Source organism: Toxotes jaculatrix, chromosome 22 (assembly GCF_017976425.1).
Source record: "Toxotes jaculatrix isolate fToxJac2 chromosome 22, fToxJac2.pri, whole genome shotgun sequence".
NCBI classification, from domain to species: domain Eukaryota; kingdom Metazoa; phylum Chordata; class Actinopteri; family Toxotidae; genus Toxotes; species Toxotes jaculatrix.
Window position 1 is genome coordinate 3146942 of NC_054415.1, and position 288358 is coordinate 3435299.

At 42.5% G+C, this 288358-nt stretch overlaps 12 protein-coding genes across 21 annotated transcripts; 5 read left to right on the top strand and 7 right to left on the bottom strand.

The window, feature by feature from the left end:
- Positions 1 to 39625: 39625 nt before the first annotated feature.
- Positions 39626 to 49988, top strand: pah (phenylalanine hydroxylase). The gene is made up of 13 exons (XM_041029800.1): positions 39626 to 39780; positions 40706 to 40825; positions 44298 to 44481; positions 45658 to 45746; positions 46221 to 46288; positions 46741 to 46937; positions 47285 to 47420; positions 47522 to 47591; positions 47908 to 47964; positions 48353 to 48448; positions 48883 to 49016; positions 49112 to 49227; positions 49405 to 49988. The coding sequence occupies exons 1-13, from the start codon at positions 39709 to 39711 to the stop codon at positions 49446 to 49448; spliced, it is 1383 nt and encodes a 460-aa protein (XP_040885734.1). The 5' UTR covers positions 39626 to 39708; the 3' UTR covers positions 49449 to 49988.
- Positions 49989 to 50690: 702 nt separating this feature from the next.
- On the top strand, positions 50691 to 54332 carry th2 (tyrosine hydroxylase 2). Its single transcript, XM_041029801.1, has 12 exons — positions 50691 to 50921; positions 51571 to 51745; positions 51906 to 51994; positions 52128 to 52195; positions 52279 to 52329; positions 52418 to 52563; positions 52742 to 52877; positions 52974 to 53043; positions 53132 to 53188; positions 53640 to 53735; positions 53834 to 53967; positions 54159 to 54332. Exons 1-12 carry the CDS (start codon positions 50691 to 50693, stop codon positions 54322 to 54324), a joined length of 1419 nt encoding a protein of 472 aa, XP_040885735.1. The 3' UTR covers positions 54325 to 54332.
- nup37 (nucleoporin 37) lies at positions 50802 to 69328 on the bottom strand. Of its 6 annotated transcripts, XR_005892829.1 has the most exons (14): positions 68954 to 69182; positions 68302 to 68508; positions 68097 to 68218; positions 65286 to 65358; positions 64957 to 65051; positions 60061 to 60151; positions 59522 to 59703; positions 59393 to 59443; positions 59076 to 59169; positions 58818 to 58984; positions 54213 to 58704; positions 52452 to 52573; positions 51640 to 51725; positions 50802 to 50934 (listed from the first exon to the last, which is right to left on the bottom strand). XR_005892829.1 is itself a non-coding variant. In XM_041029802.1 (11 exons), exons 2-10 carry the CDS (start codon positions 68455 to 68457, stop codon positions 58871 to 58873), a joined length of 978 nt encoding a protein of 325 aa, XP_040885736.1. In that variant the 5' UTR covers positions 68458 to 68508; positions 68954 to 69183; the 3' UTR covers positions 54305 to 58704; positions 58848 to 58870. The 6 variants fall into 6 exon arrangements, 2 of the variants coding, with proteins under 2 accessions (XP_040885736.1, XP_040885737.1); XR_005892828.1 differs by lacking the exons at positions 50802 to 50934; positions 51640 to 51725; positions 52452 to 52573 and having other exon boundaries at positions 54239 to 54341; positions 58523 to 58704; XR_005892827.1 differs by lacking the exons at positions 50802 to 50934; positions 51640 to 51725; positions 52452 to 52573; positions 68954 to 69182 and adding an exon at positions 69231 to 69328 and having other exon boundaries at positions 54305 to 58704; positions 68302 to 68504.
- Positions 69329 to 69568: 240 nt separating this feature from the next.
- LOC121176235 (PARP1 binding protein) lies at positions 69569 to 80681 on the top strand. Its single transcript, XM_041030259.1, has 11 exons — positions 69569 to 69608; positions 69917 to 70072; positions 70641 to 70877; positions 71002 to 71103; positions 71800 to 71970; positions 72118 to 72272; positions 75125 to 75308; positions 75446 to 75627; positions 76242 to 76323; positions 79301 to 79484; positions 80009 to 80681. The coding sequence occupies exons 2-11, from the start codon at positions 69923 to 69925 to the stop codon at positions 80332 to 80334; spliced, it is 1773 nt and encodes a 590-aa protein (XP_040886193.1). The 5' UTR covers positions 69569 to 69608; positions 69917 to 69922; the 3' UTR covers positions 80335 to 80681.
- Positions 80682 to 80966: 285 nt separating this feature from the next.
- pmch (pro-melanin-concentrating hormone) lies at positions 80967 to 83111 on the bottom strand. The gene is made up of 3 exons (XM_041030399.1): positions 82863 to 83111; positions 81191 to 81332; positions 80967 to 81061 (listed from the first exon to the last, which is right to left on the bottom strand). The coding sequence occupies exons 1-3, from the start codon at positions 83109 to 83111 to the stop codon at positions 81000 to 81002; spliced, it is 453 nt and encodes a 150-aa protein (XP_040886333.1). The 3' UTR covers positions 80967 to 80999.
- A 4976-nt stretch (positions 83112 to 88087) lies between these two features.
- Positions 88088 to 103231, bottom strand: igf1 (insulin-like growth factor 1). The gene is made up of 5 exons (XM_041029934.1): positions 102966 to 103231; positions 101437 to 101596; positions 92687 to 92943; positions 92020 to 92055; positions 88088 to 91394 (listed from the first exon to the last, which is right to left on the bottom strand). The coding sequence occupies exons 1-5, from the start codon at positions 103011 to 103013 to the stop codon at positions 91335 to 91337; spliced, it is 561 nt and encodes a 186-aa protein (XP_040885868.1). The 5' UTR covers positions 103014 to 103231; the 3' UTR covers positions 88088 to 91334.
- A 6178-nt stretch (positions 103232 to 109409) lies between these two features.
- LOC121176014 (zinc finger protein 14-like) lies at positions 109410 to 115482 on the bottom strand. Its single transcript, XM_041029932.1, has 7 exons — positions 115174 to 115482; positions 114041 to 114243; positions 113511 to 113612; positions 113307 to 113402; positions 113049 to 113159; positions 112649 to 112772; positions 109410 to 112250 (listed from the first exon to the last, which is right to left on the bottom strand). The coding sequence occupies exons 1-7, from the start codon at positions 115199 to 115201 to the stop codon at positions 109639 to 109641; spliced, it is 3276 nt and encodes a 1091-aa protein (XP_040885866.1). The 5' UTR covers positions 115202 to 115482; the 3' UTR covers positions 109410 to 109638.
- Positions 115483 to 118896: 3414 nt separating this feature from the next.
- Positions 118897 to 243155, bottom strand: LOC121176015 (ankyrin repeat and BTB/POZ domain-containing protein BTBD11-A). The gene is made up of 17 exons (XM_041029933.1): positions 242076 to 243155; positions 157432 to 157581; positions 140238 to 140445; positions 135936 to 136088; positions 134571 to 134736; positions 131450 to 131539; positions 129450 to 129551; positions 128491 to 128584; positions 127195 to 127330; positions 125421 to 125653; positions 123796 to 123974; positions 123414 to 123519; positions 122119 to 122221; positions 121904 to 121985; positions 121491 to 121559; positions 121273 to 121386; positions 118897 to 120695 (listed from the first exon to the last, which is right to left on the bottom strand). The coding sequence occupies exons 1-17, from the start codon at positions 242938 to 242940 to the stop codon at positions 120465 to 120467; spliced, it is 3081 nt and encodes a 1026-aa protein (XP_040885867.1). The 5' UTR covers positions 242941 to 243155; the 3' UTR covers positions 118897 to 120464.
- A 3507-nt stretch (positions 243156 to 246662) lies between these two features.
- Positions 246663 to 259801, top strand: LOC121176432 (cryptochrome-1-like). 2 transcript variants are annotated; one of them, XM_041030495.1, is made up of 14 exons: positions 246663 to 247631; positions 253599 to 253707; positions 253814 to 253956; positions 254050 to 254234; positions 254407 to 254495; positions 254786 to 254926; positions 255426 to 255737; positions 255986 to 256137; positions 256733 to 256935; positions 257430 to 257546; positions 257673 to 257771; positions 257914 to 257997; positions 258104 to 258208; positions 258953 to 259801. In XM_041030495.1, exons 1-13 carry the CDS (start codon positions 247474 to 247476, stop codon positions 258202 to 258204), a joined length of 1893 nt encoding a protein of 630 aa, XP_040886429.1. In that variant the 5' UTR covers positions 246663 to 247473; the 3' UTR covers positions 258205 to 258208; positions 258953 to 259801. The 2 variants fall into 2 exon arrangements, with proteins under 2 accessions (XP_040886429.1, XP_040886430.1); XM_041030496.1 differs by having other exon boundaries at positions 257920 to 257997.
- Positions 259802 to 259979: 178 nt separating this feature from the next.
- Positions 259980 to 262123, bottom strand: LOC121176435 (transcription termination factor 2, mitochondrial-like). 2 transcript variants are annotated; one of them, XM_041030501.1, is made up of 3 exons: positions 262021 to 262084; positions 261594 to 261661; positions 259980 to 261393 (listed from the first exon to the last, which is right to left on the bottom strand). In XM_041030501.1, exon 3 carries the CDS (start codon positions 261377 to 261379, stop codon positions 260240 to 260242), a length of 1140 nt encoding a protein of 379 aa, XP_040886435.1. In that variant the 5' UTR covers positions 261380 to 261393; positions 261594 to 261661; positions 262021 to 262084; the 3' UTR covers positions 259980 to 260239. The 2 variants fall into 2 exon arrangements, with proteins under 2 accessions (XP_040886435.1, XP_040886434.1); XM_041030500.1 differs by lacking the exon at positions 261594 to 261661 and having other exon boundaries at positions 262021 to 262123.
- Positions 262124 to 264854: 2731 nt separating this feature from the next.
- On the top strand, positions 264855 to 266210 carry tnnt2c (troponin T2c, cardiac). Its single transcript, XM_041030502.1, has one exon. It carries the CDS (start codon positions 264909 to 264911, stop codon positions 265749 to 265751), a length of 843 nt encoding a protein of 280 aa, XP_040886436.1. The 5' UTR covers positions 264855 to 264908; the 3' UTR covers positions 265752 to 266210.
- Positions 266211 to 276328: 10118 nt separating this feature from the next.
- syt10 (synaptotagmin X) lies at positions 276329 to 285939 on the bottom strand. 3 transcript variants are annotated; one of them, XM_041030498.1, is made up of 7 exons: positions 285666 to 285939; positions 284518 to 284905; positions 281662 to 282223; positions 279871 to 279991; positions 279371 to 279542; positions 279109 to 279238; positions 276329 to 277401 (listed from the first exon to the last, which is right to left on the bottom strand). In XM_041030498.1, exons 1-7 carry the CDS (start codon positions 285865 to 285867, stop codon positions 277330 to 277332), a joined length of 1647 nt encoding a protein of 548 aa, XP_040886432.1. In that variant the 5' UTR covers positions 285868 to 285939; the 3' UTR covers positions 276329 to 277329. The 3 variants fall into 3 exon arrangements, with proteins under 3 accessions (XP_040886432.1, XP_040886433.1, XP_040886431.1); XM_041030499.1 differs by having other exon boundaries at positions 285681 to 285914; XM_041030497.1 differs by having other exon boundaries at positions 276329 to 277408; positions 279086 to 279238; positions 285666 to 285914.
- Positions 285940 to 288358: the final 2419 nt, after the last annotated feature.

Here is a 288358-nt window from a genome sequence, read left to right on the forward strand (position 1 = left end):
TTGTGGAGCTGCGTGTCAAACCTCAGTGCTGTTGACCGAAACGTGTCTGTAGCACAGAGCATTGAAAACTTTCAGGTACTGAAAGCTGACATCAAACATGTGGTCAGATTTCCCCTTCCCATTGGACAACAATTAACATTTGAGAAGATGGATTCTTTTGTACAAAAAAAAGTTATATTTCTCAAAACAAGGTGTCAAATAAAGTTTTGTTTTAGTAAAGAAAGCCAAGTATCATACCCTAACAATACCCACTGCTTGTGTACAGTATAAAATACAAAAAGAGTTATGCTCATATTCCTCAAGCTAATAACAAAATACTGTTTTATCTGTAGTGAAGCTCAGTGACTGGACTGCCTTAACTTATAATAAACTCACTAATGTGCAGTTACACAAAAAGCACCTCTATAACTTCCTGAACAGTGTGAGACACACACACACACACACACACACACACACAAGGGCCTATTGTGTTTTTAACTTGTTTGCTGCTCTCTTTCCCGCTTAATCCCAGACTTTTGTTTCTGCTCATCATCAGCACTGTATAAAGTGTCCTATAATTCCTTTAACAAAGGTCACATTCAGCAGTGGAGAGTAGGTGACCCCCTTTTTAGTAGCAGGAGAATGTCAGAGTGCAACATGCCCCACATATACAGCCCTAAAATATGTGATTAAGAGCATGAATTTAGAGCAAATAGCTTTCACACACACCGGCAGATAAACAGAGTCTAAACCGATTTCTAACTGTAACTGGAGTCTATGAGAAATAGGTTTATGGGATGTTTTGGGTTTAAGCTCTTAAATATGTGACGATCCTGTAAATCTACTGCCTCAACGCGACGAGACAAAGCCATAAAATATGAAGTGTGGTGCGGCAAGATAAGGAGGTGAGAGGCCTGAGCGCCAACGCAGAGCTGCAAACCAGGCCAAGCGAATCATTTCACAATAGTATAGAATGAGGTATTGTTGATCGCTTTGTAAAGGCTCCATATCAAAGGTAAAGATGGAAATCTTATCTGATAAAAGTGCAACAGGAAAAACACTGGACTGTAGTAGACCTGCAGGAGGTGTGCAGGGACTGTGCAGGTTTTCAGACTGATAAAACAGCCACGTGTGCACATGAATGGCAGACTACATGTGGTTTGAGCTATTGTAGCTTTTACAATCGTGTCCTTACTTCTGCTTGGATGGAAAAAGTGTGGAAAGCAAAAGGCAGCTGTGTAGTGGTAATAAACTCTAGCCCTGTTAACATCAATCATTAAAGTAAATTATGTATTTTTAATTCAATTTCTCATCAGTTCGATGCTGTGATGCTCCAGAAATGTGTTTCATACAGATTTACAGGGGCCTGCTAAGCTTAAGGGATTAAGATTTAAGGATGAGTAAACCAAATCCCTTGTTAACAGTAACTCTCATTCTCACCTCACATTCATACATTTATATATACAGTAATTTCACACTACATTTTTTATATGACTATTAAACTACCGAGGAAATAATAAGAATGTTTTCTGCCCAGTCAAGTGTTTCTCAAAACCGACAAAAAGTCTCATCCAACGTCACCTTTAACTTCTTACACTCCACCTCGATGGCTTTGGTTGAGATGGGTGTGATGTGTTTTGTGACGAGGAACAACAACTTGCTTCCATCTTTCAAGACCAAGATGCCGCTTGTAAACACAGATTTAGGTTTAAAGTGATTGAGCAAATGATTGAAGAATTTTTTTCTCAGTAAAGAGTTTTGAACCAGTGTGGTTTAAAAAAAAAAAAAAAAAAAAAAAGAAACAGTCTTTCCGGGTACGCTTTGGCACCCAAGTGGGTCCTACAATGTAAAAGGGGGTGACAGTATTTGGCAACATTCTCCTGCAGGCTCTGTTGGTGCTCAACGAAAACACGACTCCTACCCCTCACTTTGTCCAAAAAGACTGAGGAGTGTGTGTATTTGTGTGTGTGTATGTGTGTGTTGAGGGGGGGGGGTTAAAGCTTTGGAAGGAAAACAAACAAAGACACACGTAGTGGCCACACTCCTGTCTCTGGCTGCACGCCATTGGCCTCCCCACAAACCACAACTTACGCTTTCCGCACACAAACACACACGCACACACACACACACACACACACACACACACACAGAGCGTGTCACACACACGCATACGCCCAATCAGCTCCTGCCACAGATCCACACTGATATGCCCCCAGAGTACAAATCATCTGCTGTATTGCAATACCAGATCTCTGGAGATAACCTCACAAAGCAAAATCATCTGCTATTATTGCCCTGCCGCTCCTTGACATTGTGCCATTAATAAGGCCATTGTGGAGGGCGCTCTCTGTTTGGACACCGTATAATAGACTCTTTGACTGATTTACTTTGCTCTCTCTCCCTCTACCCCTTCCTTTTTTCTCTCTCATGAATACAGCGGGCATATTCCACGCTGCCGCTCATCAATAGGCGAGCTGTTTGTTCGCCCAGTCATTCTGGACTGACGGTAAATACATAGAGGTATTCCAGACCAAAGGCTGAGCAAACAGGGGTTACATAAAGGCACTGTACCCGAACGCACACGACGGACATCCTCCTACACAAAGACACACAAATTTGCAAACACCTCACACTCGTGCTTTAACCTCCCTCCGTCTCTCTTTGAAACAACTGGTCTTTCTTGTTTATTTGGGAGGCTCTATTTTTCTTTCATTGCTCAGTCACTGAGTTTGAAAACAGCCAGGCTTGATCTCCACCCACAGGTAGAAGACAGTAATATGGTGCTGGTGCTGGTGGGTGGGGTCGAACAGAGGCTGGCTTCAAGGCCGGCAGGTGTTCCACATCAACACTGACATTCGTCAGAGACCTCGGCCCACAGAGTCCCCGACACCACGCTCAGCGGCTGGTTAACAGGCGCTAAGCTGCTGCTCTATGGCAACACAAAGGAAACCACAGCTACTTGACATCGGTGTCACCCTGCTCTCCATGCACTTACAGTCTGTTCAGGATGAATTGTCCATCACAGGCAGAAATTAATGGGGCTGAGGGACAAAACTGCTCTTAGAAGTCCAGAGAGGCGGACGAGGCCAAATTACTCGAAGTTATTACAGCGTTATCAGTTTGTTAATTATATTTTCTATAGTTTTTCAAACAAATGCATGTTATTCTGTATTTCAGGCTCAAGATTTTGGCAGATTTTTGTAAAATTGAACTTGATAACAAATCATGAATCATATCTCAATTAGAGATGAAAACAAGAAGGGAAATGAGAGGAAAATTAGAGGGAACGAAACAAACAAAGGTTGGATGTGATCGAGGGGGTTGTGGTAATGTGTTATGTGGCTTAGTCCATCATGACTCCGCAAACTGAACAATTTTTCAGTCTTATCTTTTGTCTTTATTTTCTGATACAGCTCATCTCTGCACCGAGAACGCTGTTCTTTGTGCTTATGTACATGTTGTACCGCTGACTGATGACAGCCTGATGGGTCATGGAGTTGAATGGACGATGGGCGGCAGAGTACAGGAAGTTTTATAGGTGGATGTGTGTGCAGGGAGAGGGAGAGGGAGGGGTGGGGTGGGGTGGGGTGGGAGGGTGTCTCTCTATTTTGGGAATCCTTTGGCAAGTGGTCAGTGTTGGACCGAAGAGAGACAATTATGAGCAGTTAGTCCTTTTCAAAGCCTAATGAGGAGCCGGAGTTACAAGTGTCTGGACGAGAGGTGGCCAGCACGCACGCACACACACAGATACAAACATTTGTGTGTGTGTGCAACAACTCACACACGACTAAACAAAAGGACCCTGGCGAACAGTCAGGAGCAAAAAATGACAGACTGTACCAGCACACACTCTGTAAACACACCACACCCATAAACACAAGCGCTGTCAGTGTGTCTCTGAAGAACACCCCAGACCCCCGACACATTATTTTACCTCCAGTGTAATAAATAACTTATTTAACCAAAGATTTAATCCTAAAAAAAAAGCACAAATCCAAAGTTTTTCATTTGACCTCAGTAAATGGAAACTGATTACAGAAGAGAAAATGCAGAAAATGGGATAATATATCAATACAATAAACATAAATACTGGTGAAAATAAGTTATCAATTATTCATTAGCACTAATTGTTTAATTTAGTTAAATTAGACGGATTCTGGCACAGAAGCAGCAGCTCATTTTCTCACATAGTAGTGACAGTGTTTTCTGATCTGTCCTCACCACAAGAGGACCTTGTTTACTGTAAACTCCAGCATTCAGTGTTTGTTTGGTTGCAGCATAAAAACTCAACTACAAATGATGAATCTGATCCTTATCTTAAACCTTATACTTATTCTAACCTTAATCATGAGCGTGAATAATGTTTGCTGAACAACTGTGCACACAAGTAGCAAGCAGCAGTGGTTCAACAGTAGAACAAGTGGAAGAGAGTCATAAACTTAGCAAACTGACACAGTGCTATTGGTTATGCAGCAATGCATACAGTGCATATATTTTCCAAACATTAGCCACAAATTCAACTTTACAATTTTGTGTTATTTGTGTGTGTTATTTCTCCTTTCACAAGTTTCATGTTCTCATTTTTAATCTTAACCAAAATCTGGCCTTAAACGAGCCTTTTAAATCTCCAGTAGCTTTGACAGCTACACAATAAAATATCAATTATGACGTCATACAGAAACAAAGACCAGCCAACATCAGGTCAGTCTGCAAAACTGCCACACACACTGTCCATTTAAAACTCCCACCGATTTTCACAAGAATAAAAAGACAAGGACACACATGTACACACACCTCAGCCCGTGCTCCTGTAACAACACAAAAGCCTAACACATTTCCATCAGCAATAACCTTGCTGCAGAATTGTGAGGCCAGCTGCAGGGTTCTTCATCCTGCTTGATTACCGTTTGAACAAACCTGTCCAATCAGTCCCATTCATGGGTGCCAGCACTCACAGGAGAACTCTGACCTGACTGACCTCTGCAGAGGGCCGGCCCCTCAGCCTTGACCTTAGGTGTGGATGCTTATTGTGGGACGCGCCGGCCCCCATTGCTCTCACAAAGGCTTGGAAGCCAGAAATTAGGCACTTGAGGGAAACTGGAGAACTCCTGGCTAAACTCCTGTTTGCAAAAAAGGCAATTCTAAAAAATCAAGTGCTCTAATTGAGGGGAAATTTTTAGAGTCGAGAGCAGTGTTTGGTAAATGTGTTAGGGTGTTTTTTGTTTTTTTATTATTGTGTGAATAGGATGCGAAGAAGAGAGTTGGCAGGCAGGGACAGATTTAGCCTTCAAACACTGGTGAGTAGGAGAACCCTTGATTGTAAACAGGTAGGTATAATGTTTACCATTTTCAACCAGGGTCAATCTACATAAAGGCAAATAAGAGGAAGAACCTGGATTTAAAATGGCCTCAAGGATTTAAGTGTGCTTCAAATTATAGAATAATTCCACTTTTGTTTCATAATAAACTCACAGTCCTCGAAATTGGAGCAACCTCTGCTGCTTTTGTTCTGGAGAGGGGTGTCGTCCTGCAGTTTGGAAAGCATGTGCAGCGCTTTAGTCTTCCTCTCCTCCATCCGTCTTTCCTTGTCTTCGGTTCTGTGTTCGAGACTCTCTGGGCTCCTCCCTCCAGCTGAGGACCCAACTTGGCCCCTCCATCCTGGATAATTGGAATCCTCCTCAGTGGGGCCCCCTTCATCTGTGGTGGAACCTGGAGCAGAGAAGATAACAAAATAAAATACATAAACAATCTAATGAAGTCCTGCACATGGTAGTGTTTTACTCTGTCTGAAATGTATTTATCACTTAAAATAGGGACCAACTTTTTCAATCTAAACACTAATCAACACAGTCCTGAACAAGAAAAACCACATCTGTATTCATGGTCGTCTGGGTGGAAGTAGCCACTTAGTAAAAAGCTCTAAAACCTATTTCTGGTCCTTTAATAAACACCAATTCTCATCACATTGTTCTGCTAAATGCCACAGTCACATCTCCCCTCAGCCCTTTCAGAGTCTCACTAAGGAACGAACGCTCTCCCTGAAACTTAAACAGCCATCCATTCTGTCACTGACCAGCCAATTAAGAGTCCCATTATCTCCGAACACAAAGTCCACAGAATACACTTCTTGGTGTAGTGGCACTGAGACAAAGAGCGCCATCAATGCAGACTTGAGCTTAAGGAAGGCTCGGATTGTCTTTTGCAACAGTTTCCACTGGAGCTTCAGACTCTTTTCTTCACCCTACTTTTGCAAACATGAGTGCTAGTTGTGTTAGCACATGAGCGATAATTCAAACGTGTTACATTTGGAGATGGTTCTATTCATTAAGAGGAGAAAGCTTGACCGGTCGAGGAGCCGAGAGGCAGCGGATTCGTCAGACCTTCCAAACTTGGTGGCGTGCATTCATTTATCCTGTTGGTGAGAGCGCAGGGGTCAGCAGCTCAGATTGATGGAGCCATGTCTCATTTGACAGGCCGTCTTCCACCACACTGCACACAATCACACGCTGCCATCAGCCTCCGTGTCCTGCTCAAGTCTCAATGTCACCAGAACGGACGTCAGGATGAGAAATGTATTCATCTTTAGAGAACAGAATTCATCTTTTTTTTCTACAAATGCAACGCAAACCTAACATCTGGGATATAAACAGTGACATTGTGATAAATGAAAATATAAATAAAATACCAGAAACAGTGAAAAATGATTGCAGACAAATCATATACACCTGTTTATCAGGTATATATCATGATGAACGTTGGTATATGATGCACCTGATGACGGTCAAACACATTAAAACGTATGTATGTATGCTAAGCGTAATTAACAACCATGACAACTTTTTTGTTGTGCACTTAGTAAAGATGTTTTCTTCATTTGCATGTGTTTTCTTTGGCTGCAGTGTGCTGAGCCCTCAGGGCCACCGTACCAACACGATGTCTTCAAATTGCTTGTTTTATCAGAACCAACCATCTGAAAACCAAAGATAATTAGTTTACAATCATAAAAAAGGGAAAAACAGTAAAATCCTCACATTTGAGCAGCTACTTTAATGATTAATCAAGTATCAAATAAAATGCTGATAATAAAATTTTCTGTTGACTGACTAATCAGTTAATCGACTAATTATTTGAGCACTGGTTAAAATCTATGAGCCCAGGCTGTTTATATAATGTACAATCCTTAAATCTGGGTTAACCTCCAACTAAAATTATGCAGGATTTGGTTTCTTCCTTTTGAAGCCCTCCTATCCTAAACTCCAACACGGCCTAATCCATGAATGCACCGTGATTACTGGTCAGTTCAAGCTGGAAACCAGAGCCCATCTAAAACACACAGAGCAGGTTACCATACCAACTGCAGCATCTGAACACAGCAGATAGCTGGATTTGGCTGCGAGCGGCCAAGTCAAATCCCCTCGCTGATCTCGAAAAGGCCATCGAAGACAATAAACACACACACACGCACGCACCACCCACAACTCACACTGCCTGGCCTTTATACTCCCCCTGCAGCACAGTCCAACATCCAGTGCACCAGGCAGAGGCAAGAAGGTTGGACTTGTATCTCTTTCTTTGCATGTTTGAGAAAGGGATGAGCATCAGCGAGACAATTAGGGTGCAGAGGCTATTCACTGATGCCACCCAGAGCCTTCCCTCCTCTATCTCCTGAAAGAATGGCAGAATAGGAGCGGGGTGGAGTGAAAAAGGAAAATCCTCGCCAAATTATTATTCATGGGGAGGGGATTTTCCTTTCAGGGCTCCTTTATCGAAGCCTTTCCCAACACGTCATCCTCTCTATCAGCTCTGACAAGTGCCAATCAAAGGGCTTGAGTCCAGGTTTTTGGGGAAATGCTGGAGGATTTCAGAGACAATAGCCAATGAGTCCACAGTGGCGGCGGCTTAGAGACAATGGTGACATGGCTACACTGTCAGTGTGTGGTCCTCTGGGGGGAAACGATCCTTGCTTAGTACACGACTAATCTCTGCTTGCACCATCTCTGTCTTTCTGGAGCCTAATCTGTCCCGTAGTTTCCTCAGCTTTCCGGAACAATCCACCAGGGTCAGTTCAGATTAGTGCTCTTTGTGGCCCCAACTCATCGCAACATTCATTTGGACACTAACATCTTCAGTAGCAGCTGAATGCTAAACACTGGGGTGAGCGCTGAGTGACCGGGGCAGCGGGGAAACAGTCATGAAACAATTATGAGGGGAGGGATTTCTCCATCTATGAATTCCTGATGAGCACAGACGGACAAAGGTCTTATCATGAGCCTCACTGGGGAGCAGCAGCGTCTTTATCAGAGGTTATTTATGGCTTCAGTTTAATCTCAGAATCACTAAATCGTTTACAATTGATCCAAAAAGGTGGACGAGTCCCTGATGTGGGACACGCATCAGAAAAAAGGTTCATCACTGCATAAAAAATGTATATTCATCAGATGAACTGAGGGGCAGTTTGCTGACTTTAAAAATGAAGATCAGTACGACTCGGTGAGAACAGCTGTATAATGTCCTCTGCTTCTGTTTGACTTCCTTCCTGTGACTTCCACACATTTATGGATGCACATAAGGAGAAGTTTAGACACAAACTGCAGGTTAAACTACAATAAATAACTTTACTTTGTTTGTAGAACACCGGCATGCACCTGTCCCATTAACCTCAAGCACATTTCAACACAACTATAGTTTCAACCTGTCTTTGCCAACTCAGCTCATTCCCGACCAACTATGCCTCATGCAAATGGCGTCACAAGCTCATTTTCTCAACTGTCTCATATACATTGAGTCAAAATGGGGTCACTCCCTTCATTACTTAGGACGCCCATTGAAAGGTTGAACTTCTTCCACCTCCAGGGTAACCAAATCTCACCTATCCACACAAAGACATGCCACACACTGGGCATCTTTTAGAGATTGTGTGACCTCAGGCGTGACCTCTCCACGCCCTGCTGATGACCTCCTCCCCTCCTCCTCCCCCAGAGGGTGACCATGCCTTTGGCCTCTAAAAGGTCAAAGCACATAAGCCATCACCCAAATCCTCTCAGTGACATCTTTTTCGTGTTTGTCTAATTCTTATAGGGCAGTTAAACAGGGAAAGCCTTGTTTTAAAAATGTGTCAGGAGCTCAAAAAGCTGCATTTTAAAGCTGAAGGGAATTTCACTCATTATATTCTATGACAATGGATGTACATTGTATACATTTAACAAGCTAATAAATCAATCATTCTCTACATAAAAAAAGGGTCCTTGAATCATATAAAACTCTCTGCTGTTTGCGCAGATGATGGAGGTGTGGTCTTTCTTCCCAGTCGGAAACACACAGACAATCATACAGTAACAGCAGAGTTAAAACATTCTGTGAAAACTGCAGTGGAAATGTTTCAGTGACAGACCGTCACAGCGCAGCCTGATTTATAGTCCCACCCTCCTCCACTCCTGGATGCATTTCATCACAAACACCACAAACACTAAGTGAATAATTAAGCTCAGCAGCCTGACATCAAACGCAGAGGATTACAAAGATGATTTCACTGATCCTCTGGCTGAAATGGTTAGCAGCAGCTTGGCCTTCACATCAATCTCTGATATGATGGATGCATTCGTAACCTCCGGTAGGAATACAACATGACACGGACCATTAGTGATATAGCACGATGACTGATACTGGACAAGTGAGCCACCAGAAAGAAACTGAACTTGATCACAGCCTGACAGACGTGGTCAGATGAAGGTGGAAGGGAAAAAAAGAGCCATCTATAAGCTCAAGGGGGGCTCACCATTTCCACGTGGTGACAGTGCTCCTGACCTTTTTCCTGTCTCGCGCTGCCAGCTTTTCCAGTGTTTGTGGTCTGTACAGTAAGCGCAGCATCTGAACCCATCACTCATGAATGTACACAAGCCAGCCACACAGGTGAAGGTGATACTGCGAGCCAGCTGGCCCTAGCAAGGATTAGCAGGCTTAAGTGTACCGGAGACGAGGGAACGCCAAACACAGCGCTGACAGTGAGGAGACAATGGCTCCTAATAAAACCAGAGCTGACAGGGACTGAATGGGCTTTTACCGGATCAGACGCTAACGGTGAAGACAGGCTCTTGTATTGATTAAGTATTGTTGTTATAGGCTCTTAAGAGTGAGCGCCAGCTTTCAACAGGTCTACAACAGAGTGGTACGTCATAGCAGCACACACACATCACGAAAAAAATAATTATCTTCTGGGTAGATGTAAGGGATGCAGTACTGTGAGTGGACAGGCGGGGAGAATATGAAGGTCTGAACATGTTGTATGATGGACTCGGGTCTATGATCCATGAAGATGGTGACCCAGAGCCTCCTTCAGACTGATCCTGCAAGGAAAAGGAAGACAGAAAAACCTTTAGAAACAGTTCAACCACTATGAGACAAGTCAGTCTGAGTTAAGAAAAATTCTGTGATTTCGGACACAGAAAAGTATAATTCCTGCTCGAAAGTTGAATGATTAGAAAATCCAAGAATGTCCAAGGCCTGGATGGACATTAAAAGTCTCCTGATTTAATTCTGAGCAGCTACGTTAAAAAGTAAATTTCCATCATGTTTGAGTAACTTCAGGAGCCGTGATCATGAGTCTGATCACGGTGCTGCTTCCAGTTTAAAGTCCAAACTGACAAGACCCAAACTGGCCTGATGACAAAACTGCTCCCAAAAACATCTCCAGATATAGATGTGGATCAGATTTTTAGTGAATGGGGAGTTAGCAGTTGGCCACTCCCTGCAGCAAAATAAAAGCCTTCCAGTGTTTTGCTGGTAGAAAGCTTTGAATATGAAGCAGAGCAGAAAGTGTTCAGTTTGCCTTAAATCAGATAACAGTGAAGCTGCTTTGATGAAAGTAACAGAAAGTTCAGCGAAACTAAATTTAGAATCACACAGACTCCACGTCTACTGAAACACTAAGAACCAGCAGCTCCTCCCACGTCACAACTCAAAACATACCACTGGTTCATCAGTTTCTCTTCATTATAAATAATCCAGTGTGTGAATACTTGCTGCTCTGAGGTGTATTATGCAAATGGTTGTATGAATCCTGCTCTGAGCTCTCCAGCTCCTCATTGTGGTCAGGCATAATTGTGGGGGGCTTATGAGTCTCATTCATGCTTTTCAGGGGCTCTCTCTCATCCGTCATAAAGGGGAGATTAATCGCAGATCACGTGGAGCACCTGCGTCCATTCCACTGCAGCCCAGCATGCACAAGCCCTGTTTACCCCCCTGACCCCTCACCCTTCAACCCCTGTCTGATCCTGGCGCTGGTGCATCCTCCAAAAGAATCCCACCGTGTCGGGCGTTTAGCCGAGTGTACCCCCCTGCGACAGAGCAATGAGCTGGTGTAAAAGGCTGCCTGTTCCGTACAGTCGCCCCCCCCCCCCCCCCAACCCCACCTCCTGCAGCCCGTGACTGATTAACCACACACCTGCTGCACGCCGCGTGCCCTCTGTTATATTGTGTCTCAATTATCAACAACAATTTAGCTCGTCTTACTGGAATGACAGTTATAAATGCATGCCGGTTCAAGTTTGTGAAAGGGGGCCTTTGTGTGGGAGGGAGACTGTGTGTACCAGGTTTGGGGTTATTGTCTGATAGGAGTTGATTCTCCAAGATTTAGTGTTTGCTCACGACAAGCCACAGTCCTGCTTTTGGAGGAAATCTGATAGATGAACGGAGGAGGGGGGTAGAGAGTGAAAGGCAGTTTCACAAGGGGCAGCGGTACTCACCGATTTGTTTTCCCGGACTTTCCCTGCAGAGTCACATCTTTCAGAGATGCTGCCAGTCGTGAGGGGTCTCAGAACATCTGACAAAACCACACAGGACACAGCGTCAAGCTAAAGGGAAAGGAAGCATTTGCGTGTTTGCAGTTGTGGTGCAAGCAGTCAGGCAGGCGTGTGCGTTCGTGCACGGGTGTAGATAAATGTTGGCCTCCGACACACACACTTACATGCACACTTGTCTTTTGTACTTGAGTGTGTGTGCACAGATATGAGTAATGTAGTGTATTAGTTCCAATTATGGCTCTTAATCTCTGAGCAAATAATGGCAAAAAATGGAGCAACAAAACCCCAGAGGAGCACCTGTCTACAGAAGCGTGCCAGGTGCAAACTTTGTTCTGGAGACACAGAGAGAGGAAAGACAAGCTTCCAGCTAACTCACACAGATTTTCTCTTGTTGCAAACATTGGTGGCACAGATGCATGAATACAAAAACACCACCACCGTGGTTACCAGATTCTCTTTCGCTGGGTCAGTTCATCCGAGACGCACAAACACAAAAAATTATTCTCTCACTTTCTCCTGGGGACATGCACATAGTTTTGGTTTTATTTTTCCAGGTTTGTTGGAATCCGCCTTTGGGATAGATCGGGGGTGATTGTTGATGTGACCGCACGTTAGTGCCTTCTGGAAAAAGGTGTCGCTGTCACTTTTCTAGTGTGTGAGCACCAAAAATGAAATTTCACAGGGACAATGTCTCAAAACCTGTAGAAATACACGTAAAACTATCGGCACGGGAACATACCAGTAAAGTGTTTCTTTGTAATTTGGCTGAACTGAACCTTTAAACCCCTGCTGTGTTATCTCCCTCTCCGCAGGGTTATCAGACTATAAACAACGGCGCTAGACTACATGAGTTTTCTGCACACACTCCTCAGCTCCTTATCCATTGTTATGTATGTAGCACTTGGTTCTAAGTGTCTCCAGCTATCTTAGTTGGACTTTCCCAGTTAATAATCCACTCCAGCGGTTTGATCTTTATTAATATGGCACAGCCTGATATCCCTATAAACCTCACCTCTCCATTGCCACACATTTGGGGAAAAGCAGTTAAGAGCTCACAGCGGCATGCCATGCAGCAGATGAGAGGCGGTATCACAGCTCGTTAAAAAGAAAAGCTGCTCGACGCCATAAAGGCATCGCTTACGCTCAAGGCCGGCCACGGGCAGAGAAAACACACCTACAGTGTCATGTTTTCCCTCCTGTCTGGTCGTGTGTTTTCATGACACACACACACGAACACACGTGAACACACCTGTCTGACTGCGCCCTGTTATTAAAGTGACCGTTTTTGCTTATCAAACGATCTCAGGCAAACTGTCAAGGATTTGTCAGAGCAGGATGTTTACATGTAAGTAAACTGAGATTGCTCCTTATTGGACTTTTAAAAACATACTCACAAACAATCAGAAGCAATGACTGTTTGACATGTTTGCACCACAAATAAATCACAGACACTGGTCAACTGAATAAACAAGTGTCAATAGTTATTGAGGAAACTTGGTGCTGGCTCAAAGTTTGTCTTTTGTGTTTGAACTTCCTCTTTTGGCTCCTTTATCTTCCGCTTCTTTTTGCTGGATTATGTTTAATCCTGACATTAGACTGAGTTGATATTGCTTCCCCACAAATTCCCATGGACATTACACCTTAATATTTAAATTTGCCAGTAAACATTTTACTTGAGAGTTGGATATTGGTTCTACGTGGAGAAGTTTATTACATGGGGGGGGGGTTATTCATATATATTCCTCTAAATGTGTTTAGGCATCTCTCTTATTAAGAGCTATACCTTCAGAAGTCAATTCTGGATCGTACTGCATCCTCAGACTGGACCAATCCTGCACTGGCGAGAAGTCCTCGGGACTCGGCAGGATCTCAGGCTCTGGCCGGTCCAGGAGGAGTAGCTGGACACGGGACAGGGAACCCAGGTTCCCTGAGTCACAGCCCACCGTGAGTGCTGCCAGGCCAGGAGACAGCTCTGCAGGAGGAGACGATAAAATTGGAAAAAGGCAAACCACTGTCGGGTCTGCAATGCAGCTGCAAATTAAGAGCAGACAGACAACCAAGTTATTTCATCACTGGTTTTCAGAAATAATTGTTGACACCAGTTAAAACCAGAATAATTATTATAATCCTGTCACCATTTTTTAAAAAGATGTGATAAACGACTGCTTAAATGAGTTGCAAAATTTTACAACTTACAAAAATAATAACTCAAGATCAGAATGATGACTTGTTGAACTGGATTATGAAATCATTGCAAATTTCCCTGCCTTCTATCCACACTAGCTCAAGAACCCCCCACCCCACCCCACCCCACCCCACTCCACCCCACCCCACTCCAGTCACAGCGACTCACTCCCCCACACACACACCTACTCTTCCCCTCAGGCTCCAAAGTTCTCATCGTCACACCCAATTAAAAGCGGATCAGTGACAGTGTGGCTCAGTGCCCATGCAAATCCCCGGCCCACGCTGGCTGGGTGCGGAGCTGCCATTCCGCTCCGAGGGGATTTCACACAACACGCTCCGCTGCAGGTACCCCCACTACACACACACACACACACACACACACACACACACACACACACACACACACACACACACACACACACACACACACACACACACACACACACACACTTTCCCAGTAACATCTCAAAAAGCTGCCGAAAAGCCTCCATATCCCTTTTTACATTAGAAAAGCTTTCACAGACAGAAAGTTTTCAGTTTGACTTCACTGCGTTATGCAACGTGTCCAGTCTGCTCCCACACAGACACACACACATTCCTCTGTAAAGGTTTTTCAGTTAGGAAGTCAAGCTCGTGCGGGTGTCTGTAGGTGTGCTGATGTTGGGTAAAGTAATCCCTCAGGTGAGAAAAAGGAACTGTTGCCTCGGCTGATAAATTAAAGAGTCGTTGAGAGGAAATCCCTGGGATAACTGTAGGTGTAACATAATGTGACGGGACACACTTTCAGTTAGGCCAGGTATTAGTCCATCATTAGCCAAAAGTAGCCACAAGATTGAGAAGCACTTAGCAAACACAGTGGCAGATAACAAATGACTAATCTTGTGATTAAGGTGTTGGACACAGTGGTTGCCACCCACAGGGTCAGAAAGACAGAAGAGAACATGCTTCTAATTCTAATGCTGAATAGTTTGATATGATGAAGTTGGAGAGAAAGGTGATTAAAAGCATCTGAGTTCAAAACCCAGAATTTGTGAAGTGTGACATTACGACTTACGGAGAACTTTCAAATCTCTGGTGATCATTATCCTGCCTGCGTTTGTCTTCTTTGTTTGGGTCAAACATATTTCGATCAGGCCTAATTACTCTCTGGTCCCTGTCCCTGGGTTCCTTTCCGTCACTTGGGTCTGACGTTTTTGGAAAATGGAGAGACAATCGGAAGCTTCTTACATGCAAATGTTTTTCTGTGTGTGCACACGAGCAGCTTTGATAAATAATTTCACTTTTTGCAAGCAGATAGCAGACCTGTTTGGAAGTCCTGTTTTCTCCTGCTGTATCAGACAATGAAATATTCCTCTCAGCTCCTGTGACTTTCTGATTTAGCCTACGATGTCTGTGTTGTTCAGTAACAGTCCTGCTCATTGTGGCTTTAAATCAGCCACATTCTATACAGATGTAAATTGTGCTTCATCAGTCTGATAAAAATCAGTCTGGAGCATTAGCTCACATTTGGTTTGAGCCCCGGGCTGATGTTATCACGCTGTGGTTGCTGTGGCAGCGGCTGCCCTGATCCTTCCACGTCCTCGGGGCAAAGGTCACCAGGTTCAGACGGAGGTTCGGGTCAAGCAAACAGGTTAAACACCTTGTCAGGGATTAGCAGGCGGTGAGGGAGGTGGAGGAAGTCTTCACTGGCTAACGTCTCTCTCCACAGCTCACCTCCAAGACACACACACATTTCCACATGCTATCTATCTCAGGCACGCACACACACACAACACATTTACTCTGCCTATGTTGGCCAACATGAGCTGATACAAAGACCTGACACAGTGAGTGCTCAGATAAGCTCATCACTGTCTGTAACACAGTGGAAGGATGGCATGTCTAATTGAGACATGGGAGGTGGGAGCCACACACAGAGATGGAAACAAACAATGTTTGTGTGTTGGGCTGTTGATTGGATGAATCATACCATTTAGGACGTCACTGCAGGCTCTAGGAAATTGTGATGGGCATTTTTTCATGTTTTATAGAAAATTTAAAAATTATGAAATAATTGAGTCTCAGTTTCAGGCTTTTTGGGCTGATGTATGTGTGTCTTTGTGTGTGTTTGTACCTGTATCAGGTGAAGGGCAGGCTGAAGAGTCTGACGCCTGGTCCAGAGATGGACAGGAAGTAGAGCGAGGGGCGATGGCCTCCAGTTCATCAAACGCATGAGACTGACTGCAGCTGAGCTCTGAGTAGCGGGATGCTGCTGTGCCACAGCGTCCTGCAACAGCACAGAGTGGGCGCGTTGTGTTATGATGGTAATCTTGATGATGATGAGGATTAGATGTAACTTTAATGATCCACATGGGCACAGTGGGCTGCTGCTTTAGGAAATAATTGGATACAACAATGAGGTGAATGAATAATAATAAAACAACTGGGAGAACTAAGTAAGCACACTGCAGTTCAGGAAAACTGTATCATCTTAATTTGAAATGATTAAATTTTATATTTTCTCACCCAAGATAAACAGATTAACTTGTTTTAAGGTAAATGATCCACAGAAAAGTGGATTTTAGAAATATTCCAAACACCTACTAAAAGAATATTTGGAAAACCATAAAATCTTTAAAATTATGTACAGATAAAACTTTTAATTCTTTGAGCAATATGAGCAGATTTCTCTCAATTACACAAAATTATTTTTGTGTGGAAAGAATTTTTTTGCAGTGCACTTGAGACAAAAAATCTGAAAACAAGATGAACATGAACTATAAATTAAAGATTTATCAGATTTTTGTTGCTGTAGATTTTTGAAAAAATATGCATCAAATTGCAGTTTATCCACGTTGGTAACTAATGAGATGTAAATAAACAGAGAACACCACAGAGGAAGTTTACTGACGATGTGATATCATACTATAAATCACAGCTGGATGTTGTTGTGGGCTTAGTTAAAGCCTGTCCCTTCCAGGTTTTACACTTTGACAAGTGGAAAACCCCGAAAACAACCCCAGGACCTGCAGGAGTGAAGCCACTCAGGTGAGATATAAAAGTCTGAGGACAGAGTTAGAATCAGACCTCAGGGCAAAAGTAGTCTCATGTCACCACAGAGCAAGAAACTCTGCCCTTAAGCCATAATTACCACAGACCTCACACAAAGAAATGGTAAAAACTGTCAGGCTAATCACTAATTGCTTATCTCCTCTCAAGCCATCAAAACAAAACGATTTCACTCTGCCTGGTTTAGAAATCAGAGGATTAGCGGGTGAAACAGTTTCACCGGGTGGTGTGTTTTGTCATCGTCCTGAAAGAGGCTTGTCGAGGCTTTTCTCACATTAGAAATGCAGAACAGCTTGGCCTGGACAAAAGGATAATATATACAGAGGCTCCAAAAGGAAAAGGCAAACTCAGCTCCTTCACGTCTGCCCACATGGGCGAGTATAAATGTACACATGAAGCCACCCTCACGCAGTCAAGTATGTGCGCAGCGACACGCACACACCACCGCACCATTGTGCACTTGAGCGGCTCGGCGCTCTACTCAGGGAGACAATGGAAGGACTTGACTTGACACTTCAAAGCATATTGCTGCTGTCAACTCAGCTGTCATTCTCAGCCGACGAGGGCTCTACTGAGTCAGGGCGAGTTTTTTCGGGGAGGTTAAGGGTGGTGGTGGGGGGTCACCGAGTATGATATGACAGAGTTGGAGACAGACAAGGCCTTCTGTGTGTGCCTGTGGCACTCTTTTCCTGGTCACGGTGCCGGGCTGAAAGACCCAGAGTGGAGGGGCCAGGCCAGGCCAGACCAGTGCCCCGCTCCATTGTCAGGGACAGTTACACTCTGGAGATGTTGCTCAAAACAGGTCAGCTCAGTGTCACTCTGGGGATCGTAGGGGATCTGAGAAAACCATGCAGGGGGTCACAAAGGGCTGAGTGGGACAAGGAGACTCCCATCAGCCTCTGAAAGCATATTCAGTATGTATACCACACAGGGCTGGAGCTGTACCTGATTTGCTGTGGAATATATGGTAAAAAACCACCTCAGCTGCTACGTCTATTTTCAAAGGTACATGAACCTGCCTTTATAAAACTTCTTGTCTGTGGCTGTGCACACACTCCTGTGCAGTATGGGGTTATAACCAACATTTTGGGTACAATCATTTTCATATTTACCTTCTAATAAAGTGATTTATATAATCTGGCTAAATTGGTGGCTTGTTTACAACCTGTCCGGTGGATGTTGTGTGTCCTGCCTCATCAAATTTGGCTGTAGCAATGTCTCCGTGTCAGCATTTACTTTGGTGAGAACATTTACTTTTGGTGTTATCAAAGCTAATGGAAGTGATGGCCAGAACTACAAAAATAGTACTAAAGTTGTAATAAATCAGATTTATCCTTTAAGCTTTACACGCTGCCACATTGAGCTTGAATTGCCTCCATCTGCGGTGAAATAAATGAACCAGTGACACTCGCTCTGTGTCTGCCATGAAGAGAACAGCGTGCTCCGATACAGCATGGGCCCCCCTGCAGTACAGCACCACACAGAGAACAGTAGATGTCTCTGATAGAAAAGAGAAAATCCCTACACAATTTCCACATTGTTTGCTTTCTTTCATAAAGTTCCTGGAGGAGTCAGATGTCAGTGGCCCCGTCCTTTATCCCCATTGGGAACGGTAAATTAGTGGCCGCAGGAAAGCCGCGGAGGTATTCTATTGTGGCGGTCCTCTGCCGTCAGCGAGCGGTGGTCAGTGTGGATTTATGACCATCGGCTACACGTCTCCCTCTTGGAGTCCAGAGAATAGCGAAGGCATGGGGGAGTCAAGGCTGAGAGGCACGGCACACGAGGTAGGGACCCCGACTTCTATTGTTGGGGCCTCATGCCTTTGAACAAGGAATCAAACGGTACCAGCTTTTCATCAAAAGCCTCCTTTCTATTGCTGCTTTAGAGGAAAAAGAAAAGCTTTCTGCGTTATTTATTACGTGGTGGGAGGAGGTGGGAAAAACAGGGTGACAGCAAAGCTTTCACAATGTGTTGATGGGGGTAGGAGTATCTGAACGCCTCACTATGGAGGCAGGCTTTGATTTCCCTGTGTCTGGTCCTGTCTCTTTGTTTCTGGGTGGATGTCCAACCATGTTCAGGACAATCAGGCTGTAAGAATGTGGGCAGGAGCCTAGCACCAGGCAGGGAGGAGGCTGCGAACGGTCCATATGTGGCCGGCAGAACTCATTTCTCACCTCTGACAGGGGAGATGGGAGGCAGGACAGGCCAGCGATGAGACTCCAGCCGACTCACAGGAGGAGAAGGGGTCAGCTTTGCTCCTGACCCAGAGTGGGGAGTGGTCCTCTGTGGACTTGGGCAGGAAGACCAAGTCGCGGATGGGAAAGCCAGTGTAACAAGGCCACGATCGGAGTCCAAGGATGGGTTGAGACCAGGATCTATGAACACATCTTGGTGGAGATTTTCTGTTGATTTTGTGCTTTTGCTGCTCCTCAGAGGTTTATCTGAATCATGACGGAGCCCTGAAGTTGGGCGAGATGAGACAGGTTTGGTTTGGCCGAAGAGCGGCTCGTAGAGTGGAGGGTTGGTGGTGGTGTTCATGGAGGATTGGTGAGGGCTGGATCCTGTGGGAGGGTAAGAAGCCAGAGGCAAGGAGAAATCGCTGCCATCTGCGTCTGAGTCCCTGATATCTGCTGCAAAAAGACAGAAGAAGAACAATGGGTGATTTTATTTAACACGTCATTCGCTACCCGAGTTTAATACTAAACTGTAAAACCCACAGTTCAGATAATCAGTCCTGGGGTAAAATTCACAAAACAAAGTTCTGTTTTTGTGTTTCTTCTGCGCCAGAATCAGAATCTGATGACTATTGGGTGGTTGTTTTCTTTTGTTGCCCGGGAGATGCCACTGTCAATCAAATCTGATCAAACCACACCCACCTGCTAAAGGAGGTTAGCTAAGCTGTCGACTGTTCAGTAAATAAACTCAGTAAATAAAGACAAAGAATGTTTTTTTTGTCCCAACTCAAACTTGCATTGATTTGCCTTTTTCATGTAATCTGTGTCACTGTAAATTAAATATCTTTAGGTTTTGAAAAAAAAAATAGTTTCAGGAAGTATTACCAGAGGTTTTACCAGACTGGACACTGCTCATGCCACTGGTGAGGTCAGTGCTCCGGCTGAATAAACTGGAAGGAGGACGACTTAAATCTGAGAGAGATCCCTGTGAAAGGGAGGTTGGTGACGCTGAGCGCTCTGACGCAGGAGGCCTGAGGTGCAGCTCCCAGTCCGGCTCTTCGATAGACACCTCAGCAGCTTGTGGTGCTTCCTCTGTCTCCTGAGATTCATCTTTCTCCTCTGAAGGTGGATGAGAGCAGGTGGGAGATGCTGGAACAGTGTTCGGTTTGTTTTCTTTTCTTCCAGAGTCGAGGTGAAGGGTGTTTTGGTGGGGAGGTGTTGGGTTAATGGTGGATGGCGGTGGGGTGGCAGGAAGTGAAAGACAGGGAACAACAACAGCAGAACGCCTTCCCGCGATCGAGCCCTCATTCTGCTCACCGATTCTTCTTCTGTCAGGTTTGGGATGACAGTATCCTTCAAAGAAGACAAAAACAAAACATTTCTGTGTAGACATTCAGTGTTGAACTCAAAGTGCTTTTCTAAGACTGACTTTAAATACAGGTTTGGCTAAACTGGTACAAGAACTAATTTGGGTTTTAGACTCAGAGCACAATAAAAGGCAGTTTTCTGCTTCTGAATGGTCACCACAGTGCAGGTCATCTTTAAAAACTACCAAAGCCTGCTTGTGACATTTTCGTTCCCACTTCCCTCAGTCCCCGAGCAAACACTTGTTTCCCTGCTGGGTGGGTCGGCACGCTAACAAAGGCAGCGAGGAATCACCCCACTGGAGCAGCTGCCTGTTTCCCAACTCAATATTCACAATAGTAATCAGAGCTGAGGGCAGGGGAGCATGTATTCACACAACGTTTACTACAAGATGGAGATGTATGAAAATGATGTCAGTTACAGGTGTCCTAAAAACACATCCAACATCCAGAGGCTTGTCGTATATATATTCTGGATGTCTGATGGATGTAAAACCTCCCAGTTAATGATGGAAAACGGTGGAAAAATAACTATCACACATTCATCTTGAAAAATGACTTGAATTACTATGTTTCAGTATATTAATAACCAGAAAATGTATGAAAATTATGCAGTGCAAGCTGAAACCCATTTCTAAACCACCTGTAGCAGTTTTATCCATCTTTCTTTCCTCCTGCCACTCATTATCTCCCCTGCCTCAACTCCTCTTTCTAACTATGAACATTTCCTTTCATCCCTCTGAGATTCTCTTCCACAAACATCAGCTCCATCCAGCGCCGCCCATTTCCCTTTCGCCTTCTCCATTCTTTCCCCTTTGCCTTAGCACACCCCTTCCATTCTCTCTCCTCCTATTTTTTTTGTTGACCACTGTGAGGGTGTGTGTGTGTGTGTGAGGGAGGGGTGAGGAGGGGTGGAGGGTGTCAGACAATCTGCTCTTGTTTCCTGGGGGTCTGCCGCCGAGCGGAGTCAGCACAGGGGGATAAAGAGAGCGCATTGGAGAGCACATTTCTGCACTGCCTCCTTTTACAATGCCCTGCCATTCCCATCTGTTACACGCACACACACACACACACACACAAGTGTACATGAACTGGTTCATGTGTGTATTAGTGTGTGCGCTGATGTGCATATGAATTACATGTGTCAGAGCGCAAAGCCACGGTGTTGGGCGCAGCACGTTTCTTCAGGGAGCAGGGTTAAGGATGATTGTGAGGGAGCCGGCCACCATATGGTAGAATAATTAGTATTGGACCCCGGTGCTGAGAAATACCCCCCTCCCCTGCTGTACACACGCACTCAGACACACACATACACACAACCCAGCACGCTGAAAGCAGTGCCCTGCTGTGGAGCTGAGGTGTGTGCTGGGGAAAATGCCTTCACATCAGAGGCCGGGCTCTGAAAGGAGCGGCAGGTCGCCCGGCCCCGGGCCTTTCACTCCCACCAGAGGACCACCAGGAGGGCGGCGCTGTGGGCACTTCCTTGCCAGAGAGGACGGCCGAGATTTGCACTTAACTAAACACAGCCACAGAGAGAGATTAAGAGCTAACGACGAGCTTGGTGGCCTGCACCTCCACTGCTCCGGGGGAGGAAGAAAAGGAGAGAAAAATTGTTAATGAGCAGAGCTGTGGAGTCAAAGGAGTCAGTGCCTCCTCCCGTTGGTGTGAAAGCACCAGGTGTTTTGTTGATAAGCCTCACCCACAAGCGCTGGGGTCTTTGGGGCAGCTAGGATGTGTGTATTTAGCATCCTCCCCTGAGACGGAGGCTGTGTTCTGAACTTGGTGCTCAGGAAACAAGGAGGTCTGAGATCCTCAGGACGAGCTTTCATATGAGACAAGAAGCGTGGACACACTAAGGGACGATGCACCGGACGAGCATGGGCCTGAAAGAGAAGAAAAAAAACTCAGTGTGGTTCAAAATAAAATGTTCACTTTTCCAAATGGTCGTGTTAATAAAATAAAAACGGATCCAGTGAAAGAACAAATCAAGTAAAACTTAAGAAGTAAGAACACAGTAAATAAATGATTAAGAAAATAAACATTAAAACAAATAAAATAAAAAATAAAAGTAATACAATCATTAAGTAAGTAAAAAAATAATTCTAAATAAAAAGGAAAAAATACAACGAAGAAATAAAATAAATAAAAAGTAATTGTACAACTGTACAAAATTTTTGTACAGTACACGTTTACATAGATACTCACTAAATAAAAGTCACACTGGAAAAGCACTGTTCCTTGCCACTACAAAATAAAAACCTGAATGGGAGACCCTGTACTGTTGAGGGAAATTCAAATGATGCATGGTACCACCACTGCCCCCTTGTGTTGACAAAACAGATCACACCTCTTCTCTTTGGAGCACAAAGTGACTGCCGCCTGCTGCTCTTACAGCCACAGCCTGCCTCCGCCTTAAAAGCAAGGAGGCAGAAAATGATCTGAGGGGTGATAAAACTCTTTAAAGAACACTGGCAGCACATGGCAGGTAGAAGCAGGCAGGACAGTCAACAGTGAGAGTGTGGCGGGACGGACGACTCTGCCTGCAGAAGGCCAACCAGTGAAAAGCGGTGACTCATTCAGTCCCTCTCTGGCCTTTAGAGAGCAAACACTTGTAATAAATGGCCCGCAGACGCAGGGCTTTTATTTGACTTGGATTTAAGCAGCATCTGAAGTTCAGCTCCTCACCCTTTTAACACACAATAAAAACAAACAGAAAATGCACAAATACAACATCTGTCTGAGCACAATGATGAACCAAGAGACCTTCAGACAGAGAGTAAAGGGGAGGTGGGGGGGTAGTGGGGAGGAAGGTGGGGTCACTGTCTGTGACTCACACAGGGAGGATCAGCTTTTAAATCCCTGCACCATCTCCACTGATTCCTTCTTCTCAGATCTGGAGGCTTTAAAGATTTGCATTCTTGTGATGTAAAGAGGGAGAAGTGAGGTAGAAACAGCAGAACAAGAGCCGGTGATGGGGGCCTTTCTCCTCCACACTCCTCTTCCTCCCCTACAGCCTCCCCATTACCTGTCACTCAGGCCCGTCAAAAGGCTGAGGAGGGCTTTGTGAGGCTACACTCAGCTGGTGTCATCAAACTCGTGACCTTCTGTAGAACGGGTCTGGGCACGAATGTTTGACGTAGGTCGCTGCCATGAAAAACCGACGCAAAAGCTCCTTTAATGCATCCATACACGCAAACGCAATCATACGCACAGTACAGGGCAAAGCTGCGTGTCCTTGAAACGCACGCACGGATGTTTCTCATCATACATGAGCAAGATGGAGCCCTAAGGAGCTGCTTACACCGACTGCATCTTTTTGTTTTCAAAAAAACACTTTCCACCTCTGACAGTAGGTAATACTGTATTTTCTGTAGACACCCATGACACTCGTGTGGGCTCCGTCGGGCCCCTGCAGGCCCCCAGGAAACAGGCTGACCTCCTGGCGTCAGGCAACCCACACGCTGTCCTCACACAGCCAGAACTGGCTAATGTCATTATGGGCCTGTTTGTGGTCAACAGCTCCCTGATTGAGATGTACAAGTAGCACTGCTCAATGAATGTAGGAAGTCTATTAGTTAGTCAGAGTCCCAGATGGCCTGCAGAGGACAGGCTTGCGTGTGCTCCTTCACCCCCCTCCCCTCACCTCTAAAGACACACACACGCATATGCACACAAGCATACATGGGCAATGATACAGACCCACATGCGCACACACTCACACTTAATTGCGCTGCCTTCGAGTGAACCCTCTGACAGGCGGACGACTACGAGCAAAGACAGAAGTGTGTCTATGTCCCAGTGTCTGCAGGAACAGAGAATTCTTCACAGAGCTGATACACAAGAAAGCCAGGCTTAGGCCCTAACAAGGTTAAACCCATGAAAAAAAAGTGACTTTTTAAATCATGGAGATTTGTGTTTCTGCGGGGTGTAATTAGCTTTGCTGTGGGGGTGGAGGGAGGGTGGATGAAGGGTCGGGATACTGGCGAGGGGGCCGGCGAGAGGCAAAGCAGGGGGACGACGACAGTGGGGCGCATTGTGGAGTCCGGCGGATTCAGGGGAGTAAATCTGATTATCAGCTCGTGTCAGAAGCCAGGCTCAGATGCAGCTTAGCATTCAGAGAAACTTTCTACTTTCGATGGTTAGACAATGACCCCGCTTTACAGGCCCACGCAGCCCCAGAGGGCCCGTCAACTCCTCCCCTGAAGCCCCCGCATGCTGAAACAACACAACACAACACAGCAAAGTACAGGATGACAGCACTCCAGTGCTACATCAGCCTGCATACAGTGGTGGAGGAAGAACTCAGACTTTGCTTAAGTCGCAACAACATAGTGTAGAAATAAAAAAAATATTTTACTGTTTACTAACTACTAAATAATAACTTATCGTAAAGGTGGTTAGGGTTAGATGTTTTTCACAACCTGGCAACCCAAAAGTTATTCTTATCAATGGCTTATAACTGATTTATTACTGATGCATTAATTCATGAACAGCATTTTACCTTTGCTTCATTTACTGAGGTTTTAAACTATTTTAAACTATATATTTTAAACTACATAGTATTTTATAAACTGCTCATACACTTGTATCTTGTAAGCAAAAAAAACCAAAACCTAATAACAAAATAACCACTGAAGCTAAAGTGAACTTTATGTAAGTCTGATCAGAGCTGTGTCCGTTTTTCCATGTCTAAATATCCACTATGAGTCAAACACTGACACCATAAAACCAGGGTTGAACTCCTACTCTGCAGTGCTGCTGTCTTGTTTGGGCACCTGTGCATTCTGTCCTGCACTGTCCCACAGCACTTTGTGTCCCAGGTGACAGTACAGGAGCTTTGACGCCTATATAAAGCAGACTGCTGGGTCAACAGCCTCTTGTCGGCTGCCTGTGTGTTTAGTCAGGGACTCCTGTGTTGTAAAAGTTGTGTCACTGTATGACGGGAGCAGTTTTACCATCACAATGCCCCTGTGATTTATTAGATATAGCAGGAGCGGAGCAGAGATGGAGGGCGGCAGAGGCTGATGCCAGGCCTGATGAACTTGCTGAATGCAGGAGCGCTGAAGGCAGATGAGGATGTAAATGAGGCTGTAAGGACCAGCGAGCGTCTTTGTCTGCCGACTTTACTTGTTTGTTTAACCAGAGGCCAAGACAGGAAGCCAGCCCACACAACTCTGCTGTCCCCATGGCAACCCCACTGTTAATTGCGGCACATCCACTCCCAGACTCTTTTGAGCAAAGGGGAGAGGTGGAGACTTGTGAGTGTTGGAGGAGAGAAAGGAGGAGTGTGTGTGTTTGTGTGTGTGTCTCTTTTTGCTTGTTAGAGGCGAATTAGGATTTTTGTTTAATTTTTTTTAAAGGTTTTACCGATTTTGAACTTTTAAAAATGTCAGTAAATAAAAGTTTTGTGTCAGTTATCAAGACAAACATCTGCTGCTTTCAGCTCCTTAAATCTGATTTTCTCTGATTATTATCATTATAAACTGAATATCTTTGGGCTTCCAAAGTGCTGACACTTTACTTGATCTCATTATTAAATATAATATTAAGTACAGCAGTTGGGTACTCACAGTGTAGGTGCAGAGTCCTCTGTCCCACAAAATGGCCTTGCTGACAAAAGACACATAAATTGGTCTCTGCAAGAAACAGAAAAGAAGCCAAATAAGTATAAAAAGAACATTATTGATTTCAGAAACAGTGTTGTTCAAATTTAAAAACAGATCTATAAGAGACAGATTGAGATTGTTCAGTCAAAAGACTTCACTGATGAACTGCTCTCAGCAGTTTCCCGGCTGAGAACAATGACTGAGGCCTGGCAAAGCAAACATAAAGCCACACAGTGAGAGGGCTCTCCAGAGACATTTAAACCCCCACCAGTGCATTAATAACCCCTCTGTCTTGATTACTGAGCTGCTGTGAAACACCTCCAGTGGTTCGAGCTGCAGAAGCATCAGAAGCTGAGGACTCACTGATGGAGTCTGCTCTCCCACGCAGCCACTTTCCAACATCTGCTCAGATCCCACAACGTCTGTCCCTTATTTCTTCCCCTTTTCTTTTAACCTGTTGCTTCCTCGGGACAGTATGGTGGTCTTATGGCCAGGGTGCCTCAGTTTGACCCGCGGAGCAGGGGGCGCTGTGTTAACTCATCAATCACTGGAGACACATCACTAGCTGGTACCCAGCAGTCAGCACAGCAGCTCATCCATCTCTCTTTGCTCTCCTGGCAGCTCCCAGAAGCACTGAGTCAGCTCGAGAGCCGGTCCACTCCGGGAGGCAAGAGAGCAGATCCTCCCAGGACTCACCTTTCATTCATGGGCTGTAACCCCAGACCAGAGTGGGTGACAGGGGGCAAAATGGGCTCAAAGGGTGGGAGGACAATGGAGCTTGATATGTGTATACACATGTGTTTCCCTTTCCTTTGGAGTGCACTGGTGTGGAGCTTTCTGCCAACTTGTGCCAGACTCTCAATCCCATTCAGTGCCACTGTGAGAGGATGGAGGGCAGCGTCAGGTCTGGCCATCTCATCGCCTTTGTCTGCTGGGCTTCATTTAGGCCGTACCTGTTGTACTTAACAAAGCACATCACGTATGATTATGCACATTATCCCAGAAATACCTCGCAAGCTCTCCATCCTTAATAGAAGATTTAATTGCAGCTGAATAATGAACCGACAGGGAACAACAACCAATTTCCCTGCGAATCATGGGTGCTTGTGGCCCAATGACCTTGTTGTTACTAATTATATGCTGAATGTGAAATCAAGTACATTTGCAGACAGTAGAGGATGAAGTGGCTGGGGGTTGGGTTGGCCTGCGACAACAATGTAGAGAAATTATGTGAAGTGAAATAGAAAATAAGGCTAAAGAAAAAGAGGAAAAATTCAAATGAATGAGAAAAACACTGTGCACACCCTTTTTTTTTTTTTTTTTTTTTTTTAAAGACGTGACCATTTATAAAAACTGGTTGTGCAGAGATGAGGCTGGCAGCATAGTCTGTGGGTCATGAGAAAGAGTTTCAATTTTTTTTTTAAATTTTCAGTCTCATAGGTGAGAAGTGCCCATAAAAATCTGCTGACAAAGACTGATGTTAATTTGATGACAAAGGAAAATTAAAAGCATCGAACTGATACTTTATTTGTAAGATCTGGCCAAAAACAAAGCTAGTGCTCTATTAGCTCAAACAAAATTGCCTCAGTCAACGGCTTCACTCTGCCTTTGATGCCATGGTTTGACCCATCATCACAAATACAACACATAATCCCATAGAGGGTTTGTCTAAAGTGATTGCTGCTCCTCTTTTCCTTGTTCAATTCAGATGATGAGATTAGGGAGATTCCTGGCAGATGGGCTTTCCACTGTACATGTGTCGACAGCGTGTATCCCCCCTTTTCCACGCAAACTCCACCTCAAGGTACTTCCTGTTAGATCCATTGAGCGCAGAGCGGCGTGGGTTGGCGGGATCCGAGAGGACAGGAAGCACTGTGCTGCCAGTCTGAGCCAGCAGGGGGAAATATGGTCAAATATGGTCTTTCTTATCAATAATGAGTAGGTGGAAAGAGCTAGATCAAATTACCAATTTCGAGCTAATCACCAAAGTGGTGGCTGGTCTTTGCTTTATCCCCTCTCCCACTCTGCTTTCTCCTCTCTCTCTGGTGATTCCTGCCGCCATCTGGCTGTCTTTCTCAGGGGAGCCCTTCCTTCTCTCCTGAGTACCACACTGGATGCTTTATTAATTCTGTTTCACCTGATTACACCCTGTCTGTGAGTCAGGGCACATTAAAAGGCATTTAATCAACGTTTAATTAAGGGAGCAGGCATCGAGCAGGGAGCCGGAGATCAGAGCTTCATCCTGGTGAGGTCAGCACCAAGGACACACTAACACACATTATACAGACAAACTGTTTGAAAAAAAAGTTGCATGCAGGAGTGAATATGCTGCCATAACTGCAGAGGCACCTCACCTGTAAATTCCTCGTATAACGCTCTGATGTATGTGAAGGATTTCACTTTTAAATGTGGAAATATAGTCGTCCAGTGCCATTAAAATAGGTACAAACTACAACTCACAACTATTTTTAGACTAGTGTTTAGAGAATTAAACATCAAACATCTCTGCTTTCACTGAGTGTAAATGTAAACGTGTTCAGTTCAACTCTGTGAGCACAGTAATGACAGAGATCATGAAACACAAATCAGCCACCGCATTTGTCTGTAAACTGACGAACACTGAGACAAAAGACAAAAGTTTCTAAAGAGGAGACAAAACTTTTAAAGCGCACCGCAGGAACTCGACTATGCAGCGCAACACAACAGATGAGGAGATCCAGTTCAGAAAACAATCAGGCAAACGGCCGAGCTATCAATGGCAAACAAAAGGCGAGGATGACCACCTCAGCATGTCTTTGGCCAGGTTAGAGCCAGAGACGGAATAGGAGAGCACCCAAATTGAGAAAGAAAGAAAGCCTGGGGTCAGCTATAATGAGCCATGAATGTGAGCATCCAACCAATCCTGTTTAATGGTGTTCATCTCTGGAAAGGTTGCTGTCCTGCCTTGCACCGGTGTTTGTGTCTGTTCATATTGAGGTCCGGGTCAGGGGGCTGCAAGGACTCTGTGACCCTGAAATGAGCTCTGGGAGTCAGTGGGGATCCCCGCTGATAGGACAGAGCTCCTTTTATGCTTTAATCTGCAAGCAAGAAGGATCAATATAGCAACTATTGGTGCTGGGATTGTGTGCAGGAGTAAGCGGCCCAGCCATTTTAGACGTCTCACAGGGGGCTGGCGCACCCTGACAAAAGCACAGCCCCACTGCCACCACCAGCCACAATGACCTGTGGGACAGTGGCACACCAGCAGCTAACCTACTTAACATTCATTAGTGTCAGAGAGGTGGACAGATGCTCCGGGTCTTGCGGATCTTCTCTCTCATGTTCTCTACATGGGGCTCATTCAGCAGCGTTTGACGTGTCTTTCATTTGGGATATTGGAGTTGTGGGTGGTGGCGGCAGTAGGCCGCTCAGCTGTGGATTTAGGAAGAGCTGGGTGGGCATGGATGGACTCACCCTGTGTGCGCGCTGTGCAGAGCGGGAGCTGTCAGGCAGCCAGCTGCTCGTGGTGACGGGATGCCTGGGGCGAGCCAGAGGTCTCAAAGGACGCTTGAAATCCTGATTTCTGGAAGGTCTGTTTTCCCAGTCGGGCTCTGGAGCTCCTGTTCTGTTGACAGCAGACATGTTCAGCGAGCTCTAGTCTTTCAGTTTACGCATTTATGCTATGAACATTTCACCACTGAAGTCCTGATGCAGCAAAGAGTAATTTCTCCAGGTTTTCTGTAGTATAACTTCAGTCTTTGTGGCAAATACTAGAGCAATGTCTCTCAGTGGGAGGCTAAAAACATGCAGTCTCTTTTAATAGCTTATGGCTGTTAATAATTACCATCCTGCTAAACTGGCGCAAGTCCCTCATGCACATCCCTTCCTTGGCAAACACAAAAGCACAGCATGAGATTCCCTTCTGTGTTTGAAACTAATTTTCAGGCAAATAATAAACATCAACCTCGTATTCCCTCCAGATGCAACACAAAAACAAGGGCTACAAGAAACCAAAGCTTTCAATTAAGAAGTGAACTGCACAGCAGCCCGACACAGTGACAGAGGCCAGAGCAGAAATCAGCACCAGCTGGACAGAGAGAAGGCTTTTCAGCCCGACTCCAGACACAACATGGATCAGGTTCTGGGCTGCTATACAGCAGCATAAATCTCCTGGCCTTAATTACATTACAGGGCATATAGTGGCAAGCGCTGTGGAAACAATGGCCTCTATCAATTCCACAAATCAGAGCTCAGTAGTGTGTGTGTGTGTGTGCTTCTGTGTGTTCTGAACAGCCCTCTATCTGTATCTGCAATCAAAGCTTATTATCTAGAGTGCGTCTTGGTTTTGAGGTTCTCTGTCTTCAGATTTGTAGTGCAGGAAAATCCTAGCAAATATGCTCTTGGTGTAATATTAACAAGGCCTGTGAACAAGTGAAGAGCAGTCAGTGTTTTCCATGGTGACCAGACCAAACACTTACAGTGGTGACACAAGCAGCCACCCCCACACAACCCATGTCCCACTTCTGCTAAAAACAACAAAAAAAGAAAAAGAAAAAGAAAAAAAGTAAACTTCTTAGGATCGTCTGAGATCAAGAACTCTCCTTTACATCTCCCTTCCTAAAGCACACTCTGCCTGACATCTCCCTCTGTCCGACCCTATGGGGGCTCTGCAGTGCACTTTGGGTAATCCAGATGCCACAATAACAGTTGCTAAGACACTGCCTGACAATGCATCGTGTGAGCGGAAATATACTGTTGGAAATCGCAGTACTTTGTGAATGCTTTTATTTTGTTGTGGGGGAAACTTTTAGAGCGGAAACAAAGGTTATATAGGATGGTTTAAAAAAAAATTATATTTTCTTTCCTTTATATTAAAACATAGTCAAAAAAGTTTTACTTGGATGGTACACATTTGCAAATGCAAATGCAAATGCAAATGCATGCACACACACACACACAAATAAACACATACATCAGCACACAAAAGCTGACAAAGCCTCTCACAAAACACATAAAAATACCATTACAAGGGCTTTCATGCTGTTCTAAGGAAAGCAGCCCTGCCCACAGCGTGCTGCCCTTTGTCGGCAGCGGGACCCAGAATCAAAGAGCGTTGACCTGCGCCGGCTCTGCCCGGTAGGCCTGCAGACAGTCCTGCTCTGACTCCAAATCCTGGTTGCCATGCCATGCTGGGATCCCCCTCTCCACTCCCCTCTCGCCTCCCACCCCCTGGTTAGCTCCGTTATTTCCTCATCTCATCAATCTGTCAGCTAAGCCCTTTGACACGCAGCACAATATGGTCCCAGTATTTCTCAGTTCATGCCCTCTCTTTCAATATGGTTCCAGCATTTCAAGATTAGTCAGCTCATCCACAAGGTCTGCTCCCCTGGTGCCTCCGGACCAAGGGGGGGATCAGCAGCAAATATAGTTGCTACTGGCGATGGCAGCACTAAGGCCTGAACATCAGAGATGCATTTGAAATATCTGCACATTAATATAAATATAGTTTGACAAATGCTGACCAGATCTACATGGAAACTGGTCTGTAAGTTTGCAACTTACTGCAACAGGTGTAACACACTACATGAAGCTTTCAGTACAAATAAGGTGTTTTCAGGTGTTTATTCATGTAGATGTTAACACATCTAAAAATGTTAGAACAATTTATTGTCCAGGCAACTGATTCTCACAACTTTTCAAAAATTGTAGCATCCTAATATGATCGTAGTTTCCTCTGTTATATTTCATGCACAGAGCACACATGATGCAGACTCTTCTTTAAAAAAATGTCTTAAATGTTGTGTGTTGGTCAAACGTAACACAGAGCCCATCTATATCTATACATCTAAATATATCTCTCTATCATCTACGCATATAAGTAAAATTAAAAACTAGTGTCACTTCCTCATCAGTGTGATATTTTTCATACCTTCCAGGAAACTCTGGCCAACATTTCCCCATATCTGCTCTCTACACTCGTCAGTATCTAAATATAAACTATGAATACTGGGAGAGATACAGAGAGAAGGCCCAACCACCAGTACATACAGTATTTTGCAAATGTGCAAGAGAATACTAATGAAATCCCCAAAAAATCCATCTGAAATGATATTGTATTTGAGAGCTGGTCACCTGTGCAGGAGAGAGGGAGGTGAGAAAGAAAGCGAGAGAGTGTGTGTTCCTGTTTTGAAATCTCTGCCGCTGGACTGGACTCACTCGAGAACACACCATTCAATTTATTTTCAAGTAAGGATGAAAGGAAGACTCCAAACTATGCATGTAGTCTATTCACTGGTGACGCTCTTTAGAGAAAGAAAAAAAGACAGCAAAAAGAGTTGGAAAAGGGTGGAGGGGTAGAGCGCTGCATAAATTTTACATACACAAGGCAGCAGACAAAGTGATTGTTGCTTCCCCCAAACTTTTTTTTTCTCGTCCAGAAAACACTTTCCTTGCTGAATAGGCACCTATTAGTGACTCCATTATGGGCACAGGGCTCTTGAATGGCTCCTCACTGTGCGTCTTTATCATAGTCAGGCTGTGAATACAGGCAGCCCCCTCCTCCTGAAGCCCCACCAAGCTCCTTACAGCCTGTATTGATAGGTGCTGTGGTGCTGGTGATGATGGGTGAGGCAGAGGAGGTGGGGGGAGGTGGGCTGCCACTCTCACCCCCTGTTGTGTGCTCCAGGTGTGGTGGGTTAAGCGTAGCGCTCCACAGCCTCTATTGTGCCGCACACTTTTTCTTTACCACTTGTTCCAATAAAAAAAAAAAATGGATGCAGTGTTTTACATGCATTAGCTGATCTCCATAATGCCATTCCCCCGCCCCTGCTGCACCCCAAAACAAGTCAGGCCTGCGGCGAATCGCTGCACACCGCCTCAGAGCCCTGTATTGTTGCTGGATTATTCAGGAGTTAGCTGAAAGAAAGACAGGCAGAGTGGGGTGTCTGTACTTTATCTCCAGGGGAGACAGGGGCTAAAGAAGGAGCTTCTTTAGAGGAGTGAGTTACTGCGGCGAAAAGTCCAAAAACACCTGCAGAAGACAAGTGCAGCAAGGCCGAGGCAAGGAACCCCTATTGTTTGTCTTTAGTTTCCTTGTCGCTCATTCGAGGTACTGTAAACCAGCTTCTTCTGAATGGAGGAGCTTCTATCTATCACAAGTTCTGTGTAATAACCTGTCAAAACATTATCACCTCTCTCGGTGTGCACAAACCCCGCTGCACTGACAGACCCGTCAGATTGTCAGCTGCTTCAATCAGCAATGCAGAAAAGAGCAGAGTGAACAAATATCTGTGTGCATGTGTCGGTGAAAGGATGATTCATTCAACTTTGAAGTTATGTGTGTACTCGCAGTTGAAGGAGGGAGACACAGAGAGTTAGCGAGACTTTATGATGAATATGGAAGCATTGTTCAGCCATGCTTACCTCCACAGGGAACCATCTGCTCCCTGTCAATGCATCACCTGCTCGTCTGAGCCGTCTCCAGGGCAACAAGGGGTGGGGGGATTAGGAGAGGTTATGGCTTTGATGGGAGGGGCCGTCGCTGGGGACAGAGAGGAGGTTGACTGGAGAAGGGGCGGGGGGGCAGCTGGGAGAGAGGCAAATGTCGCCCTCTGCTGGTGGAGAGAGTTACAATAGGGGTTTCCCTATTAATATACATCTACTGTATATGTACATCAGCAAAAACAACAACATTCAGAACCGTTTTAAATATTTTAAATATTTATATACTTAAAGGTTTTTCATGGTAAATAACTGATGTTTATCGTGTGATTTCTGTGAAATAATGAAGTGGCCTAATGTCACAGATCCGTTTTCTGGATTCAGTCCTTCTGATGCTGGATACCAAAGTGTCTGCTCCTAATTTTTATGATGTAAAGAGGAATTTATTACTTCTCCATCTCTGTTAAATTCATATCATACATCATAAACAACATGAATCTACAGTGAGGAAGTGACTCATCAGACTCAAGCCTGATTAGCAGCTGCAGAGTGACAGTCCCTCCGTGTGTGTTTGGTGTTGGCTGTCACACACGCCATCGGGCATTGTGTGACAAGCAGCGTGAATGTCGGTCAGTCACAGAGTTCTCATTAAGTCTCCTCCACCTACAGTACACTGTGCGTTCTGCTGGTGACGGCTGGGTAAACACAGCCCTGAGGACAGCGTAAGAGACAAACACACAGGAGCTGAAATTCACCTGATGAATGCATCAGAGAGCAGCGTTTGGGAAGCTTTGGGACATCACTGAATGACAACATTCATCCATAGGTAACATAGTTTAGTAAGCTGGTGAGGTAAAATGTTAAACTCTTAGGTTTGGTTTTGCAGCCCCAAATAGTGTCTGCAGATGTTACTCTCAGGTTGTATAAGGCCACAATAACCTCCACGTCAGATGGTTAGGGCAACCTATGCGTGTCCTTACCCCTGTGTCTGACCGTCCCAGGTGACATGAGGACAGAATGCCCCTCACGACTGCTGAGGAGATGTTAGTCACACTTAAATGCTCACCTGCAGCCGCCCTCCACAGACCCTCGGTCGCAGAGAGAAAGTCTGAGTGACAGGTGAAAGTGACCACGGCCGCAGGCAGGAAACACCTTTTGTGTTTGGTCATAGAACCGGGGAGGGCGGTGACCCAGGTCCCCCTGCAGACGAGATCATCAGCCTGAGGGTGAGAAGCCACTGGCAGGGAGAGGGGGAGAGAGGGAGGGTCTGAGTCACTGTCTCTTTACATCATCAATACCCCCCCCCACCACAACATTAACATGTAATCCCCAGCAGTTAGAGACCTCAGCTCTCCCCCCTTAAAACAAACTCTTGAAAACAACTCACCAATCTAATCTTCATCTTCAGGAAAACTAATAAGAGGACCCCAGCAGAGCATTCACCTGCAAGTAACACTACACCTCCTTGTTATCTGTTGCATCTTCTGCAAAGGTGATGAAACAGCTGTCAAGCCCTATAAGAGCATTTATGGCACAGATGATGTTTATAGGATGCACCCATAAGAACCATTTAAGTTGGTGATAATTCAACCAGTAGCTCTCCCTCTGATCATCACAGATATCTGAACCAAATGTTGTACCAATCTATACAATAATATTTGAGATGTTCCATGACTCTGTGGATGGTGAAGTGTCTCTTTCACATTATTTGACTCTTAATATTTTCCTTTTTCACACTGACACTGAGCCCAGTTCGGACTCTTTCCCTGGATGAGCTGTTGATCCTGGGAGAGTTCCTGTCAGGGCCACGTGTAGCGGGGGACCCGGCCAGGGAAGGAGGTGACTTTCCTGGGTGTAAAATTCAATTATCCAGCGGGTGAGCGTGTCTGAGCGTGTCTGTTGTCAGCAATGGGCGGACGGCTGCCCGTTCCCAGCGTGCGACAAGGGGGTTAAGAGCCACAGAAAGGCCTCCATTATCCCGAGTGAGAACGGCCCATGTGGCTGGCTGCACGGCCCCCGCACTCATTCACTCCCCTTTACAACAGCACTGCTGAAAGCCTCAAAGTTTCATTCTCTTTTCTCTGCTCCCACTCCTCCACCCCCCCTTCCCCTTGCTCTCCTCTCTCAGAAAAGAGTCTCCACAATGCTGCTGGAAGGCTGGAGTGGATTCTTCAGCACCCCTGTGGACAGTGCACATGTGGACAACATTCACAAGATGTCTGTCAACTAGTCCATTAATCAACGAAGTCTCATGAAAGCACAATTAGGAACCTCACAACTCTATAAGCGATTATCATCTCTAAGCACCCCTGCTACTCCTCCTCACAGCTCTGCTCTGTGCTGCACTCGCTTTCCTTGTCCAACTGCACTTTTTCACAATAATTATGAAAAAAGCTGGAGTTGCATAATCATGACAAAAGCAAAAATGTTTTTTTTTTTTTAAATCAGAACAGCTGCAGCATGTAAAAGAACTCATTCCTTACAGTCTGAACCCATCAGACAGTAAAAGTGACTCGCATCTGGCTGATCATTAGTGTGAGAATGGACCTTCAGTGTGTGAATAAGACTGAGGCCCTATGGAGAAAGGCATTGTGGGCGCACACTGCACCACTTCTTGTGATAAATGAGCAATTGTCTCCATCACCATTAATGACAGTAAATGACGCAGTGGGGAGGGCTCTCCACGCACTGTACGATGTGAGGAGGACACTGAGGAACCCTGGGAGTTTTATGTGACATCACACCCCAGATGGGTTCATCTGAAAAATACTGACCGCTGGAGACAAGCAGACGACTCATACAGAGGCCCACTATGACAGGGAGAAGAAAAAAATGGCTATTACAGTATGTTTATGTGCATTTCAAGCAGGCTAACAGGCAATGCAAAATTTATGATCATCTTAAAACAGAATTAATTAATTTGGTGACTGGGAACAAGCTGTAAACACAACATGGACAGATTATTACCTTATAAAGTTTACCCATAATTACCTGTGTACACATCCAGAAGACAAGGAGCAACATTCACCTGGAGTCATGCCTGTGTCCACAGAACGAGTCGCTAACTATGTGTGTCTGTTGTTTGGTGCTGGGCAGACAGCAGCACTGGGTTTATCAGAGCTTGCTGCAGAGCTGGAGCCATAAAAACAAAACAATTAGCTGAAAGATGCTAAAATATTTTGTAGAGAGGAAGAAGAACTGCAGAGTTGGTGATAATTCTCTGTGGGTTTATCACTACAAGCAATTGCTTTTACTTGACCCAGTGTTAATGGAAAAATGGGGATTAGCGCAGCCTTAATTATCCATTCACGTAAGAATGGAACACTGCATTTTCCTCGACACAGATTTAACAGATAATAATTAAATTATACCCCAGCATAACAGAAGTACACACACACACATATATGTATATGTGTGTATATATACATATATATATATACACACAGAAGTAGAAAACAAAACCGCTGCTTGAAAAAATGTCTCAGTCCAGCTGGCAAACAGCTGGACTGGTGTTGTTCTCTCAATATTATCAAACCTACACTGCCCTCATGTGGCACCTGTGGATCCTCTCAGTTTCAGGTGTGATGATGGGAGCAGTGTGTAACAGTTACACTCTCAGTTATGCTATTTTGGAAATAGTATTTATAATATATCATATAAATCCTCATCCTTCATCTCTGTCCTTGAAACCAGCTGAATTAGTGTCATTGCCTGTGAAACAGAGATTTTGCAGGGGCAGGGTTGCATGCAGGAACCTTTTTGTTGTACTTCATGAGAGCACAGACAGGTGGTGTTGTTCTTCAAGCCACTCAGAGCTTCCCATGGGCCACGTTTACCCTCTCCCTCCTAAACCGTCCAGGCTTTTCCTGAGGAAGGAAATAAAAAAGATCCTCAGCCTTCACTTTAAAAATAAAAATGGAAACACCTAACCTCTGCCAGCCTTTGACTGGTTGACTTTGAATGCCCCAGCTGAACGCTAAAGCAACATACAAATAATGATTTTGATCTCACTGTGCCAAAAAAAAAAAAACCTGTTAAAAAGAGAAAGGATTCAGAACTTGCATCTGAGACACACTGCAGGCTGTAAACAGTGGAAACTGCTGAAACCACCTCGATCATAGAGGTTTTTGGCCACACCTTGTGGTACAAACAGGTAAATTCACAACCTGAAGGGCTGAAGTGCTTCTCTGTAGTTTCCAGGAACCATAACAGAAAGTGGCAGTGGTCTCTGAAGCAGCTGCCCCTTTGTCCTTTTTTAGCTGAGCTGCTTCTCTTCACTATTTAATTAAACATTTTAAACATATTTAATGTTTTTTGAATAATTTTGAGAAAAACTTGTTCATCCCATGATTCTATGGAGAGACGTCATTGTGTCTTTACACCTTCTTACTGTGTGAATGAATGAACAGGATATGAGCTGTTAAATGTATGTGACTTGCTAACAGTTACTGCCTGTTTGCTTGAAACTGAGGCAAAATGACCATTTAATTCTTCATTGGTTCTTATTAACAGTTAATTAACAGCATATGTTTGTCACCTTGTTTGGTCATGCGGTCAGTGTGTTGCAGGTTCCCTTCAGGGCACATCAACAGGAACTTCAGGATTTGAATGACCCGAGGTGACAAACTGAGGTGACCCGAAAGTTTTGCAACTACACATAAAATATACACAGTAAATTAAAATGAGGCAAAGGGATTTAGTATTCCTCCAGCAGAATTATATTCTTGGCACAGAAGAGAAGGTTGAAACTGCATTAAGATCATTGTGTAGGTTTGAAAATGAACAGAAAATATAATTTTAACACATTTATAAAATGTGAAGAATATAATAAGCTAACTATGATAAACTAATCAGGTTGTCAAGTATAGGTCTGTCAGGTCTGTCAAGTATAACAAAATGAAAAATGACATGTTGGTTATGTCAGTAAGTTTCACTCCTGTGATGAAACTTTAATGGGCCAAAGATTTTGCAATTGCAAGTTATAAACTGCAATTCTGGTGTGCTAAATCCCTTTATCTTATTATTTTGTCCTAATAACAGCCATTTAACAAAAGTAATAAATCTGTGCCATGAAGAACTGAGGCTGTTTTCAGAGCAAAAGGAAGAACTACCCAGTATTAGTGTAGTGTTCCTAATAAAATGCTCAGTAAGCACACTCTACGTTACAGGACACTTATCCTGTGTGCTGTGTGTGCAGTGCAGTAGTATTTACTAATCTGAGGTATTTGTACTTTATTTGAGTATTTTATTTTCCTCAGAGGGAACTACTGTATTTTTCACTTAAACAATACGGGCGCGCTTTTCTTTAATTAAACCATCAAACAGTCTGTATGCATGCAGAGTGGAAACAGTTGATTTATCAACTAGTCGATTAACAAACAATTAATTGGCAACTATTTTGACGATAATGTGAGGATTTTCAATAATTTAAATTTAATGGAGTAATGACATACGAGTGTGTAATGGATTATTTTTACAGTGTGGTATTTGGGCCCATTCTTAAATCACAGAATTTAGTGTTGATTAATGCATTAATCCAAACTGTCAACTTTTAAGATGATAACAAATTACATCTCTTCTATAAAAATCTTTTTTAAGAACATAGAATGATCCTAAAGTTCAATTACAGTGCACTGGCCTCTTGACTTTTATAATTCAGTCTTAATTTGTGTTGAAATACATCTTATTTGCACTGTAAATGTGATTGGATCTGAAGACTACTGGAGTTTAGGATTCTGAAAATACCTTCAGAGTAATGGTAGGTGTTTTTAAATGAGGGTCTGGGTTTTTCAAATATGGAGAAACCGTTGATTAATCGAATAAAAGGGCGTGTTTCGACTGTTTCGGAATTTCGGAAAAAAAAAAAAAAAAAAAAGTTCCATCAGAAAGTCCGCATAACTTACCCGGGGGGCAACCTCAACCCAGCGGTGGACAACAAGAACCAGATGCGCCATTGTGATTCTGTTTCACAACATCCACCCCGTGACAGACCGATGCTGTGGGGGTGTGGTGTCACGTGGACCTGCGTTAAACCGGAGAGGTTTTATAGACAGGAGCAGCTCCCAGAAACTTCACCAAAGCTCACTCAGTCCAGCATCAGCGCACACAGACTGTCTACCTGAAGAGGAAGAGGATGGACGCTGCGTACAAGAGAGTCAACGGAAACCACGGCCCTGAGACAGAGGCAGACAACCAAGGCACAGGGGTAAATCTGATTCATGACACTGCACATGTTATATCTTCTCTATTCATTCAAAAGCCATTTGCAATTGTTATTTTTTTCCAGCACGTTATTTTTTAATTTTCAGGAACAAACTCATCAACTTATTTCATTTTTTTTTTGTCATGATATGGCCACTGTAAGCAGAAAAAAAAGAAAGTAACTGTTTAATCTTCCACCTACTAATACAAATCAATCTGTTGTGAGTGCAGCTGCAGTAATGGAGCTGGTCACTGCTGGAATGTTCCAGGTACAACAGCAGACAAAGCAAAGGAATTGCAAAGTGCCCCAGTGAACAGACAGAATGACAAAATGAACAATACGTGCAGTCATAATACACCCGGACAATATGAGTAGAAAAATTACAAACACGTCCAGGGTATACAGGTATTTGGACAGGATTTCTTTCTTCCTCTGTTTGTCTAATTTATCTAATTTCTAATTTAAGTCAATGGATCCATGGTCCATGTAATGTCCTTGAATTTCTTCATCTGTGAGATATTCTGCTCCTCTGTGACAAACTTGTGTAAAATTAGGATGTTTATGTCCTCTCTCTTATTTGTTAAAAAGCCTTTGGTGTGTGGAGCATGTGGTCATGCAAGAACTTCAACCGCAGGGGTCAGCGTCCAAAGGTTAAAGGTCTGAAGGCCTCGGGTTTTATGACGCCTAAGATGCAGAATGTCATGGTTTTCAACTAGATTGCATGAACTTCCTCTTATGTAAAGCTGTTCTTAAACACAGACACAAAAAACAAGATCCAAACTCAAATCAAACTGCAATATAATGATTAGAAATGGTGATCCTACAGGATGCTGCTTGTGTAAATGGACACATGAAAATCTGCACAACTTCAGCACAGCTCCACGTCAAAGCCTCATGTCTTTGGCTTTAAATGTGTCTTTCTCAACAGAAGAGAAGGGGCTCCATGTACCTGGAGGAGGAGACCAACAAGAAGTCAGAGGTGATCTCCTGCATCTTCTCCCTGAAAGAGGAGGTCGGAGCTTTAGCCAGGGCCCTGCGGCTCTTTGAGGTAAACCTAATTCCTCCAGTGACTTCACACAAAAATGCAGTCCCACCCTCACTCTGCACCAGGAGCCCTAATGCTTCTCCTGACCTTCAAGTGATCAGAGGCACATTTCCACGGTCTGTGCTCGTGACTATCATGAGCAGTGATAACTATCTGTCACTGGTCATCCCCTGCGCATGCACATGCACGTGTATAGTAAACTGACTCCTGAACGCCTTCACCCATCATTAGAAGATCTATTCTTCATCTCTGTGAAATAAGTTGCATGATATCACATCTGAATTGGAAGTGATACAGTGTAAACCATGTTCCCTCAGGATGTTGAGAGCAAATTTACAAGCAGTTCCTCCGGCAGTTAACAACAAACCCAGAGAATGAAGGAATGCGTATTTAGTGCTCGGCTGGTTTAGACGACATGGGGTAAAGCTAACTATTCTAGGCTGTGGTAAAGAACACATGTTTTTGGTGTTTTCTTCCAGTGGCAAGAGAACAAATGGGCTGAATGTTCAAAGGAATAGTTCAACATTTTGGGAAATACACTTATTCACTTTCTTGCAGTGAGTTAGGTGATAACATTGATACGACTCTAACTTCTGAGTGGATCAAGCTTCCTCAGGTCTTTCATGTTCCCAAAGTTACTGATTAACATTAAACTAAACAAGCTACAGAAACAGGAAATATATTTGAAATCCTTCAGAAATGAATATATTACAGCATCACAAGGTCTGCTGGATAATTTTTATAGTTATAACATTTAGTTCTAACTGTGTCTGGGTGGAGAAAAGTAGGTGATGAATCTGATTATCTGTGGTTGTTACGGTTGTTGTGGTTGTTATGGTCTATTTTGACAGTATAAAGAAGGAAACTAAACAAACCGAGCTTATCTCAGATGTTTGTGTATCAGTCGTGTGTAAACATGTCAGGTGGCTCTTTGCTCCACAAACACACCTCCTCCAGGCTTCCTACAATAATGAAACGGTCACTGGCAGTGAGCTGAACACTCAGGGGTATTTTGCAGAGACGGACAGTAACTGAGTGTAGAGCTGCAATGATTAGTCAATTAATTAATTAGTCAACGGACAGAAAATGAATCAAAGAAGGTCAACACATCAGTGTGCGTCATGTTTTTTTCATTCTCTTTTATCGATCTGCACCACCTGTGTGTACGTGACTGTACAAAGTAAACACTGATTGGCAGCACCTCCATCGTTTAATCTTCAACATCACTGTCCTATGAAGATTTGAGTTTGCTCTTCTTGCAGTCAAAACACAAAGTATGTCTCCGGAAGATTTTGCAGGGAGACAGTCCGAAAACACGTAAAACATCCCAAGACACAAAATGTTTTTGGTTAAAGAGAAACGTTTTCTGCGGAGAAATTCTTTTCCTGAGCCATGTGAGTTTCTGGGGGTGGAGATGTGGGTGGGTAGACCATGATCAATACAAAGTATGTGCCAAATGCTGTGCTCCAAATGCACCAGTAAACATCAGGATCCTCTTTGAACCTATGAGATCCCACTTTCCCAATCCTCCCCCAACTCCACCCCCTCCTCCCCCTCCTCTGTTCGCCTCTCATTTCCAGATTTTCTAACAGGCCAAATGAACCCCAGACCATCAGTACACCCCCTCTTAAGGCAGTGTAACATATGCTGAATCCCCTAAAAATGCAGCTTTGAAGAGAACATTCTACACCTTCTTCCTCGTTCTTCCTGTGTTCTCTGACAAATTGAATCTGACTGCTCAGGCGAACCATGTGCTAACATTTAGCCGAGCAGCCGCGGCGTCTATCATGTGTTGATTATCAGCTTGTGAATGTGTAATCTCCATATTTCATTCAGAAAGTCGCACACTAAAACAGCCACACTGTTTATCCGCCTGAGACTCAAGCACACATGTGACATGGCAGCGTGCTTTTCATGTGACGAGTCAGAGCCACGGGCCGACCTTGACTTCGCATCTCAGCCCGGGCGCCAGAACGGTTAATGTCACCTGCATTACAGTGGAGGGACGGCTCAGAGGGGTACAGAAGTCTGACAATATGGCCCCTATATCCCACTGGGTTTAGGATTTAGGGTTGACTATGTTAAGCTGGAACAGGCCACTAAAAGCACACATGCTGAAATATTTCTCTTTATGCACAGAAAAAGCAGAGTCAGTGAAATTTTTGAGCGTTTCTCTGACAACAGGGACAAATTATGTTTCCAAAACTGATAAAATCACCTATTATTAAAGATACTTGACTGCAGAAACTTTAAATGTTGTAATGCCAACGCTTTACCCTTCTGTTCACTGTTGCTAAATTCAATGAATGCACAAAATATTAGAGGCCACCTTCCACATATTCAGATGCAGCCCCTTGCATCATCCATTTCTTATTGTTTCTTGTCTAATTATTTGTATCTAGACTAGATCTCCTCCTTTGAAACCGTCAAAGGTTTAAAAGGGAAAATCATTAATGAATAATGTTTTTTACTTGAACTCACCTCATCAGTTTTTAAGATCTGTATGCAGAATATATTCAGTGCTGGTAATAAAATGGTTTCAATTTCTTGAATTTTTATGGAACAACTACAGACATTAAAATTAAGAGCAAAAGTAAACCTGCTGACAATGAACAGGTAACACTACATCAGGAAAACGTGAGTCATCTTTTCTTTCAAATGCCAACCTGGACTCTGTCTTTGGTCATGTCTGTATCTTTCCAGGGGGGATGCAGGACCACGTGGACCTTAAAAAAGCTGTTATATGTTGAATGGGATCCAGATGGGAGAAAACAGGAGGGCCTGCTGCTCACGCCCTCCTCTTTACTTAGCCTATAGTAGACAGAGAACAACATACTCCCTCTCCCTCCCCAAAAGTTACAAAAACACGTTTTTGATGGTAATTACCACTCAAAGATCACACTTTCCAACACGAGTTAGAGCCTCTTTGCCTTTTGAACATTAAAAAGTTGTGAATCATGTCCAAAAAAAAAAAGCCTGGAATCTTCCCAAGGGTGTTGTGTTCATGCTGCTGAATGGGAAAAGCCCAAATGCCAACAGGGCAGCGTGATTTATTTGACAATTTTGCACTAAAGCTTTAAAATTTGTCCTGAATGCCTTTACTATGCAAGTCCTGTCTATCTGGCTCAGTGTCAGTTTGCAGAGCAAGAGTTCAAGGCAGTTCTTACCCAAGGTCAGAGTGGACTCTGCAAAGTCGGATAAATAATAGCCATCAATTTAGTAGCCTCACACCACCCTCTAGTGGTGGAATAGAGATAGTGCTGCAGCCTGTCACAGCAAAAATATTTGCAGGATAACTACATGCAGTAGATGTTTACATGTTTACTTTGTTTTTTTAATAATGAACATTCTGCCTTCAACAAAGGGGAAAATTACCTGACAGAGATGAGCAACTAAACAGCACAAGTTCTAACAAACACGAACAAACATCAGCTCAGGTCTCACCAAAGTCTCCTGTGTTCTTTTGTCTCTGCAGGAGAAGGGCATCAACCTGATGCACATCGAGTCCCGTCCGTCACGGATGAACAAAGACCAGTACGAGTTCTTCATCAGTGTGGACTCCACCTGCTCCCAGGCCTTGGATGATGTCATCGACGGCCTGCGTACACAAATCAGCGGCCACGTGCATGAGCTGTCACGCAACAAACAGAAGGATACAGGTCAGACAGAGTGTGTGGAACCGCAGTAAGAGGACATGCACTGAACAAGATAAGCATGAATCCTCAAAATAATATAAACACTAAATGTGTTTAAAGCTCCACGTGTTGAGAAGAGAGTTCACAAATGGATGCCAGTGATCATCTGTGGTTTCATACACAGGAGGATCATGTTGTTCATTGTTTCTCTCTGTGTGATAATGCTTAGAACAAACTAATGCTAAAGGAGAGTTTAGGTACGGTTGTTAAGCCATTTCAGTCTGGGCCAAAGCGGTGGACCCACATTGCCATCCGCCCCACACAGCTGAAATACGTGATTTATCATCTGATCACAGTGACGGCTGCTGACCCCCCCCCCCCCCCCCCCCCCCTCCACCCCATCAGCCAGACTTAGTAATGGACATCCACTGTCGCCGTTGAGACTGATGGCCCATCGCCCACATCTAGATCCCTTTATTAGTTGTTTCCAGAATGACATTAGTTTAGCTACTGAGGACCAACAGGCCCGGCGTGAACAGAGGAGCTCTGTGTCTCTGCCCCTCAGACTAACACAGGGGAGGAGAACATGCCAAGGTTATGGCAGACTGAGACAGACAGGGCCACCATGGATCATCCTTTGACCCCACATAGACACAGAGGTCCACTGGTCAGGGTCAAGTGGACGAGGGGATATTTATGGCCTGTTTTGGAGACAGCCTGTTTGTAGACGAGCCTGGCAGGGGCCTATTGTCTTCCTGGGGCCTGAGGGTGGACCACACTGCACAAATGTAGATTAATGATGGGGCCCCAGTGTTTTTTTTGAGGGTCATAAATCCATATGAACCAGCAGATGCCCCTCATGTACTGTTCTGTTGAGTGTCAAAATGCCATGACACTGAAAAGAAAAATCCTACAGGCAAAACATTATCTACATCACCAACATCAGTTTCAATTTGTACTGTACTCATTTAACTCAGTCAAGAATCACAATATTCAGACTTTTCTGTTGATTATTCAACTAGTCTAATTTAAAAAGGGCTCAGAGATAAAACAACAAGAGAACAAACTTATGCCTATAAATAAAAAAATGTCCAGGATTTTCTTCCCTCAGTTTGTGGAATGAATTGATTTGACCTGAATAAACACATGTTGAATAAAAACATAAATTATCAGTGTTTAATAACTGTTATTATCCTCCAGTGCCATGGTTCCCTAATGACATCCAGGACTTGGACCGCTTTGCCAACCAGATCCTTAGTTATGGCTCTGAGCTGGATGCAGATCACCCGGTAAGGACTGACTCATCCATCGCTGTCTGTGTGCCACATCCTGCCTCTGCGTGTGTGTGCGTGTGTGTGTGAATTAGTGTGAATACATGTCCACTCACGCCCACATGTCTTATGAAAGACGGGACTGCGGAGATGACAGGCCACACTCTGCTGTCTATTCTAATGGAAACTATCTAGACACACAAATTGATGTCATTGCTTTAATTGAGCCCCTATAATTATAGATAATTGCTCCCTTTTGCCACCGCCATTAAAGCAAAATGTATTCATCATAAGCTGAAAAACACTCTACAAAGGCTTCATTTGAATATGTATTTGTGTGCTCTTATTAGAGACGGAGTGCATAATGCTGTCAAAGGCCACAGGGTTTAGTCTTAGCAGAGGATTTCCACTCTTTGATTTAGCTAAGAGTGGCCAGGCTGCGATCATGAGATCTAACATGGCTTTTCTTTGTGTGCGCGTGTGTGTGTTCAGGGCTTCACAGATCCAGTGTACAGAGCCCGCAGGAAGGAGTTTGCTGACATCGCCTACAACTACAGACAGTAACTACTCTTAAAATCTTCATTCATAATCTCTGTCTCTTTTTAGAGAGAAAAAGTTACAGAGGAATTTTTTTTCTGGCTGATTTCTTTCCCTCCCTTGCCTTGAAAAATTATCATAAACAAATAGGGACAAATTACAGGGAGCCAGTGGTGGATTTAAAGGACCTTGGTCTTTGTGTTTGTAATTGAAAAGTATTATTCACAGGCACTACAAAGAGCACCGGGCCCAGTGAAATGCCCACTGAAGAGGTGCACATTTACATAGCTGTGTAATACTGACAAATCATGAAGGGATTCGGTGCTTGTGCAGTCCATCGTCATGGGGAAATTTGGGGAAAACATAAACATCCTTTATAACTAACACACAAAGTTCAACAAGAAAATCCATGCGAAACAGCACAACACAACAGTGATACAAACAGTGATGCAATAACCTCATATCTTTGTCCCAGTGGCCAAACCATTCCTAGAGTGGAGTACACGGAGGAGGAGAGGGCCACATGGGGAACAGTGTTCAGGGAGCTGAAGACTTTGTACCCGACTCACGCTTGCCGCGAGCACAACCGGGTCTTCCCCCTGCTGGAGAAATACTGCGGCTACAGGCCGGACAACATCCCACAGTTGGAGGATGTCTCCCGCTTCCTGCAGTGTAAGTCCTGTCTTGTCATTAGCATGTTGGAGCACCGCAAACGACATCTTCATCTGTTGGGTCACAGATTTTTTCTCTTTTTTAGCTGTTACACCGGCCTTACGTAATTCAATATTACTATGTGTATTGATTTTATATGGTCGTCCAGTTCTAGCATCACACAGTGTATGAAACCTTTCCTTATTAATTTCATTTTGGAAACCGCTCAGTGTGAATGTGGAACCTATTTAAATGCCGTACTTCCTCTTTCTCCTTCCCTCCATCCCTCCCCTCTCTAAACACTGTTATTCAACACAGCCAAACACTCACCCTCTCCTCTCTTTCATCTGTCCGTCCCTCTCCTGCAGCGTGCACAGGTTTCCGGCTTCGCCCGGTGGCCGGCCTGCTCTCGTCCCGGGACTTCCTGGCTGGACTCGCCTTCCGTGTCTTCCATTCCACTCAGTACATCCGCCACAGCTCCAAGCCCACATACACACCTGAGCCGTGAGTGTCTCGTTTCTAAACTCAATCCATGAAAGAAGGAAAAGTACAATAATTAAAATAACTTGTATAATGTCTCAGAGTAATGTTTATCTCTGACACAGGGATATCTGCCATGAGCTCCTGGGACACGTTCCTCTGTTTGCTGACCCGAGTTTTGCCCAGTTCTCTCAGGTAATAAAGTTTTCTGTCAGACCAGAATTATTTAATACTTGCTTTATTCAGATTATAGCCTTTCTTAAGCACTGCAGCTCAGTTATTCCTTTCATATTGTTTGCATTGTCACATTCTAAACTGTATTCATCATGCTCTAATAAAATCACATTACTGGTTTTGCACATATATTAAAATAACACATACTGGTCTAGTGTATAATACTGCATTTATCTCTCAAACTTTGATTTGTTTTTTGAATATACTTTCTGATTACCTGTGACATTCTGTGACTTCTCACTTTCTGATGTCTTTGCTTTGATTCTGCTCTGTGTAGGAAATTGGACTTGCTTCCCTTGGTGCTCCTGATGAGTTCATTGAGAAACTTGCCACTGTGAGTACTGTGCACATGGAAATAATAATATTAAATGAACAGGTTCTAATTTTGGTAGATTACATTCTCCTCAGCCACATTAATTTGCAGTTTCTTCTCAGTGGACGTGTTTTAAGTGAATGAGACGAGAACAGGTGATTTTTCAGTCCCTGTGAAACAGACCTTATGAAAACTGTAGACAGGATGTTTTGTGGATTATCCAGAGTAACAGGCGTTTTTTTGTTTTTTTGAGTGGACTGACCCTTTAAATCAACTCAAAGATCTCTGGGGTTTGGGATTCTAGAAGAGTCTGTTGACCAACCCCAGATCAGTCTTCCTTGTCTATGTGAATTCTTGCCTGGGTTTGGTGAATAAATCATACTTTTCTGAATCTTGTTCGTGTCCTCAGGTGTACTGGTTCACTGTGGAGTTTGGCCTGTGTAAGCAGGGCTCAGAGATCAAAGCCTACGGAGCTGGCTTGCTTTCATCGTTTGGAGAGCTGCAGGTAAGAGGAGGAGGCTGCCTCCTGCTGCCCCCCCACCCCCCACAACCGTGGTTATAACACATTCACCTTGTTGCACAACCGCAGCAGCAGTGCAGGCAGTGGGTTAGTGGTCCACTCAGATTCAGGTTTAATGTGTCACTGGGGGAGTCGGCCTGCCGGGCCAGCGGGGTGCGGGTAAAGTGGTTCACTGGGTAAGTGGGGGCAGAGAGAAGATGAACAGATCGCTATCGAGGTCACAAGTTACATCAGCCACTGTGAGCAGAGGATGTGCACTCTGCCGAGTCACATCAACAGAAAAGCCGAGCCCTGAATCATGCTGCACTTCCTGTGCACAGACGGCTGTGACGGGAATAGACACACTCATTGAGAAACTGAAATCTGTACGGTAAAAAAGTAAAAGTAAATACATTCTTTTTCACTCTGTCGTCTTTCAGTACTGCTTGACAGATAAGCCCAAACTCCTGCCCTTTGACCCCGACAAGACCAGCCTCCAGAAATACCCGATCACAGAGTATCAGCCTGTTTACTTTATTGCTGAGAGCTTTGAAGATGGCAAAGAGAAAGTGAGGTAAGAATTTTTTTTTTTAATTCATTTTTTTAAGTGTATAGACCTCATAATTTTAGGTTGCATACTAAACTTGTTTAATGTCTTTATGGCTACAGGAAATTTGCAGCCACCATCCCCAGGCCTTTCACGGTGCGCTACAACCCCTACACCCAGAGCATTGAAGTGCTGGACAACACCCAGCAGCTCAAGAACCTGGCTGACAGCATCGGGAGTATGTATCACACTTATATCAGCTATTTTTGTGCACAGAGTGGACAATGCAGTCTCCTTTTCTTTACTTAAATTGTGTAGGCCCTCATTTTGAATAGAAGTGAAGCAAAGAAACATGAAAAACTTGAAGTTAAAGCTGAATTTCTGGTTTTGATTTTGTTTTTTTCTTCTATTTTAGGTGAAATGGGGAAACTGTGTGAAGCCCTGCGGAAACTGGCGTAACTGCACATGTAATCTGAGCTGAAGCATCCTGACAATCATTTCTCTTTCTCATTGAAACAGTTGTTCATTTATTAGACTGCTGGCTTCGTACGGTTATGCTTAGCATGTTTGCAAATTAGCTTTCTTTGTATTAAAACAAATATGCAAATCACATAGTCATAATTTTACTGTTATCCAATTAGAAACGTTCTCTGTGTATTTTAGTTAAGTGAATGAAGTGTAGCCTGTTACTTATGGAGAATATAAGGAATGTGTCTGTAACAGCTAAAATGTTGCTGTCAACATTATTGCAGTATAAATGTATACATTTTTCAAAATAAGAGTGTTTTCAATCAACATTTCCTCAGTAATTTTAATGAATTTAAAACCATATATGTAAAAACATATAATTTTGCTTATAATACAAAAGATTTGCAATAATCTGATTTCTTCAATGCATTACAGACCTAAAGGCAAAGCTTTCACTTTGCTTGGCTAAATTAAATGTTTTGTATACGCATGAAATGTTTTAATGAAATAAATAAATGTTTCTCCTCTTGGGCCTTGTCCTCTGGTTGTCTTCTTTTGCAATTCTGAGGTACTTTATTGAGTATTTCTAATTGATGCTACTTTATACTTCTACTCCACCAGGTAGTGCTATGTGCTTTGTTGCTAATATTTATGTACTTTCACTGAAGTAAATGATGAATGTCTGCTTAATATGTTTTTGTTCTCTGCCTTTTATTTTAATTCCTGCTAAATGAAAATAAATATAATCAAATTCAGAAATGCGCGACCTTTACTAAATGATCTGAACACTTCTTCCACCACTGCACAATTCTAATTATGGTTTTATATATAACAGATGAAGAGTATCTGATTAGAATTTAAAAACCAACAAAATACAAACAAATATTTTTTCCTTTTATAAATTATGTAACATTTATGTAAGCCATGATGACCTGTTTTAGTTGAATGCCTCTGTGATTCACAAAATTTCGATCCCTGATGTATTTTTTGTGCAATCACTGTTAAAGTGGGCTGTTTTCTCCTCCTAATAGCACTATATTTGTCCCATAAATGGATGTAATATCATGACGTAAAAGAGACCCAAAAAAGCCTAACGCACGTGTTGTACTTGCGCAACTCATCTCCATAAATCCCTCAGATGACAGAGTATTTAAACCTGTCCACTGCACTGATGATGGCACATAGACGGTTCGCCCTGGTAACTGTGTGAAGCCTCCAGCAGAGACCATATAGATGAAGACGGAGAGTGTGGTGCAGGCGGCACCTTTCAGCGGGAGGAAGCAGAGTCTGATCGAAGATGCTCGCAGGGAGCGCAGCAGCGGCTCCGGTGGCTCCCCGGGGCCCTCCAGGTACGGAGACAGCTTTGTGTTTGAAGAGAAGGACGGCAGGGTCACGCTGAACGTCCTGTTCACTCTCAGCAATGAGAAAAACGCAGGATTCTTCAAAACTGGGAAAGTATTCGAGGTGAGCCCCAAATCTGCAGAGGTGGAAGAGAAGTATTCAGATCATTAGATCATTATTCAGATCAGTGTAGTAACTGTACTTTACTGTAAGATACTCTGATAAACTGATTACTGGTAACATTTATAATTATATTATTAAGTAAAAGTCCATATGCATTAGTTGAAAAATGAATTTAATGCATCAAAAGTAAAATTACTGATTGTGGATTAACATGTGAGCTGTACTTTAACTGTTGTATTTAGTTGAGTTTAAGCCAATTTTAACTACATTATATACTGTTGGTAATTAAATCTGTATAATGCATAATATTTTATAAATTAATTTCCTGTGGAGTGGAGTAGAAGTAAAAAGTAAGAATAAATGGGAATACTCAAGTAAAATACCTCAAATTTTGTACTTATGTTGCTCAATTCATCGCTCTAGCTTTGTTTTATGGATGTAGGTTAAGGATTTAGTTTTTAAAAACAGGCAAAAAAAGTCCATAATGTGCATCATCTTAGGCTTTAACTTCCAATAAATTTAGTCAAGATGATGAAAAGCAAATCATTGATTAGAAAGATTAAAAGAACAAAAAGAGAGATTTGTTTTTGTCTTGCTCTCTGTATTTTTGTTTTTTGACATCTGTTGCTCTCTTTACTTTTACTCTCAGACGTTTGAAGCTAAACTTCTCCACATTGAAAGTCGACCAGGGAGGAAGTCAAAAAACAGCACGACAGACCTGGAGTTTTTCATGAAATGTGAAGTTCACAGCTCTGACCTGGACGTTTTCATCAACTCCCTGAAGAGAGTGGCTGATGATGTTCGCTCGATACCAGAGGAAAAAGGCAAGTACATGATTTTATTATTACACCCACTGCTGTATCATTACAACCCCATTTATTCTGTGAAGACTCCCTTTGAATGTTTCCATGTGATAATAACATGCAACCAGGCCAATTACAAAACCACTAATTAATTTTTTTTTTCCTCCCATCAACATCACAGTTCCCTGGTTTCCTCGACAGATAAAAGACCTGGACAGATGCAACATGTTAATAACCAAATTTGATCCAGACATGGATCAGGACCATCCAGTGAGTGTTTACAAATCTACCGCAGAACATCACCATTTTCTTCTTATTTATCAGAGAAAATACAGCCTATTTATTATTTCATAATATTATTTTATGGTAATTTTAAATCTTTTTTTTTTTTTTTTTTTTGCAGGGATTCAACGATCCAGAATACAGAAAAAGACGGGCTTTCATCGCTGAGCTTGCCTTCAGATACAAACAGTGAGTCAGATCACAAAAGAAGTCCATCTGTTTTCTGATAATCGTTTAAATATCCTGTCATAAATGAGTTTTCTTTGTTGCAGGGGGGATGCACTGCCCATTGTGGAATATACAGCAGAAGAAGTATCCACATGGTGAGAATGAACTGCACAGTTACAGATACAGATGTGGGAATGATTCAAAGTACAGTGATGTGCTTATAAGGTGTGATTGTGTTTAAAGGAGGGAGGTTTACCAGCAGCTGCGGAGTATTTACCCGAGTCTGGCCTGTCGTCAGTTCCTGGACGGTCTGCAGCAGCTGGAGAAAGAGTGTGGCTATGGAGAGGACTGCATCCCCCAGCTCAGAGAGGTTTCCGCCTTCCTGAAAGGTGACAAGGGCTGAAAAATTAGAATTAAAAGAGATTTTGGTCTTCAAAGGATAACACAGATTGGAAAAGCAGAATAAATGATGTTCTTCTGTAAGTTCTACAAGAGACAGAGAAAGAAGATTTATTTTATGGCATTTTATGCCTGTGACAGAGTTCCTCTCCTCTTTGGTCGTTTCAGAGAAAACAGGTTTCCAGCTGCGTCCCGTGGCCGGCCTCCTCTCAGCCAGAGATTTCCTTGCCAGTCTGGCCTTCAGGGTGTTTCAGTGCACACAGTACATCCGACACTCCTCTGCACCCATGCACTCCCCTGAGCCGTAAGTCGCTGTTTATTTTGGACATGACTTATTTATTTATGTGCATATTCAGCTGTTTTTTCTTTTTTTTTGACTCTGTTCATTCTGCTCTGACAGAGACTGCTGTCATGAACTACTTGGCCACATTCCCATGTTGTCAGATAAAGAATTCGCCCAGTTTTCACAGGTAAGCGGACCATGTTACACTGCAAGTTCTTTGATAGTAAAATTTTTGTTGTATTAACTTTAATACTAAGTCATTTGAACACCAACAGGAGATTGGACTTGCTTCGCTTGGAGCTTCAGATGAGGACATTGAGAAACTGTCAACGGTAGGTCTTATTTATCTTTTTAAAAGAAAAGAGATTTACAGCTGTAAATAAATGAATTTAAAAGTAAATTAAGTGGAATTTAAAAATATGCCTAAAGCTTGATATTTGTATAACTAGTCCTTTGGCATAAAAATGAAAAAGGAGGAGGAAAATTATTTAAGATCAGATGGTCGGAGCAAAGCATTTTAATTTCTAATGGCAAATACTCACTTTGTGCATTTAATGGATATTCAGTGCCATCTAGTGGCTAAAGTCAATGACTGCACATTGTGTTTAACCCCTTTGGAGTTCAGGTTCCTTTTTGCCAACTTTAAAACTGCCCTTCTTCTCAGCTTGTCTCTACATCATATATAAATAATGTCACTATAAATAGCTGATCAATAGTTTCCTCTTCCAGACAGACTTGAAATGATTTTCATCATCTGCTGTTTTCTGTTGTGTTCTCCCATAGTTATACTGGTTTACTGTGGAGTTTGGCCTCTGTAAACAGAATGGAGCGGTGAAAGCTTACGGCGCTGGACTCCTGTCGTCCTATGGAGAGCTCGTTGTAAGCACAATCTCTCTGTTCACATGTAAATTTTGTTCTGCAGTGTGTTCTTATTTTATTTGCTTGGAGTACCAACAGTCTTTGATCTGTTCCTCCAGTACGCTCTGTCTAATGAGCCAGAGTACAAGCCGTTCAACCCAGAGGAGACAGCAGTGCAGCCGTACCAGGACCAAACCTACCAGCCTGTTTACTTTGTGTCTGAGAGCTTTGAGGATGCAAAGACTAAGCTGAGGTATTTACTCAGTGCTTTATGTTAAATACTGTTGGGAAACCCTTGTAACGAACATAAGATCCGTGTTCATTCAGCTGAGTTATGATAGAGTTGGTGGCAGAATTAAAAAAAGAAAAAAACCCAACATATATTACATTAAAAAGGTTCCTTAAATTACTTTCTAATCCATATGCATTCGTTCACTTCCACAGGAAGTACTCTACAACCATCAAGCGTCCCTTTGCAGTTCGCTATGACCCCTTTACCTGCAGCATGGAGGTTCTGGATCAACCCAGCAAGATCCAAAACGCTCTGAGCCAGATGAGAGAAGACCTGAAGACCCTGCACAGTGCCTTGGAGAAGCTCAGCTCATCTTAAGGCCAGGAACAGACTTTCTGTAGAGATAAGACAGAAACTTGCAAGAAAAAGATTGGACGTTTGTATATCAGAGCAACTATTATGAACAACAAATAAATGAACATCACAGTGTAGTCAGCTTGGTGAGGTTCCAGAGCGCCATTTATTTGTGTGTATAATGTATGATGTAATGTGAAGATTATGTAAAAACAAATAAATGTTTATTTTCAGGAATAAGTCTCTTCAAAACTTAAGCATTAGACATTTCAGAGAAACATGCCAAAGTCAGGAGTGTTGCCCTGTGTTTGCCTGCAGGAGGAACAGGAGAGTGAGAGTGAACCACTACAATACAAGGCTTGTAGGCCATTTTCTAGCTTTTAATTCCAAACCAACTATTTCCATTTGGAAAATTCTTGGAACCCATTTATCTTCATGTGTTATTAAGCAAAGGGAAGGAGCTAATTATGAATGATTTAAGTATTATGTTCCCTCTGCTGGTCAAGGCCAGAGCCAGCACTGAGGCCCAGCACATCAGTAAGGCCAGGTCACCAGGACCTCACAGTCGACCGCAGTATGGTCCGCAGGGCTGCACTGCTGACAGATGCTCTTCTCTCTTTATTTCTCTTCCTCCATGCAACTGGAGAATTTGGCCTTCAGGGTTTTTGATGGACGTCCAGCTTATTGATCTCCACACAGGCGACAATGCATATCAGAGCCACACACGTCAAAGCTTTCCCTTGAAAAGACAAATCATCTCCATCTGCAGGACTCATAAAGCATCAACACCATCAGCACGGTGGCTGGCAAACCCTCCCGTCGTCCACCTTGTGTTGGGAAGCTTTCCCTTCCCATAATTCCACTGTACAGTAAATCAAGCCCTGCTCTGGCCTCCCTGGGAAAGCCTGTGTTTGTGGAGTAGAAAAAATTGTGTGTGGAGAGAGAGAGAGAGAGAGAGAGAGAGAGAGAGAGAGAGAGAGAGAGAGAGAGAGAGAGAGAGAGAGAGAGAGAGAGGGATAAAGCAACCGGAGGGAAAGAGTGATCTACTGCTTGACAAGTGTGTAGGGACACACATACATACACACTCTCTCCAACCAAAAGTCAAACACTTTATAATTCCTTGTATCTCGTTGTACATCCAGTGCTCTCAAATCCACAAATCCCCATGAAACCACCGCCAGGATCCAAATCTGCTGAGCGCTAAACAAAAGCGGGTTGCCACGGCAACAGGACGACCAGAGAGGGATCCAGCTAGCTTCTTGTGCCTCGCGTACTCGCCACAAATCCCAAACGCTGTATCATCCTGACTCCAACCATAAGTGTTTCCTTTATTGATGTCAGGGCCATCCCATCCCTACGCTGGCTTGGTTGCCTCCTCAGGGCTGGAAACAGGGTCATGAGGTTCACTTTACCCTCAGGCCCAAGAACTCAGAAAGATACTGTGTGAGGTGTGATTTGTTTGTGTTCATGTTAAACAACTACAGAGGAAGAATATGCATCAAGGCAAGACTGGAGAAAGGCCAGGATGTGTTTTACCAGCTCTGCAACATCAGGAAGTCCAAGTTATACAACCTAAACCAAAAGCCCATCTATGTAAGAATAACATCAAGTCCATCCTGTTTGGTTCTGAATACTGGCAGGAGACCACAGCGATATGAAAAGGACTGTCTGAGAAAGCTATGCAGCATCTTCTGGCCTAACAAGATCACGACCCTGGAATTACACAGAGAAACCAAGAGCAAGAATATCATCAGTGAAGTAAGGCAGAGTCGACTGATGGCTGGGCAATGCACGTCAACTGGACGCGGTTCTCATCCCAGAAGTTGTGCTGAGATGGACTCCTCCAGGCAAAATAAAACTTGGAAGACCAAAATGACCTGGCGCAGAGCTGGTACTGACGAGGTAGCCAAGATGAACTTAACTGGGGGTGAGGATCAACATTTTGCCAAGGATAGGGAATGATGGAGGAAGCTTATTGCAGCTTTATCTCCCACTGGGGACAAAGGAGTAAGCAAGTAAGAGGTGTTGGTATGTGAGTTTTTCAACTTAGCACAAAGCCAGGCTCACTGTTTTCCCCTTGCTTCCACTTTTTATGGTAAGCTAAGCTAAACACATCTTGACTCCAGCTCTGCTAATAAGAACACCCTTCAGCTTGCCAGGGCATGAAAAACCCCTTTGCATGGTGGATCCTCCACCAGAAAGACACTGTGTGCCTGGTCCTTGCTGCTAAGCTGGGCTTAAAATGCTCTGACTGTCCATTCCTATTCTTAACACACAGTCATGAGAAATAGACCAAATCTCTCATCTCAGTATTAGAAAGAAAGCAATGAAGGCTATTTCCTGAAATGAACTATTCCTTTAAAAAGAGCTTATGGGTTGTAAAAAGTCGAACAGGTGTCCCACTCACCCACTGTGGGAGGATAAACACCTGGCAACCCAAAAGTTCTTTATTAATAGTTTACAATTGATTTATAACACTTCAATAAATAATTTACCTTTTAATAAACAACTGCCACAAAGTGTTTGACGGCATGGATCTACTGTTCAAATGATCAACAAACTCCACCCAAAAGTAGTGATGGAGCACTTTTCAGCGGACTCTCTTCCACTCATCAAGATCGACATAATCGCTTCATTCTGGGAAATCATCGCAAACAAACCAGCCGTGAGATTAAATCAAACACCAGCCTCAAAGAGCTCTAATCTCTTTCTTTGTTTCCCCTCATATCATGCTCCTCATTATTTTTATTTGCTCTCTTTTTGTTGAGCCTGGGCTTAAAGTTGGCAGGGCCGCAGAAGAATTATCTGAGGGGGAGATTAGGAGAAAGTTGGTGAGGATTTTAAGGCGGTCTGATCTCTCTTTCATCCATTTCACAGTTTGTTATTAGTCCACACACACTGCCACAAGAGATCAAACTGTTTGTGAAGCACAATAGCTTCATTCAGATTACATCAAAGGTACACGGAGGCCCAGGGCAGTGACATCTGAGGACGTGCTTCCAGGAAAGAGGTGAGTTTGTAAGATGTCCAAGATGGATCATATGTTGTAGAAATCAGCATGCAGACAAAATGGATTTAAATCTCAGTGCAATTCCACTCCCTGCCCATCAGATGGTGTCCTTGAGTCACTGGGATTTGAGAAGCCACTGAGATTCATGACGCATGTTTCAGAGGAAACTGGCTCAGTTACTGATTCCAGCTCCCTCTATGGCTGCTTTTATACTCTTTGGAGAACATTCAGAGTGTGCACAGATGAAAATGGCAGCCTCTTGCTCTGACATTGACATCTCCCGTGTTATACGCAGCTGCTCAAGCACCACTTGCACCTAAAGCACAGCAAACGCAGAGAGCAGAGACCACATTGGACTTGTTCAAACAAAAGAGTGGACCAGGAGAGCAGTAGCATGTTATGCTTTGCGGATGGCGGTTAACACGTCCTGTCCAAGAAATATACAAGGTTGACGAACTGGTTTGAAAGAGTGGAGGTCTCCACGGCCTGTGCTCGCTCCATTCTGTCGCGCAGAGACATCGTTGCACAATACAACCTAGTGTTTCAGCTGACATATATGTTAATAAAGTACAATAAACGGCTCTGTTAGACGCTCAGGTGTGACTGCACATTCATCCAACGCTACACCCTTCAAGATTAAGTACATCTGTGGAAACAGGTGATCAGCTGTCACCTTGAATGATTCATGATCAAGTTAATTAAATGAGTGCCCTCTGCAGCTTAGCCGGCGTATGACTGAAAATGGAGATGGTGGTTTCTCACAAATGGCTTTCCTGTGACAGCACAATGCATCGTTGTTTTACCAGAGGGCATTACAAGTTTCTGCCAAATGACCCCTTGTCTTCCATGTTCGGTCCATGGAGCATCGCTAATTATTCACCAAGGTAAGGTGATGCGCATCTCTTCCTCTCCCAGCATCCTCACTAACCACTCAGTTCACATGCCATGGAGCTGTAGATGACCTGAAATGGCCTCAGACTCCCATGCTTCCCAAAGCTTCTCCTATGACCACACAACCCAGCACCTCCTGCAGGGTTTGCCCAACAGCTGGACCACAGCCAGACCGCCTGGATTTTCCTCATCCTAATCCAACCTTTCTGTGAATTATAAACTGTCAACAGCAGGTGGAACAGCCCATACAGAGATATGTTCTTGATATGATTCAGAGACAGTCATGGATAGTGAGAAAAAGGAGAAACAGATAAAGAACACCTGTAGCATGATGATCATGTTGACTGGTGAAGTGGAGATTTGGCACCGAGGCCTCGACGCATTCCTTTGAACTACAGCTCCCTTGGCAGGACATAACAGACAACTGATGTAACTCACTCTTCAGAGAAAAGAAAAATGAGCTCTTCGCAGAGACCAGACCAGCCCGTTTATCTGTAGCTGACCTGAAGGGGTAGTCAAAAATAAAAAACAACAGAGCTCAAACATGCAGCCAATTTCCATCAAATTCCATACCAACTCAGCAGATACTCAGAAAAATATTTTATTGAACATTTACTTGAATAGAAACAGAAGACCTATTATCCACCGTGGAAAGTGCTGCACAGATGTCTACATCTCAGTCATCCAAAAGCAAAGTTTCCTGTCGCCACCAATCACACAAAGAGGAAGTGTCCGGTGCCAGCTGAGGCCTGATCCTACCGGTGCTGATCCGATCATCACTGGCTGTAATGACATTGGTATGTGACATAAGAAGGGACCTGTTAAAGAACATTAAAAAGATAATGATCCGGATGATGAAAAGTATCTCACTGACCTGCGGGTGGCCAAGATGGTGGATGAGTAACTGACTGCTGATCTTCCCTGGACATCCAGTGGTGGCAAAGAGGTTTTCATTGGCCCGAGACCACCTGAGGAGGAGAATAACATCCGTTTGAATGTCATGACATGTTCTATAATTGCTTGAATATAGAATATCAACAGTTAAGGCAAATTATTGTCAGACTGTTTTCAGTGCTTACACACACTCAACATCACCTACTGAATAAAACATGGTTATTTTCTGAGGAAATTGGTAAAAACCAAGAACAACGACAACTTAAAGCATTTAAAAAGATGAATCAGCTTCCTTACTTGAATAACCGAGCTTTGTCAATGTGGGCTGGTCTTTTTTCTTGTGGATAACTGCAAACAATGAACACAGGGTTTAGACATATCCCATATCAGCACCTCAAGCAGCATCAGTCCCATACGTTCCCTCACCTGGAACGAGTTATGTCCCAGATGAGCCAGTCGTTGCCTGCCACAGCGCCAACTTTGATGGTGTTGGTGAGGCACCAGTCAGCCGACATCAGTGGCGACTGGCCACAGTCCAGCGACAGAATGGCCTGCTGGGTGACCAGGTCATAGAAGCGAATTGTCCCCTTCTTCTCTGCCACCATTAACTGGAGAGGACAGACAGGTCACAGAAATCAGCATCCATCTATTTTCAGTATGCACTTATTCTCTTTCCCAGCATTTAACAATCTGGACATCTGAGATGAGCAAGGAGCACGGGAGGACGATTAAATGAAGACCTGTCCCAATTCTGAAAAAAAAAAAAATCATCTGCAAAAGCCATATCAGCTATTCTGTCATCTAGTGTTTTTTTTGGCTTGAGACAAAACACATGGAGACGCCCCGTGACAAAGTTAGATTTTACAGTTCACCTAACCTCACACCTGGCTATGTTAATGTCATACATGACAGACGACGCTTGACCTCATAATATGAGCACGTATCTAACAACAAACCGCTCCTACCTTACAGACTTCCTCTGGGTGCCAGCACACACTGATGCCAGGAGAGCGAAGTCTGAAAGTGGTGCTTTCATTTCCATCCAGGTCCCACACCCTGTACAGATAAATTAAAATGAGAGTTAAAATGAACACCAATAAAATACAGCACAGCTGATGAGACGGAGCAGTACCTTGTATGACCTGCTTTGCTTTCAGTGCTTTATTGGAACTAACATTAAATTTGCAAAATCTCCAGCTTTGTAAGTAACTGTTTTATTAGAAACTTAAAAGTGCTGTGAGAATTCTCTGCAAAAACCTGTATGGTTGTCTCATTACTGTGAAGGGGTAGCAAACACAGGGCTTTTAATCAGGTCTAATTAGTAATGTTATGGACTGATTCTACTTGATATGTGAACTGCTCTTGGCCAAAAACCCAAAACAAAATCCACTACCTCTTAATTAACAACAAAGATAGGGTTTTAGAGCACAGTTCTAAAAATAGCATCGGATTTTGAGCCACCCTTAGATGCTTACATAAGAGCTGAAAAAAAAAAAAACACCTTCCCAAGGTTTCTTTCAATCTAAAATGCGATGACATAGTTCATGGTCCAGAAAGCCAAAGTCTCTCACATACACAGTCTTGATCATGATAAATATAAAGTGACTCCATTACTGTGTGCCAATGTATTCTTAAAAACGGCATTTAATTGTTCCTTCTTCTGATCTGTTTTCTACACAATTCATGCTAAATTTTCCCCTAAACTTGTAGCTCAGTACAAGACACACAACTAACAGGCTTTTATGGCACGCACGTGGGCAATGATAGACGGCATGTTTTCATCCAAGTTCATGTTTGCTCCTAATCTATCTAAATCCTGCTAGTTGTACACAAGTGATGTACAGGGTCTTCATGCTTTTCCAGGGAAAACGGGCTCTTTTCGCGGATCTGGGCCCTGAGCTGTGAAGACAGACAGACTTATGCTGGACTCCTCTTTCAGGGAAAACGCCAGCCTCACATTACATTGAGCTATGATAGCAAGGGCGGGTGGGGGGGGCATCACCCTCGCCTGAGTCGGCGTTACGCTCCACTCACATTACAGCAAATGTTTCGCTGTGGGCGGCCCGCTGCCATTCATTTTCTGTGGAGTACAGAGAGGGTAGCAGAACGCACGTCAGTTGAGGAAGAGCAGAGGACAGAAGTTGAACAGCATCCTACTTTATGCAAGTGAAACAGAGAGGTCTTGCAAGCAGACGTCAACCAAGAATCAAAGGTTGTGTGAGGATTATGACCAATCTTCATTAAAATAATACCCAATTCTACAGCTAAATACGAGCTATGATAGCAAAAGCAGCTGAGAAACACCACGGATGTAATGAATCACTTGGATGAGGGGAGCTGCGGTTCCTGAGACCTGGATCTATGGTTAACCACATCTGAACAATCCCTGAACTAGAAGAAAAGGTGGGGATGGGGGAGTAAGGGTTGGGGGGGTGGAGTAGGAGGCTACAAGTGTTTCTGGGAATATAAAACAAACGCTTGTGAAGCATGGGAAGGCGCTGACTGATGAGGTCATGCAGAAGACATCATCTAATAAAGCCCAAAAAGTACCTCCAAAGACCATCTAAATGTCAAGTGTGTTGTTGGAGAGATTGATGTCCTCAGTGGTGCGGTGTAGGGGAGGATATGCCCCGTCTCAGATGAAGACCTCAGTAAACACTCAACTTTTCCTGCCTCGTCTCCCCTGCAGCAGGATAGAGCCCTGTCGAAACTCTGGGCTTCTTTTCTTTGCCCATGTGCAGACGCAGCCAGAGCCTCCACCATGGAGCATGAGTGAAGCTGGGGGGGGGGGAGAAAAAACCCCCAGACCACACCAGAAAAACAACCACTAAACCCTATTCTTTCAGACCACTAGCCAAGCAGAGCTCAATTGCACGCTACACCACCAACGGCCAAACTGTGGTCAACCACTCTGCCCTTCAAATGGAGAGCACCGGCTCCCCAAAAAAACATAAACTTTGCCGAACGAGGTGAAAGACATGAGACACGAAAACACGCGTGACCGCCTCTGATAAAACATTGTATAATTGCATAACACTACATCAAGAAATAACACTCCGCGTCCATGTACAACAGAGTTGAAAAGGACATCTCAAGTCCTGTATTGTGTTATCTAAGTGAGAAAACATCGAGGCCAGAGCATTACCGTTCGTCAGTGTTTCCCATATGTGGAGGAAACGGGAAATGCTGTTAGTGCTGTGTGATCTGATTTACTGTAGAGAGCAGAGTAAATAATCAAAGGTGACTCTCTGGAGGGAGAGAACAAGGAGAGTCAAACAATATAATCCCATCCCAGTGCCTGGCAGGGTCGCCCCAGTCGTGGTGCACAATGTCCGCATCAGCATGTATTCTAACACGACCTGCTCAAGATTTAATTTAGATTTGGAACACTAACATTATCTTTTGCACTTTAGCTGTTGAAAGAGTTATTGAAACCATTTGATATGTTTTTTGGATGAGCTCGTTTCTCCCCATAAACTTGGTGAGTTCAGGGATCCCCTTAAAATGCCTAGCAAGAGATATAGGATATGCATATAAAATGAAAAGTTAACTCCCACCCAGGGGTACTTGTACCCCAAGGTGTGGAGAGACTGTGGAGTAGCTCAGCTAATTTCAAACAGAAATAATGATTTCATATTAAAAAGTGACCCACGCTAACACCTAAAAGCAATGGATCTATGCTTGAAATAGCTAAATGTTATGGATAAATGTTTAAATTGATAGATAAACAGAGTGGTGGAGTTAAAAGTAATTTAAAAAAAAAAAATGGCTGAAAAATCCCGCTTCTGCACACAAATGCTTGCAGTATAAATGTAATTTTAATATCGTAATTGCCACCTTTTTATACCTAATCGTGTTGAATAACATACAGTTTTTAATCCATTGATGATGATGGGTGGTGCTGATGAAGTTACTTGAGGTTATCTAATAGCGCTGTGGTGATATGTCAGTCTAAAAAAAGGTTAGGATAGAAGACGGGATGGAAGCATGGACGACATATCAAGCTGTTGTTATTTGTTTCACTTACACAACATTAAAGATCAAGAAAAACGGATTATCACTGAGAACAACAAAAAAAAAGCTGCAGCAGGTGTGCGTTATCCTGAGTTCATCGGTGAACTCGGTCAACCCCAAATCCCATCAAGATCCTGCAGTGTGCTCTTAAGATCTCTAGGTGGCACATTTCCCCTCAGACTCTGACTCCATCTATACTGATACCACGAGCTGTTTAGACTACATGAGCCAAATGTAAACTCCCCTGAGGAAGTGGAGTCTGGCTCCCCACCTAGATGCTGCAGCGTCAGGTTGCACGTTGGCAACAGCAGAGTTCCCACAACTGCAGGGGACAGTGATGACAAAGCTAAGCAAACTTATAGTAGAGGCACGGCTGCCAAACCTAACAGAGTGATGGAGAGGTCATGAGCCTATGCATGCAGGCGTACACTTCACTCCCTCCCTTTCTGCAGGACCAGTTTCTTCCTCTCATATTGAGCCTCAGTTTGTGTGGGCTGACTGGAAGGTCCTCTCCTGTTAACTTGATCTATCCCTTGTTCCGCCTCTGTCTTCCTCCCGCGTCCCATATTTTCTCAACATGACAGAATTTAAATCTTTCAGCAGATGGAGCGCACTCCTGTTTTCTCTGGCTGGTCAGCGGAGGGAGGGGAAGAGGAGAGTGGATGGGAGTGGAGGAGACTCACTCTCTCTGTGTGATCTCAGACGGCCTGATGTGGCAGGACGACGGCACTGAGAGGGATCGGACGATCAATAGGCCTGTGATTGCCCAAGTGTTTAATACTGACAAATTAACCAGTTGTCAGGTATATATATTATGTATGCTAGGGCTGGAAAATAAACCCAGCTTTCACATTTTAGACACTATAAATTCCTTACAAGTGCCTTACGTAAATGTTAGCTCGTCACTCCAGCAAGGCAGTGGACCCTGCTGTCTGTGGCTGTGGATGATACAGTCATTTATGAAGAGGCTACATGGGCTGCGTTCAAATGATTTTGAATGAAAAACAGATTAAACAAACAAACGAGCCCAAAGTCCATGAACTTTAACTGGTCGAACTTTAAAGAAAGCCAGTAACAACACAGGAATCATCTCTGAACATCTGTAAATTAATTTATAATCGTAGAGATAAGAGTCAAGATTATAATGTGAGTTGTTCCTCCCATCTGTATAAATCAACATGAAAAAGGAAATGTCATTTTCTGATAGATAAAAAAAAAATCGGACCTAACACAGACTCCCAGTGGTTCCAAACTGATCTACTGATCGTTACTAATCACCCAGATTTTCCAAACAGCCTTAATGGGTAAAAACAGTGGCACTTAAACTAAACCAGCTTTCGGCTTGAATCATAAAGTATAAAAATTCAAAGAAAAAAACATGTACTGTACATTAACAACATTACAGCAGGGCCCAGTCCTGCAACACTGGTTTGCATGTTGCAAGAGAACCAGCCTCCTGATGTAGAGGGGGTTGTCCCTGTAGTGACCCTGGCTACTGACACACTTTTTCCCTCCTCTAGCATTAATTGAAAAGGAAAATTTGGGGGGCCTTATTATAGGTCCCCCTTAGAAAGGAAAATCTTTCTGCAGCTAATTGGATTTCCATATTTAACCAATTAGCTAGAAAAGCTACAAAGCAGCTCTGTGCTTACGCACAGTCACACCGGAGCATGTTGTGCTTAGCATCAAGTTTCACTGTGGAAACACAGTCAGGACTTTCTGCACCATTAACAGAGAACAGAACTGAAAATCAGAAGCTAAGCGCACACACATAAACGCACACGCATGCACACACACACAGGCAACCACATGCACGCACACACACATGGAAACAAAACGGTTTGGACCTGCAAGTGTGGTCATCACTGACGGAAGCAATTTGTTTCCCCTCTGTGGGCTCGAACACCAAATGGTTAATGTAGCTGGTGTGGCCCTCCATCACCTAGGCAACAGTACAGAAAAACAATATGTAAGTGAAAACGGCAAACACATGATCAATAAATACGATCCACAAAAGAACAAATTTGAGTTTTCTACACAGGCTGCAGCTCTGCTGCCTGTGTGTACAGCTACATTTCCTGTATCACTAAGTACCAAATGTCAGTGCTAAGTAGAGAAAGTTTGATGCCAACTGACAAGCGCAATTCTGGCCAATGTGCTCCAGATGTTGCACTACCTTGACTTCATGCCTATCCTGAAGATCAGAAGTCAGCAGGCGTAACTTTCTGTCAGCTGCAGCAGTGCAAAATCTGCAAAGAAGGGGGAAGAGGAAAAGAAAGATATAAAAATAAACAAAGAAAGAACATCAAAACAGAGTCAGATGGTACAGACCCAATGACAGACAACATCTTGTTCTACATACATGCCTGCAACCGCCTAGACTGACACCTCTGGCTGAGAGCGTCAGTGTGTGTGGTAGAAACTTGGACAGTGATCAGTGGAAACGCTGCCAGGGAGATTCTAATTGCAAGCTAAGATAAACACGGAGAAAAACAAGATTCCTCACGCCATTTACGCATGTCTCTGTTCAAAAACCTGTGCAGAGCCAGGCAGAGGACTTTCCCTCTAATCAGTCCTCGTATACACCAGTGCCTGCAATTATTCACACAATTACACTAACTCACTTATGACAAGAAAAACACACACATATCACCAGAATAAACAGACAGCGGTTCACACATTTTCAGTCGCAGGCACAGATGGATTTGGCATGATGTCACTACAAACACCCTTAACGTGCTTCGGGGTATTACTGCTACAGTAGATTAGATTCTATTAGGGCAGGCCTTCTAACCCTACAAATTAGTGCTGTACTTTGGAGTAAAACATGGAACACATTCTGGATCTTTTTGCTTTTTTTTTTTTTTGTTAAATGCCATTTTCTTGACTTGATCTTCAATAATCCTGTATAATACAATAAAAGTCACCATAAAAAGGTAAACTACTGGATTTCTCCAGTGAACTTCAGGTTTGTTATTTTAAATCACAGTGATTATTGTTTTTGTAACAGACAGAAAAGAGAGACAAAAATGTATCCCTTCCCATGTGAAAAAAAACCCCCCTTCAAATACAGCTCAACCGAGACCTGAAAACACAATCTTCATTCAAATTTTGTGTGAAACATGAGAACTTTTTAGGAAGAGGGAACGAACATCTGCAACATCAAGAGCAGAACTTTCTCAACTGCTTTGACGTTTGAATTTTGAAGCCTGGCAGTTTGTTTTTTCTCCCAATATTCTTACACTGAAAGTTCCATTAGCTCTGAGCTTAATGATTTTCACAATATTTTAGTTTTTGCTACACACGAAGAGATCAGATTAAGATCAGTTGCTTTTTTTCTGAAAGTTAGATGAGAACGTTACTGGCGTACTCATGTCTGAAGCTACAGGCAGCAGTCAGTTAGTTTAGCTTAGCATAGAGACTGGAAACAGGGCTAAACAGTGAGCCACTGTCTCTGTCCAAAGTTCATAAATATGAGAAGGATTTGCAATTTGACTGGTGATGCAACCTCACCAGGTAGACAATCACAGTCTACCTTGGGGCGCCCTAGGGAATGATGCCTCAACCACTAACGGCAGCGTCCCTGGTTTGAGTCCGACTGGGGGCATTTTCGCATGTCGTTGCCATTTCTCTCCCCCAGTTTCCTGTCATTAACTGTCCTCTCTCTATTATCAACTGTCTTATAAAGGAACATAATGGCGCCCAAGACTCTAGCCTGCCTGTTATTCAGTGTATTTGTCTGTGTATTTGGTGGAAGTCAGTTGTTATGTGTAGTCTTTGTAGGTTTCAATAGTCCTCAGATTTGTTCCCATTACAAGCTGCTGTGGTGGTTGGTGGCAGCGCTTCAGCTTCAGCTCCAGCCCCCTTTCCTTCCCTCATCTCTCTCGCTCTTTCTGGGCCCCTGCTTGAGGCAGGCCTGTGAGAACGTTGTACTTTTCCTGGAAGGCACGGCTACGTGCAGATCGAAGGGAGGGATGGAACCTGAGTGGGTAGTCATCAGCGCAATAACATGTGCGCACGTCACAGGGCTGGCTCAAGGGCCCTGTGGAGTAAACCACAGAAGGCCGGGAATTATCACTGCCTTTCCTTTTCAATTACAGAAAGCCTAAACACCTCCGGAGGGACCGCGGAACCTTCCCATCCACTGCTCCAATTAGGAGGAAACTCTTGCTTTCTAACAATCTACAGTTAGGCTACTTCCCTCCTGTCCAAGGCCACCTGAAACAACTTGGCTCACATCCTGGCAGCCGCAGTGTGACAGTGATGACTACTTTCACACAGTGTGGCTGCTGCTACAACTGCCTCTCGTTCTGGTCACAAGAAGAATGCTTGCGAATAATTATCCTGTTGTGTTAAAGATATGAAGGTCAGGTTTCTGATGTGGAAGTAAAGTATGGCTTTAGATTTTCTAATCCTTTTACAATGCTGTGATGACCTCTTGCATAAGAGGCACTAGAGCTGCAGGTGTTCCACCATGTCCACCATCTTGTGTTAAAAATAGCCAGTTATGCTAATAAGGTCATTAATTAAACTGAATTATGACTTAGCAAGAACACTTCACATAATATAGGGATAGCTTAACTAGTAGGGGACCATAGGGTTCCAATTCTGTCCGATTCTGCTGCCTCCAGTTGAATTAGTTGAAATGATTACAGCATGGAGTCGTTTGAAAAGTCTACTAGGTTTCAGTATTAGTGAGAAGCAGATGATCTGTCAGGTGAAAAGCATGGTATTCAGGGGCTAAGTTGTAAGATACTCAAATCCAGAAGACAATCATCAGAAAAGATAATCTTGATTCACACCTGCAGTTTAGCTACCAAATCTCAAGTGACTTTGTTTTGAAACTTTTTTCAACTTGAATCTGACACTTCCAGGCCTAATTTTGACACAAAGAGCCCCTCTGCACCACTCTGGTGTGATGTTTGAGCCAAAATTAAGCTCTACCCTGAATACAGCTGTCCTAGTGCTAGAAACAAAGCAGCAGTACCTGATAGTGGGTATTCTGTCCAGCCGGGACTCTGGGCTCCAGGCAAGAGCATCGACGCGTAATTCATGATGGAAGGCTCGAAGGACGTTGAATTCAACTCCCTCAACCTCCATATCCTCCTCCTGTGGGAACAAGTGTGTCTTCATAAAGGAAGGAATACACTGTGCAACAGGTTAACCAGGTTGTCTGAAGCTGCATCTCTAACCTGGAAGAGGCAGGTGCCCACTACAACATACTGGTTTCCACCATAGGCAAGGAGAGAGGCAGGAGTTCCAGAGCTGAAAGGACTGAACTCCACCACATGAACGTAGTCCTCACATGCTACTGTGTAGCTGGGGCTGCGGCTGGAGTCTTCCTGCATGCTGTGTGTCCTGGTATAAGTGGTTCCAGATCAGAGCTTCAACTGTACTACCTCACAATAAAAGAGAACAGAGAACAACTATTCAGTTTTAAGCAGATTACAAACACATATTAGCTTGAGGTAGATTTGGGTGAAAAACTGATCTCAAATTACTTCAATAAGAGCACAGTTAAATCAGACACCCTCGCAAGGTAGGCACCAGACTATTGTCAGAGAACGCCAAACCAAGCTTCGTTCAAACCGTTACATATTTTACATATCCTTGCACGCACAGAGTTATACAAAGATAGTAGGACAATATTTGGGTATTTTTCCTAAACTATACTGACCACCCTTCAATTCGGCAAACATCAAATCCACATAAGCATAGTTTATTTGACATATATTTAACACTAATTGAGACAAAGTCCCATTTTAGCAACAGATGGCAGACCAATATCCCAACAATGACATTAATTAAATAGCCCCGTGAAATAGTTACGCATAGCAAATTTACCATGAGACAAACGAATCGTCTGTATCACGAACAAGTAAGTAACAGTTAATGCAATGCTCAACTGACACAGAACGGTAGTGTCACCTGGCAAAGCGCTACAACGTGACTACTACCTGGCAGTAATCTCTGAGTGCAAAGCAAGCTAACAGTTAGCCAAACAAAAGTATATCTTGCTTCTTTTTTACAATTTAACGCTCTGACTGACAACTTAATAACTATGCCTTTGTTTTTAGGGTATATTCATTCTCAGAATACTGTACTTAATGTTAAACTTTACCACGTTAAAGGGAGCGCGCCTTTCGGGTGTTTTCAACCTTCTTCCGCCTACGACATGGAACGTACCATGGGCTAGAAAAGACAGGGTGAGATTTCGACCTACGCAAGTGATAGAAATCTAAATCTCGTCGCGAAATACCCTGCCATACCATTAAGCCTCGAAGTATAATTTGTAAAAAATCAACACGTTCTATTATTTTACCCCGAATTTCAAACATAAAGTAAAAGGGATTTCTTTTTTTAAATCGAACAGCCCCCATTGTTATATACTGCAAGCTGATTGGCCATAAGACAGCAGACGTCACCAGCGATTTAAAATTTCAAAACAGCTGCATTTTGTCGAGGACGTGTGTTGTTGGAGGCTCCTACAGTAGAAGAGGTTTGCTCGATTACATTAAAATTGTTTGTGACTTACTGTATCCAAATAATGAGCAAATTCTTAGTTGTGTGTATGCACGAATAAAATATACAGAGTGGTAATTTTTAAATAAACTGATTGTAAGTTAACTCAGAGGCATTTCCTTTCGAGGAAAATGGAAATAACATATTTACAACTAGGCTATAGAGTTCTTTGAAATTGACTTGGAAGTCGGCCTTCAAAGTAACCTTTCTATCATTGTGTCATTGTTCTATCAACCCATATTTTCACAAATTTTCAAAAATAATTTTCCTTTTGTGCTGTTTTAGGGAACAATGGAGGCTTTCGGAGACCGTCTGAAGCTGATGGTGAAAACCTTCAGGAGAGAGTCCCACAGGGTTTTACACTCTGAGAGGACAACCATCCATGGAGCTGATGGCATGCTTACAGTGCTTCAGCTGGCCATGGCAGAAGTGAATAAACAGGTAACGGTTAATTCCTTTAATTCAAACCACCTTCTATTCAGTTAAATTCAAAATACTTTATTTGCCTCTCAAGGAGCAATTATAGGCAAAAAGCTTGCACACGCAAATGCGCACAAACAGTTAATTCACACATTAAAAACTACACACATTTATAAATGCAATTATAATTTTAGAGCTCGTTAACATGTGATTGGCTCTAATCCTTCTGACAAAAGGATGTAAACCAGCAAATTAATATCAAAATATTAAAGTCAAAATATTTTTAATTAAAAGGAATAAAGCGCTGAAAACATTAGCAGCAGTGTTCCTGCTGTAAGTCATGTGGTCGCCCAAATGCAGGGGAATACGAGTCCAATTCACATCATCATCGTGGCATAGTTCAATTGAACCATCAGACTGACTGTCATCACGTCTATAACTGATGACATTACCTCGGGTTTCCGACTGAGACCGCTCATGGCCCATTTTTGGACTGTTGGAGAAGGTCTTTCTGCTTTTGAACTGATTGGTTCCAGGCTGTCAGTAATTATGGCTGCTGCCTTAACTGTTTTCTCTCTTCCTGTGACAGCATGGTGGAGAGTTCAAAGTGGCTCTGAGTGATGTCCTGATGGCCTGGAAACACTTACTGTTAGGCAAACTTCACCTGCCACCCCCAAACTTTGCACGCTTGGAGAACTATGATCTCATCCTGGAGACATATGAATCCTTCCTGAAACGCTCCAACACCGTGGACCTGGTTGATATCCTCTCCATGTACAAACAGCTGAGACTGGTGGACTCCGGTCCAGAGGAGCCTGTGAGCCCGGTGAGCAGGACCTGGTTGAAATCAGACTGATGATGCTGATTGCGGATGGTCAGATTGGCTACTGAGTTAGAGATAAGACCAATTAATTTATCTCTCTGATATTTTTTTTTATTCTTTTGCCAAGATCGAGTTGTTTGAGTTCCTGTCAGGCAACATGGACTCAGAGTTGCCAGAGCCCTCAGTCCCGTCAACACCCTCTAGTACAGACAGGCCCTGCAGCTCACAGGTAGGCCCCGTCCTGCTTTCGTGCATGAATAAAAGGTGAAACTTATTTCATAAACTCCCAAAAGAAATCCCCTATTTCCACTTTACCTTCTACCCTGATATAAAGTGTTTTTAGTAATATGAAATGCTTTTTTCTCCTGCTGGCAATAATCCATGCATTTACTTTTCCAGTCTTCGGCTTAATTTCTGTCTGGAATCCATCCTGTTCTTATTGACAGGAACTCTATATCATATCACTCAGATTTAAGAGTGCAATGTGAATTCTATTACCAAGCAGATGTTTAAAACACAACACAATGTGGGGCTGGACAAGTGCTTCTGTAACACAGTCTCTCTCCTCCACTCTTCTGTCACTTGCAAATTTATGAGTTTTTAGTGGAGGCTTGCTGCTGCACTACCAGTTAGGGTGATGTAATTTTTGGAGTTTAATACAGGCTGTCAGTTGCTGTTTTTAGCGGTTTTACTAAGGGCAATAAAGCTACTGTCCCTTTTGGTAGTTGATAAACACAACCTGGACTGGCCAGAAGTTTTAGCGTAGGAATACTCTGACACTTTGGGAAATGTATTTTTTTCGCTTTCTGGTGAAGAGATGCACGAGAGAAGCCTTATATTAAAGTGACAGATAAAACAGTGGCATTAATTTTTCCATCAAGTCTCTGGATTGTGACTTGATGTGTATTCTCTGTATTATTAACAGGTGAAAACGGCAGTGAGAAGGGTTTTCTTCTCCTATCTGAACTTGCTCGTGAACACCAAGAACGACATGGCCTTGGCACTAACCCTCGACGTCCCCAGTCGCACACTTGGACGACAGGCATTTACCGACATCAAGCATGCTGCACACAACAGCAACACGTCTCTCTTCTTGGTGAGAAACATCCACACTCAGCATGTTCTCTGGCTTTAGCAATGATGTATTCGTACATTACATAACAAGTAAACCAAAACTATGACTTTATAAATTGGACTCATCCTCTCTGGTGCAACATTTAGGTCTTTTTCATGCTTTTTGTAGGCTGTGACATCTTTTGTGAGGGCCATCCAGCTCGGAGGAAAGGGCTACGCTCCAGCTGAGTCTGACCCACTGAGGAAACATGTCAAAGGCCTGTCTGACTTTGTCCAGTTTCTAGACAACCTGGAAGAAATACTGGGGGAGATTCCTGACCCAAGGTACACAATACAGCTTAATCCAGACTTCCACTTGCTCCCTGTCTTACTGTTGCTTTTGAGGTAATGCCTCTGCACTTGTGAAAGAATCAGCTGTAATTGTTGGGAGGCCTGTGATGTGCTCCATTCAGGACTGAACTGTGAATTCTTGACAGATTCCAGTTCAGTTTTTTACTTTGTAAAAGTGACATTGAGTTGCAATTCACTTTTTTCACAACAGGAGTCGAACTGAGCTATTTAAAACTGAGGGGATTATAAATGCATATTAAACTTTAAATACATTACAGGAGAAGTGGCCATTTAGCTTAGCTTAGCATAAAGACTGGAAACAGGGTGAAACAACACAAACAAAACTGACATTTTACTGACAGTCAACTGCATTAATGACTGTAACTGATACTAAGGACTTTACAATGCACCACATCTGATAGACAGAACTGCTGAAGTTCCAGTAAAAAAAAAAAAAAATGTTATGAGAGAGTCTGTAGTTGTAGAGATTTTGGATGGTCTCTACAGCTACAGTATTTGTTTGTGGCCCGGTTCCTATAGTATTTTGGAAGCTGTACATCAGTTTGTGTTTGAATCCAGACCAGATTAGAGAGCAACTTTGGAACGCCATGGAGCATGGAGGTTTCTAAGAACTCATCAAGACTGGTTAATCTGGTGAACCGAATGCTCGTACTAAAGCAGGAGACCATCAAGCCACTTAAAGCTGCTGCATTCTTCCTGTCTGTGCCATAGCCACACAAAATTTGTAAGCAAACCAAATTACAAAGGAATTTGGATTTTAAAGCTTCGGAAACTAACCCCAGTAAGCTTCCATATTTATGGCTGAATTTCAGATCAGGCTTTGGATACACAAGCAAAAATCAACTGTTTGTAGGATCAATTAATTCTTGGTTTTGTCCATTTTATATGATGGTTTAGAAAAAAAAAAACACAGACTTATCCTTTAAGTTTAGAACAATTGTTCCCTTTAGGCTTTTTAAATTGACAAATTGATACTGAAATAAAATCATCTTCATGGTTACAGCACTTTTTCCTTTAGCAGCCACATTGCATGATTAGGTATAAATCACTAATTTGTAGTAGATGACCCTGAACATGCCGGTATAAACAGTCTGCTGTCATTTTCCATTCCAGGTAATGCATACTTCTTACATGCTTTATGTAATTTATTGTGGCCTTATAGTACATTTCCAAAGAAATCACTCTGAACTGATGAGGGGAACACAGGGATTCCGAGAAAAGTCAAGTATGCGTCTGTATCTGGCAACGACTGAAGTCAAATGCAGTGAAACTCATGATTTATGATTGACTGGAATTTTCTTTGAATTGCTTTACTTCTTCCTGCAATTCAGGTTCAGGTTAAATTCCGCCTCTTCTCTGGTATGGCAGATTCAGTGGTCATTAATTGAATTAAGTTTCAGAATGTTGAACTGAGCTCAGCAGCTCTGAGTGGGGGCCCTGCTGCTGTTGTCTGTAGACATATTTACAGCTGGTGTATCGGCCTGGCAGGCACCTGTGCATTGAAACAACACCTGCGATCATGAAATCCACCTGTCCCACTGCAGCTTGTTATAATTTCCTTGAAATCCCTGTAATGACTCCCATCTAAGCTTCTCATGATAACACTTGGATTGCTAAAGCATGGTCATCTTGGCTACATCAAAGCCTGTCTTTGTTAAATAACTTGTTCCCTGTTTGGTTCGCTCACTTTGATGAATTATCATCAAACCTTGAGCTCCACAGATCATTCTCCATACCATTACAGATTATTTTGGATGTCGAGGCATTTGGCACCACAACAAAAGTGGTTATCAGAAATGATTTAGCCGTTCAATCATGTGAGGGCAGAGCTTTGAGGTGAAGCTGTTGAAGGCACCCTTTGTAGCAGTCCCAGTAGCGACGTTCGCTTCACTCGACCGAGCCATAACAACACATTGTGATGTTTGTGTAGTAGTGGATTCGACTCTCGCTGCTCTTCTGAGGGTTCTCAGTTCATGCAGGCTGATGAGAGCCCTCCACGTCTGATGAGACACTGATGAACTGGGCCAACATGTGTCTTTCAACAGGCAGTGCCTTTACGCTCTCAGTGGAGTACTGTATTTCCTCATACAAACACCTTCTATGGAGAGTTCAGGGCCCCTTGTTCAGTGAACATCTGTTTTCCCAAATGATTCTGTTACTGAGCCCGGCTCACTCACATCAGAGCTGGGTCAGGGTTGGACCACCGCCTCTCCACCTTACTGCGATCTTTTCTAACATGTTTTAGTGCACTTGACGGTTAGAAACCAGCAGAAGTGATATGTTGCTATGATTTTTGGACATGCAGCGCAGTCAGTGTGCGAGCACGGACAAAAATCCCACGAAACTTTAAGGAGGAAAATCCTTGAGTTTCTCTGCTGACAGTCCATCGGTGAGCACAGTGACAGTGTCCAGGGTGACTTTAACGGGAGATTTGAAGCATATTTTCTGCTTCATAACTGTTAACATTGGCAAAGCTGCACCGTAGTGAAATAAAGCTCCACTGGATGTTAACACCGAAACAATTACTCTGAGCCCTTAAAGTCAGTGTCCAATTAATTGAAAGTGAAGCCGCAGTATATCTTTTGAAGACATTCAGACTAAGGCCCTGGCTTTTCTGGGTTTTCAGTTTTAGGAGAGAGTTATTCATGTTGGCAAATATTGGCTGAACTTTTGAACACTATTAATTCCATCCAGATGAAAACCTGTGTGTGTGTTGCAGAAGAAGCATCTACTCCTTTCCAAAACAAATGCAGTTTTTTTTTCCTGCGGCACAATACAGCTCTCCCAGCAAATGCCAGTGTGAGTGTCACTGTGTTTAATTTCAGTGTATGTGGAGCCAGGCTGGTGACCGCCATCAGGGCCGCGCTGGTGAAGGGACGCAGCAGTGGAGACGCCTTGTATGCTGCAGCTGAAGAGACAACAGAGGAGCTGAAGGAGAGGATCTGTCAGATCCACCAGATCCAGAAACAGACTGCTAATGAAAGCGGGACAGGGATAAGCCCTGCAAGGGTAATTTATAACCTCTCCTCTTCACAGTCTTTCAGTAAAGTCCATACATCCATACAGAAGCCACTTCATCTTCTTTCACAGTCCACCATGTGAGCTGACAGTGCACTGATTGTAGCTGTTTTGCTCTTCCTCTCCAGCCGAAAGCTTACGCAGTGAATCACGCCACTGCGTACGGAGGTCGGGACACTGTGAAGGTGCTGATGGCACTGCTGGACGAAGAAGCCCTGGCTCCTCCGTGTCAGAACAAGGCAGACCTGCTGTCTGAGGAGCAGCCCGTCCTCAGTGGAGCTGAGGGAACATGTGTCCTCACGTTGTTCAGGTTGGTTACAGCATGCAGTAGAAACTGGGGTTTGACTGAAGTTACGTCCATTCTTTGCTTCCTGATGATGAATCCTGCTGACTTTGGTGATCCCCTGATGGTTATATTGATGATATAACACTAGTAAAAATATATATATATAAAGTTAGTATTTCACTATGAAAAAGTTATCAGATGGAGCTCTGAATTAGATTTGACCATTTTCACTACTACAATGATTCAGTCAGAGTCAGGGAAAGCCCCTGAAACAGCAATTAGACCAACATGAGACTCTACAACTCTCCACTGAAACCATATGGAGGAAAATCCTCCCACACCACACTGGAACAATTTCTCTGGTCAAACGTCTGAAATTAAAATAATAATATAAAAAATAGCCACTGGCTGTGGTTTCGGGGGGGGGGGGGGGGGGGGGGTGTGTGACATTGAATGGCTGATATCCAATTTGTTGTAAAAGCCAAGCATCAGCTCAGTTAGTGAAAACACTAACATGTTGCTTCGTTAAAGAGAGAGCAGTGTTTTTAGGCTTCTTGGTCAGTGTGACCATGTAACCTTCTAGCTCTTCTAATTTATAAACCTCTTGTCTTTGCTTTTCGTTGTGGCTCGCTCCTCAGATCCCCTGAAGTGTCTACTGGATGTTCTCCAGAACCCCTAAGGAACCGAGTCCAGAGCCGGCTAGACCTGCTCAAACCCAAGGTAACGTGGGCCCCTCCATCCAAGAGCCCCATATCCAAACCATCAGTTACTTCAAATTGAATCAGATGTACAAACATTGAAAATAATGTCTTTATATCCTGTAATTTCTCCCTGGTATTATATTATTTATTTGCTTAGCTGAAGCTCACATCTTAACTGACTTCCACCGTTCCCGTTTGCACAGCTGTGTTTTAGCTCTTAGTGCTGGTTTGAGGGTGCTGTTTAAATCCATGGCATAAAATGACTTATTCGTGGGGGATTCAAACCATTAACCAATCCTGATGTTTTCCTATTGTTAGGACAGAACCATTTGCTTACAGTGCACAATGTAACATACTGTATATCTGATATGACTGTCTCATCTTTCCTTCCTGGCTGTGAGCTCAGCTGTTATGGGACATTTTGGCAGATGCCCGTTAATTTAAAGACTTTACTGTTTGTGGGATCATGCAAATATTATTTTTATTTATTTACTTTTTTTTTTTTTTTTACAGTTTATGTTGCAGCCTTGTGCTTTTTCCAAATCAATTTGCATGTAAAACGCTACAATGAAAGAGCAAAAACAGAATTTTATAAAGTTTTGCTAAGTTATTGAAAAGGAGTCCAACAAAGTCACAGGAGTGAAATGCTAAATATCTTCTATACTGTTTTTATATATATAAAAAAGAAAAATACTGGCTGATATCAGAGTTTTAAAACTCCCCAATATCAGCATTGGCCTGGAAAGCAGGACTTTTGTGACAGAGTATTTTTACAGAGTGGTATTGTAACATTTACTTTAGTAAAGTATCTGAGTACTTTTTCCATCACTGCGTATACTTTACTGCTGCTGAGTCACCCCCAAAAATACAGACAAGACCAGCTTTAGGCTTTAAGGCAGGACTGATCTTTTAACATGAAGTAGCTCCACTGTGTGAACTCCTTTTGAACATGTATGCTAAACACATTTTGTGAAATGGCTCCTTTATTTGATTGCGCTAGCAGATGTCATTTTAGCTCCCCACAATCTGGCTGCCTTCCTGTTTGAGTGCGCTGTAATGGTCCCTGGGCAGCTCACCGCTTCCTGAACTCGGTGAGCGGAAGCTTTCTGCATCAATTTCACTTTGAAGATGCCATATCAGTCGCGTAACTCGACTAGCAAGGGAAACTTGAAAGGTTATTGTTTCCTGTTGTCTGCTGAATGACTTTATCCCAGACTTCTCCAGCAGTTTCATCATGCACTGACGTCAACTGGCACACACAGATATGGACAGATTTAGTTTCTGCTTTTGGGACGTTTCCAAATCTTTTCCTCAGTGCCACAGATGATCCAAACACAGAAAAAACTTTGAGTAAAGCTCTTAATGCCAATTCAGTGCTGCTCTTCTGCTATGTCAGAAATGATGTTTGTGAAAAAACACATTTGATTACATGAAAATACTGCGGAGTATACATTTACTTCCTGAGTGATTGTACTACGCTCTGGTGATAATCGTAATGGTGCACCTGTTACTCGTTCTCACTTCTTTCACCTGTGTGCGGGAACATATGTGAACAGTAACACAAAAGCAGCAGAAATTGCTCGCACCTGGTTTTGGAAGTGCTGTCAGGAATGCCTCGGTCAGGTGTCTCCAGCGTCGGTTCAGGCGGTACGCGGGGGTTATTTCAGGACAGCCGTCTTCTGAGGAATGAGGGCCGTCTGACCACACGGTGCCACGTTGGGCTCCCACCTGTTGTAATTGGATTAGATGTTCTCCGTCAGTCATGGTTTGGCTGTGTTCACTCTTCCATCCCCTCCCATTGTTTCTGGGGTGTTTCAGATATGTTTTATTAGCATGCAACAAGGACAGCATACATTTTTAGCTCCATTATTGAAGTGTGCCTCAGTCTTAGGGTTACTGTTGTTTTAGGTGCTCTTTTAAGAAGTTCTTTTGAAAAGCACAAAGGCTTTGATCCCTTTGTGCTTTACAGGCCCACCCAGCTTTGCTCGCTGTATTTTTTCCCTCAGATTTCTCCTCCCTACTGTGGCCCACTGGCCTGAAGGGTGAAATCCTTGGATTGTGATAATCCCAAGCAGGCGTAGATCAAACAGTGGATGAAAAGCTGTGGATCTGTGTGCCCCAGGGCCGAGATTGTAGTCTTCAGTATCACTCACTTTGTTATAACTAACTAGGTTGTCCAAAAAGGCTTTTTAATGAGGCACTGCACTACTGTCTTAGACATATGATTGTGATAAGACTGAAGACAACTGTTCCTACTGTTTACAGCGGTGTAAATTTGGGCTGATGCACGATTTGTAAGCCTTTGTCAATGACTAAGGCACTCACCAAATGTCTTGTGACATTTGGTGCTTCCTCCTCTCTTCTTGAAAGCCCCTGTTCTTCAAATTACAAACAGTGAGAGGAGTGTTTTGCTTCAAAATACCAACATAAAGACCACAGAGGCCAGAGGCAATGAGTCATTCCTACAGATCAACAACAGTGTCACCACTGATATTTTCGATTTTTAGTGAAATGTCTAGACCACTATAGGATGGATTATCTTGGACTTTGGTAGAGACATTCATGGTCCCTTGATGATGAATCTTAATGACCCGGGTAATCCCCTGAGTTTGAGATTTCTGGTTTTGAATGAAATGTCCTCACTGCAGACAAATCAAAATTTCAGTTTGTCTAATATGTTGGCTTATGACCAAACACTTGAAAGACTCATGACATTCCCACCAGCCTCAGCTGTACTTGTGTTTAGCGCTAATTAGCAAGTACAGTCTCACAGAGCAGCTCGCATGGCCATAAACATTTGGTGCTTCACTCTCTCTTGTTCAACAGTTGAAAATGTGCAGGAGTGGGAAAGCACTTACTGAAATTGTGGTGAGCAAAGGGGTTTTTGTTTCAAAACACCAAAGTAAAAGCCAGATTTTTTTTTTCAGCCATGTCACCATATCATATCAGCTAGATCAAAGTTGGGTTTTTTTTTTTTTTTCCCCTGTTTATTCCAGGCCACAGACAGAGTCATCCGATCCCAGTTTGCCTGCACATACAAAGATGATGATGAGCTGCCACTCAACCGTGTGCTGGAGTTCCCCAGCACCAGCCAGGTCCCGACCTGTGTGCACCCAGCACCTAAACTCAAAACCACCCCTGCAGTGGATGAGGAGAGCAGCTCTAGTGTGGAGGCCACAGGTACAGACTCAACCTTAATTTCTGGAAAGGCTACAGGTACTTTTTGTACTCTGCTCCATGCAGAGAAAATCTCAAAATGTCAACACAAGCCATGCAACGTTCTCTTTCTGCTGGGATATATTTCTGTTTCCTCTGACGCCACACAGCTGGACTGAGGCCCAGGCACACCTTCTCAGCTCCAGCCTTGAACCCTTCCCGGTCCCAGCCCTGGGACTGGTACTTACCATTAGCCATTAAACGAATCCCCATTCTATAAAACCTGCAAACCCCCACATCTGTAGTAAAAACCAAAAAACACACACACACACTCACACAGACCTTTTGCCCATTTCCCCTTCTGTCTTTTGTTCCGTGGGAATTCGGGTTTGGCTCCAACAGGTTACATGACAAATGTTAAATTTCAGCTTCATAGAATAAACACACAGCCTGCTTCGACTAGCAGCGAACGTCAGCAATTTCGTAACAACGTTTTCCTTTTTTTTTTCCCTACCAGGTTTTTCACACTTGCTTTTGTTTTGTTTCAGTCTTTCCAGCCAAGGTTACCTCTGAATGTCCAAATAAGGAGCAGAGTGGCACACAGCAGGGGACTGCTCTCGAGCCAAGAAGTGGAAATACCCAAATCAAGGGTGCAGGCCCTGGCAACAGAAAGAAAACTGGCATTCAGGTGCAGAGCAAGGGCAACAAAAGGAAGCAGGTGGATTCTGACCAACATGGAGGACCAGAGAATCAGCCTCCAGAGAAGAAACGGCCCACAAGCATCAAAGTACCTGGTAAGACTGTCAACAAGGCCACGAGTAAGAAGAAGCTGATAGCTGGACAAGGAAAGCTAACCAGCTTCTTCAGAGTTTAATCATCATTTGCACTAATGTCATGACAGTATATGGACTTTCTGTCAAATGGGGATCATCCAAAGTGAATGAGTGTTTTTCAGTTGTTTTCTCCGACTGATAATAATCGTTAATGCTGCTAATTATTGTTTTTGGTCTTATTTAATCTGTAGATTTTTTTTTTTTAATTAATCAACTAAAGGAAATGTTTGACATTTTGGGAAATATGATTATTTTCCTCATCTAACTGTTCCTTTATTCTTTAAGTCTATATAACGCTCCATTAATCTTTAAATCAAATGTTTGGAAAATTACTTAAATGATTCACCGACTATGAAACTTTTTTATTTTTCATTTTGACTAAACATTTCTGTACCTGATTAAGTGGAGCTGTTTTTATCTGTTAGGCTGTGTGGAAATTTGATTGGCTACAACATGAAAAGATCAATTTGGTCTGTAAATGTTGTTTCATCAAGACTTGTGGCTCGTAAATCATCCTGAAATGAGTTTCATCACCAGTTGTTTAATCTACCTGTAAAACTCCACAATGAAATCAACACTGTAAATATGGTGCAGACTTTTAATTTTTAATAAACTTTTATTTTGTTTTACATATTTGTGCGCTCTTATTTTCTACATGGAAATGAATTTCAGTGTAACACAAGAGGAAGAAATATTTACAGCACACTCAGGGGAGATTGCCAGCTTCCCAGCAGGGTCGGTACACTCTTCCTATCATACACCGCAGTACTAGAAGAAGGAAAGAAAGAAGAATCCAGCGCATTAGTCAAAATAAACGTCAAGGAATTTGAAATGGTTTAGTCTGATATACTAGGGAAATTCAACTTGCATAGAAACAGGTGTTTTCTAGATACTTACTGTCGAGATCAGTGTTTCTGCGTTCTATTTTCAAACTGTACTCGGCGGGAGTGTGGCTCAAGCTTCGGTCTGTGAGCAGAGGCAGGCGCCAGGTAAAGGCCGGGTTCAGCCCGCGAGTACTGTGTCCTTTCTGCCTCATGTCCTGAAACATAGTACGGATCAGTGATTACATGTGACACCATAAGATCACACACTTTCCCATACGCAAATTTGCAACAGCTTTCACAGATTATCCTTTCACGTGCAGCACAGGTGTTGGATCTGTCTTTTCCCAGCTGATCCAAGCCACAGGAACCCCAAACGGAAGAAATGTGGTTCCCCGTTTTTACTATATCACAGTGGCCCGTTTTCTTCCACAGCCCTGGTTCACCCTGATGGCTTTGTTCTCGCCATCACTGCTGCCTGTTCCCCATTACCACAGTGATAACCACCATGTTCATGACACACAGGAAACACAGCCGCCAGATAAACTCTTTACAAATAGCAGCCAAACGTTTGAGGAAGCACAGATACATCATCATTCTTCCCACTGTGATTCCAATAAATCTTTATAGGCTTGTGATCATTTGACCTTTTCAGCTAATAGTATTTCCCGGTTTTCCAACGCTGCAGTAAAAGATTTTCATAGATGTGTATGAAATATAGACTTAACAGTAGACACGAGGACGATGGCCAATTGAAGGGGGTCAAATGTTCAGGCACAGGATGGAGATAATGTGCTCTTTGTTGTTGTTGAACAATGGTTAGCTGAGGTTGTTTGTAGAAAGAAATCTCATACAGTGAATAGTTATGATGCATGACTGTCACTGGCAGGATAATACTAGCTGAACGACTGTAACTGGAGAAAAGCCAGACAGTTTACTTTGGATAAATGAACTGAGAATAATCCAAATAGCTGGTAAAACTGAATTAAATTAATTTTTTATGATCTAACAATGTAATGGCAAACACACATTTCTTACTTACCTCTTGTGGCATTAAGCCATAAAGTTTTGTTTTTTGAGATCTAGTGCTAGTTTGCAAAATAAGAATGGGGATCTACATGCAAAAGTCCTTGCATGAATAAAAAATGTAATTAAAGTGCTGTCCTGCTCATGTTTTTTTTTTCAACACTCTTCTACACAACTAACTAAGCATAGGCGGCATGTCTTTCCAGAATCACTGCCGTATCCACTGTAGTTTTCTTTAACAGTTCTCAAATGAACTGTTCTGTACCAAAGAAATACTGTAGTTTCTATGAAAGCTGCTCACATCATCTTCTGTGTATTATAACTGTTCCAAGGACACTATTTCTGGACAAAGCCGCAGTTGAATTTTTTTTAAAGGTCATTTTCCAAAGCTGCAACCACCGCCAATGAAATTCTAGTTACTTCCATTGTATTGGAATAGAGGCTGAAATCTAAGACACAAAAAAGCCTGGAAAAACAAACTAAAAGTATAAACTAGAGATTTGTAAGAAAATATGTTTTTTTGCCACTGGGTGAACAATTCCCACTTTCTAATAACTTGCCATTTATAAACTGTAAACTAAAGGAGTTTGAGAACAATAAAGAATCTATTCCTAATTCAAAAATCAATTTTAGGCCATTAATAAGAAGAAGGCAGTATTGGATCCCAATCATTTCAACCTCAAACTTCAAAAAGTCTTGAATAATTGTGATGTGTCACTTACCGAGACCATGATGATTTTAGGATTTCCATCCTCTTCCCTGAAGTTGTTGTCCAGCACAAGGCTTTGTTTGTACACGGGCGGCACCATGGCATGCTCAGCCATGGGTTCATCACCCAGTAATGAACCAAGGCCATCTTGTTCAGTTAGACCAGCTTCTACTTTAGTTGCAGGTATGGCTACAGTTACCGAGTGGCTGCTCAGCTCAGAGAACAGCACTAGGGTAAAGAGGACAGAGTAGACAGAGATCATTGTATCTACAGTATTTGATAAGACTGTGACCGATGTTGCCTCACCTAACGACTGTTGTGACAGGGCTCTCAGCTGCTTTATATACTGAGGGAGTGATTTCGCTTACAACTTATAATTATTGAGCATAAAAACATCACGTCTCCAGCAGGGGTGCATCCGTCTTAGGGGCCAAAGGTCACAACATGTTTAAAGGTCAGAGCACATGTGCTGTGATTCCATTAATGGGTGTTCTTTTTTAAAGAAAAAGGTAAATAGCTTTATTTTGTCTGTTTATAGATGTGATGAATTCAAATGGCCAAAAGGGGGGAATATAGTGGGCTGTAATTCCCTCTACATCACAGAGTGTGGTCAAGAAGATTCACAGGAGGTGAAAGGGCAGGAATTAATTGTGAATCTCTTCTCTCAAAATCCTCATGCTGAAATTAGCCCAGCAGGTGATAGGACAGAGACCCAATGAGTGGTCACAGTGAGTCCTTTTCTCTGAATGGCATCAGTGGCTGAGCTAAATCCCATGATGGGACACTGACAAAGGTCAGTAACACGTATGAAAACCTCCAAACTAAGACTAATACTGACAGGCTACAGAAGAGAATGATGAGTCATTTTAAAGGAATGGTTCAACATTTTGGGAAATATATCACAAAGCCTGGAGACAGATGGAAACAGCCAGCTCTGGTTTTATCCAAAGGTGATCAAATCAACCAAAATGCACCTCCAAATATCATTAATTAACATATCTTGTTAGTAGCCTCCTAGAGTCTTAAAGTCCCTGTACCAAACCAAGAAACAGCCTGGCACATAATCCTTTGTATAACCACCACCAACATGCAGTTTTTATTAGCCATGATAGCCTCATGGTTCTAGGGATGAAAATATCGATCTGTTGGCTGGCCCACCACTTTGGTCGACACTGAAATATCTCAACAACTACTGAAAGTCTTTTCCGGTCTAAAAATCAGTTCACAGCATAGACCATTACATAAATGCCACCATCTTGACTTTTGACAAGCAAATAGCGTAGGTTGTGGGATCCACTGTGGGATAGTTTGGGAACACTGCAGCAGCAGTTAGCCATTTCCCTTCACTGTCGTCTACATTTGGAGCAAATTAGCACCAAATGTAGACGGAGCGGTTACTTTGTTGGTTTGCAATTGTATTATCTTCCCAGCAAACTTATATAAAAGGGCTTTAAAATGTTACTTACAGTTCCGGTTTGGTCCTGGAGGAACACTCGGTGGCCTGAGAGAGTAAAAGCACGCGGTAGAGAAAGGCTTTGCTTGTTTCCAATGGCGCTCGCTACCCTTTAACACCTGAACAGTCCAACACGTGACTTCCTGTTTTACAAGCGGCGTAGCGGCTAACAGCTACACACCAAACTTCGGCTTTGCGCTGACACACACGCGCAAACATTCACCTGATCTGGTGAGATTAGATAAAGAAATGTTTGCTAAAGTCTTTACCTACAGATTCAGTTTTTTTTCTCTGCCTACACGAGCTCTCGATCCTTCCCGTGTCTGTCGCGAGCGGTTCTCTCCGAGTCGGCCCGCCCCCTGCTGCTAATTACAACAGGTGACCAATAAAACGAAAAGAGCTGAAACTAAAGGCGTATTACGTGTTTTTATTTTGGTGAAAGTCAACCTAAATTATTTATGATTAATCATCTTAATCACTCAGTGATCTTTTTTATTTTAAACCTAAATTGCTTTAGCGACCAGGAGAATTTCACTCTCATTTGCATAAAGTTTAAAGTTGCTCTGTTATTATTAAACAAAGTTTCACCTGTATTTCCAATCTTTCTGCTAAGCTAAGCTAACCACCTACTGGCTGTAGCTTTATATTTACCACACATATATGAGAGTTCTGTTGATCTTCTCACCTAACTCTCAACAAGATGCAAATAAGCAAAAATATTATATATATATTATAAATATAATTTATTTATTTACAGGAGAATTTGATACCCCACAGCTCTGCAATCAAGCCTTGGCAGCATTCGATTGACACGTACCCACACCAAGGTGGTGATCATCAGCTGATGATAAAAGGTGGAGGCAAGCAAAAACCAAAGGGCCGTCATGTTGACATAGCTCCTCACAGGCTTCTTCTCAGCTCAAAAGGCTTACCTTATTAACATCACAGGAGCCGTAGCGCATGGGATGGAGAACTGGGACATGAATAATAGCTATTGAACTCAGCTGAAGTGATTTTACTTGGAGCGGTCAGCCTTTATTTTGTAAGTATTATTGTTGGAGGGCAAGTACTTCTACTGAAGGACTGAACTTGTCCTCAGGGGCACGGCCGTTCCAGCAGAAGCACAACTGAACTTGTGAGCTTCATGCTCTGTTGTTGTAACCTTTCTCGCTCTTTCTCTCTCACTGATAATGTCTCCCTCCCCTTTCCCACATTTCGTCTGATATAGGCTGTATTGATGAACTGATGTGGACAGTAGATGCACTGAAAAATCATGGCAAGTCCACCTGATCCAAAGCTTCTGGGCTCTATCAGCCTCCTTGGCAGTTACTCTGAAGATTCAATGAACTCTGAGCTGTGGTGAAGGTCTTTATCTGGTAACTGTGATTTTTCCCTGGTCTGGATTTCTAAGAAATCATTACCATAATTCTCTAACAAAGAACATTAGCAAAAAAGCCAAGAGTCAAATAATCTTATGAGGACCAGATGTGATTCGGTGGGTATCCATGAACGTTATTTACTAAATCTTCATGTTTCCAAAACACAGCTCGTCAAACCTTCAACCGATGCCAGTAAATTTTATTCAACTACTGTGCCGTCGCTGATTTACAGTTGGTCTTGTTTGTAAGCAGTCGTAATTGCGTCCAGGTTCAATTCGGTGCCGTGCATGGTTTAAATTTTGAACTTGAAGAAGCTGCAGAATAATTTTTTCATCAGCTCTGTCGGCTGCTGACTACACTGGTCACTCACCGGTGCTGTATTTCAATCACGCCGCCTGCAGCTTTGTACATGAAGAGACCTCAGAAATCTGGGGCCTATGGCATCAGTAGCAGCATTGTTTTACAATCCTCCAGGGGCCAGCACATTATTTCCCTGTCCTGTATTAACATGCTGCCTTTCATCACAGACATCTTCTAATAGAAAATAAAAAGAAAGAAAAGACAAACACTAGTGCAGCACAGAGGTAGCTTCGGTTCCAAGGACATTTGTTGCACTGCTTCTCCATGCATGATGCTTCATGTCTATGTGTTTGTCTTGAGTTGTGCCAGAGGCTGGTGTGCTGCATTCAGCAGAGATGCGGGTGTAAAAAGGGGAGGGGGGAGTGCATTTTGGGCAGGATTTTTTTGTTGCCCAGAGAACAGACCATGGTTTCCTGGAACAATGCAGCTGATGAGAGTCTCTCCAAGGAAAATAAGGCTCTGACATCATGGGTTCTTAAAGCACACAGCTGAGCCAACACTCTCTCCTGCTATAATCAAGCCTCAGTGAATTTCCACTGTCGACTGAAATTGAGAAAGAGGGAGAATCTCCTCCAATGGTTTCAACACTTTTTTTTTTACACACGCTTTAATCTAACTGCTAATTTTCCCGTTGTAGCACAAGGCTCACACTGCACTTGCTAGACTCTTGCGCCTCTATCTCCTTTTACATCTTGCCTTGGCTCACAGTAACAATAAAATGCGACACAAGGCTACTTGTAAATTTGTCATGATCAACTCATCACAAGCCAAGCCTGGATCTTAGCCCCAGGAGCTGAGAATATTAGGGATTAGAGACAACAAATGCTGAACTGACAACAGCAAGGAGCAAAAGTTAAAACCCAACAAAGTGAAATCCTGTGTGTCCTATTGAAAAAACAAAAAACAAAAACGAATGGCTGAAGACTGATGAAGCCTTGCAACCACTTTTCCTGTAAAACAACCAGTAGAATAAGTAGTAAAATTGGTGAGTGTAGTAAAACAGACCACAAGGTCATTCAAAAGACAATTGTGTGCTTAAGATGAGGAGTTGAAGAGTGTGGAGAGATTGTGTTTCAGGGCCCAGTCCAAAATCTGTGTCCTTAGATGCACTGGATCCTGAGTGCATGCAGATCAATGGGAAAGGATTGTGTTCTTTCCAGAACCATCCTGGTTCTTGAGGTTATTCAAACAGCTTTGTGTTGCACTTCTTGAGTCACCATGTAATCCAAAATTAGAACATATAAGAGGATAAACAGAGCATTTTTAAGACTTTCTGACGTTTGTATTTTATAATAATTACAACTGGATGATAGTGTACATCCGTATTCACTTTGATAATTGGCTTATTTGTTATGGCTTGGTTACCCGCCACTGCCCAGGCCTCTCTGCACACAATTTCTCTCTGATTTATTTGAACTCTAAATCTTGCAAGCTTGCAGCCTGCAATTGAACCATTAGGGTGAGATAATTGATTCTGTATTAGTCATCAAGAAGGATGAAATAACATCCAGGATGGCCAGGATGACCGGGACTTCGCCAACCTCCCTGCTGCTCCACATTTTGATCTCTGCTGACTGCTGAGCGTCAGCCAGAGAGCCAATTTGTCAAGGTTTGATTGTTGTCCCATATACATCCGTTTAAAAAGTGCTGACAGTGGGCGAGTGAGAGCTCAGCACTGTCACTGCGAGCATCTTCCAAAGAGCTGAACATGCAGCCCTGGCCTCAGGGAGCACCACGCCCCGCTCTGTTTGCTTTGGCAGACCTCGCCACCTCTTAGGAAGTATCACTTTGTCATTCAGCACACCCAGCACGCTCAGTTTCATCCTGCACGGTGCACCAAGCCTCAGCTTGAGTTACGGCTTCATCTATAGCCGAAATGCCTTGAAAGATTTGTACATGCTTAAAAGAGAGAAACCTTTGCTTTGTAATTATCTGCTGTTTATGTGTTAGATTATGTGTAAGATACTCCGTAATAGGATGATGTTTCCCCAGAGGTTTTATGAGTGTATGTGCATGCTGTATGAAACAACTCTCCAGCCATTTCTGTGATGTTGACAAGTGGTTTATTCAGCAGGAATGGTGAACAATTTGTCAGTATTTTTTTTCTACAGAAGGCAATCGAGCACCATAAATAACAGCGCTGTAATCAAACAGTTTCTTGGACAGTGAGCTTCAGGAAATTACATTTTCTTATTTAACACCCCACAGAGTCGTGAATGTCTCACACACTCCCACTTTTTAAGCTTAATCATTTCACACAAGTGGCAAACAGAAATATTTGAATGATTTATAGTCAGATTGTTTGAAGTTGGTTACTGTAGCTTTTTTTGCATTGCTGCTCCAAAAATTCCAGATACACGGAGGGACTTTCGCCTGGCTCACTTTTACTATCTATTACACAAGCTGTATTTCAGGTACCAGAGACAGTGTGTGAAGGGTGTATTGTAGCTGCAGTGCAGTTCAGACAGGGATGGCATCAATTACTATTTAATGGTCTGGTAGTAGGTTTAATTTGTGACTTAATAATGCTGAGTGAGGGTTTTTTCTCATCAAAAAGTCTTTGGTTTGTACTGTATATCTGGAGATCTGGGCGGACCAGTGATGTCTTCCAACCAGCTTCTTTTTCATTTCAGTCGCCAGGTTGACTGATGAGAGACTTTGTAAGGAATGATGGACATATGAGAGGGGTATCAATCTTCTCATCTAACTTTCCTCAAGAAAACAAGCCAGCTAATGTTAAATTTCAAACTACTCTTTTAAGTTAGACAACACTGAGTACATTTGCTGACTTTACAGCTCTTTGCTACTTGTGTGCCTGCTACTTTTAATTTTAGCATGTTTCAGATAATTATGATGATATTTTAAAACACCATGTTCTTAAAGGCAAAACCAATGTTGAACGATTGTCCTATAGTTATCACTTGTGGCTGCTGTTTAGCAAAAGTTATGTAGTCTCGCTTTAAGTGATTTTGATAGTCAATATCATGGTTTCCAGTGAGGTGCATGTACACACACATCTCAGGACAGACAAAAGCACACCATGACTTTTAACAATCTCAATACAATTGGAAGAATCACAGTTCACAGTACTTTTGTCAAGTTATTTGGCATAAGGGATCTATGTTGAGAAAATAATTTAAAAACAGTAGAAAAAATATCATTTTGCCTTCTTGGGACCACAACATGGTATTTTCTTATTTTTTATTCTCCATGCATTCACAGATTTCACACAGATACATTTACTCGCTTACACTACTACCTTATTGAAACAGCTTACAAATAAAAACACTATTAAAATGGTGGCCACAAGGCTGTGCAAAAGGGAAGACCTCCAATGTAAGCCCTGCCATCTGTCTGTCTTAGCCATCTCTTGCAAGTAACAAACTACAAAATAGCACCATTATACAGTGGATAGGATTCTTAATACAGTTTTGTTATATGAAACCATCATGTACAATGAATGATAGCAATGCATAGGTTAACATAAATGGGAGTACTGTTTGATTATACACAGGCAGAGGAGGCAGAGCCAGAGATGAGATGTCTTGGGCGATTTGTGCAATAGAATGGCTGTAAATCTGCACGGAGGCTAGAACAAATATTCATGACGGTCAGTCCTCATGCAAGGACTTCTCAGAACTGGCTTTTCATTTGTGTATGTATGTGTCTGTGTGTGCTTGACCCTTGCTCACAGTTACACAACTTTCATTTACACTGGGTGCTTTGTAGGTGTGTTTGCGTACTGTTATATGTGTGCCGTATTTCACATCTCTAGGAGGCCATGTTGTTTTGGTTTACAATATTTACCAAATCGTTTTATCTGCTTATTTCTCTGGTGGACTTTGCAATGGATACTGTTGTACTCTCGCCATCACGGCAGATAATGTAGTCAAAGCGACAACTGAAGTAGCAAAGTTCTCGGCCTCCCTAAACTAACAAAGATTGATCAATCATTAAACTTCTCCATTTAAATGACTGTTGTTACAACCGCTTCATCTTTTGCTTTAAACATTGGTATTGACAGATTTGGGAACATTTAGTCAGTACGAGAACAAGAAAAGATTTAACTCTAGCTGATCGTGGTGGGTTTTTTAGAGCGCTTGTTGACTTGCAGTGACTAAACTTTGATGACTTGCGCTTAACCTTGAATTCAGGCTTCTACTCAGACTCAAATGTTGATCACCAAGTGACTGGATTGTTGACAAAAGTCAGATTTGGCCAGGGTGATGACGTGAAAAATGCAGACGACAAACATTTTGCTTGTCGCTATTTGACTTTTTCCACTCACTTACGCCAAATGCACTTTGAATCCACCAAATGACCCATTTCTGACAACCGAACAAACACCATGTACTGACTGACCAAAAAACGTTAATTCAGTTTGGTTCTGGTTTATTTGTTTCTTTATCTTGTACAATCTAATATTTGTAGTACCTGCTGTACTTTCTGCCTTCCTCAAAATCACCCTCTAATAGTGCTTTTGTTATAATAGAAGTGTTTGGATTGTAGACTGAGTCCTCAGGTTTTCAGCACTTCCTGAGGCTTAGAAAGGATTTGGATCGGACTCAAACCTTCTAGTGACTCTGTTTAAATACAGAAAAGTAGGGGTTTTACTTGGGCTCGAGGTTAAATAATTATAACAATGTTTAATAGTCTGATAATGAGCCACCTGGTCTTTGTCCTTTAAAGCAAACCTTGTTTTACCCTTTTAAAAATATCCTCGGTAATGCATGGTGTATGAAAACAAGCTCTGAAAGTAAGATAATCAGATTTTAACTTGGGTAGTTACTGTTAAATGTGACTGGTGATAAAATATCCTATCTTACCAGAGGAGTGAACGAATCCACTCTCTGAGAGTAAAAGGATTTACCTCCGCAAAGTTCAGGGGACAGGATGGATCACTCTTTCTCAAACACAGCCTGCCGCTCTCTGATTGGCCGAAGCCCAGATCTGTTCCCACCTTTCCTGGAGCCAGGGGATGCTGCAGCTCACACATGGAGGTATAATAAGCTCTTGTTCGTGTCTCAGCAGCTAAACTAGTCTGTTACATTGCATTAACAAAGAATTCCTCCCGATATGGAATGGTGCAGTGTATAAAATAATCACAAGATACCTCATCAAACTCTTAAACACCACTTAGCTCTCAGGTTTCTATCATTTTGAAGAGCTTTTTGGACCACTGTTAGCATCCTCTTTGTTTTGTTTTACAGTGAACCATTCCACAGGGGTACCAGGTAAGGCCACTCCCTTCTCTCTTCCCAGGTTGCTGGGCATTTGTCCATTCGCTCCTTCCCTACATTCTGTAATTTCTGCCCCCTGTGTTGCCTCGACTTGAGTTTTTCTGATGCACTTCCTGCAATGAAAAAGAAACACATACTTAGAAACAAAGCAGAAGTTGATCCTGACATACAAAGACTCACAAAGGTGAGAATTAACATTTTAGCTTGATTTAACAGATGAGTGATGTGGAAAGCACTGCACACGCTCATACACCAAACATCACATGCATGCTTCATCTACAGGCCTTGCATGCATCAGTCTGTTATGGTGAGACACCAGAATTTCAGCACATAATGTACAGTAGCAGAGTGGAGATTCTGCCTGGGGAGCAGGAGTGCCACTGGGTCTACCACAAAAACCACTTAGTTCCTTCTCTTGCTAATGGTTTTCTTTTTTGAGAAAAGGGTAAAAAGGCACACACTTGAATCTTAAAAGGATCACACTCGCAGGTTGTCAACTAGGGGATGAAACAGAGTCTGCATTTAGACCTCACAGTTTCTTTATTTGGACAAGAGATTAAGATTTCAGAGCTAAGATTGTTTAAACGAATTTCTCCCATTTCAAAATAAAGTTTGTTCTGCTTTTGAAGCTCTTAAGAATGTCAAAGTGGAGATTGTGTGGTTGATAAAGGTTGAAATGATATAATAACAATATAAGAACTATACAATGAGATGAAAAGTGTCCATTTACAAGCATACCTTAAAGGACGAGTGACTATGTCCAGGTAAAGGTCTCTGTGGGAGGAAAATGAAGCCTCTTCAGTTGGATGGATTCATTTCATTCTTGCTATACATCAAACTGCTCATAAACTGGAACATCCTGACCCCTTAAAGTCGCAATTTGACAACTTGATGAGATGAGAAGTTTGATACCACTCTTATGTCTACATTCAGCTTGTTAGCTTAGCTTAGCTTAGCATAAACTTAGACTGGAAGCAGGTGGAAACAGCTAGGCTTGCTCTGTCAGAAAGTGCCCAGCCAAGAAACAGTCTTACACATAACACCCGTAAAGCCACAAATTTATGTTTTTACATTTCAACATTTTTATGGATTTAAGATTAAGGTATAATGTGTCAGTTACTGAGCTTTAGCTATCTTGGCTGCCCCCCTGTCCAATCACTATGCAGTCAGTTTGCTAAGCTAACCTAAATACATGCTGGCTTTTATTTCATACTGAATTAATGCAAGTGGTATCAATCTTCCAGTTTAACTCTCAGCAAGAAACCAAATAAGCATGTTTCCCAAAGTGTAAAACTATTTCTGACAGAAGCTATGAAAACAGTCCTATTCTCTTTGCTTTTTCCACATTTCCTGAGGAGTAAACCTTTTTTTTTTAAAGAGTGTATCTGTTCGGTGCTGTGCTCACCTTCTTGTTTTTTGTCTTGTCTGGCTGCTGTGCTGTCCTACGCTCTGTGCCCTTGTCCACTTTGTGCCCTGCGGTACTAACCTTAGGTGCTCTTGGCATGTCTGTGTGGCGCTGTGAACGCACAGAGCGAGCTGCCTTGCTAGTCTTGGCAGGTGCACAGTACATCTCCAGGCGCCGCAGCTCACAGCTTTGGAAGCAGCACTCATCCACAATGCCACGTGACCGCCGTGCGTTGGGGCCGTAGCCTGTTGGTTTACCTGTTTGAAAAGAACAGCAAGAGGCGTTAGATAAATGAGGTGTTGGGAAAGGATCAACGGTGTGTTTATCTACTCTAGTGCATTTTAGCTATTTGGCATGTTAGCATGCCCTGTTTATTACTAGCACATTTCTACACTGTGTGGAAGTCAGTCTCAGACGCTACTAGATCAGAGTAGGCTAGCGTTAGCCGCTCTGTCCCGCTATACTGGATTTGGGAAGGTTTAGGCTCCAGCAATCCCAGATGCCATTACATTCACCAAAAACATAGAGAAAACAGACTTAAAAGTGAAACTTGTTGTTAGTTAGTTCTTTCCAAACTCAAAAACAACATTGTTTTGAAGTTTTTCAGGTGGCAAATTGGCCCACAACACTGCAAACTGCATATGAACTGTGCGAAAACAGAAAGCTTGAACACAGAGAGGTGTAACAACTAAGGGCTGAGGGCTTTAGCGAACAGTCTATTTGGTTTCTGTAAATCAGATTTTTTCCCTTCACCAATGCCTCATATCTGCTAGCAGAATTAATCAAACAAACTGTGGCTTGTGGCCAGACACTATTCTTGCAATAAAGCCGTGATAATGGCCAGGTCATGGGTCTCATTCCTCTGATATATGAACAGCCTTAATGACATGGATTTCGTACGTGTAAAATTTACAGTGTATCACGTTGCACACTATAGACCTTTTCTGGCAGCTGCTTCCTTGTAAAAAAGGTGGTCACAGTCACCCAAACGCTGAGAATATGACGCTCAGCCATTTTGGCCCAGGTATCTTTTACACACAGGCTCATCCAGCGAGGCTAAACCACAAACCCTCTGGGCCCGATCAACCTGCAGAAACAGCCAGGCAGGCTTTGAGGCCGCACCCCCATTGGCTATGCCCCACTGTTCATTCACATTTTCATTTGGCAGAAGCTTGAGCACCCTGAAGGCTCACTCAGAGAACATGGATGTTGAGGATGGAGGTATGATGCACCTTTTATGCCAAGGAATGACTGCAAGGTAACGAGAGGAAGACAAGGCAAGCTGGAGGTGGAAATTTTGTTGTTGTAGTCTAATTTAAATAGGTAAAAAACTATTGAAAGGTGTGACACTGAGCTTTTTGACTCAGTGACCACATAAAGTTACCATGACGCCAGTATTCACTTCCTTTTTCGACTTCCTTACCCCCAAAACCAACCCTCTTTTGGTGGCCTTTAGAAAAACTCACCTTGAGCAATATAGCCCTGATGGGCTTTTCCCTGTTACCAAATGAAATAATAATAATTTAATATGGCATTTACAAGGAGGAAATGCCTTTCCCTCTCAGAGTTAATAGCTCTTGGCTCAGAAGCCTGCCAGTGCTGACAAAGTGCATTAACTTCTGTTCTCTGTCTGCCTTGTCCTGACAATGTTGTTTTGGACAGAGAGCAGCTTTCATTCAGAAACAGAAGCATCTTTCTCCCCGGACCCCCTGACACAAAGCAGAGGTGAAGCTAATGGAGGTGTGAATGAGAGGGAAGGAAGGGAGGGAAGGAAGGGAGGGAGGGAGGGAAGGAAGGGAGGGAGGGAAGGAAGGGAGGGAGGGAGGGAGGGGGAGTGGAGTGGAGGGGGGACAATAGAGAGGCTTTCATGTTGCACATCAGGTAGAATGATGCTAAAAATACACTGTGAACCTGCATTATTTAGGGAACAGAGGAACTGGATTTACCCAGATCTCAGACTCCCAAAATAGATGTGTTAAATGAAATATCTAGATGACTAAAACAATCTTAATTTAGCTTATGACATCTGTATTTTTATTAAATTCAAAGTAAGTGACAGGTACATATTTTATAGTCAGGTATTCCACTGTGTTTTTCATGGTAAGTCTTTTCAGTCCTTTCAGTCATCTGAACAAACAAAATCTGCTATTTCTCCCCTGTGGTGTGTATCAGTCGTACGAGCCTTGACAGTTATATTAACACCTGATGTGAAGAAATTTAGAGAAATATGACATTGAGCCCTGGCTGGCGATTATATAACAGCTGCTGAAAGCCAAAAGAGGGGCCGTGCCTTGTTGCCTGGCCTGTTTTCCAATCCCTCCCAATAAAGCCTTACAAATTAACGTCCGCTATTATTCTGAAAATAGCTTGCAACCCTGCTGCACAAACAGCTGGAAGGAAGAGAAAAATCAGCTGGCACCGGTTGTAACATGTAGGATAATCAGCTCGGGCAGGTTAGGGAAAAACACGCATATAATAATCAGGTCTAAAAGCTTTGGAAGGTTTTAAGTGCTTCAATTCCATGGATAAGTGCTGTAATCCCTCATAAACAAAGAGCTGTTTTCTCTGACTGTTGTTAAACAAATAAGGGTAAACAACCTTTTCTGCCAGTGCTTCCTGCCGCAGTGGCCTTCTGCGGTTTGAATTGAATGCTGGGAAGAGGATGCAGGGGATCACACTGGATGATGAAGGACGGCTTTCAGGTTAGATTAGAAAGCATGTGTCAGCATATATAACAAAGCAGAGCAACAAATCTTCACGTTTGAGAAACGTGTAATATGAGAACCAGTGAATGTTTAGGATTTTTTCCGGAAAAATGACTAAAATGATGAATCAATTGCCAGAATAACTGCTGATTCATTAATGGTGTTGCTTGTGAAAGCTTAGTTGTGGAATGGGCTCATTGAATCCAGTACAACTGCTGTTCTCACCAATCATCATGTCTTCAGGATTCCATCCACAGTCTAATGGCCAAACTGAACCAAAGAACTAGGAGATGGAAACAGGCCTAGGGTGCGTCACCTCTCATGCTCCTTCCTCCTGAGCCAAGTGGCTGTTGTGGGTCAAGTACATTTATCAGACACTGCTGTTGCGAGAATCTGACTCTCCACTGAGGACCTACCTTTATGGTTAGAGTCCCAAAAAATGGTTCCCAGATTTATTGGCCCATTCCCCATCTCCAAAGTCGTTAGCCCTGCAGTGGTGCACCTGCACCTTCCACATCCCTTAAGGATCCACTCCACCTTAATTCTGCTGCGTTTTCTGACCCTGCTACTCCCACCTGCCTTTCTGTCTCGCCACTAAAATGACTTGATCTGCTCCTCATCCTCACTCACCTGTTCACCTGTTCCCCATTCCCTCATTAGCTCCCCACTATGTATCCTGGTCTGTTTCCACTTGCTCTCTGCCAGATTGTCTGTGTGCCATGTGCCTTAGCTTTCCAGTTCTCTGTACTTTGCCTGCCTGTTTTGATCCTGGTCATATTTTGGACTTTGCCTATGATTTTTTTTGGTTTGGGGGGGGGGCACTTTGTACTTTATTTGCTGCTTGGATTTTTGTATACAAGTAACGACTATTTACTTTTATATCTGCCTCCTGAGTCGTGCTCTTGGGTCCCTTTTCTGAGAACCGTGACACCTCTAAGGAACGGCACTGGAGAGAGATGGCTGGATTCCCCCATTCCAGAGTGGTACAGAAAGCATCTGAGTTTTACAGCTTGGTCATGGTCAATAAAAACCAGTGGATTCTTGGATCCGGTGCACTACTCTTCCTGCAAAGTGTCAGGCAGTTTACAGCTGGACAGGGACTATAAGAGCTGCTAAAGTACTGGAAACTACCTCTTTATCACTGGTACCACAAAGAGTTTATGGCATGAGTGAAGTGTTCCTCACATTACTGTGCTGTGACACTAAAAACGTATCCAAATGTACTCCAACTAGAATTAAAAATGTTGTTCACAACAATATCAATGGAAATTGCTGAATTATATTAAAAAGACAAGACCCTGCACTCTGCTGATCACTTTGTGTGACAGTACTCATCAATAGTGTGCAGGATTCCTTGGTGGCCAACTGGTATCTATCACCGTAATCCATATTATCGGGCAGTTGTCCATTGTCACCATATGTATTTTTGTTGGTTGGTTTGTTTTGCTAGTTAGTAATGAAAACTGGAGACAGTAAGAATTTAAATAGAGCTCAATATATTTTATGGGGGGCTTAGAGAGGGTTATTCCTGGTCACTGTATCTATTTTTGTGGAAACGTTGGCAATGAAGTGAGAAGAGTGCGAACGATTTTTTGGTTCCTTTACAACTGGAATGAAAAAGGCAAGACAATTTAAGAGACAACCTAAGGTGAAGAAGAAATAATGCCAGAAAGGTTCAGGATATCAACTATAAATCCTGGTGATCTCTGCACTAATGCAACTAGATATGGCCTCATTTTTCTTTGTAGAGGTCTGACATTATGTAATTGGATTAAAGTGATGAAGTGTTTCAAAGGTAAAGTAGTGTTTAGTCCCTGAGTGTCCTCAAATCCCTCGAGTCTCAACTTCACCTAATGTACAGATCTAAATCTGGAGGATGCGTGTCTGTCCTTTTCATGAGATGCCTCTTTGTTCCACTGAGAAGTAATTCACAGCAGGGTCAGAGATTTTTAGTCCGGGTCTTAATGGGAAAACGACACCTTTTTGCAGTGATGGAGAGGACACAGGAGGTCTTTCTTCACATCTCAGTGCCTTCCACTGTGTGTTCAGGTCCAGTGTAAAACAAGGGAGGAAGGGGAGGTGGGGGGGTGTCCTGATCATCCTGTAATCCACATAATCCCCTGCTGCTGAGGGACAAGGCCCAGCTATGTGCGTGTTTGAGTGCGTGCATGTGTGCGTGCATGCATGTGACGTGCTGTTTACACATTCTACCTCTCCCTCCAGCTCTAGTAGCTTTGAATAAAATTGACAGGGACAAACATTGAAGAGGAAGTCTCATCAATGGCTGCTAAAAGCAATTTTCCTCCCCTCTACTTTCCACCTTCAATTCACATGCCACAAGTACAAGCCAAAACACCTAAAAAAACAATTACCGTGTTTCATATTTGGCTGCTCTTTTTTTTTTTTTTTTTTTTTTTATAAGAACTTCATGTACCAGCAGTCAGGTCTTGGCCAAAACTGATGGATTATTCCATCTTGTTGTAATTCACGAGAGTTTGGGAATCATTCATTTTGCAGAAATCAACAGTAAGATTATATATTTCATGCTCACTCTAGAATAAGTGAGAATATTTCAGCATGAACTAAAAGTGACTTAGGACATGGAGCTACTTAGCACTTACACTTGAGCCAAAAAAACTCCCATAACAGATCTGATTCATGGAATGAACATCCCAGTGAAATCACCCTACGGTCCTGCCTGCTAAAGCATTACAAAGACAACTGAGGATTTCTAGGTCAGGCTAATAATTGGAAAAACTGACTGCAGTTGTGGATTTTTTTTTTTTTCTGTTTCTGAGGCTGCAGTTTGTTTCATTACCTTGAAAAAAGAATTTCCACCAACTAGTATTTAGCATTTCTGTCAGGGAAGGAAATCTGCAGTTTTTAAGTGCAAGTGTGCTACTTTACTGGTGACATGCGTAAGGTGGATTGGCAAAAGCACTCTCTGCACAGAAAGCCCACTGTCGTTGCAACACTGTCTCTGGACACATTATCAATCAGAGGGTTGCCAAGTTCAACATGGCCAGACTGGAGGGGAAGAGTTCAGGGAAAGGAGCACGCCTCCTTTGGCCAAGCTGTTACACTGCTGTGTCCTATAGACGACAGAACCCAAATGGATTCTCCAGATATTTTATGCAAACAGCCACTGGTACATGTGGCGACCGGCGGAGAGAAGAAGAAAAAGGAATGACAGCGAGAATATGAGAGAGCAAGAGAAACCGAGGAAGACAGGGAACAGCATATTTTCCGAGGCACAGCACCCTGCTGCTCAAACCTCATCGTCTTTTCAGAAAAAGGATGGAGTGTTCGTGAAATACACCTCTTTTTCAACACAGGAAAATGTGGCATTGATAGATGGACGCTGTGCAGTTCAGTGACTGTTCAGTGTAAGGCAATGCGGGAAAGACAAATACATTCCCTCTACCACAGAAGGGTCTGTTCCTGTTTAAGAAGTGTATCCTGCATCAGGATTCATGAGTTACATTGGCTCATATTCAACACTTTCTCTCAAGACGAATATAGACAGTAGTGCTATACTTCTGTAGCCTGAGAGAAACATTTATAAAAACCGCTGTAAAACTCTGCTATCAGTAGCCAACACTTCGTCACATTCTCACATCATCCAATCTCTGGACACCCTCATACCTTGTCAAAATCTTAAACATTTCATCAACTTTTCGCCACAGCTGCAGACACTTCTTGGGACCAATTCACAAACTTTCAAACTGAGATATAAAACATAACCCATAAGGATCTACTGGTGATTTTGAAGAAATCACCGTCTTTAAATTCCAACTCCACTAAGTCTTGAAGATTTGATTCTTTTATTGTATAGACACTTTAACTGCACCGTGAAGCTGCCCAGAACCAAAATAATGGTTGATGACCATGGAGGAATTGAGTTTACAAGAAAAATCCAAAGCCTGCATTTACTAAAATGTAATATTTGATCATGCAGCCCATAATCTTCCACTGTCTGTCAGCCAAAATGAAGAGAACATGGACATTTGTACAAGAGAAATGGTGCAGCAGAGGGAATCCAAAGACCAAAAAGTCTTAACTGGCAGAAAACTGGCAATCGAGCGGGCTGTCATGACCACTTCACAGCATGTGGGTGTTGCCAGCAGCATCTGGATGAACAAGCCTCGCAGCTTTGCAGCAGCTTGGTGACTCTCCAACAGCTCTCTGGCAAATACGGCACAAAGGGCCCAATGCAGAGAATGATGTTGACTGGTCCTGGAAAAGCTGCATGCAGGGGTGGAGGAATTTGGCAGAGGGATTGTGGGGAGCAGCAGCAAGGTGCATGGTACATGGTACTGCCAGACAGGCCGCTGTTATTGGATGATTCTGCAAAAAATCTTATTATGTTCAAAGACAGTTTTCGGGCCATTCAGTGCAAATGATTTAAGATTATTTATTTGTACAATCCATTACCTTAACCAGCAATAGTACCGGTTAATGTTATGCAACTGAAACACCTAGTTAAGGTTAAGAGAAGGTGTAAAATGGTGTGTGACTGGTCACAACCTTCTAGCATCACACCAGTTCACAGCCCCAGTGGGGCTTTCTTCTGGGAAAGCAGAGGTCTGGGATGCTAGAGAACGCTTCCCTCCCCATAGAACCTCCACCAAGGTAAAATACAGCCATCATCATGTCTCACTTGCTTTGAGAGCCCGATGTTAGAGCACATCTTCAGCTCTTTTGTAAAAGGATGCCACTGATGTTACCATTACCATCTGCTAAAGCTCAAGATAATGAAGCCACGGGTGTCGTCAACAGCAAAAATTTATCACAGCAGGGCAGGTCATTGAATTGTATGAAGTGTCACAGTGCTGGTAGCATGGCTGTAGACAAATTTTATTTAATTTAAATTAATTTAATCAATACTTATCCATTTGGGCTTTTATATGGCTTTAGATTTGCATGACTAAACGCCACTTCTGCATTATTCCCATTGCTGTATTGAGACGTGGATTCCAAGACTGGGTCCCTCCTGGCCCCTAATCTTCCATCAGTCACCAAGCTCTTGAGAAGGTGTATCTACAAACCATTCCAGGTTCAGCTTAAGGTGAAAGCAATCAATTACTGGAAAAGAGCAACTGCAAATGCACTATAGATGCTGCTGATTTCCCACAGAAATCTTATATCTTCTTCTTCTTTTTGAAATTGGCAGCTGACAAAGTCTACCACATGTGGAAAATCTTTCATAACTTTGGGACTGAACCAAACCATAAATAATGGATTGTTATATCAAAACTTAACCGGAGTCAGAAGGATGATCAGTTATTAGAGAAGTGAAAAAAAAGACTTTTGGTGGAGATACAATGCTCCTTGAGGACATTTGGTGCAAATTGGCTTAATTGATGGATGTTGGCCAAAAAATATGAATAATGAGGTTATACACTTCAGCTCTGTAGCTTTTCAGCTGCTAATGTACAGTCGCACGGCTCGTCTCTGACGGAAAGATCGGGATACATGTCCTGAGAAACACTGGCTGCCGGTGGAACATTGCACCTAACCTCGGTAGCTCCATATATCCTGTGCTGTTCTGGGCTGGGTTGTACCCTTAATGGAAAAATTTGAGATTTAAATCCTGGATTCTTGGTGGAGGGTTTTCTTTGGGTAGCTTTCCCTTCTCTGGTGGAAAAAAGAAAAAACTTCACAGCAACATTTAGTTTCTACCCCTCCTTTTTCGTGGAGATAGTCAGCCAAATTCCACTTAAAGCCCTTTGCCCGTGGGCAAAACTGTGATTTGCCACCAATAATACAGTTACTTATCATTATTCCGTGTCTCATTTTTGGTTTCTTGTTCAAAATCTGGGCTTCAGTGGAGCTGTGCATTTAAACAAAGGCATGAATGTGAACTTTAAGAGAAGATGTAACAGTGGAAGAGGAATGAATGAAGGAAGAAAGGGAACATTGATGCAGGGAAAGTCAAGACAAGATGTCAAACTGGCTGCTTTTTTATTTATGAGCTTGCTGGAGGTGGAGAGCTCTGGGACAGATACAGCCAACCTTTATGAATAAATAAAAAGGTGCACTTACTGAAATAAAAGCCTCTCTCTCCACACACAAACTGCAGCGTGTCGACCAGCTCCGCCCCGCACAGGGTCTCTGGGCCCGCCCCTGTTGCCGTCGGAGTCAGGGTGAGGACGCACAGCAGTAGTGAGAGGGTGTGGCTACAGGAGATACAGCACATCGCACTCTGTGCACAGGGAGAGAGGGAGAGCGTTAACATTTTCACTGCTGTTGAAGGCAGAGCATCATCACAGAGAGATTTTCATGTCATCATAGATTTAAGCGTAGAAAAACACTTTCAAACTCTGTTTTCTGACTGCACTGCACTGCATTGAGCAATTCTGCTGTGACAGTTGGTGACTCAGCTCCTTGCTCAAGGGCACATCAGTAGTGGCAATATTACACATTTTCCCACATAAGCTCGAAACCAGAGAGTTTAAGGCATTTTCTGTAACATCCAGACTATTCCCTCTGAAAAAAAGAAAAAGGGAAAAGAAAAAAGAAATAAAAGTGGCAGCTGCCACAGATGGTAACTTTACAGGGTTTTAGAGGAAAATGTATTAAATCCAAACTTCCACTTGATGCCAGCGTCAAACAGTCAAACAGGAGTCAGACCAGCTCTGATGCTCCGGAGCGCCTGTGCGCAACCGAGCAGAGCGCGTCCAAATCGGAAACACACTCTTCTCCTTATCAACTGGCTACTCAGCCCCTGTATATGACCTAATAGGTTTACAACAATCCACATTAATCAGTGAAATTAAAGATCTAGCATTAAGGAGAAGTGAGGTTTCAGCATTTCCCCGGTGCAGCAGTCAGCGCATGATTACGCACAAAACAAAATTAAAAGTGATTCAAAATTCAAAAAGCAGAATAAAAGATGCAAAAAGCACCAGGGATCTTTCCGATCCAAGATGTGAGATGGAAAACTGCTCTCCCGCCAAACCCAGCGGAGGAAGCAGAGCGGGCCAGATATACATAATAAAGAGAATAAACACAGGACATTATCCATCTGCATCACAAGCCCAACCGCACGGTCCCGATGCCCATAAGTATTTCATCCCCTCTCTCTTAACCCCGCAGCATCAGGTTAGATATTTAGCACTTAATAGGCTAATGCAGAGTCAGCAGTAATTACTCTGAAAGTTGCAGAGCTGCATTAGGGTTTTCTGGTGACAAAGAGCGCAGAGCGCACAGAGACACTGAGAATGAAAAAGCCAATTCATCCCGAGCAGTGAAACTCATGCACAATGCACGTCAAGATTTCCAATAGAAAAAGTCAATTAAAGCAAAAAAAATGGGGACAGTATCTTATTATCTGTTGAAAATAAAACCACCAAAACATGCGGCACAGTTGCTCAGTAACTGAATAAAAAGGATGACAATCTGAATAAATTCACATTAATCGTGCATTTAAAAGCTGTAAAATCTGAATAAGCGAATAAAAATTCCCCTTTATTGTTCCAGTTTAAACGAGGTAAGGATGCTCTGTGCAAATAGTGAGCAAGTGAAGAACCAAGGTGATAATCTATAGTGTCAAAGGAAATCAGGTAAGTTACCTTGAAGACATCACATAAATGCCACTGAAAGGAAAGAGCGCTAGACATCCCCACGGGTCTCCGCAAGTCAAAGCCCGGCGAAAATGAACTCGTTTGAAGTCATTAAAAAACGGGGAGAAAGAGGATGAGATGCGGGCAATGTCACATCTCAATATTCCGACTTTGTTCCATTGCGCAGGCTCGTTTTGGAGAAGTGAGATTTAGCGAACAGGAGACGGATTTAGAGAGAAAATCCCTCACATTTATCTACATTACACAGACATTTTCAACAGGAAACAGCTGGGGCAGCATTTGCCTCCTACTCGTCCTAAGTTATTCATTAAGGATTTTGGGCACATATTCAAATAACGTCATTTCTCTCTTTTTTTTTTCTCAGAACGGGATTGAATTTTGATCTCTCTAAGACTTGGTTAGTAGTTCAGATCAAGATAGAAAAAGCGCTGCTGTCCCACCAGCAGCAGCCCACACTCATATAACACTGTTTTATGCGCTGAACGCTCACGATGGAGAAGTTAAAGACAAGCTGGAGGTTATGATATGACTGCTGCTTGTTGTGCGTAATTTGGCACCGCGTAATTCAGCAGCCAGTCTATCCAAAGTCTGATCTGATCAAGGGTAAAATAAATCATTAAAAACACTTTTCCACTTAGTCAACACTGTGCTATTAACATGAATACCTAATAAAAACTATAATAAAACTCTGAATACATGTGCACTGGAGTGAATATGGAAAAAACTGGTACTTTTTCTTTTGTAAAACAGAGCCAGAGATAACCAGAAAGCCACATTTGAAGTCCTGCTCCCTCTAAACTCTTTGACTTTGTGCAGGATTTGCTGCTTTTCTGCACATTGTCACTGTAATTTCTCGTAATAAATCAGTGACTGCTCTGGTCTTGTCTGCTGATTTTCAGTCAATACAAGCAGGTTTGTCTGCAAATGACATCTGATGCTGCTGTGAACTGAGTGACTGATGTGAAAAAAGAGTGGAAAAACAAAAACACATGGGGATTTATGCTGAAGAAGACATTACTTCATATTTTTCATATTTCATTTTTCAGCCACCACTTTCAGCCATCACTGTGGAGCTGGTTCCTCTTCGATGCACTGACAAACATTAGATGGCACACACTCTGCCCCCCCCCCCCCCCCAACACCCAAAATAACATTAAAGGAAGGGCCCCAGTGTTCCCACTGTGACACAGAGGGAAAAAAAAGCAGCAGTGACAGAGCGAAGCTTCACTCGAGGCGAGGGCTTAAAGAGAGTTTTCAGCCGGGACGGGATATCAACACTGATCCAATCACTAAACATGAGATCAGTGCTGTGACCCAATCATAAAACGGGACACCAGCGCGTAACCCAGCATGCTCGGCCAGCGTGTGTAAGTGCATCACAAGGTTGGATCCAAAGGGGACCAAGGCTAAAGACACGCAACAGTTAGGGTTGTTGGGGTAAAGTGGGTCAAAACACAAGCACGATCAAATGTCCCCATATGACATGAACGGCACTGAATCTCACTCATGGTACACATGCAACTCGTAGCTCAACTTAACTGAAATTTGTGGTTCCCAACATGAGCATTGGGGCCCATTAAGGGGTCACAAGATAAATCTGAAAGGTCACAAGCTAATTAACAAGACAGAAGCCTCAGAGAATTAAATAGATTTTTTCAAATGTGATTTGGCGATGCCTCTGTTTGCCACGGTAACGCTACAGCAAAGACTTGTTGAGCAGCTGCTTTGTCAAAAATATGACAGAAAAGCAGCCGGTGTGTCTGTTTGCAGCGCAGCCAAACAAACGTAAAAAGCTCAGTTAATAATGCTGCACATGGAGCGAGCGTGGTTTCACACTGCGACACAATCAAGATGGTTACTTTGCCGAGGAGCTGGAGGTGTGCATCATAATCATACTTGCAGCCATTCTTTACACCTATGCATTAAATAACATATCTGAATTCAAAGCCTCAGCTCTTGCCAAACTGTGGTTTGATGAAGGGTTTTTCGTGGCTCTCTGGCGACTGCTAACCTCGGGTCTACTGCCACACATGCAGGTCCATGACCTCAATCTGTGACCTGACTTATCTTCTCCTCAGGACTGCTGCTGGGGGACGAGACGTGCACCGCACAGCGTCTCTGTTTGCCTCCCCCTGGTGGATTGCGTCACTGTCAGGAGCTGCTGATACAACGTGGAATATGATGATGATGCTCCTCTGATTAGAGGGACAAAGCTGCTTTCAGACCGGAGGATGACCTTGTTAGCATCAGATCAGGGACGTGGCTGGTCACTGATGCCCGTAAGCCTCTCTGTCAGTAGACGTGAAATTATCTCATCTTTCACTGACTCTTGACATAAAAGACCCCACAATCTAGAAAGCAAATGCTTCATCACAGATTTTCCTGTTATCACTGTAGCTGTGGTCTGGCAGTACTGATATTGATGGTGGGCTTGTGCAGTACATCTGCTGATGCAGTAGTAGGAAGGAGGGGGGTGGGGGTGGGCTGACCTTCCCTTGTTCGCCGTCTCTAATGCCCAGTGCTCTGAACTGTCTTGGTGCCAGGTTTCCCTCTCTCCCTCCCTCACTCTGACTCTTTTCTCTTTGGTTTTCTCTTCTTTTGAGCCCCCTACCACCATCACCATCTCCCCTCCCCCCAATCCCACCCCCCCCCCTCAGCCTTGTCTAAGGAGACGTCCGTCCCAGTGAACTCATTGACCAGGGAAAGGCTTGTTTTCACTCCCTTCTGGTGTAGGAAGAAGAAAGTGTTTGCTGCAAAAAATGTCCATCTTTGCAAGTCATTTTGATCAGGAGAGAATCTCAAAGTCACACTTATTCTTTCGAGGAAGTGTTAAAAATACATGCCATATGGACAGTGTCACATTAGCAATGCATGCCCACTTTTTACAGGATTTTTTTCCTGAGTTTGGTGTTGTTTAATTGACAGTGGATTAAAGAGAGTTATCCTTAAAAAAAGAAAATTCTTGCAACAAATTTGGCAGCAAACAGACTTATATCACCCCATTTGGAACAATTTTCATATGTTAACAAAAAGCAATACAAAAGACTTGCAAAGATGGACATTTTTTGCAGCGTCAACAGCATCCCGTCTGGTCTCTCCTGCCAAACAAATGTCCAAGTCAGACGGATACACAGATACAGACAGCCGTGTAGAATGCAAATGAATGCAAGTGGACGAAAGCGAGAGGACGGAGGAAGAATCAGGGTGGATGAAAAACGAGGTAAAGCTTTTGGTTTTGCAAAAACCTGCGTGAACACCACAGCAGCGAGGGAGAGGATGGAGGGCTGCGTGTGGGGATTGCAGGGCTGGTACCCAAGATGGGAGGGAATGTGTGAGGCTGTGGATATGTCTGGGCACACACACAGGTTCACTTGAGGAAACACACACATGCAAGCGCACACACGTACACACACTTGATTAGGAGAGCAATCCTTCTCTATTCTCTTGATTAGTCTGAGGGTTTTTCCAGCTCAGTGGGTTCTCTGTGTTATATTTCCTCCTTTATCCATTGACTAGAACAAAAAAGCTTTGCAAAAACAATGAAAGTAGGGTATCTATTGCAAGTGATTGTAGGGGTAATTTGTGATTTTTTTAAAAAATGTGTGTATTACTTTCCCCGGCTTGGTGGTTATACGGGGTAATGTGCTGGTGCATATGAGTTTGTGTGTGGCAATGTTGTCCATGCATTCAGAGCAGATATTGTTATCGAGGCCCTGTGCTGTGCCATACGCTGTTCATATGGAAGAAATAAAGGTGCGTCATGGAGCAAATGCAAGAAATGGGGCGCTTGTTTTGATACGCTATGTTTCCGTAGTAACACGCAGGGGTCACAGTATTTTGGCAAAAAGGTCAGGAAATTCCGTGGTGCCTGTTGATGATCAAAACCTCCTTTTTTTTTTTTTTTTTTTTCTGAAATTTCTCCGGGACAGATTAACTGTTTGTGATCGCTGAACATGTTGGACGTGGCAGGATTTTCAACAAACTGTTATCACATCAGTTTCTTAGGAAACTAAACCTGGAGGCTGGACAACAGAGAAATGAAAAACAATAGAGCCACATTCTTCAGAGGCACTGGTTGTTATTTGCTGTATGTTTTATTGTTGCCATTGAATCCAGCTAATTTCATGGTGAAGTTGACAAAACAAGAGATTTAATCTACAGTAACTGATTGATTTAATTCTGAACAATGCTGGTTCTAACTGTCAGCGCTTAAGAGCTGAAGTTGCACTAATTAATAATTTCATATTGACAAAGTATCAAGCGATAAGCTATCACCTGTCAGACAGCTGCTTTTAGCAAAAAGCTAAAAAGCCAGATATTTCCCTCAGGTGCTCGTTGTGTTGACCAAAACGAAGCTAAAAGGAAAGTGAAAAATGGACTTAAACGTGGCTCGTGAAACCAAAACAATGAGCTACAAGGGGCTAAAAAGCTACATAAAGCTGCAGTTGTTTTTGTTTTTTTTTTCATCTCAGATTGTTGAAGGATTTTAATTAAAGGCCTAAAGAGGAGAAATTATCCAGTTTTTCAAAAGAAAGTTTTCTATCATATTGTTAATCGTCTTGTGATCCAGAGCTCCAAAGAGGCCACATCAACCGCAGGTGCATTGGTCATACAAATCCTAGAAAATCAGGGCAATGCACTGCGCTAACTATAAGACAAATGTCCCAGTGTCGACCTGGGTCCATTTTCATGGAGTGTTTCCATTATTTTGTCTGCTCCCCCCGTACTTGTGACACTGTGATAATCTCAAGACTTGTTAAAGCGTGCAAGCATTCCATCTGTTACAAAATCCAGGAATGTTCCACTGAGTCAGGAACAAAAACACAAAACAAATTCTTGAACAATAGCATGTACAGTAATTGCAGCCTTAATATGAGGTTCAGTAAACACAACTAATCCTGGGGAGGCAAACGACAGACAGGAACCAAATATCCAAAAAGATGCACAGATTCAGAACTTTTAAGTGACACTGGTACTGTAGTGAGCCGTCCATCCCGTCCTGCTTTGCTCATAATGTGCTGCCTCATTCTGCAGTTAGAGCTGGGCAAGGGTCTGTACGAGATACCTCAAAGCATGCAGGGAAGTGTGCTGTTTGTGCTGTTTACTTACCCCACGACAATGAGGAGCGGTTTCAGGGGGTAAAGGCCACTGCGCCCCGGCTCTCTCTGGCTGGGGAGTGGGTGCGGTGCTGCTCCCTGCCAGCCACCTGGCACCGTGGAGGCTATGTCTAGGAAAGAGACCTCTGCCAGGCCTCAATTACGGGGGGAATAATCCAGGACACACTGAAGCAATTACAGCCCCATATAAATCAATATGCTTTGGGTTAAAAAGTGATCTGCTCCCAACACTCTGGAGAGGCTCTGACTCAGCCGGCCTTTGATTTTTCTGAGAGATGGGAGCAGTTTCTCTGGAAATGGGCAGGGATGCTGCTCTAGCTGCTGCTGCTGTGGTTTCAACTGTCACTCAGGCTGAGTAAACAGTCAGGTGACACGGACTGTGAGGAAGAGCAGAGGATAAATATTGATTTGCAGCCACTGAGCCTGTATAAACAGTTGTTGGGAAATTTATGTTGCATAAAGTAAAAAGCTGCATAAACAAACGAGTTTCCCCACAAATTACAATGTAAACACGTCTTTCTGCATCTTACTTTCAATATTTACTCAGAATTGACATATGGATAATAAGGAAGGATAAACACAGTATTATTTATGCATTAGGAAGCTTGCAGGGTCAAAATCCTCCAACACAAGCTGCGGCAGCAGGGGGCAACACTGACAGCTTTTACCCTCCCCTGTGAGGTGCAGCTGCTGAGCCCCCTGATCATCATTAATACTACCACACTGCCATCTTCTGGTTAAACCGCACCACTGACTAAACACTGGACAACACAGGTAGTGTGTTCTCCAATTCAAAATCTCAGCAGGTTTTCAATGTGTTGTGCGTTCACCTTGGAAAAGTTACAAAATGGAGACTTCTCCAAAAAAAAAAGTCAGTTTGCATTATAAGAAAAAAAGAGGCTTGATTTGTGAGTGTGCAGGGGGACACTCACAGCTGCAAGAAATTTAGGCAAATTGTGGATGGTGATGAAACTGCAGCTTTGTCACGCTGCCTTTCGACTGACATGTTTCGTGGTGTGCACCGAATCTCACTGGTGTAAAAAGGTTTGTGTATTTTTTTCATTCTAAGTGCAAAAACAGTTCACCAAGACAATTTGTATATGGTACACACTGTGTAGTTATAGCATCACATAGGGTTATGGCTGAAACACATTGGTTCTGTTGCTACGCTTTTGTTTGCTCAAATGATTTTAGTCTTTACTGATGTTTTGAATTATTTTTAAGCCAAGTTATTTTCACTACTGATTAATTGTTTGAGTTGTACTTTTGTCAATCATTACAGCACTTTTTACTTAAAAATGAAGCGAGGAAGAAAGTCACTCAATGTTGATTTATTTCAAAAAGAACTGTAAGCAGAAATTATATACATGCCTTATCAATCAACATGTGGATCAACACAGAGAAGGAACAAGGGGGAACGAAAGCTTACAAATTGGTCAAAATCAAATAACAAAGGGCGAGATTGATTGTGTTTTTTTTTTTGGTGACACAATGGAAACCTCATTGTGTAAAAGAAAATCACCTGCGTGAAAATAGAAGGATTTCTATTGAAATTCTATCCTCACTTCATTAGTGAATGACGGTTCGATTTTCACGTTGTGAGTGAGCGAGTGTTCCCAAAGCGCTTTTTTCTGGAGGAATGCTAACCCACACTCCTCACATATGTAGCTCTTTGGCTTCCCGGCGTGAGTCCGCCTGTGTTTCTTCATGTGATACGACAGCCTGAAGCCTTTATCACATATGTCACATTTAAACGGCTTCTCTCCTGTGTGGATGCGCATGTGCGACTTCAAATATCCCGACTGGATGAAGGCTTTGCCGCACACTTCGCACTTGTACGGGCGCTCCCCCGTGTGATACCTGTTGTGCAGTCGGAGCTCGTTGGCGGTCAGGAAGGTCTTGCCGCAGACTGTGCACTGGTGAGGCCTCTCGCCTGTGTGGATCAGCTCGTGCCTCTTCAGGGACGTCTCTTTCATGAACTGCTTCCCGCAGCTGTTGCAGGGATACCGGACGCCCATGTGGATTTGTTCGACGTGGTTCGTCAGCTGCAGCTTCGTGCGATAAGCCATGTCGCACTGCGTGCAGGCCCAGGGCCTCTCCTCCGAGTGGGTCCCCATGTGGACGGTGAGCTCTGAGGCGGAGCGGTAACACTTTCCACACTGCCAGCACAGGAAGGGCTTCTCCCCGGTGTGTTTCCTCTGGTGCACCGTCAGACAGTTGGAGGACCTGAACTTCTCTGGACACAAGCTACAAATGTAAGGGAACTCTCCTTTGTGGATTCTCTGGTGGATGGCGAGGTAGGACAGCTGGATGAAGGTTTTGTCACATTGTGCGCAGGGATACGGGCCGATGAAGTTGTGCTGCTTCTCGTAGTGTTCCCTCAGGCGCCTCAGCAAGGTAAAAGTCTTGTTGCACATTGTGCACTGCATCGGCCTGTGCATCAGTTTGTGCCTCTCGAAAGCAGGCTCGTTTGCGAGTATCTTCCCGCACTCTTTGCAGTACAGCGGGTCGTGGATCCTCTGGTGCACTTTGAGCATGGTCATGCTCTTGAATTCTTTCCCGCAGTCGTCACATTTCATGATTTCCCTCACATCCACTTTGCATATGTTCTCCTGGTGCTCCTTCAAAGCGGACAGGTACTCAAAGTGCTTGCCACAGTTTGAACACCACACGGGTATCTTCAGCAGTGGCCCCTGTTGGGGGTCAGAGCCGGCTGCTTCACTTTGGCTGGGCCCCGCTCTCTGCTCCTTCTTCCATAAGAATCGGCTGATTTTCTTGTGACAAATGGCGTAAATCTGATGTCTTTTCAGCCCGTGCATGTGTTTAAAACGCTTCTTGCAGTGGACGCAATGATACGGCCGATCATCCGTGTGACACTGTATGTGCCTGTTCAGCGTTTTGACACTGTCGAACGCCCGAGAACAGACAGGGCACACTTTCAGGGCTTTTTTGCCGACTTTTTTCACGGGTGCAGATGGACACTCCTCTGAAGCGTCTGTAGGTAAATCTGGACTTTCTTTTTTATCAATGCTCGCATCGTCACAATTCTGAGGGTCTGCTTCAGCCAAAATCTGCTCCACTGTCTTGCTCTGTTCCTCTCTGATCCCCTCGTGACCGTGAATGATCTGATGCTTCTTCAACGTGTCCTTGTACTTGAATCCTTTCTCGCAAGTGACACAGATAAAAGGACGCTCTTCTGAGTGAGACCGTAAATGCTTCGCGATGTCTGCAGTGCAAGGTAAGATCCTGCTGCAGATGGGGCAGACTTTGCCCTCTGCTGACCCCTCTGACGGTGGCTGTGGATTTGATCGCTGTGTCTCTCTCCTCTTTGGCTTTTTCAGCTCTCTGCTCTTACAAATCTCCTTCTGATGTCTCTTTAAGACATAAGGATTCTTGAATTTCTTCTCGCAGAAGGAGCATTTATAAGGTCGGTCCTCCGAGTGGGACTTCATGTGTCGCTCCATGTCGACTCTGCGGGCAAAATACTTCCCACACAGAGAGCAGTTTTTGTTTTCTGACATCTCAGAGGTGCTAGGATCCCCCGACTCTTCTTCTTTAGTGTTGCTGCTCATCTCTTCCTTTTCATGAACGCGCATGTTGTGTCGGTTCATGTCGTAGTGGTCCCTGAATCGTTTGTCACAGTTGGTGCACTTGTACCTGAGATCCCGATTTGCAGAATGAATTTCCTGGTGTCGTCTCATGGCTGCAGCTCGAAGGAAAGTCTTATTGCACACCGGACACGTCTTATTGTTGGGGTATTTTTTTCTTTGCCTCTTAGCTGTTGCGGAGTCATTTTCCTTTAAAGCTTTTCTTTTTAACTGCAGTCTTTTGCTTTGTTTTAGTGGCTGGAAAGCTGCTGGCTTTAAGGTGTCACCAACGTCCTCGTCTGTTGCTTCACCAGCAGTTTCCTCCTCATTCACCTCATTTTCGTCCTGATCATCAGGCTCAACCAAACCTGGCGGCTGTTCGATCTGTATATAGTCCAGCAGAGTCACAGTTTCACCCTCCACCTGGACAGTCATACAACCCGGCATCTGATCTGACGGAGGCTGTAAATGTATTTGGTCTGCATCGATTACGACCTTCTCCAGCTGAGGGAGAGACAACGAAGAAAGGATGCAGTTCCCAAAAGAAGATGGAATGCTCTGAGTTTCATCTGTGAGGAAAAGACAATTCCCATTAGCTTTATGGTTTGTGGCTTTAAAAAAAATAAAATCAGTTTGTAAGCAATCATGCGTATTATTTAGTACTTTTACATGCACATTTGTTTCCAGGTTTTTAGTCTTATTCCTGATACTTAACTTGATCCTAATTACTGATGGTCTGACACAAACTTAAATTAATCAGTTCTTCAAAACTTGCTTAAAATGAGTCTGGAGCTGTCGCGATAGTAAAAAGTCCTTCAGCAACAAACCCGCAAAAACACATGCCTGTTCACAGTTAGCTGGATCAATGGCAGTTTCTGCAAATTCAGCAGCTTCACATTTATTTAGAATCTTTTTGCATGTTTTACCCACAGCCAAAAACAATACATGCAGCCCAGATGAGACTCACCAGATAAATCAAAATGTCCAAGAGACGTGTGGTACAGGAGAACGGTTTTCAGGTGCTGTGGGTCAGGAACGGAGTGCACACACTCCTCTAGGGCAGATGGGACAGCACAGAGCATGGACGCAGTCTAGTGATGAGACAGAAGATTACAATAAAAAAAGATGCACAGAATATGTTGTGTCTATCATTCTTATGCGCTAAAGAAATCCAGTGTCCCACTTTCAACTTCAGTCAGGGGACAGGGGATTAACATAAGCCACCAGGTAATGCTAATGAGATCTGGCTATGACTGGGTGGGTAACTCTACAATCAGGCTCCCGTTTATACCTCAAATATTTTTTTTTTACTGGTAAGTGACCAACTGGTTACTCAAAGGTGAGTTTACCACAAAAGGTCCCACTACCTGCTGGATGTCTGGTACTGGAAGGAGCTTCTCCAGTCTGGACAGGAAATCCAGCATTAGCACCTGCAGAGCACTGTCGTATTCAGGTCCAAAATCTGTTGGGAAAACATCCTGGGGAAAAAAAAAAAAAAGAAAATCAGTGCTGAAGCAGTACTGACAAACAGAATGTGTAATATAAAGTGGTTGTGGGATACTTCAGCATAAATACAGTCACATAAACACCGGGAGTTTAACAAGAGCACAGGCAAAATCACAAACCTGGAAAAACTTCTCCTTCTCTTCAGGGTCTTTCAGCAATAATTCAATTTGATCCACAAAGTTTGATTCTGGAAACTCAACTTCTGCAAAACATGGCTGGAATACAAAAAAAAAGCACAGTTGCAGTTTAAGAAGAAAGAAAAAGAATTTGATGTAAAACGTGACTGTGCTGCAGACCTGCATATCACATTCTGAGAAGCTAACCTGCGCTGCCCAAGTGGATACGAGGGCTTTGATCCGTTCCAGGTGCATCTCAATGGTTTCTGTGTCTGTTACCTGCTCAGCTTGACACAATTCAAGAACCACCTGCAAAACATGAGTTCACCTCAAGGTAAACGCAACACACAGTGCAGTGCCTGGAAATATTGTTCACTGACAATACATGCATGAACTGGAAAATTAAGAGGAGACAAGACATTCAGATGAGATGTGGAGGTGTCAATCAGATGATAATTTAGATTTTTGTTGTTTAGGTGCTTTAGGGTTTGAATTCTGAGGTGATGTTGGCAGGATTATACCCGTTACAAAGAAGAGAATCAAGGTAGCTGCTAGAATACATAATAATAAGTTTGTACACTTTGTTTTGACAGGCTAACATCTGCAGGGGAGAAACCAAACTGCTGCTGTTGTCATTTTATGCGTTCACCTGTGTTTCTTCACAAACACTCACTCAACAGTCTATTTTAACGCCTGTCCCTCAACAACTGTCTTCACTAAACTCTCAACAGTCTTACCCGTGCTCTGAGTCCCAGGAGGAGCTGAGCTTTCTGATCTGCGTTCAGTAGTTCAGGAACAACTTCTGTAACGGTGCTGATGAACTCCTCCACCATCCCATAGTCCTGCACATTTCCTCTCTGGACGACCTGCCACATGGCTGCAGACACCAGGCGCAGTGGAGGTATGAAGAGACGCAGGGACGGCAGCAGAAGAGGGTGATCTGGAAAATATATCACACGGTGAGTCTGATTATCAAAGTAAAGTCAAAGTGAGTTCACATCCATGGATGTGAACTCACTTTAGGTTTGGGAGAGTCAGTCGAAGTAACATCTTAACATATTATGGGAACCCCAAAAAAGCCTGAGGACCTAATACTGCAATGTTTTTGGTAAATCCCAGGGAGAAAAAAGCTTTTCCCGAACCAGCTCTTAGTTAATGATACCACCGCAACCTGACTGAGCGACAGTGAACCTCAGTGTCTGGGACCCCAGTTTGTGCTGTCGTGGGACCAGCTGAACCATCACCGCATCTAAACCGGCCCCTTGTTGCCTTCAGGGACCGGCTAGTGTGTCGTAATTACAATCCACCGCACATGAGCATTCCAACACAGTGCTAATCATGTCTGCAACAGTCGTGACTTTCCACGCTGTGGAAGTTGTATGGAAATGGTACAGGTGACACTCTTCTCTGAAACAACATCACTTTTCTTCTTAGTGTTTTGCCGAATTAAACGTGTTGATTGTGTGTCTGTTTTAATGATCGTCCCACTTTCTGGCGCTAGCAGTTTTGTATTTTTGTTTTTAGCCACTAGCTAGTTGAAACCCGCGAATGCAGCACCTGTCAGCCGCTACAGTGCTCGTTTTCGGTTGCTAACTAATCTATACGGACAGTTAATTGCCCCTGCCTGTTCAGTTAAAACATTTCTGTTATGATTAAATATCAGGACGGTCTGTTTGCCAACTAGCTTAGCTGGCGTTAAGCTCCCACTCGCAACTACCGCACACATCAGCTCTCCGTTGCTGTAACGCAGCACAAAACCACCGCCATCTCAGAGCGGGGTACGCCATGTTAAAAATCGGGCGCACACAATCCAAAAGAAAAGCCAATAACTCGCGATGGCCGAAACTTGTCTGAATTCTCAACAGCTTACCGTTTTCGGTGCGAGGCGGGCTCTCCATTTTAACTCGGAAAGTAGTCAGCCAGAGGAGCAAACCAACTCGGGGTTGTTGTGAGTCGACGTCTGCCCGACCCTGCGGTGCAAGTTGGCGGGGAGGAAGGGCGGCTCGATATTCTGTTTTGAGTGCGCAGGCGCAGACGTTTCAGTTGTTTCATTCGGTAGCCGCGGGGTATCGTGAGTTCGTGTCTGCTCATACAATCTGTTAACTCAATTACTTTGTTAGCTTTGGTTAACCAAACAACTCTGTGTCACAATTTGACCAACTGTGGGAAAAGCTGCAAAAGAAAGAGGTTCCTTTTCTTCTTCGTTTGGGTCATTTCAGCCTAACAGTTAAGTTATATTGGTTTGTACTGCCCTCTAGAGGCCATGTGAGGAAATGACCCCAAACTCAAAACAAAGGCAAGCGTCTTCAGCAAATTTTTCCTCTAAACATAATTATATAAATCTTCGCTTTTAGTCAAGGGTTTATTTCTCAAATGTCAATTGTTTGGCCTAACGTTTCAGATGTTTATTCCTCATGGCAATAATCTTTTCAGGAAAATGAATTCTTCCAATTTGTGGAACACTTTTTGCACAAAAATGCTATAATCCTGAACTGCCATGTAATATGCGCTTTATCACCGGGCACCCTGGTGCAATGGATTTCTGGAAAAATGGCCTACACTTCGAACAAAGTTACCATGGTAATCACTCATGAGGGAAGGCCAGATCAATAAACTTCAGCAATACAACGTGCGATTTCTTTATAGCCAGTTACAATCTGCATTTACAGTTGGGCTACTATTAAAGTTAAGCAAAACTGTCCAGAAAACCACAAGACAATCCCAAATGCCCTCCTAAATTCCTAATGGAATTTAACCTGCATGAGTACAGTGGTTTAATTCGTCCTTTCAGTATCTTTGGTGCAGTGTTTTCCTGTAGGGACAGAAAAAAAGGAATCCCCAGAAATGGAATCTCAGCCAAACTGTCCTCCAGACTTTTTATGACCTTGTATTTCTTCATCTGTCCCACAGCAGACAGTCCACTGGCTTTGTGAGGGCACTGTCATGACTTTTAGTATCTTGAGTCATTTGCTCGGGCGAAGTGGTGGGACTGATAAAACACCCTGGTGCTGGGCTGTGGCCAGATATGACACATTTATATTCAGGGGAAGCTGCAGAGTGCTTGCTTTCATCTATAATTTCTGTTCTATACTTTCCATATTTTCCAAATTGTCCTCTTTTTCATGAGCAGCCCTAAATTTTTTATGCATGTTCAGTCCAACTTCTTAGCAAGTTTTACAATGATGTTTAAATGTTTTTCATACCTGTAGATCAATGCAAAAGAAAGCACTTATTATTTGACAAGAAAATTCTGACCAACTGACAGACTAAAATGTGCATCTCCATCCCTCAAACCACGTCTCTAGTGTGGCTAAAAACATGTCAGAAATAAATAAACGAAATGACCTTCATATGATTTAAACTGTGGTCGTTTATTAGCTGTCCACAAAAGCATGTCATGGAACAACAGAAACTGTAGCACGAGTGTAACATTCCTTTTTGTTGTTATACTCCACCACATCCCTGCTTCTCACACCATGTATAATTTATATTTCATATATATATATTTTGTACAATATACATGTTCTCATCAAAGGAAAAAAAATAGCAAAAGTTCGTCCCCCCGTGTATTTGAAATCTAGTGAACATCCCATGCATGTTTCCACTGCTTCTAGGAGAAATGTTGTTTATTACCAGGAGCAAATACGCAGGCAAATAAATGCTCAGACAACTTAAGGGGAGAGTCTTGTTCGACAAAGCTGGTGTACAGAGCACATTCTCAACAACATTAAACAAGAAGAGCCATGCGAACCGACATTTACTCTACGGCTTTGACCCAGTTTCAAATCAAAAGCGTCAGTACAAGGGGCAAGCTAAAGTTAGTCTTCTGCTAATGACATAACATTAATACTAATAAAAAAAGAGATAAGCTTTAAGTCTTTTTTGCTTATTCTCATCTTTTAATGCCGAAGCCATATTCAGCTGCTGTTGGGCCACAGTAAGACTTAAACCTTAGCTTACGGTTAAAATACTAACGCTTTTGATTGTGTGTGAGGCTACAGTAACACTGGCACAAAAAGTGCTTGACATCATTATGAACCTTTTTTTTTTACGTCTGAGGAGACAAAATTGTTTGCATCTTTAAGTTACACTTCACATTTAAATAGTAAGTCTCAGTTCAAATGTGGGCATGTATAAGGATTCAATATAAAGCCAAATATGTCGTAAAAGTAAATGATCTCAACCAGAGTTAGTCTAAATAACTTATCAGCTTCATTAAAGCTTTCAGGGTAAAATCAACAGACTGGCAGTCTATAAGTTAGAAATATTCTTTTTAAATGAGTGAAATACATTTAAAAGAAAATACACCATGGGATGTCACAAAAATATTAACAAAAATCAGGCTTTTTTTTTCAGTCACTCATTTGTCTATGTAATGTGTCTTTCAATTCACATTTATACATAGCTCCATATACTGTGGCATATTATTCATTTTACTAGTCAAAGTAATACAATCTAATGGAAATATTGCTTAATTTCAAAACTTTAAAGCATCTTTTTTATATAATCTTTTTCACTTTTGTAAAACAAAATAGCTGTGGAATGTAAAATAAAATATATAGTGCTATGTATGTAGGTAAGAAAATAAAGTCGTAGGATAATATCTATATTTCACTTTCTGTAACTATTTACAGAACTTAAAACCAACTCATATATGCCTATAGTTTCTCTTAAAATGTTTTTTTTTGGCCCAAAACAAATGTTTTATGTAATTTTGAGTGTGCTACAACATTTGAAGTCATAAAATTTGTCTCTTATCTGAAGGTAAAGTCAGATTGATGTAGAAACAACCACCACTAAGTATGAGGACACTTTAGAGACATTTGCATTGTAAGCCGTTAGAAACAGAGGGAAGCATCTCTTTTTGGTTTGTTGCTGGACTGGAGACATTGCACATTTTGTGAATATCCAACTTTTGTTGCATTGTTACATTCATAAAATATATTGTATGGTTTATGATTTTTTTTTCCTAAATTGAGATGTGCTGTGTCGGAGTGAGAGGGTCTTGGGGTTTCTTCAAATATTGTTGAACTGCACTAAGATTTTGTCCCATTTGAGCGAGTTTAAACAACAGGGCTGGTTCTCCAGAGCTGATGTCTGGTTTTGCATTTGGTCCTTTTAGAACTGAGAAGTGTTAACTAATGCACAGCAGGTGGGCAGTTGTGTAGGAAAATGCCATCATAAGGAACCAAAAGCTGAATTTCCAAATACTGTCAGCACCGAGTTCATTAGAGACACAGCACTTTGGTCATGGACCTTCGTCAGACATCTTTATGCTAAAGCCACAGGCTGTAAAAACCAATGAAGGAAGGGGAACCAAATCTCAAAACACCTGAGCCAATTACCACATCAATCACTGATATAAACATGTCAAGATAAATAGAACATCAACAAAACTTTGTTATATAACATGGACTGGTTATTGTCAGATCTGCCTTTCTTAAATTAAATTAGATTATTGCCCAATTCATCTTTTATTAAAAAAAAAGGGTTTCAAACAGTTCCCTTTTCTCAGTTACTGATGTGATAACTGGCTCAGGTGCTTCCATTGTATGCTTCCATTGTACTTGGTCATATTTTGTTTTTGTTTTTATTTTTATCATTTGACTTTTTTCTGAGTTTCTGAAGTGTCCAGTCAAGTGTTTTTATGTGCAAATTGAAAAATGAACATAAAAACAGAAACACAGTGAGTCACATAACCCTGTTTACTTTGTGCTTCTATTAAATTCAGTGCTGATGTTACTGAGAAATTCAGATGAGATAAAACAAAAAGTGACTCTGAAATGCATCTCGTGATCTACCCTGATAATCTGGAATGTATCAGAACCAGTAAAATAATGTAAGGGAGCATCCTTTGATTGGACTTCAGCTGGAACAATCAACACCCTGCTCAGTCCTACCGACCTACACAGAAAGCACACCTAAAGCGAAACGGAGGAGTCATACAAACAGATTAAACATGCAACTTTGCATAAACAGGGACATACAGCAGGAACAAACTGTTCAGGGAGCACATTCAATCAGACTGGTGTCATCAGCCAAGCGAGTGTAGGAGAATATTGTACATCAGTTTACAAAAAAAGAAGAAGGACCAGCACAATGACTTTCAGGACATATTTACACTTTGCTTTAAATATCTTTAAGAGAAATTCCCTGCCAATCGAAATCCATTTCCAGATCCTGCTCAGTCCAGTCTGTTTTGCAGTGGATACAAAGTTAGTAAGCAGCATTTTCCCTTACTTCCACCCTTTGCAAAAGTGGTCCGTGAAGTAAGCTCTGCATAAAAAGCAATATCGGGGCAGCTCAGTTGAGGAGGTGTCATGCAAAAACAAACCCCCGCCCCCCACCCAAAAAAAACCCAACAGTGTTCGTGGAGTTATTATCACAAGTTAATTTCCCAGTTGGACATCCGTGTTTCAAGCATACGTCAGCATAGATTTCACTGAGTGGGCCGTCTTTAGTCAAATCAGCGCTGCAGTGTCGGCCGCGGTGGAAGTTCCTGTGATCAGTTTGGCCTCTGCACACAGTAGATTTAACACAGTGAAACGTATCCAACACAGAAGTGACAGAATAAAATGTTAATAAGTTCAAATAAGTCCACCTAAAAGTCTGTCTGCTGGCATTGCTACTAATCACTTTTATTGGTTGTATAGTAGGATTATATTCATGTTTTGGCATGTGTGAAACTTTATACTGCAATGGCATCCACTTCCATAGAGTGATGTTATTTGTAAACCAAAGTCTCATATCAGAGATGATGAGAAAGCTGCTTTAGTTAAAATTCTACTCTACCTTTTTAAGCAAAAAAAGGTGTACAGTGTGTATTTCATGCATGTATTCTATATGAAATACAATAGAAAGTTTTATAATCATGGTTAGGTCTAAGTGATACTGCTGGGTTAAGTCAATTTTTTTTTAACAGTTTATCTCACTGTATGGGGTGTGAAGTGATCAGCGGGAGCCATTAGGATAACGAGTTCGCCAACGTTGACCGTCAGTTGGCTGCAACAGGCAGAATTAAAGGGAATCCCTGACGTAAAAACTCCTCTTCAGCGGTGGGGCCAGGACAGGTGGAAGGGGCTGTATAGCGGGACACTGGATGTTAATTGTGGTGTTACATGGATGCTGTGGCTGGATCGGAAGGCTCCGAAGAGGACGGCATCACACCACAGAGCCCTTGGAGGTGGAGAGGTGAATAGAGTGGATGCGCATAGCCAGAGTCTTCTCCAGGTCGTGGAGGATGTCCGAGCAGATGCCGGGGCTGGAGACGGGGCTCTCGGCAGGAGGAGGTTCGTACAGAAGCTGCTTGAAGCTGTCGAGTTCAATCAGCAGCACCATGTTCTTCAGGAAATAGCCCTCGATGAAAGCTGTAAGCTCGGTGGCACCAAGGAACTGCATTAATAAAAAATGAGATAAAGAGCAAAGAGAGTTAGCAACTGTTCTGAAGCCTGAATTGAAGAAACTACATGGAAAACATGTTAACAATCAGTGTTAACTCATTCAGCAGCTAGTCAGAAATATTAGCATCCATTTGGAGGCATGTCTCTGTCCACTTAGCTCTGTTTTGGTCTCCACCGACTCATGAAGGACATATCTGGGTCATTAGCTGTTAGTTGTTCCACTATGTTCAGCAGCTTGTTGCTGACTTTGCTGTCTGGTGCTGAGCAGGAGCGCAGCATTAAAAAAGGTCCTTCTCTCCCTGGTGCCCAAACTCTGAATACTGAATTACCCTTAAAGTGAAATATTTTATTACAAAAGGTGAAATAGTCACAGTAAACTGAGGTAATATAGCTCAAGGTGAACCAAAACCAAATCAACAAATATAAGAATGCTGATTAATCCCTCTGTGAAACAAACAAACAATTCTATTTACAGAATTTAGAAAACTGCTTTCAAGAACGAGGCCACTAGGCCCAACAATCTTACATCTAACACCCCGTCACTACAAGAAACAGAGGTGGTTTCTCACCTTGGCGTGTTTGTAGAGGTCCACGCAGGTCTCGGTGGTGATGTTCTTGGAGCAGATGATCTCACAGTGTCTCTGAAGGGCCTCTAGTTGGAAGAATTTGGCTGCAGACAGGAGCTGCAGGGAACAGTACAGCCACACAGAATGAGGCACAGGACTTGGGATTAGAAAAGCTAATACTAGCGCTGTCGCTCGGCAGGCTTCGGTTCAGTCTGTCTTACCTCCATAACTTCAGTGTTGCGTATGTGCAAGGACTCAGTGCCTCCACAGTACAGATACTGCATGACCAACTGAAACAGAGAACAGGATTCAGTCTATAGGATCATTTACAGTTTTTTATTTTAAATGAAAAATAACCTCAAGATTAATTGCTCATAAAAAATAAAAAGAAATTAGTGGAGCCCGACAGTTAATCCACTCAGGCTGATATATTTGGCTATGGTAGCCAATCAGAGACATTTCGGTATCTACATATCTGTCAGCTGATGATTAAAGGATTATTTTGGTAATGTTCTATATTTTTACTATCATCAAATCCCATAAAAATAACTTCTGACTTCAGATCCTGTGAGTGACTCTGAATTTGAAAATGCTAACAAAACACCACAGTAGATTTGGGTTTTAAACTTCTTACGTGGAATATATTGTACTTGACATGGCTAATCTCAATACAGGTGTTTTCAGCTGCTGGTCGGTTTTGGAGCAGCGACTTGAACCTGGATGAAACAGAAGAAACCATGGATACATCACAGCTGTTTTACATACTATAATTTTGTTCAATTAAAGTGAGAAAAAAAACAAAGAAAAATAGCAATAAACTCTTTCATCAAGGCAACATTTTCCTTTTACCTGGGTGAAGCTGTAAACAGCAAAACTTTATGTGCATAAAACGGTTTCCCCTCCACCAGGAAAGTAACATCAGACATCTCCTTGTTGTTCAGGAAGTGAGGGTCTGAGAAGAAAGACGATGACAATAAAATCCAGCTTAACAATGCATCATTATTCAAGTCCCCTAAAATGAAGCTGTAGAACAGCAAACAGCAGAAGATTAAGCTAATGAGGGCAATTAATCACTTAGCTATCAGTGCTGCATTATCAAAATACAGCAATTCCCATGCCATCAGTATTCCACAGGGCAGGCAATTTGAATTTGATATGGTCATTTAAGGTGTTTCTTAAAGTGCATCCTGATTAATTAATTCACCGTCAAAGGTTTTTTCAAGCATGAATTCTCTTCACACACAAAACAACAAACCATTAGTCATTTTATTTTAATCCTGTTAATAACAGAACACCAGGTGGTGCTGCAGCACAGTCACTGAATGTTCCGTTGCCTCTTCGTGCCCTAATTAGAAAAAACTAAGGAAAAAAATGGAAATGTGGAGATGTCTGCGTCCTTCCCAACTTCAAAGGCGCTTTTAATACCAGATTAGACAGATAAATCACATCGGTGGTGACATGTGAATGCAGATATCTGCTTATAAAACATATCATGATCATAAGTGTTCAAAGTCAAATCTGTGTTATGAACTCAAAACCACCCTGTGTTGAATTGGTAACCCTGCCCTTTACCACGAACTGGACTTTGACAGATTTCATACAGTCCCATAGAAGCTTGAATTGATGAAATATTTCATTCCTCATCATAGTGAATTCAGAAAATACACACAGACTCAAACTGCACTGTAATATTTTTCTGTAATGTTAGTCGATAAACTGGAGTAATATTGCTGTAATCCTGTCATTCTGATCCATTTGTATTTGCCTGTTTGTCATTTTAAAGCACAGAGTCATGTATTACAACAGTGATTCAGCTTACAGACACTGTGTAAAAGCTTTAATCTGTAAATCTGAAAAGAAAGACTGGAGTGCCACCTACAGCGACTTCAAGAGCTGAAAGTCTGAGTAAAACAGGAACACGTTTTCTAGTATTAAACACAGTTTGATTGACAATTGATCTCTGACCTCAGCAAAGTTGGAGACAAATCCACTTCCCACCCCCCCCCCCCCCCCCTAAAAAAACAAGAATCCCCCAGCTTTCCACTTTGACTCTAACCCCGCTGTCACTCCCTCGTCACTCAGCTTTGTTTAATGCAGAAAGCACACGGAAAAGAGCAGCCACTATTTTTAAGTCGCTCTCTTACCTAAGCGCGAGGTCTGTTTCTTCTTGATCTCCGTCAGCTTAGGGATGGGGAAGGGCCCGTAGCACTGGGTGAAAATAACTGACAGCTGCTGGCTTATCACCTCGTTCTGCAAACAGACACCAGCACAAGTGAGGACACAAACTTTACACAGACTGTAGTTTTGTGGCCTCTGTTTTCCACGAGTTATCTGGGACAAAATTTTATGCAAATGTATGATAATATGGTTTTGAGTGCAACTAAATATATGCAAATATGAGTGTTAATGTCACCCTAGCACATGAGCACAGGACAGTTTGTATTCCCAGCAAACCAGCCTTACTTTGTCTGATATTTCTCTACCAAGCATTTTGTTTACATGCACATAAAAGAAAGCCCCGGTGACCTTGCTGGTTCTGAGGATCTGGAACATGAGCGGCAGGCCGTGCGTGATCAGCTCCTCCGTGTACTCCTCCTCCTGGATGCAGCTGAAGTCTTTGAGCAGTCCCTGGATCAGGGGCCGGCGGTGTTGGATGAAGCAGGTACGCAGGGACTCGAGCCAGGTGTGCAGCGTCCAGGGAACGCCTGGGAACACCACCACACGGACGGTAAATACACACACACAGCAAAGAGAGTCTGATGTCTGAGCAGTTTCAAGGGCGAGAGAACCGACCATGTTTCCATCACTTTATGGTGTTAGTGCGAGCTGAAGGACAACTGCACGGTGAGCGTTAGATTAGTCGGAGGCTCCGGAGGGAATAAAAAGGCAGCACTTGAACATAATTAAAAGATGTCCTGTTAAAAAATGACTGTAATGTTCAGCAACAATATGATGAGCACTGATTGATGTGTGAGTGGAATAAACATAAATCATGACATGACAGTGGGAGCTCTGTGCATCAACAGCACCGCTGAAATTATTAGTTGATTGACTGAGTGGAAAATTCAACGATTAATCACCGAAGTCATTTAGCAACCAAATGTTTACTTGTTTGAGCCTCTTAAAATTTGAGGATTTGCTGCTTTTTATGTTTTATATCATCGTAAAATTTGTGTTTGTGTTTCAGACTGTTGGTTGGACAAATTAAAGACGCCGCCTTGGGCCCTGGGACATTTTCATGGGCATTTTCTGACATTTTAAAATTCACTACATGAGATTTACAGTGTGATTCTTGACCTTGGAAACAGCAGTTGACAAAACAATCTCACCAACTGTTTAGGAGCTTTAAGTTGTATCACACACACTTTCTTCTGGTGAGATTATGTCTGCTGGCACTTCTAAAGCTTACTAATTAACATGTTATATCTTATTTTAATCCCTTATAAAACCACAGCATGCCGCTTTTACACTTTGTTTTTTTGTCCTGATAAAACAAACAAGATATAACGTGTTAATTATTGAGCTTTAGAGGTGCAAGTAGCCGACAGAGCCGGGCTAGTTGTTTCACTCTGTTACCAGTCTTTGCGTAAAGTTAAGCTAACTGTCTGCTGAATGTAGATTCATATTTATTGTACAGATATCAGTGGTTTTCCCAAAAACAAGTGGAAAGTTGAACATCAACAATTCCAAGACAACTGGGCAGCTCCCTCTGGCGAAGAACATCATGTGATACAACCAACAGCTCCACAACAACTACCAACCGCACCTCGTGGTGCGACTGTTTTGTCAACTAAAATCAATTAATCCTAATCAACAGCCACACGAGGTCTTGTGCCCAATGAACTGGACAATGTCGGGTGACAGCTGATGATTACCACGTCTGCAAGATGAGCACTGCTTGAGGAAACGGCTGCATCATCATGTTCACACCTTTGGGTGAAGCTATTATCACCTCGGATATAAAAAATCCTGCTTCTGAGACTGTTTCATGGTTGGATGAGTAACGGTGATTGCTGAGGGTGTGTACAGGAAAGCACAGGACTGGACAGGACGGGACAGGACAGGCACAGCATGAGCACATCTCCAGGACAGCTGGAGGCACCAGAGAGCGAGGCATGTGCGCCAGTGAAGCATGTATTAGTAAATCTGACCTAAGCTGCGGATGTCTATGGTGATGTCCACATGGCCGTGCTCTGCGCTATGGTACATGGCCTCTCTCAGGGCTCTCAGTTTGGCCTTTCCTGTTCGCAGGGTCCCTCCACTGTTGGCCTGCAGAGCCAACCTCTTCTCCCCGGGATCCGAACCCTCGGCCAGGATCTCCTCCAGGGAGAGGACATCCCCCTTTTCCTTCTCCGACTGCGACAGGAGCCTCCGAAAGACGTTCCTGGAGGGGGAAGAGGGAGGAGATAAAGACACCGATAGAGATTAAAGGAAAGCAGAGCGATAAGAAAGAATGGCAGATTGTTTTGAGGTCGAGGGAAGAGGTAAATATGGAAGGAAGCTGCGGGGAGAAACTGCAAAACACACAGAATGGCCTGGGGTCACTAGCAGGAAGGAAAGCTGTGAAGTGGCTGATCACACATCGGAAAATGGTTCTAAATTAGACCTACACATACTGTGTTAACTCCACATTAAGCCCATTCAGCTCTCCAGCTATGATGACACTCAAAATATTCTAATGCACTTATTGAGGCATAATTACGTGCTCTGGACCTGTGTCACTGGTCCGTAGAGTCATAATATAGAAAGCAAAACGATTACCCCCTCAGCAAGTGGTGCTGTAGTAAATATGACATTTGTTTTACTCTGCAGCTTCACTGGTGCTGCATCACAACATCGCACCGATTCTGCAACAGAATGATGCAGCAAAAACAGATGCCTTCCTCTGAGGAGAATGAACCTCAACGCGTAACGTACACAGTGTGATCACAACCTGAGGACGCTTCACTGCATCATCTGCTTCAGTAAGGAGGTCCTCGTTTAGAAGCCCGCATCTTTCCACTCTGAGCACAACCACAACGGCTAACATGATACAACATGTAAGAAAAACAAGTCAGAGACTATTTGAAGATTTATTTTCTTCCTCGTTTGGTGGAGACTTGTTCATTTCTCCTGCTTCCAGTGTTTATGTTTAGTTAGGCTAAAACTATCCAGGACTAGTCCCTCTACTGAAAACCCAGGGATAAAACAGATATCTCATATGACTCTGGGTAATAACGAGCACATTCTTAATGTGTCTTCCTTTAATTATTTATGGTTTAAAAAGGTTTAAAAAGTGCATGAAAAGTTTAAGTTGTAAAATACTGGTTTATATTAACTAAAACAGACAAACAAAACAAAAACCCACAGCTGTCTTGATTTTTTAAATTCTACGCTGACATAATATTTCAAAAGAGGAACCGGAGAGAAAGAGCAGTGTACAAGTCTGTTTTCGACTGAGCCTGTGTTTTCTATACAAACTTCACCTCATGTCATGTGAGATCTCCTGCACCCAACCACCTCACATTCAGTCCCATGCAGTCTGAACCTGCTCACGATGCGCCGCAGCACGATCATCATACTATAACTGATTGTCTTCATAATGCTGCATTGTGTTGTTGGCTTGTGCCTCCCCTCCACTTCCTGACAGCTCTCACTGCCCTGAATGTTAATGGGCTTTATCTTACTCAGCTGCAGGGAAATGATGTCAAACTGAAGCCATAAGTGCCGCTGAATAGACTGCAGCGCTAATCGTTGCCTGCTGTCCGACAGGGAAACCGAGATATCTGCCTCTCATATACTGCAGGATTCTGTGAGAAGCAGATGGACCAGGACAGAGTGTGTAAATGGATCAATACCGTGGTAATGGATATATCTCCGGTGGCTGGCGCATGTGTGTGTGTTCCTGTGTGTGTCTGTGTGTGTGTGTGTGATTGCCTGTAATACCTGTGGCCATGTGCTGCTGCCAGGCTGTATGAGTTCATGTCTCCCAGCGGTGCAGAGGAGATGCCGTTTCGACACATGGTCCCGATCATGGGGTCTGCCCCTCTTTCCAAAAGCAAACTCACCAGCTCAAAGTTACCTACAGAGCAAAACGTGAATAAAGGGGAAGCACACTCAAATAAAAAGCGGATGCACTTAAGTACTATTCTGAGGTACTTTGATGCCACTGGGGGAAATGTTTTACTTTTCCATTTACTGCATTTCCATTTGACAGCTTTAATGACTTAAATAAAATAATTTTACGCATGTAAAGGTGAAGGTGAAGGGAGGCTCTTTAAAGTGTTAAACAACAAAATATTAATCAGCAAATTACTCTTCTCACATTCACTGGATTCCACTTTACATTAAATCGAGCGGGCGCAGCAGTGAAATCTGTTCAAAGACTTTAACACTAACACTTCAGTGAACACAAATAAGACTCTGCAATCAAGACACTGCTCCACACACTGCTTATTCCAGCTTTTATGTCCCCGTAAAGTTAATGTGACAGTAAAGTAAAAAACAGGCATGAGTCAGAAAATGAGTCTGAACCTGCATAAAATTATTCTGTGCTTGGAAAGTTTCTCACTCATTGCTATTCATTAACAAAATGAGCTCTGGGACTGTGGTCTTTATTTCATCTACATTATTTATTATTTAATGAGTAGGATGTTAATAGTGTTCATTATCCGCGGCTGTGTGTTTTAATCTTGTTACTATGGCAATGTGGCCGCCTACGCCTTCCTAGAGACACTCCTGTGTGTCACCTGTTGTGTTTGAACTATCTTTATTATTTATATTTAAAAATATTTCACATCTACTGGACAGATGTGAGAGTGGAATCGAGTTTCTCCCTTAACTCCCGACAAAAAAAAAAAGAAAATCAGCTTTTCAAAATGACAAGCTATCGCTTAGATAGCTCAGTTCGGTTCTGCTGTGACAGTTTAAAGCCCATTTTGACTGAGTCAAACTACCCGCTGCAGGTTTTTTTTCATACATGGCTGCACAACCATACAGCAGCAGCAGTCATGAGAAGCAGCATTTAAAATTCACTGCGGTCTTGAATCCCAGATAGTAATTGAAAGTGATAAATTAATTAGATGATTAAAGCAGAGTAAGAATGCCTTCTGGTGAGCTTAGAATCAAACATGTCATGACTAATCCCTTATACGCTGTTTCAAGAATAAGAATACTTGGGTCAAATATGCACGTCAGGAATTCTTCTGAGTGAAGATGAATCCACGTCGTCGCTGTGGTTACCTGCAGCAGCGGCCAGCTGAAGCGGCGTCTCTGTGTAGTTCTCCGCCCCATCCTGCAGGGCGCCCTCCACATTCGCTCTATTATCCAGCAACAACTGTGGCAGGGACGGGAAGAGGTAGAGACAGAGGGAGGGAGGGAGGAGGAAAACAAACCAGGAGGAGGAGAGCAGGGAGGAAGAAAACAGGCGAAGGGGAGATGGTGTGTTACAGTCAGGCTTGGCAAGACGAAAAGTCAACTGCCGGAGACCCAAACCACCTCATTTAGAAACTGTCCGAGCTCTGGACACTAAACACAGTCCTAGCTACACTTCCTCATTAGCTTCTGTGTGGAGTGGAGGAGGGGGCTTATTGTTGTTGTTGAGTTGAGAAAGGAAGAATCAATTCTTTTTTTTTTTTTTTTTATCCCCAAAAAACTCTGATTGCGGTTGTGCAGATTAATAATTGAAAAAATCCTGAAGGCGACGGTGTTCATCAGGCTTTCAGCCAGTGTCAGCTCATACAGTAATTAGTGCAACAAAATGTATTATATATTAAAACTGAACAGAAGTGAACAAAACACTGCACTTTGGCATCCCCGAGGCTGCGTGTAAGGCTGGCTGAGGTCTGTTCTGTTCAGTTTGCCTCTGGAACTTTCTCTCTGCTGCTGTAGGACCAATCCTTAGATTCAGTTATGGTGAAAACCAGGGGACTGGGTGACTCATCTGCACATCGTAAGAGCATACATTATTAAAAACAAACTTAATATGGAGAGTTTGCCTTGACCAAGTCCTCTCCACAAAGAAATGATTACTGCACAAATAGGATCAAGAAGGAGAATTTAAAAAGAAGGACACATGGCATCATCATTATTATTATGATGCACCATAATAATAATCATCATCATCATTATCATCCTCACTTTGGTGCAAAGGTCAGGGCAATGGCCACAGGTTAATGGTTACAGGTCATAAACGTCACTACCTGCACGACAGGGACGTGTCCGTGTAACACGGCGAAAGTGAGTGGCGTCCCCTGGCGCGTTTCAGGATAAACTGAGGGGTGCTTGTTTACTGTGCTTGGCACCTGGGAAGTCATAGGTGAAGTTCAGGGAGAGAGATATACAGCCATTAACATTCACAGCTCAGGGCGGGAGATGGGGGAGGAGGGAGGAGGAGCGAGAAGCGGTATGCAGGAAGAGAATTGTAAGCAAAGGAGGGCGGGATGGCAGAGGGAGATTTTCCTCCTGAGTTTCACAGAAAATCTTCAGGTCTACGGCTCATCTCAATCCTCTTCTCTAAACGTGAGACAGTTACTGCACATGTGCCTGAGCAGGGCTGTCTGGCCACACTCTGTGCTATCTGCCTAGCTGCATCTCTAAACAGTGTTTCATTTCAAAGGGGAATGAAACCAGAGAGAAAATACAACATTGGCAAAGACTACAAACACTGTGAAGACGGGTGGTGCTGACTCACGAACAAAGCAGAGTAAAAATTAAACAGCCATACAGTCCAATGTTGTTCTGTGATTCCTAAAGTGGCTTCGTCACGGAGTAAATTATAGAAATGGTTTCTAAATGTCGCCTGGAGGACGCCTCTCTCAAACACACGTTTAATATAATGTCACATTTCATTCGAACTCTGACGCTGAACAGCAGTGGGACTGTTAGTGCTTCTGTGTTCACAGTGATAAATTATTAATTACTTTATAATATCAGGCAGCTTCAGCACAAACAGACGGCATCACTGCCTGCAATATCTTAACATATAAATACTAAAGAGCAGCACTTTAACTAAACGTTTTAAATAGTGATGGTGAATCACTGATGTGCAACATCATCTGCTTTGACTTTACTTAAAGGCTCAGTTCTCTTTACTTTTCCAGCTGTTTGTTTTAAATTATCTTTAGAGACCAAATAATTTCCCAAGACAAAAAAAAATCACAAATCTAAATTAAAATCATCCCACTAATCATCTTGTGACTAAAACCAGGAGATTGTTTTGGGAAAGAGTCATTGCTTCGAGGAAGAACAAACATAATTTCATTCGCCCTCACTGTATTGCTGTGATAGCAGATAAATTATCTCAAAACACTGAGACATAAAATCAAAACTACCTGTATGGCCATTAGAAATACGTGAAGAAATAGTTTTATTTATAATTTGCATGAACTGTCCCTTTAGCATTTTATCAATAAATAATCTCTGTGTGATTTCTACATGTAGCACTTTGCTTTTGAGTCAACACACCTGCACTAAATACGAGCACTGAACCAATGGAGCAACCACAAGAGTCGACAATGAGGTCACTGTGGGGGAGGAGAGTCCGTGAAGCATTTCTATTCTTGCATATTCTTATCGCCAACTGAGACTGAAGCAGCTACACACACACACACACACACGCAGACACACACACACACAACAGGACACACTGCAGAGTTTATGAAAACATAGCTTCACTTCTACTGTTCTTACTTCAACATAATAAATAAGCGCGATGAAGTTCATGCTTCACGCACAGTCTGCGGTAGCAAGTTACACTAAGTGCACGCACTCGTACAACAGTAATGCATTATTGATGTGGTATAATGCAAACTGCTGCTGGATGTCTACAGTGTAAAATGTAATGAAGTAACTGTCTGCACTGAGGGACTATCAGTGGATTATTATTCTACATCAGCGCAGAGACAAACCATCATTGTTACTGTGCAAATGATCCTCGTTTATTGCTTATCAGTGCACTTCATGTAATGAGCTGCCAGGAGAACAGCGAGCATGCCGAGAGCAGGTGAGACAATGGAGACAGACAGAGAGGAGGGGTGGGGTGGGGTGGGGTGGGGGGAGTGGGGGTGGGAGCAACACAAAGCTGGTTCATCGTTTTCACTGGTACACAGAAACAAATGTAAATGAACATACTGTGACAAATACAAAAATGTGGAACCAATGTGACTTTGGTGCGTCTGACAGACTGACAGTCGACACTGACCTCGCTGTTGATGTCGGCTCCGGCGTCGAGCAGCATCTGGACCATGGCCTCGTCGCCGCGGACACAGGCGTACATGAGAGGGGTCATTCCCTGCAGGAGGTAGGAACAAAGGGGGTTACGCTGTTTGAACTGGATGAAACATGTATTAAACCGCCAGTTGTTCTTTTACTTACAAAGCAGCAAAGTCAAAACCCATAAACTGTCCTATAACTTTCATAGACCTCGTCATACTCACAACTTTTCTGGAGGAGGATAGATAATAATGTTTGACCTTGGGTTATTTGGTCAAGGTGAGAAATAGAGATGAGTGTTTAGCAGATCTAAGGTTTGAATCCAGTGCCTGGAGCTTTTCTGTGTCGACTTTACTCCAGTTTCCCGCCATGGTCCAAACACATTCAGGTTTGGTGGATTGGAAACCCTCAACTGCCCTCACCATTTAAGTGGTGTGAATGTGAGGGCATGTGTGGCAGCTCTGTGACAGACTGGTGGTCCTGTAACCCGCCCTAATAATTTCTGGGATCTGGCTCCAGCTCCTGCGACCTTGCATCAGATAAGAGCGTATCAGCGTAGCCAGGTACTGAAAACCAAATGACGGTATAAAAAGACAGAATGGTTGTATTTCAGACTAAACTACTGTACACTCAAATCAAGAGCTTAAAACTTAAATGCTCACATGCCCATGAGTACAAGGAATCTGTGATCCTTCCCCCTGTCCACACCGGCCATTGAAATAAGCGCACTCGCCTGCTGAAGGTGAGCACATTGAGACATTATCATAGCAAAGAAACATCCGTGAAGGTGAAATCATCGGTCACTTCTCTTAACCAGATCATGAAAAATATGAACGTGGATTTCAGTGCTAACAGCAAAGCCCTTAAGAGGCCATTAGCAGTGCTATAAGGAGCTCACCAACAGCTGTGCACATTAGTTCTACAGGAAACCAATGCAAAGCAATTCAGTCTCCAAGTCCCTCTTTACGTAATGTTCTTTAAATCACCATTCTGTCATAAGGAACCTCTGAAGTGCCATATGTGCATGCTGTAAGGTCACTGCTGGTTGCTAATCTGCTCCATGCCTGAACACTGCGCGAAACAATACACAGCGCTCACACATAACATCCAGCTCAGAGCCCATTTCCTCCTCATCAATCAGGGACAGTTCCAGCAGTTGCATGCAGGTTCTAATTTTCCAGACGTAATCAGAACTGCCTCAAAATAACTGCGTCTTTACAGTGTGAGCGACAGCAGAGGTGGGCTGTGAAACTCCCAACATAACATCTTATATCTCCGCATGCCACCATATGCACAGAGCACTCTCTTGAGCCTGACATGCCCACACACATTATGCTCCGAGCTGCACGGTGAAGCTTCGCTGAAGTGTTATTGCAAAGAGAAAAATTAAAAACGAACTTCACTGTAAACCGAGCGGCAAGTTCTTCCCATTTATCAGAAGCAAAGCGCATTTTAAAGTGTTCTGGACGAGCTTCCATAAAACCGATTTCAATCATACGTCTGATCTGGGCCATTATGTTCAACAAAGGCCTTTTACGACGGGCTCATAACACACCACAGCACTTTATGCTGAAGACTGATATCCCTTTGTGGTGATTCATTCTGAAATATTTCCTGGACACCGATCTACTTAATCAGCAGACAGCTAAAGCGCGATAGACGACGGACCCTGATGATCGTCATGATGAGTTCAAATACCTCTCAGCCGTGATGACAGACAGCAGATTTGACTTTATTGCTCCTGTAACGCTGTCTGGTCCCTTGCACCTTTTAGCTGGTTTTACTAGGAAATAAAAGCCTGTATGTCACTGTGGCCTGTGATTTATGAGAGGAGTGAGGAGGAAAAGTGTCTGTCAATACAATTTGTTTGATAAGGACTGATAAGGACCCATAGACACTTCAGGGAACCAGGGATAACATGAAATCTGTGTGTTTTTTTTAAGATACAAGCTTCCCTTAGAAACAAATCATTCAAAACTGTTTTTGTTTAAGCATATCTGAGTGGAGACCTGCTCAGAGTTTCTTAACTGAGCCTAACCAGACACAGCTTTCTGACCATGGAAAGATCAGGCTGCACTATTATCTTCCTCTTAGCAGCGCAAGGAAAAACCAGTATTTCCACTGACTGGGGAGTTTAGAAATTCCCAAATGACATTAACACTTGGATGCAGTGAGGCTGAGATATCGACCCGATGGTCAAAGCGAGCTCAGTCCACGTAAAGTGTTGCAGTATCAGGTACAAATGGAACAACAGATCATTCCTGTCTTCCTCATTTTTTGGATCAACTGTTGAAATTAGTCTACACTAAATCACCCACAATGACAAAGTAAAAACAAACAGCTTTTTTTTTTGCAAATTTATTAAAAATCCAGTTCAGAAATCTCTCATTTCCAGAAGTGTTCAGACCCTTTGCTGTGGCAGGTGCATCCTGTTTGCTTGAATTGTGACCACCTGAGGCAAATTGAACTGACTGCAAACTTACTGGGCACCTGTGTGCAGAAGGTCCCACAATTCACACTGCGTGTCAGAACAAAAACCAAGCCATGAAGTCCAAGGAACTCTCTGCAGACCTTCGCAATAAACTTGAGACGAGGCATAGATCAGGTCAAGGGTATAAAACCATTTCTAAAACTCTTGAGTGTTCCCAGGAGCTCAGTGGCCTCAATAATTGTGAAATGGAAGAAGTTTGGAACCACTGGGAATCGTCTTAGAGCTGCTGTCCAGCTGAGTAACCAGGCAGGAAGGGCCTCACTTTGTCATTACGGGTTATTGAGTGTAGACTGACAGTTTTGACATCAGCAATTAAATCTGTAAATTAATCGATAATGAAATTCGTTGCTGCCCGACATCACAGATCCTGACAAAAATTTAAAGTGTGGTTTGCAAATAATGTGAATTTAGAAAAGTTGTATCATGGCATAAGAATTTATCACATTGCATTACTCACAGGCAGCAGTCTGTGCCCAGCGTGTGTGTGAACTGGGATGGGTTGCCAGGTAATACTTGTTAGAAATGCGCAATTCATTGTGTACCACTCTCCACTATGCCTGTGTAGGTGTGTGATGCTAATGCCGTGTGTATGTGTAGGAGTGTGTGTTAAGCGCCAGACCTGTTCGCTCATGCTGTTAATGCCATCAGGCCCCAGCAGGTTCACGGCCTGCTTGACCAGGTCCGTCCGTCCGCAGTTGAGCATCCTGAAGCCCAGATCCTGCAGGAACTTGGCCTCTGTGGAGGCTGCGTCCAGCTTTCTGGTGGCACAGAAACAATCCTCCGCTCTGCAGATGGAATAAACAGATCCATTACTGTGATTAAGTGGGAGTTTATCTCAGAAATGGATTTTGAGATCGGTGGATATACATCTCCACTGCACACTGAAGGAAACAGAAAATGAGGCTACCCTGCTTTTCACTACTTTAACTCTTGCTATCAGAAAACAAGCTGCAGCATCATAAGTTCATTTCAAGTATTGAGCTGTTTGCATACAAAGTCAATTCACTAGTGTTTGCATTTATCAACATGTCATTTTTCTTTGCTCGACTCTGGTTCTCCACTGTCTTCACTTCCTAAAGTAGCTTGTCTCCACCTTTTGCTGTGACTCATTATTACTCATCCCTGTCTCCCGGAAAGCCTCTTAATCCAAGCTGCAAACAGCTGTCACAGCTGAAGTTTCCAACAGGTCACAGAGGAACCTTTTCATGATGTTCGTCCGGTGTTTTGTGTTTTTTTTTTTTTTTATATATTTTGTTGCAGTATAAAATACAGCACATTTACAGGACAAGACAGGCAGCTATGGTTAAACACGGGGGACAGTGCAATAAGTAAATATGTAGTAATGCTAAAAGCACTTTTTGCCACTCCAAATACACCTACTACCACTATGGCTACTACTACTGCCACCAACAATAACAACAGCAAAGCCAGGGAGGCTCCAGAGTGAGATTGAGGCATCATCAGAGAGCTCCAGAGGGGTCAGGTCTGGGTTAGCGGTACCGTTATTACCTCCACCAAGGAAGTTATGTTTTCACCTGTTTCTGTTTGTTCGTTGGTTTGTTCATTTGTCAGCAAGATTACACAAAAAAAGCACGGAACCGATTTGCCCCGAACTTGGTGGAGGGCTGGTACACAGGCCAGATAAGAACCCATTAAAGTTTGGGGCAGATCTGGATCATAAGGTAAAACTGAAATTTTTGACCTTAATATTGCACCAGACAAAAGGCCGAGGGATCACAAACCAACCTACAGTCCATCTCTAAACGCTGATAACATGGATAAAAATGATCTACTTTCACTAACTGATTGATCTACTTTTTGCCTCAAATATTTTCATAAACCGATCCTACTTGAAAGTCCTCCCTGATCCCTCATCTCACGCTCATCTCATCTGGAGGTTTAACTAAAGCACTGAGGTTATTTTCTACCTCCAGAGCTGCTGGCTTCTTGCCCTAAAACTAAGTTATGAGAACAATATTCTCACTTTATTTGTCGTGGTTCACAGTCCACACCAGGGAGCAGCAGCCTGGCGGCCTGCCTCACGTCATCGCTGTCCACAGAGAAGCTTCGCCGGTGCTCAGTGTGGGCGACCGCCACCCGGATCCACTCCATCAGCGGGGGCAGTACCAGGAACGGCCTGCAGAGGAAAACAGATTTGTGTTTAATGTTTTAATTAAGCTGGATTAGGTGACACATTAAGGTTTTCCCCTGGTAAAACAGGTTTCATGATGCTCAGTGTGCTCCATTCACCTTTCCAACAAAATCACTTAATAGACTCTGGTCCAACATTGATAGCCACAAACTTTCTAATTAAAGATGCCCTCACAGATAAATGAAAAGGAAGCTACACCAAGTCAGTATTCATAATTTATAACTGAGACAGTCCCGAAGAAAAAGAGATCTAGATGCTGAAACCTCCCTAAATGCTGTAATTATCTTCTTTAATCAAAATCAGTAATGGGTCTTGCCTGGCTGACATGTTCATACTTCATCATTTATTTCTATTACCACTGTACGTGTGTGTGTCTCTGAGTGTAGTTCCGTACCTATCCAACAGAGGACCTTACCGTCATTATACACTCAACTACACTCACCAACAGAAGACCACTGAGCCAACAGGGGACATTTTGACGGTCCTCTGTTGGTCAGTCACTTGTAAACCAAGCCGCAGTCAACTTCTGGGAATTTAAAACATTTAGGCTGTGTTAACAGTGACAAGCTTTAATGTTTTTATCAGAGAGTGAACCTGTGACTCAGTTCAGTTTTGAGGAAATATGGAGGCTTACAGTTATATTAAATATCCGTAGACTGTGGAAACTGAAACTGCACCACCAGTTACTGCTGCACATCTACAGCAGCTACAGCGGGTACCCAGCGACTGCACAGCGTGTGTCCTGAAACCATATCGTGATTTGGTGCCTCAGTCCCGCTCTGTTGTGCAGTGCAGTGGCTTATTCCATCCTCAGAGGACAGGATTACAAAGTCTCACACCGCCCAGCAATCAGCGCCAAGCTCCACTGCGGCAGACGGAGTTATAACAGCCAAAACTCTGGGAAAAATGTTTGTCAGGTACGATAAGTGCAAGGTGACTGTTTTATCTGGGAACAGCAATGCTGAGACATCTGTCAAAGTGATGCGCTGCGGAAGTTGCTGCTGGATATCCGTTCAGTCACATTGACTTCAACGCCACGATGTGGACATTCACACTGAGCTCAGAGGAGAAAGAAAAAAAAAAACCTAGAGAGAAAAACCCAGACTGAAAAACTGGTAATAATGGTCTTATTCAGCATCCAGCTGTCTCTTAACAAGTATAATACCACTTGTGAAATCACTTCTTTATGTCCAAGAGGACTTGATTGTTTAAAAAAAAAAGAACTTTCTTCAGAGCCTCCGAGCTGAAGCTAATGGATCCTCTATTTAACATTTTCTGCATGAAAATGGGTCTGAACAAAGATATTTTTCAAATACTCCCTGACAAGATGTTTTACAGTAATTTAAACTATATCTTCTGATAAAGATATAGTCATAAACATGGGAATCTCTCCCATCATTACCCCTCCGCCCCCGTCTACATGACGTGAGCGCAGAATCAGCCGCCTACTTCTCTCCTTGATTTACCTACATGTTTAAAAGTGAAAATAATCATCGAGCAGACATTTATTTCCACATCAGGTAGATGAACCGCCTCATCAAATGCTGTATTCTTCTTTTATTTGGCCACAATTCCCTGTAAAAGAAATCCTGGCTCCCCAAACAGACATTGTCCTCCCGAACTGGATTAAGTTCATGGATCTAAATGATTTAAATGAGTCCATCCGCTGGCACCGTGCCTTCAGTAAATCCTGCTCATTCATAATAATTATCCTCTCAGTCTCATAGAAATGGTCCTTTTCTCTACTCTACATTAGTGAACTAATGACAAACAGAACCTTGGGATATGGCTGATATGGGCTTTTTGCCGTGCCTGTGCCTTAAAGCAGGTCATTGGTCGACAGGACACACTTGAAAAATCCTTTTGATTTTTTTTTTCCTGCCATTTGCAGTTAGACATTGTGAGAATACCGTTTAAAATTAACTCAGTGATTCAGTATACTTTCAGCAACAAATGCATTTATTCTACAAGAAACATTCATTATGGTAAAGTCAGGAGTAATTCTGACTCAGCCGATCCAGGTTTAGATGATAATAAAACAGACTGTTTTCCTCGAAGGCTTTTAAAACCATGAAGTAGTCTCAGATGCACATTAGAAATCCTTAAAACATTAAATTAAATGGACTAATTTCATGTTATAGTCAGATAATTATATTACAGATCCATCAGTAAAGGTCCCTTTAGAGCTTTTCTCCCTCATGACCCTCTAGCAAAGATAATTTCTCTAAAAATGATTTCAAACAGAAGCATGGACTCAGCAGAGAGAGACCATTTGGGACTGTAATGTTTACTGTGTGTGCAGCTGCCTCGTCCTTCTGTAAATTTGCTGTAAGCACATGTTTAATCAAGGCAGCAGCTTTTAGATATTGATATGCTGTGTTTGACCAGTCGACATTTTGTGTGCGTCAGTTTCTCATTCCACGAGCAAATCTATCCTTGTCTTTACACCTACAGTCTGCCAGGAATTTGAACTCTGGCAAGAGTTTAAAAAAAAAAAAAAATTCTTCACTGCTGTTTAACTGTTGGCTGACTAATATGACAATTCAGACCTCCTCCCTTTTCTCAGAGCTTGTGCTCTAATGTCTGCTTCCCAAAAGACATATTTACTGTTCGAGGTTTGAAACAGAGGGAGGCCCGGTCCAGAACGAAAACACTGAGGGTAATGTTATCTATCGTTACAGACAGCAGGCCTGCAGCAACAACCAACACCCAGCGCTGCCATTGTAAAAATTCCCCCTTTGGAGTAAAAGTCTGGGCTGAAATACTGAATATATCATGAACCGTAATCTACTGCTCCTCTGCTAATATTCTAACTTCATCTGGAGTCGTCATATTTCTTCGAGACTTCAAAAATTTGAGTGATAAACCAATGTTCCTCTTCTAAGGGTAATTTAACGTCAGGTAGATATTTAAAGCTCAGGTGTAAAAGTCATTTCAGCCATTTACTTCCATTCGATAATTTTTCACCTAATAGAGGCTTATCAGAAGCTTCACAAAACAACCCTGAGAGATTATTTCATCTCATTTACTCTCAGTCTGTCTCCCTCTTATCCCACTGTGTTATTCAGGTCCTTTCTGCTCGTCTTCAACCTTTCAGCAGAATGCTAAATAGAGAATTTTCTCTCCAGGGACCCGAGAGTCTGCTGACATGACACTCCGCCTGACATTCCTCTGGCTCCCCAGGGTCGTCAGGAAGGAGTTTTATCTTTTCAGAGTGGAGGAAAGATGTTGGAATATCTGTCCATCCGCCCATCCAAGTGAAGTCCCCCTGGTTCCCATCAATCTGTTCAATGCCTAGGGAAGTGTCAGCGCTGACCAGCCCACGCAGCATCTTACCGGATCGCTTGTGGGGCGAAAAACTAATGCAAGAAAGTAGGAGCGTCTGTACAAGCCTTTAAAAAAGTCACAATTATTCTAGCTGCACTGTGCCACTAACTGACAGCTGCAGTATGACAGGATTTATGTGTCTACGTATCAAGACGGCGAGCATTTGGAAATCGTGCCCGCTCAATGAAGTGCTTTTACAGTGTGTAACGAGTGCCAGAAGTGTGGGTGATGCAAATTTTCGGAGATTGGATTTTAACTTACACAAACATTTCTCAGAGACAGAAATCAGTTTGATGAGTGGAGGCAGACGCACATCACAGTGTCCGAGCTATCTAATTGACTAAAGTGAACGGCGAAGAAGAAGGAACTCATGTGAAAAAGATTCTTTTTTTTTGTTCCTTGCTCAGGGACACACTACAAAGTCTGAATTTAAAGAGTGAATACATTATCTGTCGCCGCCAAGGCCTGTTCCATTTCAAAGCTTTCAAAAAAATGCAGCTTTCTTTTGTCAGTTTTTATCATTTACAACCACATATATCATTTATATGATATCATGTTAGTAGGTTATATTCCCCAGGGATTTCCTCAGATTATTACCAGTCCCCGCTAATTAAATGTAAAGCCAGAAATAAAAGACACAGTTTGTAGTGTGGATAGAGTCATCACAGGCCATTCAACATAAAAACTGAATTGTGCCAGACGTTTATCAAGAACCTTGTACACTTTTGTGAGTTTTTTTGGGCAAATTATTGGACTGAACCATCAGTGCACAGGTGCCATCGCTTCCAGGGACACTGCTGGACTCACCTCTCCGTCTGTAAAGTGACTTTGGAGGGCTCGACGTTTGGGTTCTCCCATTCCATCTGTGGGCAGTGCATGAAGTAACACAGGGTGTAGAGGGCCTCGGGCTCCCAGTGCACTGTGGTGTTGGCCTTCTGGTGGACTGGAGTCCCATTGCTGGGGTTTTTGATGTGCAGCGGCTGCAGGTGGTGCATGGCCCGGGACACCAAATCACCTGGAAGATATTTTTATATATGAGAACAACACCATGTGACACGGATGCAGAGTGACACAAACAGAAATTCATTAGATGGGAAATAATAACACTGTGCTCTACACTGAGGACAGAGCTTGTCTTTATAACAAAGTCCTACGCATTACTCTCAGAGAGCAAATCCATTTCCTACGCCAGTCCTTTGACACAGGAGTACTCGCAGCACTTCTGTGATGATGTAGAGACGCACTTCCTCATTCACACACCCTCTGATTCACCGTACATTTAGTCATACGCATATGCCCACTCAGTCCTTGCTGAGTGGGAAATTGCTGCCTTTAAATTAAATCTTACGTACATCAAGCCCCTCTCAGCAAATCACATAAGAAGCGCGAGCTCTTGTTCTATCCTCATTTTTATCATCAGCTCCTATTTTTCTCCCTTGTTTGTCTCCCTGTTTCCTTATGTGACCACCTAAAAAGTCACAGGGGAACCACATTATCTGTGTCAGTGAGCATGTGTGTGTGTGTGTGCTCTGAATGTCTTAATGAATGTAGGGAGCATTTTCAACCTGGTGAGCTTCCTGCCATTAGAAACACAACTGAATCATCCTTTAATCAGTTTGTAGAGACAAACAACTTTTTAGATGGACTTGGTTTAATATAACAGCCAAACAAGGCTGTTATATTAAACCAAGTGTTGTATATATAACTTTATAACTGAGCAGTCTTCTCTAAAAACTACAGAAGCCACAGAGATTAAATAAACGTTTTTTTTTCTAAGCAAAATTTTCTTCTTCCTCCTTGATAAATAGTAGTCCATTGATTTTAGCATGAACCTGCTGTATTTTAAATTGCGTCTGTGCACAGCAGGAACACGGAAAAATGAAAGTCAGGAGAAATTTTACAATTCTGATATTTGACTGAAATTCAATACTTCTGTACTACAGAGGGAAATATTCAGCGCTGACATTTAGAAAGTCATAATTCTCTGATTCAGGATTTTGGCAACTTCGCTGCAGTTTATCGATGAGATCATTAGTAATGCATTTAAGAAAAACGATATTGCTCCGAGAGGGAAAATACTGCAGTGTGAGCTGGCAGGGTCGATTTCTCAGAAAAATAAATACCCCTATTGATCTAATTATCTACTCGCTTTATTGGAATACTGGAGGTTTCAGGCCTGTGGAGGAACATGGACACGTGGAAAACAGACTACACCACCGCCTGAATCCTCGCACACACAGTGGATTTGTGAGTTATATGCGAATAAAACAAAATATGTGAAAAGTATGAAACTCTGAGCTGCAGTGAAACAGTAAACATGTCGCAGCACAACACACACACACACACACTCTCACTCTCTCTCTCTCTCTCTCTCTCTCTCTTTCTCTCTCCCTGATCTCGTTTGATTGTTTGTTCCAAAAATACCCAGTGTGAGGAAAGTTGGCCTGTCTTGAAACCTCATTCCTTAGACAGAATGACACGGTGAGTCTGAGCCCAGGGTTCTCCATCTGTCAGACTAAAGACCCCTGACAGAGTTCACAGGCACTCAGACGTAAACAGAGCACGCTGCTCACAGTTTGCACTTGGGCTCTGGGGAGCTTCACACACAGTTATTGAGAAAATTAACATCATTTATACATCAATAAATAATTGGAAACGAGGAAAATCGTGCTCTGTTTACATGATTGTGCCGAACAGACTGAAGACGTGAGGCAGGATAAGTCTCCTTCTGTCCTCATATGAAAATCAGACAAACATGACTACGTATGGTCACTTAGTGAAAGGAGGGGTCAGATGCAGAAATGATGACTGGACCTTCCCTCAGACATGAACTACAGTCTGTGTTACAGTTATAATTCATCACATCACTAACATTAGGGAACTAAAGCTGGTGCCTTAATTATATTCAACATACTGATTGTGTTTACATTCTTTCTTTCATTTTGGAGGTGCTACGACCTGGTTTACATCCAAGTAACTTCAATTTCCCTTTGTCTTATTACTGAAAAGGAAACTAAAGCCATTCAATCACTGTGTTTACCTTCTTTAATTTCCTGTGATCACAGTGAGCAGAAGGTTTGCAGTGGAAACGGCTTTGCTAAATGAGTGTTGCTGAAAAGGGAAAAGATTACTGAGTAACCAGTGTTTTCACTGCTGACAATCTCCACCAGCATCGGAGGCTATAACTCCAGTTTAACCCCAGTTTGTTTAAGGTTAGGGTAACGCAGAGCAGTTCAAATTAATCAGCAATATTGATAATTTATCAATCATGTAAGTCAATTGGCAACGATTTCCTCGCTCCAACTTCTCATGTGTGAGAATTTATTGATTTTCTCTGGTTAATACAATCTTTAGGGTCTGAACTCCTGACCAGACAAAACAAGCACATGAAGACACAACCTTGGGCTCCAGGAACACGCCGTGAGCGATTTTCACTAATATCTGACTTTCTAAAAAAATTAATACATAAATCATTAAATACAACTATTATAGCATACAGCTCCACAGGAACCGCTGGACTAAATATGATTTGAGACTTTGTTCACTGAGTGTGTTCCACACCCTGCAGCCCGCAGACTCTGTTTGTTATGCATGTTCAGTGCTCGGTAGCATTTAGCTTGAAACCTCAAGCAGGCGGAATAAAGTGAGCATCGAAAACCTTTCTACTCCAGGTACTCAGGAAGCCCCCATGCTACTGAGGGTGTGTTAACGCAGTGTGATATTGTCCTGAATACTAAGAGGAGAAGTGAGACATTAATAAAGGTTAAGGAGACAAAACAAAAAGGACTGAAATATGCGCTTACATTAAGAAACGCTTTGCTCAGTGGGAAGCCACATGAGCAACCCATAAAAGAGACAACAGAGAACCACTAACTCCAAGAACTGATAACGCTCCCCTCGGAGTTTGCAGAGCTTGTTGAAAAACAGAAGTCTATAACCGCATCACGTCCATAAATAACGAAACACGGCGAGTTTTTTTTAACCACGTCAAACATCAGAGGCAGCCACCACGCAAACGGTTAAACCACTGCTGTCCCTCTGAGCTAAGGATGATAATCTAGCTTTCTTTGACTTCATTAATTGTTCTTGTGACTTTGGTTTTGTCAGCAGGACAACATTTGCTCCTGTCTCCTTTGCTGTAATTATCTAAGCAACACTCCTATGGGGTTCATGCTTCATCTCGTTTGAATTAATCACAGGGGACAGCTTAGAGTCTTCCTCTCTCCCAGCCAAGTCCTTCCCATTTGGAAGGACTCATTACAGAGAAAAACTTTGTTCCCTATTCCCAGAGACAAAAAATGGTGAAACAGCACGGAGCAAAGACCCCTCTGGTTTAATAAAATGTCAACACTTTAAATTCTGTCACACAACAGCTACACAACCTGTAATTACCTGGTCTTCATTTAGTGGTACATTACAGCCAATGGAAAAAAATAATGCAAGTTTCAGGTTGCATTAAGGTCTGTAGCAAATTTCATGGCAACAGAATCAAATAGTTGTTGAGATATTTAACTCAAAACCACAAATGCCAACCTCGTGGTGGCGCAGGTGAAGTCGGAGGATCAGTTCAGGAGCAGATCAGTTTGACCTGTTGGTGGCGCCTCTCATCCTCTGCAGGCCATGAACACGTACACAAAGTTTCATGGCCATTCTCCAACAGCTGTTAAGATATTCTGGGAGACGGGCACTGCCATCCACTGAGCAAAGCTGCTATAGCATTATGAGGTGTAATAAAAAAGCATAAAGACAAAGCTCCCTACTATAATGAAATGTCACCACTTTAAATTTGGTCTTACAGCAATTACAAAACCCATAATTACCTTTGTCTTCGTCTCCTGGTACGTTACAGTCAGTGCATGAGAACTAACGGAAAAGAAGTTTTGGGTTTGATGTTTTCTTGTAGCTAATCATTTCCACTTCACCAGTCATTAGAGATGCAATCTCTTTACCTGCAAATCCACAGAAACATGACTTCAAACATACCAGGCAGCACAGCAAGGCTTCCTCATTAAAAACTGAAAGCGACCTCCTGGCACTGAAGCGTAGAGGCTTACAAAGTGTAGCTGTTTCACCTGAAGTGCACTGTTTACCTCAACAGCTGAAGCTATTTAACGTCAACTTTAATGGTTGTTTTCTTTACTTGGTGTCAGTATAGAAGGCCAGATGAAGGTTTTTCTGATTAAGTTAAGATTGTTTTTACAACATGCTCCACTTCGCAGTGCTTCTTGATCTATAAATGTCTCCTCTTCAACAGGTACAACAAAGCACAACAGAATTAAATTATATTCTTAATTTACCACATATCAAAATGAATAAAACCAGATGTGACTTCAGTCTTTCTAATGCAGCGCTCCTCACTAAAACAATGATCAGCAAACAAGTCTGCAATTCAAGCACACAAAGTGAGGTGAACCAGCTTCTTATCAAATGTGACCCGAGATTATTGCCGTGAGACAACTGTTGTGTTCCCTAATGGAGGACTGAGACGGAAGATTCCTCCGCCGTCCTCTGACACACTGTCGTGGCCTAAAGCTCCCCGGGGGTCGAACCGAGGACATTTAATCATCGCTCGGTAATACGACCGACTCAGAGGTCTGCCTCTGGGGCACATTAGCAATTCCATGGCAACTATTAATCACAGTCAATTACAGGACATGTCATCATCAACACAGAACTAGTAGATACTTTCACCAGCACTGCTCAGGTGGAAATTAATCACCAGTAGACACATTTAATATAGGACGTATAAAGGAAGGTCAATGATAACCGTCTGTGTTTGAATAGACAGGAAATCCGCTGACAGATACGGAGCAGTGGCTACTTCTTTAACATATTAATGCTCTCAGCTCGGTGGTTTCATAATCCAGAATCACACTTTTAGAATAACCTGGCTAGGACGCCATGAGAGGCTCAGTGACCATCTGGAGTACTGGGAGTTTACCTGCTGGGCTGGTCGACCTGTGAGCCAAACAGGAATGAAGCTAAAGGGTATAAATATATCCAAAGGTGTTTTGTTTTGCAGTCTTTTCTAGTAGGAAACAGGCTCCGGAGGGTGGATGGGTTGTGAAGGGAACACTAATCCAATTTCCTTTTCTGTCTTTTCATACACTGAACTCGTAGTAATGTAACTCACTGTTTGTATTTTGAATAAATAGCAACATGGAAAAGCAGCAGGGCACCAACGGCAAAGGTGGGGCTGAAAAAAGAGAGAGAACAAATAAAGTGCCTTGCTACACAATGATTCATTCGTTTTGAAGCACCAGACATCAGTGCATCACTAGTGATGTTCCAGTTATTGAGCTGCCTTGAGCTGCAGCTGAAAATATCATGCAATACTCACGTGGTATGCTCACATGAATGGCAAAAACAAGATATAATAAAGGAGATTTTATTTTTTTAATAATAGAAGGTTCGATAGCATGGTCACCAAGGAGGGACGGAAATGCTGAAAATAATCACCCATATACATTTAAATCCTACTGTTTGACAGTCTACGCGCAAAAAAGCTCATAACACTAAAACTCCATTATCAGTATTTTTAGATTAACACTGAACACCTCCAGCAACACACTCTGCAGCTCCCCTGAGCTTTTTAGCCTCTTTTAGCTCATTGTTTCCAGCCGCAGCCGGCAGCTGTTTCACACAAAAAAAAAATGCTCTGACAGATAAACTGAACGCTGCCTGTCCAGCACCACACCACAAGGATTTACATGCCAGATACTAATGTTTCTCAGTCTGTGCATGTGAAATGAAGGGGTGGGATACCCATGAGGATGTGCTGAAAGGCTATAGTGTAAAAACGATTAAAAAAAAAAAAAAAAGCCCATGGTTTCTGGTTCAGAATTAACTTTGCAGTCACCGTAGGGACGATATTGTTGGCCAGCGTTTCCGTGAAGTTTGTCACTACTATCAAAATACCAAGGGTATCACTCAAAATAACAGGGCGTGTGTCTGTCAGCTTGCTTTGGAGTTCTTGTCCCCCTCCAGTGGCCAAAACTGGTCAATGCAGCTTTAAATGCTTCTAATGCAGATACTGTAACTTAAGGAGAAAAAAAAAACTAATTAAAACTTAGGTAATGAACGGTGTCTACCCAGCGACTGCATCACAAAATACTGTATATCTGCAGGCAGGGACTTAAAAAGAAACACTTGAAGGCAACAGCAGCATGATACCATCTGCTTTACCTCAGGATCCAACCACAATGGGGTTCAGAACAATTTGTTGAAATATTTGGTTTTGAATTATAAATGATAATCCCATTTCTAAACAGACTCAATTTGTTTTTACAGAGTTTCGACCTCATGAGCTAAATCTCTCTCTTCTCTCTGTCAGGGCCGGCAGGGGTCAAATGTCCACGCTCATTTTTTTTTTTTACTCGCAGTCGTCCAAATGAGGAATGAGGGTCCCATGATGCAAGATGCTGCAAAATATTACAAAATCTCTGTTTTGGAAAGTCAAGTGCTTGTTTCTGAACTGTGTATGTATATCTGATGATACTGGTGCTGCAGAGACCATCATGGTTACTTCTTATCCCACAGAAGCCACTGTCTGGTGCAGCTGTCCTTCGCTGGGCTGATGACTGCAACACCAGGAAAGCGCAGTGTACTGAACAAAGCTGTGATGGCTCATTTGTAAATGTCCCAGGGATCCTTAGAATAAGTCTGTTCATTACCAACTATTATAAAACCAGGGAAAATAATACGAGGCCCTTCTTGGTAATGGCTTCTCTCAGTCTAAAGAGGTTTCTGAACCGTAGCTTCATTTTCTCTCATCATCTTATCTTAGTTTTTCCAGATATTTCGAGTCTGTGGTGGCAATGGAGCAGGAGATTACACGAACTATCTCTCTCGTTCTATTGTCATCTTCCCTGCAACTCACAGGAGGGGACTTCTAAATGGATGCCACTTTATTCTGTCTAATGGCTCTTTTAGGAACTTTAATAGCTCTTCTGTGAAGATCTGCAGAAGCACTACTGCAGACTGCTGCAGTGTATAATAAATAACTTTCCTATGTGTGGTCTTGATTATCCACTGTGTCAAATGTACTTAAATAGTACTGCACCATTCATTTTTCAGTCGAGGGCTTATTTTTGTTCCCTTTTTAGATATGCTCCACAATTACAGTATGGCCGGAAATGGCTCCTTTTGTTTACTGAAATGCATCAACAAATCAAAAGTGCATTTTGCAGAGAAAGATCTGTGTACATGCGTGAACTGCATGGCAGGAACAACTCACATACTGCTGAGAAAAGCATGTAGGCACAGAAAATCAGTAATGATAAAAACAAACACAACTTTGCAGCAGAATATATACGTTAAATATACGTTTAACAAGACTAAAGGTTCAACGGATTCAGACATTTGCGATCACACAAACAGACAAACTCCTCAGGAGGAGTTCAGGGTTGCAGTGCACGTGTGAAAGTGGCTCTGAGAGGCTGTACTGTAGCACAGCGGTGCTTTGAGTTAAATGTCAGCATCAGCATGCTGACAGTGTTAACATGCTGATTTACTTTACCACATGCTAGCATTTGATAATTGGCACAAAACACAGCTGAGGCTGATAATAATGTCATTTTTTTTTTTTTTTACATTTTTACACAATAAAAGGGAAATAATTGCAGAGTCAATAAGGACATAAGGAGCATGGGGACAGATGAGACTTAAGATCAGGTAATTTTCTGACAAAGCTCTGGCAGGAGAAGAAAAGTTATATTTAGAAATTCAAAGCTAAACTACTGTATTTTTCAGGCACATTCATTATTCTAACACTCTGAAAAATATACCAACCTGAAGCCAATTCCTTCATTCACTCTTGTCCTTGATCATATTGTCTTTTTCTAAATTGCAAAATAAAAATGGCACCATAATCATGGCAAGTGGAAACACTCAGAATAATATCCTGCAGAGAAGCCACGAACAAAAGGTCTTTTGTAGCCACAGGATTTTGAAAAAAGGAAAAGAGGAAGAAAAGGTCATAGCCAAGCCATGGAAATCAAACTGTCTCGTACTGTACACGTCCATATGTTTTCATGAAGCAGCTCAGTTACTCAAAACCTCCACTGATATTTATCATAACTAAAATCTCATTGTAACCTTGTGATAAAGCTCCAGTTTATTACAGCCCGACTAAATAAAAAGTCTTCTTACAGTAAATGAATCACGTCTCCATGATGAACTGACTGACTGTGGATTTGAAGAATGACACAGTTCTTGATGACAGAAGCTCAGTCACAATACCAACAGCTATTAGGCCCTTCTGTGAAGTCCCCTTTCATCAAAGCACTGCTCCAAACAGCTGCCCTGTCTTTTGTTGTTTTTCATGAAACAGTGAGGTGAGAACTAAGCGCAGCCTGTTCAATTCACCGCCTTATTACCCCAAAAAACTTCCATTAGCCTTCTGGGCTTCCTCCAAAACACTCAATTAGCGAGTCTGCATTATCTCTCACCACCACTGCTGCAAAGGCAGAGTCTATGGTGAAAAGTTAGTGCTGCTGCAGCTGGAGTGTAAAGCGTTAAACACGGAAAACTTCAGCGTGTCCCTCAGCCACTGAAGTCACTGGTAGTCAAGGAGCTGAGAGAGGCAGGCTCGAGAATCCTCAGCTCGCACATGTCAGGCTGATGGGTAATAATTATTAATGAAGAACATCTGCCTGTGGGTGCTGCACCTCTCCGGAGAGGTGTCGCACACTCGAACGCTTAGACAAGCCGGTGCAGGCGCACGCAAGCGTTCTCCTGGTTGCAAATGCAAAATATTCAATAGACTCTAATTAGATCCCAACACATTGGAGAATACAACAGCATAGCAACGGCATGATCCAATGTCCACATCAACAAGAGACTTAAACTGAGGCTACATGATCAGGAAAAAAAGTAATCCCCTCTTAATCTGCCATGTCAGCCAAACAAGCACATGGTTATTAAATTCAAGAGTCCTCAGTCAATGTTTGTGTCCTGCTGGAACAAACTTCAGATTGGTCCTGTGTTTGATATTGTATAATCAGTTCAATCACACTGCTGTTCAATTTTCTAGTTGTTGTGGGTGTGTGAAATGGAGTACACAGTTGTTTGGGTGCGATGGGTCACTCTTTAAGTGAATCTTTGGCTCGCCTTCGTTTTCCCCATTCGCTGCTGCTGCTGGCCAAGGCACCGTGTGATACATTCTCTGTTGGCAAGTAAACCGCTGAGATCTTTATCTACCAGCCGTACTTGGTCTTCCTTTGTGTTTTGTGTTTTTACATCAGCCTTTAGAAAAATTTGTCAAAGGATTATAGAGGACAAAAGAACAGCCGGTAATGTTTTTGAATATCCAAGGAGAAAATTTAATCCAATATTACAAATTTGATACTTGTACCTTTGTGGGAAATATTTTTTCCAAGTAGTCATGAAGAAGACAAACTTGAGATGGACCATGTACTCAGTGTTTTGTGTTTAGAAATTGTGGGACACATGCATGTTGGCTTTTTGTATAGTGCTGTTAGGACATGATGTTTTTTTCCTGGCAAAGGCTCCTGAGGTGTATTCAGACAGAACACAAAGCAAGTTTTAAAGGCAGCATCAATGCAAAGACGCTGGTGGATGCAGTCACAGTTTGGCAAACGAAACTGAGGTAAAGATGTCAAAGTGTTTCGGCCTGAGCCAAAACACATCTGGTATCTTTGGGAAGTTCTGGATCTCCACTAGTACTTAAAGCACAGTTCTGTGAGTCTGAACAAAGCTCACCTTCACCACACTGGTTTGTAATGACTGACCAGTGGAAGTTGACCCGCAAATACCAAAACCACGTTTACTGGGAAGTTAACATCCTCGATTCACAGTTACTTTCAGTTTCACTTTGAGTCACTTATCCAGAAAACATGGTTTTACATCTTCCTTTTGGAAAATACTTGAGTTATTCCTCAAGCAGCTCTTTAATCTCTATTTTAATCTCTGCCGCACTGAGCTGTGATGAGCGAGCGGGATCCTGTGGCAGGTACCGGGGGACATTAAACCATTACACAATAATGAATCCAGCCTCACATAATTACTGCGGCATGCAGCAACACAGTACAAGATTTTCCAGCATATGTCTTTTGTGCGAGATGAAGAGGTGTGTGTGCCGCTGTGTGTTGGGATGAGGACGGTTTGTTTGTGTCGACATGCTCTCGCTGTCCTCCTAAAGGTGCTGGGAGGCAGATAAGGAAAATGGCCGCACCCTGTTTCTGTGACTGAATGAGCCAACCTCATCTTTAAAGCTCAGTCAACAATTTTTATTTTTATTTTTTAAATCACAGTGACTCTAAGACGAGCAGACACTAAGACGTGAATGGCACTGCAGATATCGGAGAGGGAAGAGGTCAAAGATGACAGCAGGAACCTTTCCCTTTTGCTTTGACATGTCCATTAGAGAGATACTGAAAAGGACATGAGGACGACATTATCATCACTAGCTGAAGTGGTCAAATAGGGAAATTGTGCATATTATTTAAAAAAAAAAAAACAGAAATAGAGCCGTATAGCTCCGACTGCATCATGTCATTTACTGACTAGATAATGGTTCTCATGAGCTTTTATCAACTTAAGAGAAAATATAGTAAATCTGACTCATTTTTCTTTTTTCTTTCTCTGCCACCCATTCTGAGAAATGGGTCAGACTGGATGAGATTAGGACAGATGATGCATGGCGACGTACGGAAAGTACTTTAGCTCTAATATAATGAAAAATGAGAATAGAACGGATGGTCTCAAGATGAAATGTAACACCTCCCTGTGAATCTCCCCGGCCCGTGTGTGTGAAGCTATCCCATTATTCCATATTCACATACTGAGTGTGGGATAATGGAGCAGAGACGAAGGGAAAGGAATCCGAGTCACAGCTTTAAAAAGCAGCGATATTAATGAAATCTCATAGAAATTTGGGTTGTTAAAGAAGAATAGGAAGGGTGTGCTTTTTCATAATCATTAATCATGAGAATAATACCTGTTTGTGGAAAGAAATTTTGCATTCAGCACAGCCAAAATGATGGTTAGTCAGGTATTCAGTAAGCAATCACTTTCTGGAAAAAGAGACAGAACATCCCATCGCCGGGCAATTTTCTGTACCCTTTCAAAGCAGAGCACAACTCCTGCAGCTTTGCAGGGGGGGAGAAGGATTCCTCTATATGTGGAACCAACTCTCTGCCTATGCACAGCAGAATACACGGTGACTCATATTTCAAGCTGGCTATTGTCAGTCTGGGAGAACACAGAGCGAGCGATGGATCTTTAAAGCCTAAGATAAACATCAACATTTCATCATGAAACTAAAAGTGATAATAATGTGTTTATTTGTCAGATGAAAAGACGCAAACGAGACAAACTGATGATTTAGTCTTTGTACCTTAAAGTTGTAATTTTTAAAATCTCACTCCTGGTTAATTTGGCGACACCTGGGGTTACTATGGTAACGGAAAGGGCTGTTTAATGCTACAGCGATCACTCACCGAGCAGCTGCTTTTTCAGAAATACAACTAGGTACGGACTCCGATAACCGATTCCATTTTGGGTCTGGGTACCCGCCTGCGAAATACCTGGATTTCTTAAGCTCTGATTATAATGATTCTCTTAACAAATCGCCCCTAAATGCGACAACAGAGGAGCAACTGGTGCGTTTGTTTACAGCGTAGCCGATGTAAAACATGGCTTTGCAAAAGAAGAAGTCGATTACAACCATCAGTTTGATTTCCTGCTGCGCACAGTAGGAGATGTTCAGTTTCAGCAGTAACTCAAAACAGCTCTGATTCAGCTGTAGGAGAGTGAACTGTAAACAGTGAGGCTGATATTAATGAGATGAAATTACAAACAGTGATGCTAGATTACACGCACGCCCCATTTCCTGAATCTCCTGAGCATGTGAGTGAATTCTGAATCCAGTACGGGAGAGGCAGACGGCACAACGACCAGTGAAAACCATTTCACAGAGTAAAACAAGCCAACCACGAACAGTATCAGATATATGGGGTTTGATTTCATGAAAATCTTAAGGACTGTAGCTTTAACAAAGTCCATGCTTTGAATATTTGCCATCCTCTGTGGTGGAGGCACACCCAGCTCCAGGAATGGAGGGCCCCATTGTTTGAGGCCTGCTCTGTATTACATTACTCCGTTTATTTGCCTAGTGGCTGCTCTCTGACCCACGGGGCAGCCGCCGTGCAGACAGATGAACGGCCTTTCTCTGTCACACCTGGCCACAATATGTCAGTTCAGCGCCTATAGACCCTACACGCCACACATTACGCGGCACATGAAGGAAAACAGAAAGTTATTCTTCATGGCCGAGCGTCATGAGAGACGAGGGAAAGTGCAAACACCCGGAGCATCAACTGTCCGACTCTGCCGTCGGCGATCTGCTCTCCTCGCTTGGACAAAGACATGAAATACGAGCGCATGAGATGAGCAGGGAGATAATGGTGACCTCAGAAATAAAAGACTTATTTCTCCACCTCCAGAGAATGAAATTATGGATATAGTGATGAATGTTGCTCTTTAACAGCCTCTTCTATTATCTATTAATTACCGAACAAGTCGGGTGTGAAATTGCCCTGACAACTGGCTCTGTGTGGCCGCTTTGCTTTCCAGTGATCTTGTTTATTGTTCAGATACTGACCTAATAGGTTAAAATTGATTTGAATTTAAACAGTTTGAATGTGTTTGATATCGTGCAGATTTGAAATGCTTTGTGTGAGGACACAGTGTCTGAGAGTGAAACACCTGCCTCCTGTCATCAATTTGTTTCAAGTCTCTGCTGTGATACTGGAGGTGCTGTGTGTAGCATTTTTATATGAACCTATCATTAGCACATTATTTCTTATTATGAACATTAGAGTAATTACCGTAAATCGACCAGGCCACCACTGAGATGACTGACTGCTCCTCCATCAGCCTCTGCTCTGCATTTTGCATTGAACACCACGGCCGCTACATTCACATACCCTTAGGAAATCTGCTTATTCTTATATCTTGACATTAACCTGATTTCCCTAATGTACAAAAACAGGAAGCCAGGCATCCTTGGACTCTGCAGGATTAGCCTTCCAGGTGGTGCTCAAGGAAAAGTCAGGGGATCATCAGAGTTATCAGCCTCAGGTGAATCTGAGCACAGATTCATGATGATTCATTCGGTGGTTATGACTCATTTCAGTCTGAACCAAAGAGGTGGAACAACCATCTGACAGACTGACATGGCCATCCCTGGAGTCGTGCTGTTACCATGGCTAAACATTTAATTTGGATGTCTCTTCAATGGACAAATAAGGACATAAAAACAAGCAAAAGCACCTCTGGAGAGCCTGTGGAGAATGTGAATGTCACTGATATGTCTGATACCGCCCTAAAATCCCGGGGTAATTGCAGCCTAATGCTTACTTGTAAACGTCTTATCAAAAGAGTGAAATCGCCACAGTGCATTAGCGGTTCGTTGAAAGTCGCTCTTTGTTTGGTGTCAGAAAACGGTCAGAAAGTGCACACATCTTCTGTCATAATGCAGTTTTCTTGTTTTGTTTCTGAAATAATTCAGCGCGTCTCTCTCTCCCTGATGATTCTGTCGCATCGTCCGACTGGAAAAGACCACGTAAGCTCAACCTACGCTGGATGAATAACAGCTAAACATGAACATTTTAAAATCCAGTGAAATGAGCACAGTCACACTTGTCTTCTCCCATTTTTGTGAAATCTTCCCTTAAAGCACGAGTCTGGGTTTATTCTATGTTTTTGTTTTTTTGTCAACAAATCCCATGAAAATACCAAACACAGCACTGACTTCTCTGCCCTCGCGCTGTGGCACTCACGACCATTTATCCTCCGTGTGTCACTGAGGTTCATCTTTAAAAATATCTCAAAGATAATGAAGGAAATAAAAGGTTCAGTAATTTCCTAAAACAGTTGGACACCGTGCTTTTTAGCCAATGTCACTCAAATAGGAAGTAAGTAGTGAATTTGATGGGTTCTACTTTCATCTGGAGAATAACACACATTTGTTGCTCTAGTGTTACCGGCAGCAGGATGATGTGTGTGTGTGTGTGTGTGTGTGGGACTGAATCAAAATAAAGTACACTGTGTTTGTTCATGCTAATGAAGAAACATGACACTCAGTGAAACAGTGTGGCTCACTGATGTGTTTTTAATCATGGAGCATGGCGCAGAGGAATATATCAGGGTTCACAGAAAATACTTGTGATTAGGATCAGCTCCTTGTTAGTTTTGGTCTTTTGGTGGGATTTGTTGACAGTTTGAAAAAAGAATATCACCAAGATAAACAGATAAACAAGATAAACTAGATGAGATGAGTAGAAAATCTGCTCCTTTAAGGTTCTTGCAAAGGCAGATGGTAGAACACGCTAAAAGTAGCATCCTTAATGCAATCATCATTCACTCGATAAGCAGATTCACACCCCTGTTATTCAGTGATTTGTACACTGCAGATCAATCTGTTGACATAACGCAACGCGAGGCGGAAATCAAGCCACAGAATCCACCGAAATCCCCTAAACGACTGCGAGCAGTTGGCAGCAACTGTGTTATGAGCCACATGTCAACCTCTGGCAGCGTTTGACTGGCCGACCCCGGAGGTGAGGAAGCTCAGCTGAGGCAGCGCGACAGAGGGAGTCAAACACACGGTGCATTAAACAGGAATCAAACAGCAGCCTGTGCTGCTGCCTCTGCCTTCTCGTCCAACTGTGTGAACCCAAATGTCTTTAATGTTTTTCGACTGATATGTTCACATTAGCAGGCACAAACACAGGAGAGCTGCTTTATGATGCATATTTGCATTTCCACCAGCAATTAGAGGAGGTGCACTCATCTATTTGCTTTTATCCTTAATGTATGTCTTACTGGTGCATTTCCTGCTGCGGACGTTCAGAATAATTGATTTGCCATGAAAGTAAAGTTCTTACATATGTTTCTAAAGGCGTCTTCTGGTTTTCTTTGCTATTTACAGTATATTTATGTTTTTTTACATCATATTTTCTCTCATTTTTATACACAAGTCTCTCAGCAGTTATAATGAACAGCCAGTAGAAGGGTTGAAATTAGTTCTGTGTGGATTTTGCCATTTTGTGGGACAGATTTCCCACATCTTTGTCTGTGCTGCTTTTAAAACTTATACTTCACGGCCTGTCCACCAAGTATTGAACAATATTATTTTGTACATGTTGGTGGTAACTGTTGCCCAGAAACAGTTTCTGTGAGGACAGAGAAGTAAACTTGTAAACTTATGAACGCCAGGGGAAACAGGGTGTATGGAAAAGCAGAGGTCTTCTCATTATTTCTAATTTACTTCATGGACAGGAATGAATATCAGAGTGAGATGGAAGCTATGTCCTGCTCAGAAAAACCTGTCCACACTGTCAACCTGACCAGAATCTGCTCGCTTAATAAAACACTCAGAGCATTTTGTTGTTTGTCAGATTTTCATGTTTTTTCTTGCAAAGTAATTAAAAAATGAAGTGATTAGTGGTGGGAGCAGTTTAATCCCATTATAATTATAATAAACACAACTTATTAATCAATACATTTTGTGATACTATTCCTACCCCAGTTTCCAGAGATTTCCTTACTCAAGCTCCAAACGAGCAGGAGTGGTTTAAAAACGTTTTTTCCACAATGAATTAAACCAAGTTAAGATTATTATTTGTATTAATTATGTATCGTAGATGTGAGCATGTCCAGTGCAAATGTCAAGGGCAGCGTCTTTCACAAACTGCCTACAGGCTGAATCACTGCTGTGACACAACACATATGCTGTGATAATATTTACAAGAAGAGACAATAAACTCTCACTTTAATCATCGATGCATCGAGAATTACTGGTTCATAATGTACCACAGGGTTCAACATTCATTCAGGACAAATGTGCACAGACACAAACGCACAGCCACACATAGAGAAAAATGTCTGTGGGGGACAGGATGATCTAATAAGTGACTGTGGAAAGGACGAGGATGAGGTGGCGGTTGGATTGGGGGAGTGGGGGGGGGGGGGTCAGAGTTAAAGGTGGAGCCCTTTCTTTCAAGTTGAAGTTAAAAGCCTCTGAGGCGGTGACCTTGGATTTAAAGGTCCTCTGGCGAGACTCATAAACAGGTGTTAGAGCAGCTGTAATAGAACAGTTCCTGGCTGCAGTGTGTCGGTGGGTGAGGGAAGGGGGAGAGATGGATGAGGAGAGGGGTGAGCTGACAGTAGAGTAGCAGTGGGTTGGCCACGGACCACCATGACAGCCCACAGGGATGGGGAGTGTGCATTCCTTCACACTAATGGAGCTATTTGGCAAATGGACGTGGAAATAAGTCCTTGAGCACATCAGCTTTAATGTGCATAACAATTACTGCTGCATTTATAATATGCTGTATGCTGAATTTAGAGGTTTTATACATAGTGGTGTATAAGAGGGACAATTATTGTAGCCCTGAGTTGCTAATATTTTACATCAATATTTAATATTTTTGAAATTAGACTATTTCAATACCATTTTAAATTTAATAGGACTCACAAGAATTTACTGAATTCAATGTGAGCAGGGTAAAATATTCAAAAACAGCATTTAAATTGATCTTTAAACTCAATATTCCATGTATAGATTATTAAAATTCTATTATTATTATTCTATTAACAGCTGCTTCTGTTGAGGGGGCAGGTTTTAGCTACACTAAATGACTGATACTGGACCTTTACTAAAAAAGCAAGCAGCTCAGCAAACAAAGGGCTCAGTCTACACCTGTTTCCAGGTGATCATTTCATGTGCTGCTAGACACTGAAGAGTTTTTGAAATTTTAATAAAATGTGTATTGGTATGAAAGTCTGTGATCACCTGTCTGTGCACAGCAGAGGTGAAACAATACACTACAACATAAAAAACTGCATTTCAAAGGGAAATGTACCTGAAAACATCTTTTCTGGCTAAGCAGTAATAAATTAGGACTTTCCCTAAATTCCCTAAAGCTCCTCTGACTCTGTGTGTGCTGTATAATGATGGTAAAACTGCACTCACTCAGCTCAGCGATGCTGCCCACCCGGGTTGCGAGCAGCGACTGTTCCAGTGTGCGGAGCTCGGCCTGAGAGTATCCGTGACCCTCTCCGCCTCTTCCTGAGCGCTGCTGGTCCCGGTGCAGGTTCAAACTCTCCGGCAGGCTCAGCACACCTGCAAACAGAGAAGAGACAAAAGTTCAAAACCAGGAACGATTTTTGAATCCTCTTTTGGTCAAATTAATCACCAGCTCTGTGAAACAACAGGGGAATGCAAACCGTACAAAGTGCAGAAGAGCAGGGAAAAACGCAAATCAGCACTTTCAGTTAAATATTAAAAACATAGCAGTTAAGTTGGATTTTAAAACCCACGTTCATTTCACATGCAGCTGCTAGAGAGCAAACATTTATTTAAATGAATAAACAAGGAGGCAAAGTTGCAGGTTAATAACATACTGCACTGCATGTCTTCATTTTCTGCTGAAAACCCCTCAGACTGAATGTTTTAATGAAGAGGAACCTGATTTATTTTGGCTCTGGTGATGTGTGGCAGTGTCTTTTCTTTCAGTATTAAAATTACATGACTGGAGGTGCATAATTTTAGAAGAATTGCTTATCAGCTGTGAATAAACCGTGTCTTTAGTGAAATTTGAGCCCTCTTGTAGGTCGATATCACTCCCCCCTCTGCTTTTACTTCATTGCTTGAACTCTAATTGAGCCAATTAGGCTGCGAGCCACACTTGTTACTTCAAAGCTGTAAATTCAAAGCACGACCTTGAACACAAGCAGTGTTGGGATGTGCATTTTCCTTTTACGTAACATCTTGTTGTGATCACAGGTGTGTCCTCTGTGTTTTTTTTTTCTTGCCCTGCAAACAAGGTGCAGCAGATAATGTTGGCTGGAGAGGATTAATCCATTTAGGTGCTGTTACTGCAGCCAGGCTTTGTTTAGCTGCAGAGAATGGCTTGTGACAGATGGGATATTGAGTTTTTTGCTACAGGAGAATGGAAAGCAACACCCCGCCGAGTGCTAATCCTAATGACTCGGCGCAGGGGGATTCACCGTTTCTCAACAAACAGTAATTACAACATGGAGGAACTTAGTCAATTTTGTCTGTTTGATGGCAGCGCATAAGACAAAAGACCCACGCAGATGACACAGGCTCATGAGTCTCATTTTGTAGGAGTTTTCCCTACATGGAAAGGAGGCCAGGGAGTTCTCCAGCTCCGGATTCCTCCCACCATGTCCTCTTCCCACAGTGTCCAGCCCAAGAATTCCAGTATTCCCCAGTCAGAGCCCTGCTCCCTCTTCTTCCCACAGCCTTTCCGGGGAGGTCGGCTTTTTTTTTTAGAGCCCCAAATAATTATTATAACAGCTTTTTCCAGTGCTGTTCAACCACTGTGCTGTATTGATGGACCAGCTGGTATTAGGGTGTGTCCCAAATGGAATTCCTTACGTGTGTTGAAACAAAAATGAATGGTTTTGGTTTGCAGTTCTTCTGTAGAGTTTCTGTATTACAGAGATTTCCCAGAAAGCACTGATTTTGTGATTTGCTGGAAGGTGAAAACTTGGCTGCTGTGAATTAAAAGAGAAGTTTTATGGATTTTTTTTTAAACATTATTTAATTTTTTTTTCAAAGTGCAGCGAGAGGCTGATTCACACCTAAATGCAGCGTGGTGGGGTGAAACCAAGACGAGGCTGTAATGAGATGCCAAACATGTTTACCTTTGGAGGGGATCGGACGACGTGTCTTCCGACCTAGTTTGTTTCAAGGGAACTCTGAACTGAACCAGGTATGAAATTACCTGACTTAACTGATTTCTGGCCATTTGGGGAGAGTGGAGACAAGCTGTAAACACAACACAGACATTTTAGCACCTCTTTAGTTGATACAGTGACCTTTTTAGCAAACAGGTCCTTATTACACAGCAGACAGGGAGCAACATCACATTATAACAGTGTTTCTGGACACCTGATGAATTTAAGTTGCCCTCTACCAACTCCTGAGAGAAATATCTGGCAGCTAAATGCTCCACTGTGTTCCCCAGATGGCCTCTAATTTGTCTGTCTGCCTTTCTGGTGCTGGGCAGGTAGCGTACAGTGGATTTTTAGAGCTTTTTCGCTGTGAACAGCTGCCTGCTGTGTGTGGAAATCACACTATGAGAGCGGAGAGCAAAGGAGTAAAGTTGCAGGCCACACAACCAAAACGAGGGGTTAAGAGAAGCTCAAAGATTCCATAGAGCTGAGAGGAATAGCAGATTTGGGTGATAATTCTTAAATCAAAATCTTTCACATACAAGTAAAAATACAGATTATAGCAGCTTTAGGTTTATAATCTCTAACAGTGATGAGCTCCACTAAATCTTTTCCACGAATGTGAATATACACACGAGTCCAGGAATTTATGCAGCTAAACTGGAAGTAATGCATGTTTTTCTAAACAAGAGTAAACAACATATCAGTTTTGCCCTTCTGCACTCTGTTTGGCACTGCAAATGTCTCGGGAGAGCAAAGCCCAAAAAAACAAGAGTGAAGTTGCAACGTGAAAGAAGTCTTCAGACTTCAGAGTGGCTGATGGCAAATAAAAAAGCAGGAATTCCTCAAACCTCGGGTAAAAAGGAAGCTGTCAGTCAGTCCCTCTCCGTCTCCTGTCCCCGAGTGAAGCAGAGAAATCTCTTTTAATCACTAAAACCATATTGGTATTCACGGCTTCCTCTGCTGGAGATTTTGCACTTGTTTTTTTTTTTTTTTTTTTTGGTGAGGGAAACAGGATTGAATAATTCACAGTGCTCCCCGTAATCAAAGCCTTCCATCTTAGCCACTGCCCCAACCTCATCTCCCCCAACTTTTTATTTTTTCGATTGCCCAAACTATTCTTTTAATATAATTCTGGGGTGCCAGGGAGCCCTTTGCTGAATTATTCATCCTGTCGGATCAAGACGTATAAACAAGTCTGCAGCTCTCTCTTTCCCCACCTCCCACTCCCTCTACATGTTATCTCTCACTAACACTTGGCTTCTCCACATAGAGAGAAAAAAAAAGTAGGAATATTTGATCCTAGGTGCTGTTTGTGTAATAAACATCAGAGGTGAGAAAGAAGCCAGCCTGGCCCCTTGGAGACGGAGAAAAAAGGAAGAGGCGGGGATGCAGGGAAGAGGGGATGCTGACATAAACGTCTGATTAAAAAAATGACAAGCAACATGAGACTCTGAAACGTTACAGGCGTGTTTTATAACCTCATATTTCTGTGTCACTTCAACCACATCTTTCTGTGACCTCCGAGGCAATTGGATGAGCTCAGCGGTGTATATACTTGAGAGACAGTCTAATCCCAGGTAAACAGATATGACCTGCATTTTCTATTCCGGGGCTCCCTTCGTCTCTGTTGCTGCTGGGCAGAAGAAGATGGAGACTGGGTCACGGGGACATGACCACTTTAAAGCTTCAAGCGATCCACTGAACTCCCCTGAGTCATCTCTGCAGAAATACTGCTGCTCATGCAAGTCGTCATAAATAATGTAAAGAATATTGAGCTGTGCAGGCATATACACACAACAGCTGTCTGTACGGGAATAGATCATTCGGGAAAAAGGCTCCGATACTGATTTTTTTTTCTTTGCAGAGATGCAGAGGAACAAACATAAAGCTAAAAAATTCACAAGCAATTAATATAACTGGCACAGCTTGAAACTGTAGAACAAAGACGCTGCTCTTTGATATTATTCAGCTTTAAAGCCTGAAGCTGCTACTACGTTAATGAGGTGACATCTCAACCAAATTTCTGATGTTTACGTGAGCCCGATGAATTGAAAATGGTTTGAGAAGAAGCAACACAAATGTGGTTTCCCTCTCGTTTTATTGTTTTAGCTCTTTTAGCAAAGTTTTTGGTCAGTTTCGAAATCAGTCTCTCTAAGGGGTGACTTACAACCGGCAACCGACTCTGTATATGTCCACAAGTACTGATAGTGGGAGATAGCGAGCAGTTCTGAAGGCAAATAGTTCACAGAGATGTGCGGATAAAGCTGCTCAGTGCTGTCCCACTCCTGCTTTTCACTGTTTACTGGGACACTGGGAGCTAGTTAGCAAGATTTTGTCTCTATTATATGAATATTTCAGCTCCATTATTCATGTCAGGTTTTTGTAGCTCAAAATATTGTGCCATGGAATAGTTTGACAGCAGACAGTTAGCTTAGCTTAGCAACAAAGACTACAACCAGCACGAAACAGCTAGCCTGGCTCTGTTAGCTGTTGCCCCCTGCTTCAAGCCTTTATGCTAAGCTAAGCTAAGCTAACTGTGTCCTGACTCCAGCTTCATATTAAACAGATTTGAGACATATATTTTGTCAGCTATCTCTCAGTCAAACTATTCTTTTAACAGCTATAGTGCACATAAAAATAACAGCAGTTAGCAATAGTAGATTTATACATAAATATACAAACAGAAAATTTAAAAAAACCATGTATACATATATATATATATACATACAGTAGGAAACTGCTTGTTGTATTGCTTTCCTTTCCACAAGACAAACGGCTAAAATTTCAAATCAATTTCAGAAAAAAATTCAGCAGTCCCACTGTGAGATGTTCTGTGAGATGAGTTCAGTGGACCGAAGACTGCAAACCTTCTAACAAATCATTACTTAGTGTTTACTGAACCCTGATGGAGGTGAATGTAGGCATGACCTGACAGATTTGTCCATTCTATCAATATACCCACCGAAAACCTTTTATCTTCAGAGTAACAACATTGTAGGAACTCAAGAAATCAGACTCACTCTCAGCCCGGTGATAGGAAAGTTTCGCCACTTTCCAGAGGTTTCTGAAAAGGTCTAATATGACGAAGGAGCAGTGTTGTGTTGTCCTAAATCCACTGAAAGACAAATATGATGTCCAAGAGAACACCCAAACATTTCCCAACCTCAGGAGCACTGCACGCCAGTTTCACAGGTGACAGCGCAATGTGTTTTGCACGGGGCTTTAAAAAACAAGGCAGGTTTAATGGCCCACCTTGACATCTGTACCACACAGTTGTTGGTGAAAGAAAAAGAGGGAATCCTCATAACTATGATATTTAAACAGCTAAAATTTGGGAATTGTTACTTGGAAGTTACCTAAAGACTGTAGGAGTATTTTTGTGGGAGTGGGACGCGACAGGAGTGAAAATCCACCGCGTGTCACCCTCTACTCGACATTTGGCTCTAAGAAATTAATTACATGCATTTTATATGTGTGCATAAATGAGACACAAGCATGCGACACACACATGCAGGGACAGTCCCTGCATGTGTGTGTGAATTTAATTAATAGCTCATTATGCAGATTTTCCTGCCTCCTGCACGAGGAAAGAAACCATTTAAAAATGGTCTTTTCAGGAGAGAAATGGGAGACGGGATTGTCTGGACTGTTTGAGATCAAGCCTCGGGCATAATGGGATTCGTGATCAATGCCATCCCTTTATATGATAGACAACCAATCCCCTCTGAATGGCTTTACCACTAAAGAGCAAAGAAAGCTCAATTCTTTAATGCCCGACCTTTGAACAGGCTCCTCAAGAGAAATCTCTGCAAAAGAAAAAATAAAACACTTAAATCAGAGGCCAATAAGAACTAAAGCTTCACTCAAGCTGATGGCATTTTGATTTGCAATAAGCCACATGCACTGAGCCTCTGTTACTCTGAATGATGAGTCAAGGTTAATCAGGTCACTGCGAAGCTACGAACCACCAGCTCAAACATGTGCAGGTGGCAGGTACTGCAGCACCATTTCTCGCCGCCCCGACCACATGGCTCGACTCCCTTATTTTCTGCAGGAATGTCCAATCGATTTTCTGTAGCGAGAAAGTGGCGCTCTCCCCTAGTCAGTGACAAAACTCCGCCGGAATATTAACAGGTAGTTGCCATGGCAACAGGCGACTGCTGCCTAACAGCGTGGGGATTGGCCGAGTTGGGGAAAAAAAAAAAAAAGGCAGCATTTCTTTTCTTTCTTTTTACACTGTAAGGAAAGCACAGACACACACACACACAGTGACACACACAGACACACACAGTGACACACACAGAGGAAAACTCCACAGCTCAGTGAGTTTTAAGCCCCAGAGCCACATACATACACACGGATGACCGGCCATCTAACAAAAAGCATCTCATCATAAGGGGATGATTCAGTTGGGTAATTGCTGCATCTAGTATACCACAGAGACATTTATTCTCTCATCAATAATGAATGAATGTACTTGGGACTCAGACCACATTAGCGGTGAAACGGCCAAAATGATTAAACAGCCGACCCAACTGGCTAACTGCAAATGTCAGCCACAGATCCATGACCCAGCTGTTGGTGGTGGCCCACAGCAGTAAAAGAAAGAGCAGGGAAAATGATCTGAGTGGACAAAACCAGATACATTTATACAGTCCCACTGTGCATTTATGGCAATGGTGTATAGACTTAATAAGTTATAAAAATTTAAAATGTGGTTTCAGCTTTGCAGCTCCTCAGTCGGTCACCACCTTTCATCCTGTCTATGAAGAATAATGAAAACACATGGTTTGTTGACGTCAGCACCTGAACCAGTTACACTATCTCACAGTCATTTGTATGCATATATGATGCATCACCATATGGCAACACAAATTCTGTGTGAGAGTCTATTTGCATGTTAAAGGAATATTACAACAGTTGCAGGCTAATTTGAAGCTGTGTGCAGTTTCAATTCAGTATATTCAGAGGTTTTACTACTACAGTCTGGTATGACCAGCAGCTTATGGAGGCTAATGTCAGCTAATTATAGCAAACTACTGCATATGGTGGCAGCCCCGCAGGACTTGCTGACGAGCACCTACTACAGCATGGATAATAGCTCGGTTTGGTGTGGATGCCATACTCTGGCTTTGCCCTTATAATCATTTATTTCACTGGCTTTCAGCGCTGGGTGTCTGCCCATTCGCTCTGCAGACACACACCAAACAAAGGGTCTGAAAGAGAACTACTATTATCTTTCTCACACAGTGTGAGAGCAGCTCTTAATGGAAGTCCCTGCACTCTTGCACATAAAAAAAAGGGGTGACACGGAGGCCCTACAGTTATTATAAAACAGAGCTCATTGAAGATCAAAGCTGAACATAAATCTGCTGCCGAAACATTCCGAAACATTTAAGCAGCAAAAATTTTTACTCGAGTCTACTGGAATTCAAACGTAAAGGGAAGAGCTGAAACTGTGTCATCCCTGGAGATAAGAGATAAGAATCACTCTTTTGTCAGAATTTTATTCCAGTGTAGGGTGTGGACAGTGATGGGAAATGTTATCAGTGCATGAGATGACTCAAAGCTGCAAAGCTCTGCAGTAAGTCAGAGCGGAGAGTAAGTCAGATTCAACAGTGACGACTGATGTTAATGTGAAAAGGTTTTTTTTTTTTTTTTTCCAACCACCTTCATCCCAAAAGAATTATGGCATGTCAAACTTGTACTTGTCCAAAACTTTAATTTATGCAAAGTAGGGTTTTCTGGCACAGTTTTACCTACTTCCAAGATGCATGAAAAATGTAGAAAGTCTGAGGAGGTCAAAACTCCCACCCTGTTAAAAATTGTAGAGATTTTATTTTAAGACCGATGTGTTTCGGCTCGGGGCTTTCATTTGGGTCATACGATCTTTGTGCTATGCTGCAGCGCATGAAGGATAATTTCACCTCTAAAACTAATGTGTCAACGTCTCTTTGGTTCGAACAAACTGCTTTTTTTGTCATGAGTCAAAAATGCCACTGGTTTAATCACTGCCTGTGTATGGTTATGCTAACTCTTAATCTGAAAGCTCACCAGTAACAGTAGCTGCCAGATAAATGCAGTGAAGCAGATGTAAATGTACATAGTTGCTTTCCATCACTTGCTTTGACTTCACCAAAGTTACATGAAGTTTGATACCGAAAAACTTTGCACCCTAAAGCCACCTGACATTCGAGGTTCTCCTGATAACTATTATCTCTAAACTTTCAGACCCCAAAACATTAATTTCCATCACTTGTAGAGCTACATAAACGTCTACAGTAATTACCAATCACAAGAGACATATTTTTTTTTCAGGGCGAAAGGTGTTGCACCAGATGGCCTTCCAAACAACTTTCTGGTCCTGTGCCGAATCCGGCAGCAAAGGAGCAAACAGAGCATCAGAAACAACTTTAATTGGAGTGAACTGGAGCGAATACAAGCCTTGGCATTTGATGTAATAAATCCGTATTGGTTTGTGTCGTAACTTACACTTAGCACTCTGAAAAAACAACAGGTGAACGCGGCGTGTCAGTCTCTGCAGGTTGTTTTGTTTTGTTGCTCAATCTAACTGCGGAGTCATCAGCATTATGAGACGCATAATCCTTCATCGTTCAGGCACCTTCATCATGCCAGGCCAGATGGATTGCAGGTGCCCGCCAGATGCCTCACTATATTTACAATCTCCATCTAAAGCACAGGGGCCATATCATTGTACGGATTTAATAAGCACACAACCTTATATTCGCCTCCACTGTCTGTCAGTCAATCTGTTGTTTGCATTATTCAGATATTATATATTCAACAGTGGTCTGCATTCCCCGGTCGAGTTTCCGTGAGAGGTTCGGTCTGTGTTCTCAATGGAGCCGCCTGACTCATCCCAATCACCGAGGGTGAGGAGACAGGGAGGCAGCGTAATGCAATCAGACGCAGCACAAATATCAGCCTGTGTGTAACGAGCGGGGACCACGAGAAGAAAAACAGCGGTGTCAAAGAGGGTCAGCGTTAAGTGGTCGGAAAATGATAAAGCAAACACACACACACTCATGCTCACACACTCCTGTAGTTGTATCACTCACAGATACAAAACAATAAAGAAACACAGTGGAAGGGCCTTCATCAAAACACACACACACACACACATACTTTTCTAAGGTGCAATACACAACTGATTTACCCAGCCATATTGTTCACATAAAACTTTAATGTCCTACAATTAATTCTGGCATGAATAAAACCTTCAACTGGTCCAAGTGTGGCAGTAAGTATAAACAGGTTTAGCTATAAACTACGATGCCTCCTTAACCTTTGATAAGCAGCACTTCTAATACAAAGGGTTCGACGTGATCTCAGTAGACACCTGAGTTCTTGCCCACATCTCCGATTTTTTTAAGCACTTAAATTGGTGTGGAGTTGTGCTCGTTGACAGCTGTTTCCTCACTTGGAAAAACCACTGAGCCAATTCGAACTTAATCTAGATTATGAATGGGTTTGTCATCTTTTTGTAGCAGAGCCAGAAAACAGCAACAGGAGAACAGCCAAAACAACTGAAGCGACCGTGGATGAGAAAGACTCCGAGCTACAGGTTGTTCTCTGTGTCTAAAACCTTCTGCAGCATTCAGCCCGCTCTGTCCGGCTGTTACTACAGACATGTCTGAACTAACCACAGACGCCCGACTCAAGAACGTCTGGGGCTTATGGGAAAAGGGCTGCTCACACATAAATATTGAATAAGCAACAAGATTAAATCACTTTTACCATTTTATGTAGACATATGAAGCGAGTCACTCAACATACTGTTGAGAAAGTCTCTGTTCCAAGGCTGGATGTTTTCGTCATTAGTGTAGTTACAAACCTTCTGTGTTTCCTTTTTGTCAGACTCAGAGACGAGGGCTTTATTATTCACATTCATTTGGAGATTTGTCACACAGCTTGCCATGATATATTGAAATATACTGGAATTTTCCTTTAAGAACATTATAACTACTTCATGTGAACCAGAAGGACTAACATCAGACTTTTTGTTTGGGCTGTCCGTCTCATCCTGCTGCCTCTCTACATCAGGACATCCTCACAGCGTTTCCACTCTCAATCGAAAAGCGTTTTAGAATTACCTGATCAATAATGCAGACTTTTAAGGAGATTTTTATTTGCATTACACAGACTGATGCAGCATGAAACCATCCTGCTGAGCTGGTCAGGTGTTTTAAGGCAGAAGCATCCTCATCAAAGGTTTTAGTGGGCCCAAGATCCTGGGATAAAATCAGGCACCGTTTCAAAAAATATCCCAAAATAAGTGAGTTAGTTGGGGTTTAATGTACTGTAATCACTGATTTAATGAAGTTATGTGTTCAACATGTCACCTGCTGCAGGTCCTAAAAGAGGCATATTGCATTACAGCTATATATAACTGATTTAATGGTCAGCTTCAAGGTAGCAAGCGATCACACATTTACACCTTCTGTAATAGAGTGGAGGGGACTCTTTCCTCCAGGATTTCCCTGCAGGAATGGCCCTGTTTTTCACCTGGTTTGGATTTTTCACACAGTGTACCAGGTGTAAAGAGATGGATTGATACCATTCAGCCCTTCAGCCCCTCCCATGCTGCCATGTGTACCCAAACAGAACACGACTCTAATTTGGCAGGGGCAGTGTTGACATTTGGATCCCGTGGCCTGTGGGAAGGGTAACGAGCTCGCATTAGGATGCTGGTATCGTACAACACCTGATCTGTTCCCTGTATTCAGCAGAATGTTCTCACACTGCATCAGCCAGTGTAACTCAAGCAAAATCCCCTGAAAACGGAGCCTTATCGATTAGATAATTCTTCCAAAATGCTGTTCAATTGAGAACGGAAACGAGTGCTACGAGTGCTGCGAGGCAGCAGAAAAATAGCCTGTGGTTACAGAGTTTGTCCGCCACACAGAGGGCTTGGGCTTCATCCTCCCCTGCTGCCACATCAAAGTACCCTCCAGCAAGATCCTAAACTTCTTCTGGGTCCAGAGGAGCCACAACTCTGCACACAGCAAAAGAAAGGAAGCTTTCAAACGTTACTGAGCAATCTATGATTTGACGCAATCTGTAGGTACCAGGAAAACATCTGTCAAAGTCGTCCCCCCTCCCACAAAAGCCTCTGGGAAACCACCAGTGTTTCTACCCACTTCTCCATTTTCCCTTAAGCTACAGAAGCCTGAAAGTGACATACAAAACCAGCACACCACAGAGCATAAAAGTTCATTTTTGACCTTAAAAACTATCGAAAAAAACAATAAAAAATCAGTGTCCACTTACTATATTGTTCCAGACATATGCTGTGATGCGATGCATTTAAAATGTTGAAACTTTAATAGCTTTTGTTTGTTTGTAAACAGTTAATTTCAAGCAGAAACCTTAACTGGAATAAACAGGAGACTGAAATGATTGACTCTAATAACCATTTCTGTTTATGAGGTTTCTGTATTACACATTTTTATTGGTCCTGTGTGGTCCTGAGTTAGAAAATATAATAATCTTAGAATTTCATTATTTTGTGGCTTTCATTATTATTTTGAGGCGGGGGATAAAACATCAGCCCTGGTCGCTAAAACATGTTTAACAAAGAACTAAATTACAGTGTCAAATATAATTTCCACTTACATTATTTCATCCATTTTATGAACAGAGCTGTTGGCAAATGAGATCCAGAATCCATTACTTGTGCCTTTATACACCAAAAGAAATGACTATAATAGAAAAGCTGCAAAATTATGAAAGCAGTTGCAGATAATGAAGGTGGTAGTGATTACTGCTGATGAACAAACCTTATCATCTCTCTCTCCAGCAGATGGTCATTTTGGGCTTGTTTATCTATTACCTACAGCAGTCCACTCTCTTCTGGTGATATTTTAAAAAGCAAGGCATGTAAATTCACTTTGAACAGAGACAATAGCCGTGACGCAAGTCAAAAATCCCATGCAGATTTGGAATGGCAGCTCTATATTTGGGGGCGATATGACTTGGTCTTGATGTTAAGGTTGGCGACATGGCTGATGCGGCCACGCAGCGTGCACACAGGTCACTGGGCTGCGGGGCATGGCGGCCAGTCGTGGAAGGTTGGGAAGTGGCTGAGGTTACACAGCTGTGACTGGCTGAGGCCCGGGGCCAGCCTCCGATGATTTCACACATCCCAGCAGTGCTACAGAGCTCTGATCACACAATGAAAGAGTGGGAGCACGACAGAAATGATCAAGAGAGTGTGAAAGAACAATGGGGACAAACTACAATGGACCTGAAGGATGCAGAGAGAGGCGGACGTCTGCAGCAAAAGAGAGGAGAGAAATGGAAGAGAATAAAAGTGATTGATGTGTGGAGATTGTAAAGGGGAAGCTGTGAGCACAGGAAAGAGACAGAGAGCCAGGAAGTCATGTTTTTATCTTGTAGCCTCACAGTGATTGCCCTTCTGAGGAGTCATCCTCTTTTCCTGGCCTGAAGGAAAGTGACCAGCTCTGGCAAAAGAAAAAACAGAACGCTGAAATGTGACTCGACTTTGACTGCAATGTAATTTATCTGCGTGCTGTGTTTGCCAAATACTTTACAATGTTAATGGGTAATTCCACTGTTTACCTAGGGCTCAACACAATGGATGATAAAATGATTTCTGGAGTTGTATGATCCTGTCGCACTGTGCTATATAACTCGCCAGCAGAGCCCTTTGTATTTTCTTAATGTAGATCTGCTTTTGGTTTGAACGTCCATTAGGGCTCGTGATTTATTTTTACCAGCAAGTACGCAGAGACAAGCAGCTGCGACCCAAGTGGCATTGTTTATACACGAAGCTCGAACCAGCAGCCAGCTACCTTTGGACAGAGCCAGGCTAACTGTGTCCCTGTGCCTCCAGTCTTTATGCTAAGCTAAGTTAGCTGGCAGACATGAGGGGAGTCAATGTTCTCATCAAACTACCTGCATAAAAAGAGAAGCATATTTCCCAAAATGTCAGCTACTAATTCTACAAGGTGAGAGACAATGATGTCCCTTTTCTGTGGCGAGACGCTGGTCTTATAAACAAGCGCTCCCAGGTGAATGAAGGACAACAACACAGAGGCACAAATCACCGTCACGGAAAATGTCAAGCCGCTGGACTTTTGTTCTTTCAATAATGTTAAACTGCTGACATCTCTCTGATAAAACTCGGGCTGTTCTTGGAAGTGAAAGAGCAAAGTTTGTGGAAGTGTGTGTGTGTGTGTGAGGATACATCTCTGCATGTGTGTGTGACAGAGAGAGAAAAGCTTATGGGCAGGGAGGGTTTCTGTGAGTCAGCCAGGCTGCGGATCTTCTCACGTTGCCATTCCCCGGCTGACTGCCCCGGCGTCAGCTCGTAATAACAGTCAGCCGTCTGTCCTGTCTTCACTGGCTTGCTGCTGAGGGGGTTAACGCGACCTGCGGGCCCCCGAATATCACCCAGTCACAATGTTCTGACATCCCTGGGCCTGCCCAGATGGTCACCATATGTCCGTGCACCACGTACGGCGAGCCGGGAACACAAGAACAGACAGGGGCAAGGAATGTGCACTTTCCAAGTGCCGTGGTTTGTTTACCCATGTGCCCCTCTGGTGTTTGTTATGGGTCTGTCTGATGGAGCATCTGTAGTGACAACATCTGATATTATGTGCAAATAACGTATGAATAACCAAAACAGTAAAGCAAACAGTGGTAGGCTCCTTACGACAAAAAAAGGTGTAATCTGTTACTCTCTCAGGACGACTCAGTTCTCTCTACTTTAAAAGTTTGGGCAGCAAAATGGTTCTGCTGAAATAAATATTTATGTCGTCCTTATGCCAAATTAAATTAAAGTGGTGGCTGGTTTCCATCAGGAGGAAACTATTTTTCTGCAACTGTCGATGTTCTCAACAGAAGTTGAGAACAATCATTGGTTTCAATATTCTCAGACATTTTCACTTGTCAGATCAGGAAAACCACAGGTGTTACTGATGAAATTAACGATGGCTCTGTCCTGTTGTGTCATGACGGTGTGACAGAAAACCAGCACGCGCCACACCAGGCCCCCGAAACTGAAGCAACTAAATGGAATTCAGCAATCATTAATTGTACTATTTCCACCTTTTCCTACTGTGATATGTCAAAATGTCTTCAGGAAAAAGGTCTATTAATTGAAAAAATAATCAACCGAATCTATCTGACAGTGCACACACTTAGGCTAATGCATAATCACCCACAAAAACACACCTATGACTACAGGAGATTTACAGGGATTTCTGCTTTCCAGTTACTGAGTTGCATCTGTGAACAGCAATAAATGCTGGAGCACTTTAGCATTGAGCATATTAAGTTAAAAGGTGGGCAGGAGACCTATGAATATAAAATATGCTGAGAGAAATAGCGCAGTCAAGTCAGCCTACACGTCTCACAAAGGGACAAACTGCAGAGAAAAGGTTAACTGACTTGTCTCAAACAGGTAACAGCAAATCGAAAATACAAACAACTTTAAAAAGGAGCTAGAAGTGCTCAAAGTTCAACAGGAGCTTCAGTGACAGGAAAATTAATTCAGCTAGAAAGGGTGGGGGAGTGAGGAGTTTTGTGTGTGTGCGTGTGCATGTGTGTGTGTGTGTGTGTGTGTGTGAGGGGGGGGGGGTTATCAGAGGGACGTGACAAAGCACGCCTCAGTGCATGAATATGAGCTGGATGAATTTGCTGCAATTACCGTCTCGGTGACACGGATTCAAACAGCTTTACACCACAAAGAGACACCGACACCTGAGGAAGAGTCACAGCTGGCGGCAGGTCTCATCATGTCTCACACACACACACACACACACACACACACACACACACACACACACAAACGCATGGACGGACATATGGGTTCACGGGTGCACACAAACAAAAGATGTCTGCTTTAACGAGGGCTGTGGCGACGGCTATAAAATCCGGTTTTACACGATACGAGATGCATTTCGAGCATCAAAGCATGTGCTGCAGTCACATTACAAAGAATGAAATATGCATTAAATAAACTAATGTAATGCCTGATAGTAAATTAAAACTAGCAAGTTTTACAAGTTTTTCATGATTTATCTTGAAAACAATCACGGTGCTCCATCTGATAACTAATTTCATTTAGCTGTAATTAATTACATTTAGGTTACTGGTTTTATACCGTGTCTGCTCTGCAAACTAATCAGTGTCAGAGTGAACAGATTCATTAATCACAGAACGAAATAAAAGCTCATTAACATGTTAGTGCATTTTTGCATCTAACTTTAAATCATTGTACGAAATGAAAATAAGAAAAGAACTTTTTAATTGAAGAAGCTTCATTTGCTCTTAGGAATAAAAGGTTCTGTGTTGACAGTGCCTCAGAAGTGCAGGTGTAACACAGATAATGTATATGTCCACCTCTGTTAGATGAGTGCAAAACCAGTACTCCATCCAATGGGACGTGTGTCCGCTGTGGATTCTTAGCTTAGTGCTGTCCAACAAACAAAGGTTACAGACATCACAAAGAAATACTCAGCTCTTTCCACCTTGATAAACCTACTGTCACTCTATGACCTGATGTTACTACACACTTCTCCCAGTTTTCCATCCAAGAACTTGCATGTGAGTTTCATGCAAGTCTCCGGTAACAAATCACCACAACCACAGCAGCACCCATTACAGTGTTATGGCTGATGTGTCTTCAGGGACTCAGGTGCGGTCGCATTATTACGCCTCACTTCCCTCGGTGGGGAACACAATGATATTGCTAAAAGTTTTAGACAGTCGCTGCGCACCGTTTTCCCGGTTCAATTATGTTCAATTATTCTCAACTGGAGCCCCCAGATGCTGCAGCAGTAGGGGTTCGTGCTGCAGCTTTGGAGAGCCTGTTTGATTTGTGAACTTCATGTTACATTTTACTGGACATCGCAATCTGCAGTGATACTAAACTGTCAATATACAACTGCACCAACACTAATGAGACAACTCTCCATGTATATACTGTATATATATATACAGACTGTTTAGATTCCTTCTCATTAGAGTGTGGGTGTGTCACACTGTGTTTAATTGACCATGTCCATCGTTCTCCTGTAATATTTGTTGCCCATATTAGACAGTTTACACCTTTATCATTCGTATTAGCACATGGAGCCCAGTGACATTATGTAATTCACAACTTGCTTCACACATCTTCAGTCTGAGCAAACGTCCAATTAACCACACTAAACTAAAAACACCTGCAGGGGTGTGCAGGGCTTTTAATAGTGTTTTTTTTTTTTTTTTTTTTTTACTTAGATTGACCAAGTCCTTCAGATTTATAGACCTTTATGATTTATTATTTAATGTGTTTGTTGAGTCGAGTCTAAAATCCCAGTTTTTGGGACTTAACTCAGATTCAAGTCTAAATCTCAAGTCTTAAATCTACAGCTCTGAGCTAAACATTAGTTTAGTTACTAGGAAAACAAATGAGCATTTCACAGTTTTTAAAGGAAAGATCTATTTGGCTCTTGATGTCTAAAATAGCAAATATAAAACTTTTTCAAACTGGCTCAGGGTTGATTCTCGTCATAACTGGCAACAGAAGCAGCAAGATGCTCGTTTACTGATCTATATATTGACATGAAGCCACAGACTCTGTCTTTAAAGTTGACTTTTTGTGGGATAAACTTCAATAAAAACTCACTCAAGCAGAGCAATGAGTGCATCAGTGCATCTGTTTTTTTACAGTGACTCACTCATTACTCCTCATTTACAGGACTCAGGTATTAACCCCTGCTCCTCTCTCTCGTCTCCTCAAGTCCTTCTTAACTCCATTTAAGAGTGAAACCAAGGGCCAAGTGATACGAGACGCACAGAACAACTGGCTGCTACAGAGGCTGAGCTCCGGTGGTGTAATTATACCTCGGGAAGGCTGGAGAGTGTCTGGTCCATCCTTTACAACCTGTCCTTGAGGGAGAATTAGTCGAACATGCTCTCACAGGAGGATCATCCAGGAAGGATTGGGAGTTTAGGGAGAGAAAGAAAAAAATCTTCCTTTGTGTGTATCACGTGTCAGATTAGCATGTTAGGAGGAGAGGAAGATGATTTGGCATGTTGGCATGAATATTGTGCTTTGAAATCTGAAATCAGACTGCACTGGCTCCCTGCTACTCCTCTGACAGCTGCCCTTGCGTGACTTTGCAGTGCTGACATGCTGCTCGCGGTCTGTTTGAAAGGAGACAAATCCTTGAAGGGAGGCAGAAGAAGGAGAGATGAGGGGCTTAGTGTCGGGGTCTGATGGAGCCTTGAAACCGGGGATGGGCTCTTCATGAACACGACGGGAGGAGTGGAGTTACGTGGTCACCGACTCACTGCCTGTCTGCAAGTTCCACCTGAGGGCTAATAAGACTCCTGGAAGCCTGATTCTCAGTAGAGGTGTTGTTACAGAGAATATCAGGTTGCTTCTCTGAAAAACAACACAGAGGTGTCTCTGTGGCCACTGGAACATATATCATTATCCCAAAATTAGCTTCAGGGCTCTGCAATAATTCTATACTGTCATTTATTAAAAAGCTCTGATAAACCAACTGTTCAGTTATTGTTATTGTTTCAAGATGAACTGGATAAACATGTAATGCAAATATATCTATAAATAAATCACGCTGTAACTCTGCAGTAAGATTTGGCAAAAGGAGCCTTCGAGTAACAACGAGCCGGCTCGCCTGTCAGGCACTCCGCTGACAGCACATGGTGACAGGTGGTGCTGACTCGTGGAGAGGCCAGGGGCCACCCAAGAACCTGGGTCAGAGCTCCAGCGGGTGTCACATCAGGGCACCATCTCCGGCTGCCACTTACTGTCACCGCTCTGCTGCCCGGGGGGGATCGTGGGTGACAGGGCACGCTGTCAGCTGCGACTCTGGCAGCCTGGAGAAAAGCAGATGTGTCGCCTTTGACCTCCGCTGTCACCTTTTAATGGAGGTGTCAGGTAAGAAAGAGCGCTCACTGCTTCTGAAGCTCTGCTACAACCCACGCCCGACATGGTCTTATGAAATGGTGCCACACGTTAAACAAATAGAGGGAAGGGAGTCACAAATTCTCTGTGTCCCTTCCCCTGACGAAGCTTCTTCCTGTGTCAGTGTCCTGCTGCTTTCAGCCCGAATTAGCTCGCTGGCATTACTACAAAATGAGACAATTACTGTGCAGAAATGTTAGATCGTGACTGCACAGTAGCAGGTGCCTCGGCTGTCAGGCGTGGAATCTCGAAATTGACAAAGAGAAAACAATCAGAAAAGGGCACCGTGACTTCATTTGTCTTCATCTGTCTCTGGGTTTAGATGCTGTTTCTGCTCATTTCTGAGGATGGAGCGCTGCTGCAGAGGACACGAGAAAAGACAGATGGACCAAACAGGTGCTAATGTGATTTCAGCGTAATATTTTCATGCATTTATTTATCCTCCAAAGACATGGTGAAATTCAGTGGGGCGTATACACAGACTTCATGCATCTCACTGTTAAATAACACATCAGTAGTCTGTTCCTTACGAGCAAAACCAGCCGTCACGCTTTGACAAACCCGTCCTCGTGTGTTGATATGGTGATTCAAGCATCACGTGTGTAGAGCTGACACAACGAGCCAATTAATCAGGTTCACAGAAATCACAGTCATTTTAAGCAATCTTTAGATTTCATCCTGATCTTTGGGCAACTGTGATCGACATTTTTCAATATCTTCTGACATTTTATAGACTAAACAAACAACAGACTGATTAAGATCACAACTGTCAAATTAGTCAACAGTCAAAGTACTGCAATTATTGGCTGCAGCTGACCCACTCTCTGGAAACAAGGCAAGGAGACGCGATAATACAGTGTATTATTGCCTTGTTTTCTGTTGGTTATGATTCAGATTTCATTCACCTCCAGAGGGAAGTATTTTTGTTGTGAAGATTTTTTTTTTCTTTTCTAAACAAACACCCATCCAATCAGCCTAAATCACAATCTGCTCCACTTCAGGTGCCATAAATTTACTTAATTTGCCCAAATCTATTTCTGGCGTTTAATCACTGGTGCAGAATCTCAAACAGCACTCTGCAGTGAAACCTGGGCTCAACACTGTTTTTCACCTTACATTTAGTCTTTCACCTTAAAAAAGAAAAATCAAACAGCGCTCTGTCAGTGTCACATGAGACCAGAAGAGTGCAAAGTTTGTTTGTTACTGCAACTTTGAGACAAAACTTGTGCTTTAAAGTCCTGAACCGTCTATTTTCCAGTCAGAGGAGACATCACATCAAGCCTCATGACTGACAGATGTGACTGACAGGTAGACCTACTGTAAATCCTCACACGCTGTCTGGTTGAAGGCAGGTCTGAGATCAAACTGACCGGCCTGGACACGTTTCCTGCCGCAGTTACAGCTCCAGGCAGCAAGAGGAAGAGGAAGAGGAAGAGTCAACCTGACAATGGCCGTCTCAAGCATGAATTAATCATGAAGACAATTCTAGGAACTCGGAGCGCACACCTTCTGAAACACAAACAAGACGGGGAACACACAACCTGAGCCGCGCGGAGGCAACTGTGAAGCAAAAATAAAAAGTAAACTTGTCGCACCACCCACGCATGATGTAGCCCCCCTGTGGGTCAGCAGGAGCATAAATAAAAAGGCTTCAGCTGCCTTTAGTGAGACGAAGAAAAACTCTACATGATTTATTGTACACTGATGATCCAGGAGGCAAATCTGCAGAGTAAGGACAGCTGAATAAGTGCATCAGTTATTCCAGTGTGTGGGGGCGACATGACTGCTCATTAAAATTCATAACTCTGACCTGTAGTTGTGACGCCCCTCTTTGAGCTTATTAGTACTCGCTGCAGTGTCGTGGTGATATGAATCATTCCCTTAAGTTTCATTAAAACCAGCAAACAAACACATAAACAAAACAGATGGATTGTCCCACCCTGATAGCAGCACTGAGGGAAAACAACACACGGGTTGTACAAGATGTAACAGCAGGGGTAAATATAAAGGTGAGTATGCTACGCCTACCCTGAAATCATCATATGGTAATAATCCCCAGAGGAAACAAAAGTCAATTATTTATTTAGAAAAGCACTGATTTATGTTGTTAGAAGATCTTATCAGCAAATTATATAACACAAGTTTATTGCTTCTTAATCTTAGTTTAAATTGCCAATGAAAAAGCATAAAAAGGTGGAATGCAGAAAGGTAGAAGTGAGTTTAGGTGGGTTTACGGCCTCGGATCATAAGCCAACCATCTTAGTGACCCAGTTCTAGGCAGAAACTCCCTCAGTACATTTCTTTTTCAGCCGTGTCCCGCACCATATGGCAGGCAGCCCGACTCAGTGGGAGTCGAGGTGGGAGTTCGGGACAGCCAAGAAAACGACAAGCCTTAGTCTGCCAGTGCATTTCTGATACAACTGCAGGGAGAGGAAATTCCTTCTGCACACACATACACGCACGCACGCACAAGCACACACGCGCAAAACAAGAAAAATCCCCAGCTTTTTGACCCAGCCGTGAGCAAAAGCCCCTCGTCTTCCACTCGCCGAGCATCTTATACTATGAGAGTGACGCAATAGGAGGATCTCAAAAGTCACAGTCTCCCCGCAGCATCCTCTGCAAACCCACCTCCGTCGACCGGCAGAGCTGTTGCCTAGTTACCTGGCTCTGCAGAAGTGCAGTGAAGCGTCGTGGGGACCACTTCACTACCTACACCTACTGTGTTACTACGACGGGGAGAAGAAGTGTGTCAAGTTGTTTTCCAGCAGGAGGCAGGAATGAAAGGCAAATATGAAACATGTTACCGGACAAAATCAAACTGAAAGTGTCGTTAATGAGTTGTGTTTCCTGATTTACAGCAGACAAAAATATTCAATGGTGTAATTTCCTGTCACTCACCGGCCAGAAAATTCAGTGATATCAACATATCTTATAGCAGCACATCTGTAGAGCTGTGCCTCACAGCAGACACGGCTGAAAGCACAATGAGGAAAAGTCACAGCAGTGAGAGGAGAGAAAAGTGCAGTCTCATCAGCTACATGCAGAAAGTTAGCTGCTACTGTCTGACTGACACGTGTAGTTCACTGAATGACCTGGAGTCATTCAGCGTCTCTGTGGGGAATCCATTCCGCCAAACACCACGGTGACTGGGATTGCTGTTAATAACCACCCCGAAAAACATTACATGCAGCATTTTATTAGATCCAATATGACACCTCTGGAGGGAGATTTCAATCCCGCAACACTGTTATTGTGTTCTGTTGTGATTATTAGTCTTGTATTATCTTCCCTGCTGTCGGAGGCTCACTCTTGTTTAAACAGAGCCCCGTCACTGAGATAATTTTCACAGGCAAATGCGTCTCTCACCGTCTCCGTTGGCTCGATCAACGCGAAATGGGTTTCGATTGCTCTGAACATGATTTCAAACATGACATGTAGAAAGCCAGTGTGACCAAAGATTGATTTCATGGTTCATTTCAAATGAAGCAGGCAGATTGTAACACCCAGCGCATTACCCGCCTTGATTACCACATACATGGGAAGGTCGACTTCGCTCTTATAATATGTCTCGTCTCCATTAGAAGCGTTCATCATGGCCACGAGTGTGTATGATCAGCTAAGTATTCCCATTAATTATCCAGGTGGCCGCAGACTGTCGACATTAAAAAAAATATAATGACCGTACTCAATCACTAAATTTGAAAGTAATGAGTGCTATTAATATTTATTTATTAGCAGAAGCAGGTACAGCATGAACAGCCAAATAACAACGGTCACTGACACTGTTATTCATCTCCTAATTACTCTCAGGTGAGTTTGTTTCCAAAGAAAGTCAAGAGGAAGTCTACTAAGATATAAAAAGAAAAAAATCATTAGAATAATTTGTCCAGATTTCCTCAATCAACAGATAAAACATTATTTTGAAAAAGTTTCTGTCAATAACTTTAATAATTAATGACTAATAATTTAAATAAATGACTAAATTATATCCAATAAGGTTGAAGTGCTTTCGCTTGGATGTATAAACATAAAGTAGAAAATGTTTCTTGTTGTAAAGGGCTAACAGACCACCACGTGGTTTATTCTGTCAGACACAGGCTTACATCTGGTGAACATGGGGAAAAATGATGCAGTTATTTTTAATCTGTGTTGATCGGCTGAAGAGGAGTCAAGATTGATTTGTTCAGTTCGTCCCTCTGAGATTGGGATGTGATGAGACTCAGGGGAGGCCTCTGTCCATCATTCAAACTCATCAATGCAGCAGTTTATTTCTTTTTTTGGTCATTAATAACGGTGCCCTTTGGCAGCCACCTCTGCTGTAACCATACAGTCTTCCATTACTGTTTTTTTTTCTCCTTATGGTGGCCTCAAGATGAAAAGAGTTTACCAAGCATGAAAACTAATGACCTATTTTATTCACTGTAATTCCACAGGAAGTGCAGCTCTAATAAATGAGCCCGACAGAGCTTTGTGCTTTCTATTACTGACTACTCTGGGCTAAAAGGCAGGGCTCGAGTCAGCCTGCACTGTGCAATACACCATCTGCCTTTAATGCTGCAGGTTGAGACACCCAGACTCCTTCTCCGGTACTTCTCGTGCCATAGGTGTACGCTGATGAGGCAGCAAAATGAATGATTTGATTTGAAAGTAAATCAGGACAGCTTAGGCGAGCTGAAAGGAACAACTGGGGATAATCTTCCTTTCACTGCAGAGCCAGAATATCCTTCATTTCCAAGGCCTTGCTTTCTCTTGGACTCTAAAAGGATGTTACTGCGGTGCTTGGCAGGCACCTCACCTTTGTTGTCATTTACTGAGCGTTTCTATTCAGCCTTAAAATCCGGGCCTCATTTGGGGGAAATGGTGAAATAAAGTTGGGAAATTTTTCCTGATTGCCGTCTCTCTCCTTTTGTGACATTCACTGCATCCTTTGTAACCAGGGAAATTACATTTTTTTCTCTCTTTTCCTGCAGAGTCATGACAAAGTGAAGTGATCCAACAAATCTGGTAGTTTCCCGAGCTGCCTGCTTTCCCACACGTAGGACCAGAGCCAGGATTAATAAAAAAAACATGTGTGATAACAACATATCGAAGCGATCCGTTACATCTTTACACCCTGTCTCTTTCTGTCCTTTGTAATCCCTCAGATATTTTTTTTTTTTCCTTTATTGTTATTTATTCATGATACCAACAGCCTCTGCAGGCGTGCACCATCACACAACCGATTTCGCAGCGAGTGGAAACAACTTCAAAGTTGTGCAATAGATGGATTAAGATGCTGCATGTGTGGCGATGTAAACTCAAGTGTCCCCACATAACAAGCTGAGGGAGTAATTGGACACTTATGAGGAGCTATCACCATCCTTTGGAGTATTTAGTCACAAAGGCATAAAGCCTAAAAAGCCTCTTATCACCCCCCCGCAAACACTGCAGCAGCTTTGCCAGAAGTTTTCATTTTCAAAGGCTGCCAGTTATAGAGTAAATAATAACAAGTAAATAACAGCAGTGGATTTTGGACAAAATACAGCATTGTCATTTCCTGCTCATAGTTAGCACTGTCTGACTTCTCTGCTGTATGAAACAAAAGACCAGGAAGATCCACAATAAGAGTTAAAGAACACATAAATGAATTATTACCCTGAAAGCTGGACTCCATGTCTTGTTCTTGGCTGCATCTCTCGCCTTGTCATTTGACCAACTGAGGTTACGAGATCTGTGTTTAACGACCTAGTTTTTGTATGATGCACAAGATATAAATCAGAATAACAAGAGAATATTCAAAACCTTGATTACACATGGTCTGTCTGGCATTAGCAGTGGAGGCTGCTGTGGTCGCAGCAAAACACAGGAAAAGATACTAATGAGGTAGGTGAGTGTCTCTGTAGCTGGTACAATATGTGCAATGCTGGATGTCAATCACACTGCCATGTTGGGATGTCAGTGTCAATTCAGCTGTTTCTTAAAGCTGCTAAAATCAATATTTTTAAATCAACAATGGCTCAAATGACTGCTCGTCTATGAAAGTGGTCACTTGCAGTCACAAATTCACAAAGAATCATCATCCAGCTCTGCAGTCCCCCTCAGATTTATGGAGTGTTTAGAGTTTTATAAACTTCGGTTTTCTTGTCCCTCAGTGGTCAAGAAATATCAAGAGGCTGAAGACTGGATAATGTTTTCTGTTTTCCAAGATCTTTCCGGAGCTATCTCACCACCCATTCTCAATAAATAAATTAAATAAATAAATAAATAAATAAGTTCAGCTGTGAACAGCTCCTCCACATGGGAGAATATTGTCCTTCAACAGAACACTCAAAAACGAACCATATTTATTCTGAACACTGTCTGCTCTGAGTGTACTTCATTCTGTCACTTTTCCAGTGTGAACACAATGCAGACTTAAAATCTGCAGAGAATTAGCATGCAGTACGGATGTGGGGCACGCTGACAGTGTATTAAGGATATTTGCACAAAATATACAGTAAGCAATAAACAACAAATTACCAAATACTGCATATACTGTCCAAATGTTGCACAGAAGCAGCAGACTACTAATTGCTAATTTCAACAGACTTAACTTTAGACTTTTCAGAATAATTTATGCTAAACACCAGGCACTTTCCAGCCCACAAAACACAGCACCTTATGCTAAAATTAGCCCTGTGATGACTCTCCGTAAAGCTTCTTATTAGATGAAACAGAGTGGAGGGGGAACAGTGTGCTCTGTGTGGTGAGAAGGATGGTGGAGTCTGCTGAAACTAATGAACTGAATTCAAAGACAAACACAAAAACTCTTATTGTGAGTATTATGCAAACAACACTGCAGCACCAAGCTGTTGGCGAAGACAACATCCACTGCCCACTTTGGGAATCACTGCTGCCAATTAAAAGTGAGACGCAATCAGGCTTGACGCTGGAAAATAACATAGTAAAGCTTTTGTGTTGGCAGTTACATTGTGGATTCATCAGTCAGTCTGGAAAAATATATACAATTTCCACTGCTTTTCTTCTGCAATCTCCTTTTTAGCCAAAATCACATTGTACACCACTCCAGTCACTCAAGGACTCTGCATCCTTGTGTGCACACTCGCTGTGTTTTTCTTAAAGTGCACTGGAGGAGTCCAGCTTATGTAATGCCATCCAATTAGGGAGCAGGGTCAGCTGGAGGACCAGTCGGCCATATACAGCAGCTCTCCTCTCAGGGCGTGGTCTTTTTTTTTTTCTTCACTCAGCGTCTGGCACTACTTCGAACTTCCAGCAGCAGCAGTGGACAGGAAGGCTGCCTGTCTGGCTCGCTGCTCTGGCGTTGCACGCCTGACCTCACCCACTGGGTAAATATAAGATATACATAGATGATCCGGAAATATACTGCGAGGAAGCCAGTGATGGCTTTCAGAGAGGGAAAAGGATTTAGCAGGGGGGTGACTGTACAAAGAAATTTGCAGCAAGCTAATGTATATGTATTTTTTCATGTTATTATCTATGTAAACATGCAGCTGAGGATGTCTACAGGTCCTGTGAGCACCACAGATGCTGTACAGACTGGAAAGAACAGCCTTACATGAACTTCATGGAGAGTTGACTGCATAAATCATTAAAATTCAAGACATTCTGGAGAAGAAAGCTGTAACTTCCATTTTTCTTTGGACAATGGCCAAATGTTGAGATTTAAGAACACAGACCCTACGTACTTTCTGAGTTGTCTCTCTTATTGAGGTCAGAGAGTCTAGGTGAGAAATGAAAAGGCTCCATTAAAGTTGCTGTAGGCTGCTCGCGAGATGAATTTACTGCCAAAGCCTCGCCTCATTATTCACAAAAACACACAGTAAAATCCACAGAACTGCTGATGAAAGCTGCAGACAGGTACATCCTTTAATAAGGCACCGGTTCCCTCAATCTCTGTGCGGAGAATAAATTCTCTGTTTTGTCAAATGTGACCAAATAAGACCTTTTTCTGTTCATTTGCATGAGATACTGAAGTATTCCACCACCACCCGCTGAGGAACATGGCCCTGCCGTGTTTCAGATGTGTCACTAACTTCCCCGAGGTGAAAGCAGAGGCTGCAGTCGCCGTCATCTTTATCGCAGAAGTCTGCAGAGCAAATCCTCCGTTCAGAGCTGTTTTAAATGACGCTGTACACACATTGCTAACTTGGCTGAAAACTCCAAGCAGGAAATGAAAACAAATGGTGTGACACCATTAGCTTTCCTGGAGCATGGAGCATAAATATTTCACTTTGAAGGTTTTACATCTTTGCTCCAGAAGAATTTTATCCTGCATCTTACACTCCTGTCCTAAATCCACTGCTATTACCGATCTGCCCCTACATACCCCGAATGGGTGGAGGCTTTACATAACACCCACACTCTGCAAAAAACACACACACTTGAGCCAGAGAGCAGCTAGAAATGTACCACAGCTGGCCCAAATAGGACACATCCCTCAAATAACCCTGGTCATTGTATTTTGGTGTAAAAAAAAAAAAACAAAACAAAAAAAAAGTTTGTGTTTTCAGAGGTGGCCATTAATCAGTCTGGAGGAGCAGAGGAAGCCCCTGCTCCTATCCTCCACAGCATTTACAGTGACAAAGGTGTTTTTGTGTAAACCCATTCATGAGGGTGAGCCACTGTGTTTGGTGTAAATCTGTCCACATTAGAGTTATCAAACAGCTGGGAGGAGATATTATTTTTCAGATACACATCTTTCCCTCCAGGGGGTGAATTATCTCACAGTGAATCTTCTTGTGTGTGGAAGATGAAAGAAAAACGGTGGCGGTGGTTTGGTGAGCAGTTTGGGCTCTTTCAAGTATCTCGTTTCATCCTGATCAATTTTCCACAGAATGTGTTTTAATTGTCTGAATGCAGTGCTAATCCAATTTGTTGGCATGCTGGTTTATGGCAGTCTAAACCCTAATGAATAAAAGACCCTAGAGGTTTGCTGTATGTTTGTGTGCGTTTCTTAAGAATAATAATAAAAAAATAAATAATCCATTGTTTCAGCATTGTAACTCTCACAAAGACATTTTCTCAGTGGGCCCTCTGAATTCATCTTGCAGGTACTAGTAGATAAAACAGTTTTGAGGCACCTAATTGCTTTCAGGAACAATGGCTGGAATCTGTTGATTGTATAGATCCAAACTGTAATTTTCTCACCTAATTGTTCACGAGCCCGTGAGCCTTCTGTTGCTGTGCCTGTCTTCCTAATATGATTGCTTGTAGCTACAAAAACAAAGCAGAGGTAGCATCTGCAATAACTTCTACTAAAAATGAGAGAAAGTAATTTACAGCAGTGGTTTGTAACACGTCAACAGTAACACAACTTTCCTGGTCCCACTTTGAGTTTTAAGATGATTAAAGGATAATTCCAAGTTTATTATAACTGGGGTCTTATTTTTGCGGAGTATGGCAGTACAAAGTTGGGCCATGAAGCTGGACTGTAACTGTGAAGGCTGTTTGCAACAGATAGAATAATAATTTTAGTTATTAGCCTTTGTTTTCTCCTCCAGTTAAGTTTGGCTGATCTGATCCTTGTTTAAAGCTTGTGAGATCATATGATTTCTTGTTAGCGATGCCTACATGTTCCCAGGCGGCAAAAGTTAGAAAAGTAATTTTAAAAAAGCTTGCAAATGCACGCTCCAGGGAAACCGGGTTTTCTGAAACCTCTACCTTCATATTTTAACAAAATACTGTTGCTGGCATGTTTAGACAAGAACTGGGACAGAAGACAGAGAGCCAGGCCTAGTAACTCTAACAATGCACAATCATGGAAAGAGAACAGGAAGGCAACAATACAACAGCTGTATTATACATCAAGAAAAATGTTTAAAAGTGAAACTGTCATTAAGGTCAGCAGGGATCATAATGTTGGGCCTGTCAATCCAAAACATCTCTCTGTGAGAGATACCTTTTCTTTCCTGCCACTCTGCAGTGGTGAGATGCATCTTTCCCCAGTTATTAGAAAATCTGATGTATTGATGTCATGTGATAGTCAGACAAATTGCAAGCGGATGAACAGAGACCTTCAAGATCTCATTCTGATGAACAGTCATACAGTCGGCCAGATTAATTAAGGTTAAAGTCAAAATCAATTCAGATTAGCATGTACTTGATTAAATTGGCCAGAGTAATGAAATAGCTTCTGTCCTCAGTGAGAGGAGGACGGGAGCAAAGTGAGAAAAATCTTTGTGCTGTTAGGAATCGAGCCAGCTGAACTTCCTCCCCGCAAAGAAGAAAAAGACTGATTCTGAGATGGTGTGATATGACGAATGACAAGTGGGATCCTTTATACATTTTTCCTCACCGCTCCAGTGATTTTTGAAACCTCATTCCCTCGTTACGGTTAAAAAAATAAATAACTTTTAAAAAAGCCTCAGTACGAATAAAACAGAGTAAATAAAAGTGAGAAAGACTTCACTGTAGAGTGAATCATTAAGTGCAGGTGATGTGAAATGTAATGATTCTGGCCTCATCGCAGCAGATACCTTCCACAGCACTAATGAAAACATCAGAGGTGCACTTCTGACAGGAGCTGCTGAAACAGATGTTATTACATAAGTTCAAATAAAGAGCGAACATTTCTGAGGTTATCAAATAGAATGAATCATAATATAATCACTGATGAGAACACCCAATCCTTCCCCATCTGAGAAAAGAAAAAGAAAAAGAAGGGTTCGGCTGACCCATGTGGACCACAGGAATATTTTATTTATATTTATTCTTTTATTCTTTTATAGCTTTTATTCTTAGGAAGCCAAGATTGAGTATCTAAGTGTTTGTTTTATATGCTAACATACATTACATAAAGCTGGGACCCATGAATATTCATGCATTTGTGAGGTATCGTAACCAAAGAAGAAGAATGTTCAAGCAGCAGATGTCAGGGGACCAGACAAGTCATTGGGATTTATCTCACAGGGAGCACGAACGCCCTTAACGGATAAGTCGAATGTAAATCAGTCAAGTAGTTGTCCAGAAAATTCAGAGAGATGGACCAAGTGACTGACAACTGACAGTGCTAGTGTGGCTAAAGGATTCAGTCCTGAACTTTACTTTTGGAGAAGTGGAAAATCCCCTGAAACAGCATATGTGCCGCGCTGAAACCAATTTAAATGAAATTCTTCTAAGCGCACTGGCAGCTCCTTTAAGGCAGAGTGAGAAGGGTTTCAGTGTAGGATTTAAAAACCAGGACCCCTGAAATTGTTGAATATATAATCCTTCCAAACCATACAGAAACTTTTTCTCTGCTCTGGTATTGGCTTATAGTGGACTGATAATGTTTAAGCTTTTCTATCAATTACCAAAAAGCATATGTCATGTTCCTATGTACAAATACTTGGGATTTGGAAACAGACACAAACACCTTAGTTCATTTGAACAAATCCAGCTGAGTTGAAGTTAGTCCACATGGAAAGCCCAAAGAACTTCAGTCCCTATAGGGCCGAAAGAGGCTATCAAGTTACTTTCCAAATAAAAAAATGAGTTTCCTAAAGACCAGCAGAGATTTGGATCAACATCTGCACAACTTTGTGCTAAACCTTTAAACATCCACCTAATAAAACTGGCTCCATTGAAGCAAGAAGCAGCTGGATGGGCCTGTTGCCTTTCCAGCTGCTATATCAAGGTGTGTTCATCTTGCCAAAAAAGTGTCTGATCACATACAGGATATCTTCCTCAGAAAGCCTTTGTGATCTCCCACCCCCGACCTGAGTACCTTCATGTCCAAACAGATAAGAGCAGATCAAAACGGCGACATAATATCAGTGCACCGGCTGCTGAGACACACAGCGGTGGTTTTACAAGCGCTACTGCATGTAAACCGTGTAATGACAACACATGGGAGGCATATGGGAGATATTATAATGTTAGTGAATTTACACTTTACCTAATACATTATCTGTCCGTACAATGTGCAGGGGATAACGAGAATATGCCTTAATTTTTATTTTTCCAGCAGTTACATCACAAACTGCTGCAGACATTCATCTGTTTCTGGGTTTTCTCCAACAATGACTTCACTATTTCTCTTCTAATCAGCTCTGATTGTTTTTCTTTTGCCTATAAGCAAATCCTAAGTGACAGATCCAGATCGTGTAACATACTGTATTTTCCTAAATCTCCTCTTTAGTTACAGGTTCGAGAACCACAGAGACCATAAACCACTCTTAGCACGGGGAAATTAAAAGCACGGCAGGATTTTAGCCTTGAAGCTTGATTGAAGTTTTTAAACTGCGCTGGGGAATTTCTCAACTTTTCATCTCAAAATTGAGTACGCTCCTCCAATGCCAAATCTAAATTAGTCTGCACAAATTATTTGGCAGGTACTGATGCGTGTTATTACATTACTGGACAAGGACAATCTGGAATCACGTATTAATTCATTTGCTAATTAAAAAAAAAAAAATTCACGTTTCTTCTCATCCAAGCAAAGTCAAATTCAGTCTGCCATCTTTTGCGACTATTGTAGTTAAAGAGATTTATTTCTGAGTTTATACAGATCAAGAACAATTGATTTTAGGATCTTCCTCAGTATTTGTGTCATGGAAGCCTGAGCACTTACAAGTTCTGCTCATCCTTTTTGCTGAGAGCCCGCGGCACGCTGGGTTACGGCTTTCACTTTTACAGTAAAAACAATGGGATGTCTTATATAATGCTGAGTGAGCTGCCAGGTGAATTAGAGGCCGGCACTTGACGGGGAAAATGTTTATAGACAGAGGAGCTACGCCTCCAACAGAAAACCCCCACGTCGGCCCACAGAAAGAGAAGAGGGAGAGAGAGAGAGAGAGAGAGAGAGAGAGAGAGAGAGAGAGAGAGAGAGAGAGAGAGAGAGAGAGAGAGAGAAAGCCTGCCTGACTGAGGCGTCCTCATCAGCAGATCTGGAGCGCTGCCACGGTCAGGCTGGGTCACAACTCAGAGGAGGCTTACTTTAATCAGAGGCACGCTTCCCTCCCCACCTCCTTTCAAGCGCTCAGAGTGGATTGTTGTGTGCATGAAAGGAAACACATGGAGAGAATGGCCTCGCCGTAGCAGAAGCCATTCCGTCGGACTCGTGCGCCTCAGAAAGAGCAGATACCTGCATGCTTGTTCAGCTGGAATGGTCGATACTGACTGCTACCGACTAAACAGAGGACAGGAACAGAGGCTGTCTGTCCACCACAGATTCTTGAAGGACTGTGCCCACTTTCTGGGCTGTTTGGCCAAAAAAAAAAATCTTACCTCAATTGTGAGAAAAGGATCAACACCAAAATCATCTCTGGCAGACAGATCAGTCCGATGATTTATTTCAAATTTTATTAAGTAATCAGAGGCGATCAGAATAATCAAAGGCCCCATTTACACTTGTCATTTCACAGCCCAATCTGCCAGACAAGAACATCAATATTAAAATATTCTGCAAATCCCTGGATTACATTCAGTGACAGCAGTTTTTTTATGTCCTGTGGCAACGTTTTACAATTCTTTCAACAATATCTGGACAAAGAAACTTTAGTATGGTTACAGTTAAAGAATGATTGAGGTTATGGCAACAAAAGCATGGTTAAGGAATAGAAAACTAAAAAACTACAAATACTGGGAAAAAGAGATACTGGGCTGAAATTCAAGTCTCATTAAGTTGATAAAATCCAGAAAAAAATTTATTCATCTTGCATTTCCCACATTACATGCAACACTAAGGAGGCCCTTAGTCAAAACAAAACTCCCATTCAGTGACAAAGGATCTCTCTTCTCATGCAAGCTTAACCTGTCTTATTTACACTGGAACTCAAAGAAAGCATTGGATTTTTTTTAAAGTAATGAATCTTAGCTGTCTTCACTAATAATAAAGACTGACATTAGATTTTTAGTTATGCAACTAGACTCCAAAGGTTTTCTTGATACAGAGATGCCAATGCTCCCGTCAGACGTTGCATAAGCCGACTGAAGGGCCAAACACCCTAAAAGCTGGAGGAGAATTTAGTGCAAAAGATCAGCTGGGAAAAGGCAGCAGATTTCTCACACTGAGCAACAGTTTTATGTATTTCTCTTCTGCTCTTTACTCTGATTCTGTCAGTGTGTCTTTACCCATAACTCTCTGCTCCTCAGGGCTCATCAGTACATCTGGGACCCACGATAACAGACCGGGAGTACAAAAAGAGCCCTCAGCAGGATTCAGAAAAACACCCCAGACTTCATCATTCACACTATCACAACAGAAAATCACACTTCAAAGACAAAATACGTACAAAGCAATGAAACCCGCACCTGAAATTACACCTCCAGTGGGTGAAATATTAAATGTTTTACACTTTACGAGGTTCATCAAATAATTTTCATCTGGGAAGTTAATGTCATCCAACTTAATATCCTGAACTGTGATTCCAGAAAACAAATGAAGGCATCTGATATTGGCTAATGAAATGTCAGGGCCAAAATTAAGCCCATGCAGGTGGTTATTAACCATGAATAATTAACAGTTGCATGACAGGCGCGGAATAACAGGGTGTGATAACAAACCCATAGGAATGAGTGCGGTATGTGTAACACAGTCGTGGGAAGAAAATGAGACAGGCCTGTACCTCGGTGACTCACAATGACATCCTGCTGATTTTTAATTTTTCAGGAGAGAGCAATTTAACACATCCAGTCTTGTTCTGGGAGGCCTGCTGATTAAAAGTGGCTCTGTGCATTACCCCGTGGTCACAAACTGATATCCACATATCTACAGTAAAAGAATCTGTGGATCATCATACTCCAGTCCAACTGGTGCTAAAACAACCAGCTCATTGAAAATGAATTGTCTAATCATTTAAGTCATTTTAGGCATTCTTCACTATGTTTGACATGTTGAAAAGAAAGTACAGCAGGGGGTCAGTGCTGCAGACATCACTGGGGCACACTTGCCTGATACAAGCATTACCAAGGACCTGAATAAACCCCAGACTGCTGGAATTGGTTCAGGTGGATCTGCACCTCTAAGAGGCAGGGAGGCCCACTCACTCAGTGCAGGGGAACTTTTCATACTCTGCAAACTGTACAGTAACTTCCCCCGTGTGTGCATCTGAGTTGAATTCATCTAAAAAATTCCAATGTAGTTTCACATCTTTGATAACATCCATGACCAAAATTGTTCTAATTTTTTAAGCAACAAAAAGTAACAAAAGCGGAACCACCCTCGCTTTATTCTCCCTCTCGATTTCATGCTCTAATTTCAGCACTGATCAAAAACTGTAAGTTGTTGAAGTTTTTAACTAAACAATATTCCTCCTTTTTTTGGATATTCTGATGACGTGGCACCTGATTCGGGATGCAAATGCCCTTTTGTTGTCAGAAACAATGACAATAAAACTCTCCTGAATCTGAACAGTTAATTGGTTAATCAAACAAAACAAAACCAACAATGAAAATAATCGTTAGCTGCAGCCCAGAAGCAACTGAAACACGTCTCTTGGCTTACTAACCAACCATCCTGTGCCATTCCCTTTCAGCTATCTCTGGATGGCACACAGAGATAGAAGCAACAGACTGACAACCATAATTAATACCAGTGATTTCTGCTCAAATTCTGCTAATTACTGAGCTCTGTCTCCACCAGCGAGCTTTTGTGTAATAATCCGATTAGGGAGACTTTTCTCATCCCGCTATGCAATAAACGCACAAACATACAGTGACCATACACTGCACAGGGCGTTCAACATTCAGCCAGAAACTCATTTATGTGCGGTACAATTGTTTTGGCATTTCAAGGTTTAGATTTAAGTTTCTTCTGTCCTACAGCACCCAAGATGTGACAGTTTCTTCAGATTGCCTTTATCATTTGTCTTGCATTTAGGGAGCACAAACAAGAAAAAAGTGTTTTTGTTTTGCTATTATTTCTGCTTATACTTTTACTAATTCAAATACTGTGAACTTCATGTCTAGATGGCTGATGTTAAGCTTTTCTAAGAATCATACAATACAGAACACAGAGGCAAATAATATCAAGTGGACATCCAAAGAGTGTTTTTATTGAAGAGCAAAAGAGAAAAAAAAACAGATTTCTCCTCTTTTCTTTTCTTCCCCTCCGTGAGCAGTGCGTCAGCAGTTAGCCTCATCCCTTCAAACAGCAGCAGCAGGATGAGACAGCAGTGTTGCCATGCAAGGCTGGAGCCAGAGTTTGCCCCTGTTCATAGCTGCTGTGAGACTAAGGGAGGCAGACAGGACTGAGACAGCTCGTAAAGACGCCGGCTGATCTAAGGCACACGAGGCGGGAGAGGACGCGAGAGGAGGGAGCCGAGGGCCCGGCCAAGGCGCAGGGATACCCCCATAAACATGGACCATAACTCTGGCTGACAGCAGCCACTGATGCCAGGGAAGGTCAGGATTATAAAGATCTTGCTTTTACCCTCTGCTGCTGCTCAGGAGATACGTTAACAGCTCAATTAGATGATCATACGAGGGAAGGAGATCATTCCTGTAGCTGAGCCCTAAAAACCTAATTTCTTTAAACAAGTGGAAAAAAACATTTGCCACTTTACTAAGAATATGTCAGAATATAATTTTACTTATGACACTTTATTTTGCCGTCAGTGCTCAAGCATGTTTTCTTAAGTTACATTTTCAAAACAAACTTCTCCTTATACACCCTCCACCACTTTTGCCGAAGATGTTCACCACATGTTAGGAAAACATGTAAAAACCTGTTTCCAATAAAAATCTAACTGTTGCAAGAATATTCTACAAATGAGCGTCTGTATCGTGCAACAAGGAGGGACGAGGCATGTGGCTGCTCTAGAATTAAGACAAATGAAAACACATTTTGGACAAAACTTTAACCAGGTTGATCTGCACTGGAAAGAGACTGAACTATTCTTACAGCACTGACAGATTGTCCACATGTTATAAGAAAATACAACTTACAGTAAATGACTCAACTGCGGACTTAAAGGATTTGATAAAAATGTTTTGCCACATTATCAGCCAAGTTCAGTGCATGTTTTCCAAAATGTTACAGGGAAAAAAAATGGTAGTAAAGTCTCTGAAACATCATCAAAACTCTCAACAAAAAGCCAAACTAGTTAATCTAAATTAAAGTGGATCTACAGCTCTCAGAGGCAGGCAAGCTCCGCTACTCTACACATGATCCTCTATCTTCCTCTGTGTATGATGAGCCAAGTGCAGTTAACTATGATAAAGTGCTGCATCTTTGGCAGAGTCTCCAACCAAAATTGTTCCACAAATTTCTCAGCAATGAAAGCTTGAAAGCAGAGAGCCATCCTCTTTTTTTTTGTTCTGTTCTTTATTTTGTGCTCTAATTGCACCACTGATAGAAAACTGTACGAGATGTTTTTGTCATAGCGCTGCAGAGTTTAACTCAAATTACAGCCTACGCCAGAACTCATGGTGAAAACGACAGCTGTGATGGAGTAATTGAATTAGACTGGAAGCTCAAATAAGTGTGGTGTCCATCAGTTAAGTGCTAAACTACTGTACAGCCCTGTAAATGTCCGGCTTACTTGTTTCTTGGTAAAACTTTTTCCTACATGTGTTTATTGCAGCTTTCCTCAGACAGATAGATGACTGTATAAACGACGGTTATTTAAACAGAAAAAACAAAGTTTCTGTGTCAGAAGCTGTGATTTAGAAATAACATTTTTTTGAAAACAGAGTTGTGTTCGTTCACTGAGATCAATGCATGTTTTCCTCCGGGCAGTGTCCACTCTGGCTGTATGGGCTCAATGATTTTTGCCATCACAACCCACACACGATCAATAATCACTCCTCCTGCCTCGCTCATCGCCGCAGCGGCTGTTGAGATTATTTTTCACTCTTGATTATCAGGCGAGCTGCTGTCACTGCTGCTGGGTCGAGCTTAGGTTAATTGCAGACTGGAAGGAACGGTGATAGTGAATGATTCTGTTTATATTTAACTTATTTACGAAACACTGACTCCATTCAGGTGCAGTGCTCTGTAACAGGTTTGGAAATGTTGTGTCACCCAACTTGACCAATGGTGTCGATGCCATTTGCCAATATTGTAGCAATAATCCTTTAAATTAGCAGATTTTTAAAAAAGATTTATAATCCACATAAACATTTTAATAGGTGAAGAAAAACAATATTTGGACCCTTTCCAAACACAGAACAGCAGATGCAGAGAAAACCTTATTTGTAGGTCAAACACCTGGCCCGTGGGCTGTTCTTCTGATACGACCACCACGCAATTCATCATAACTAGGGCTATAAATAGTTTTCTATATCTGCCTTGAGGCTAACCACACCTTCAGCACCAGAGACAACAGAATAGTTTGCACCTGATTCACTATTGACAAGTTAATGCTTCCACGTCTAAACATGACACAGAGCAGCTTCATTACTAAACCACAGGATTCTATCTAAGCTTCATCTAAACCAGAATCTGAAAAACATGAAGAGATGCTCCAGCAATTTAGCATTTTTTAAAGCAGGTTTTTTTTTTGTGGAGAATTTACTTTTACACAAAAGTGAACAGTGGAGAGGTGACAGGAAATCCACTTCCACAAGATTCAAACTCTGAAAACTAAAGTCAAAATTACCCTAATGACATAATTAGGGGGGATTTGCCCCCTCCTGAATGACAGATGACATTATACAGTTTGTGACAGGCAGTGGACTGGACTCCCTGGACTGTAATGGACTGCACTTATCCGGCACTTTTACCTTTCCAATTTGTCTGTCATTCACACAATCACCTGGCCTAATCATGGCAAGCAACTGGGCCTCAACTGGCCGACCCCGACTAATCTTCATGTATAAAATTGGTGGCGTGCCCCTTTAAGCTCACAGTATATACTCAGCATAACACATAATTTTCCTCTGTGCAATAAATTTGGCACCAATGAAACGTTACATCCTGCTTGACAGAATTAATCTCAACATTTCTTACAGGAGTCGATGTATTTAAGGATCCGAGCTTCATCTACATCAACTACAACCCGCAAATAAGGTCAAGTAAAAACAGCTCAGAGAGGCGGCTCTGGGTTTTCTGAAGGATTCTGTGATTGCCTTTTAAAAAAGCTCATTGTTCACTGTCATTGCCCAAATGGCACTGTCCTCCTTCTCCCCTCTTCGGATCAATATGTGAGCTGAACCGAGCACATTTCAAACTCCGGCCCAATGAAAATCTTCAGAGCAAATTCAAATCTCTTTGCAAAGCCTCAATCCCCCCCCCCCCCCCCCGAGGAGCTGTTGCTGCTCCCTCAATCCACAAGTCAAGCTACGACGACTCCCTGATCACTGCAATGTGAGTCACAGCTGATTCAATTGATCCCCTTCAGGAGAGTCAATCCTGACTTAGTGAGGCCAACACGGGCAGCAGTTCCTGATTAATACCTCTGCTGGATGCGCCACAGCTGCCTAATTTACTGCCACAGAAATAGAATGATCCCTCGCCCCTCTAAAGAAACATATCACTGATGCCGAGCACTCTCACACGCAGAGCGAGCAAGGGAAATGAGCTTTCTTTCTTCTTTAACTTGATTGTTTCTCCATTTTTTTCTTTTGTTTCCCCCCCGATTGAGTATCTGTCTCTCTGGCTGTGTGTGTGTCTGTGTCAGATGATCTGCTGTGAAGTGAAAGCGAGGGGGGACTGCGACAAATTCTAATTCAGCCCCTGCAGCAGCGCTTCACTCCAATCGATCTTTTATCCCTCAGCTGCCTTATCTGTTGGATCACTTGTCTGAAGATTAAAAAAAAAAAAGCTGCCTTAGTAACAGAGGATAATTAAGAGATTGGACAAGGAAAGAGATAAAAGAGGTGGTTTATGTCATTGGAGGAAGAAGGAGAGGTCTTATTATGATAAAAAAAAAATTGTGTTGATATATATTGTACCTCATTGGAGGAATTTGTCAGTCAAATAAGATGAAATAACTCTTCTTTCCAAAACTCATCTGACCCTCAGAAAAACAGCTCTGGTAATCATTTCAGATCACCAAGGAAAACAAAAGACAAAATGTCTGTCCATTTCCATCAAAAGGACATTTAAATGATCCATTTAAATTTGAAAGGTGGAAGCAGAAGGGACAAAAAAAAAAAAACCCAAAAAACAGAGGACCTGATCTCTGTGTCCTCACTGGTAGTTATGGCTTGGAGATACATCGCTGCACTGCTATTGAGAAAATGACATTTCATTGAGGAAAACTCTGGAGACGTGTCTGGAAGCTTTGCATCTAAGAAGACGTGAGACTTCACCTCAGAGGAAGATTCGACTTTTTTTTAATCACAGGTTAAAGTGGAGACGTTTAAGGTAGGGAGTGGGTTTAGATGTCAGCCTGTTTCCTCAACACACACACCTCTTAATCTCTTTCCCTGACAGTTACGAGAGAGAGGCAGAGTCCCGGCGAGACATGTAGACAGTAGACTGTCCAGCCGTGACCTCTCAGCTCGGCCCGCCTCACCCAGCTGATGTGAGGAAGTCTGACAGCCCGGCCCAGCACAGGGCCACAGCGAGGCCACAGGGGCATTCTGGGAAGAGACCGGCTTCTTCCTGAGTGCTTAAAGTCAAGGAACATGCTGAGAATATGAGCCGAGCTGATTACTGTTACAATCCTTAAGATTTCATGAAATCAAACCCTGTTCTTACTATTTAAGGTCAACAATAGCCATTCAATGTATTCACATGCACCGACAATGTAAATGAAACTGCAGCTTGTTCTGTTTTTCTCAATAAGTAATTAAAAAAATGAAACTTGTGTAATATCACTGTCTCCTCTTTTCAGTGGCCTTTAAAAAACATCATTAGCTTGTGGCATAATGGAAACAATTCCTGACCGACTTTTTAAATCAGCGTGGGTTTGTGTGAAGACGTGAAGTCTCACTTCTTTTGTGTGCCTGGAAACACATTTACCTGTTGCTCTGCTGTTGTATTGTAGCTGTTCAACAAAGGTCTGCTGTAGTATTAAACCACACTTGCTGTTACCACAGTAACCATAAGCGCTGTCACCCAGGACTGAAATCTTAAGGATTATAACTTTAAACACTGGATATCTATGTCATAAATTCACTTAAGTTTATACCTAATTCACTCACAACAGGCACCTGAAGACATAATACAGCCCATAAAGACCAAACATCTGAAAAATAAACTAATCTATGCCATCCCACTAGAAAAGATGGAGTTAAATGGTGCATGACAAGCCTAATAAATACATTTTACAAAGTTCATAAAGCTGTAAGAGCCAAACGCGTTCCAGAGAGCACATTTTACAAACTTTATACACTTCTTGCATCTTTCAGATGACTTTGACCACTGACCCTCAAAAGGCAGCCATCCAACAATATCCAACTGATTAAGCCTGCTTGCTCTACAAGCCAAAAAGCCTGTGTAACCCCAGCACGGGGGATCTCTCCGTGAGCCCCCGGTGGCCAGCGTACCCTTGTCCTTCACCAGAAAACATGACAGCCAACACGTAAGACGAGGGCAGCGGCTTATGCATCTTCATGGTAGCAGCTCTGAATTATTCACAGAGCAAGCTTCAGAGATGCTTCTAAAACAATCTTGGCTCCCGCTGTTGCGCCCCTGACGTGTTACGTAACTTTGTTTAAAAGTGCAGGTGGAGTGTGTGGAGCTGCAACGCAAAGGAAACACAGGTAACTACTGAGATGAAATTTAGGTCAACAGGTGGGGGGATAGCAAAACAGTAAACCCAGCTCTGCAGCAGTTAGTGGCTATAACAGCAACGCTGGATGGCCATGAGGATTTCTTTCTTTTTTTTTTTTTTTGTCTAAAAAATGTGCATAAATATTAGATAAAGAGCACAGAACATTCAGCTAAATTAAGTATATTTAGTCTCAACACACATTACATTTTCTCCATTGTATCATTCATAGCAGTTGCTCCTCTGTGTGCTCTGGCATTCATTTATTCAAAGGCCTCTTTAAAAGCAAAAGCAACAGCAGCCAACATCCATCGAGTTAAATCATATTCAGGCTAAATGGAATTGAGGGGCTGGTTGAATCTTTTGACTAGAACTCTGCCTCAGACTAACTGACCTGAGTCAGACACACTCCATTAGCTAATTATATCCCTTTAAATGACAAATGCAGAAGTCAGAGGGCAGTCCCCACATGAATACTAAAAGGATTTTACCATGTGGTTATAAGTAGAGACTTCAACAACCTATAGCGAGAAGAGGAGAGGAGGAAAGAGGACAGGCTCCCTGCTGCACCAATGAAATCAAGATCGAGCTGTGCTATCTGAATGTGATTAGGCTGGAAGAATTCAGAATAAACCAACAACAAAGGTGGGAAGTGGAAGCGAGCCGGACAAAACTCAATCCTCTGTCATCTTGGATCGGGGGGGCGTTGACCCTTTTTCTGCGTCTCTGGGGTCGAACGATAAATCGCTTTTCACTACTCTGTACAGGAGCTGTAGCTTTTCAACCTAACTGGTTGAAATACCATCACACCTGGGATACAGGTGTTCACAGCAACACCTTATGCGCTATGCAATAACAAGCCAAAGCCATAGATTATTATTCCTGAAACTTTTACTTTGTATCTTACAAATGCCACAAGAAATTTCTTCAAACAAGTGTCTCCATGTCCTTGAAGTGTTGCACCAGACAGGTATTTCACAAGTGCAATAATTTCTTCGGTTTTCATCAGGCTTCGCTATAAACTAAAACTGAATTCTTTAGGTGTCTTCGGGACATTGTAACGAAGCCTAAGGCGGTGGGCGAAGGAGAACAGTGCGCAATTGTTGCTTTATTTATGGCGGCACACGCTGTAGTGTCATTACAGACAGTAGAAGTATGATTTATCACCTCCTACAGCGACTGCACACGTCAATGCCTGGAGAACTGACTTTTTCAGCTTCTCTTTACGTTTCCTCTTGCATTCCAAGCTGTAAGTGTGATACGGCGCTGTGTGTGCACAGAGTAAAATAATGTGGTGATGTAAATGTGGGATGGAGGTTGCCTGGAAACTGACTGACCTGGCCAATTTACGGAAAAGTGTTGTGTAGGATTTTTACTCTTTCCTGAACTCAAAGTTATTAATCATTCACACAAACGAGGTGATGAGTAATGTTTCATGTGTTTAATCTGAATAAAGTTCCCTCTCCAGCATCTATCACATCCTGACAAAGCTTAAAGGAATAATTGGACATTCTGGGACATACCTTTGTTTGTCTTCTTGCTGAGACTTCGACGAGACGATCGATAGCACTCTCATGTTTGCGCGGTAAATATAAAGCTACAGCTAGCACCCTGTTAGCTAAGCTTAGCATAAAAACAGCTAGCCTGCCTCTGAAATCTAAGAAAACGCTTTAAAAAGCTGATGTAACATCCAACTGGCCGACTGGAAAAAAAACCACTTTTTTCGGGCGCATTTCAGGAAAGAAGCCGAATGGTCACAAGCAGAAAAAAAGTTTCTCCTTCCACCAACAACTCAAACAGCATGAGTGAGCCTGAAATGTTCAACAGGCAAACGTGACAACAAACATTTTAGAACCTGAAGGGGAAGTTCAAGGTTGTGAATCTGCGCTTCTCCCTTTTCATCTGTGTGAAGAGCAAACATTGGCAGAGGGGTAATTACACTGTGATAGAGAGCCTCTTGCTGTGATGAATATCCCTGTTGCATTCATCACGTTAATTTCAGCCGTCTGACGCTCGCACGCCTGTTGCAGGGCTTGATGCCTGACAGCCGGAGCCAGGAGCCAAAATTTACTTTCTGACCCATCTGCCAGTGGCAGGTAAACTGAGAAATTTACCCTCCAGACTCATTTTTATTGGCCATTAAGCATCATTCCACCTTATTCCTCAGCATGTTTTTTGTTCTCCATTTGTGTTGTGGAGTGAAACAAACTTTGGCTTCAGACTTTTAGATTTGTGAGGTTTTTTTTTTTTTTATCATTTTGCTTTTATTTCCCTACATCCTCACATCACAGTCTTTCAGTGGGTCGTACAAGGGTCATATTATTGTTCCAACATAATCTCAGCCGGTCAGAGCACAGAAGACTGTGATTTCAGCCTGGCAGTAATTCCAAAAATAAATTACCACCCAGAAAGCTGGTGACCCCATTTTATTTTCTCGCCAAAGTCAATTTTTGTCCGCATTTGGCGTTCGGTGGGCAATAATTTCGAATGGTGGCCAGAGCACAGTATTGCTGCCGGATCAAAGCTTCAAATCCCTCCTGGAAGACACATTAAAGCAAATACATGAATCACTCTGTAACAGCAGCATCCAAAACAGCTCAAGGGAATTAAAACTGGGAACATTCAACTGACAGAGCTGGAGAATGAATGTTTGAAACAAATGCTGCAACATTATCATCCACATACTGCTTTATATCTAATTCTATTTCTTATAAGCCCATGATTTTGGAATATTTGCTATAAAGGTTCCTGTAAAGAAATATGTAGTTTTGTGCTAAATATATAAAGGAAGAAACACATTTCTGAGATGGTTATTACAATTATTATTAATAAACTCATGTTATACACTGTATTTCTCTTAACGTGTAGAAATCAAAAGCTTGACACGTCTGCCGTGCTTAGTTACCATCACTAAGCTATGATTGCACATTGGTTATTTGGGGTTTGGGGTTTAGCGAACAGTCAGTTGATTGGAACTAATCAACTGGCAGTGCACCAGTTGATCATCCTCTCTGTTTCCCATATAATTAGCACTGAACTAATCATCCATCTGTGACACTTTCCTATTAATTTACGGTTAGATATCAGTTCTTATCAAGGAAATGACCTGTAAGCAACGTGTACCACTGTGATGGAGAAGAAAAATTTCTCCAGAAAACCAAAGAGCGTCAGCAGCTGGACAGCTCATGCAACAACACAGTGACATTAATGCAGAAAGAGAAAGGTTTGCATCAAAGCTGACCTGCACAGCAACCCGAGCATGTAGTGCTCTGATAAGTCTGAAATAAAATGCACAGCCAGCTGTTCCCAACCAAATCCAACCTCCATCATTTTCTTGAAATCTGCTCTCTTGATTGCAGGGCAGTTTAAAATCTCTGTGATTTGGAGAGCACAGGTGCTCTGAGTTTTTGATAAGAGCAGGTCATGTGCTGAGGGCTGCTGGAGTTATGCTGGAGATATTCAGCAAACTAAGTTAAGTTATTCAACTGAGGCACTGTTCTGAGATAATACCTTGTAAAATATTGTACTACAACGAGATAAACAAGGTTACACACGGCAGAATATGGAGATATGAAGAGCAAGATCTGAAAGGATGCAGCTGCTCTTTTTTTTTTTAAAACAAATTAAAGTAGGGACTAAAGCAGCAGCGCTTCACTGAAGCATGGATTTGAAAGAACAAACCTCCTGAGAGTACAACAGTTAAAAAAATAACATCCAACTAGCAGCAAAAACAGTGGTAATGAGATATCACACTTTCTAAACTGTTAAAAGAACAAAACATAATAAAAGGAATAATCAGCTACAGCCCAGTAATGAGATGTCACACACAGCGAATTGTTAAGAGGAGACAACAAGAGAAAAGGATTTTCTCTCTGCTTCCTCTAATCTGTTACACAACACACCGACAAAATAACGTGTTTGCTTTTTATGCTGCCAACTTCAGAGCAATGAACTAAAGCCAGCACATCCACTGGCTGTAATACAGTTGGAAAATGTACAGATTCCAATTTCACAACTTGTTAGGCTACGGTAAATTGTTTTCATGCTTGGCAAGTGGCCTGAACCATTACACTGCAAATAAAGTGCGGAGAGCCCGCAGAGCTCGATGTTAGTGCAACACAAAGAGGCTTACCTGTAGTGGACAGCAGGGAGGTCAGGTCCAATAGCATGGAAAGAAGAAGAGAGATAATTATGTTAGCTAGGATTACATTCTTAAACACACCTGAGAATACAGACACACATGTAGGATCATTACAATTCATATCACGACTCTAATCCTGGGTCTTCCTGCTAATCAATAAGGAACACTGAGAACATGGCTTGTTATATAAGATGCTACCTTAGGTGCTAGCTTTTATTTTAAGGGTGCATCACGTTAAAGCATTCAGCTAAATTTGCTCCGTGATTGTTCCAAGCGGATGGCACATAAATGGCCTGGAGGTAATTATCCATTCAATGATATCAGAAGCATTAGGGTCTGATGGATGCCTCGGTTTTCTATTTAAGGCCCCTCGAGGAAACTATTACGGTTCATAATCGCAACACAGAAATGCCCAAACCATGTCAATGAATTATTCCACTTTTCTAATTTCAGTGGTAATGATTTGTAAAGACCGGCACGCATGGAGGAGAATTCCAAGACTTTTCAATGATATTTCTAACAACCAATTTTTGGCACTGTATATACACTGGATTTTCATTTACGTTGCTGTGGCGACATAGTGAAAGGTGCCAGACCATAGACAGACTTTCAGAAATCCTGAGGACATGACTCTAAGTTCATTATCCAGAAAATTTTGACCAGACTGCAAAGATAAAAACCTGCAAATTGTTCAATAATTAGAATTTTTCAGTTAACAGTTAAAACTGTAAATGCTGTTTAAAACCCATCTCCACACTAGACTAGATTACCAACTTGAGCTACTCAGACCCTTCAGTGGCTCCAAAGGCCCAAGGTTCACTGTGTGACAATTAGTTTGTGGTAATTTGATTAACTTATCAACATAAGCTGAAATGGAAAGAGCCTTAATTTATTTCCTAAGATTCTCTGGAGCCAGTTGCTTTAATGAATACACTCTTGGGTGTGAAAGTGCATGAGTTCTTGGCCTTGGAAACGTCTTCATGGTCCATTTATCAGATACAAGTTACATAATCTCGCTTTAAGGAGCCTGATGTCCAGCATAGAGGCCCTTCAGCTTAAAGACAGTTCATATTCCAGTTGATCAACTCCTAACCAAACCAAGCTGAGGTGCATAGGGGCTCAATAGGGGCCCACAGCTCACTGTTTTCTCCAGGGCCCAAATTTGAGCAGAATAAGGAAAATAACTACACCAACTGTCCAGCAAATTACAGCTGATTCAGTAACAAGTGCAGCTTTAGAGCTCTATAATGACCTTGACATATATGAAGTAGTTAAAAGAAACTCTGAGACATGTTATACTATGTAGTTCGTTGACCTGTGGCAAAAATAGATTACTCTGAGCCTTTAGATGTCCAAGACCGTATGGAGGGCTGTATGGGAAGAGGCAGCACAGAGGGCAATCATGCCTCTATCAACTCTCCGCCTTATGTAACTCACCACCCACAGAAATAAAAGAGAGCCTGCCTGTCAATCAAATGGTCAGATGATGTGGGGGAGTAAAGGAGAGAATGTGCTCCAGAGAAAGACACGCCGCTGAGGTTCATTAACACTTTTCTTACAAACACCTTTGGACTATAATCATTATCCTGAAGAATAAAAGGTAAAAAGATCAAATAACACCAAATTTAAAAAAAGAAAAGAAAAAGGGCCTGAACTTTGAAGTGACTACATCGCAGCGTGGCTACGCAGGTGGTATACCAATTTGCAGTATGTGTGTGCTTTTAAATAGGCCTGGCCATCACTTATTTAGTGCGTTCAGAGCAACATCAAGGAAGTGAGTTCGAAAAGTTGCAAATAGTTTCACAATTATTTCATGCAGTTGAGACACAAGACACAGGAATCATCAAAACGTGTTCTAACACAACCTGAGGAGAAACAGATACACAAATAAAGACTTAGCAGCACAAAACTGACTTTAAATCGAACTTCTGTGACGGCCTCATCAGAAATTGCAGATGTGGAAGCACAAGATTCAGTAGATATGCACCTCTTGAATAAATCCTTACAAGCTAGCGACGCTATAGGTTGGAGAATTTGTGACTGACTGATGTTAGTGTGTTCAACTACGACTGCGAGTGGTAACTACGTCACCAAACTTCTAACTCCACCGAGAGCGCACGGATAAATTTTGCTAAGCAACTTTTTTGGTGAAACAAGAGCAAACAAGGTAAAACTTGTGTCTCAGTGTTTTTGGGTTGTGTTTCTCATCCTATCTGACTGTAGTGAAACACAACAGATGCCTCGAGCGCACAATGTGTGCATGTGGATTTGCAGCGATACAGCAGCTTCTTCTGGGAGTCGTTACGTCAGAAGACTGGTCTGCATGAATGTGTAACAGTCAAATATTGTACTGAGGACATTTAGCAGCCTAAGACGCAAACAGTCTTCTGTAATGGCTGCCGAGAGTTCAACGTCCAGTGTAGATGTACACACGATTTAGGACTAACTGTAAATACCCCTTCAGCAGTCACAGAACTGCTAAGTCAGATAAAAGTCCCAAAGAGATGTTTATCCGTTCACCTCTGTAATATTCATCAGGCCTGAATTTTAATGAGCAATTTGACGGAAAAGGGTAAGGAGAGCACATTGCTTAGGAATCTGTGGTGGTGCTTTGGGTGGGGTGGGGGGGCGTTCATGTCAAGCCCAGAATTTCCTGGTGCTGCAGTGCTGATGTGAACAGACGTTAACCTGGATGTCAGACTGTCAGAGTGAAGCACGGAGAAAATCCCTCCCGCTATGTTCCCGCGTCCAATTATCTCCCCGAAAAAATGACATTTACTTGACTCCCTGTGGATGCAGAAAGTACCCAAGGAGACAGGCCCGAGAGGAGACTTGAATACTAAGTAAAAGGAAACACTGAGGAAGCACCTTAATAAATCCACTGAAGGTCAAAGTGTTACTTGTAGGAAGTGTGGTGTAGGAGGTCAGCTGAACCAAGACATGGCCTGGGATAGAGCTTAGCTCGTAAAAACCTGTCCACAGGTTTTTACAAGTGTGGAAGTGGAAAGTTATTCCCGTCCAGAGAGCTGTACCCATTTCAACTGAAGCAACGAGGTGTAAAATATTCTGTTCTTTTTCCTGTATAATACAAACTGAACCAAAGAGAAAGTGGAAGGACAAAATGACAGACATGCTAGCTGCTTTGATGTTTTCAGACCATTTGCAGAAGATAATGCTGCTGAACAGCCACCACAGAACAGGTCCTGGGTCAGTAACACCTGAGTAAGTGTAAAAGTGAGTGTGGGAAGTTAACTGAACGAGACTTTAGCATATTCTATGCTGACTCAGTGAAACTGGGTTGAAATATAAATATTGAATTCTGATTGTGTTTAAAAAAAAAGTATTTTCTTTTTTTGGTCTTTACAGTATTTGTTCCTACTAAACAAAAGCATTTACCGGAAGTTGAATGTGTCTTCACATTGTTCGCTAAACAAACATTTTTTCATTTTAACTGTATTTTTCACAGCTGAGACGAAAAAGATAAACGATCATTCTGCTCTGACACAAAGATCATCAAAACCAAAAGATGCATGTCAACACAAACCTTTTATTTTTTTACATTTGGAGCCTATTTTTGTCTGTCTGGGGGCCGAGAGCAGCCATTCAAATTACACAAGCCTGTTTTCAATGTTGTGAACTTGTCACCTTTATCTTTTCATCTTTCTTTTCCACCTCCTTTCTGCTTCACTGTGGGCTTGTCCATGAAATAGGTCAATAAACACTTTTTAAAAATTCTCCAATAGTACAGTTACTTAACTGACCTTGAGATGAGGATGTTTTGTCAAAAGACCAAGAAAAAAATAGTTTGGTGGTTATATTTAATGTGTCAGTTTGGCCGGCTGCTGACGTAACATTTACGCACCACTGATTTCTTGCTTTTGGATGCTTATCATATCACAGCAGTGTCCAGGACATGAATCTGGTCTGGGAGCTTTATCTCTCTCCCAGTTATTTTCCTCCTCTCTCTGCTGTGACTCTTTAATAGAAGCAAATAAATAAATAAATAAATAAAAATTAAAAAAGGACAACATGACTCATTTGTGAAAGCTGCACAAAGCTGAATTTGTCATCCTCTTGATTAAAACCCAGGGCTCCTGTGAGTCTGCTGCCCTACTGAGTGAGATAAGCAGCAGTGTGGGTTCCAGAGAAACCTCCACTGTACTGTAGGTACTGTGTCTGTGTGTCCCCTGTGGCTTCCTGTGTGCAGTTGTGTCTTTTTTTTAAGACCAAAAGAATGACAGCCTGACCTTACCAAACCCTACAAGCTGACAAAATGATTTATACGGGCTGCTGATGAGTGAGTTTGGCAGATTTCCCCCCAACTGTATAAATACCTTCAGACAACCTCCACTCTTCAGTCGAGTACTAGCTGGAGCGGTAACAAAGCCAACAGCTTTCTCTTTGAATCAGGGCATCGATATGACGAGGGCGTATCCGCGGAGAGTGCAGAGTTCACAATACATTAGATTTACGTTGATCAGCAGAGCTGGACGAGAGAGGTGATGTTTACTCTGCATTCCTCTCTCTCTCTCTCCTTTACTGTCTGTTCTTATATCATTTCGAACAGGAATTTCTTTAAAGGGTCAGTTCACCCTTATTACAAAAAACTGTGGCCGTGAAATATCACATTTGAACTGGGCTCCATTCCCTGAGAAAGACCATGACATGTGGTTAAAAGTCAGAAACAAGCTATGAAGGCGAATGGAATTAAAAGATTCAGCAAACAACTTGTCTCTTTTCATCATTTCATTTTTTGCTTCAACCACAGTGTCCACACCTATATATGAAAACTCCTGCCAGCATGTTCTATCGATTATTCAGAGTGGACAGTTTCTGGAAAGAGATGCTGCTGCTGAATTATTTCAAGGATATATATTTTTATTTTTATGTATTTATTTTTTTTGCTGCACCACAGATGAAAACTGTATGAAAAAAAAGTTTCTGGTTTTGCTTTGGGTCCATTTAGACCTGAAACAATGAGTCTGGATAACTGATGTTGAACTGATTGAATGATGAAGTCATTTATCCTGCACAAATGTCAAACATTTGCAGGTTCCAGCTTCTCAAATGTTTTAGAACTATGTAAACTAAATGTCTCCATCTGAATATTGGACCGTTTATCTAAAAATACATGCAATTTGAAAGCATTACCTTGAGCTGGGGGAAATGATGCCTCTTGTCTCAGGTTCAGGTTATGAGCACTTAGCCACACTGTGCTGCAGAATTTTATTTTTTCAGCTGTTTTATCCTGTTAGTCAATTTGCATCCCCTGAGATTTAGCTCGCAATCCCAGCTTGGGAACCACAGCACTAAAGGTAATGAGTAAATGTGTATTTTTGTAATTTAGCTGAAACATATCTGATATGAAACATTGGTTGTTATTAGTGGAAAACAACAGCAGTGGCTGTGATTGAATACAAAGGCTTGTGAGATTAAAACATTCCCACTACAACTAGTCACTGTGAGCATGATAGTCACATCCCACCTGAGGCAATACTACTGTAATTCCTCTTTTTATCTGGAGTTGAAGGGCTGCTGCCACCAGTGTGAGGCCGGCTGTGACGTAATGGGTGTAGGATCCTAAACAGTCCTGACTTCAGAACTGGTGTCATGCCCCATTGATCTCAGACTGAGGGTGGCTGAGCGTCAAGTCAGACAACAGAGACTGCAGAGAGAAGCCACAAGCTCCAGACTCATTCTCACCTACAGTCACGTGCAGAAAATCTTGAGCTGCCATCAATGAAAAATTAGAAAATAGATTCAGAAATAGAAACAAGGATTCCCTCATCAACTCAAAGACGATATAGTAGGTGATCTACAGTAAAGCTCATGCTGCTCATGGTGTCTCTGCATCGAGAGCAGAGGCCCATCGGCTCTGTGCTGTTGCAGTGGACACGTGTGATCGTTGTCGGTTGCCCAGAGGTAGCAATGCCACACTCACTGACACGGTTCATTGATCATACACAGCATGTACACCAACACTTGTTGGGTCAATGATACAGTCCACTTAAAAGTCTGCAGGGAGGGGCTGATTACCAGCATGTCTGTCATTATTTCATCCAGACATGCCGTTACCTGTTCATCGACTCTCCATTAGAATTTAACCCCAACACTGCAGTGCTCACACCAGAACACAACACCTACACTGCATTAGAGCTGCAGCAGTGACCTAGTTTACCTACCTACAGGTTTTAATGTTAGCTGAATTTCTCTACTGTCTCTCTAGATTCCAAATATTCCCAGGATTATCTGCCAAGATGGGATTGGTTATAGTGCACGACAAGCGCACTATAACCAATCCCATCTGCTCTCCTCTGGACTGATTCAAGAGAGCTTTCCGATTGCACCACCCAGCAAACGCTGCCTCTGTTCACTCAAAACCAAATTAACTGGCAACTGTTTGGATTTGTAAGGCAAACGGCAAAATTATAAATATTTGCTGTTTTTCTTTGTCAGATATGTAATTTAAATATTTTTGGATTGGACATGTGCTAGCAGGGTTCTCTTTATTGCCATTGTGGAGAGCAGAAATGGATTACACTGACCAATAACTCTCTTAATGTACATGCAAGTGTACAATTACTGTTTCAAGATAGACCTGTGAAAAATGTGACATATCCTTTAATAAAAACAACAGATAAGTGCTCATGAGAAAGGAGAGAAGACCAAGATCTGAAAAAGAGCATTAATCCATAGGATTAAATCATCTACACTTCAACACTGACATATAAACAATGGGTACACATCTTGCCCCAGACAAAGAAGATAATATCTTTCAAGATTTATCCTCAAAACCCTCCCGCTGCCCTCCATCATTGGGTTTGTTCCCTTTTAACTTCTTCCAGAAATTAAAGGTCAGTTGCCAGCTGACCTCCAACAAGGAAGCGCACACAATACATCGTCCCTGACCCCACTCACCTAGACAAAATCTGTCCTGAGGAATACTGAAGTGGCTCGTTCCGCCCCACACCACCCACCGTCTCAACATCCTCTTCCCTCAGGGTGTCTGCATGCTCAGCCAGCCATCCTAATAAGTGAGAACTGGCCAAGGAGCCATCCCCAGTGGGCGTCTTGCACTGTCTACTCCTGCTTTACATGGGCTGTGAGATCCTTTGTCCTTGAACTGTTTGCATCCCTAAGTGCTGGCTCACTTCATTGCAATGCATCTGTATGTATCTATGCTAGATTCTCGCCAAGATAAATCCATAGTGCATGCTGTGTTATGTAAGAGATGTGCTGCAAACAAGAGGCAGAATCATGCTTTAAGAAAAAGCTACATCTGTTCGAGGGTGTTAAATTGGAGCAGGATCAACAGAGACTGAATAGAAAAGAGAGGACTATGCTCAACTTTAGCAGATTTCTATGTCAGTTATGTATTTGTATTGTATTCGTGAACATGTAGAACATTTATGATCTTGGAAGACCAACACACAAAGCTACTGTGGGCTAATATGATTTGTCTCAGCCTGGCTTGTTGGTGAAAAAGAGTGTATTTTAAAGTAAAAACACTAAAAATCATTGTTAGCTTGGAACGAACTGAACTGATTTGGTCTCAGGCCAAAATTGACTTTTCTTCACCAGGCCAGCTTCGGTTCCTCGACTCTGCCCGTAGAGCTTTAACCGATTTAACTCAACCAACAAGTTGGTTTTTTTTTTTTGCTACTAGAGCAGCCGTGCCTCCAAGAAATGATTTTTGAGAAATGAGTCCTTCACTTACACACCTCTGGTTAATCAACAAAACAATTAATATTCATTAAGCGTTCATAAACAGAGGCTTGATACTAAGTGTTCCCAGCACGGGCTGCAGTAACCTCATAATTCATCACTTCTGCGACTTATTCGATTATGACGGCTGATCTCGCGTGGCAGTGCGTGAGCTCTGTCGACGTCTGTAACTAGTGTGCTGCGGCACTGGCGGTATCCCACTCTGCCACATTAATCGCAACATCCACAGGGTTGTTTTTATGCCAGCGTGGGGTTGTGCTGAGGGGAAATCAATTTTGAGTTACACTGTGTTTGGAAATAAGCCTAGCCAAGGTTCCAATGTTCAAGTTTAATTGCATGATGTAATGGTGAGAGATGAGTAGGGCTGTATGTAGGGGAAGGGAGGGGTTAGTGCATGGCTGTGTATGTGTGTGTGTGTGTGTGTGCGTGTGTGTGTGTGTGTGTGGTCTTGTGCTTCTGTCTTTGCGAGGACCTTTTTTTTTTTCCTTTTTCTTTTTTAGACCCAGACAGTGAGAATATTTTTGGAAGTAAAGACATTTGGTGCAGTCCTTGCTTTTTCCAACGGTTGATTTGAAGCTGGTTTTAGGATTAAAAAAAAAAAAAACAAACCCATACAGTAACACCCGTCAGTGATGATGAATCAAGAGAAACAACTCAAAGTGACTACACCCGGCCAAAGCGTAGTCTGGCACATAATACCTTCTAAAACCAAGACATGTTGTTTTTAGACTTCTGTTTTTGTATGGATTAAACACATTAGATCTTATGTGTTGTATCTCTAACCAGGTTAGCTGTTTCCCTGTTTCTAGTCTTTCTGCTAAGCTACATAACCGGCTGCTAGCTGCGGCCCTGTTGGTGACGGATAAATTTAAGGTCAGAGTGTAAAGAGTGAAATTTTTGAACTAACGTCCCCACAAGAGTCATACATAAATGTTTGTGTTGTGTTTGTGTGTGTGTGTGTGTGTGTGTGTGTGTGTGTGTGTGTGTGTGTGTGTGTGTGTGTGTGTGTACAGTGACACACACACAGTGTGATATTATTGAGTTCTGGTGAGTTTAAATCCCCAATTTGACGACAGGGATTAGACCCGTCCCTGTCTGTCTTGTGACAGTCTCTACCCTAAAGCAGAGTGACAGATGACGACCAAAGATAAGTTCAGTTTAGCGCAGCTACAATGAAACAAAGCATTAAGCTGACATATTTTTTGCAGGCATTTAAAATGCATATAAGTCTTCAGAATAAAGAAAATAACTCTCAGTATAATTATTATTCTTTGTGTTGTTTTGTCCTATCTCTAACTGCAGTTGGTAAAGTTTTTATCTGCAAGTTCCAGCCCAAAAAGTTTCCTGTGAAAGCAGTAATTCAGCTGAGATGAAAACGACGGCAGCAGAAACGGACGCTCTGGCAGCTCAGCCGTCTCGCTGCAGCGCTGAAGTTTGGATGACTCTGGTGGCGGGAGTGACACTTTCTGATGTCATCCGCGACCCAGGTCATCCCTAAACACAGAGCGGAGCCATAATGGCCTCCTCCACAGGCTCTGCGCTGTGGCCAGGAGGACTGGCTGAGACTCAAATTAAGAAGCCATAACAGGCCCATAAATTTGAAGGGAATCTGCTGAGAAGGGTACAAAAAGGGGAACAGAAACAAAAAAGTAGCAGCTAAGTTTTATCTTCTTGGAGTCGTAAATGTGTTTTCTGTGGCATTTAGCAAGGCCAAGTCACTGCTGTGCTCTCCATAAACCATAATCAGATTAAAATTCCTCTACTGAAATACAATTCGAGAAAGAATCTTAACAGCAGTGAACAATGTACCTCTATCATACCCGTAGATTCACTAGGCTTTACTCGGTCCCCCTTTTAAACTCAATAAATGGCAGTTTAATATTCTCAGAACCCCAAACAACTATGACTACACTCCCACACTCAGTAATGAAGGTAATGTTCCCATAATTGCTATGAATCTTAGTACTGCTTCGGTCACCATGGCAACGCAATCAAATGTGCTGCAGACCGAGACAAAGAGACAAAGAGTTGCCTTTACAAATTTACAACTTCAGAAAAAAAAAGGAAATGATTAAAGACTGGTTTCTTGCCAATTACAACACTGGCTATTGAACATCTTCGTTATCGTTATCATCATCATCATCCTCCTTTATCTTTTACAATTATTGTAATTTGTTTATCCTGCTCTGACTTCTAGGAAAGGTCTTTGTTTTTTTTTCTACCAGATGATAACAGAGGTGAAATTCCATTAGTCAGATTAAAAACTGGCATAAAAACTTCTCCGCTCACTGATTCTGCCTTTTTGCTGGTTTCTGCACTGTCCAAATCTTCTCTTGTTTCATTTACATTCTATCCATTTCTTGTTGCTATGGTATAAGTAATGCATAATTTAGCAGTACACGGCTGCTACCAAGCTAAGACGAATGCAGTCCTACAGTTTTGTGAGAAATCCCACGTTCATGGCGGTTATAACATTCAGTTTTTGTTGAAACTGGTTTAAAGAGGTGCTGGTTCATCTGCAGTTTGTGCTGTTGTTAAATTGTATTTTACTTAATTTGAATAAATAATTGCTATTTCAAATGTCTATATTTGTTTTGGTCTGAGCCAAAGGCTGAGTGAATATTTGTTTATTTTTTTTATTTGGCATCTAAATGTTCATTACTAAAACTGTGCTCACCTTTCATGTCTGATGAAATGATCAACAGTGGGTCTATTGTTTGTTTAGTGTTTGTCGGTTTATTAATGCTAAAATCAATAACAGATCTTAAAAAAAAACTAACTTGCAAACAAACTCATGAATGAATAACTGCTGCATGTGCGCTATAACTGTATTGATCAGAAAAAAAAAAAAATGAATGACTGTAACACTACAAACCCTCATCTCTTCAGAAACAGATTTTTTTTTTTTTTTTTTTTTGTACAGGCGATCATTCCTACTCAACATTACTTTGATTTTTCCACCAGCACTATGGTTGGCATTGATTTGCCCCAAGACCCTGAAAAAACATGCTGTAAAGTGGACAAACAGAAAGCCCCTGCAGCAGACGGCCCTCAGGTTACACCGCCGGTCACTGTGCGATCTGAGCCTGTCACATAAACTTACACCATTTACAACAACTTGGCTGCCAAAGCACGAGGGGTTAAAGTGGCTGTGACTGCATGTGACCACTCAGTGCTGTGGAAGCATGTGACAAAACAGAGTATGAGAGCTGCTCATGTGTGAAACCGCCACAAGTACACGAGGAAATGTTTCCGCAGGGCTCGCTGCTTGTTTGTCGATCGCTTGCTTGGTCAGCTAAGTTTGTGTACGTGTCCTTCCTGGCTGAACGGCGTTCTGTAGATTTAAGGTCACAGCCTATTGATCTTTAAAGAGCACAATTAGATCGGCTCTGACTTAATGTTTGAGCTTTTCCTGACAAAGGCTACAAGTCAAGATGCATCACAAAGTGACAGTGGGAGTCCGGTTCATGGCCTCTGTTGCCTTATGTGAGATACTTTCTCTTACTTTCAAACTTCACTCGACAGATTTTATTTTAATATGTGGAATTAAATTGACTTATTCTAGGTTATTCATTATGTCGTTGTTTCTAGTTAAGCTGGAGAAATTATGCTCTCATGGTTAATTGTTTTCCTGAAATCGTGAATAAAAATAAAACACTCAACACAGAGCAAGTGCTAAACCTCGTTCACATTTCATTATGATTCTACTATCACATCAACTCGCCGTTTTAGCCCCAAGTGATCCCGCGGCGCTTAGTGAAGAGCCAACACAAGTCTGGGAAATGTCAGTCTCTTCCAACATTGTGTTACTTCTACACATTATAACCAAATTAAAAACACGGAGGCTTAGTAGGCACAAACTTAATTAAAAATCCATCAGGGGCTGCAGACTGCCTGCTGCTGACATGAGGTGGCAGGAAATGTCTGATCCAGCAGAAAATTGTGGCAAAAGTGCTAAAATTCTGTGTTTACAACTGTCAAAGTGTTGACAACAAGCTTTTTTTTTTAGCTTTTGAACAAGACACTGTACAGTTCTACAAACATGAAATCAAATGTAATTATTAAAGAAAACAGATTTAATAGCTATTGAATCCTTTCTGTTCACAAAGACTCAACAATGGTATTGTTTGCAGATTTCCCAGGTTAATCGCAGATATCTGGTAAAATTGACCTTTCTCTTTCAACATAATTGCTTTGCCTCTTTGTAACACCGGGTCCTTTGTCAGGGTAATAGTTTCATTGTGGCAAAATCCATTCTGCACCTCGGCAGGCTCATTCAGGCGGGCGCTTTGGCCTCTCATGTCGCTCGATTTGTCAATCCAGCTACCTGCTTCTCCCGCTCGCTCACCTTCTGATTCCTGCCTTCTCTTCTCTCTGTACTTTCCTTTCATCTTAAAGTACCTTCCTCATTTTTTATCAAAAAGGAAGGAAGGAAGCAGAAATGTTTTTTTTTTCCACTTGTGACTGGCCATAGTGTGATAATGGATAACAGCCTATGTGCAGAAGGGCTTAACAGCAGACAGATGGCTTTTAGCATTGTTTTAAATAAAATGTTATTACTGTAAGAGTAATGTAGCATCCTGGCGTCATTAAACCAGCATTCATTTATTTTATTTGGCCACATGGGGGCAGCAGAACAGTTTGTAAACGCAGCACTGACATATTATCTCTGTATAAAGTTTTCTTGGTGAACGAGTTAGCAAATAGTTTACACATCCTGCAGACATAGTGCAACATTAACATTCATTTGGAGTAAGTGTTTCTGTCCAGCTGATGAATCTAAGTCCAAGTCCTGGGGGACTCTATGGTTCCTTAGGTACTTAATGCTCCACTATGTTCACCAGTTAATTGCTGTAACTTTGACTGTACTGTTTGGTGCTGGGCAGGTGCTGTACAGTGGGTTTTTAGAGCATTTTTTGGCTGGGAAAAAAAAAAAAAAAAAAATCTGTGGCCAAAAACAATGAGGTGTGAGAATGAAGTGGGAGACTGTCAAATCAAAGCACTGAACCATAAGACACTAAAGTGCTGAAGGGGACTGCAAATTCAGGTGATAATTCTCTGTTTTAATATAACAATATAAAGTACAGTAGCTTTAATGCTGCAGAATGACTGGGTCTGACTGTGAAAATGGATCCCATCTCAGTTAAAGGCAGCGGCATGTTTGTTCCACACAGATGGTCGGGTCGGTTACAGGTTCAAATTTGGAGAACATGTAAAATCCACAGAAAGGCCTTAGTGTGCCATAACAAAAGCTGAATGTCAGTGAGAGTGTGAGAAATGTTTCTTGCTGCTTTTTCTTTTTCTTATTCTTTTTTTTTTTGGTAAAAGCTGTCATTTGCCCTGTTAAAACGACTCACCTAATCATAAACTCCACTGATTGCTTACTGCCTTGCTGTGGTGAATGATTGGGGCTTTCCATTGTTACCTTCTTTTTTTGCTTTCTTTTCCCTTATGTTTTTTTCTTGAAGTGGAAATACTGTGGAAGTCAGCACAATTATTTCTTCTTTTAATGTGTCCTGTTGAGGCAGTCCAGCAAATAAGCGGTGTGTGGTGTGCACAGTGTCAAAAACAGCAAGTCGGACCAAGCATTTGTTTAGGAATAATTAGGTGGTTGTGTCCCAACATGGCCTCTGGTGCATTTTCGCTCTCAAACAGTAAAATGTTTGATAACAGGCAACTGCAGCAATCAGAAATACAGAGAAACCAGAGGAAGTAAAAGAAACCGTTTAGCTCCCGCGCAGCCGTAAAACATCTACAGCTACTTCAGTGAATGCAGATGACTCAATCGGGCCGGGTTTTAGAATTGCAAGTCCAGTACAACTAGATATATGACAGATGGGGCCCTTTAGGGCTGCAAAGCACAATGACAGTCAGTCAATAAAAGACCAGCAGGGAAATTAGAGCGGGGTACAGCTCAGGGCACTGAGGTCCATTATCATTACCTTAACAAATGTCCAACAGTTGCTCATCATTCTCTCTTACCCACTGAAACCCCCTCTTTTTCTCCCCTGTATACTTTTCTACACACATTCACACACTGATGCACTCAGTTACACACATTCATACTCGACCACTACAGACAAAAAGCTGCCCTCTGTGTTCCCATGAAGCGCCGCGTCCCCGGGATGGACTGAGCCCACGTGGCGATAAGGGGTGTGATTATTCATTTGTGTCAGAGATCTAGTGCCTGAAGATAAGATGGGCCCTCGGCAACAATGGAGGGCCTCAGAGAGGGTTGATAATCGAGCCACTGACCCCTGTAGTATGCTAGACTCAACCACTCGCCTGCTTTCTCTCTGCCTTCTTTCAGCAGGCTTATCTGCTGGGAGTTACACAGCGTTGCGTGCCTATCTTACTGTACCAGCTTGGCAGCGTTCCTACACGGCGATGTCAGTCCCCAAGGTACAAAAGCTTCGGTACAGCTTAGAGTTTATGCGGAGAAACCGAGGGGGAGCGGAAAGCACAGGGGGGAGGATGGAGGAGATAATCTGGCGCATGGCTCCTGTCTAAGGCCTGTGGATCTGGAAATGAGAAGGAGCGTACAGGACGACAGAATTATCATATTTTCTCTCAAAGTTCTGTTTCTATGAGGCTGTTGAGTAAGAGGAAAAATATGTTTGTGTCCCAAAGTGGAAATAAAATATGTCTCTCTAGTCATGATGCAAAAGGCATAGTGGCCACTTGATATACAGCATTTTCAGATCATGTTAGAAGCATGATCAAAGTGTGTTGTGTGTGTTATATGTCACGCCGCAGTATTTGCCTCCTGCATTTGTTCATCTTGAGGACAACTTACATAAGAAAAATCACCACACACAAAAATCCAGTGAGACCCGAACTTTATCTGACAGCACAGGATTAAAAACCTTAGATAACCTTCTTCAACAAGTCGCTGCTTTCATCTTCCCTCTGAGTCCTTACACTGACACCGTTGCACTTGCTGTGGGTTGAGTGAACGCGATGGCTGGCTGATTTTAGTAACATTAATATAAATCTAACCCACCTGGAGGCTGCGAGTCAGTCAGTGAAGCTTCTAAAGGAACCCAGCTGAGAGGTGTAATCACATGCTTGAGGAACTATTCCCAGCCATGATAAAAACAACCTTATAAATGACCTTTCATTTATTTGCCTGTTATGTCTGAAAGTGTTTAACTGTTGCACAAAGCTATGCTGAAGATGCCATAGCGTCGATGCTCTCTGCAGTAAATCTCACAGATGACATGTGTAGAATACAGATAGCCTCATTAGGCTCTGATTTATGTCAGTGTGGTAGAACGTTGCAACCGCTAAAGCTAATGGTTTCATGTGGTGACGAGAACAGGGAAAATAAAAGTGAAAGTCCTATTTTGTGGTAAGAAAGAGGAACAAAAAGTACATTAGTTGAAAGGGTACCAGTGCATTTAAAACAGACACACACAGGGCCGTCGCACAGTACAGCACAGCAACACAGTCTTCCAGACGGGGTTGGTCTCATGTTTGATAGAGGGTAGACACAGCTGGAAGCAGAGTTTTCTGCACACAGCATACAAAACACCATCTGTAACATTTCAGGCAGCTTTTGGGGCATCCTGTACTAGAGCTATATGCCAGATACAGGTAATAATGTGCATGGGTGGCCCTGGCGCCTTCTTACTATTTGGATTTTCATAATTAATTCACTTCATTAATTCTGTGTTAGTCTGCTTACATTTGCATTCTACCTGCATGGTGATGATTTCACTTTGTTGTCCACAAATTGGAAAGAGAATAAGAATGATCCCATCTCTGTGACCTGCACAAATAAATATGTCGTCCATGTTATTCCACCACCACTTGGTGATTTTGTTCAACAAACGCAAATGTCAAGATCGGCTCGGAGTGACCCAGCTAAGGGCTGCACTTGCCATTCACAGTAAAGATCACATGAATGCTTAATCACGTGCGAGTATCACTGAACACAGAGGGAGCATCATCTCAAGAACTGGCCTTGGAGCCCGTGTTCTGGTCAATTAGGGAATTAGAGGTGTCAGACAGGGTCGTTGTGCTCTGCTCATTTATTCATAAGGCTCTCTGGAGCTGATGGGTCTGGACAATGAGGTTGGTGGTGATGGCTGTTGTTGAATTTTATATCTCCTTCGCACATTTATCATGCAGGGAGGCAGTGGTGTCGGTCTAACTGCTGGTGTGGAAAGTTATTCTCTGAGTCTAAGCTGATCGCCACACTCTTCAGCCAGAGCCTCTCAGCTTTGAAAATACCCTGGTGTAGCTCTCACCAGTGAGCTGGCCTCCTCACCTTCACTCCATCATCTGGTAAAGGAGCTCAAACAAGCAATTCCATTCCTACTATGTAGCTCAGGACACGCATGCAGGGACATTTTATGGCGTAGCCAGCCGGAGGTGCATGTTTTGTAATTAATTCCATAAACCCAACCTACTTTTTTGTCACGCCGACTCTGACCTCCAGGGCATGCATATAATTTCTAAATAAATCCACTAACTGCTCATATTGCACTGCCAGTCCTGAGTTTTTCAGAAAACTGCTTAGAAAAGCACAGAGCGCTCGATTTTTTTGCCATAACACCAATCAGTTAAAATAAATTAAAAGCCAATTTATTTTACTCATCAATTGAACTCCCATTACCTCCAAAGTAAACAGTAGAAAATGGTGCAAATGTGAAGTTACGATCAACGAAGTTGAAAGAAACTAAAGTAATTTAGCCATAAAAAAAAAAAAAAAAAAATCAAAACCCTCAGTGGATGTCTGGCCTAAAGCACCAAAATGGCCCAAAACAGCCTTGCGTGCACTCCTTGAATTTCTCAGGTAGGAAACTTAAAAGAGTCCTTATTTTTAACTTTAAAAACATAAGGTACCCAGGAGTTTAAGCATCTCCACAAACTATTTCTGGTGCATTCCCTGAAGCAAAGCAGCCTCATCTCTCTATAATTCAAGACCTAACTTACAAAAAAAAAAAAAAAAGTGATGCAGAGAAGTACACAAACACACACACACACACAAACACACACACACACACACTTTCTCTGATTGTCATGCTGGTTTAAGAACACAGAGGAGGAGATGTCATGATGTCATGAAAAGAAATGGGGTAAGAGTGAACTCTAACGTGTGTCTGCCGATGTGAGATGCATAAATTGGCCTCTCAGGCTTTCTGAGAATCGTACATTTCAATGCTGCAACTAATCTGCATTTTCTCAAGTGCTTTTTGTCTATTTTTGTCCGTAATGCCTTGTTTTGATAAAACAAGTTAAAAATCTACCAGTGTAGTATGAATATTTTACCATATTTCAAAATACAAAAATACCTGCTTCAAATAAAATGTAGAAATAAGTGGCTTTATGTTGAAACGACAGAAAAGGACACTCCTGCAATATAAATAAGAAAAACTACATTTGAATCTAGAAAATTCTTGAAAATGACGCTTTTAGGACTCAGTGACAAAAATAGCTTGACAAGATGGAGATTTTTTGCAGTGAATTAACGGCCATCCATCAGCAATAATAAAACGACTGAAGCAGAAAATCTTATTTTATCGAGAGGCAGAGCTTCACCATATTGTCAGTCTGCTTAGAGACAAAGCATCAGGTTGAGCTTCCACTGTCAGATACTATTTTCTTTATTCAATCTTTGACATGAGCTAATGTACCTCTCCCTATCAGCCGGCTCCTGCTGAAACTTTTGATGCCTTTATTCATCAGCGTCTATTATGTGCTGGATTTAAATTGGACGCTGATGTGCTCATCAGTCACTTTTCATCAGGCCTGACATGCTGTATTCGGCGTCACCGAGCGGCGGCTGTCGATGCACGTTCAGATGAGCGCGGCGAGGTGCAGCTCCGTAGTCCTGGCTACAGTGTGACACACTCCTCTGCGCTCACCGTTGGCACCGTGTCTCCATCTGCAATCTGCATCACACTCTCTACTGAGTCAACACACTTCGCACCCGGTATGAGCTGCATTTAATGTCACTGGCCTCCCACACACATGTTAACACACACACACACAGATACACACGTGTTCTGCGAGATCCAGAACGCGTCTCTACGCAACCAAACATGCAGACACACATATCACACACTGACAAGCCCACATAATGACATCTTAAAGCTGCTCCGGGCAATGTCACGGTTAGGAGTTAAGTGCAGCGCTGTAACTAACGATTAGTTTCATTATCGATCACAGCAACTGTTTAATCTTTAATTCACAGATGTCTGTTGCAATTGGGGATGGCTGTTAACACAACATTGATATATCATCACCCTTTAAGTTGACATGGTGAGCATCAGCATGCATTTGCAGTAATGTTTCATTCTGCTTTTACCTCTGTCTTTGGTCTCCACCAACCCCTGAGGGAAATAACTGGCTCCTTAGCAGCTAAACGCTACACTATGTTCACCAGCTGCTCACTAACTGTCAGCTGGTGCTGCGTGGTGTGCACTATGAGTTTTAAGGGTGGTTTTAAAGAATGTTTTTTTGTGTGTGTGTGTGCACTGACAGCTGTGGATTAAAACAAGCCTGATGAGAGCAGTGATGGTGAACCAATAAAGTAAAGTTATGGGCTGTAACAGTAAAACAATGGGCTGAAAGATGCTAATATGCCCTGTAGAGCTGAAAGAAACAGCAACGTTAGGTGCTAATCCTCCGTGGTTTCATTTTCATCACTATGAAAAGCTTGACATTTATATAATTCTAAGTAGCCTTATCTTTCACCCATCGCTTTAAACTCTCAAGTCCACTGAGTGGTGTGATTTTGTGGCGAGTTGGACATATTTTGATTGGGCAGACCTCTCATGGAGAGTGAAAAATAAGCTCTCCCTTGTGGCCGTCCCCCCGGCAGTTAAGTGTTTACTGCCTTGTTTATTTCTCTTGGCTGCTGTGCTCCCAGCAATGAGCCCACAAGGTGCACTTCAGGCCAGGACACAATCCAGCCAATTGGAAACTCGGGTTCAGATTCCCTGATATAGTCTAGTCCGTCTTCTCTTACATTATGTTTCACCAAGTGTGACCCAGTGGTGCTATATGGGGACACGTGTAAGCACGGTACGCTGTGTCTGTTCTCCACACAGTTGAACTAACTGAGGTTATGGAGGTGGAGCACAATAGATCAAGGTTGGTTTAGCTTTGAAACACACAGGAGCTCAATATGTGAAGATGTTTGTTCGTGACTTACTGTTTAATTAAGCAACTGTCAACAACGCATGTACGGAGAGAAGTGTTGAGAGAGAGTACATATTTTCTAATTAAGATTTCCAGTAAACTGTATTGTAGTGAAGTTAAGCCATCCTTCATCTATTTGGGAACCGTGTGGAGGTCTATAAAGGAGCCTCCAGTATTTCTCACAGATTGAGATTCTATTTGTGGTCGTAGCTGACCATATTATTTCTAATATATGTATACATACACCATATGTAACGCTTTATACATGGTGTTATTAAATGATGCTGTATATAAGGTCCACTGCAAACGTTTTATTTGCCAAGTTCTGAACAACATATAAAGCTCTAGCTCTGTGTTTCCTGTCGATCTCACCTGTTGCCTCTGCCCTATCTGGCTCTCCCTCAGCAGCATGTTGGCTGCCGTCCTCCTCCTCCTCTCCTACATCTCTCTCTTCATTAGCTACAGCTATCCCTTCCTGACCCTCTCTCGCTGCCTCAGCTGCTACAGCAGCACTGGCTGAGGCCTGGAAATATTGGAGATAAATTAACTTTATAGCTAATCACTCTGGTCGGCATCTCAGTCTCCCACTAGTTTCTAGGTTTTTCTCTGGTCCGGTCTGTCTGTGCCTCCTCAGGGTGAAACCTTTTCAGAGTTTGAAAATGTTTTTTCAATATATTATTGAAATTCCCTCTTCAATATTTTTTCAATACATGTTGTTATTTTGCCCTAACCCATGAGTGACTGGCATATACAGGCCTTTTGATGCAATTTTCAGTCAACCCAGAAGCAGCTGCAGTGGTTGCCTTGTCCCACCTGGTTGGCTCAGTTGTTTTTTCCAACCAGGGAAATAGCCGTCAAAGAGCAAAACACCAGATGCTTTAAAAAAAGCAATGTAGGAGGAAACTCAGAGGTCTGCAACCAGGCTGCTGAGGCTTAACTCAACCAGTAAGAACATTTCTGCCTCCAAGAAATGTTTGTATAACTTCATCTCAAACATGTCGCTGGTGTACCTGGTGTAAACATTTGCTCCCTGTGGTCGTTAGACAGACATATTTCCACTTTGTTCACCTCCTCTTTCACCCTCAGTCTCCCCTGCATCTCTTCTGGCTGCCTCTCTGACCACCTGCAGCTCCCTGCTTTCCCTCTTCACAGTCCTCCCCTCGCCTCCCTTCTCCTCCCTCGCTCCCAGAGGAGTGTGCTCACTGTGAGCTGCCATCCATCAGGCTTGTCATCGGTCGCTCCGGGGCGGTTGGCGAGGACTGCGTGGGACTCGGCTCATTTCCCTGCTCTGATTATCCTGGCCTGCTCAGCGGGAACGGGCCCCTGCCACTCGGGCCTTCGCCGCCCCCTCTTCCACTTCCTCCTCTTCTTCTTCTTCTTCCTCTTCTCACTTCTCTTCTGTCTTTCTGCATTTGTTCCCCCTTCAGCCAGTGCAATTATTGCACTCCCCCATATCCTCCTGATCTCCTCACTTCTCTGCTTCTCTTTCTCCCACACACTACAGATCAGCATGTATGATGTATACGTCTGCAGTGTGAATACATGAATGCACTGAGAGTCTCTCTTAGTTTCCCCCCAGGCGGCAGGAAAGCCACGAGTTTTACGAGAGACTAGAGGAAACGATCATTAAAAGAGCTTTGTCTTGCAGCATGGGATTCCCTGACTGTTTAACAGTTATTGCCATTTCATCACGGAAACTGTTAAAAGATTCTCCTGGTGGATTATGACAGTTAAATAAGTGCGGTGACAGGGTCCTGCTGTGAGCGGCAGAGAAAAATGTACGCCAAACCTTTATTTATGTGAAAGTGGAGATATCTTAAAGAGAATGTGCCTCTGATGTATCTCAATGGAAGAAGTTCGGTAGTTTCTAATTCACTGTCAAACTGAAAGCCTGCTCGAAGCTTGTAGCAGTGGAAAGCGGCTTTACTTTCCAAATGTAAGATAAAAGGTGTTGGTTGCCTTTAGAATGGAAGTGCTGGATTTCCTCCAAAACTGGCGAGTTTACAAGAAGTGGTGGTGGTCTCAGGAGTTGGTGAAGGCCAAACCAAAGCCAAAGGTACAGTGAATATTGCACTCACTGTATATTTGTTGCTTTGAATTTGTCGGCGGGTGAATTTCTGCTGTTTCCTCCCATTCCACTTTTCTCTGTCACTTCCATTTTCCTTCGCTGGCAAACTGCTGTACATTCTCAGTTCACCTTATCAGTCCATCAGTCCCTGGATGCTGTTCATTAAATATCATTGCAGTTCTATCATTCCGTCTTTCAGACTTACACAACCCACCACCTCACCAATGCCACAAGGACTTCCAGGGAGACTGACGTGAGAGTTTCCATCAACCACCTGCTGGCTCTGCTCCACCACCATCAGCATCTGGACTCAGAGGGATCCCGTCCTATTTCCCATCTTTATATCAGGGAATACGTGATAAGGATGCCTCACAGAGATGGAGGTTGATCGCCAAAGTCTTTCTGTGGTGTTACACTTAATATTTTTATACACTTACAACTGCTCTACCCTTATTGCACTGACACACACTGTTATAGCATAAATGGTTATTTGAAACTTGCAGCCTTTGACAAAATATTAAGTTTTCTGCACAGCAAATAGCCAGTGTTGGTGAACCAAGCCAAGCGAGTTTCCTTTTTGCTGAATTTCCAGCACTTCACATTGCCTTGACAGCCCTGGCCCCCTGGAGGCTCCTCCAAAACGCCGCCTCACACGGCAACCAAGGAAGTTCATTTGGCACGGCTGCTCCCAGGCATGAGCTGGCCTACTTTAAAGCCCAGCCTGCATAACCAACAGGCTGAACTAGTCTGGCCTTCTTTTGCCTCCCATCCTGCCGGCCACCATATCTTGAGCCCCCCTAACGAGGATGGGAGGATTCACTGAGGGCCTGCATCATCTAAAGCATGTCCTCGCTGTCTACTGGTCCATTTACACTCTGCTGAAGTCATGACCCCATCTGTGGCTGAATCACAAGCCTTCCAAACACACACATGGGTACAGCAGGCGGCAGTGGTCATCTGGGGCACTTGGATGGCTGTAGCTTGTCTATGGCCCAAATAGCCACTGAGGGGAAGCATGCATCAGTGCATTAAATGCACTGTAAAACAGACGTACAGTACAGTTACTTAACCTCATAATGATGTCAACAAACTTATCTGCAGAAGTTTTAAAAAAGGGCACAAACTTCAAGTTACATCTGCAGTGAAATATGAAAGTCCAGTATCAAAAAAAAAAATCTCTAAGCCCGGACTTGTTGAAGAGGGAGCCTGAGGGTGATATTTTCTATTTGATAATGGATTTGTATTCCAACCCTCACCTACACAAACTTTGGCTATAAAATCAAAAGACAAAGATTTGGAGTGCTGTTTCGTTCTCATTGTGTCTATAACTGTTGGGATTATAAAGCCCATCAGACCTGGGAATGTCTCAGAAAGTGGAGGATGTGGCTGTGGACACAGACGTCTAGGCTACTCGGCCTAGTTTGCTGCCACCATGACTAGGACTGAAATAAACAGCAGGAAATGGATGGACAGGTATTTCAATTATGTTACATATTATGTAACCAGAGTCTTACATACACACGGATAAATATGAGGAGGTATAAAGAAATGCTGTTCACAAAGATGAAGCTGCTTTTATGAACCTCTGACAAGTGCTGTCTCACCCAAGACACGACACAATGCTGGGAATGCAACAAAAACAACAGGAGCATAGCAACTGTAGCAAGCTTGTTCATGTGCAGCTACGACATGTGAGTTTGAGGAGGGTGACTGAGTGGGTGTATGACAGCAAAGTCAGTGCTACTCAACACTGTTATTGTTTCCAAAAAACCTCCTGTGTAGGCCCATGCTACAATCAGAAATTGCAGAAATTTGTTTGTTTCTTCCAGGATCCAGCTGCTCTGCAGAGGAAATTAAGTTGATATTTGATTTGTGAAATGTTACATCTGCAGCTCAGTTGCTGAGGTAAATTTGGAGGTAAAAACAAATGCAGTGAAAGTGACTGTGTGGGGTGAAACAGAAATAGGAGCCGATGGCTGTTCTTTCTTGAATCTATAAAAAGCAAAGTTTAAGCATAAGAATCATAGCACAAAAGCTCTAGATCAGGAACTGGACTAGGTACAAGTGACTGTTAACTGCACACAAATCTGCGCTTAAAGTCTGGTGATACTCTATATTCTTTCTATCGTCCACAAATCCTAAAAGACCTAAACCAACAATGAATCGATCCACCAACAAATACCGTGTGTGTAGCCAAAGCCTGGTATTTATTGTTCCTTTTCCTCGGTGCCGTAGAGCTCCACTGTTGTCCAAAAACTATAAAAAACACATCAATGAGCCACACTGCTGCACTGCATGTTCACATACACTGTTGGTTTATTTTGACTCACTTCCACATACACCATCCTGCTGCTGTAAATACTCAGCAGACCACCAAATGTGTATTCATTCACAGATGAAAATAGTTCCCGTAAAACAAACAGTTTCCTCGTTTGAGGAGCATTTACAAAAAACTACAGCGCTCAAGTTTTTAAGGGGATAATTTAGCCTTTTTAGAAATAAAACGTTATGTTTATGCCCTGTTGGTAAACATTTATGTCAAACAAGAATTAATAGACTAAGACTTGGTACCCTTAAAGAACTTGAGACTTAATCTGACAGACTTGGACTTGACTTCTACTTGCCCTAAAGAAATGATTCCCAACCAGGCGTGAGTGGACACCAAGGGCTTCTTCTGCCATCACAATAATTAATTAACCACCAGCTACAATAAGCTGAGAGCATGGGACACACCATACACCATATAGTATATAAATACTGGTTACTAAGCAGGCAGAAAAGTTTAAATTGATCGATAAAGTAATGGATAAATGGCTCTAGTGTTGTAGTGTTGTGATCTGGAAACAAAAAGTGCCTCTGATGTGCGTCTGTGTACCTCTGTCTGTGTCTTTTTAAAATTTACCCAATTAAAAGAGGCCGGTTTGTTAGCTCCCTAAACTGACTCTCGGATACACTGACAAGCTCGTGTTCATGCTGTCCTGCGTAATGCCTACCCACACCTCAGAATAGTCCTTTCCCCATTAGTCCAGTCCCAATTATTGTTCTCCACAAAGCTGACTCAAGAAACGCTGGCTAAAGATTATCACACACACAGAAGCAAATTAGCTCACTCCACTCCGGGTTATTATTTTTGAGGCCGTCAGTTTGTGCATTAGGTAGAGGTTTTCCACTGTTGGGTGTAATTATGCTGCAAACTTAAGGTTTTCAAAGCGGGACTCTGAGGAAATAAGTGGTCTAAAACAGCAAATGAGAGAAGTGGAGAGATGCAGTGTTTCCCCCTCAGAGCAGAGCTTCTCTAAGTACAATCACGAGGCTATTTGTAAAAACTGTTTCAACATTAAAACATTCTGATAGCAGTTTGAACCAATCTATTCATCTACCATCACTTAACTGGATCACAGGGAAGCTTTCTCCCAGCAGGCACTGGGCAAAATGCAGGGCGACAACACAGACAGGTTGCCAGTCTATCACAGAACAGCTACATGAACACATTCTCATTTACAGCTACTGGTAGTTTCAAGCCTTTAGTTCATCAGCGTGTCTTTTGACTGTGGGAGGAAACTACAGCGCCTACAGAAAACCCACATGAACACAGCGAAAAAAACAGAAAACAAAACAGCGCTGGGACTTTGTACATGCACATGCATATTTTACAAAATCTGCACACGACTCGAGGAGCAACAATCCAATTCAAAGACTCTGCCTCAGCATCAGGACTGATTTATTAAAAGCACTCACAATACCAGACCGATACAACTGATCCACATTAAATACTGTTTCTTATTCACCACAATTTTAAATCAAGATTTCACAACTCCTTTCTTCTCTACACAACGCTTTATTTACCCGACAGTATATAAGGAAACTGGTGCCTGGTTTCCTCATGACACAGTCCACTGATCAGTCATCTGAGAAAAGTATACTTCATGTTTAATAATCACACTTTATAAGCTGGATGTGGAGTTTTGAGTAAAGCCTCGTGTTACCTGACAGAGAGAAGAAAGATTCCTGTAGTTCCTCATACATTTTTAAATTTATAAGAGCAGTGATGTTGGATCAATATACAGTATCAATAACAGTATCAGTAACAGTGTCAACTAATAGCGTAAGTTCAGGTTTTCAAATCATTATCAGAAGCAAAACAGTCAGATTAGTGAATCCACACCAGTAACACGGCATGGCTGCATGTATGTCTCACAAACCTGTTACATAACCAGCTTCAATCACAGTAAGAGTATAAACCCAATAATGCAAAGTTTACAGGGAAAAGTTTCACTGCCCAGGATCCATAAATTAAGTTACATAACTCTTGCTGACCTCTCAGCAAGTGGCAGAAAGCTTCAGTGATATTCAGAAATTCCCTGCATGGTTATGAAACCTGCAGCTATCAGGCCCTTTAACAGCTCAGTAAACAACTCTCGCCACAGCCACAGTACACATGACGGACAAGAACCAGTGACCACCATGTGACCAAGGGTCACAATGGATTAAAAATAAAAAATCAAGAGATGCTGTGTCATCCTGGCAGCTGTGATTCTTTATGTTTGTTGATATTTGAAGCGATGATCAAGTCATTCTGCAGTAAAAAAGTAAAAATTCTAATACTGTAATTTTACCTTTTATATAGAATATTATTATATCATAGAGTTTTTTTCTTTTTTCCCTCTAGACAACTTAAAAATTGTGTCTATAAAATCTTCATCTCAACTTCCCACGGCAAATGCAACGTCTAGAGACAGCTTGTTGTTTTCCAGCCACGAGTCCAAAACCAAAAGATATTCAACACACAGCGATAGAAAACAAACAAAAGCTTTCAATCCCCAGAAGCTAACACACACAGACACACACGCACAAACCTGAAGTCACAATACACAACTAAAACTGTTGAAAAAAAGACAGAAAAAGGCAACTTTCACATCAACTGTAATCCCCTACTGTCTCAAACAAAAGTTAAATGCCAAAATTAATCCAACACAACATTTCAAACAACATTCACACCAACACAGACAACTCTTTTCTGTTTGGGATCAAAAGGAGTATTCACGCTTCTGATAAGCCTTCGGGGAAAAGTCTCAGATTGTGCGAAAGAAACCTTTTCGTCTGTCATCTCATATACACAGGGTGTGAATAATCTTTGACTGTGACAGAGGTGCATCTTCAACTAATCCCGTTCTACTGATTTCTCCACAGACAAAAAGAAAAGAAAACCAGCAGAACATTTCAGACACTTGACTTGATTCTTCACTTTTGTTTTCTTTTAAAGAAAACGTGATCAAAGCCGATTTATTTTTTTTTCCTGGTATTTCTGCTTTATTTGACAGCAACAGAGGAACAAGACAGGAACGATGGGGGGAGGATGATACACAGCAATGAGCCCAGGCTGGATTTCAACCTGGGCCACTGGGGTTAGGACTCAGCCTCAGTATCTGGTACATGCATAACCAGGTGAGCTGCTAGTGAGTCCTTCAAAGCTGATTTCTGAGTCTTTGTCATCTGCTCCATGGAGGAAAGCCAGTTTATTTCCCCCAGTGGACCCAAATGCACATTAGGCTGTTTGTGTATTCGTTTGTATACTTCAGTGATTAATGGTGTCAGCGGCAAAATGTCTGACAGAGCAGTATCTGCACAGATGAACACACTCAGTAACAACAACAAAGAGCAGCAAACACTTGGGACAGTCTGACAACGGAGGCAGAAACTGGTCTACTAGTACATCTGGTCCCGTAGACTTATTGTCATGCTAAAAATTACTCACACAGACACATGCAAACAAAATGATGACAAACATAAAAGTTTTGTAAGTTGAGCAGTGATGTGAAAGGACAGAGGGGGAACCACAGCAGATTTATTTCCAAGCTTGGAAATAAGCGGCGAGGCTACAGGCAGAATCATTCTCCTCCATCTATCACACAGTAAACTCCCCTCTGCATATAATTTACTCTGTCGGATCACATTATTTGTCTTCTGTGTCACCTTTCTGACAGCTCACTATAAACACTGGAATTATTTAGAACTGGTCTGCTCACTGTCTTGTCTCTGCAGCTATGAAAACGAGACAGATAGCACTGTCTTTATCTCTTCAACCAGAGGTGGGAAGAATGCAAACGATGAGTGTTAAGGCTCGATTTATTTATCTATTTATTTTTAATTTCCATTATTTTTTTTATTTTATTTGTTTTTATATTTTTAAAAAGTACTTTTGTCTCTGTCAATTTTGTGTTTATTTCTTACGTTTATGAGATTTATTATTCTAATATCTGTTTTCAATGAAATTTACTGCATTTCTATTGGCTGTTGTTCTTTGTTTTTGTTAGTATTTATTTTATATTTCTTGACTGTATTTTTATATTATATATTTAATTATTTCTATATGTATTTCTTTATTTATTGTTTTATTATTTGTCATTTTATTACTTATATTGGTTTGTTTTTTCTTACTGACAAATACACAGTGTAGGATTTTAACTTAATGGACCAATACATACATACATATAGTGTACACAGAACAGAACACAGTGTTTATAGATTGACATAGTCTCCACTGCTCTTCCCAATGTGAGCTTAAAGAAAATAAAAAAATAAAATTCAGACATCCAATCCATCTCTCAGCAGGGGAAATCCCCATTATCTGCCACATCTCTCTCCTCTGTAACACTGGCTAACCTCTGGAATGAGGTTTCTAAACACATAAATATATCACCCATGTTGCACTAAAACATGGATGAGCCCAATTCCTCCTGAGGAGAACTTATAGCAGGACACTCTATCACCCTCGCTCTCATCCCCCATGAGGACACAAGGATTTATGCAGTGAAGAGGACACTCAAAGTGATAGCAGCATAAGAAAAACCCTGTAAGAGAGCAGACCAGAGGCAGGGAGAGGGGCTGTGGGGGGAGTGTAGCCTGGAAAATGAAGGCATGATTGATGTGTCCTGGGCAATTTCACAGCCCTCGACTTCCAGCAGAGAGGGAGAGGAGAACCAGAAAGAAAAAGGACAACTGTCAACTTTCCCACAAAAAAAAAAAAAAAAATCCCAAAGGAAGTGATCCTGAGTCGCCTTAAGATGCGAAAGTCAGCGAGTTACAGAAAAGAATATTTAAATGGGGAATAGTAGAGGCTAACTAGTTTGATGAGTAACGTTTCCAGTTACAGCTCCATCGATTAAACACAACATTATGACATTACCTATTATGTCATTACCTATACCAGTGTTTATTAGCACCATAGCTACCACTGTACCAGGTCCATTTACTGGAAATTTTCCGGAGCTTTCAGCCACATCTGTGGCCTTAATCACTAGGTGGAATCTGCTTTAGGTGTCATGCAGATGATTCTGTTGTTCTCAAGTGACCTAAGTACGGGATTTCCATCATGTGACAACAGGCCTTGTGATCTCGTGATAACCACCTATGCAGTCATATGCCCGAAAATCCATACTTCAGTCATGTAATAATAACGAAACAATCTCCATGGAAACTGAGCAAACTCGGCGACCGTTCATGACCATGAGATGTGTCTGAAAGCTGCAGAAAATTTCCAGTAAACTGACACAGTGCTAACAACGTTTTCTTTAGTCAAACTGCTATTTCCAAGGTCAATATTTTGTGTTATTTAATTAGATAGTAAAAACTGGGCCTACTTATCCCACACCATTTGTGTGTGTGTGTGTGTGTGTGTGTGTGTGTGTGTGTGTGTGTGTGTGTGTATATATATATATATATATATATATATATATATATATATATATATATATATATATATATATATATAAATATATCACCTTTATCTCTGATGGGCTGAGTTCTCAGGTGGTCTTGCGATGTTCTGATGCCTCTGACTAACAGAAAAATGTCCCTAATGTTTTCTAATCCAGCATACATTTTATGCATACTCATATTGACTCAGTCTGACTCATACATTTAAACCAAGCTTTAACCAAGCAAAATGCAGGTCAGGCAGAGAGATGCTACCACCCCCCTGATGATACATTCACGGGTGAAAACATGCCAAAAAACAAACTGTATTTTGATGACGGTACCAGGCAGCCTCTGGGACATTATGATGGATTGTGGGTACTGATGAGATTGAGTATCTGTTTTGGGAGTGTGGGAAAAATCTGCTGCTGCGAAGCCTGAGGATTATCTACTTTGAATGTGTGGAAGCAGGAATGGTATCATGCAGCTGCCTCGTGTAGGTGTACATTAGCATAGGTGAATGAGTTCCTGGATGAATAAACCTGGCATTGCAGGATATGCATGAATACCTCTCTCTGCACTTAATGATGGCTGAGCTCCGAGATTAAAGCTGTTTAACACGTTAAGAGTGTTTCTTCTGCTGATACATTAACATGTTACGAGATGACGATAACGTGATGAGACTGCTTCGTGAAGATCTGTCTTGGACAGATACTGTAAGTTACACAAGCTTGCTTTGTTAGACATGGGTGCAGCAGCAGCAACAGGTGAGTGACAATGCAGCATTGTTCACTGGCACTCATAACCCACATGTGTGCGCTCTCCTCATACTTCTATCTTTGTGAGGACCTTTATAGTTTTCTCAAGCAGAAGCTTTAGAAAGAATTTTTGAATGAGGTCAATAACGATATTGATGTTTGAGAGTTTTAAGAAGAAATACCCGTAAAGACTGGACAAACCACATGTAAAGATTGTTTCCACCAGCTTGCACAGATGTTTTAGTCTTTGATAGTCAGGAAAGAGCAAATACCTTAGAAGTGAGAAAACACTTCACGGTGTCAGTAATGATTGGAGCTCTAGTGCTGGACAACCTCACAAATCCTGCGAGAACATCAGCTGTTCCTTATACCAAAACAAACTTTGACCAGGAACCAGCACTGTTTAAATGCAGTGACATTTGCGTTTGTTTTGTCCTCATTCATTCACTCTTTGGTTTCATGGTTAAAGTTTGTAAAAAGTATCGGCGGAGCTGCATTTGTTGTTAATCCAAGACGCTAACGGCAGACTCGCGGTAAATACCTACCGAGTAGATTTTGATTTATAGTTTGGTACCAGATTTCACATGTCGATAGCACAACTGCAACACGATGAGGTTGTATCGTACATGACTGGGCATGTGTCATGCTTTAATTAGATTCCCCACATTAACTGAAATTAACTCAGATAAGGGATAAATTATGAATGTAGCTGTGAGGTTTATTGCTGTAGTCACTGATCACTCCCACAGGTGCTGCAATACAAATAGACACAAGTGACTGTGTGTCCAGACACCTGTTTTGTGTCGGTCTGCACGCCTGCACTAAGTAGGTTACTGGCAGTGAATCAGGTTGTGGTACAGAGGAGCACTGAGGCAACCTGTCTAAGCCCAATATGCCTGTACTTGTCTGTCACGTCGGCCAAAGGGCCAGAGGATGACGCAAAGCAGGTTCAACCAGACAGGTGGCACAGCAGAGTAAATGCATGAGACAAACCTCAGAGGGTAATCAGAATTTGTTGTTATGCAGTGCAATAATCAGCTATAGGTGCACACACATGCATACGACACTACAAACAGAGGAACCAAGCTTGGCAATGAACTAAAGCATGATCAGTGTGAAAACATCTGTCACACACACACACACTAATATTTTATCCAATCATTTTTTCAGTTTCACTTTCAACTTGATAAATAAGATTTGCTGGACCTCTTGGAGCTGATTCTTAGGAATCAGTGGGGGTGGAGCGGCACTTCTGGTTTGCATTTTGTTTCAGAGAATCCTGCTGCCTAGTGATTTCATAATCCTTTCTCTTTCACCCGTAAGTTCTCCTTTCTTTCTTTACACACAATCCATCTGAACCTAATCAATAACATAAACATAAGCACCAAAATGATCCTTTTATCACCTCTAGCACTCCATGCAAACACTGGGCACAATCTGGCATTTGTTAGCAGACCAGAAGTGCTATCCAACGACCAACATTAGCATTTTCTCAGGACATAAACTGTAGATTTCATAAATTAGAAAAATAAAATGTCATTTCCTCAGGGCAGCCAGTGCAGCCTGGTATATTTCTGGATCCATTTCAGGTGAGTAACTATATATCACAGTGATTTTTTTTTTTTTTTGCTGTATACAGCCCCCCCAGTCACCCACCACTGTCACTGTCTATGAGAACAGGGATCCCTGGTAGTTCAAACCAATCTCCCACACAAAAATGCCAGATTTAGCTGCATCTTAGAAGATTTTTTCCATTTTTTTTAAAAATCTCCACAGAGTAGCTGCTAAAAGATCTGGTTTTCTCATTTTTAAAATGCACTGAAGATCCTCTTGTTAAAAAAGGGTATACAGGACAACAGATCAGGCTGAGATGTCATCAGCTGTCTAATTAAACATCCTCAGCACAACAAACGGGCGAAGGATCAGGAGAAAAGTCACCAAGGGGAGTCGGTGAGTGCAACAGACACGCACTGATTGAACAGAGCAGAAGTTCTCCTTGTAGCTTTCCTTTCAACGTCGATCTCGTAATGGTTATGAAATGCTTCATGTCAGTGGGAGGAAGTGTTCCTGCCTACACAATAGCAGTGAACAAAATTGCTACATCTTCACATGAGTCAAGTTGTGAGCAACTCTGAATGTCAGGAATACTGTAGTGGGACTATGCTGCCGCTGTCGCCGTTTCTCAATGAGCAGTCATTGAGAAACATGTCGTTGTAACCGTGGGCTTCAAAAGCAACAGAAAAACGGTGTTCTTTTTGTTATTGCAGGCTTTGTGCGTTGGTGTTTGCACTTGTCAAGTTGGGATTAAGTGGTGGAGTCGGTTAACACAGGAGAACGGGAGAGGGAGGATGTGCTCAAGTCAGGTCCTCATCACCAAAGGTATTCCCCTAGACTCCATTACCCAGAATGCTAAGTATCCCTATCACTGGCCTATTTTGTGTCACAGTGGCACCAGATGGTTCTCCCCAGAGCAAGGGGCCTAATTTCCCATCACCACCTGGGAACAGCCAGAAACTGCTCCCGCACTCACCCCTTATTAATTAAATGCTGTAATGGCGTGCCTGTTCTGTTGGGATGTAACACACCACACTGAAACCCCGTGGCTTGGTGAACAGGAGGACACGGACACGCACCATATGCAGGAGGGCTCTGTTTTTCTGTCTCCACTTTACTGACCGGGGCATCACTTTGTCTCTATACTCTCGCCCCCGTCCTTGTTTTCTTGTTACTTTACATTTTTCAAAGGTTGTTTGAAGTTGATTTGAAAACAAACAAACAAAATTATTTCTGATTGTTTGGAAGGTGTGGATTAGCTTTTAGTTAGCGCATGGCTTAACCGGACATCTATTTCATGGGTGTTTGTTCGCTGCTCTGGATTAATGTGCCAGTATTAAACTGTGTGTAAAGGCAACAGCAGCTGAGCCTCAGCTAAAGAGACTGGAGTTATTTGTGTAACCACCAACAAAAACCGAAAAAAAAGAAAACAGTTACTCAGTGAGAATTACACAAATGCAGTTTTAAATGTGCATATTTGTGTGAAGTACAAAGCAAGTAACAGCAGGAAGAGGGAAGAAGGCAAATAAATTTAGCACCATCCCAAAATTCCTTCAGATTTTTGTTCGATAAATTAGCAATGAATCAATTAATCAATTAATCAATTACCAAAGCAAGAAGCCTTTTCATTACATCAGCGTATCATTTGATTTCAGCTAGAATCAGTGTTTTCCACCTGTAAGCTTGAAGAGGAGACTGACTATATTTAGACTTCTTGGTGTCTGACTGTACAAGTATTACACAAGAGTTACACAACTTAATGCAAGCATACAAATTATGTGTTCTTAGTAAGCCTGTGGATAAAGCTGTGTAGAGGAGATCCACCACCACTGGCCACCAGCTGAAAGACATCATCTGTGAGGTGTTTTTTTTATGAATCATCCATCTGGTACAACTGCTAACATTCAGCTCCAAATCTCTTTTTGATCCTTTAAAACCAACTTATTGCAGCTCCTTCACGCTTAAATTACAGCCAAATAAAAGTAAACAAAGGCCACTGGATCGCTTTTCTGTCAGGAGTCAATGTGAAGTGCAGGATGAAAACATAATGAAAGGAAAAGTGCAGCATTTCTCTGGGTTGGATCCTGTCTAAGTGTGGACGAGCATGAGAAGCAATGTGAAAAACCTTCCTTCTTGATTCTTGCAAAGCCTTTAATTACTCCTGCTAGAACATGAGGGACAGACTAGAGGAAGCCAAGTGATCATGTTAGAGTTTGTAGTAATCTGTGCTTACTGAGGCTGCTGGGAGACGTCATAAGTACGAGTGTTCACATCGAACAGAAATGTGACCCACCAACAGGAAGGTGTCAACACAAAGGTACAAGCACGCCGAGGTCAACTGGAGACACTCTGAGCCACCACAAGCAAAAAAACATCAAAGACTTTGTACAGCGAGTAAAGTAGAAAAACATAAAAGACTTCCTGTTTGTGTACGAAGTTCTCATAAAATTAACAGGAAGCCTGTCAGATTTCAGAAAGAAAGGACAGAGAACAGTAGAGCAGGGGAAGATGAGCTAGAAAGGGAGGGTAAGGAGAGTGTTCAGTATGAAATCTGGAGTTTATGTAGAAAATCTCAATAAACATTAAGCTGCAAAAGAGATGTTTGGGTCAAACTGAAAATACAATTATGCTAAGAAAAAAGGAAAAATGCATCTGTTCTTATATCAATATATTTTTGCAGTGACGATGATGGTAATACAGTTCGACTGGTCCAATACCTGTGTGGGTATGCACTTTAAATCCAACAGCCACACAGCTTCACTACAAGCTTCCACTTTCTGAGTGTAAAGATTCGTCAGCTAAACTGGGCTCCGGCATACTTCAGTCAGATTCGCACCACGGAAATTAAAGATGCACCTCCTAGCAGTGCTGGTCCTCAGACGTCAGTCAAACGCTGCCATTTGGAAACGCCCACTCAGGCTTGAACCTTAAGACAATTTGCACAACTACATTACATTCACAGAAGCCACAATATCATGATATTTCTCTCGTGGACTAGAGGGGAAGTGTGAGGAGGGAGGGAGGAGCAGAAAGATGGTCTGGAGGAAAGAAGTCAGCGGAGAGATCAGCATCTGTCACTTTCATTCATTTTGATGCTCAGTCAGCAGAGAGGAAGGTGTCAGTAACTACTGTGCACAGAGCACTCAGAACATGGATGCAAATGTAGGAAAGAAATACATATGGATATAGTTTGTTCCTGATTTACATGTATTTCTACAGTGAACATAAACAGCTTAAACTCTCAGTGTCTGTAGTAAGTGCGTGAAATAATAGCAGGGGGAGGATAATAAGCACAGGGGGAAGATCTGATTGATGCCTACTGCTTTTGAAAACAACTCTCATGGTGCTGGAACAATGTAAGTCATCTGCCCAGCTGCGTAATTCAATAGCAAAAGGGCTGAGTAGCAATGAGTAACCAAACCAAACTTGAGTATCTAGTTGAAGTGATATGATTGCATCCCACATGGCATATTTGTTTTCTCACATTTGATCTAATGAAACATTACACTCAAGAGGGCAGTGACTGGGTAGATTTTTATTTTTCTTCTGTCCAGACGTTTTTGATGAGTGCCTGACCAAAGCTATTGAGATGCAAAATTTTTCCACAACATGTTGATTCTGGCTAGAAATTCCCTTCATCAACAGCATGAGGCAAATAACCACAGAGCAACACGAACAGTTTGACGTTACGCCGCCTGTGTGCCGGCCAGCAGTTCAAAAGACAATCATGAGAAGTCCCAGAAGGACAAAAACAAGCCCTGAGTCAATAGATGAGTGTCAGAGGATGTGATTTCTTTCAGAACATCCTCATTCCCGGAAGAATGACATCAGTGTTACAGAAAAATAAACATTTCACAAACCATCAGATGCTTGACTCAAATAATAACTTATGAGTTTCGAAACCAGTTAATAGCTTTAGTCATAATATTTTTTTCTTTATATAGTCTTTATATTAGTTGCTGATTTTGAACAATTCCAGAGACAACTCATGTCCAAGTGGGTTTTACTGCGCAAAAACAATAATACAGTAGGATTTTTTTTCTAAGGCACAAAGAAGAGTCTTGAGAGCTACAATACACAAAAAAAATTGTTTTTGCTCAGGGCCTGATCAAAAGCATAACCAGAGAGGACAGAGAGCAACCACGGGTTCGGTGCAACAAGAGTGTACGGTGTGATAACGGAAACCTAGAGACACCTCCACAGGAAGCAAACATACAATAGAGCTGACAAGATATGGTGTGGTTTTAACCACAAAAGCAAGCTGCCTGATTTAAACAGCACAGAATTAGAGACTACGTGATTCAACATCGCTGCACCTGGATAAAGTGTGACTTTAACTGCGTTAAAGCTGATTGTTCTCAGGACATCTGCCTATAAAAATCCATGTTTCTACTAAGCCTCAGTGGCACCTGGACATGCAGATCATTTAGGTTTGGAGCGCTGAGGTGTGGAGATATCCATCTCTGAGGCTTTTGATGATGACACGTCAATGAGGGTGAAAGTTTTCAGTGGTGGAGTTCAAGGTTCAAAACCTAAAAATGGCATCTGAAAAACTTAACAGCAACTCAGACTAATACATGTAACTTTATAATGTGATATTGCTATAAAATATATCATGATATGTTTACGTACCATTAATTTTTAAATTGAAAAAAAAAGTTGTTGCATATATGCTCAGTTGAAACTAGACTTTTGCAACGTGGGTGAACTGATCCTTTAAAGAACAGAAACTAACAAGTCATTGTAAAGTTAATGACAAGTTAAAACCTGATTCTTTCTGTTTCAATAGACCTGAATTGCGGCAGAAGTGAAAAACAAAAAGTGAATTAAAAGTGAAACCACACTGTCTAGGTCTTTTTTGTAATTTCTGTGAACTGACCCTTCGATGCACCTTGTGAGACTGTTAACATCATCCTCTGACATTACTATGACTCTCTTTACAGGTAAAAAAAATTAAGTTGCAAAAGAAATTTAGTACAAAAACTACAAAAAAGCATTATTATGGGTGCTATGTGTACATTTATGCTAGCAGCAATGGCCCTGGCATGTACCATGCCGTAATACCACTTTGCGACAGTAAGTCACTGTAGCGATGAAGAAGTCGCGAAGCCCAGAGGACGTATTTCTAACCTCTTGCCTTGTAAATGCAATGATGGCTGAAGCTCTTGCTAAGTAAGCAGCTGTTAAAGCTGGTGTTGGATATGTAGCGATAGAGGAAAAACTTACATTTAGCACTTTTAATTTCAAATGAAAGCAAACGCGGCACCACAACTGAGGGCGCTTCAGGACTCCCCACAGGACATAAGCCCCGAATTAAGTTTTGTACCACTGACAGGTAACATCAAATAAAACTGTATTTTGACAGCCGCTGTCACAAGTTGTCGACATCAAAGGAGCCCAGTGAGTCTCCAGACTTCCAGGATGTGTGTCATCTCATCTCGCTATGCCACCATCAGTTGCATGTTGTGTATTTGCCAAACTTGGACTGTACAATTAGGTCATTTTTGACATTGCGGCACTGTTGAGCCGCGACCGAGGGATGAACTCATCAAACACAAACCAACTCCAAATCGGCCACCTGTTGTACCGACATCTCACCCATATTACGGGTCAAAAGGTTAACAGATGGAGCTCATTACACACAACAGTGACAGCACATTGTTCAACACGGCCATGAGCAGAGCGAGAAAGATGCCGAGCAAGTAAAGAGTAAAGAAACGGCAAGAGAGGTGAAGATAGTGAACACGTGGGACGTCCTGGTACTTTCCGACCAGACAGATTTTATTTGATAAAAAATTAATATGTATATGTTCTCAAATGCTGAGTGTATGTTGTTTGTCAAACAGCACACCAAATGCTGACATGCATTCAAAAGCCGTGTAGTCTTGAAGGAACCTATGAGAAGTGTCTCTTGCAGTTCTCAGCTAAGCAGGCATCTTAAAGTTACTGACATCAAGGATCAAGTGACGTAACTAGTTGCTTTGTCTCACTGATCAATAAGAAACCATGTCAAAGAAAGTCCACCAGTCTGAATGTCTAGAAGACATTTTATCTTGGCCACACAGACCAATCTGATCAAACACGCCGACATGATCCTGCGCTACGGGTTTTAAAAATGAATGAGAGGTATTATCATCTTTGTTCTCTCCAGCTCCCTGGTGTTTCCCATTGCTAATTCTTAATCTTAATGACTACCAGATAAGCACAAGTGTTAATTAAAGAGAGCTGCATGGTAATTATATCTCTGAGGGACCTGTGCCAATGCCTCCTCACCACCACCTCCTCCTCCAGCTGACACTCCAGCCTGGTTTCTCCTCCCGCTCTTGACTCCTCCACAACATTAAGCATTCAACGCTCTCTCACACTACTTTCATTATCTCATCCTGACCCACTGCGTTCACCTAGTTTCTGAAAATGGAAGGGGATGCACGCTCCAATGACACTGGTAATAAAACCACAGCATTTTGGGCTGGTCCCTGATGCCCCGAGCTGAGTTATAGGTATTTTTGGAATCCCTGCCAGCGAAATCACCGAGAAGCATATGAAATGAAAGTCAATATTTTCACAAGCCAGTAACATGGATGGAAACTGGAAATGGATACAGCTCATAAAATTCATCTCTGTCCCAAAACAACTTCACATAACTTCACAATCATCACTGATCATTGCTGAGGCGGGGTGAAGGGGTGTGGGTGCAGCCTTTGGTCTTATGAAATTACCATGACATAAAAATCCATCACAACCAGCTCGCCTGCCTGGGTGCTCGCATCTCCACCAGAACGACAGCAATCTGTCAGCTCATCTGCGAGTCCACCCGAAGGAACGGAAGGACAGGCGGAAAATAATAACAGAACGGACAACAAAAGGCTTTGCCAGAATCATGTGGGTACGAGCTGAGCTTATTAAAAACCACAGTGGAAAACAAATATGCAAACGCGGAGCCCACCCTCCAGCAGAAAAGACAATAAAATATGGTGTGAAAGACGGAGAGTGAAGAAGGAGGGAGAACAGACACCCGCTGCTAATTTAATAGACAGACTATAGGAGGCCATGCACTTCCATTATGTTGTGTCATCTGTCCTGCGGAGGTTGGATGAGTTCCTTGGGGAAGGTCACGGCAAATGACAGAGATAATCACAATCATTGGGGACTCCAAATTTAAACGCCACCCCGGCAGGTTTGGGAGCTGATGACCAGGCTGTTTGTTCCTGACGTCACTTGTCATTAGACGGTTTAACATGACTAAGAGGGGAGGGTCAGACATGGCGAATCCTTGTTGATGTCAATACATCAGGAGAGATTCACCTGTAACATTTTCACATGCAGTATCTGTACAATGTCTCACCGAATGTTAGGCAAACTGATTTGCACTCCACAAGATATTGTTGCTTTTGTATGTTTAAGTGCAACAGACATCAACAAAATTATCAACTGTCACCTATAGCACACACTGGATACAGTGTCCAGCCACGAACCGTCGATCCAGGAGACAAATATAATAAACCTGCTGGAGAACTGACCCACATCCCTGCTGACACATTATGCACATAGCCGCCACCTAAAGCTTATTTTTAGGTTTTAGGTTGCTATTTGCTCAGCTACAGTGATTGCAGTTGTACTGGGAAAAGCGCGTCATAGGGGAGGCCACAGTTCATGTCTCCCGCCCCGCCGACGGGTAATGATGCCAGAACACCCATCTGAAAACGATGAAAACACGTCTGTCCTAATTTGCTGTTTTCATTTTCTTTCAGTATCTCCACCTATTCCTCCACCTGCTGACGGTTATCTCTCTCATAGGTGTGACTAGTTTCAGAATTAGTATTAAGGTTATTAGTAAGCAAAGAAAGAAACACGATGAAACTACATTCCTCTCACGGTCACAGTGTGTTTTCTTTGTAATAAGAAATGTTAGAAATCCTACAAATAACCAGAATGTACAAGCTGGACAGAAGCATGTACTTCTGCAAACAAAGGCAGTGAAGAAATGCTTCCATTTAGCTCTGCTCATTAGTCAGAGCAAAGACGCTGTCACAAATGGTCACTGGTAGCGCCGAGCAATGTGGATTTAGTCATTATGCGCTGCACTGCTTTTGTTCCCCAGGTGAAATTTTAGACAAGAGACCATGTTTCTCACAAGAAGGACTACCCTGCTCTCGCCCACCTTTGCCTGAATATAGTCTCGATCCTAAAACCATTCTCTGCAAAGGCTCGAAACTACGCAGACAAATGGAGACACTACAGACGTATGAGTGAACGTTTGATTAATATGCGATTAAGGATGGTTAATTATTGAGCCCCAGGTCTGACAGTTCAAATTGAAATATGACGTTTTAATGAGTTGTTCCTCTTTAAGTGTGGTCAGAGATGACTAAAAACCCAACTGACAAAGGCTGCTCCTTAAAATATTTCATAAAATGTTGGATCACAGGAAAAAAAAAAGGAAAAAAACCCCAGCACATTTTAAATCCTCGCACTTTTGCCTTTCTAACTGTCACAGAATGACATCATGCTGTTTTGGGTGAGCGTAAATTGTAGCCTCCTCTGCACCATCAGGAAATGATGCGTTCCATGGAGGAGGAGGAGGAGTGGAGGGGGATGCATGCTTGGCTCTGAATCCTGTCTACACTGAAGTTCCTGTTTCCCAGCTACAATTTTGGAGACAAAGCAGTCGTGTGTAGCATTTTCCCCCCAAGGCTAAATATCAATGTATAAGAATCCAGTTTCTCCAATCTCAGAAATCCCTGTTTTTTCACCATTTTATATCATTGTATACTGATTATCTCTGGGTTTTGGGATTGGTAAAAATGAAATAAGACATCTGAAGGCACCAGTCTGGGTTCTGGGAAATTGTAATGAATAATTTTTCTTTTTTTTTTTAATTATTTCTTTACATTTTGGTGTATTAGTGGGGTTGTTGTTATTGTTGCATGGGCTGTACATGACAGAGACCGAAAGGTTTGGATTATAGAAAGAAGCCTGCACCCATGACATTGAATTTCAAAGCAAGTCATATCACTGAACAAAATAAGAAAGCTATTTCAGATCCATTTTTCTTCGCACTGCCTCTGGAACAATCTTTTCTGGTGCGCCTATAGAGGAATGGCTCATCCACAGGCCAGAGAGCAAATGTGTGAAATTCCTCTCATATTATGCTGAGAGAAAACAGTCGCACAGCGACAATTAGCAAAAGAGCTGCAATATGATTTTTTTCTGTCAATATTGCACGACCAAGTTTGGCTTTCAGTTAGAGAATAGCATTTCGAGTCCCTTCTGCTTTACAGTTTCAGCCAACTCATTCAGGGCTTTGGATAAGAGGGCCAGCCCACACTGACAGCTTACACCTTCTGGAGTGAGACAGTAATAGCATTACCAACAAGGCCAGCGCACAATATAAACACAAATCCTGTTTCTGCAAAATCACGACACACACATCATCTAGACACACCATGCACACCAGGGTTTCACTCTGTCAAAAACAGTCATTAACATTAACACTCTTCTTGTCTCTAACGAAAGTCTGGGAACACAGCAGCTTCAAAGAAACAGAAGTTGGAGCTTGTTTGATCTTTTTCAACCATAAATATCAGTTCTGACTGTTGCTGCTGTGGGGCTTTGATAGGCACTTCCTGTTTCAGAGGTGGGCCTTGAGGTCTTACAAAGCTGTGGGTAATAAATATTCAAAAAACTGTCAAGCCCTTTTGTTTGGGAGTGCAATTACATGAGCTGGATAAGCAGTGGTTATTTCCCATCATAATTATACACTTTATAGTCATATTACTTTTCCAACCGGGCTGCACTAAGCAGATTACGACTTTGTGCACTGTGAAAAGTATCTCCTCAATCAAATATTCAGCTTTAAAACCGTGTCGCCCTTCAGACAAATGACTAAAACATGGAGAAGTGCGCTTGTGTTTGTCTCTGAAAGAAGATTCGGTTTACCTAAATCAAGCCTCCTGCTCCCAGTTGAGTCACCAAGCCTTGTTTAAAGACACAGACGCTGGTTTCTAGATATTTCTCGCAACACGTGGACTTCCACTGGAGATAAACGCTTGAAACGGCTTCTCGAGGGGAAACTGATCGCTTATGTGGTGGATTTAGCTCATGTGTTGCATTATCATTCATATAAGGTGCACGATAAGCGTCGATAAGTACACAAAACTCATATAGTGTACGGACCAGGTGACAAAAGAGCGTCCAACCACATTTTGGCAAACAATTAATGACTAATTGGCATGTCAAGAGTTATCTTTCGTTTGAACTTTTCTTACCACTTGAATTCTTGCCACATATGAGGTGCTGGTAGGGCTGCAGCAGACCCCAGATCTCCGAGTCGCTGTTGATGGCTTGCTCCAATGACTCCAGCGTAAACTTGGGGATCCCGTTGTCCCTCTCCACCAGCGCGCTGCGCAGGACGCGGCTGAACACCTCTCTGAACAGGCTTTCCATGCAGGCGGTGAGGTATATGGCAGCGTGTTCGTGGATCCTGAGGGCCACCCGACTATCCACCATCCACCTGAAGAACTTCCCCACGGAGAAGATCAGCCCGCAGCGCGCTGACTTGCCTCGGCTGAACTTGTCCCCGGTGCTCATGTTGTAGAGGGACAGGGCGCTCAGAGCTGCCGTGATGCAGTTGACGGAGATGGTCCATGAGAGCACCACCTTGATGGCGCTCTGGATCTCATGCTTGGTGCACTTGGCGTAGCGCAGACTGAGCCGCTGCGCCTCCCGAGCTACCCTCACCAGCGCACGGCTGATGAGAGCCGACAGCCGTGCCAGTACCTCCGGTGGCGGGTCGCCCACCATCAGCTCCTCGTCTTTCCTCAGTGCGCCTTCCACCTCGCCGAGGCTCCATGGCACGTCCTCCAGCTCGGGCAGTTTGGCGCACTGACCCGAGCACTCCAGTATCTCCGTGTCCTCCGCCAGGACGGTGTTGACTGTGTCCAAACTGTTTTGTCTGCTGTGCATGGATTCCGTCAGATGCCAGCAGTTGCCCCCATGCGCGATGGACTGATGCGTGTCGGAGCAGCACAGCGACACGCTGGACGACCTGACCGAGTCCGCGGCTCCACCATAACCAGAATCAAGCGTTAAATCCTCCAGCGTCCTCACGACTGTCTTACCCTTGCCTGCCATAACTGCACCGCATACTGTTGGGTATGCTTGGTCTCTCAATTAAACGCCACAAACTCGTATTGATGCCTTTTCTCGGCCGCTGTCCGCTGTCCGAATTTATTTCCGGCTTCAAGAGTGAAACGACAGGCGTGAGTCTCTACTTTCCTCCGTTTCTAAGTCTCTGGATGTCTTCGATCTCCTCTTGTCCACAACTTCATACGCGTAACCTGAGAGCGCACAACCCTTCCGCGCTCACCGCAACAAGCGCAGAACAGGCAGGACTCTGATGGAGAGGTGGAGCCTGGAGCCCCGCGGGCTGAAACGAGCCAATAGGCATCTCCACCAGCTTTGATTGACACAAACAACCTAACTGCTACCTTTGAGGACAGGCTACCTGGTGCTGGTGAAACATAACTGCAGAATCAGAGATACACACGTAGGCTGCCGTGCCAAGCAGTCTGTTATGTGTAGTCGTGAGGCTGCAGTGAACTGATCACGGCAGTGTCAGGATGAGAGGTGGATTCCCACTGAGACAACACATGGTCCAAATGTGAACTGATGACATATGTAACACAGAGAGGGTATCCAAGAAAGAGACTGCACAAAGCAACGTTTTTATTTTAACTCTACCACATGAAATTCAAATGATTTATTGGAATTTCAAATGGAATAAATGTTTGGGAGGGGACTCAGACAGTTTGGGTTAGTTAAGGTTGTGCTTAGTTTTTACAATATTATGGATAATAAGCAAAATTTCTGGATTCTGCTGTGATTATTCTGAATGGTTAAAAGATGAAATGCATAGTCTTGGGTCCTCCAGTGACAAGCTGTTATTTTCTGGGATGCCGTCCCACAAGAGTCCACCAGTAGTGGTAATTTTTAAAGAGAAGTTAAAGTGGGTCTGCTGCAGCAGAAGTAGCTTCATTGAGGAACATCGTAAGCTTTAATGCCAGATCCCTATAAATATTTTACACTTAAAGGTACTTTGCTCTGAGCTGTTTTAGATCAGAGATACTTCCAGTGTCCGGTGATGATGTAGACCTGTAGTCCTGCTTCAAGGTGCAGCACCACTTCATCGCGATGTTGCTGAACGACTTATGCTCCCTGTGACATCAACATTTTTTTGTCGAGCCATAAAAACAAAGAGTGAGCGAGTTGAATTCTGAGGACATGCTGAGAGGAACAGTTGGTGGAATGATGATTCATCCATTCTGCTGGGGCTTCTCCTTGTATGTCTGAGCTGGACCAGCCATCTGTCCACACTGCCTGCCATGCCAGAGGCCCTTTCATATTTTCTTAGCATGACACTGCACTACCCATGCCAAAACTGAAAAAAAAAAAAAAAAAACATACTACACTGGAATTTTGAGAAATGATGTGTGACGCCCACACTCGCAAAAGTGATTGACAGGGAAAAGTGTAAAAACAAATCATGCCAGTATCTTACTCTCATTGTTCAGCTGACAAATAATAAACAATAACGCTACCACACTGCATGATGTATGTTTTAGAGCAAACTATTTCAGTTTATTTATATCCAGACCCTCCACAGAGACACACAGAGCCTCTGAATGCTATTGAAGAAGACATTTTTGAATAAGAAGAGCCAAATTGGAGAAGGTTTTTGTTGACTGAATATTGAATTATTTAACCGATAACACAAGGGAGATTCTGGTAGTTGGTGACAGTAAAAGATGTGAGAAGAATGTTCATTCTTACATGAGCTCCATAGAGAAAATTAATGATTAATTTCATTTTTGATTAAATGATGATAGTGAATTTTGCATGAAGAATTCTTCATTTATATAGAGTTGTTTAGTGCTCTGTGTAAGCAGATGTCACCATGAGTGTGTCCCGTCCTCCAGTCTGTGACATTGACCGAGTTCATCTCAAGCAGTCTGTCAAAAGCTCATGATGCAATGCAGCATATCTTGATGACTAACTCAGGTGAGAGCGGTGGAGGTGGGCAGCTGTCATCTGCTTCTCTACGTGCACTGTGGCCCTCCAAAGCTTGTCCTCACTTATTAAGCCTTGGTTGCCTGGTAACAGCAAAATGATCATGAGTTTCCCGGCAAGATGATAGATTGTTTGTTTTTGTTTTTTTCCCAGCAGAGTGAATGTGTCATATGATCATGCTTACTTAGTCATTGTATACAGTCATATTTTTTATTTGGTAATATATTCAATCACATGCTTTTAGATTTGGCTTTGTGTGGTGTGCTTTATGTGATCATATTCACAATATACAGCCTCGTGTAAAGTCATTTTCTTTTATTTGTTTTAACATTTTATATATTTTATGAAGCTCTTAAGTGCTGTTAAAATGACATTTGGTCCTTCTAATGTATGAGAAGAGTTTTGTATAATCTATTGTTACAATACTATGAAACAACAAAGACAAAGACATAATAATAATAATAATAATAATAATAACAATCAGAAGAAGAAGACTACCCTCATTCTCTCGAAAAATTGGACCATTAAGTGTAAAAGACAGAAAGACAAAAAAGTGCAGCATCCAGTAAGAACTGCTCATAATCATGTACGGATGCATTATATTGTGTACTAGTGGCGTGATGTTATACTGCCACTTAGAGGCCAAAACGTGGTACTACTTGTAATGTCCAAAGCAGCATTTAATGTCTTGCATAATTACAAGTCATTTTATGTAAGAGAATATTGTGACGCATTTCTTTTTTTTTTAACATCAAAAAACAAAAGCTATAAAGACAATACGATAGTGTGACATATACCGATACTACTACTATTTATAATTGTAATGATATAATTTAGACATTCGTACATGCGTGCATACTTACACATATAACTGGATATTGTAGGTAAGATGAGGCAGGTAATCTTATTCTTAAAACATCTTTAGCTCGAACAGCAAGACGAAGCTTTAGAGGAAACACAAGACAAATATACAGTTATGATTTTGAAAAAGAGCAGCATGAATCCCAAGACCAAAACTTGGAATGGAACAAAAGTGCAGAGGATAGAAACGTTTTGAGCCTCGATTTAAAACAGCGTTAAAAGCTGAAAAAATAGTTTGTTTTTTTGTTTGTTTGTTAGTTTTACTGAGCGCTTCATCAAACTGCACAGATGATTTCTGTCTGCAGAGGTGGTTTAATAGCAAGTGCGTAAGCTGGCGTACTACAATAATACCGCACGCTCACATACACGCCATGACACACGCGCAAACACACCCGCGCACACAAGGTGACGCGTGAGCAGCTCCGTCCGCTCATGCCAGACTTCATGTGCTGATCCGGGTTCTTTTAGGGTAAACAAGCCAGTGGGCTCAACAGGCTGAGTCACAGTTTTTTGTTTATGTGTTTAAAGTTTTACATTATTGCCCTGATTGCGGTCATAAAAAAAAATCTACATGAACGCCATTCTCAACTGTTAAAGAGTTCATTGTCCATCATTAACTTGTTGTTGTTAAAGGAAACAATAAATAAATAAATAACAGTAGAGTTAACCTTAATTTGAATTTATCTTTACACGGATATATTTTTTTGGTAGAGCTACTGATATGTGGACACTGTTCAGTCAACCATAAGAGTTCACAATTCAGTAATATTACCGCTAAGTAAGCTACTTTAACTGTAACTGTTAGCCGTCGCTACTCTTTCAGGGCAGCGGGGAGCACGCTGCAGAAACGTGACCACGTCGAAAAACGCCTGTAGCGATTTGGACCAATCACAGAGCTCGGAGCCGTGCGCGTCTCCAGTGGGCTGTAAGTGCGGCGAGGCGGGTGAGCAGCTATTCGTGGACGTTGGGGGAAAATTTTTGCTATAGCCACTCAAAACATCCGCTCGGCAGTGAAGGAGACGGGTCGTACGGAACCGAGAAGGGTTTACAACAGCTAAGTATTTGTCCAGGTTACGCTAGGGCGACGAATTTGACAGTATCGCAGTCAAAAATTGTATTTACATAACCAGCTTTCCCGGTATTCGCGGCGGGGAGTAGCCGGTCCTGCCACCGTGTCTTGTGGTCGTTAACGGCACCAACTGCCTCAATTTACAGGCCAATTAATTGCTCTGTTTTTCAGTTACACTTGAGTAATGTCAACAGAGCGCAGGCCCACTTAAGTTTTCCAGTACATGTACATTTATTTGCGCATTTTTCACCATTCAGAAAAACAAGTTATACAACAAGCCAGGCTACAGCTCCCCAGCGAATCAGGTCCTAAAGCCCGCCGGGTTGGTAGTCACATTGCCGCGGAGCGCGCTCTGTCTTGTGCCCAAATGGTTCAGCAGCCATCGGTTTTTAAATTCTTCGACATTATGGAAAAGGTTCTTTTAGAGCAAGGCTAATTTAAAAAAAAGTTGGACCGCATTAACTGAAAACAAAGGGTTGTATGCTAAAATAGCATACGCGGACTTTTCTTCATACATTTGGATTCCCAGTGGCCTTGTTCTCCCCGTGTTTTGTTTTTTTATTCTTCGACATTAACCGTGAGTGAGTCGGGATAAAAGTGGAGCGAGCACCAAAAGACTCTTGATATCATTCAAAAAGGAAAAAAATAAGGACTCGTCCAGTTGAGTAATGGTCATTAATACGATCCACTGGTTCAGGAAGGGCTTGCGGCTCCACGACAACCCGTCGCTCAAGGAATCTCTGCAGGGAGCGGACACTGTCCGCTGCATCTACATCCTCGACCCCTGGTTCGCGGGATCGTCCAACGTTGGGATCAACAGGTGGAGGTGAGGCATGCAACGACCGAGCATCCAGCCACGTGCAGACACGGATATTCATTCGCTGCACTGAGTGATCAGCACCATGCACACAGCAGTAAACTGTAATCTATGCACACATGTATGCTTGGGTTGGCTTTTGGCCTCATCAGTCCCATAACTCCCACAAAACGTGTTTCCATAGAAGTGACAAATGCAAGACACATGCAGTGTGCCATAATGCAATTTACTGTATGCACTGGGCTCTGGAGGTATTTCATTTCGAAGTTAGGGATGGTTTTTTTTCTGATTTAGAGTTTATATGATTATTTAACTCAATCAGTAACTTAAAGTTTCTCAAATGTGAGAACTTGCATGGCTTCTTTCTCGTATATGACAGCGGTTTTTGGTGATATCTGATTGCTAGTTTTGTCTGATAAACATATTTTTCATCTGTTTAATTCAGTGGATATTGTAACTGTGATGCTTGAGGGTTAGGGGTTAGACCGAGTCTGACTTAAACCACTGCTTCTCATTTGCACCTGTCCAGAATGCATGTAACAGATAGTCCGGAGCAGCACTGTCAGGCAGGTGCATTCTTGAGATGTTTACTGTCACTGTAAGTTTAGTTTGTTATGTCACATGAGAAAATATAAGATCTTTGTGATTATAACAGGAAATCGCCATGTTCAGTAAGATATTGAACGGTTTAGCTTAAATTCCCTTTCATTTTACTCTGATATACCAGGTTTAAGTATAATATTGTTAATAGTGATAATAGTCATCTTGAAACCATGATACATTATGAGCAATCACTGATAATGATCATTAATATATGTTGTACTCTCCTAATTCAAGTGATTTGCACTCCCCCATTACATCCTTAGGTGTAGTATTACATAAAACTATAATTTTTACCCAGTAATCACCATCAAACAAAACAGGAGCAGGAGAAACATCAATTAAATCTTCAGATGTGTAATTAAATCAGGCAAAATAAATAATGGGTGGTGACATTTCACATAATTTCTAACGTTACTTTCCTCCTCCTAAAAAGGTGAGTAAGATCGCAGATTGGTAAACAGTAGTTTGGTGTGTTGATCCTCATCTGCCTGCGGGACTATAATTATTGTCAAAATGGATTGCAGTCTACGTGCTTTATGGCCAAATGTGCGGATTGTAAAATGGTTTATGACTACACATGTCCCTTACAGCAGCAGTGCCCAAACTCTTTCAGATCAAGGGTCCTCGGCTCGTTACAGATCCCCACTGTGGTCTGTGTTACCAGACTGTGGCAACATAAATGACATCCAGTTCATCTGTTATTTCTTCCACTGCGATTAGAGACCTGGAAGACATGTCTTTGGTGAATAGGCTATGCATCATTTAATACGAAAATTTTACATAACTGACATTTCCTGAACTCCATGCTGTCAGCAAGCATGCATGCATGCATGAGATTGTCTTGAGTGCTGAGACAGGAACAGGCTGTTTGAGTCCGGTGATACAAATATGTTTAGGAAGCTTTACAGTCTCATGTGACAAAGATAAGAGCAAGGGCCGTTAAGGTTAGTGGACCGTTTGCCAACCTATAACTTATAACCAGACAACCTATAACCAACATTTCTGACCTTTATCCTAGAAGCCATCCAGCAGACTGTCAGTCAGTGTTAACCTTCAATGTTACATGGATGGTTTTCTTAGTCTAAACAAAGTAGCTGGCATCTTTTTTTTTTACCCAGCTTGGTCTATGACCCAGACATTTGTTCACTGCAGCCCATAGATGTGTGCTGTGGCCTGCAGTCAGCTAAATATCTGCTTCTGTTTGGAAACTACAGTATCTTGGCTGGCAGACTTAATGGTCTACACATGCGGCTGCTGAATTAAAGAGCGACTGAGGTTTACAGTACAGTAGGTGTCTCGCTGGATGTTTTTATTTCCTCTCCTGCTGTGCACTCTGGTTTGTATTGCAGTCCCATGCCGTCAGTGGGAGAGTAGGGCAGCAGCAGCAGCAAAGGCGTGCCTGTTATGGAGCATCCATGTTATGCTTCCACAGTTATGTAACAGCAGCCTTGGGTGACGCAGAGCTCACACGTAAATCACTCAGTAGGCCCTGATTTATTCCCTTTTTTATACATATATCAGACATGTAAATGAAATAAATCTCTTCATCTCTAAAAAAAAAAAAAAAAAAGATTGGAAATTATATAATAAACATGAAAAATGTATTAACAGAGATATAAAACCTCTGTTCTCTCCTGGTAAAGATGAAGAAAAATGTTTTCTCTGTGCATTCCTACTCTGCTGTTTTTGAAAAGATTTAAATTTAATGTCATACTCTATAGAGAAGCCCAGGATGAGATTTATTGGAGCAAGCATCTAAATTTTTGATGCACTAGTATATGTTTTTCGACTTTGCCTGAGTCAAAGCTGACTGATTTTGTATCTAACAGTATACACTGTCTGAAGAAAGAAAAAGTCACGGTCAGAAAATGATTCAAATGGAGGATTGTGCTGAAGGCTGTGAAAAGCTTGCTGTTGTGTGCGGCCTCTGTAATTAGCACTTGTTCCTGCACAGGTTGTTCTCATCTGAATTCATTTGAATTACTTGCGAAGAGGTGAGCGCTCCTGCCTTTGAGATCAAGGGGCTGATCCTCAGTGAATGGGGAAAGTCACTGACAGATGACATAATCACAATAACTTTCCCTCCCCCCAACATCTCCACGCGTGGCGCAAGTAGGTCAGTGTTTCAGTAGTAAACGTTCCACCCTCCTCGTCTTTTTGACCTACTTCTGCTTTCCTGCCGCTGCAAGAGACCCCAACTATCTCTGGTGAGCAGCACAACTGTGAGCACTAATCCGAACAAAGCTGCTTCCATCTGATACCCATTTCAACAGTTTATGCTTGAGACTGTCGAAGCAGAGTTACGCTGGGTGGGCCGTGATCATGAAAGACTTTACTTCATCTGAAAGATATTCTCGAGGATGTAATTAGTGTGGAGTTGCTTCATAAAAGAGTGTTTATAACAAGTAGGAGGTTAGTAGGAGTGCACATCTCACAGGGGCAAATTACGGAAAACCAGACAGATTTTTTTTTTGTAGTGCATTACAGTGAACTCAGTGGACTTTGTGCATTGTCTAAATTCCCCAGATGAACATAGATTAACCCCACTGCTTTTCTTTTGGAGTCAGATGGTCTGAGTCTGGCTTTGCTGCGTCACAGTGACCTTGGAGCAGCTAGGCGTAGTGAGTGACCTCAGACTCAATCCCTGGGCTGGCAGGATAAATCTGGGCTGAGATGTGAGAGCATTGCTCGGTGGCCATCAGATAAGACTGTGGTTGTAACCGCTTCCAGAAGTGAATGTGTATAGTGTTTTGAAAGTGGGGCAGGGTGTTCCTGGAAAAAAAAAAAAAACAAAACAAAACATTGGTGCTCAGTTACTGTAAAAATCATATTAACAACTTCCCATATGTTTAAAATAGGAAGTTCCCACTGGAAACTTTTTTTCTCTCTGCAGCTCCATTGTGCAGCTCAAACACAACATTGTCATTTATCAAAAGTGGAACTGTATTATGATGATATATGAGAGTTTAAGCTTAAAGCAACAACCATGTAAACTGTCACAGAGTCCATTCAAATTGGCTTTACAAAAATGTCATATCATTAATTAACTGTAAAATTTACATTGTGATAATAAACAGGAGAGTGAGAGTCAGGTATTTTCTGTTTTGACAGAGCACTCACAAACACCCACCTGGCTCTCATATCAGTAAACGACATGATTAGAGCTGGATGGTGCAGGAAGCTTCCACCTACGAACTTTGGTACCTATAGCAACAGCACGGGAAGCACCACATTACTGCCGCTCCGTCTGCACGCATGTGTGGAGCTATGGATGTGTGTGTGCTCCGATGTTTACAGTTGGCATTTATTAGTTTCTGGGAGGATAAAAACAGAAGCACAGTACAAGTTATATAACAAAATAATAGTGAAACACATTTACTCTGTGGTTGTAAAGGTAGTAAAATGTCTCCTGCTCTTGTTAGGTCAGTATGTTTTGTTTTATGTTCACTGACGTCACATACAGTGAGGATTAAACTCTACTGCATGGAGATCGGTTGACTCATCTACTGTCTGCATGATTCAGCTTAAAGGATGAATTCAAGGCTGGTCTGTTTTTAAAAGAATAATGTATCACTGTCAGTTTTATTACAGGTGACGCTGACAAGAGCAGAAGTCCAGCATGTTGCTTGAAAGTTATGCTTTAGGTGGTAATAAACAAAATTTAAGAAACATTAAGTGCTCCTTCCATTGCCTCAGCACAGTAACCTGGCCACACTTGTTTATTCATGTAAAGTGGAGGTTAAACTGGGCTATTTCAGGAGGAGTTACGCATATTTACAGAGAAGAAAATCGGTGCCCCAAAGGAAAATCGTTTTACTTTACTGTCGGTTTCAGGCCCTAAACTCTGCAGAAATCATGTGAGGGGTCAGTGTTGAAGGCAGTTAGTTGTCGTCAGGAATAATTGTCGTATAAAGTGAGCAAACTCATGTCAAAAGATGTTATTCACAATCTACATAACAGGTCATTTGCATGCCTCAAGCAAAGACATCATCAGCTTAAATTCATTCACACATTTTAATAGGATACAAGTTTTGTTTTTCACAAGAGATGCAACAAAGCAGATGTGTTTTGATGTGCAATCCAGCTCAAACAGTTATTTCTGTCCAAAACGAGGCAGAAGCCATACAGCAGTGTGTGTTGGATAATGTACTGAGACAAAGCCTTCTCCTCAGTTCAAAGTTGAGCAGGGTGGCAACTAATGATTGTTTCCATTATCAAATTATCCCCAGATTATTTTCTCTTAAAATTGCCAAAGAAATTAAGTTTACTGTCACAGAAAGCTAAGAAAACCAGCAGGTGTTCACATCTGGAAGCCTGGGACCAGGGAATTTAGGGGACTTTTGCCTGAAAAATGACTCAAACAAATAACCCATCATCAAATACTTGAAGATAATGTATAATGTACAGATGTATCAGCATGAGAAAATATGGTGATTTTCTTTTTATTTTGTCCAACTGGGATTTTTTTTCTTTCTCTTCTTCTGGTGGGAGAAAGAACTGTGACAGTCACGCACTGTACATGACAGCGTTACTCATCTGTTTTTCTTAATATTGTCCAGAACCTCTAGCTCCCTCTTCGTTCTGCCTGTGGCATTGTTACCTAACCAACTGTGACACATTTACCAGAAATGGGCTCCTTCAGCACGGTTAAGGTGGGCGTTTGTCCTGCTGCCTGCCCTGGCTTACTGACATTATCCCAGGCAGACATTTCTGATGACTCACGCAACTGTTCTGCTCAGATTGTTGAGCGTTGTTTCTTTGCTGGTCGACACATTTTCATCCCTGACAGAACAGTTATTGAAACACAAGCAGCTCTTTTTGCTTCACAGCGTTCTCATAAACACTGATGTAGACAAGGCTTGTAGTATTTAGTATAATACACATCCTCTGATGGGTGTAACCAAAGTGTTGTTACTTGTTACTCATGAAATGACATCTCCGTTTCCTTATCACTTGTGTAAGAGTGAATAAAAGGAAATTATCATGTTTACATGTTATGTCAGTAATTTTGAAATATAAAAAGTGCTGCGTTTGATATCCAGTCTGTACAGTCTGATGTCCTTTGGGTCCTCGTCTTGTCATGAACACAGTAATGTTGTATTTTAGAGTGGGGGGTCTTGATTAGATTTTGCTGCATAAATTTGAATATCAAAGAAACAATTTAATTGAAACTACAGCTTGAGTTTATTGTGTTGTCTTGTCAAACCCAGCACCAGCTGAAATAATCATACCCCCTTCATAATCAGTCAGAATAAAGTTTTCCTTCCCTGCTGTTTCCCCAACTGTTTAACTTAATGTCACTGTACCGAGTTTTTGAATATATTACTGTTGATGTCCATGTCTTAACTGCACTTTATTCCTGTCGTCCTCCAGGTTCTTACTGCAGAGTCTTGAGGACTTGGACTCCAGCCTCCGTAAGCTCAACTCTCGTCTGTTTGTGATTCGAGGCCAACCCACTGATGTCTTTCCCAGACTTTTCAAGGTGACATGTTCATCTCAGAGCACCAGGGCACTTTAAGCAGTGTTCAAACCCTAGCTATTCTATTATGTTGCTTATTTTATTTTATGCTTTATTCCCTGTTCTTCAGGAATGGAAGATTACTCGCCTGTCTTATGAGTATGACTCTGAGCCCTTTGGGAAGGAGCGAGATGCAGCTATTAAGAAGCTGGCCTCTGAGGCTGGAGTGGAGGTGACAGTTCGCACCTCCCACACGCTCTATGACCTGGACAAGTGAGTTAACATCACCCCAACAAGTGACACTGACCTTTATCTGTGCATCTGTGGCGGTCCTTGACTCTTGCTGTTCACATTTCCTTCCTGCAGGATCATAGAGTTGAATGGGGGTCAGTCCCCTCTTACCTACAAGCGGTTCCAGACCCTCATCAGTCGTATGGACCCAGTGGAGGTGCCTGTGGAGTCCATCACGGCTGAGATCATGGGAAAATGCACTACGCCACTGTCCGAAGACCACGATGACAAGTTTGGGGTCCCCTCCCTGGAGGAGCTCGGTGAGTGAAGCCAGAGAGAGTGGGTTTGGCATGGGTTTAGGGAGCTCAGCAATTGTCTTATCGTAAAGAGCTACTTCAGTTAAAACATGAAAACATGATTGCACATAATGCAAAAAGAAATTCAGAAGTCTAGGCTGAATTTTAATGTGTTCTTTTAATGTTTTTCCTGCAGGTTTTGACACTGAGGGTCTGTCCTCAGCTGTGTGGCCGGGGGGAGAGACTGAAGCCCTCACACGACTTGAGAGGCATTTGGAGAGGAAGGTCAGGCAAAGTCTGAAGAGCCAGCTGAAGAATAAAAAAAAATGTTTAGCAAAGCATTAATCTTCTGTTCTGTAATTTAAGAGAAATACAATCTCCATTTGTCAGCCTGTTTTTCACCAATGCATTCTTTTTTTATTTTTTTCAAATAGTGCTTCTACCATTGTGTCTTGACTTCCATGTTCCTTGCTCAATGCTTCTCTTCCCCTGAGTTTATTTGAATCAGATGTTATGACATAACGCCACGCTATCGTGCATTTCCATATCTGATCATTTGCCCGTGTTGCCATCAGGCATGGGTTGCCAACTTTGAGCGTCCCAGAATGAACGCCAACTCGCTGCTTGCCAGCCCGACAGGCCTCAGCCCGTACCTCCGCTTCGGCTGCCTCTCCTGTCGCCTCTTCTACTTCAAGCTCACCGATCTGTATAGGAAGGTACGTCATGAAACAGCTGTAGCTTCGATATGTTAACTGCCAGAGAAAATCACTGAAAAAAATAAAAAAATACCGGGACACGTTGCACTGTCCCAACCACCACTGAATCTCAAATGAGGAATGAGCAGACTTCTCTCACTTTGCCTTTAAAAAAGCAGAAGTCATGAAACTGAATTAACTTTTCTTTATACAGAGAAACTGCCTCCTTTTCCGTAGATACACTCTGAGAAAACACAGTCTGCCCACTAGTGGTAATTATATGTATGACATGGGCATTTTCTGTGGGATTCTGTGTTTAAAATTGCGTGTATGGCTACAACTGTCAGCGGTGCAGGATCCTAACATCCATGTTATCAGTCATTTTCACTTTATGATTAATTTTGAATGAATGAATAAAAAGAATATTTATGTAATTAGGAATTTAACCACATGTATGCTTGTAATGTAATGAAAAACCAAGATTCCATGCTGTTCTTCCCTCTTCTCCGACCCCCACAAGGTGAAGAAGAACAGCTCCCCTCCTCTCTCGCTCTACGGTCAGCTGCTCTGGCGCGAGTTCTTCTACACGGCAGCCACCAACAACCCGTGCTTCGACAAGATGGAGAGTAACCCCATCTGTGTTCAGATCCCCTGGGACCGCAACCCCGAGGCGCTGGCCAAGTGGGCGGAGGGCCGGACCGGCTTCCCCTGGATCGACGCCATCATGACCCAGCTGAGGCAGGAGGGATGGATCCACCACCTGGCCAGGCACGCCGTGGCCTGTTTCCTGACCAGAGGAGACCTGTGGATCAGCTGGGAGGAGGGCATGAAGGTAGAGCATGTTCATTAAACAGGATCAGATGAAAAAGAGAGGGATATTTATTTATTTAATTACATTTCATGTATATTCACATATTTACACATGTATGTCTTTTTTTTCTTGTTTTACTTGTTCTCATCAGTTTTAATACTTAATTTAAATAGTACTATACTACTAATACTATTTTAAATATATAATAAGAGGGCCAAATGAATACTCATGTTTATCAGTTAATGTGAGGCTTGTTTGTGTGTGCTCAGGTGTTTGAGGAGCTGCTGCTGGATGCAGACTGGAGTGTGAACGCAGGCAGCTGGATGTGGCTCTCCTGCAGCTCTTTCTTCCAGCAGTTCTTCCACTGCTACTGCCCCGTGGGTTTTGGCCGACGCACAGACCCCAACGGAGACTACATACGGTGAGCTTATCTGATCCACTTATGTGGTCCGTGTTAGGGCTGCCGTGCACGTGGGAACCTTTTTAATTCTGCGATGCTGGAAGTGTGACTCAGTTGAAAGGAGTCATTGATCTTTAATCTTTAAATTTGATCTTGCTCATATGAAGGGTGTGTCAAGTGCTCTGTATTTCATCTAGGTTAGATTATTTGTGATTGGAAAAGCTTCCAAAACTCTTTTACAGCATTGTAGGTTCAAATGTTCTCCACCCTCTCATACTAATTAAATTCTCTTAGATGTGTTGGCAGCTCTTTAAGGCAGAGTGACCTGACTTGTGCATTCAGTGCCAGTTAAAACTCAGATATACACTGTTTGACCTTCAAATGAAGAACTAACTAATATAATTGGACAATTAAATTGGTTAATGTGCCAGGAAAATACATTGTGCGGTTGTGTTTTTAATGTATCCGTGGTCAGGGAGGAGGACGACACTGACACACTGATAAATCAGTGCTGGCTAATTCCACCCCAGTAGATGTGAACTTGAGATCTTTACGCTTGTTGAAGTAAATTACAGCGGCCTACAGACTCACTAAACCTCTTCATCTCTTCTCTCAGGCGCTACCTGCCCATTCTGCGAGGGTTTCCAGCCAAGTATATTTATGATCCCTGGAACGCTCCAGAGAGCGTGCAGAAGGCAGCCAAATGTATTATTGGAGTTCATTACCCAAAGCCCATGGTGCATCACGCGGAAGCCAGCCGTCTCAACATCGAGAGAATGAAACAGATCTACCAGCAGCTCTCCTGTTACAGGGGCCTCGGTAAGGACATAGATGCTGCACTCGTTTCTCACAAACATCTTCAATATTAATATGAAGCAGGAACAACAGATGGACAGGGTCACCTGAATTTGATTGCTGCCCTTTGAAGTCACATAGACGGCGCAGCAGTGCCTGTAGTAGGCTGTGGATATTTGAGGGGAGAAATCACAGCTTGGAAGCTTTTTGTTGTCAGCTGTTGTCTTTCTACTCTCGATTTAGGAATTTTCACCCACTTCCTGCAGATCACTTCTGAGGTACGTTTAGGTTCTTTCAGCACAGCATGTTTAAGATCTACCCACAGATTTTCAGTGATGTTCAGAGGACTGTGAGGGCTGTTCAGAAGCTTCAGCTTGTGTTCCTTGCAGCGGTTCATGGTGGATTTTGTGGAAGTCTGCGTTGGGTCATCGGTCCCGTTTTAGAAGCCAGCGTCTTTTCAGTGGCTGGTTTGAGACTCATCAGAGCCTCTGAAGTAACTGATAAATCTGTGTCCTCAGGCCTTTTGGCTACAGTTCCCTCCAACTCCAGTGGCAACGGTAATGGCAACAACGAAGCGTCCTCAGATGCGATGGGGTTCCATGTTGAAGCTACACATGATGCTGCAGCTGCATCTGGTAAGTGCCACCAGACGTTCTGCTCTCACTGCAGACTTCTGGGTCTCTCATCACTTGCTCGTTAGCTACCTGAGCTCCAGTTATGTTTATGAAAAAGAGCTGTTTGTTTTTTTGGGTTTTTTTTAGGCTATCAGATGCCAGTTCACTCCCAGGGAGACTGGCAAAGTGGTGTCATGATGTACCTGCAGGGGGATCCACAAGCCAGCATCAGCACACATCAGCAGGGTGGGGACCAGCAGCCACTGCTAATTTAATTCATTCATCTTCATTTGACTGAATACATGATGTACTCACCTTCATGCTGCTTCATACAACATGAAGCGTTGACGTCCTGTAACGTCTCTTATCCTTGAATCTTGTTTGCCAGTTCCAGGTTATGCAGGCACCAGTTCCAGTATGATGTGTTACACTCAAGGCAGCCAGCAGATTCCTGCCCCTGTCATTCAAAAAGGTGAGCAGGGCCAAGACTCTGTGATTTTACTGATCAGTGCTCATGACTCTCCACAGCACCAGCCTGGATCAAACATACTTTATAGTTTATCATCTTCATCTTTCAGGGCCTGAACATCACTCCACCACTCAGACCAGTGGCAAACGGCACAGCGAGGACTCTGGAAATGGCAAAAGCTCTAAAGTCCAGAGACAGAGCAGTCGCTAGAAAGGTTAGTTGGAAACGGAACCAAAACTTAAAAAGAACATCAGCCTTTGGTTTGGGATCTTTAAGCAAAACCATCCAGCAGATTTAAAACTAAGATAAAATCTAACATGTACAAGATGTTCACTTATCAACTGCATCAAAAGCAGACGTCAGTGGTTGAACTTGCAGAGAAATCTAAAAGCTTTGTTTTTAAAAAAACATTAATAATTCAGATGGCAGGAAACACGCTGACGGCTCATGCTGCTCTTCTCAGTGTTTCTGTTAATAGAAAGGTGAATAAGGCACGCAGGAATAAGAAGCTGTTCCAGTAGCACAGAATATCTTTAATTCATTTCGGTCAGAAATCCTCTTTTCTGTGGGAGAAACCTAACAGTTACGTCTGGTGAGAATCTCTATTTTTGTCATTGTCAGTGAATGACAATGAAAACACCAGAATAAACAGTGCATTAGTCTTTCTCTTGATACTTTCTGCCTTCCCTGCTTTGCCTGTGGCCCTTGGCCCCTGGCTCCAAACCTTTTTTTGTTCCTTTTGAAAACATAAATCTTTAAAAACAGGTAACGAAAATATGCTTTCATGTTTTTAAAACAGCTGGGCAGTAAAGTTTTTGGCATGTCACTTCTAGTAAGAGTAAATTGTGTATTTATTGACCTTCCTCTGCCAACTTTCCTTCTGTCAGGAGTGAGGAGTTACCTTCTGAAACCTCAGTATGAGTATCAGTATGTCGATGTCCTTCTTTTCTTTCAACAGGAGCGCCTGCAGACTCGCTGACAAACACACCGTGTATACAGCCAACACAAAGTGGACACTAAGACTTACATATTTGTTTAAAGCACTACAGTGTTGCATGATCTCACCCTTCAGGAGGAGCATACGAACCCGTCACCACACACATTCACAAGTTTCTCCAGTAACCGGACTGTATATTATCATGTGGACTGCACGGCCTGGCCAGTGGCGACATCGCTGGAGAGGCTGTTACACTGTGCTTATCTTTGGGTTAATATTGCCGGGACAAAAGTCCTTGTGTATATAATGAATTTGCTAATTTCAGCTCACATACAACTTGTACATATTTGGATATTGTATGTGTGTTTTCTCGCTTTGTGTAGCTCATAGACCCATTGATATATTTTTGATATGAGAAATCATTGAGGATGGATCTTATTTCTTTTTGGAAAAATTTTCAATAAAAAAGCATTTAAAGACCGTCCATTCTGAAGTAATGGTGAGAAAAATCTTGTATCTCTGCTAATACAGTCGCCTGTCCTCATTTATTCTACTTCCCAAATTTCCTTTCTGAGCCATCCGATGTATCTATCAACAGAAGTGTTTCGATCATTTCCTTCCTCTATCTGAGAACTAGCTGGCTCGCTTTGTCCCTTACCACTGTAGAGGCGATATCAGTATGATGTTAACTATCAACTTATTGCCCTTGTCAATGGTTTTTGAGAAAAGGTGACAGGAATAAAGAGTCTTCATATCATGGTGTCCCTCCCCCCCTGTGTAATTCCCAATAAATGTACCACTGGAGAGAACTGCTTCATTTGCTTCTTGTTCCTTCTCAATGTGCTTGTTTAATTAAAACTGGGTTAAGTATGCAAATGGTTTCAGTCTATTCTTTGGTGCTGAAGTGTTGAAAACACTCATCTATTTAAACTCAGGTAAATACATTTGGTAGCTGCTCTGTTTCACTGTGAAATACAGTTAGATTGTGAGCTAAGTAAGTTTCTGATACTGAACCAAAAAAAAAAAAAAGACATAACATGTTGACCTTTATTGCTCATCCTGTTGTGTTCAGTTCCCACAATCTGTTTGTTAGTTACAGTTTTAAATCTTAATCCGCAGGACAGACAGAAAAGGTTTCACACTCATTTCCATACAACAGTCGCAGTGTCATATTATCAGAAGAGCCCTCAGCTTTGCCTCAGGATCAAATCCAAAGGCCACGGGCAGAAACATGTTAGCTTTGTAGTAACTAACCCAACAAACCCACCATATATTAGCATAATGCAGAATATCCACACATCCTGACATTCACTCCTCAGCTGATCTGAGGGGAGCCACAGGGTTGAAGAGCGGCCTCTGCTGTCTGAGCTGCAGTTTGCCGTAACTCATCTCAAAATCCTTCTTGGTTCCCACAATAACGTCCAGGCTGCCGGAGCGTACATCATACCCGTAGGAAGCCAGCCTCTGGATGCGGTAGAGCACGATTTGTGTGGTGAGCTCCAGGACGTTTGGAGATTCCTTCACCTGCTCCATGCTCACGCCGACATCCATCAAACCCTGGAACCGTCCCACCAAGGTGGGCAGGGAGTAGTACAAAATGGCCGGGCAGCGGATCACTGTTTGCTTCAGTTCGTCCTTGGAACAGGCGAGAGCGTCTTCGATGTAGGCCAGAGCCTGCTGCATGGCGTCAGGCTGCAGCTCTGCGATGGAGGCCCTAAGGCTGGAGACCAGGCTGAGGAGCTCCTCTGTGGTGAAGCCCTGCTCCCTAAGGAAGCCCAGACTGTCCCTCCAGGCCTCAGCGGGCCGCAGCAGGATGTACGGGTTCTGGCTGAGGAGTTTCTGCAGCCAAACACGCAGGTTGCCCTCATCACCGCCGAGATCCAGGTAGGTCTCCCTCAGAGTGTGGATGACCTCCTGGTTGCGCTCTACGGGTCGACTGAAGCTCTGCGGGGCGCTGGCCATCAGTTTGCCGATGATCCGCTTGCTGAGGCGAAGGCTCTGGAGGTAAAAGATGTTCGCTCGCTGGTTGTCGTGGTGAGTCAAAGTAAAGAAGGAGGCTGGGAACTTCTCAATGATGCTCATCAACTCACGCTTGTTGGGACACACGGACACCCAAAGGTCTCTCTGGGTGGCCACATCCTCCGGCCGACACAGGACAGCCTCGGGGTGAGTTTCCAGGATCCGGGCGATCACTGGCGTGTCTGCGCCCATGCCCCTCAGCAGATCAGCAGTTTCAGCCACATACGTAGAGCTCTCAGACAGGACCCAGCCCTTGGCCTTGCGTACCTTCCGGATGTCCACTGACAGCTCATACAGAGAGTCCACTGTGTGCTGGTTTTCAGGCCTTTTGTTGGGAGAAGTCACTGTGGAGGCAGAGGCAGAGGGAGGGAGCAGCAGCCTTATCCTCTGACAGTAGCTGCACAGGGAGGCAGTGGTGACCCGAAGCATTGTTGACAGTAGATCTGCACAGAGAACAAAGAACAAACAGAGATCTGTAAGCACAGTGAAGGTGGATAATGCAGTGTAAAGTAGTCTTGATGTGATCCTAAAAGTAAATCCTGCCTTACAGGATCTCTATCCCATAACATGAAACTGATTTAAGTTATTAAAAATTGTAGGCCCTACTCAACTAAAAGTTAAAATTCTTTCTCTGCAGAACCACCTTATTTTTAAGATCCCTGAATCCAAATCAAACCAACCATCAGGAGCAGGTTAGAGAGTTCACCACAGCTGTAAAACAGTAGCATGGGGTCAAAGAGTGTAAAGACTTCAAACAAACAAACAAACAAACAAACAGCTCAGTTGTTTTATGTTGCATGTGTGTGAATGAAATGCGTAAAGCTGCAGTTTGAACAGCAGTTGTGTGAAGCTTTCACAGGGAACACTGTGTCCTGGCTGCTGACTTGCTCATGTGTTGTTGCATGTTATGTATGTGTTTTGAAGCTTTGTCTATGTGAGCCCAGCGCACAACGCGACAACAAACCAACAACCCACAACCCAAAAATTCACTGTGGACTCATGATGACGCTTAATAAACGCACACATGATGCTGGTTTATATAAGATGAAGAATAAAACCGGTTGAATTACCAGATTTTACAGGCAGCAGCTGCAGGACTCAGCTTTCCTCACCCACTGCTCCGCTTTCATAACCTGAGCGGAGCTGCAGGGCGGAGCCGAGGAGCCAGAGAGGCGGCACGCATGAGAGGCATGTGACCGCCGGCAGCCCGTGGGAGGCGTGCGTCTGAGGCGCAGGCTCGCCCGGCCGACCAGTCACAGGTGTAGCTGCACTCACCAGCCCCCCGACCGGTAAAGATGGAGGCAATGGCGGGTTTCAAACGCCGAGAATCCAAAACACGTGATGAAAGGATAAAATAAAGTTTACACTGCAGATAAAAGGTAAAAACCTGCTTTAAAAAAACAAAAAACAAATCTAGCTCTTTAAACTATGTTGTTACGATGTTAAACTGATGTTAAAGCCCCAAAACAAACAATTCAACTCCACCACCCGTAAAACATGGTTAAAAACAATGAATGTATATTTACATTTGCATGTGGTGGAATGTCACTAAGTACATTTACTAAGTATTGTATTAATTTTATTGTATTAAAATATTTGACCTCAATACCACATATAGGCCTACATATACAACAGTGAGGCCAATACAAGGGTTAAACAGTGAAAATGGATTAGTTCAGTTGTATAAATGAATGTTTTTCTGTTGTTAGCACACAGGGAACTGGAAGAAGAAGGGATGCAGCTGCAGATTCACCCCGGGCTTGTGGCATCATGGTGAGTACTAATATTAGGGATTGTATTTTCCTTTTTATTTGTTTTTTTCCGTGTGAATATTTATTTACATTCTCAGACAGTAATTTTCATGCTGTAGTCTATAAATCTATTACCTTAATCAGCATATGTAGGTAATGTCCTCAGTGTGGCAGGAATGGGGACAGACAGTAGACACTATAAAGAGGCCTTTCGGTCTCAAATGGAGAGGACGTTGTGGGACACATTTAACTGTAGTGCACAGTATTGACCAGAGGAGGTCACTGTGCATCCAGTGTTGTGTTGTCTGAAGAGTAGCTGCTACTTTCCATCAACTACAGGCATTTCCTTCTGTAAGACTTAACCCAGTGACTCAAACTGGGGAGAAGCACTGGTTTGATTCCAACACGGCTTTATTCCTGAGGCGAGTTTATTATTTATGTTAAATAATTTAAATTTTGAAATTATCAGGACGTCAGCTTCTTCGAGAAATCCTTCACTGTTTTTGTTTCAGTTTGATGGCAAATCAGTTGCATTGAGTTAAAACATACAGGAGCTGCACTGTGTTAGTTTAATTCTGAGCTGTGTTAAACAGCAGAGAGCGTGCCTATTTATAGCCCTTGTCATTTGTTTCCTCTCTTTGCTGATGGACACAGTTGTCCCTTGCCACCCTCAACTGAGACCGCCTTGATTATACTGGAACCACCTGCTGTCCTCATGTTGTGCACAGGCTTGTTTTAGTAGAGCTCAGTCCACTCTGGGATGAGACAGGCGTGGGACATTCTCACAGGCTTTAAGACTAGTTTTGTGGTCCTCTAAGGCCACAATTAGCCTAAGTTCACTCAGTCTGAGCTCCAGAAGATTTATAATAAGACTGAAATATAACCCCTTGGAGACAATGTGCTATCTGCCACAAACATGTACGGCAGAATAACGTCCGAAGGTTTATCCTAAGGAGGCGCGTGTAGCAGTTTAATTGAGATTGTCAGATGCTGCGTAGCACCTGTCTCTCCTTGTCACTTATCTCATCCTCTGAAAACTGCATTTGTCCTTTTCCACTGCTAACTCAAGACATAAATTCTTGACATTAATATTTAAGTGTTGCTCCGTGTGAGTAATCATGCTTTAATCCAGTCAGTGCTGAAAGCAGAAAGCCTCCAACAGCAAGAATGTTTTCATTACATTCCAAAGTGGAGACAAGGCCGGAGCAGTAAAGCTCATCTTGCACGTCATTGTTCTTATTGAAGCTCTTCTGTGGCGCCTGTCTTTCTTTAAGTGTTGCTGGTCTTAACAGGAGTTATAACCCCCTGGGGACAACATGTTATTTACCACAAACGTGGAGATAAATGTAGTTTAGCTTTTGATACAATCAAATTTACACTTTTTTTTTTTGACTCAAAAATATTTGAAAATTTGTTGGTGCTTCAGGCCACTGGATATTCAAGGTATTAGCTCAATTTGAAAAATGTGACAGCTGTAACTTCCCATCAATAAAACCCTCACTGGTTCTGACGTACTTTAGAGATTGCAGTTTGCTTTGTTAATGGAAGTTCTTAAAGCTCCACATGCTTTGCAACCGTGGCTTTTCAACTATCATGATGGATTAGCAAGTTCCCCAAATTGCAGTCACCTTGGGTGATTGAGAGGCTGCCTGTGGAAGTCAGTGGGATGATCCACATCTTGGCAGCAAGCTGCGGCACATTTTTCTCAATTTATCCTCTATATTGCCGCTTCCGCATTTCTGTCTCTTATCAGTGCAGGCGGCTCGGCAGGCCTTTGAAAGTATGGATGTTATTTGTTCTGGATGATACTGTGTGTTGCTTTGTGGGGACTGGAAAGCACAAGTGTGGGTGTGCATCTGTTGTGAATCTGAAATAGTCTCTCATCTTGTCCTTTCAGAGGAATGGGGAGCACTGCAGGGTCAGAGTAGACAGCAGGGGGGTCTTTAGGGGATAAGTGGGGGTGTATGTGACTGACAAGACTTGGTGAAGGAGAAAATAGACTATTCCATCTGTCTCAAAATCTGCCCTGCTGCTGACCCACACTCTGGAGACTTTGGTCAGCCTACGGTCACATGATAAAGGCGAACCCTTTAAAAACCCTCGAGCTCCGTGCCCAGAGACCCCAGTCATCTCCGCTGCGTGAGACACCAGCTGGTCTTGGTGTTCATCCCGCTTTCTCTTTCCTGGATTGCCTTTGAGGTACCATCATGTCAGACACTGAGGAAATTGTGGAGGAGAATGAGCAGGAGGAGGAAGAGGAAGAGGAGGTGAATGAGGAAGAAGACATTGAAGAGGAAGAGGAGCAAAGGGACGATGAAGCAGAGAAGATAGAAGAACATGTAGAGGAGAATGAGCACGAAGAAGAGTCCAAACCGCGACCTAAGACAACTTATGTGCCAAATATTGCTCCTCCAAAGCTCCCTGATGGCGAGAAGGTGGATTTTGATGATCTCCACCGCAAGAGAGTAGAAAAGGATTTCAACGACCTCCAGACGCTGATCGAGCTGCACTTCTCCAACCGCCAGAAGGAGGAAGAGGAGCTCGTAGCGCTGCGAAACCGCATTGAGCGCCGCCGCTCTGACAGGGCTGAACAGCAGCGTGTTCGTGCGGAGCAGGAGCGTGAGCGCCAGGCCCGGCTGGCCGAGGAGAGGGCGAGGCGCGAGGAGGAGGCGGCCAAACTGCGCGCTGAGGAGGAAGCCAAGAAGAAGATGATATTCACCAACAAGTCATTTGGTGGCTACCTGCAGAAGGTGGACCAGAAGAAGGGAAAGAAGCTGACAGCGCGAGAGGAGAAGAAGAAGGCCTTGATGGACCGCAGGAAGCCGCTCAACATCGACCACCTGAACCAGGAGAAGCTGGCAGAGAAGGCGCAGGACCTCTGGCAGTGGCTCCACCAGCTGCACGCCGAGAAGTTTGAGCTGGCCGAAAAGCTCAAGAGGCAGAAGTACGACATCTATGTGCTCCGAAACCGAGTCAGCGACCACCAGAGGGGCTCCAAAGCATCCAAGACCTCCCGTGGCACCAAGGGCAAGTCTGGCTCCTGGAAGTGAGGGTCGGAGTCCACGGAAACTGGACTGCCTTGTTGTTTTTCAGACTTTTTGGCTCCTATATATCGTAAAAGCTATCCCAGGGACTGGGTGTAGATTGAGAGGGACTGGGTGTAGATTGAGGGGGACCTTCTTTTTCAGTGAATGAAATGGAGCTATAACATCTGTGATTGTTCCAATGAGATAAAATAATTAACTTCATTTACCGGTTCATTTGTTCACAAGCTGTGGTTGAAGAGTTTGTTAGATTTGAAGGTGCGGTGGTGTTATTTTACTGCTCCACCACAGTTTGTTTTATTTTACTCTTACATTCTAACAGTATTTTCACCAGTGTAGTCGTTCGTGATTAGTTCCATGTGCTCACGTTTTTTCCTTAAGCTGTTCTGAGATATGTGATGAAAGATTTAAACGTCTTTGAATAAGATGCCAAAACTGCATTTATTTCCAATAAATCAAGACACAGTTTAATTTCAGTATCATTGCTTTCACATTTGTGTAGTGATCTGTTTTATTTCAGAGTGTCTCGGCTGATTGTACCTCTGCTTACTCTGCTGTTGCCTCTTGAAACATGTCTCTGTTTTTTGGAAACAGCTCTGTAACAAGGCAAAATGGTTAACTTGAACTCTTAATACTGTGTGACTGGTTAAGAGCAGCATGGGTGGGGTTGTGTTAAATGGTCGGAAAGTGTAACAGGTGTCGCACAGCTGTGTTTTTATGCAGCTAATTTAGTCCCTGAAGCTCCGGACGAGCAGCTTTGAGCCCACCACCCAAAGAGTTCGCAGAGTGGAATAAGCTGCACAGACGAGTGTTTGATGTCCTGAAGGTATCGGACTGGAAGAGGCCCAGCTCCCCGTAGCTTTAAATCCACCGCAATTTATGATTAGACTAATTTTATCAGGTAAATTCTTATTATACCCCACAAACGCTCCATCAGCTGGAGAAATCCTGTTGTTCTATGAGTCAAAGTGACATATTAATGAGGTAGTATAAGAGGCTGTACAGTACATACCAATATAATAGGAATGGCTGACATAATAAAAAAACAATTAATTTTGGCATCAGAACAATCTGAATCTTTGCCTTTTAGCTTTGAAAAGCAACATTTAAACAATACGATTGCTCAAAGGCTTAAAATCACGCTGTAGTGATCTGAATGTGGCATGATTTGCATTTACATCCGTTGAGTTTGTGTCCACTTCAGTCTGAATATATCCTCCTCCTCCTCCTCACAGTCAATTGAATGTCAGAGTATAGAGTAGTGAAATGTTATCTCCTCTAGGTGGCACTGGAAGACCAGTTTGTAATGTACAACTTTTAAAACATACACTTCTGGAAAAGGTGCATTACACAGCTAAGTGTTTGTGTATATGCAAAACAAATATATACATATTTTTTCCATTTGTAAAATTAAACAATAAACTCAGGCAGCCAGGTTTCTGTGCTCCAGTATTGTGGTTTTATTTAGTTTTAAACTAAGTGGAAAGTAAAACTCTATTCTAACTAAATAAAAGCCAAAAATTAGTGGGTACAGACTTCTTGTCTTAGACTGTGCATACAAATTACCCCTTTAAGTTCGATGAGACAGACTCTCCTCAGTGCACAGCAGAGAAAACACCCTCTTTACCAACAGAAAGTCAGTGAACTGCAGTGAAACATCAGGCCAAGGTCCGTGAAAATTCCTCTCCCCTGCGGCGTTTGATTGTCACTCAGGCTTGGACTGTCAATGCCTTACCGCTGTTTTGCTCTCATGGCCGTGACAAGCTATTAAAGCCTTCCAGACACGACACTATGTCAACAGGTTACCATAGAGACAGGGAGAGGCCGTCTGTGCAATCAGGTCTCTATACCCCCCTTCAGCCTCAGCACGCCCACTCGCACAAACATCCCACTACTTCAGCTTAAAGGTGTGGGGGTCTGTGTTGATGATGTTGTGAAAAATGCCTGACTTGACAGCACGGAGGCATACCGCCGCATCAGTCGTCTACCCATGGTGCACCGGGGAACGAGCTGTTCCCAAATCTCTGCTGCTGAAGTTAATTTGATAACAAGTAGTTGCTGGATTCTGTTTCTTTCGGTTTGTCTACATCTGTGACTGCTCTGTTGCGATGGATCCCCTGTAGGTTTGGAAGAGAGCATGCACTTTATGGTGATACACATGCAGCTGAAAAATGGCCACTGATATGAAAAGGTGTATGTGTGTGTCTGTGTATGTGTACAGGGTCAGCTACAGGGTCATCAGGGGGGAGTTGTCTGCTCATTAATATCCAGCAGAGACCAGAGAATAATGTAAGCGCTGTATGATTGACAGTTCCTGGGCCACAGGTTGAACTCTGACCAGGAACTTATTATCTGGTTTGGTTGTTCATGTATTATTTGTATTTTAATTAGAGTGTTGCCGATCAGCAGCTGTGTACACTGCTCATTTATCAGCGTTTGTTCTCTCAGCATTGCAGTTGCAAAAGTTTCTTGAAAAATCTTGATTTCCCTTGAACAGGATTACAAAAAAATATGTTGGGAGGTTTTTAACACAGCCAACACACCTGTGTGTTGGCTGTGCTGCCAGGAACAGCACATTTCAGTATTTATTTCTGTATGTTCTGTCACGGCTGAGACAAAGGCTAAACTCCTTGTATATTACTTCCAGTATTTTCCAACTGTGGTTTAATTTAATTTTAATTCACTTCCAACGGAGGCGTAATTACAAAAATAGTTCATATAAATATCTGAACTCATGTTAGACTCTAGCCAGAATATAAACAGCAGCTGGTCGAACTGACTGCCTGCGTGTGAATATAGCCATGGAGGAACAAAACAATTCAAGGGACGACCTCTTTGATTCATTGATACAAATTTCCCATGTGTCTGTGCGCCTCAGTGTGCATTTAACTCCACAGTATCCAGGATAATGGCCGCCACGAGTCTGTGTGATGCTGTTGCTCATGGTTCCTATTAATTATTCACAATTTTCTTTAATGAGAATTAAATTAGATTATGCCTGTTGGTAAGCACCATGAGAGATAAAAACACATTTTCAAACTCATCACCCAGCTCCGCGATACAGCAGCAGACCCCTGTGTCCTCCACAGTTGTGCATTTAACGTTTCTGTTTTAATTTTTTTTTGGTGCAAAGATGCACCGTACAGATGAACCACGAGCTGAAACCCGTAGTGAGTGAACCCTCACTGTGAAGCTCTGTAAAGCTGATGATGAGCACTACATTTACTTTAGAATATGAATATTTTTGCTCTTGTTATTATTAATTAGGCAGAGAACTGGGTAATTCAGTAGTAATCATGATTTACCCCAAGGTGATTTCTGCCACGTGGCATCTTATTAAACCGGGTGCGAGTTTACAGCTTAACTAAAAATGAAAAACAGTAAAAGTGAGGCAGTTATTTTCCGTTTTTTTTTTTTTTTTTTTTTTACCTTTCCGCCAGGTGTTTTGTTTTCATGACAAACAGATTTTCATTGTGTTGTTCTATTATAAACACACACATGCACACAGGATGCCAGTGGGGAAACCAGCTTAGAGGAATGCTTGAGCTTCGGCTCTCTGGATGCCTTTAGCCTGTGGATAAATTAGTCTGCCCTGGAGACAGGGCCGTTTGGGCTTATCTCCAGCCTCCTCCAAATTGAGGTGGGAGTTGGCAGCGGCCAGAGGTATAAAGGAGATTTTGCCTATCCGACAGGGCATTAATCTTTACACCTCCTCAGCATCCTGCAAGTTTTCGAGCCCCAATCCCCTCTGGCCATATAAAGATGTGGTGTCACTATGCATCGTATCAGAGCCTCATTGCAGCCTTTTGAGAATGAGTTCATGAGTGCATAGCTTCAGTGTCTGTCTGTGCTGGTATGTAGCCATCAGTCTAGTATATAGTCTAGATGAGAATAGTAACAGTGCAGCCTTAATTGCTGTGATACTTAAACAAGCGCCCTTAAGTGAAGGCTCAGCTATCAAGTGTCTTAACCTCGGGATGCTTTCTGTGCCTGTCGTGAGCGATTCAGTTGAAGATGTTGAGACTTTCCACTCTCACATTGTTTCATTTGAATCATTTTTATGGACCTAAATGATAAAACAACAGTGTCTCACAAGAAAGAAGCAAAGATTTTTTTTTTTAGAAAAGTTCAAACTATCCAACCTGGGCATGTGGGCAAATATTTTGTGACCAGTCATCTTCCGTCCTAACATTGCAAACTAGGTGGCGAATCAGAGTAGGAGGAGTTGAGGACTGTGTATGTCTGTGATCTACACAGAGCCTGTGAGTGAGTCATTTTGTGAGTGTGTGTTCTTGGGTCGTCATCTATCGCGGGGAAACACTATAAATATAAACCCATGCAGTTACCTAACAGCGTCCTGGCGGCGGCGCCCACAGACACATTGTAAGGACACGGGTCCAAACTATGACTCACCACTGGAGTGTAGGAGCTCAGGCTCCTCATTCATGGAAAGTCAGTTCCAATATAATAGTAACATCACACATCTGCTGGCTGTCGTCAGCACAGGCTTCAGAATGAGACAAAGACTGAGAAACACTGAGGTTCATGATGTGTTTGAAAGGTAGAAGTGTTGCTAATATGTTTTTTATTTTATTTTATTTTATTTTATTTTATTTTATTTAACTGCACTCTTAATACGTTTTGTTTGTGCTAATTTGAAGGTCAACAATTGTTAGCAATTGTTTTGTGAGTTTACTACTGACTGAGCATGCAGAGGAGAAATCCTGAAGACAACAGCTCTGGGCGTTTATTTGTCTGCATGCACTCTTTATTTGTTTAGTTGGTGGAAGAGATCTGATATGTTTATGTGTTGTGCTGACAGATATTTCCCTGTTTGTGCTGGCCCACCTGTTTCATTCGGTGCCTTGGATCCGTCTCCGGTTATGAATCTGTGTACTGCTGGATGAGCCATATCTGTGATGGAAAGATCGGCATTTGATAAAAGGCTGTGTTTAGATTCAAGCTCACGTCCTCTACGGTGTCCTCTCTGTCTCTGGGGTGATTCATGTCGACTCCTCCACCTCTGCTCACCATGTAAATCAGCAGAGCAGCTGGAGTAGCCTGATCGCACAGAACGCTCTCCTCCCAGCCTGTTATTACCATGTCTTGCCATCACTGCGGCAGCAGTGTTGACAGCAGTGGCGTGCGGTGACTTTTACAGACAGAGTCGAAGAACCAGCTACCCCTCTCTTGCGGCTCTCTGTCCTGACTCCTTTACCTTTCTGCTCTTCCTTTGAGTTAACAGTAAATGTTTTAAAAGTGTAGCAGAAAGGAAAAATCACTTCTACAGTAATCTTCAAAATCTCTCTTGACACGGCCCAGTCAATGGGACACGCTCACGAAAATGACAGAAATGATAGATGCAGCGGCTGGAAGTCAAACTAGCTACCAGCAGCAGTCGCCTACTGCGGCCACAAGAGGGCAGTAAATTACAAGGTGGATGTATAAAGGCAACATCAGATCCTTAATGGGACAGAACCTTCCTGTTCTGAGATGAAAGGAAAGATATCGCTTCCACTTCGATATCTTTCTAACTGATGTCTCTTTTTAGCTTTGCCTGGTCAAGCACTGCTCACCTTGCTTGTCCTGCTGACACGACACTGGGTGACAGTTCACCTGTTAGTGCCACAGTGAAACCTTTTGTTTCCCATCTCAGTGGTGCTCACAATGTCTTAATTACCACTGCCTAATTTTGAAACAGGGCTTAGCTTGAGTCTGAGTCAGAGGGTATCAGAGGCAAATGGAGCAGCAGGGATGATCTCTAAGGAGAGAAAAATCTTTAAGAGGCCTTAAAAAGCTTTGGTCTTTATCTCTGGCAGTGTGAGAATGCTCACTGGGATTCATTTCTTATAATCTGGACAAAAAAATTTGGACGGTGAAGCAAACATACTTGATTAAAACACATTTTTCTATTTAAAACTACCTCGTACGTGTTGGAGGTGAAGGGTTACACTGAATCCTGTGGCCGCTCCTCCGCCGTGAAGAAATGGTCCGGTCTCTGAGGTATACTTTGTTTGTTCACTCTCAGAGAATACTGTATACTGACAGTGGTCGGGGTCGCAAATACCAAACTATTTCTGGAAATGAGCTGAATTGAAAATAGCCATGAGTGACTAATTACTCTATCATCACCCACACAAAGGAGAACCAACGTTAAAGTTAGCTTAGTAACTTTCCCTGACATTTTCTCTGGACAAAGTTTTGGGCATGGATGGACATGAAGATCCCCTGGTTGAATCATCAATGCAAAACCACTGTGTCAGAAAATAACTGGTTGGTAAAAAATCGACAAGGCACAAGGCTGTGTGCATAGAAACTTCAGGGGAGAAGTCGGCTATGATTCGCAAGGAGCATTTTGTTAAGAAACCACCGATCACTGAGCTTAAAATGTACATGCACCACTAATGGTGGAAACTAAAATGTGTTTTCTTAGAAAGAAAGTAAAAATAATTTAAACTGTTCATTATAATACCAACCAAAAGCATTGTAACATTATCCTTAGGGGCTCCACGTTGCTATCTTTAGTCTTGCTTCGGGGGGATTCTGACAATTCCCACAATTAAAACATTCACACTTTTAGGTTCAAAAGTTGCTGCTCCAAATATGAATCCACGTCATGGTTATTTATGAGTTGGATGTTTCTGTCAAGACAGATCACTAGAAGGAGGAAGGGTAATGAGAGAGGATCCCTGTGCTCTTACCCATGGGGTAAAACATCTATTTATAGCCAGTTAACATCAATACGTTTTCCCTCTGTGTCGCCTCTGTCTAATGCTTCATAAAGCAAGCTTCGCAACCTTTCATCTCCTCTCTGCTAGTAATGGTGATGGCTGCATGGTTCCAGCAGCGCACTTGACACCTAACAGCTTCAGATGCGCTCAGTTTTGTTCTCTTGATATTTTAAATGCTTGAACAGGTTGTACTCAAAAATTAATTTGACAGGCTGCATGCTGGGTGTTTTATTTTGAAGATTACAGGATACATACGTCAAAAATGCATCAAGTGCAAGAAACACATCTGACCTCAAATTCTTTAAGTAGCACCTTGGTTTAAATTCAACCACACCTCTACATCATGAAACACCTGACGCGATCACATAAGATCAAATAACAGTTTTTGTCTTTCATCCCTCTGTTATACGCCCTCCAGGCAAAACCCAGCAGGTATTATTCACCCTCCACACCAAGACAGGAGAGGACTGTTAATGTCAGATCAGTGTCGAGATGTAGACGAGTTCCTGATACTCTGCCAGACAGAGAAATCATTAAGCAACCACACGGCTACATCTGACTCCGAGCAGATGTTCCAGGGTGGCAGGGGGGCTTTACATTCAGTCCATGAAGATGACCTATCAAGATAGGATTACAAAATGCTTCATCCCTCCCGGCACTTGAATTGTAAATTAGCACGTGACTTTGCTTTGTATCGATGTTTTCCGTGTCTGGGATGGAATCATATCTAATGCTATAATCATATATAATTTGCATATTTGCTTGAAATCTTACACACCATAAATTTGATGTGTGAGTTGTTATGTAATCCAGCTCCTACCAGATGCACTCTGAGAATGACCACATGCCAGAGAGCCATGACTTTTTTTAATGGAGACACCGGAGGCCATAAAAACGACCGTTAGGCTGTAATGGGTGGTGGCATTACATAACTGTCTGTCCATTTACCCCTTTAACTGTAATTGTTCTTAGAATAGAAGCAGCCCCCGCTACCTCTCCATTAATGAGTTGACCTTTGACCCTCTGCATCCAATGAGCCATGGAAAATCAAGCTGTAATAAAGAAAACCTGTGCGTGCTCAACAATATCTTTAGCTTTAGCTTTAGCTATCTGGGAAATGTGATAAATATAAGCATTTATAATACCAGGCTGGTTTGATACAACACAATTTGCTCTTAATTAATATTTAAGAACAGGATTTTGTTTGGAAATCATTGAATATTTTTGATTAAATAAGAAGAGGAAAATTAAGTTTTAATCATCTGCATTACAGAGGCTCTTTGATAAGGCAGTGATGGCTAATTAAAGGTCTTATTTTACCTCTTCCAGGTTGACACTGTGAAACTGGGGTATATAATTACCCCCTAATAATGACTAATCCTGCAGGTGCGCTGCTGACGCTAGCCTCGAGGCCGGTCCAATCTCCCTCTAAGTCTTCATAGATCGGTGGTGTTAAATATCCAGCACAAATAAGCATTCAGGAAATGACAAAGCTTTAATTACATGCATCACCACGCGGAGCTATTAGCCCTCGCTAACTAAAGATACAACTCCACTCTAAATATGGGTTTAGCTCTCAGTGAGTGGGTAGCTTTCATTGCCAAGGAAACTAATGCAACACCCCCCTTTTGTCTGTTTACATCCAGTATCGTGGATCAAAAGGAAGTTGTGCTGCGTGTCGCGCTTCACCCGAGATCAAAATGTTCTCTTCATGTTTCACCATCAAACGGATGCTGGATGAGACAGAGGGAGCCATCTATCTGACAAGCTTTTCATTTTGTCTTAAAGGTCTTAAAAGCACAAACTCGGGGGGCCTTGCATCGCTCAGTGGAGTGGTTATCTAACATTTATTACTTGCCGAGTGTTTGCAGGGGCTGAAGGAGGCAAACAAGGGGTTCTTTACCCAAAGCAGCTCTTTTACATTTTATCCCAATAGTAAATGCTACTATTGGCAGTGACTGTAAAATGAAATACTGCTCCACATTTGTGGAAAATCCATCAAGTGGCTTTATTCTGAGTAATTATGCCATTTTCTCTTGTCCCTTTTTTTCTAGCACTTGAAGGAGAGTTTTGTAGCTTTGGGATAAACATGAATTTTTTACTGAAGCGGAAACATCTCCATCTTACACTGACATGTCTTCATCTCAATTCAATAAACCTGCGTTTTCTGTAGTGAGGAGACAGATGCTGAAACACCTCACAGTGATTTATAATACCAGCACAGGTTTGGCCGCATGGCATTATACTGTGTTTCCACAAAACGTAAGGGAGGTTCAACTTGTTTGCTGGATCACCATGTTTGTTTTGCTAGAGCTCTTTCTGTTAGGACACCAGTATCTTATTTCCCAGCACTGATGCTTATCAGCAAGCTGTTAGTGAACTCTGCCCTGAAAACAATTTGATGAAAATATGACTTTTGCCTTCGCGGACACAGAGAGAGATGCTCTGATTCATTTTTAAAATTTTATTTTGTTAAAATACATATGAAACAGATACAATAAATTATATCCCAAATGTTTACTTTAAATTTTTTACAAAAGTTATCACAAACTGTACACATCATGACAGTAGTTGCAGTTGTTCTTGCTCAATATAGATTCAACCAATATGCAAACAATTACAGCTCAAAGCTCTAAGCTCCTAAACATGGAATAACTTGATAAGGTAGAATTGGCTTCGCTGGGTTTCCAGTTCCACTAATTGTTCACAACTATTACAGAACGTGTATAAATTTCACTCGGTCACAAGTCTGAGCTGTTCAAATTATCACCAAACAATAGAAATACATTGTGATGTCTCTGTTTCCATAAGTTTACGACGTCTTAAATTTTCACTTTTCAATATTTAGAAACGGTGCCATTGACAAGTATATATACATACAAATGTGAACACAAAAATTGAAATTGAAATTTGAAATACTCTAACATATCCATTACTTATATTTTCCCTCAGTAAGTGTGTTTTTAAAGTGGTGACAGGCATGCGACGAGTAAAAATATTTCATATTAAGGGCAGCACGGGGGAAAAAGCATCATTATATGCATGTGCAAGTAAGATAACAGTACATAGCCTTTTTCTAATTGCTATGTTGGTTTCTTATTACTCACAAAGGAGGAGAAGCTGAGTCAGTGTTCTGTGTTAGATGCACTGAACTTAATTTCATATGGCTTCATGTAAAAAATTGACATTGTATTTGCAAATATTTCAGAGTGTGTGTGTGTGTGTGTGTGTGTAGCTTTTTTCATGGGTAACAGTTCCCTGAATTTGTAACAGGTGAGGAAAAAAGTTGTATAATAAAGTTTGTTTTTTTTCTGGCAAATTGAAACTTGATGATTCTCTGTGTTACATTTAGTTTTAGACAAAAGCAGCCGTCTCACTTCAAGCCATGAAGCGCTGAATTTGTTGCCTGAAATGACAACTGTCCAGTTTACCTGCTGTATTGTTCGTATTTTCAAACTGTATGTTTTGGGATGAGGTCTAACCATGTGTTCAGAGGATAATGTGTTCTTTATTTTTAGCTTATGTTAGAGCAGACAAACACACAGTTTAACCCATTCCTTACATTTTGGTCTTGTTTTTTTAATTTCTGAGACGGTGAACCAAAGCTCGGCAGACCTGCTTTGCCTATGCTGCTAAGCTCTGATTGGACGGTCACTGTTTGGGGGGGAGGGGTTTTAGCAGAGAGATCACCATTTGTATGTTGGATCACTGACACATTCACTGACACGTCTCTCCTTTATATTATATATTTAGAACAACATTGTTGTTTAGTGTATTGATATCTCCTTTTAAAAACCATCCATTTACATTTTTACAACTAATCTCTAAAGCAGAATGTGGAGCCAGGACATCAACCAACGTACGATTGTTTATTAGCATTACGTCACCTTTGAGTTGCAACATGAGGGACATTTGCAGTGTAAACAACAGTTTAATTATTTTTAGTAGGAGTAAAAAGAGGATTAACTACTTCCTATATTCTGCTGAAATCAGTCTGGAGTGTACAAAAATAAAAATCAGATTGTTATTTCTAAAGTCTTGCAAGGTTTTTGGGAACAGATTAATTGTATAGTTCTTTCAAACACACTTTGATAATTTTGTGTTGTTTATCTGTTCTCACATATGTTTGCTACATGTATCTGCTACGGTTTCTCTAAATCAGAGAGACCTGCTGAATATTCTAATGTCTGCAGGTAACAATGGCTGGTTAATGGCCGGTTTCACATCTATGACTGATGAATTTTCTGAGAACTTTACCCAGCCCTTGGAAACGCTCAATTACCTGCATTCTTCTTCAGCCAAAAACCTGGATCACGACTCACTGGATTTATTGACTGTGTTTTCTATCAAGTAAATGTTTTCATGGCACTGAGCAGCTTAGCCCTTTAACTTTGTGCCATTTCAAAGTAAAATGCTAACTCGCTAAAGAGCTCTAGGGTCAGGAAAATGTTGCTCAACATATCGAAAAGGTTGATACAGCTAGTTGATACAGCAAGTGGATCACTTAGGACTTTTTGCAGCGAGGCCTACCATTCATGTGGTCTGTGTAAATGTTTGGCAAATAAAGTCTTCCCGATACTTTCAAAGCAGAGGTACGAAAAACAAGCCGTTGAACTGAATGACAGTTAGTGCTGTGCATAGCCAGCTCTGTAGAGCACTCGAAGAACTGGAGTTTGAATGAGTGAACAAAAGTGATTTCAATACAACCTTGTTTTTATAAACATATAAGAAACGTGTTGGAATGAACTCAGTTTTCATATAACATGCTCACAAGAGACTCATAGGCAACACAGCTTCTTTACACAAACGTCTGTTTTCTTACAGAGGTGTTGTTATCGCTGTACCTGTGGTCATCAGGGTGTCTGCGGAGGTTTAGGTGAAGGACACGAACCTTGACTCTCAAAGCTTGCTGCTCGTCCAGGCCACTGCAAGGTAAAACATCACAAACGTCACATGACTTTATAGAGGCGTGCCATCCATTTATGGTAACTAAGCAGGTATTTCTCTAGTCCTGAGGACACACTGTGATCATGGGCAAACTGGCTATTTCAGCCCGGCTGGGTCAGATCGCATGAGCAGCTAACGTGGCCAGATACAGGTTTGAAAAAAAAAAAAATTTTTTTAAAACATAAGCAAAACCTTAATCAGTGGCAATAGCAAAGCATTTTCATACAGTTCAATGATGTCAAATTATACCAGGATTGTCCCAAAAGACAGGAACATTCCCAAAATGGGAATAATCCACTTTTTTGCTGTCCATGTGTTTGATTATCAGGGTCCAAGTAATTTCTATTTTCAGCTGGATACCTGGTCTCAGTCTGAAGTCCTAACACATGATCCTTTCAAGCTGTCAAGCAAGTGTGTGCACTGGTTTGTTCTCATTAGAGCGCCCATCTCCTGCTCTTTTGTGTGTCAGGGCGACTTCTCTGTCCTCAGAGGGAGCACCTGCAGTGTCATTTACTGCTACTGTCCCACAGCACACGGCTAACAATAGATCCACATCCATAAAAGTAATAACAGGTCTGTAATAGTGGATCCAAGAATAGATCTGTAATCGTTTTAAAATGAGACATTGAGTGTTTATGACGCCAGTGTTTTGAAAAGAGCTACACAGGATACGGTTTTCTTTTGCCTATGATCACAGTTTTTACCAAAGCATGAAGTAGTTTTACCACTGAAAATGGGTAATCACCTGTATCACCCTTCCTATTCGCCAGGTGGGGAGTGGGTGTGGCAAAAGAGGAAAAAACATTGATAACATGTAAAATATGAAATTGCAGTAACTCGAGTGAAACAATTATCCTCTGTCAAAGGGTCTTAGCTGTCTTAGTTACACATGGTATGTTCATAGCAAGAAAATGAGTCACCGATACATCCAAGAGTCAGATGTTTGCAAAGCTGGTAACTTCTCTGTGAGCACAGAACATCTGAGATGCTGTATTTAGTAACTTGGTCCAGATTTTTTTGATTCAGAAAAAGCTCCTGTGTGCATGCTACCTGCTCATTAAACCACTATATGTCTGTTTTTATTTCTTCATGTTAAATACACACATGCGACATGTTGGTAAGACAGTACTGGAGTTGTTGGAGAGCCACTTTGACAAAGCTAGACTTTCCTCCTTTCCAACTTTGGGGCAAGCCAGCTAACAAATTTTCAAAAAATCTCGAATTTGTTCTGTCTGCAGCAAGTGAAGAAGTGGGAATATGCTTTCAGAAATATTAAATCAAGAGGAAAAGCAGCTTCTGATTATGCTGCAGGTCAGCCAGGGTCCCTCAAAAATTTTAAATAATGTTAGAAACTAAAAGGTAAATGCAAAAGAATGTGTGCACTGTATATTGAATTTTTACTATTTGGTTTTCACCTCATTTTTTTCTTTTTCTTTCTTTTAAAAATAAGAAAAGCAAAGGACCAAAATAATGTATTATACATAAAAGAAATAAGGGAAAAAGCTCAACTAGACCATTTTGTGATCACATTCAAAAATGTGATAGTCTGACATGTTGTTGCCTCACACTGTATAGTAAAATACAGCATCTTTCCTGGTCATTGTCACATTCAGGAGCTTTTAGAAAACTCTGTAAATATGAATTCTTAACAGAGGGAGGGATAGAAGAAGGCAACATATCTGTACCTCTCCCAGAGCATGCCAGTGTGTGATGGGCTTCCGTGGATAAGCCAACATCTCATTCCAGTGATCTCGTCCAAGGCCCTCAGCGTCTGGCCCGGCACGACACACACCAATTACCTCATTGTGTCCAACCCTGTTAGTAGCAAAACACACACGTTAACACAGATTTGGATGCACATTGTAATGCTAAACCGGTTTTAGATTAAAAAAAAAAAAAAAAAAGTCTTGAAGAGAAACTGGAAGCTCGTAAAGGTCAATGACTCACCGATCGTAATCCATCACCATGATGGACAAACTGACTTGTTCGACGTTCTCGGGGGGAATGTCGAAGATGATGGCCTCGTTGTACACTGGGTTAAGTGTGCTTTTTTTGGTGGTTGTTTTTCGCTTCTTTAACCTCCGTCCGTCACATATCAGGTAAACCTTCACGTACGGATCTGAGAGACATGCTCACTGTCATTTAAGGGTTCGTTCGTAGTTGACTTTGTAGTTAAATGGCAGAATTTGAACAAAATCTAACAACAAATGCTAACAGTAAAGCTGCTGAATGTCTAGCGCTCCTGTCTTTCAACTTTCAGGTGTGCAGATTGTACTAATTTGACAGACACTGATATTTTCAATAATTTGTTCCCACTGGCCTCCCTATGTGTCTTCTCTCCCATTTCCATTCTAAGTGGCCACCTGCTGTCTCTTTTCAGCTAAGTTTGATTTATGGCGTAGTTTGAGCTTTTGATGTGAGCCACATATGATTTGCTGTCGGGTTACCTGAAGAGCCTGTGATGTCCATGGCTTTGAGGTTTCTGCATTTGATGACTGTCAGGGTCATTCTCCCCGCTGTGGGCAGGTAGCACAACGAGTACATGATCTCCCCCAGGTCAATGCTCTCCTGGAGGACAAGAAGAAAAGAAAGACAACAGAATGCATTTCGTCCGTCTGTGAATCAAAATACCAAAGTAATGCAGCAGAGGCATGAAAACATTGTGAAGTCATCTATTAGCGTCAAAGTTCTGTTTGAGGTTTGAACTCGAGAGAGACGTGTAACCTTCACAAGCATTTGGAAGCAATTCTGCATTGGTTAATTTTCTTTGCGGTTGAGCAAAGTTTTATCCAAGACTACTTTTCCCTGGCTTGTTGAACATGTTGCTATAATCTGTTTAACTGTAGTAACATATGGAAGATTAAGAAAGAAAGATTATTTTCCCGCATTGGCAGTTCTCACTTCTACACAAATGTACTTTAAGAACATCTTAATCTGAAGTAACTGAAGCTGTCCTCGGGTTTATCGACACAGGGGGCAGTTTTCAGGTTAATCTGTGGCCTGCAGTTTGAGGAGGTAAATATTCTTCATACCAGAAAAGCAAAGCCGATGAATGGCCTAAGTGATATTCTGCTGACTAATTTAAGTGCTTAAAAAACACATTTAACTCTCAATTGACAACACGTTTCAATACCCCAGCAATTAGCAGGAAGATGTATTCAGTTCTGCCCTTTGAGCGGCCTGGAAATGCTTTCAACCAAAACCTTTCCCTGTCAATATTATTTACACTTAGGTGCTATTGATCAGCACACACCAGGTGAAAGCAGCAATCTGTTGTGGCTCATTGTGTAAAAAAAAAAAATCAAAATGGTTCTTGAACTCAGTAAGCAACTAGAGGGCACATGACAGCGATAGAACATGATGTGTGTCCCACGTTTTGCAGCAGTTCAGAATCAAAAAGATACTGCAAATGGCCTTTTCTTGCAATGTTACAGGTTCTGCATTAGCAGCTACTCTCTTGTACTCTGGCTGATGACCCAACTCTGCAATGCAGTTCACTTAAATCTATAAACAGGCTTTATTCTGTTGGCAGGCCTCTGGCACGTACTGAGTATACAAGGCACACAGACTGTGGCCTTGCCTTGCATTATTATCTAATCCACACCATCAAACTCGATCGAGTAAAAAGAGAATCACATCTCGTCGGTTTGCAAGCAAATCTGAATATATAGTTCTTCTGCTGCTATTAATATGCAGCTTACAGGAGCTAATGCGGACCTGAAAACAATGGCTCAATGTTTATCACACTGAAAACATTCATAAATAAAGCAGAGGCTCTTGAGTATACTGTGATAAGCATTAATGTAGGAGTGTAACGCATTCAGGGCTGAATTACTGTGCATCTTTACTTTAGTCGTATGTATTTAATGATTGGATAATTTTACTCCCTGTTGCTATATTTACATCTGCAGAAAACCCAGCAGTTTATGGAAAATGCATGTGGGTGTTTGGCTGATGAAATGCATTTCCCATAGCATTTGAATTATGCAACGTGTTCCACCTGCCACTTCTGTGGACCAGTGTTGATGAATTCAGGCTCTTAGAAGTGATTCAGTGCAACACTTCATGTTTGGACCGTTCCAAAAACAGCAGAAGTTCCCATTCACTCCGTTTTTTTTGTTTGTTTTTTTTTTCCTGAGTGACAAAGACAGAAGTTTGGTGCAACATTTCTTACATAGCAACAGTGTCCACATACTATGTGAGGATCTGGCAGTGTGCTAGTGTGAACGCCAACTCACTGTAGTTGCGGCGTGAATATCCTTCCACACCACCGCCTCCCTGGAAAGATCAGAGAGTTCAAAGAGGTTGTCCACCACCACTTCGCCAATCATATCGTGGCTGGTGAAGCGGTCAAAGTCGTAGACGCTGAAGTGTAGCTTGCGGTTGCAAATCTCATCGTAGGCCACAGGGAAACAGAAGGTCTCGTCAAACATGGGGTTCAGGTTCTTGCGGTGGACACGAGTCTGGAACTTCTTCTTCCTCTCTGGCAGCAGGTAGATCTTCACGTATGGGTCAGAGGTGCCCGTGAAGTCCTTGGCGGGCAGGTCTAAGGCCTTGAGGATTCTCACCACCAAAGCCTGCTCCTCGTAGTCGTAGCGCAGCGAGAAGCTCAGCTTTCCGCAAGTCTCCACGGGCTCTTTGGCCTCGCCCTCTGAGTCCACAGACTTCTGCTTGTAGAGTTCGGGTTTTATCCTTCCGATGCTCACTGTAGAAGACTGTCGGAGAGGCACTGTGTCCATGCTGAAGTCAACACTGGTGACATTCATCTGACGAGGCAGGTGGCGCCGGAATGAATTGTGCCTGTTGAAAAGGGTAGAGGGCATCTGGTAAATGTCTCAAGTGTCAGTGTTATGCATGAGTGGCTTTGTTATGATGGGCGCTAATGGTTTGTCAGGAGAGGCTACATCTAAAAAGCATGATGCATAATAATGTGGAGTTTGTGGAACATGTTTTGACATACTACAGTCTTTTAGAGTAGCTCAAAAAAAAAGTTTTTTGTTTGGTCTTTGACTTTCTAGATTATCTAGTATGGCTGTAACTCCCACTATGGGGCCATTCTCAAGACAAGACTTAGCAGTAGTGACACTTTGAGGTAATTTGTTTGGTGCATGTTGAAAAATAGTTTAAAATGCTAACAACGACCTAGCCACTCACATGACATACATGTATTGTCCTTCGAGTCTGGTAAAGTGGCTTAACAAGCCAGATTTGGTGGACATACTAAGGAAACTCTGACAAAGAAAATTCAACATCCTGCTCTTTCCCGCTGAACACAGCTGGGTTTTCCAAGCACAACCAGACAATAACATCACAAGTGGCCAAACTAATTGACCATGGTTTGAAGAAAAAAAACATCTCTAGATCTCCAGCATTCAGAGACTGAGCTCTTATAAAAATTACCTGAAAGCTGCAGATGTCTGTGAGGTTGACATCTTTTGAGAAAAACCATGGTTGTGTTTGACTTGCCAATCTTGTCACCTAGCAACTGGCCCTCCTCCTTTCTGACAGTAAGACAATCGCAGCGATCTGACAGCCGTGGCACAAATGATACGGCACAGGAAGCACAGCTGAAAATTAAATACTACACTCAAGTATTGTAAACAGCAGAGAGGGCTGAGGGTTGTCTAAGAGCCAGCACAAACCTCGAGGGAGAAGAGGAAAAATTCCCTGAAATACAACAAAACATAAACTGAACATAGATTAGCAGCAACTATTTGCTTTACCCCTCAACTTTTAATCCTCTCTTAATCCACCAACACTTTCCAGATGGAAAAAAGTTGGAATTTATTCTTGCCCTAAGATAATCTCTCAACATGACCTACAAATTTAACAGTCGTGTTTGCTGTGTGCTGTCGAGGAAATGCCAATATTTCTTGGCTGTCCATGTATTAGAGCCTAAACAATTAGCTGATTGAAAATTATTAAAACAATTTTGATAATCAGTGAAGTGGTTCCGGCCTCTCAAATCACCAATTTTCTGTTTATCTTCTACATTTTAATAAAATGAATATTTTAGGGTTATTGTTATTGTTACTGTTACTGTTACTGTTACTGTTGTTCAGCCAAAACATGCTTTACGAATATGTCATAATGGGCAACAAACAATTCACTGATAATAAAAATAATCTTTAGCTGCAGCCCTGCCAGGCTTCATCCACTCGCTGGGTTAAATTGGCCAGTCGGTAAACGCAGCTCCTAATAGAACATTATTTCTTTCAGTCTGAGACAGAATTTGATTGAGAATCTCCACCTTGTCTTTGTTGTTGTAGTTTCATTAGGCTGTAAGGTGCCAAAAGAGTAGGTGGAAATGTTGAGAAAGTAGGCACTGTAATCTTTAACCTGGGCTTTCTGCTTCCCTGGTGGGTGTGTGATTCATGAAGATGTTGGACTCAATATAATTTAATTAACGGGCCTAACGACAAACCAAAGCGAGTGTCAATGACGGCTTCCTCTGAGAAACTGGGCGCAGCTGCCTGGTGCGTCTCACCACAAACCAGCCGTCCACCGTGACAGCTCCCGCCCCACAGCACTGCTAATTGTGGACGTTCTAGTTTAAACACAGTGCTGGAAAACAAAGAGAAGCAAGAGCTGATTGTTTAATTACTGTGGTTGCTTCCCGCCGTTACCATAGCAGCTTGACTCACACGTACAAGTGATTATAGGGTTCGAACTGAAGAAAGGAGTAATGCCACGGCCCCTGGCAGATGAGCCTGCAGGAGGTGTTTTTTTTTTTTTCTGGTCAGACAGAGTGAGACACACAATTCAGCATGCACAACAGCGTTTCAAGGTCACCGGCCAGTCCCTGACACTCTACATGACACGTGCCAAACCACCTCGAGGACACTGGCCACGCTGTCACGAACTGTCTGGAGGTTTTTGCACTGTGTAGGCACCAATTTTGTGTGTTTCCTTTTGTAGCATGGGTGAAGGAGGAAAAACCAACATGGGTTCAAAAATGCTGCTATTATACTGTAATGGTAAGCAGCAGATACAGTACATGTCTACAAATACTGTAGCTTGTCTTTGTTTTTATGTCCTCAAAGCAGGGGGCAGGCGGGGACGGGTTATGATTCCACTGGGTTGATGGAGGATACCTGGAGGAGGAGGTTGGTTCTGTGGTCTGCCTCTGGATTTTAGCTTGCTGGTTGAGCTTCTCCTTCAGAGCTGTTTGCACCTCGGCAGGGATGTCAGGAGACGTCTGGCTGATCTTCATGGCCGCCTCCAGGAGCTTGACCGAGCTCCGTCCATTCACCTTAACTTCCAGCGGGTACTTCTTCTCAACCTCCGCCACTTTACTCTCGGCGGGGGAATTGGGTGGAGGCGCCTCGGGGAAACCCACATGGAGACCATTTTCAGCGTGGGCTGACAGAGCCTTGCTCCTCCAAATAGGCCAGCACAGCTTCCAAAAGACAAAGAGAGAGACTACCAACAGGGCGAGGCCACAGAAACCTACGACCACAGCAAGGAGACTAATAGAGATGTCTACATGTAACCATGGAGAGACCAGAGGAAGACAGAGAAGGAGACACATAAAAAGGAAAGGAGAAGCAAGCGAGGGACAAAATATGACAGACAAACATGCAAGGGAGAAAGAGAAAAAAGGAGAGAAAGCAAGCTGTAAGAAAGAGGGGGCAGCATATGCACCTGTTTGATAAAGCAGGACAATATAAAGTCATAAAACCACAGTCAAGGAGCCACAGCATCAAGAGAAACACATGTTCAGTGACTGGAGAAGAAAAAACAAACATTTGGTGCTCCCATCTGCTCCTGACATTTCCTGTTCTTACTGGTATTTAAATCCAAAGTTTGCACCATGTATCATATTTACTGTGTGGAGAGGAAGCTTGATGCAGATTCTACAGGCAGGTTTTCACGAATTAATCAGACTGACACTGAATAAATTCCCCAGACTGCAGAGTGGGAAAAAAAGAGAAGAAAAGCCAGAGAATCAAATCATTCCCTCGGTCCGATAACAGACCTCAGTCTGCTGTCCACCTGTTGCTGTTCCATCAGTCTGGACTGAGCTGCAGCAAGATGCGTAACAGGTAGAGAAACACTTTCATAACACTTCAACGCGTAAAACCCTCTGAGCTAAGCGATGTAATAAAGTTTGAACAGGTGAGAGATGAAGAGTAGATTCTCGTCTTTTCCCCCAAACGCTGCAGCTGCTCAATCTCTTTATTTTAAAGGAACAGAAGAAATAGATCAATGGGAAATAAAATAATAACTTTATTCCATTTACCTGCGTGTCCTTTACCTGGTATGCTGCTCTCCAGGGGAAATATATCCGAACATTTCTCCCGGTCTACGTGTCCCGTGAGACAAAGTTCCGTAACGATTTGGAGAGCCCTTTGGCACAAGGTGATGCTGTCCTCCGTCCGGACACTCATGTCTCTCCTGTTAAGCCATTGCACGCCGGAGGATCCGGGAGGGCGGCGGTTCATTTGGGCACCTTTTATGCGCCGCGGAGTGCAGCCTGTCCGCGGGAGACAGCAGGGTGGCGCGCTGCGTCCTGATCCATATCCAGCGCGCGGCGAGGACCGAGTGGCCAGACGCGCTCCCTGCGTTTGAATAACAGGCGGCGGGGAGCTGGAGTCCAACCCTTGCTGCGTCCAATTGCAATGCGCGTCAGCTTGCGAGTGAGTGCTGTTGGTTGCTGACAGTAACGGGATTACTTTTTCTAGTAACGACTGTTACGAGTGTTCCCATGAGGGACTGGCGACCTGACTGAGACCCCGCCTTCCGTCCAACGCGCGCTGGCTTATAGACTCCGGTCCTCCCATCCCCCAACAGGTTGTTCTGTCTCCTGTGACCCTGAGTAGAAAACATACCTGTGCAAAATAACTCATCATCTTCCCTCGCGTTTGACATTCCCACCTGTAAATCAGATGGAATGTGATTCACTATTACTCAAACTACCTTGATGGAGTCACGTGACTACAGTTGCTCTATTGGTGTTATAGACCATAGACCTGTTTTACATCATGTACAGTACATACACTATACTTTTCAATACATCAGTATGACTCTTAATAAGTCTAACTACTTGAATATTTATGTAGTTTGTTTTATATACGTGTGTGTGTGTGTGTGTGTATTTGTAGAGAGAAGAAAAAGCAACAAAAAAATCCTGAATACTTTGGCGTTTACGTGTCTGTGGAAAACTTCTGATTCGTTTCGTTTTATTCTCGACCACAGAACCTGAAATTCAGGCATTTATAACAGCCTCTGAATGAAAACTAAATTACTTTTTTTTTAAAGTGAGAAACCTGGACATTACATTCAAAAAGTTCAAATTTGAGGATTTTCCATCATGGCTGCAACAAAGGCAGATATTGTTGCCTCTGCTGAAGAAGCACAGACCTTATCCAGCATCTTTTCACTGGGTTTTTCTATTATTTACACTCCATGCCAGTGGGGGGCACAAAACCGTAGCCAGGGGAAACTGGAAATTGCGGTGGCAAAAGAGAGAACAACAACAGCTGCAGTGAAAGACTGACAAATACAGCTGAGGGTGATTCAGAATTTTGGAGCCATGGTTACTACACAGCACCTGTCCTGAAGGAGAGAGGTCGACAAAGGAAATGAGTCGGAGCAGGAAACAAAAACCCTTCATGCAAGCTGCTTCTTAGCTGATCATCAAAATAGTTTCTCAATAGATTTTTTTTTTCTGTCAATCGATTAAGCAGTTAGTGGAATTTTCATCGTTCCCCAGTTTGGTTTATTTATCTATTTGCGTATTTGTTTATCAGTTTGTTTTTCTTTACAATGAGCACTCCAGCCTCGTGGAGGTGTTAGCATGGCTGTAGACTCTTGTTTGTCAAAGTCATCGCTCCTGTCCACTTTAACTTGTGTCTGACGAGAGAGGAGCATCCTCTGTTGAAAATTGTGTCCCTCTTGCCCGTAATGAAAGATGTATCACATTTTTGAGTGGGAAGCCCAACATTGTCAGAACCAAAAAGCTGTTTGGCAGACCTGCTGAAAGAGGAATTAAGCGACAGAAGGGCAAAATAATCATGTGCTAGACTGAATTGGAGTTGGCTAAGCAGACCCAATTCAGTGCCATGCAACTGGTATGAATCACATATTGATGCAGCCAGCAGTTTGGCTGCGTGGACCATAATGTATTCATTTAATCGGGCGCTGCTCTTCAGCACTCTGAAGGACAATTAAAACACGCGCACCTGCTTGGAAGCCTCCTGTGGCATTTTTCAATCGCAGATGACTTCAGTATATATACCAGGCACCATGCCAAGCACTGTATCAGCCTTTTGTCCAAATGCTTTTCTGTGTTCGACACAATTGGTGCATCTCTTGCCCCCGGAGTGTTTGATTTCCCGTGGTGGTTCATTCCCAGCCTCAAGTCTCCTGACAAGAGGGACGTGAATCTAGAGGGGGCCGTCTCCCAGACAGCAGTACATACATTGTGAGTAAACTGTCTGGGAGATTGCCTTTGTGTCTGAGTAAATGTCCTCTGTTTATGTCTAGAACTGGTGCTGGCCGAGCCTGCTGGGACGCTGGCATACTGCTGGAACACCAGCTCCTCTTTAAAATGCATTTTAATGGCAGTTACAGGTTACTAATTGGTGCGGTGAAAAGAGGGAGTGCTGGATGATGAAAGGTTAGTGCGTGATTATGTTAATGCTAACTTGTAAACACAAAAGTAATCACAGCACAAATTGTCTGTATTTGCCTCGTTGGTATTTTCATTAAGCTCCCAAACACAAAGAAAGAAGCAGGAAAAAAAATTGCACCACCAGCTGTGCTGTGTCGTCCTATCAGGACTGATTTATACTGTAATCATGTCTGCACCGCGGCGGCGTCTTTGGTCAAGACGAAATTATGGTGCAGAGGAAAGTGCTATTGTTTATTCTCAATTTAGGACAAACAGCAGCAACGAATCCTCAGACCTAAAGAACACGACCGGCTGAGAGT

What these genes read in the sequence shown, in the direction of transcription:
- syt10 (XM_041030497.1), bottom strand. Translation starts at nt 285,867, where the DNA reads ATGAACCGCCGCCCTCCCGGATCCTCCGGCGTGCAATGGCTTAACAGG. An exon ending in ACCAGGTAAAGGACACGCAG is followed by an intron (nt 284,906 to 285,665) that starts GTAAATGGAATA and finishes GGTTACATGTAG; the next exon opens with ACATCTCTATTAGTCTCCTT. An exon ending in CAGATATGTTGCCTTCTTCT is followed by an intron (nt 277,409 to 279,085) that starts ATCCCTCCCTCT and finishes GTGATGTTTTAC; the next exon opens with CTTGCAGTGGCCTGGACGAG.
- pah (XM_041029800.1), top strand. Translation starts at nt 39,709, where the DNA reads ATGGACGCTGCGTACAAGAGAGTCAACGGAAACCACGGCCCTGAGACA. An exon ending in ATCGCCTACAACTACAGACA is followed by an intron (nt 46,289 to 46,740) that starts GTAACTACTCTT and finishes TCTTTGTCCCAG; the next exon opens with TGGCCAAACCATTCCTAGAG. An exon ending in TCATTGAGAAACTTGCCACT is followed by an intron (nt 47,965 to 48,352) that starts GTGAGTACTGTG and finishes TCGTGTCCTCAG; the next exon opens with GTGTACTGGTTCACTGTGGA.
- pmch (XM_041030399.1), bottom strand. Translation starts at nt 83,111, where the DNA reads ATGATCTCTGTCTACTCTGTCCTCTTTACCCTAGTGCTGTTCTCTGAG. An exon ending in CTAAAATCATCATGGTCTCG is followed by an intron (nt 81,333 to 82,862) that starts GTAAGTGACACA and finishes ACTATGTTTCAG; the next exon opens with GACATGAGGCAGAAAGGACA. An exon ending in CAGAAACACTGATCTCGACA is followed by an intron (nt 81,062 to 81,190) that starts GTAAGTATCTAG and finishes TCCTTCTTCTAG; the next exon opens with TACTGCGGTGTATGATAGGA.
- nup37 (XM_041029802.1), bottom strand. Translation starts at nt 68,457, where the DNA reads ATGCAGGAAGACTCCAGCCGCAGCCCCAGCTACACAGTAGCATGTGAG. An exon ending in GACAGAATACCCACTATCAG is followed by an intron (nt 65,359 to 68,096) that starts GTACTGCTGCTT and finishes CCTTCTTTGCAG; the next exon opens with ATTTTGCACTGCTGCAGCTG. An exon ending in TGGGACATAACTCGTTCCAG is followed by an intron (nt 59,444 to 59,521) that starts GTGAGGGAACGT and finishes CATTGTTTGCAG; the next exon opens with TTATCCACAAGAAAAAAGAC.
- igf1 (XM_041029934.1), bottom strand. Translation starts at nt 103,013, where the DNA reads ATGTCTAGCGCTCTTTCCTTTCAGTGGCATTTATGTGATGTCTTCAAG. An exon ending in AGAGAGAGGCTTTTATTTCA is followed by an intron (nt 92,944 to 101,436) that starts GTAAGTGCACCT and finishes CTTTTCAAACAG; the next exon opens with GTAAACCAACAGGCTACGGC. An exon ending in ACAAGACAAAAAACAAGAAG is followed by an intron (nt 92,056 to 92,686) that starts GTGAGCACAGCA and finishes TTCCTCCCACAG; the next exon opens with AGACCTTTACCTGGACATAG.
- LOC121176015 (XM_041029933.1), bottom strand. Translation starts at nt 242,940, where the DNA reads ATGGCAGGCAAGGGTAAGACAGTCGTGAGGACGCTGGAGGATTTAACG. An exon ending in GTCACTTTACAGACGGAGAG is followed by an intron (nt 136,089 to 140,237) that starts GTGAGTCCAGCA and finishes TTTCCTCTGCAG; the next exon opens with GCCGTTCCTGGTACTGCCCC. An exon ending in AGATCCTCAGAACCAGCAAG is followed by an intron (nt 123,520 to 123,795) that starts GTCACCGGGGCT and finishes GTCTGTTTGCAG; the next exon opens with AACGAGGTGATAAGCCAGCA.
- LOC121176435 (XM_041030500.1), bottom strand. Translation starts at nt 261,379, where the DNA reads ATGCTTCGGGTCACCACTGCCTCCCTGTGCAGCTACTGTCAGAGGATA.
- LOC121176432 (XM_041030495.1), top strand. Translation starts at nt 247,474, where the DNA reads ATGGTCATTAATACGATCCACTGGTTCAGGAAGGGCTTGCGGCTCCAC. An exon ending in GTTGGGATCAACAGGTGGAG is followed by an intron (nt 247,632 to 253,598) that starts GTGAGGCATGCA and finishes GTCGTCCTCCAG; the next exon opens with GTTCTTACTGCAGAGTCTTG. An exon ending in AGAGGCATTTGGAGAGGAAG is followed by an intron (nt 254,496 to 254,785) that starts GTCAGGCAAAGT and finishes TGTTGCCATCAG; the next exon opens with GCATGGGTTGCCAACTTTGA.
- LOC121176014 (XM_041029932.1), bottom strand. Translation starts at nt 115,201, where the DNA reads ATGGAGAGCCCGCCTCGCACCGAAAACG. An exon ending in CAGTACCAGACATCCAGCAG is followed by an intron (nt 112,773 to 113,048) that starts GTAGTGGGACCT and finishes TCTCATCACTAG; the next exon opens with ACTGCGTCCATGCTCTGTGC. An exon ending in TGGACATTTTGATTTATCTG is followed by an intron (nt 112,251 to 112,648) that starts GTGAGTCTCATC and finishes TTTTCCTCACAG; the next exon opens with ATGAAACTCAGAGCATTCCA.
- tnnt2c (XM_041030502.1), top strand. Translation starts at nt 264,909, where the DNA reads ATGTCAGACACTGAGGAAATTGTGGAGGAGAATGAGCAGGAGGAGGAA.
- LOC121176235 (XM_041030259.1), top strand. Translation starts at nt 69,923, where the DNA reads ATGGAGGCTTTCGGAGACCGTCTGAAGCTGATGGTGAAAACCTTCAGG. An exon ending in GCAACACGTCTCTCTTCTTG is followed by an intron (nt 71,971 to 72,117) that starts GTGAGAAACATC and finishes TGCTTTTTGTAG; the next exon opens with GCTGTGACATCTTTTGTGAG. An exon ending in TGTGTCCTCACGTTGTTCAG is followed by an intron (nt 75,628 to 76,241) that starts GTTGGTTACAGC and finishes CTCGCTCCTCAG; the next exon opens with ATCCCCTGAAGTGTCTACTG.
- th2 (XM_041029801.1), top strand. Translation starts at nt 50,691, where the DNA reads ATGAAGACGGAGAGTGTGGTGCAGGCGGCACCTTTCAGCGGGAGGAAG. An exon ending in ACATGGATCAGGACCATCCA is followed by an intron (nt 51,995 to 52,127) that starts GTGAGTGTTTAC and finishes TTTTTTTTGCAG; the next exon opens with GGATTCAACGATCCAGAATA. An exon ending in GCAGAAGAAGTATCCACATG is followed by an intron (nt 52,330 to 52,417) that starts GTGAGAATGAAC and finishes TTGTGTTTAAAG; the next exon opens with GAGGGAGGTTTACCAGCAGC.